Raw genomic sequence first — 242,401 nt, forward strand, 5'->3', positions numbered from 1 at the left:
TATAGGAACAGGACGAGACTCATATGGGTGGAAAAGAAACTGAGTCAAAATTCCCAACTTCTGCAGCCGCCGCGTCTGTACATCCGTATCAGAATCATATTATATATGTAGGGAGTACGACCCTAAGGTATGTACCTTTCTGCGATATATACCTAGTCCCTAGTAAAGTCTTTCTCTTCCTTTTCCTGCTGAACGTTTCCCACAATTCTCCAAAAGTTGATATGATACATATGTACGATGTACGATGTAGGATTTTTAATGGTTCATGGTTCATCGTTCACGTCCAGCCATTGCCATGTACCCCTGACTCTGGACCATTTCCCCTTCATTTCCGTTCCACTCATCATCTTCCCATTCATGCGCACTTTACTCAATTCGATCGACGGTTAGGAGTTTCATTTCACACCCAAGCAATTTATGGGTAGGGCTATCAAATTAAGTATCGACATTGGAGGCCCTTGCTTCTGGCTGCTATGCATTCGGACTACCGTGGAAACAAAGATAAATCTTTCACGTTTCCTTTTACTTCAACGACTAGGTAGCTAAATTTTTACTCGTCATCGTCATCTTTCCTCCAGATATACTCCGTGATTCTATTGAATCCTTCTCGAACAATTCATGGAATCTCTGAGGGGGTCCATGATGAAGGAGTTTGAATCGTAGCTACAAAATATGTCGGCACCCGCTTGATTAGTATGCAGCAATGCCTCCAATTCGACTTATCCAGCCAACCAGATATCTCATACGAAGGCGATCATCTATTCATCATCCCGGATTGGCAGTGCGTCGGTTTCCATTGTTGCAACAGGTAGACAGAAGATTTGCTCGGTCAGATACATTGGCTTTCCTATAGGTCCAATCATGGCTGGGCGTTTGATCTTGAAATTTCCGGCTGCATGCTGTCATATTTCTTCCATCCTCATTCAACAAATCAGAAGAGATAAAGATCTGGGCGATGCAGTGGCGATGTATTCACGAGATCGATAAATAAAGTTTTTGACCACTTCTGCTTCTCTATGCAGTACCATTTTAAGATCTATTCAAGCTGAGGAGGATCCGGGGAAGCGGTTACACCATCCTCATGAAAACCGATTCCCTCTCTCTTCGTCTAATACATGCTCTGGAAAAGAAACAGAACATATAACATATGATTGGAGGTGTGATATTTGGGGGTTCTGACTTCTGGCGGCTAAAATCCTTTGAAATTGGGTTGACAGATGACCTACATATTGCGTACAATCACATCAATCCATGGTAGATGGTGATCCTCCAAGGACATTGAAGATGTTTTCTGGAATAGGGTAATAAGTGTGTAGGTACTGAATGGTAAGTTACAACGATTCCTATGTTTCTTCCTTGGTAAACCGAAACCCTGGATGATAGGTAACAATCAGATCTCCTTTGCACACCTAAAAGATTCCGGTCACAATAAGTTGCATCGTGCATGAAATATGCGAAATCCACAACCAGCATCGAATATAGCGATTGATAGTAGTTTAAGTGGAATGGAAAGCTGGAGAGTCGAGTAAATTGAGAATGCAGTACAACATTGTATCAAGTCAATCTTCCGATGGATTGGAAAGGGTAGAAAGGGGGTCAAGTAAAGTCGAGAGTTTGCTTGATGAACTTTGGGAATCTCAGCATTTAGTCATACATAATATATATGAATTGAGATTCCGCGGTCCTTTCAACCTGCTCAGTTACACCTCATCTCCATCTCGATATAGTAGCACCACCTGGGCATCTCTAGCATCATCACATCTTATCAATTCTGAGCCACAAGGACTAGAGCTACACGCTTTGTCAGCCATGTTAGCCAACCTTAACCTTAGGTACCTGCTGGAAGAATCCTCATCAGCCACGTTATGTTGTGGCGTCGGTATATCTAGCGGGATCTCGGTTGTGCAAAGTCTAATTTGTAAGGCGGTCATTATTCTACTCTACTCTGTATTCTGTCTGTATTGCATTCAAATATTCCCAGCTCGTGACATTTATTATATTAATTTCAAGGTATGATAATAAGTTAGTGATAAAGATACTGCTACTTTCACAACTCACAGGTACATAGGTACTCTCCATACATAGGTATCTTTTCGATCACTCGAATATATATATATAATTCGGCCTTCAGTCGAAATTGATTTTTCAACCTCGTGGTATCATATAATTCACCAAATTGTGCGTCATTTAGTAATCATCATTGAACTGTTGGTTCTCTTGATCCACGCGTCGGATTGTCTTTTGATGTAAATTCCCACCTAACTGTCATTAGATCAGATACAGATTATCTTTCTAGAGGACCTTCGACCAACTCATCGCGAAGCCTTACCGAAACCTCGACCGCCCTCTCGACCGCCTCAATTTATTCATTCTTCGACTTTCAAGTATTCAATGAGCAATTAATGTTTGAAGAATGGTAATTTTTCCCTTCTAAGATCATGACAGCAGTTGCCGTTCAGCATGGAGCTCCCCGCCAACAACACGATCTACACCGATCAAATCCCGCTCCCAAATTAGATTCACCTTCAGGTCAACAACCTCAACCTCAAAACCATACATTTGCCACTGCGCCGAACTCACAACAACTGCCACATTCCAGTCCGGCAATGAATGGTATGAATGGCATGTTAGGAACCATGAATTCGAGGCATACCGTGAGCAATGATCCAATCCAGCCTGTCAACGGCGTAGAAGCTGGATCTGCATATGCGCCGGCGAACTTGGATCGCATCAATGGTACATCGCAGAATGGATCAAGCACACGGCCAACAACTTCAACCGGAGCTACTGCAGAATCATCACAAGACGATTCGGAGCCAGATAAAATACGGCGCAGACCAGCTGCACTACTTCAAAGATCCAAGAGTGATTATGGACCGAGGGGTGAAGATGCAAATGTAGATATGGAAGAAGATATACAAGATTGGGGAGAAAGGCATGGGTTTGGAACTAATTATGCATCTGAAGAGTATGTTTCGCAACTAGCAAATGTAAGTTGTTCTTTCCTTCAATGATAATATCTCGGTCCGGCATCAGTCTCCCAGTTTTTGAATATGCCACTCTTTCAACCCTGCAACACCTCGACCTAAGCAAACTGTTATTTTGTACATCTCATAACATTCTTTTCTTTCTGAAGCATGGATGATCATTTTGATGTTTGGAGTTTAAGTTACTCTTTTGTTGAAAGCTTCGATTTTTTGTCGCCCATAGCAAATGATGATCGGGAGGGCGCAGACTATTTCTGTGAGAAACGCGAATATGTGATTGCAGTCTCAAACAACGGCTCAGCGTTCCGTCGAGCGCAGCATCGCCGCCTTCAATCTTCATTGCGCTGGGCGCTTGGAGTTGACTTTGTGGACGTAGACTTAGAAACAAGTACTGACATTGTACAACAGAACTGGTACATGTACTTTACAGATAAACGACACGAGACAACGGGCAACCCTAAATCACTGGGATACGAACTTCAAGATTGGCGGATGAAGGATCGTCTAAAAACCGTATCTGCAGCATTGGCAATATGCCTAAACATTGGAGTCGAACCACCTGATCAACTGAAGACTACACCTGGTGCAAAGTTGGAGGCCTGGCAGGATCCTTCACATCCTCCCGTACAAAAGGCTTTGGAGACAATTGGAAAATCTCTACAAGCCCAATACGAGACATTGGCCATTCGAACAAGATACAAGCAATATTTGGATCCGTCCGTGGAAGAGACGAAGAAGTTTTGCATATCACTCCGTCGAAATGCTAAAGAAGAACGAGTTCTCTTCCATTACAATGGTCATGGCGTTCCAAAGCCTACTTCATCTGGCGAAATTTGGGTATTTAACAAGAACTACACGCAGTACATTCCAGTATCATTGTATGATCTACAAACATGGCTTCAAGCACCGACATTCTTCGTTTGGGACTGTTCAGATTCGGGCAACATCTTGAATAACTTTCATCGCTTTGTTGACAAGCATGAACAAGAAGAGCTTGAAAATTCGAAAAAGGATCCAAACTATGTAGTTACTAACTATAAACCTTACATTCACCTGGCAGCATGTGGAATTAAGGAAAACCTACCTACAAATCCTCTGCTTCCTGCTGATGTCTTCACAGCATGCCTAACTACCCCTATTGAAATGGCCTTGTGGTTTTTCGTTCTACAAAACCCACTCCCATCACAAGTTTCACCAGAGCGAGCCAAAAAGCTTCCTGGTAGACTGCAAGAAAGGCGGACTCCTTTGGGAGAGCTGAACTGGATCTTTACAGCCATTACGGATACTATAGCTTGGACCACCCTCCCCAGGCCCTTGTTTAGGAAGTTCTTCAGACAAGATTTGATGGTTGCAGCTCTATTCAGAAACTTTCTGTTAGCACAGAGAATTATGTCGGCTTATGGATGCCACCCACAGTCATATCCGCAGCTTCCAGACACTCATCAACATTCTCTTTGGGAAAGCTGGGATTTAGCAGTAGAAATGGCTTTGGCTCAATTGCCGTCGTTAGAGTTGAAGGAGTCAGGGCAACTTCCAGATTATGAATTCCAGAACTCCAGTTTCTTCACGGAACAACTTACAGCATTTGAGGTTTATCTGACACAGGGTGCTGTAACTCACAAAGCCCCTGATCAGCTTCCCGTTGTTCTTCAGGTTCTCCTCAGTCAGCAACATCGAGTACGCGCTTTGATACTGTTAGGGAAGTTTCTTGACATGGGTCCTTGGGCAGTAAACCTTGCTTTGAGCATAGGCATCTTTCCATACGTCTTAAAATTGTTACAATCAGCCGCGGCGGAGTTAAAGCCTGTGATGGTTTTTATCTGGACCCGTGTTCTGGCTGTTGATCTCACATGTCAGCAAGATTTGTTGAAAGATAGTGGCTACAACTACTTCTCAAGTATATTGAAACCCAATGAAGGCCTTCCAGTAGTGGATAGCCTTGAACACAAGGCTATGTGTGCGTTTATTCTAGCCATGCTCTGCAATGGATACAAGCAAGGTCAAAATGTCTGCAACCAAACAGATATTATGACTTACTGTTTAACACACTTGCAGAATGCAGACAACCCACTTCTGCGACAATGGGCGTGTCTATGTATTAGTCAGCTTTGGAATGATCTCCCTGAAGCGAAATGGCGGGGCATCAGAGAGAATGCACCTGCAAAATTATCCAGTCTGGTTCGCGATGTATGCTGCGAAGTCAGAGCTGCCATGCTATATGCCATGACTACTTTTCTGGGAATCCCCGACTTGACAGATGAGGTTGCTCGAAATGAGGAGTCAATATCGTGGACTGTCATAGAACTAGCAAACGATGGAAACGCCATGGTCCGCAAAGAACTGCTGGTATATTTCTCTAAGTTTATACATCGATATGAGAGTAAGTTCTGGGTAGTGGCATTTGAACAGCTGCAGGAGGAACGAGAGTATAGACAATCTCCCCCTCTTGACGATGGGAATGATCACAAAATGGGATTGCACTATGCTCGTATGGATAACAGAAATAAGGATGGTACCATCAAAGCCACAGCTCAGGGCTTGTCTCACAATTCCATTTTCGCTGTGGTTTGGAAACACGTTCTGATAATGGCAATTGATCCACATCCCGAAGTTCAGCGTAATGCGACCATTATTGTGGATGCTCTCCATACATCACTCCTTCGCTCACCAGTTGGGGCCGCAGCGCGTAAACTATTTGATGACATAAGTCGCATTTCAGCGAAACCAAAGGCATCGAAATCACATGCATCGGAGACAAGACCCAGTACACCAACGCGACAAGATACCTTGTCAGGCACACAGTCTAGTCAGCAAGGCTTACTTAAAAGAACAGCTAGTTACCTGTTTACTCTACCTTTCGGTGGTTCCACTGGTGAAGTAACACCACCTGACTCAACCGGAAGATCTGGTTTGAAGTCGCCTGGCCTGAATCGGAACTCTTTGCCACTGCGATCACGTCTTCCGCCAGACTTTAACTCCCCACCGGAGCAGAATGATATCGCATCGACCCCAGGCACATATCATGCAGCAAATGAGCCAACATCAGGCGGCTTTCAACCTCGAAACCTGTCGGAACCATGTACCATACCGTTGGAAAGCACTTTCCTGGAATGGTCGATTGAATATTTCCGCGAGCCCCAGATGAAACCAAACGAAGCTGAAGAGCCCGGTAGTACTGATTACAATGAACGGCTTTGGCGACGATCGAGGAACGAAGCAATTCTACGCGATACTCAACCGCAGAAAGAAATTGCCGGTAATGGCAAATGGACGCATGCTACTGGGTTTTTCAATAACTCTAGCCAGCCGACAAAAATGACCCTCCATCAATTTGAAGATCATCTTGCTGTTTCTGATGATCGCGACACGATTTGTGTTTGGGATTGGAAGAAGCAAGATCGCCTTAGTCGATTTTCAAATGGAAACCCGGAAGGTTCCAGAATTAGTGATGTCCAATTTATTAATGAGGACGATCAAGCATTCTTGTTAACCGGGTCTTCTGATGGGGTTATTCGCATTTATAGGAATTATGACTCCGACAAAAAGATTGAAGTTGCTTCGGCATGGAGAGCTTTGACGCATCTTGTCCCAAGTAACGTCAATTCTGGAATGGTATTTGACTGGCAACAAGTTACTGGAAAACTCCTGGTAGCTGGTGATGTAAAGGTGATCAGAGTGTGGGCTGCGGCGCCTGAGCTTTGTGTTGTGGATATTAATGCTCGGTCCGGTTCTTGTGTCACGTCCTTGACTTCTGATCAAATGACAGGTAATGTTTTCGTGGCAGGTTTTGGTGATGGAGCTATACGAGTATTTGACGCTAGAAACAAGCCTCAAGAAGCTATGGTTAAGAAATGGAAAGATGAATCTGACAGGGTATGGATCAAGAGTGTGCATATGCAACGAGGTGGTCAAAGAGAGCTTCTCTCCGCTAGTCGCAATGGTAAAGTTAAACTTTGGGACATTCGAATGGACAAACCACTACGAGTCATCCAAGCTACAAAGGATACTCTACGTACTGCTAGCACCCACGAACATCTTCCAGTATTTGCTGTGTAAGTTTATTTCCTTTCTGTTTCCTTGAATAGGACTAATATTCTCTATAGTGGCACTGGAAACCATACAGTCAAGGTTTTCAATTTTGATGGCAGAGAACTCTCAAGAGTTGAGCCATACTCGAGCTTCTTACATCAAGCTCGTCAATCACCTATTTCAGCTACGGCATTCCATCCGCATCGGATGATGTTAGCTTGTGCCGCGAGGGGCGATAATCATATAAATCTGTTCTCATGTGCGGAGCGGAAAGTGCCATCAATAGAGTATTGATTCGATAGTCAAGGTAGAACATGTTCTTTCAAGATTCGCTTAATGAGGTAATAGGCTAGAGCGAGTCTTGATCAATTATCATATTGTACGGTGTATCGGGAGTTGGGGGTAAACAACTTAAATGCATAATAGCTTTGCATAAATTCATTGGGCAAGTAGGATTTTGAGGGTGTCATACTTCCATCGGAAGTTTTGAGGGTTGGTTGATATTTTTCCGGGCGTTCGGAGGCTATATCATGGATTGGTTTGAAATTAATTGGCATCCATGTGCCCGCATGGTTTGGGTTTTTTGGCTTGGGTTTGGTATTCACTTGCATTTACCTAGCTAGATTGACATTGGCTAGATTGGAGATTTGAAGAAAGTGCAATGGAAGAAGGCAAGGAGAGAATTATTCTGACCTTGACTTCTTTTTGATGATGCCGGTGGTAATGATTAATAGTGGACGTTTGCTGTTTGTATGTATGCACGTATGTATGTAGAACTTCGGGGGCTAGTTGTCAATTTACATATTAGGTCAATTTTTGTGGTTGAGTTAAGGGGATGAATCAGAGGTGCGATGTGATGTGATGTGATTTGGGGGGCTTTGCGGCGTAGTGAGTACATTGTGTTTTGTATCTGAGTTTATGTTGAGGTTATGGATTGATTGAAGATTGGATAGTTGAGTACCTAGCTGTTGCTAGATGGAATCTTTGATTCGTTTGTGAAGATGTTGAGATGTTGTGTTTTGGTAGGTGATTGGGTTATTGTCGGTGGGAGGGAGAGGATATAGACATATGGTGAAATTTGGAGAAGTTATGGAGGGAGGATGTATAGATGTTTAGGAGTTGGAATGGACGATTTCTAGGAGGAGGGTTGTTAGTGTGAGGGTTTGGTGTTGATATTGCTTGTTGAGCGGGTGGGTTGGGGGGAGGGGGGGAGGCGAGTGAAGTAAGATGTGAGAGAGGAGGGGGGTAAGAGAGGTGATGGAGGAGATTGAGGAATTGGGCTTGATAGGAAATGTGGAAGGAGAAGATTATAAATATGGTGGTTATGTTAGGTTGGATGAGTAGGTAGATATCTAAATCTTTAGGTACATCTAATCCTCGATTCATTCTGTTTTCCTCAAAGTCTGTCGTCGTCTGATTGATGGTTTGATTTGATTTGTGACGCATAATTTCATCGTGGTTGAGGTATTGAATCGACATTCCGAAACAAAGTTTGGAATCCAGTTCTGACAGTATAGTAGACTGTCTGTTCCTGCGATTTGAGTACTGATCATCAGGGTACGAACATACGCTCAATACAGTAGGGGAATGGATGGGATTTATTTTTATGTTTCTCTCCTAGGAAATATCCCACAGTAGATAGTGCAGAATAGCAAATCGTAATATGTTGAACGTGATAAAACTTCTCATTTTCTTGATCGGGATTCGGTTGTGGTTTGAACAGTGGTGAATGATCATAAGTTACTTGTCTACCTACCTACCTAGGTACTGTCATGATCTGCGAGAGCGCTAGCCGCGTAGCAAGATCTATATAAGTATTCTACTCTTTTCATATTCCTTGACTTTCTGGATAGAACACACACAATGTCCTGTGTGTGATCCGCACGCAGTCGGAAGCTCAGAAAGCCCGTTCCGTCCAACCCCTCGCCAGCACCTCTTCAATTTCGTGACTTTTAATCGCGTAACCCTTGATTTTGTAATCAAATATTTACTCAATCAAAATCACTATAGTGCATAGTCAAACTGCCTGATCTTGGGTCGTTGCACATGATTTTGAACCCAGTTAAATTGGCGATGGTTGTGAACCGGAACTTAAAATGCTTTCGCTGCTACTTTTGTTACTTCTTACTAACACAGCGGTAAGTACATTGACAATTGGAGCCTACAAATTGGGCAGTACATTGTCTTTCATCTACTTGGATTATCCAAACGGTTCTAATCTCCTTGATGATCAAGTCTAGGTAGACTTTCCAGGATGCAGCTGGTGTGCATAGGTAGGTACCTAATGCCTATTCTCTCTCGCCAAATTGGAGTGGATTAGCCAAAATATCTATCTGTATATGGTGGATATCAGCGCTAGAAAAAGATACCTAGACTTCGAGAGATTCACTTTTCTAGGTTTGATGATACGTTTGGAATCTATTCAACCGTATCAATATCAAAAGTCACTTCAAGGAATGGATACGGTGTTCACCGTAGACGAGATGTCTCGATAGGGTGTGGGTTATTTATAAGCATGGTGTTGTTCGCGCTATTGAGCGAAATAAGAAACATCAAAGTTGATTCGGTTCTGACCGTAACAGAGATATGCTACTCGGAAGACTGTGCTGATATAAGCATGGTGTTGTTCGCAATATTGAGCGAGAGGAAAAACATTGCATGGTTAATACGGTCCTGACTGTAGCAGAGATATATTCATGAGAATACGGTGCTAATGCAAGCATATGCTTCGCGACTTTGAGAAACATTGAATAGTTGATACGGTCTTCACCGTAGCAAACATATCAGCACTGTGCTATATAAACCAGCTGTGCCTCCCAGCCTGGAGAGACAAAAAAAGATCACAATTCGTTGATACAGTTCTCACTTCAGCCAAGATATTGCAGCAAAAATATCTTGCCGATACAAGCACATTGCCATACCAGCGCCGTAGACATATACGCTCGCGGGAATTGATAAGCAAATCATACACTAGCACCTGTATTTGCTGGCCTCTTTTCCTATATTAAGGCCTTCCCCCCCGTCTAAAATTTGCTTTCTCGTTCCTTGGGTTCTTGTCAAAACAAATCTTCAAATCACAAAGTTCCTCATCGACCCAACTCTCGATAACAACTTACACTCACAACTTCTTCACGAACAATCACGAACAACTGCAATCAAATCCAAAACTTTCCATCAACTGCAGCTTCGACTCTTCTGAACATGACCAGTAACATGATGGATCTGCGCGGTTGGATCGCAAAATGGGGCCAACCTAGTAGAACTAGCAATGTTGGACACGATTTTGAACAGACTCTCGAACAGAAAAAGAGCAGGGAGCAATATGTTGCGCACCTTCTCGCTTCAAAACAAATCGAAGCTCCTAAACAACCCGAAGCATCCAAGCGAGATGAAATCCTACAACTCAAATCTCTCTTGCCATTGCATCGCAACCCTGCTCAACACTTCGAGAGTCTTTCGGTCGTCCTCATGTTCCGCACTCCTTTCTCCAAGCTAACACGCAGACAGCAAAGTAACTACGGCTGGGGATTGGAAAGTGTGCCTCTGCTTGAAATGTTCGGAAGAGAATTTCTGAAGAAGAGCTGTGATCTGTATGGAGTTGATCTTGGCAGATTACAGCTGATTGTCAATGAATTGTGGTTGGAAAAGGTGTTCTCGCCATCATTGAGCCTGATGAGTGAGCTTGGGAAGTTTACAGACGAGGAACTGGTCAGCGATTGGTTGAGAACAGCTCTCGGATTGCCAATTCTCAATAAGAACGGGCTGGTGTCTGCAAATCAAAGCAGACCTTCGGAGTCGCTTAGTGCTACACAGCGCCCTCATGAATCACGGGAAAAACCAAGACAATCTTCCAACCCCGTGGCTCAGAAGCCAAAACCATTATCAAACATTGGGCAACCCAAGGTCGGCGGTCGTAGTCCACGTCCCACGAAGAGTGTCTACATGACGATGATTTCCTCTACTCCTAAACATGGAGGAAAGAGTAACATTTACAATCCATCTGCTCTCCGTCGACCAAAGGGCTCAGCTGCTCCGATTCAAAACTGCAGGGCTGCGCAACCATCATATGCCGCTTCGATATCTCATTCCATATCCACATCTGAGGGCGTGAGTATCAGCAGAGCCAACACCGCCAGCCGCCGTTTCTCCACATCTGACGGATCACAAAATGGGGAATGGGACAGCTTTTGCCGGTCTCAATCGACACAGCCAAAAGCGAGATCGAGATCTTTTTCTGAGGCTCCTAGTAGCTCACGAAACAGTGCTCCAGATGCCTCATTTTCTGCACCTGTTGTTCATCAATACGTACCACCTGCGAGTCTCCCCACACCTCAATCCGAACAAATTAGTCCAGGTACTGGGCTTGGAGTCGGAATCGCCTCAGCTAGCATTCCAATCCCACATGCTATGCTCGATAGTCCTTCGACTGTTGATTCCGCTCCGGTCTACGATGAAGATGCCATGGACATGGATGATGCGGTCTTTATATGCACATACAACAGCTCGCTTGTCCCCAGTCAAGCCCCGAAAGGATTGACCAATACTACTCTTGATTACTATGACGACGGAGACGCAATGGATCTTGATGATGGGATGGATCTCGATATCCCAATGCCCGAACGTCAACGAAGACCCTCTCTGATTCGCCATCAGACTTTGTTGAAATCAACACATGTTGCATCCGAGACTGGGACTGGGACTGGGTCTGCAGCTACATCTCATAGCAGAAGCAGTAGCAGACGAAACTCTATCTGCGATCCCTCACCGACTGCTTCTACTGTTATAAATGCAATGAAAATCAATCATTCGAGAGTAGTCAGAAGCTTACGCAGATCTCGTCGTTCATCTCTGTCTCTGCAAGATGTTGTGACCAGGTGGGAGGATTTGAATACTCGCCCATTTTAGGGTGCTTGTATCTTGGTCGAAGCTGTTGGACGGAGTTTGGATAGCTTTGAGGGGGGCGCAGGGTCGGAACTGGGAAGGAATTGTAGCCGCAGAGGGCAATGGGAAGAATGGAAAGGGCGGAGATGAGGGATCAGGGAGAGCATCTTCCAGGAAGAGCGAGTATGCTTTGAGAAGTCCTGCTGCTGAGATTGAATGAATATGGTTGGGGATTGGTGTAGGAATTAGATTTTCTTTTCTTCTTTTCTTTTTTTCGAATAACATGAGTTGGAAAAGGAGTGTTGGACATACGAGAATATCAGGTCATGGAAACACAGGGCGGTGCGAAGATTTTGAAGACGTCTGGGTATGCCCAGACTAGTAGTTAGCATTTTAAATTCATAATTGCATAAATCATGGCATAAAGATACAATCATCATTGATAGCTCCGTGTGTATGTACTTCTATTGGTACTTAATGAATGTAGTTTTTAGTTGTAATGAATTGTTTCTGATTTTAGAATTGGTGTGATATTCGAATGTCTAGAACCGATTTTGGTCCATGTGACGTAGAGATTTTCAACTAGATTGACAATGTTGCTCTGTCAACCATGCATCAAGTCACTGTAACACGGGCAACAAACGGAAGCAGGTCCTCCTAGGAATAAGTACTGATCGGCATTGACAAAATGGAATTGTTTCAGATGGCCATCGATCTTCTCTAAATAATGTGTATTTCCCCATGAATTGGCAAGATTGCCATGCAACATCGAGATATTCGTCATGTTTCCCTGAAAATTGGTTGATTTTTCTTGCAAATTATGAAACATTAGATTTGGAAAAATCATCACTTACGTGGTTCAAGACCGCCGCTGTTATTGAAAAAAGACTCCCTGAATTGAAATCGATCAAATTATAACCATAAATCTTAACTCGGATACGTGTGGATTTAACATCCTTGGACTCAAATATCCGCTCCAGTTGTCTTAACAAAGGTTGCTTTTGCAAGGGCAATGCCCCTGGAGAAGGCTACTTCGCTCTGGCGGTGTCTGCTCGTCGTTGGTATCTCATATTTTTTGATTTATTCGCCTTGCCTCTAATGACTTCAAAATTGAATGGATACATTTCAAAGAACTAAACACTTTGAACAATCCGTGGCTAGTATGCCAGTAAAATTGGCAGGACCTTAAAAAGTACGTCGAAAGAGCTGCCTCCCTACCATCTCAGAGAAAATGACCCACAACTGCAACTTGCGTTCCTCCAACTGGGCATAAGAATTCCCTTTTATGGCTCCTGGAAAGAGCGGAATGAGTAAAAAGGGAATTCATCTTGATCAATGTGTAATTACTATATCTAAAAACTCTAGAATTCTATGAGTTGTAGACTTCAAGGTCCTATGTCACTAGAAAAAGGTCCCGTCGTGAGACATGTCCATTTTTCAGTACGAGCTGTATGATCTGAAACATAGATCTCATATTTTGTGTAGCAAATATCTAAGATTTAGTGCACCCAGTAGGTCTAAAGTTTTGTGTGTCGCAAATATGTAAAGGGTCTCTCCCTTAAAATTGATTGTAATGAAATTTTACAAACCCCAACTTACGAAGATGCTGCGTGCTTCAGACTCGAACTTCTGTACATATCAACCAATTCCTTTCAACTATGTCGGATTTAACTACCAGTACTTGCAGAGAATTACCAAAATCCGCGGAACAATTATTGAACAATACCATAAATCAACATATTGCTCACATAGAACAATTTCCACATATAGTTGGCTTTAACAATCCATTCTTTATTGCAGATATAGAAGTGATTCGACGTCAACATGATCTTTGGGTATCTCATCTGCCTTTTGTCCGGCCATTTTACGGTGAGATGAAGTTCATCCACTTTTATATTCGTCAAAACTGATGTACAAGAATAGCCGTCAAATGCAACACTGACACTGTCATGCTGAGAATACTTATGCATCTTGGCATTGGATTTGACTGTGCATCTGTGGAGGAAATGAAGACCGTCCTATCATTGGGTGCTGATCCTGGTAGTATTATTTTTGCAAATCCATGCAAGGCCCCCGAAGCACTTGCTTTCGCCTACAATGTCGGCGTTAGAAAGACGACTTTTGACAATCTCGACGAGCTGGATAGCATAAATAAATACATGCCTAACGCACAACTGATGCTTAGAATTTTTGCAAATGATAACAGTGCTCTTGTTACCCTGGGGGACAAATACGGTGCCCCACTGGAATCGACTCAAGCACTTCTTATCCGCGCGAAAAAACTGGGTATAAACGTCATTGGAACTAGTTTTCATATTGGTAGCGAGCCCTCCCATAAAGATGATGTGTTACAAAATTAACTTTTTGTTAAGGGTCGGGTGCTTCAGATCCTGCGGTAATTCGAAAAGCCGTTGAACATTCCAGATTGGTCTGGGATATTGCAGAATCTTTAGGATTTTCGTTGAGAATTGTTGATATTGGTGGCGGCTTTCAGTCCACAGAAGCCGAATTTGGAACCATGGCCACGGCTGTATCTAGGGGTATATCAGAAGCAGGATTTCCAAAGCAAACAACTTTCATTGCAGAGCCTGGACGTTTCTATGCACGCAGCGCATTTACACTTATTTGCAAAATTATAGCACGCCGAGTGTCAACGATGACAGGATCTTCCAAAACTTTAGAAATGTTATATCAAAACGATGGTGTATACGGAAACTTTATGAATGGGCTTATTGAAAAGGAAGACTTTATGCCAACATTGATCAAAGGCAAATTAAATACGACGATGGCACGCAAGACTGGGAATCATACCTACAAAATTTGGGGGCCAACATGTGATAGTACAGATTGTGTGAGTCAGAGCACCACTTTCGGCTGCGAAGTCAGAGTTGGTGATTTTTTGGTGTACAGAAACATGGGAGGTAAGTACTCAGACCGAACCATTTTTCCTGATAGCTGACTGACTATATTACAGCTTATACTTCAGCTACAGCAACGCGTTTCAACGGATTTTCCAATCAAACGGGTACTATATATATCTGTAGCAATCTCCAAGATTATACCCAAATTGAGGACTCTAGCAGCGAAGGGGATACTTGCTCACCAATGAGCACGGCGTTCAAGATTCCTACCGGTGAATTTTAATGTTCTTGCAAATTACTCAAATGGTGTTTTTTCTTCTGTCAAAAGTGCCAATTGGCTTATAAACTTGCTTGATGTTCTATTTGGAAAAGGGACCGGGAAAAGTTAAGGATGAGTGGGATGGTTATGTCGGACATCTGAAAATACAGGAGAAGAGGCATGTCTCAACGCGCAAAATGACGCATGTCAGCTAAAATGTTCCCAATTAGAATCGCTCGAAAATTTTATTCAAATTTAGTAAAGAAAGTGTCGTTTATTCGTGAAATTATGTATCTGGCAAAAGAATGCTCGCTGAACTTTCTTCATGAGCTTACAGTGTCTGAATTCAGATTGCAGTAATTAATTTGGAAGAAGTCCTTGACATGAGTGTAGAACCACTAGTTCTAGGAAGAGTTGCCAACTTGGAAGAAGTTCTCAACACAGTGCAAGTAGTGCAACCAGGAGAAATAATCGGTTGGAGAAGAACAATTGAATTAGCAGAAGTGTGTTGCAAAAATTAGGGAAAGTGGTTGACCTAGCAGACACACTTAGCCTGGAACGAACGATCAACCCTTGAGAGCCAATGGATCCAGGAGAAATAATCGATCCAGATGCAGTATTCAACTCGGTAGATGTATTGCCCAAATAATTCAAAGTACCCAGCTCAAGAGAGGTAGTAAATTCTGGGCAAGCAATGAACTTTGAGGGAGTACTCAACTTAGGCGAAACATCCATTCCCAGCGTACCAGAAATGCCGGCAGAGCCATCAAACTTCGTCGTGACTCCAGCTGGGGAAATGGGCAAGATTCATTCATCGGCGAGTTTACCCAGTGACCCTTCCCGCTAGGGTGAGGGTTTGAGCGCAAAACTGCATTGATCTATCAGAATAGGTCAGACAAAGATGGCATTTTGACGTGATTGATATGTGCCGTAATATTACAAAGACTTTACCTATGTATTGAACGGATTGTTACATACTCGCAGAATTGGCTCAGTCTTATGTTATGTTCAAAAATCTAACGATGTCGTTTGATTTTGTGACCCCTGTCCAAAAAGCTATGACCTTGGTGCTTAAATTCTTGCCGCATTATTACTCATAACATAACTACAATTTTGTACAAAAGTACCCCTCCATTCTTTTTTACTTTATTTATAAACGTGAAATTTATCACTCAACACAACCCGGTCTTATAGCCAATCTCTTCACAATCGCAAAGATGGCGGAGCCAAGTAAAGAAATTCCAACCGACCCCGCCATCGCAGCTGGAGGCGCCCCAGCTACCGGTGAAGACCCCGCACAGCCCTCTAAGAAAGGAGCCAAAAAAGCAGAAGCCAAAGCCAAGAAGGAAGCAGAAAAAGCACGCAAAGCCGCCGAGCAAGCTGCTAAGCAAGCTGCCGCTGGATCTGCTGCTGCTGAAGATCTTGCGAAAGATAATTACGGACAAATTAAACACACCACTAAGATTGAAGCCGAAAGTGTACATCTGAGGGAGATTGGAGAACAACATATCGGCAAGACAATCAAGGTTCGCGCATGGATTCAAAACGCAAGAATGCAAGGAGCGAAGATGGCATTTGTGGAGTTAAGAGAAGAGGGTAACTGGACAGTCCAAGGAGTTGTGAGTGCCAGCGCGGAGGGCAAGCCAGTCAGTAAACAAATGGTCAAATGGATTGGAGGGTTAAAGTTGGAGAGTTTTGTTGCGGTTGAGGCTGTTGTGCAGAAGCCATTGGAGCCCGTTAAAAGCACAAAGGTTTCGAACTTCGAATTGCATCTCGGAAAGGTTTACTTAGTAGCTACTGCGCCCGAAATGTTGGGCTTAGGATTGGGACCAGCGAGCAGAGCTGTAGGAAAGTTGGATGAGGAGGAAGATCTCAGTGAAGCTGCTGCCGGTATATTAACACGAAAGAATGATTTATACTAATGAGCTAACACTTATATAGGTCTTAGTGTCACAGAGGGCACTCCAACAGCTAGTCTGGCATCCCACCTTAACAACCCCGCTATGCACAAACGAGCACCTGTCAGCCAAGCTATCGCTGATATTCGAATCGCTGTTGAGGATTACTTCTGCGACTATCTAAGAAGCCATCGTTTCAAAAAGTTTCATCCTCCTTGTTTGATCGGAGCTGCTTCTGAAGGCGGTGCAAACGTTTTCAGAATGCCATACTTCGATAAAGAAGCTTATCTCGCCCAATCTCCACAATTCTACAAACAATTCGAAATCGCCGGAGGCCGAAAGAGAGTCTACTGTGTTGGACCTGTTTTCCGTGCAGAAAATTCGAATACTCCAAGACACATGACTGAGGTAACAAAACCCGCTTCACAATGATGATAAAATACTGAAAAAAAATCTAGTTCATTGGTCTTGATTTGGAGATGGAAATTGAGGAACATTATCACGAAGTCTTGCACATGCTTGAAGGTGTCCTTCTCTTCATTTTCCGTAACCTTGCCGAAAACTACCGTGAAGAAATTGAGCTTATCCGCTCCATTTACCCATCCGAAGAATTCCTTCTTCCCGAACCTGGCAAGGAAGTCCGTCTTACTTTTGCCGAAGGTCAAAAACTCCTTCGTGAAGAAGGGCCCGAAGAGTTCAGAAACGTCACCGACACTGAAGACATGAGCACACCTCAAGAAAAGGCTCTCGGAGCACTCGTTCGTAAGAAGTTTAACACTGATTTCTATGTTCTTGACAAATTCCCAGTCGACGCTCGTCCATTCTACGCGATGCCAGATCCCGAGAACCCTGCCGTCACTAACGCCTATGATTTCATGATGCGTGGACAAGAAATTTTAAGTGGTGGTCAACGATTACATTTGCCAGAGCAACTGGAGGAGGTGATCAGATCAAAGGGCTTGGACCCCAACCAACCTGGTATCAAAGAATATGTAGATGTGTTTAAGAGTGTCGGTGTGCCTCCTCACGGTGGTGGAGGAATTGGTCTGGATAGAGTTGTGGCTTGGTATCTGAATTTGCCGAGTGTGCATTTGGTTTGCGATTACCCAAGAACACCAAAGAGATTAAGTCCTTAGATTTGACTTTTGAAGAACATCAGAGTTGAGAATGATATATTTTTTGAAGACACAAAAGGTTCATCAAACTTGGAATCAATTTATACGCTTCCTATTGCCAACGCGTGACGATAGCCTGGAAGTATCAACTGAATCATCTTCGGCATGGAACATGATAAACAGGCCACAGCAAGAAGCAACAAGAGCACAGGAATTCTTGAGTAAAGAAGAAATTGATGAACAGCTCAAAAAAATCCATTAGGCATACCGGACCTCGGGTGTAGTCAATAAGTGCAGGTACTAATTTGAGAAGCGCTCTTGTGTTCGTTCAGCATTTCAATGTTATAATATATTCTGAAAGCCCAATTTGTTATTAGTATGGTGGAGGAAATTAAGGAATCGTGATTCGAAATTGAGAATCTGCAAGAACATAAGCTTTCCAATCATGCTGTTTTCACCGATTCAATTACAAATTGATGATCGCATCATTTTTGAGAAGTAAAGTGGAGAAATGCTAACCTCGCTTAAAGTCTACTTTACAAGACCATACAAATTTCAACTAGCAGAAATTATCGAGTAATGAGGTACCCCAACACTTGGCTGTAATTGAATGTTTAACTGGTTCAAGACTCTGAATTCGATTAATACAATTGTTCTGCTTAAAAACAAGTTAGTAATTGGGACTAACGATGATCCTACTCTTGCCACGGCAGATTTAGACGTTCCTTCGCACATAGATTATAGATTGGTCAGGCTTTTGACTTGCATTTTAAATTTTCACTCTATCGCTTTGTCTTTTCTTTTTCGCTCAAAATTTGGTATTACGCAGGTAGATCATGTAGTCTAACGACCCTTTTGCTAGTAACTCGATCCATTGTGAAAATTGACTAACAATGAATAGAGGCAGTTGAAGAGAAGAGCCCGAGAGCTGATACCGGCCGAACAAGTTGACTTTGTTTTATTTCTATTGGAATGAAATTTGTGACTACACAAAAAACCCATCCATTCAGCTAACACCTGCTTACCTCCACCCCAATTTCTCGAGGACGCAAATTAAATATGTGGAGCTCTTCATCACTGCATCTCGCTTAGCAATATGTCGTACAGCACATTCAATAGATGTTCAAAGTATATTCGATATATAGATTGAATATTAGGCTAAGATTAATGGTACCTACTGAATCAATCCAAACCTACTACAATGGGAGATTTTTCTGCGGGTGGAGGGTTTGTCTTCGCATCATAATTTTCGATCTTTCCTTATTTAATCAAAGTTGAGGGTTTCTTTTCACCTTGATTGCTTTGAACGCTGTGGAGCTATTGAGGGGCAGTATCTTTAGCCCTTTCTGTTTGGCCCGAAGATAAAGGCTCATTCAATAGTGTAAATTATTTCGGGTGGGAAAGGGAAGAAACCACTGATACACCCGTCATTTCACAGTCGTTTTATCGATCGTAACAATTGAATCTACTTCTGGATCTTTTTCGTGAGCTTCTCATGGTGAAAATATCTAAAAGTGAAGACACCAGCGGATACACGGTAATACAAATGAGCCCATGATTTATAGGAATTTCCACTATTCTGAATTCCTGCTCCAGAACAAACTTAATCTCATTCGATGACACCAGAGTCATATCTGTTCATTATTACTATCTATAACTAATGGAAGAAGTGTTTAAATCTGATCTCTTTTTAAATCTGGTCTCTTTAAATCGTTTCCCATCGACGCTTCAAATGACCCGTTGAAATCAAGACTGTATCCACAGTTGGGCCTTGAATCAGCCCTGCAACGATCGCTCATCCTATTCTCCTGGCATACATACGTGTGATAGATGTCCAACCGAAAAGATGACAAGTTCCCTTATATCGACCAGATTCACATGTGAATTCTAGGCTGCGCAACGGATACCCGCAGGGCGGATAATGGTCTCGACAGATAATCCGCAGATAATTCATCTATAAAGCGGATAATTCAGAATAAATACAAATTACTTGTGGATATTTATTTATTTGTATATTATATAATTATTTATAATCTTTTATAATATTAATATAATTTTATAATTAATATAAAAATTAATATAAATTTAAACTTGCATTATTTTTGGGCTGGAAAATAATCTGAGAATAGCTTTATATTTTAAGCAAAAAAAAAAACGGAGAATCTATATATCTATAAATAATTTATTTATTTAAAAATAAATAGATTATTTATAAATAATCTGTAGATTATCTATACAAAATAGATAATTTTAAAGTTTTGATAAATAATTTGTAGAGTAAGTAAAACCTCTGATGGATAACCTATAGAGCGAATTATTCATAGATAATCTATAGGTACAAATAATTTGTGCGCAGCCTAGTGAATTCCCACCAAAATCCAGCTAGATACTCTGCTCATCCAACTTCCTTTTCCTCCCTCGTTTGAGCTCATCTAAAACCTGCGACCGGATAATCCAACCACTATCCATAACTCTTTTTACAGTAGCCAGATATCTGTATCTCCTCGAACCTCGCAGTACCAATCTTTTCTCCCGTCTCTCCTGCGTAAGTTTGCTTATCAGACTCTTGATGAAGTTATCCTGCATATTCATTCTCTGATACTCGGGTATTCTTGAAGGAAGGTGGATGTTGCGACTCTGAAGTTCGTCATCTGAACTTATATCTGATGATAGAGAACCGATGTTTTGAAGTGAGTTTCGAGGGGTATGCATATCTGTCTCCATCTTTGGAAAACTCGAAAGGGGCGAGGTAAATTTTGTGCGTGATTTCCAGTGACTTGTGAATTCTATCTCTGGCTTCGTTGCCGTGATGGGTCTCATCGAAATCTCTAACGGTGGCGAATCTTCTCTAATCTTGATAGAGACTCCGGTAGCAGCACGATTTTGACCAGTATCATATCTTTTTTGAAGCTCAACTATAATCACTGACTGTCGCGCTTTTGTTTTTGACTTTGATGATCGTATTTTTCTAAATCTTGCGAGAGATCGAGTAATAGAGGAAAGTGAGCTTTTGAGAATTGTGCTTGGGTCTTTCCTTTTTGATTTCTGTAATTTGTGGGGCCGTCTGGCGAACATCTTCGAATCTAGAAATGGATAAGTGAATGAACGTCAATAAACGTAAACTTCTATACATTTGGTGTGATTGTAAGTTTTTAGGTTGTGTAAGGCGGAATAAGTATTAATAAGTGATGGGAAGGAGGAGTCAGCCGTACTTGAATCTTGGGATGTCAGAACAGCACCACGAAAACACATCAAATATCACGTTAAATTCTGGAACAATTCATTGGATCAAAGAATTTCTCATATTCGACTTGATTTCGCGGCGTACAAGGGACTGAATGTGTTACTCTAGAAGTCCTCACATACAACACTGCATCATATGTTGACCATCCCCATACAGCGAACGAAAAAGCTCATCCTCACACATGGCCGCTTCCAACTCTTCAGCAGAACATTCCCAATCACCATCAACGATATCCCGGCAATCATCCTCCTCTTCATCAATCTCAACTCCATTCACATCATTGCTATCGCCGACAATCTCACACTCACTACAGCTGTCGTTCCCGGGCTCACCCGTTAACATGCATTTCCTGCAGCATTCACGCCCCTCGCTAAATCTCTCCCCCATTTCTTCCCATTTCGTCCCCATACTTTCATATTCATCATCTACAATCCGCTCAAACTCTCTCTTCTCTAATTTTATGAATGTATCCTCCGAGAATTCACGCCCCTGGCCTAAAGTTTGTTTCGCCTTTTCTTCGTACTGTTCGGTCTCAGTGATGCCAGCACACCTTTGGCTATACTTTTCCTCGAGCTCCTCTTCTGCTGTTCTCCCATCTTGAGCTGGCGACTGCGGTGGTGAGTCCTCAGAGGTTTCTGACGCGTCTTCAGAACAGCAAATGTTGCAGAGACAAAGACCGCCGTCCATTTTGAATTGATGGGGTTTTGCTTTAGTATTGGGAGTGTAGATTCAAAGTAAGGGATTTGGAGATTACGCTGAGGAGCGGTGCTAATGTTAAGAAACGTGGAGGATTCAACTTGGATTGGATGACTTGGCTCGAACCTTGTGTGAGCATTTTTGGAGGATTTCAGACTTCTTATATGGCGTGGAAGGGGGAAAGGTATTCATTGAATGAATCACTTACAAGAAAGATTTATCTTTGGACCCATTAAGAAAGAACAAATACGTATGGAGTAGATTGAAAGAGATCCATAACAAATATCAAACATATATGTAATTCAACCCTTATTAGTTGAAAGTTGTTATCCTGATACTCAGTATAGAAAGCCATAAAGGGTGGAATACTTTTAGTAGTATAAATAAGTCGTCTAAGAAGACAATCTGTAGGCTTGTTCAGAGTGTATTGTGAATTCCAACTGACGATCAGCTCAAAAATAAGGAAGTGATATAACATAAAGGACAATGTCAAGGTGCTCCACCATGAAAGTAGTTGAATATTCAAGATCATTATCCTTGAGAGAAGGCCTAATACATTGCCTGTAGTAAATATTATACTTCTTAGGACCACGGTGTCTTTTAGTACTTCCCGTCACCTACGCTTATATCATGAATCATAGGAAATCTACCGTTCGTAGTCCATTGCTTATCCTTCTATGTTATCATTTGCGGGAAGATAGTGTTCCTTATTTCGCGATGTCTCTTGGGCTGTGAGGCAGGAGCGATTAGATCACAAGTATTTCTAAATCTACACAGTTTGCATTTTATAAGAACAACACTGATTTGAAACTCCTTTACATTTTGCTAATCTAAAGAAAAACGCCTTCGATAACATGTCACTTAATTGAAGGAACAATTCAATAAATGAAGGTCCTTATACATTAAGGTAATGTTGATCATTTACAATGAATTTTCATCATCTTACTCAAGCCAACCACAATTCTCGATCTGACACCAATGAAATTATCCGTAAAACTTTTCTAATCGAGTTCTTCATGAAGAAGTTCCCTAACTTGCGAAAGCAACCAATTGCTCTCACTGCCCTGCTGATGGTTCGATGTTTCAGTATCCTCGTCATCATCCGAAATCTGCACTTTATGCTCCTCAGTAATAGACGAAAGACCATAGGGTAGAGACACCTCATGGTTTAATACATGCTCAAAAACCTTCCCATCGATCATCGAATGCCCTGTGCCTTAGTATCCATAATAGAAACGGGCGGGCGGCGCAGGTCTACGTTTCTCTTCATTATAATATACTAAGTGACGTAGCATATTTACAATTTCTTGGTATCTCTCCGAGTAAAGTGTCCATGCTTCAGAGGAGGATAACAGAATGCGCGAAGCAGATATGGCCTTGACGAAGAATTGAAGGTTGGATTTCATGTTCAGATCGTTCTCAAGTCCAAGGAAGGCAGTATGTTGAGGTAGTGTTTGGACTCGTAGCCTAGAGTGAAAAAATGAATTAGTTCATAGCACCGGTGAATCCTTCTTTAAGGGGCAAGGAGGAATAGGTTAAAGGTCAAGAGTCTGCGTAATAAACGATATATGTTAAGGAATAACTTACAATGTTTCTGAAATCATGAGCACCCTTTCCTGTATCAAGCCTAGCAAAACTGCTCGTGGGTCTCCTAAAGCTCTTGCCAAGCAAATGCTATCTGCGCACATGCTATTGATTGCTTCAATAGGAACCGCTGATTATGTTAGCCATTGTTCTATCTGAACATCAAGAGTGCATTCAGTCTGCTCACCATCTTTCCGATGCATAACTAAGTCTCTCACGGTATTCAAGCGATCCAAAAAGAAATGCAAGTCTTCAAGAACATAACCAGAGGTAAGATTGAAACGGATATTAGGTGCGTTCATGTGTAGATGTGTTTTCCAGGTGCTTAGCTCAATAGACTTAGGGCAAGTTTTGAAGTTCAAAGCTAGGTAGGGTTGAAAGTATTGACATGCGAAGCTGTAGAGAGATTCTTCGATGAGATCTTGGATTGCCGTGAGGATAGGATGTTGGAGAGTGAAGGGAAGAGCTGTGCTGCACTCATAATCACCTTCGTAAGGACCAAGGAAAGGTTTGAAAGGACCAGATACTGGTTGCTCTTCAATCTCGTAACCCTGATCAAAGTTGAGACCAGCAGGTTGCTCGCGTGGCAAAAGATGTGGACGTGTTGAAAGCAATTTTCTAATCCTGCAAGATGGGGTGAGACGTGGTTTATAATTTAACTGATGGTTCGAAATCCAGGTATTAGTTTCTAATGCCTCTCCTATTAGTGGGACATTGATAAGTCTTCGAAAAGCAGCATCTTGCTGTCGCTCAAAGGAAGCGCCATCGAGAAGCTTGTTCAAGTCAGATCCAGGGAGAAAGTGTTTGGCATTCCATATGTCTTGAACTAAATCACACATGCGTTTGAATGAAATTCCATGTAGATGTTGTTCAATGTAAAGAGGAGCGAACGAATTCAAGAAAGCGTCTCGAGTACTCTTCTTGCCATAGCGAGCGCGGTCACAATCGGAGAGCGTTAAGAAACTTTTGCGAAATGCGAGGAAAACAACGAGACTTTCGGTATGTATACGAGGAATCGAGTGGAGTCGGGGAATGCGAAACGTAGAATACATCTTGTTTATGGAATCTAAAGGGAATTGGTATGTCAGAATCTCAGTAAACATGATGAGTTGCAATGATAACATACCACTTAGATGGGGTGAGCGATGAGACAAATCCATCGTTGCGAGTGATACTGCAAATGTGGGTAGAAAGTGAGATAGAGAAGGAGAAGGAGGTAGATTGAGGTAGTAAGTGTTGTAAAAGGGAGAAGAAGTGAAGCCTCTAGATAAAAGCGACTTGAAAGTATTAGAGACTCAAAATTCGCCCTCAAAGCATTTTTCTGGGGTTTCCAGGAACTGCTCAGCCGTCGGAAACCCTACACAGCTTTAGAAAAAGAGAGCAAGGAAAAATCATAAATCTTATTTATAGATTGTTTTTCGCAAGCGAATCTATTCACCAAGTTCTCACCATCCATGCGAGCCACTAGCACGTGGTCATGTAGTACTTGGTATAGTGGAGGTCGAGCCATCTCAGTAGAAACGGCAATCTTCAGGCTAATCAACAAAACCAAGGATCATTTTGCATATAATTAATTGATGAATTAGACTACCTGCGCTGTCCACATTAATATCTAATTCTCCTTTGAGTATCTAGTCATGCGCCTTCTTGACTCTGAATATGGGACATAGCTCGTTTGACCTTGATTCCACAACCCTAATAGCGGCATGTATCTCAGAACTTCGAATTAATAGAAACGAGTTGCTTCTTTCCCGTTATCTCTCATCCATGTATCGTTTCGCAATCTTCGTATTCATCATCAATCATAACTTGCTCAGAACAGCTCGCCACTTAAATCATTGAATCTCGATCTCAATCTCGATCTCTCGGAACGACTTCTGCACTTGGCATTCATTGAACCGTCTTGTTCGAGGCTGTGAATACTATGGTTAGCCTTGTGACTCTTGACGCTGCTATTGATAGCTTTTATGAAACGGTCTTGATCATATGCTGTAGCTGTAACGCTGAGATCGAAACCATTCAATGGAATATTTGCAGGAATGGAAGGAGAGGTACCAGTTGCAGACTTTGTAGCAGTCGAGATCTCTTTAGCTAACTTCTGAGAAGCAAGAAGACGAGTAGCTTCCTCAACCGAGATAACTTTCACATTCGACTCATCAAATGGAACACCCTTGAAACGACGAAGATTCTCTTCCTTGATAGCAATACGAAGAGGACCTTCATCGCAAGTGTTAGCACGATCCTGAGAGTGATTCTGCGATACAGCCACGGGAACCTCACCGTGATTGATAAAGGCAATGTCACTTGGAACTGGGGTGGACATCTTGAACTCATCCGCAAATTTCCTAAGGTCACCCAACTTGGTAGCCATGTCTTGTTTAAAGTCTTTGGGGCCCTTGGCAGAAGCAGAAGTCTTGCCCGCATGGGAAGCCTGAAGCGCGGAACGATTCTTAGGCTTTCCAAGCTGACCAAGTTCGAATTGCTGAGCTTCTTTCGATGTGACACCGTGGAATTTTGGGGGAACATTGAGGATATTTTTGTCATTTCCGAGAGAAACAAGAGAAGATTCTACAGGCATTGTTTGACCAACCCCCTCCCAAGAGAGACCATTCTCGCAGGAGGAACCACTACTCTCCCAGGAGGAATAAGCAGCTGACATGGTAACCTGTTCTTGGCGTTTCGATTCAACTTGGTTCTTGCTTTCCTGTTCCATTGTTAACAATGCCGGTTCATATGCTGAAGCTTCAAAGTCTTGATCATTTTTTGGACCAATCATTGAGAAAAGTCTAGCTCGCATAGCGGCACTTTCTTGCATTAATTGGACTCTCTTCTTTTTTTGCTGCTCTAGTAACATTTCTTGCATGGCTGCTATCGAATCTGCTTGAGGAACATATCTAATATTTGAAATGCCTCGTTGCGTTGGGGGAACCCCTTCCCAAGTAGGAGACAAAACCTCTTCGGCTCTGATACCTTGACACTTTTGAACCTTCTCATCACCAGAATCGAGCTTCATATTGTTCAAACTTGGGAGTGAGGACAGTTGCGAATGGGGTTTTTTTTAAAGCATCAAGCAAGGTATCAAACTCCTCACCGCGTCGTTGAGCACGTGGTTGAGCTACTCGATGACCTCGAGTCACTGAGCGCTTTCTATTTCCTCTCTTCGAGACAGAGGTACGAGGTTTGCTAACTGGGACAATAACGTCATTTTCATCATCGGGAGCCAGAGCAACTTCCATCGCAGATGTAGCATGAGCTACAGAAGCAATCCAAAGACAATCTTGACGATTGCGAATGTTTTCGCTTAGTGATACATTGTCTTCAGTGGTTGCTGGATCAGTCTCTGACTCCGACTCTGCAAAGGAGAGGGAATCAGATGGAACGATACTATTTTCCTGTCCACGAAGATTTCCTGGTATGTCTGTCACCGATGCAGCGAAGGATACACGCTTTGTTGATCTCGATGGCGAGCTCCAATTGTCAGATTGAGTGGGAGCCCAATCAGAATCATCGTCATTTTCCAGGTCTGAATCGCAATCTCCGTCATCTGCCGCAATGCTCGATGGCGGCTGACGTCCATGTCCCAATCTGCTTTCATAATTTGCACGAGAGTTCGATAGTGGTGAATGAAATTCATGTCTACCTCCACTACTGCATATATCATGGGTTTCGTGGTGTCGATGATTCGCAAGAGATTCCTGGATGTAAGGGCTACCTTTTGAGATTGATGCAGTTGTATCAAGCTCCGGAACCAAACTACAGTGTGTATCTGTAATAGGACGCTTGAAGGTTTTCGAGTGAACAGGGTACGTATCATTGCCTGACTTTGATAGAGCACACTTTTCATCTTGCTCTATAATGTGTTTACGAACAACCTCTGCGCGTTGATCCGCCGTCATGCCTTGAAGCTTGTCATCCGAAGGTAAGCTGAAGAAAAAAGCTTCTGGATCACGAGAATTCATAAATTTTATCGTCCGATCAGCGAGGTAGTCCAAACACTGGCTGTATGTCCATGGTTGTTGCAAGGACAAAACGAAATTGTTTGGCTCCATTTTCATACTCCCATACTTGGGAGGATCTGGGTAATGAAGAGGTGGCTCATGCGAGAAATATGAAAAATCAGTACGCGAAGTGACCTTAGATGGAGGGTTGTTGACGTGGTGCTCAGCGGGGCGGATGTAGACGATCGTCTCAAGCTTCAAGATGTCCTCAGCGGTCCAGTGTTGTACACCACGGGTCAACTGGCACGAGTATTAGTTTAATTCTTGACAAAGACGAAGAGAAAGATGCTTACAATGTCTTCACAGCTTTTACCTGAAATGGTTGCTATGTTTGGCGTGTCGGTGTTCCTACTTGCTTCTACCGCGGCCTTAAAAACGGCTCGCTGCAGAGCGAAAGAGGTAAGATTAAGGCAGCGACTGATCATGGAGGTAAGTATGTATCCATTGCGGCTGAAGTTTGCATAATGCTTGAGGCTGAGGAACGGTTGACCGGCCTGAATACTCTGCTGTGCTTCTAACAGCGCCTGAATCGATTGCGGATGGCGCATACTTCGTCGAAGAAGCTCCACTTGCTGGGAGAGCTTTTTGCGTTCCGCTGGTTCCATTTGATAATATGATTTCTGGTACAGCTGGAGGAAGATCTCAAACTCAGCCATACTTGGAAATCCCGAATTCTCAATGATCAACAAATCCAGGTAAGTCAATCGTGGAGGTGGCATGAAAACATCTTCTCCACCTTGTCCACCTTGTCCACGGCCGCAGGATATGGCATCTCTGGATCGACAAACATGGTCTGAGGATGATGGTTGTTGAAGAGCAGACTTTTGGGGAGGAGGGGCAGATTGAGCAACAGATTGGGTAGTAGGAATAGGCAAAGGGTTGGCGGGTTGACCAGGAGCGTCGAGAGATTGATTGGAAGGTTGGCGCGTCATTTTGCAGTAAATAACGCGGTATTTGTCTATCGATTTCTGTAAGTCGGATTGATCAACTGGAGTTTCAACTTTCTGGGCCCAGGGCTTGAAGTTGAAGACTTGTGGAAACTTACAAAAAGTTGTGGTATTTGTACAATATCAAAGAGGGGGTAGTCCAAAAACTACAGTTACTGTGGCAAGCACAACAACAATAGGTTTGAAAACCTGTTGAAAAAGAAGTTGTTTGTTAGAAGAATCAAGTAAGAGGTTTATAGATCAAGTTGAGAATTGTTGAGAAGAGGATGGTTTATTATGATTCAAGATTGTTATGGGGTCCGTGCAGGTTCGAGCTATAGGCAACAGGAAGGTCAATCAGGTGTCATAAGTGTCATAATTTGAATTCACTATATTCTTGGGCTCTTTGGGAATTGCAAGGTCTGAGGTGACTTCTATGTGAACAGTTTTGTGCAATAGAAGAACATAGACATGAATGCTACTGATTATAAAACAGGTCACATAATTCGATCTTGGTTTCTAGACAAACTTCTAGGTAGTTGGACTGCTTTGATATGAACAATACCTTGAGAGAGAGGGAGGTATATGACTAGATCTTTGATATTCTTGAACACAAAGGCATTGATTTTGAGCACTTGCAACTTGCACATAGTCATACTATATTACTATGTGATAGAGAAACAATGATTAAAGTATATCAAGAAATTGAGAAGAACAGTGAAGACAATCAAGATATGCTTTACCAGCTCACTAGACTTGACATTGCGAGACTACCTACCTAATATCAAAGCAACATATCAATCACTGATTGCCACCAATCAGTACACACTCGAAGCAATTCACAACTTTGAAAACAAACCTTAGGAGACAAAAGTCTCATACTGCGCCCCTATACTCGGACAATGGTAGGAAGGAGAAAACACCATAGAATTTATTAGGCACGTAATATCCCCGCTAGAGGCTATTCACTCGATATCCCCCCATACTCATGCCATGGTAATTTGCTAAAAACGATTGATTTGCAGGTCAATCTCGTGATATTGTTATATCCTCAAACCTGCATGATAGTTCACAATGTAAGATTTTCATTTATAGGAAACCAGATGATTTCATTGCCTCCTAAATTTACATATCATCCATCATGGGAACGAACACCCCGCGCAACCAATTTATCAGAGGTTCGATCTATGCAAGTTCCCACTCATCATGCCTCCTATCAAAAGTTTCTCCCATTTAGTGTTTGTCGGCTGGCTTTGGGGTCTTTGCGTTTGGGTTTCTGGGATCGTTCTTGAACTCCTCGCCTGTAATAGCCATTCTTGTCAGTATCCCTTCAGTCATATCTTTACGGTCTTCGTGCGTAGACAAACAATGGAATAGACGTACTGTTGGCCATTGCGGTAGCAGCAGAGTTGATTCCGTACATAATGACGGCACCTAGTTCCCCAAGTAATATTAGCCCATAGTTCAGGCTCTAGCCTTGCCGTTCCTCCCCAGTTCCAAATGCTTTCGACCTTCGCATTTCGTGATCTACTTGGGATAAATGGCTCTCAAAGTAACATACCGGCAACGAAGAAAGGAGCCATTGGCTTTGCTAAAAACACAATTTTATTAGCAAACATTACTTGGAGATCGGAAAAGTGCGGAACGAAAGCTTTTCACAGCTTGCAATTGAAAGGCTGCACATACCGACAGGCACAGGGAACTTCTTTCCTAACCAAGACATCGTGAGTTTGTGCTGTGGAATACGATTGAGAATGTACCGGAGGGTTGATGGGAGGTTAGATGGTGGTGATGATTCCTGTAATAGTAGTGAGGTCAACTATGGGAAGGGCCGCAACACAATGAGGCTAGAACGTATTGGGGCTAGTGATGTATCACGTTTTCCAGACGATATCTGATGCCTTAATGATGAGGCCAAAAGCCTTTCCTTTCCCTAAATAGTTTAGTCTACGATGATTGGCCTACCTTCACGTGCATCGAGAGTCAATATCTTCAGCAGCTTCACTTTCCCCATACAAATATACAAATCACATGGATACAACTTACAAGATAGAATCTCAATTTGATTGGTCTCCACAAAAGACTCCAAGCCCGCAAACCCTCACAATGGATTTATCCGAAATGGAGCCAACCACATCCTTGCTTTACTCCTCACTTTCGTCACTGGCCCAGCTGCAGCTTGGTTGTCCTTTTTTCCTCTTTCAGTTCATTCACCAATTCCCCCCTTCCTCTCTCACATCACACCTCCAAAGTATTGTAACCACACAAACCTTTGAACCAATCTATCTCTGCCCATACAATTTTGATCCTTTCCCGCTCGAGCAATTCACTATTTGATAGTGCTTTTTATACTTCAAGACGGACAAAACAGTCAAAAAGTGCGGGGTATTTGACAAGCTTGCTATTGTTGGATTCCATTCTAGCCAATTATATGGTTTCTTGTGCTACGAACTTATCAAACCTAAACCAAAGCTACTTGTGCAGCTTCCATCTTCCTTTGTTTCTGTTGATTGCATCTCCGAAAGAAGAGGAGGAAACAACATCAATTCTTTAAGAGGTTATTGAATTCAATATCTGCTTTGCATTCGAAAAACGACCGAGACGAGACGAGACGGGGTAAACAAACCACGGCAACGACATCATACCGGCGCTTCGGAAGGTGCGAAGATACAACGCAGCCCATTATACGATAATTGAATGACAATAGGAGCATAAAACCTCAATCGTTCAATTAACCAAGCGAAATTCCTTCCTTCACCTCTCTGAGATTGTGGTACTTTGATTACGAAAACGGATTCATCCTTCGACCAATCTCAAACAATTCCAATAATCGTTACAACTATTGACCACACCAATAATCAATCAACAACAAAATGTTTACACGACGAATCGCACGCAGCTCTATCACGAGTCAACCTCTTAGAGCCTTCACGACTACATCTACCTCTCTCTCTCGTACACCAGCCCTATCAAATATCACCCCCCAAGGTGTTGCCTCATTCGACGCAAAGCAGAAAGAATTTCGAGAAAGAATCGCAGAACAACATCGTAAGAAAGAAGCTGCAAGTGAGTCCAAATTATCCTCCCAAGCTCAAAAATCTGCTTCGGCAGACCATGCACTAAATGGAGTAGAGCACACAAATGGAAATGGTGAGAAGAAAGGAAAATTGAGTAGTCTAATTTATGGCACTCCTGAAGGTCGTGAGATGGAAAAGGAGATTGAACAGAGTTTCAGTCAGGTTTTGGCTAGAGGCAAATATGTCCACTCGATCGTGTTTCATGAGGTCAAGCCAGATAAGGTTGATGAGTATGTCCAATTGGTTGGGGAATGGTATCCAAAGATGGCGGGAATGGAACAGAATAAAGTACACTTAGTTGGAAGTTGGAGAACAGAGGTGGGAGATTGTGATACGTTTGGTACGCTTCAATCCTCGTCTACTTTTGAATGTATCTCATCTACAAACGCTGACAGATGAATTATTACAGTTCACATTTGGGAATACCAACGATACCACGGTTACCATGATTCCCTTCACAGTATCGCATCACACCCTGGCTTCCAAGAATTCGACAAGAAACTCAAGTCTCTCATTACAAAGAAGAACGTTTCTCTCATGCAAGAATTCTCTTTCTGGCCTACCACTGCACCCCGTCAACTTGGTGGTCTCTTTGAATTACGCTCGTACACATTGCACCCTGGAAACCTTTTAGAATGGGAGACTCATTGGCGCCGCGGTCTAAAGGCTCGCAGAGAAGTCATGGAAGGCGTCGGAGCATGGTTTGTACAAATCGGAGAATTGAACACTGTGCATCATCTGTGGCAATTTGCGGACTTAGAGGAGAGAAAAAAGAGAAGAGAGCAAAGCTGGGAGATCGAGGGCTGGGGAGATACAGTTCACAAGACTGTGCCATTGATTCAAAATATGAAGAGTCGAGTGTTGATTCCGATGCCATGGAGTCCAGTTGCTTGATCTATTATCTGCGTGGATAAGATACCAGAATTGGCGGGAGAAAACTTATGCAATAAACGTGAGCGATGTGGATACCAGGTCGAATTTAGTCAATGAAGTGTGTTATTGAAGCGATGAAAGTTGAATGGACGATACCCAGCTCTGAACTTGAGGGACAAGATCAGCACGCTGCTACATGTATTAAGAAATTGATAAAAACCAAAGGAGACTTGTAAGGAATTCAGATGCAGATGTTTTAAAACAATAGATCGGCGAAGTCAAGCTTGATTCTACCAGGTAGTGTTGTGAGATTTGATGGAAAAGTATCCAACAAGGGTGCCGCTAGCGTTTCCGCCGGTCTCGGCTCGTACCGAGATGACAATGTTATTGCACTATGTACTCCGTCACTCTGTAGTTACATACACGACATTACATAGACCATATAACTAGCTTTAAAAGATGCTCTTAGTTCCACAAACGCGGTTGTGTTTGCTCACCGTGGATAAGGGCGCAGCACCGGTTCACAGCAAATTTCATGTATTTGGGCCCCCACGGGGGTGTGAAGGGCCGATGTTGAATTACTTCATAAAAGTCCCGGTACACGATAAGTGTCTGTTACCAGAGTTTTGATTTATTATCCTATCTGTGCCTCAATAGATGGGTTACCTTTGTACCTGCATCTCCAGTATGCTGCTTACCTATCTCGATAGAAATTGTGGCAGAGTGGGTGGTCAAGACAAACATGAGGTGTGTCATGTGGTACTGTATTGTAACCCTTTTTCTCAAGTATAATTATTTGAATCTTGCATTAAAGTCAAGTCAAACATTGAACCACACGCAAGCTTTCTTTTCGATACTGAAAGTCTTTATCTTCCTGTAGACTCCAATCCATTGGTAATCTCAAGACCATACAATGAACAGTGACTTTCCGTACAACGGCATTCTCCCATTTACATACCAAGCATCTGGCATTCTATTTGCAGACTGGATAAATCTATTTACACTCTGTCTCGCTCCTCTTATTGTTCACATTGTTGCTGGCGTTCCATCGCCCGTCTATCTCTCCAGCCCACGACCCCGCTGGCACGAGCGGCTCGGCCACTACAATCCCACTTCAATACTATGGCGTTATTTCTCAATCATCGATCGACGAGCACGATCCCGCGCATGGAATGCTGCGGATATGGCAGCTAGTAATGCACATTTCTGGACGTCGAATGGATGGGACGGCTCGGAAAATATGATGCGGAGAAGTCGACGATTTTGTACTCGCATTCCGAGTTCTCCGCATGCTGTTTGGGTTTCGAAGACATCGGCTGAAACAGTGGCGACTGTATTGCAGGGACTGCAAGCTGCTTGGCAATTGGTCGGTGGATTGGACGGGGGTGGTTATTCTAACACTATCTCCCTGGGAACGGTTTTTGCACCGCCGGCTATATGCGGATTAATAAGATTACCAGCGGCAATCTGGATATCTGATGATTATTCATACGTGGATGTGGATATCGATATCGATGGCGAGGACAACAGTGAACCAGAAATAGAAACTTGCGACGGATACAGCCTGACTAACACATTAAAACCGCGCAAATCACCCACAAGTCGTACTCTTCTCAGCCTAGGACTTCTCGAACCATTTCCTGTCCAATCGCTTGATCTCCACTCTCCCCATAGCTGGCGCGGTACAACTATACGAATCTCATTTCTCCTTCCATTACTCGCTCTCCTGACCCTGGCACTCCTATATCTAACCCCCTATAACACATCATCCTACCCCACAAATATCTTCTTCACACTTACTCAATTCCTCGTCGTCACATTCTTCACCATTTTCCTCGTTTGTTCAATCCCCATCTATACATTCTTTTTTCTGACTAATCATTCCACAACTACTATCATCCCTTGTATAACAAGTCTCTGGTATAAAATCTACACAGCGCTTTTATTCGCTTGCATGCTTGTTCTGGTGTGTGTTGCGGGTCTGGAAACTCGTGCGACGCCGTGTGGTCTGTATACTACTACTCCGCCGGGTTTCTTTGATATGGTGGTTTGTGGAGGTTTGAGTGTGTCCCCGGATGGGGCTCTGGAGGGAGTGACTTCGAGTTTGCCGTTTGGAGTTGCGTGGAGGAATAATACGAGTGAGGAGATGGGGGACGGAGAAGTTCATGTGGGGGAGTTTGAGGGGTGGTGTAAGATTGGGAGGATGGGTGATGTAGTTGAGGCTTTCTCGCCTGTTAATTTGTCGAGCTTTGGTGGGTGAGATATCCGAGGGAAGGGTGTGAAGATGTAGCATGTATATTATATGCAGGCCCTAGAATTCGAGCAGAGACAAATTGTTCCTGAGAAAACCTATCATGTTCCGGTAATTGTCACATGTGGTCTAATTGGAAGACAAAGCTAAAACTTTCAAAAGTACTCAAACGCACCACCAAAGGTTTACTCTCACTAGTTCGCTATACAAGTGGCTGCTGATGTGAATCCTTTAGCTAGCAGTCAAAATTATTTTAACTTTTATCCCGAACGACGGACTAGCGAAATAGGAATTTAATTCTTGATCATAGTCTATAAAAGGTTGCCTCTTCATTGAGATATGGAAAATTGTGTCTCTGAATTGGTCCCATTAACACCATTTGTAACATGAAACTTGCTGAAACGACAGCAAGGTGCCACATTCGATCTCCTCACTTTGATATCTCATGGTCCAAACCCCTCACATTTGGTAGAAAAAAATGCGGCTTATCATTACCCATCGGCAGAATCAACTGGCAGTCAATTCATCAACCCGGACGAATCATCCACAATCGAAGTATCAACTTAATCACTACAAGTGCTACCACAAATGTACGAATCTTGAGCCTCCGGAACCTCCGCTAAGTCCACTCTCTTAGTTCCCTCCACTTCGCCCTCGTTAACTCTCTCACATAATCCCTTCAACTTCTCCCCTACCCACTCAAAATCTTTCAATTCAAGATATATCTGCGCACTCAATCTGGCCCATAGTACATTCGCATGCCAACCAATCTGCAGATAGGTGTCAAATTCTTTGACTGTGGTTTTGTTGAGCCATACTTTGATCTTTTCTGCATCGGCAGGTTTAAATGCTGTTGTCTCGGATATTGCATGAGACTCGTCGCTGCTCTTACGCCAAAAGGGTATTGGTAGCTTGATGTTAGTGAAGCACGTTTCTCTTCCTGGCAATATGGGGAGAGTATGTGTATTAAGGGTTGAAGCGCATAAGTTACCGCCTGTTTTAGCGAGATCAAAACAATATTGACGAATTGATGCTTCACCGCCGCAGATGGTATTCCGGAAGGATATTGCGGCGGGGATGCATAGGTATGGTGTATAGTCAATGGTTGCAACAAAGTTGAACATTGAGATGAAATAGTTATTGATGTTTTCCAGAGTGTCATTCTCGGAACTTTTGCGGTAGCCGTGAGATGTAGGAAGGGAGGTGCGGATGAGATGTTGGTTGCGTAGGGGTACATAAAAGACAGCACACGAGCGAGGGGTATAGAGCCATCTGCTGTAGGTTAGAATACGAATTTAATGAGAAGGGAATATCATACTTATGGCAGTTACTGACGAAGAAGTCGGGACTGACTGATCCAAGATGTGTGAGGTCAATGTGTCCGATACCGTGAGCACCGTCGATTAAACTCAAGACGCCTAGTTCTTTGCATATCTTTACAAGCTTCTCCCAAGGCATTCGAACACCGGGGAATGTCAGGACCTGTCAATGACATTGTAAGATAATCGTGATCGTCAATCAAGTCACATGAGATGCACTCAAAGCAATGCATGAGCGGTGATGTCAGAACTACTGACAATTTAAAGCGACTCCATTTGTAAGATTGAGGCAACCTTACCGTATCAAATATAGCCAACTTAACTTTGGTACCCATCGCTTTTACCAACTCTACAAAGTCCTTGAATTCTCCCAACTCACTCTCCTCATTAATCGGAAACTCCAATACCTGACAATGTGTCGCCACTTCTACTCCCAACATCTCTCTTACACTTTCAACTGTCTTCTCACACGCATCATAAATCGTGCTGAAATAAACAATCATATCTCCCTCCTCCCATTTCAAATTCCTCAACACGGTATTCACCCCTGTCGTCGCATTCGGGATTAGAACCACTTCCTTGGGATCAGCACCTAGAAGAGGTGCAACGGCTTCTCGTGATTTATCAACGAGTTCTGGGAGATCATAGACGTAGAATGTACTGGGTCTTTCAGTACATTGCTTCTGAAATGCATCTTGAGCTTCTTGAATAGGACGTGGGTACGCGCCAAAGGAACCGTGGTTTAGAGGTGTGTAGCTGGAAGCGAATTGGAAATGGGTATCACGCATGCGATGGCCGAATGGAGGCCGAATTGTCATTTTGGTGAAGGGGAAGGTTTTAATATTGTCTGTTTTGATTGTACAGTTGTAATGACTTCTGGGAAAGTCATCGTTGTTGATGGTTTGGTCAATAACTCGTTGATCGTTGCCAGATCGGATTCTAGAGTGAGTTGTGGCTGGGGTTTAGAGAATCACACGTGATATGTATTTGTTTCATCCACTTTATCAGCTACAAGGCTCTATCTCGTTTGCCTGTACTGTCGCCAAAATCATGGTCTCTTTAATGATGATTCCTGTTGCGCAGATCAATAAATTGATTGCTAGATATGTTTCTTTGCTTGTGAATGATGTCGTAAAGCAACCTGAGAGGTAAGATAGATAGCTTATGTTATGTATGCCTACACCGAACAACACTAAGTAATATAAAGTTTCAATCATTGTTAGCTACTGTTGGTTGGCTGCAATATTGCTGATGCCGCTATTGCCGGCAGTCAGCTACCTAAGTAAGTCGGAAGATTATCTTGCTATATAATGCCAAATGAAATAGAAGCCAAGAAATCTCTATAAGTGTATCCATCGCAATTTGACTGTCGAACTTCAGAGACTACAAACAGTTAAGTACAAGGAAGCTACTTATCAACTACTAGGGGCTCGCTAACTATGGCTTCTCGAAAATGGAAAGATGAACTCGTTCCCAATTTTATTGACCAATCTAGCTGAAGTTGATCCAGAGGCTCTGTATGCAGAGTACCCGGTTACTACTTTGACATACGATCATGGATATCACAAGATCACCTATGATGATTTTGCAAGCGCTATCGACTCTGTTGCGTGGTGGATGCACGAAACCTTTGGTCCCGCGAAAGACTTCGAGGTTCTAGCCTATATTGGGCCCACTGATCTGAGATATCCAGCACTGATCTTGGGTGCCATAAAAGCTGGCTACTGGTGAGATTCTCCCCGTGTTGTTTCTTTGCATAGACCCCAGTCCGCCCCCTATTGCGCATATCATTCTCTGTATTCATTGAATTTGAATAATTCGTCGTCAATAATATGTGATGCTAACGCCTAAGAGATGCTTCTCACTTTCTCCAGAAACAGCGTTGCAGCTCAAATAAACCTGCTTAACCGACTGAATTGTAGAACTGTTCTATCACCGACTCCTCGTCCTCCACAAATAACCGAGATCCTCGAAGCTAATTCTGATCTCCGCGTCGTTGAGGTTCCAGGTGTTGAGGATATTCTTAAGATTAAGAGAAGACGTTTTCCTTTCGATAAAACCTTCTCTAAAGCGAATCAGGAGCCCTCCGTCGTTATGTAAGTTGAGTGAACCCATAATCATGGTATATCAAAAGCTAACCTAACTACAAAAGACATACATCCAGCTCAACCGGATTCCCAAAGCCTATGATCTGGACTCATGAAACTGCTCAAAGAAATATCGCATTAATGGCGCTAGACCCTCCAGCTAGCTATGAGAGCCAACATCAAATGTATGAGGGGAAAAGAGTATTTTTAACCTTCCAACCCTTCCACGTGAGTTCCAAATTGTTCTTAATGACGCCGTAGTTTCTGATACAATATTGTTTAGGGTGCATACCTTTGTTGTCACTTATTCAATGCTGTACCATTTGGTACAGTGATGATTGGCCCTACTTCTGGAGCAATACCATCCGCGAAAGGTCTTGTGGATGGATTGAAGAAAACCCCAGCGGATATTGCATTCATAGTACCTTCTATTGTGAATGAGTTGAGCCAAAGCCCAGATCTCCTCAATTTTTGCGCTGAGCATCTGGAAATGATAAATTACTGTGAAGGAGACTTGCCACAAGCCATCGATGATATAGTTGCATCTAAGATTAGACTGGTGAATCAATTTGGAGCCACGGAACTTGGCTTGTCAAACCTGATCCATAGAAATGGCGAGTTCGACCGAGTAGACTGGAAATATGTCGAGTTTCATTCAGACCAGTAACAAACAATACCTATGAGCTGAAAATACTTTCCGATCCCGAATTGTCAAAGCAGCAACCTACCTTCACGATGTTTCCCCAAGCAACGTAATATGCCAGTCGTGATCTATTTACCCCTCATCCAAGCAAGCCAAACCCATGGAAATGGCATGCAAGAGCTGACGATATTATTAAATTCTTAGATGGCGAGAAGGCCAATCCTATATCAATGGAGCAGCACATCGTAGCTCGAAATCCAGAAGTTCAAGCGGCTTTGGTGATGGGCGCACAACGTTTTCGGGCATCGCTTTTGATGGATCCTGTGAATGGAGATGTCGATATCTCAACAACAGAGCGCGCAGCGCTGCTAGAAAAGATCTGGCCCTCGGTGGAAGAAGCCAATCAAAAGTGCCCAGTGAGTAAACATTTCACTCTCTAAGAAGAAGATTTGAAAGACAACATGGCCTTTTGGTCTTTCCTCTGTTTTTTTTATTTTACGACGGGCAGGTACTGATATGTCCGATAGGCTCATGCAAAGGTTTCCAAGACACATATTTTCTTTACGAATCCAACCAAATTTATGTTGATTGCGGGAAAAGGTACGGTCCAGCGAGCAGGAACTTTATAACTTTACCGGGAAGAACTCGATGATTTGTATGCAGATGCAGATAGCATAATAGCAGAGAGAGACGGCGAAATCTTCTCGAACATGGACATTGGTGACTTATCATCGGTTTCCAAATTTATGAAGGAAGTTGTGGTCAACATCACTTCTTGGTCCAATCTAGATGTGAATGAGGATTTCTTCGCTCGCGGAATGGACTCGCTACAGGCTCTTACAGTTGTGAGAAAGCTTCGTTGAGGCCTTGCAATTACATCAATTGCTACAAGCACACTTTATAGCAATCCATCAATTGCTCAATTAACAAGCGCTGTCGTGAAGAATTCGAAAGACGAGAAATCTTTACATGGTCAACAGACGAAAGGCCAATTGAGAGACAATAGGCTAGAAGAATTTCGAAGCCGTATCGATTCACTTATTTTGCCTCCGCCAAATCCCCTCGGGAAAGTTGACACGAATCATGAAATCGTCGTCTTGACTGGGTCTTCAGGCTCGCTTGTTTCTCATATTCTAGGGAGTCTTCTATCAAATCCACAAGTCACACACATATACTGTTTGAACCGCTCATCGTCGGGTAAAACTTTCCGGGTCTCTCGAAGTCAATTCGCAGACACTGCCGATACTCGAGTTACATTCCTTCTCGAAGCCACGGCTTGGACTTCATTCAGAAGACTATTCTAAGTTATTACAAGCAACTCGCATCATCCACAATGCCTGGCCTGTCAATTTCAACCTATCATTGTCTTCTTTCCGTCCGTGTATTGAAGGTCTGATCAATCTTATTACGCTCACAGTATCGAGCGTAGGTCGGAGGTTGTTTTTCATTCCCTCGATTAGTTCTGTCATGGGATACAGAACTTCATCTGGTGCTACACCCGAGAATATAATCCACCCATCGACCGACCCAAATGCATCTTTCGTAGGACCAAACGGCTACGCGAACAGCAAATACATCTCGGAACTTCTTATCTCTTACGCATCAGATAAGTTTCCACCTCATGGGTATAAATTTTCCCTCGCAATAGTCAGTCGGATAGCCGGTCCAGTAAGATCTAAAGGGATTTGGGAAAAGACGGAGTGGTTTCCAAGTCTCATTCTTAGTTCTATACATATAGGTTGTATTGCCAGCTCTCTAGGTTCGAGTCTTGGAAGAATCGACCGGGTACCGGTAGATTTACTTGCAGATATCATCACAGACTTGGCTCTGGCCAATCATGTCCAAAATGAGGGGAGAATGGTTCAGGTCTTTCATCCTTTGAATCCCAATCCCAAATCCTGGGAAGACATCCGAGAGGAGCTGGTCATGGATTTGAGTTCTATTTCTGGCAAATCGATCGACGTCGTTCCACTCGATGTCTGGATCGCAAAAGTTAGGCAAGATGTGGAGCTCAAAGCAGGAGCTGGGACTATTTTGAAGGACGGAGAATTAGATGAGACCCTGAAAAATAATTCCGCGGCCAAACCGTTAGAGTTCTACGAAGGTGTGCTTGGAGATGGCGAGGAAAGTAATGTTTCGGAAATGGAAGAGACTAAGAAAGCAAGTAAGGTTTTGAAAGATCTAGAGGGTGTGAAAAGGGAGTGGATTGCTAAGTGGATTTCTGAGTGGGTGGGTATTTGAGAAGGATGAGATCGGAAGATTGTTGTGAACACGTTCCTAGGCTTCTCTGGATAAACGTATCGATTCAAGTATTTAGCAATGAATCTGATATCATCGATATCGATATGTTCGTTCTTGCGGTGTGATTAGCGAAAAATTGTCGGAGTTGTAACATGATAAGGTGTTGTGGAGGCCCTGGATTTCTCATCAGACTCACCCACAAGATCTGAAAACTCTTTCCAAAAAGTCACAATAATAATCGAAGAAAAACTAGTTGCTATTTGCCTACTTTGCTCAAGAAACAAGTGTAGTATTAGTGAGGATATATCTTTCATCATTTCGGAGTATCAAAGATGGCTAGAATCGCAAGGATGAACTCAACGTTCGGCAAGTTTTTCATGGAAATATGCTTGCTACTCTTTCCAAGACGAATGGATTTAATGCAACGGAGAGCCCACTAATTCTCAAACAATGAATTCCTCAAGCAGGCCAAGAATACACATTAAGAGTGATGAGTAGTGGAGAGGCATCAGTGTGAGCAGGAGCAGCACTGATGATATCCAGAATTTCTGCAGCTTCTCTAACTGGGCTGCGATATTGAAGTGGGGTTTGGAAGAAGGTTCAACTGCAATGCCGCCAAGAATTTCGAGATATACCATTGTGGTGATGCTCTATTTCGGTTATAAGTTGAAAAATAAGATTACATTCTATACATATCCATACATATCCATACATACTCCGGAGAAGAATGTGTAGAGCCTGACATTATTGATTGATTGAATTCTATTCCAACCGCCCATTTGGATAAAAAAGAAAATATAAAACCCAAATCCGCGAAAACAATCAAATGGTATCATCGCAGAACCTAGATTTAACTCCTGATGTAGCTGCATTTCATCTAGCTGAAAATGCTTCTACAGTAATCCTTGACTGCTTTCGACTCGGCTAGCAGGCGTGCCATTTAGACCCTCTGAGCATTGCATTGAAAAATGCCAGGCCTGACTTGAGCGATGCCATGAAAAATTATAGTCTAATATTGGGCAGATTATGGGGACTGATACTCTTTAAATGTAGTCTTAAACACACCACTAGTCTTCAGCCTCCAAGCCATCACCGCCCATAACAATTTTCAAATCCGCCCTCGCCCCTTCAACTGTATGCTCCAGGGCCGCCACTTTAGCCAAAACACTCATTAGCCTTGGATCCGCACTTTCGACCCTGACCTTTTCCTTAACCCTAACCTCTTCCCCTTTGAACATGAAGACCTCATCCATCTCATCATGCTCCAATCTTCTCTGGGCTCCTATCGCAAATGCTATCCTGCTCCCAAGATTGGCTTGTTGTGCAACAGGTTCAAGAACTCGTATGGTGAGCAGTAATGAGCCATCGGAGATTGTTAGATCGAGAGAGAGATTGGATGGTAAGGATGGGGCGAAAGTATCAGCATCAACAGGGTTATGCGCCCAGTTCAAAGATGCGGGGGTTTGGGTGGGAGATTCGAGGAGAGAGGGACCTTTGAGGACGAGTTTTGCCTCGGTGAGGATACTATGGAGAAGACGCAACTGGGAGGATATAAAAGGCGCAGAATGACGATCACCGGTCCAGCGAGCTATGTCAACACAATCAAGACTTTGGTTTAGGAGTGTGCGGAGTTGAGTGAGCGGTTCGAGGAGAAGAGGTAATGTTGGTGACAGTGAAAACGAGGACGGTGGGAGAGATTTGAGGCGCAGGTGGAGGGTCTGAGAGGAAATTTTAGCGATCGCTGAAAGAACTTGGATTCACAGTTTGAGGTTCGAGGCGGGAAAGGGTAGTGAAAGATATGAAGAAGCAAGGAAAAGGGGGAAGACAAACTCCTTTGACCACCTGAGTACCAACACGTGTAATATGGCCCTTCAAATACTCAGAACGAGGTGAAGACATAACAAGTGTAGACCCCGGCTCAACAGGCGCGAGAAGCGCATAGCAGTCTTCTAAGCCCGTTTTGAGTGAAGCCAATGTTTCCTGTAGTGATTCTAGAAGCCATGATAGCTCGCGTTCCTGGACTGACAGTTAGTTTCCCCTTGCTGTATAGACGACATGGAGGGGAAAAGTAGTTAAATACCGTAGAGTCGTCCTCTTCTTTCCTCAAATCATGGACAGGTAAAGACGGCCAGACGGAAGTAGACATATCGATATATTGTTGATGCGAAATTAAATGTTCTGCGGGATGATATAGATTGCTGCACTTTGGTGGAGCTGTCCATCTATCTATAGCCTATTATACCTATGACGTTAGTGTAGCATAGATTCTGCCGGGCGGTGAGTGTATTTAATTCAGAACTTTGCTGTATCGATCTAATGTACCAGAATCACAATTACGGATCATCCCTATGCTGTTTCCTTACTCCACATCGAATTCCTGATAACTTGTCTATCAGATTTCATATCACAAACATTACTCTTACTTTCCTTTATTGTTGCGCACATATTGCGAAACAACAATCGCAACCAAAACCAAAACCAGACTTGCATCGTGGCCGACACGAAAATGGCTCGCACAATACCTTCACTTTCCTCTAAGGACGACAAGAAGCCTAAACTTCCAAGAATAGGAAAGAGTACGATTCTCTTGATTTCCTCGATTTTGATTGACGCTAATTCGTGTGCCCAGACCAAAGAATCCAAAAGCGACCCCTTCTGCACCCCGCAATCGCGTCACCCCGCTCCTCTTCTGAGAAAGTTGTCTACGTCTCTGACAAATCGCAATTCATTGCCGTCGTAAAACGAGTCCGCAAATATCTGGATGGCGCAGAGTTTCGTGCCGGACCTACAGTTCTACCTAGTACAGACAGGGAGTTGATGAGAGAAATAGAAGAAGGCATTAAAATAAGTAGGATGGAACGAAAATCAGGGAGTGGTAATGGCGAAGAAGTCGTAATGAAAGGAACGGGGAAAGCAATCGAGAGAACTCTGATGTTGGCGCATTGGTGGCAGCAACAAGAAGGTGTGAGAGTGGTCGTCAGGACAAAGAGTGTAGCGACTATTGATGATATTGTGGGAGTTGATAATAAGGATGACGGTATGGAAGAGGGTGAGAGCAGGGTCAGGAGGGTCAGTGTGCTGGAAGTCGCCGTCTCTTACATTTGAATTCAATCGAATCAAATGCAAATCTCACGACCAAGAGAATGAATCTCGCAGTCGAACCGAGTGTCGTTGGATTATTTGGGCTTGGAGTTTAGGTATGGAGTTATGGTATATTATAAATAGGCGGATCGATATGGAATACTTGAATGGATTGGCGCTAGATACCAAAACAGAATTTACATGATTAAGGCTTGGACTGCAACGTACGGATGAATGTAAAATTGTAAACTAAAGGGGCCCTGTTCCTACACTTTGATAGATTTGAGTCTAAATTGTGTTTTTACAAAAAGGGGTGGATCGTCCTACCCCGAGTTTTTCCCTTTCCTTGTTTGGCTTATATTCCTCACTTACCGGCACCCGGATTGCTAAGAGCGTGCCTTCTTCTCGATGGATTGTGGCAATCAAGCGAGATCTTGCCTCGTCAATCGTTTCAAGGGGGGAACAGACATCACGCCGCTCACAACGCACGAATAGCATGAAGCCAGCACTAGCGTGCATCGTTTGAACAACGACTTATTTTTGAATTCTATATGGTTGCTCTCAGTTCATTATGGGAAGGGCAAATGGAACAATAGAAATTTCTTAATCATGATGTGAGTGGAATTGGAGATCAAGTGCAAACGGAGCAGAAACTTTGCTTGATTCATCATACTTATTTTAATTATTCAATTTGAGATACATCTGACCTTTAGGTGATGTAAGACGACTAGCCGGATCCCCGGGTGCTATTTCCTCACTTTTCTTGTACCCCAATTAACGATTGTGATAGCCATTCTTCGTGCTTGAGCTTTGGAAAGAAGCACCAGGTATCAACAAGTACCTTAAGAACATCGTTCAGAGTACAAGTGTGTCTAGCCTCTCGACTACCCTCTAGTTCACATCCCGAAGCCACCATGACCATTTTCCGAGCCAGTATTATAAGCTGACAGCATCCTCCAACGCTTCTCGGATGTTAGGATATTCTCCATTGCGAACAGCATAATATGGGTCATGGATGCTCGCAACCGTCTGTCTATCCTCCTCCCAAAGTTCAGAGATTGTCTCAAACCACTCCACTGTCAAGAACACATTAGCTATCACTGAAAATTTTAGATTGGGGATTTATGAGGAGCTCATATACCCATATTTGCAGTAGTTATCGTTGTTCTTGGCTCCACTTCCACTGGAGTATCCGAAGAACTACCATCGTTCTGTCTCAATTCTGCGTCCTCCTCGTCTGCTAATTTTCTAGCATGCAAAGCAATTTCGAATTTAATGCCTCGCTCATCTCGTTCGTGCATTAGCGCTTCGACTAGCTCTATCAGAGCATGTATCTCATGCATGAGCTCTGGATTTTCGCGTAGATTTGTCATTTGCCAAACGTAATTATTGAGTCGTTGGTTGACTTTTTTCGCCTGTTCCTGCCACTCGCGATGCTCCATATACAGCTCGGCGAAGTCATACGAGTGACCTCCAATGGCTGCATCCCGATTCAACTGATATCTCTCGAGACCTGGTCGATCTGTTCGAAGGCTGTCTGTTTCGTCGAGAGTTATGTGTCTCTCATCTCTAGCATTTAATGAGAAACTCGTAGTTCCGGGTGCGAGTGTTTCGATTTGTAGTTGATTTCCTGTGCTTCCATGTTTAGTTTGAATTCCTCTTTTCACCGAAGTTTGTGGTTACGGAGCACTAACCAAGGTCTCGAATTGGAGCTGCTTGTTTCATTCTACTATCGAGTTAGTTCAAGGCTATGATAAAAACGAGTAGTCGTCTGCTGTACGATGTTTGGACACTTACTTGGAATAGTATATTGGTTTTTCTGTAGGGAACTTTGAATTGAATATATGGCTCAGAGAGCGTTCTTCACTAGACTAATCTTACTACGAAGGAGCTTCTGCTTGATGTTGTAATGTTAGAAATGCGTTATTCTATGAGATATATATATAATTTTGATGCAGCTTTAAAATGATGTAGATCTTTCTAAGCGTATTTGAGCAGCTGTATTGTATCAAGAACGTACTATGGCGAGAGTGGTTGACCTCTCACATCATAAAGTTGCTCGGGACACTCTCTGGTTTTCTAAGGTACGGCACAAGCTGGGTCCAAAGCGGGAATACCATTGCTAGATTAGATTTTAATAGTTTACAGACTAGATTTAGAGCCACTTCAAAGCCAATCTATTTCGATCTTATAGATCTCTACGGCGAGGATTTGTCGAACTTGATTTTATTCGGGAACTTGTGGTCTTGAGAAAATTACTCTAGTACTATTGGATTTCGCCCCTGAATTTACGCGAACGGCCGTGCATGATCTCGTTTTCGACGACTGGTTTTGGGTGCAACTATTTTAAAATTCTTTTAAGTTCCGGTGAAATCTCGAATACAAGAAACACAGTGGACATCTGTCCTTGGCTTTCTACTTACAGTCTCCATGAGAATGAGGCTTTGGCCGCAATCCACGAATCGTTGCCTTGGCGCACACAATGTGTATTGAGCCTTAAGGCCTTGTGACATTTAGTTTCACTGCTAAGATCGCATTCAACTAGGAGGATTAATGATGGATAATCAGGAAGTCAATTAATCAAGAACCGACGGTACCACTGAAGCTAAACAATCAAAAAAGTTATGTTAGAAATAAGTGCCATTTTTGAAGGGGGAGAGCAAGTCTCACTTTCGTTCGAGCTTTTCTTTTAGGCTTTTTTCACCCTTGCGCTTCGCGTTCTCGATATCTTTGTCAATCGAATTCAGGTCCATCAAAGATATCTCTTTTCCATCACCAACGAAAGTCCTCTTTGCCGTCTTTGGGTTGATATCCTATGGAGAATAAGTTACAATGAGAATTTTCCAGCTCCACATAAGTACATACATCTGACCTTGTGCATATAACAGCCAATTTGAAATTGATATTGGTGCCTCCCGATTCCTCCCACGCAAGCGGAACATGGCGTTTGAGCTCACTATATAATGCTGACTTTAGGGTTGTATCAGTAATTGCTCTAGAAATTTTGGTTGCGATGAAGACATGATCACAACTCTGCAAGTACTTCTGTGTTGCTCGAACACGCGCTAAATTAGTATCTTGTAGACCTATAGGGATTCGTCAGCCAGTCTCAACAAACAAAAACACTGGCTATACCTGGTAGATCAGCGAGGACAACGCCTGTTTTCAGCACTTCGGCGTCAAGGTAGACCCGAATAATCTTGGTGAATGGCCATAGCTTATCCTCCATGAAGACACTGGTTAGTTCTTGACATTCATCAGAAGTATGCGCACTAGCTTTCCATAACCCAGACTCACTATCTACAGGAAACTTTATTTTATGCATCAATTCTAACAATTTGCTCTTGATCCTCTCAAATGAACCTTTCGAATTGTCGCTCAGGAAACTGACATCGAACTCTTCTTGTTGGCTAAACAATGCCTCAAGAGCCGACCATGCCACTGCGGATTCTCTTTCGATACGTGGCCGTTCAGCAGAATCAAGCGCATTGCCTTCATTATCTGAATCTGGTAAAAGTATTTGTCGATAATTCAACAACAATTCTTCCACCATCTCTTGACGCTCTGGTTTGGAAAGATACTCTACCTCAATTGAAAACGGTTCGAGGGTACTATTCTTCATTTGTCTGTACTCTGTGACAACGGAAGTACAAGCAGAACCTTCATCGCTCTGAGCTATTGATCAATATTTACTCAACACAAGTGGTCTGAAGTGAACTCACAGTCCTAGCAAGCTCTGTCACATGTAGAAGCGAGTTGATTATACTACTTTTTCCTATAACGAAGTCAGCGCTTAGTTCATCATACTACAAAATCAGGAGAAATGTTCAGGCTTACCCTCTCCTAATGCACCTAGTATAGCAATGGTCCTAGTACTCGATATGTCGCCTTTGCTTAGGCCTTTTGAATCATTCAATAGTCTTCGGAAATTTCACATCTTCTCCAAAAAATTTCTCTAATTTTTCCAGTTCATCGGCCACTTGAATTGCAATATCATAGCTTCTTCTAAGAATGGACTGAAATTCTTGGGTGAAAATAGGGCTCGACTGGTGCCTCTTCGTCTTCAACCGCGTCTTCGTCCGATAATTCGCTATCAACAAATGAACCTTCGGACGATCTTCGGGAGTGGCTGATTTGCGGGGTGGTACAACCCCGCACTTCAATGCCATCAGAGGAAAATGTATAGTGAGAGTCTTCCACGACTTCAGGAAGATTTTCTGAGCCATAGCTTGTTGTAATTTTGTTTCTGTTTCTAGTGTATGCAGAGGCTGGAGCAATTCATGATCTGGTGTCGCAACGGGCTTCAAATTTGCGTTTCGAGTTGGTGTATCTTGAGTTCCTTCTTTCTCCAAAGTTTTGGGAGTTACGGCGCTCTCTGTACGAACTCTTGATACAAGCAGAGTAGTGACAGACATGGAATCATCTTGCGATTTTGGGCTGTCGCTTCTTTCAATCTGATGGTCTGCAGCTGTGCGCTCGTCTTTTGAACACTCTCGTGTTGCAGCATGTTCGTCCGCCTCAATACTAGAGGAAGATCTGGGGTCCGAACTTTGCCTGTTTTTCGACGTTGGCCTGTTTCGTGGTCTACTGGGAAGCGGTAAAATTTTACGTGGAGAGAGGGGATTTGGTGAATTGGAGGATGCCATTGTTGCTTCTAACCATCACGATAATAATATGAGGAAAAAGAAGAACATCAGGCGGAAACATCACCCTCATATGGTTAAAAATGGTTAAAGACGCACAAATATGCCTCGTTCTGCATCAGTTTCAAGGATGCAGTTTTGGAATATTCTAGCCAAATAAAACTAATGAAAACTTGCTTACCCCTCCCATGAACGAGGCAGATCGTCGTTGAATGCTATAATACAGGGGCCTATAATTAGAACAAATAGTTGGTACTTGGAACTACTTGAATTGTTGGGAAATCATTCGCCATGGTGTTCTGAAACTTCAAGATGAAGCCATATGAGCCTTCACCATGCCGGAAATCCCCAGAATCACTGAGGCCTTTTCAATTTATCTTTAATCTATCAGCAGAACATGAAAGAAGGAAGTATGGGCGATTCGTTGAAAACTTTTGCTTTGACTCGGAAGTCCTCTCTGGAGCTCAATCTTTAGCGGTCCTAGGCATAAGCCAAACATGACTATCCGCCTTTACATACAGCCTTGCAAACGTTAGTTTGCTTAATGTCTTCCTCCGATTTGATGCTGATTACTAATTATTGTTAGTGATGAATCACACATTAAAATTGAAGTTAATTTCAGAGAATCGTTCAAGTATTTCAAATCTACTAAATATAAACCCGCGTCTAAAGAACTGAGTAATCTTACATTTTGAAAGAGAATATATTACACCGAGATTTTGACCATGAAGAGGAAATCATGGAAAAATTACCAGTAATTATCGGCCAAAGCCTCAAAATCTTTTCTTGAATGAATATAGACGCAATCTCGCGGCTTCTGTATCTCCCGTAAAATGTTTTTCAGTTCCGAAATTCGCTTCCCTTGCCCTGATTGCGCCCCCGTTGAAAGTTTTGAAGCTGCAATTGATATCTGATCCATCTAATAGTATTGATTAGCTCTTCAAATCCCTTTCACGGAAGATCTCCTGTTTGTGGAACGGGACTGGAGTGGACATTCATCTCCCGGACACAAATATGAAGATTGGATTCCTTAAACGAGACTCGGATACTTCCTCGCCAAATTTAATGTGGGGTATAGAGGCCACTGGCGCCGAGAACCATTCGGAACTATTCCACCTCATCACACTTTCATCATGGGGTATATGACTCAAAATTAGAGTACACTTTGATAACGAACAGATATCCGGCAAGAAGCTTTCCAGCTAGCTTATATTGATAGTATCATATCCTATCACCTACCATTTCTGTGCTCCTCCGACTGTACATTGCAGCAAACAACTGTGCTGGGGGGCTCTCCTGCGCCACACGACGGCAGGCAGGTTATTGAACCATGAGGATTGATCTTGAGAATGGTTGCAATTAATTCATGTATGTTAGTAGATGTTGGTTTATATGTACACTTTCCTGTTTGGAGGGGCAATTAAGGATTAAGATTAGCTCTAAGCAAAGTCTGCATGCTCATCCCAAGCCGTGAATGTTTGATGGGTGTGACGGAATGTTGTCATATGGTATTATCACACCCATCAAAAATTCTGAAGCATCCAAGATTGTTTTTCTCCCTGCTCCTTCGACTTTTACCATCCAGAGTTTGACTTCTTCTTTCTTCCAGTGTTTGCCTATCCCCTCAGATTTGAAAGCTTAACATCACGGTCTCTTTTGAATTACTGCAAACTTTGTGGAATCTCATTAATGGTATATGATGAATGATAGGGCTTCTTGCTTTGTGCTTCAGCCTACGGGCAATATATCGTTACTTGTTCTATCGTAATGCGACGCTAGCGAATGGATGCCCTTCTCCCAAGAGATACGCTCATAAAAATTAATTTTTTCGGCATTAACATGTTTTTTGCATTAGCAAAGGCCACGCAAAGTGGAAGCATGCTTGCGAAGATTGGAGGACTCTTCACTAAATATAGCAAAACATTTCAGTCAAACTCTTGGGGAACAACAGTCATTAACACCATGGATTCCTTAGTAAAACAAATAGTTCTAGCAAATAGCTCGGAAATGTTTGACGTCGGCCCATCCCGGATACTGATAGTAGAATCTTTGATGCAAGACTATATTTTCACCTCAGAAGGGCAATTATAGGCTTATCACAGAAGCATCGCGAAACGAACATTCTCCGTCATCTCATCACTTGAGGGACAGATGAATCGCTTGCCGGAATTGATACCCCGAGATGGTTCAACGATTGATCTACAACCACTTTTGAAAGAAAAAAAAATGGTAAGTATTGATGCTTGGATTCAAAGGATCACTTAATTGATGCATTTTTTTTAGATAGAACAACTGAATTTCTCTTCGGGGTATCACAAGACTCCCTTCTAGCTGGTACAAAGGATGATTCTACGGAAGATTTCATCTCGATATTTGATAAATCCTTGATAGGTTTACACGCTCCTATGTTCCTTGGCAGGTTGGTTTTCATTCGTGTGCGTGATACAAAATTGAGAAAAGACATATCTTATGTCCATGATTCTATTGACAGATACGTTGAAATGGCTATTGACAGTCATCGGTCATCAGAGAGACCCGTTGAACAAGTCTCGCCAGCCAACTATGTATACCTGGATGATTTCGTCAAGAAAACCAAGAAAAAAACGAACTTCGAAATCAAATGTTGAACCCATTCCTTCCAGCTCGTGATTCTACTTCTAGTGCAACGAGATCCTTATTCTTTCGTTTGGCACGTCATCCGGATGTCTGGGTGAAGTTGTTGCATAAGGAATTTATCAGCATAGGTGATACACTCATAACATTTGACCTGCTGAAGTCGATGAAGTATCTCAAGTTCGTAGTCAATGAAAGTTAGTATAGCATACCATTTATAATCTTGAAAAATACACTAACGGTTTAGGTCTTCGTCTTCTTGCTCCAGCAGGTCTCATTCTACGAACATGTGTTAAGGATTTTGTACTTCCAACAGGAGGTAGACCTGATGGTCAAAGTCCATTCTGGTGCGTCCTCGTACGGAAATTAGAACAGTCTTTCACGCATTACATAAAATTGAGATGTCTGGGGAGAAATACGATGGATTTTCGTCCTGAGAGATGGGAGAATCTACGAACAACGTGGGAGTATGCACCCTTTCTCGGGAGTGGTAGGATCTGTCCAGCTCAACAGATGGCCTTGACTGAAGTTTCCATTCATGCAAGAATTTCAATCCATGGAGAACAGAGATCAGGAGAAGAAGTTTGTTGCAGGTATAAAGTTATATATGAAGAGTAGGAATGGTGTGAAGGTAGGATTCGAGGTACCTTAGATGTGATTGTTTTCAAAGTTCTTGAACTTTTTGGGCTACAAATTGTTGTAAAATACTCAGGAATGCCACACTTGTGACTCAAAGAAGAAGAGGCTCTTGACACCTTTGAATGTAGTGATATATCCGTGCCTTGAATATGTGTTCGAAATCTCTTGGGAGCGAGAGCGAGTTCGATAGTTTATTGATGCGACACATCTGAACGATTTAGCAGACATGAGCAGATACAAAGGGAGGCGTTTCTTTTTGAAACTTGGAAGGTAATCTAGCATTTCTTTTAAATTTCAAGAGAAGATCACCATTCAGTTCTAGATGACATGAAATGAGATGGAACCTAAGATTTTGGAATATCATTACTATAAAAAAATGCCATTAGTAACCTCTTTGATTCATTTTAAATGAGATTGTCTCATGAGTAAAATACTATCCCTTCGTGCAGCTTTGCAAACAGTAGTACCTGCGCAAGCTACCGGCAGATATTTTCGCAAATCCACGCTGCTATAAATTCTAGCTGACCCCAATTTGGTTTTCTCTGCGCGATGCCTTCCTTCACAACAAGTCCCCTTATACCACGCCTTCCGGACACTAGGAGCTACTTGCAGGAGGTTTGATACCAAGTGCACGATACATATTCTCTTGCTTCTTGAGAGCACCCGAAGACTTTTCATGTTTTGGGGTAACTTGTATATTTCCATCTGCCGGTTGTCCTGACTCCTTTCCGACGCCTTTGACGACATGCTCAATAATATTCACCCTCGTCAAGATCCCTTCGATATTCTTAATTTTATGCTCCATCTTGTCAAGACGAAGACTGAGATCATTGATGTTGGCTTCTTGATTGTTAATGATAGTAGTGAGATCTTCGGTTGGTGTGATGTTCTTTGAAGTAGCACGCTTGGAGATAGTGGAACGATTTGGAATGGAGAATCTGTTTGCGCGAGGTTTTCTACTGTGATAGGTAAGTTAGCACAAGTTCACTCGGAGATAAAGATGAGAAACCAACCCGACCCCTCTGTAAGACATGATGACTTCTTGTGGCAGGTTGATATGATTTTCCAGATTCATGATCGTTCGTCAGTCGAGAACTTTTTGTAGGATCCTTTTCATATGAAAAGTGAGGATGGCCTGGGCGAAGGCGAGCTTTTTATTTTTATGTCAAATCTCGTAGCAAGGAATATTGGGAGGAAAAAACTCGAATCAACATTCTTTCCAAGAATATGATTGAATCCACTGTACCGTTAAAGGCTGAATCGATTCACTATCTCTGTTCCCGCATTTTTGAAAGTTGATATCTCGCAGAGGAGACAAAGATTGCTTTGAATACATAATTTATGATACAGAAGAAGGGTTTTCGAACATTTTATTTTTCAATCAGTAACAACGTAGTTGGCATAGCTTTGTGTATATAGGGTAACACGTCAAATATAGACATTCACTATGTCGACGTCAGCTTGTTCAAACCTTCACTTTCACCTAATATTGAAGAGCGATGCACCCTCTACTTTAATCTTTTCTTATAGAGCCATGATCTACCCAATGATTTTTTGATTTACATCCTACGTAACAGATTTTCCCCTATCTAAATTGTGATTAGATCTATCACTATTGTTTAATAAGACCTCTATAGAGTGTTTCAATGTTCCAGGCTCATCTGACCTTATCAGCGGTATTCACTGACTTATGAGATGGAAGGCTTGCCAGCTTTGTCAGAATAGATGTTGCCAAGCAATGGTTATTTAATCTAACCCGTCTGTTCCTTGATCAGAGCAAGATTTGCACTCGAAATGATTATCATCATCCATTCAAAACTGTTCGAGGTTCCAATCCAACAGAAGGAACCTGTCAAAATTATGGGTCTCATCGATCAAGCGAGTCAATACGGGAATAATGACTAAAAAAGAGAAAAATAGCTAAAACGATTGGTGAAGAAGAGCGTTCAATGAAAGCATAGAAGAATGGGAAAGGATGGGAGGATCCATGGATGGCGATGTTAAAAGAGTCGATGCTCTTGTGTCGGATGTCAAGAGTCAATGCTCTTGTGTGATTCCGAATGTCGAGTCAATTGTGGAGAAAGAATAGAGAAGAATGATTTTGAGAATATATTGAACAAGTAAACAAATGTAGAAGGAGTCTTTGGTGCTTGGTATAGTGAGGAAGAGGATGTCTTTCAAGAAAACCGAAGGCCTGAGGTATGGCTAACCCGTGAGCGGCCGACGGAAGGATAGCAAAGCAATTTCCTTAAGGTGTCTTTTTGATTCGATGATATGCGAACAACTTGCCAATTCAACTAGATGTCCGGTTTCGTTTTGGTGTGGGAACTAGCAACTAATTTCAATACATATACTTACGCGACTAACCTGCTCGTCTTACGTACAAGCAAATAGATTTCCATATTTTTGGGACGGATTCAATCATTGTTATCAAATGCTATTGATAACAACACTTAACTTGATAGCTCGAGTCATATGATCTCGCAGCTGATACACATAGCAAAACACGGATACCTTGACTGATGAGAAAAAGCCAGAATATTAATTTAAGGCTATGAGCATTTTGTCTATAGTTCTGATATGACCAAATTGTGATTTTTAAGCTCATCCTTAAGCTCTATTGTAGAGTGGACTGCTATGAAATCTCATACTTGCGCACAGTACACCTTGGACTATCCCCTAGACCATTAGTTACAGCCGGGAAATGTAATCCATACATAAACAAGAATATTAATAACTTTATATATTATATTAAATATAAAAATCATTTAGTTTGAATTTTTATTAAAGATTATTAAAATAATAATAATTAGAAAGTTGATTAAATTTTTTACATATTATTATATTTCATTTATAAAAGAAATATAATTTATTATATTAAAACCTTTTAAATTATAACATTTTGATTAACTAATAAGATATTATAAGCAAACCTGGTCGTATCTGGCGGTCTAGGGGATATCGCGAAAAGCTCGTGTATTAAATCATAATTTGAGTTATTATTCAACATAAGTTGGGTACTCTACTTTCGGGCCACCCCCCTTTTGGGCCACTTTTTACACCAAAAATGGAATTTTTAACTTTCTTATTTATGAATAGAATTTATTGAAAATTTATATATATATATAATTTAGATCATTTTTAGTTTAGCTTGAAAATTTCAGAATTTTAGGAATTTTCTATATTGAGATCTAGAGCTTCAAAATATTGATTTTTAAATTTATATGAGAATCACATATAAATTTGAAACTTTTATAAAATCTTTAATAACTTTTTAATAAAAATTATTAAAAATAAACTATAAAATTTTATTATAAATTTATAATATTTTTATTTTGAAGGATTCAGAAAAAAAAGAAAATTTCCTATAAATAGATATTTAAAAGAATATCCTCAAAATTGTAGGGATTATTTATACTACTTCAAACTCACTATATATTATATCTTTATATCTGTTGATTTTTTTGAATTTTTTTTTGAATTTCTATATATATTTAAGCTCAAAACTTTCAAAAAGATATATAGTTTTCTTTTGATAATTGTTGTTAAAAAGTTATTAAAGATTTTATAAAAGTTCTAAATTTGTATATGATTCTCATATAAATTAAAAAATCGATATTTTAAAGCTCTAGATCTTAATACAGAAAAATCCTAAAAATCTAAAATTTTCAGATTAGATTCAAAACAATCTGAATTATATATACACAAATTTTCAATAAATTCTATCTATAAATAAGAAAGTTAAAAATTCCATTTTTTGAGATTTTTAGTGGTAAAGAATGGCCCAAAACAGAGGTGGCCCGAAAGTAGGGTACCCGACTTAGTTGTTTCATTATTTGATGTTGATGTTGGCCAACACCCCGAAACATGTATGACCGTAAGATAATATAGTATTAGAAATTCGAACAAAATTCAAGTGCACGCATATAACTACCAGGCCAATGATAGAAAGTCCAAGTCTTTCGTTCTAATCCAAAAGAAAAATAGTATTATGATACGGCCGTATCATGGCTACCTTCTAGTATATAAGTCTCATCTCATGAATGATGAGATGTGAAGTCAACTTTCTTCCATACATTCAAAGTGATCTGCGCTAAAATAACCCAGGTCCATTGCGGAAAATCTTTGATTTTTTGACCTCCGTCTTTTCAACAAACAGTTATGCTTATCAAGGAGAGTTACAATGATGTGGGACCTAAATCAATAGACTCTCATCCCTCCTCCTTCCTCCCTTCGTGTCCCTTGATTTCACCGGCAGAGTCTTGTTGTACCTTCATCAATTCCAACACTGATTCCCGCTGATTCGAGCTTTATCTTCAAGGGAATCTTAACTCAGAGTAACGACAATTGGTATTGGTCATGGGCATTCTTTTTTTCTAAAAATAAATCCACCGTCTGAAACTGCGTTGGTAGTAGCATATCGTGTATGGCTGTTTGTATCAATATCTTTAATAGTGGCAGTAAGGTGCCACTTTCAGAGCCGTGAATATAGCCATTCATGTTTTCATACTAGGACCTATGGAATATATGACTTTCCATGTCAAGTCATTTGATAAGAGAATCTACTCAAACAAGTCCAGCATTATTTTACACTTTGACGAGCAACTTCCTTCCTCCTGACCCAATGACTGATCACTCCATGCATAGTTGCACACATCGGCACTCTGAAGCCCAAATTCAAAGATAATCTGTTTACATATTTCAATAACGACATCTTGACTGTCCCATTTTTCAAGGACCGTACTCGACCCCACAAACAATTTGCTCAACGATCCCTTTCTCTCTAGCTCTTTCGCGGTAAATATTTAAGGGATGAGTACTCACAATCCTGATACTGTCGATCTATACTCTTACGATCTCTGTATTCATTATTCTTTGATTTGGCTTCGTGATTCAACTCTTTCGCTAGATATCCATTTTCCGACTCGTTCCTGTCGTACTTCTTTGCAATCCTCCGAAGTTTGTTCCGGCAACATTGTATTGGAGATGGTGGTTTGAAGTTCCAATGCGCCTCTACTTCGAGTTTTTGCAAAATCTTATTCAAACTCTTCCATGCTTGTTTATGGCCTAGCATTTTTGTCAACGAAATGTTGTCGTCAAGCATTTGTCTGATCATGACGATTGGGATATTAACGGTATGGTGCGCATTGCTGTGGCGGACTTGCTGAACTTCCCTAAGAGTCGTCCAGATATAATCTTTCGTCTCGCAGGGATGTAGGAACAGTTTTGATTCATCGAGGCATGCCGGGGGCCACATTTTATGGAACTCCTGTAATTCCGCATGTCCGCATTGCCTCCAGCCCCTCCTCTCCAATAAGTTATGATTACTGGGCATTTGTCTCAAACATTCGAAGCCTGATTCTTCCAATACAGCTTGAGCCTCTTGCAAAATCTCTCTCTGTACACTGACGTCATAAAAGGGCGTTGGGTCCTTTACCCACTGCTTGTATGCTCCCAAATCAAAAAAATCAATTCGGACCGCGTGTTTGAAATTGTGTGAGCTCGAGCGAATTTTTTGACTGCCATAGAATGGTCCGCCATAGTTTCTATCAAAAAGTTTCTCTTCTTGTGACCTATGTTGTTGATTGTTGCAAGCAATCGATCGACGCTCGTCTGTTCTTTTTTATCATCCATGTGCTCAGGGACAGTTGCAATATAGTTGCTTGGGTGAATTGCTGCTACGACTGCTATTGTCCTTATGGTTATCGAGACTCTTTTTTGTTACCTCTTCCATCTGTCTACTTGGTCCGACCTTTTTGCTATCCCCCGGATTTCCCATGGCTTCTTTGCTTGGTGTTCGTAACTATGCGTAATCAGATAAGTTTATATGTAGACCACATACTATCTTACCGATTCACCGTTCATGCTAAGATCGGAGATATCCCCTAGTCCAGTGGTAGCTGCACTGCTGCAAATTTCAGCAGGTACGTTTTTATCGTTCTTGATGATGAAGGTTGACCTGAACAGTTTAAGGGAGCTCAACGCTTCAGCCCTATTAATCATCCACCCTTCTCGACAAGTCTCTAGTAGTATTTCCACAATCTCCATCATGTCAAGATGGCCCAGAAATGTTGATACTTCCTCATTATTTGAGCTGATTACCTCTGTTATTTCTTTCTACATGAATGGCTCGTATATTTCTTGGGATATTAAATCATTGAAAAACGCGAATTTCGCTGATTTCTTTTGAAGCCATGGCTTCAAGAGCTCGTCTAAGCTCAGCATGATAGCCTGATTAGCGTGGTGACTCATTTTATTGTGTTGGCCGAAAAGAATGTTGACAATAGAGTAGACAAGGAAGCACGTTGTGCTGGTTGTGCGAGGATAAGCCGGAATCTTCCTCAATGACTTCCAGACTTCAGTAAATTGACACAAGGCTAGAGCCTTGCCAGTAATGAAACGATATTGAGCTGCTAATGTGCGTGACTAGAATTTGTCGATAGCGAACTAATCGTATAATGTTAAGTCGGAATATATCGTTCCCATTTTTATGATTTGCAACTGTGACTGAACTTTGAATGGGAGACATGATATTCATGGCCTATAGGCACGTCTAAGCTTGCTTCTATGGTTTTCGAATAGACATCAATAAATTTACACTTCTGATAGCATAGCAAGTTGGGAGACAAAGCTGGGCTCGTTTTCAATATATAAACACTTTCATATGCAACTCGTCGCCACACATGGCAGACAGACTAATCGTTCATATTTCGTTTCGCCGTTATCAACTCAACAAGTAGATTGCTCCTGAACTATTGAGCTTTGGATTGAATAGTACTGAGGATTCTTTTTGCAATCTCATGATGTTATGCTGGTCGAGGATTGAGAGAAGAAATTACTGGTCCACACAAAGATTGATCAGTGGAAATCACCTAAGGAGCACTTGGAGTGCGCGCAGAAAATAGGGATGTACGCTCGAACTTTTTATTCGTGCTCTGTAAACATATTGCAAAGTAAATCGACGACACCTTTGATGGACCATTGGGTATAACTAAACATAAACACAGGCACAAATACGATTAGCCTCGACCACAAATACTCAGAAGACGCGCATGTTCTCTAAAACCGGTGTTAGATGTCGTTGGGAAAATGATTATTAGTCAGCAACTCGCTACATCGGCTAATATTCGGACTGGGGCTCTAATAGTGGGGCTTCGCAATAAAGCGACATTAGACGACTCGTTAGATTTGATTTCGTTTGACTCCATTCAATTTTATTCTTTACCTCGATACAGCAAAGTCCAAAGAAGAAAAGATCTGAGAGACTTAGTTGAAGTAGTAGGCTCGGAGTGGAATATCACAATCTAATACTTATTTGCATCAGAAATCACGATGATAATGAGTGTAGAATTGTTATTAAATCTGGTTAAGTATAGTGCGTGTTGTAATAAATGATATGTATATTGAGCTGGGCTGTATCAATTGCTTTGATTAAACAATATAAATAACGCTCTTAGAATGCTTTCTGTATCGATTGCAGAACTGGAGTTGTTTCACCAGCACTTTTCTCTTCATACATGCATTTAATCTTCCTCCGGAAGATGAACGTTTATCGTTTTGACTGAGACTATTACCAGAGGATGAAATAGATCACTTAGAATGCACGTTTTCAATATATTTAATTGGGTAAATAAGCATCAAAATCGATGTGCTGATAAATAAGCTATTCCACAGCTTGACATGACAGAAAACGTATCTATCATATCAAATAACTAATTCACATGCAGAGAATACTCAAGTAACCTCCCTTTTCGGCCAGCCGAAACGCATTGTTCCCATATCAAGAACCATGCACATCCTGAAGCTCACTCTCCACTTCATCCGCAAACTGCTCATCAATAACCTCCAGCCTGCGCATCTTCCGCTCAATCACATCATCAAGCTTAACTCTCTCTGCTCCAATCGCATGAACCTGAATCTCATTCTTCATGTCAAGTTCTTCTTTCTCAAACATTGACCTCAATCTATCCGATGCAACCTTCACATCCTCATTCAAAGCAATCTCCCTCGCAAGTCGACTGCGGAACTTCTCTAGCATCGACAAGCTCTCTGTTCCTCCTACCATTCTGGTAAGACGGATCGCATCTTGTAACATGAGCTCGACGATGCTGATAGTTATACCGATGCAAAGACCGCGACGAAAGACACAGTGTCTAATCTGTCGCACTTTCTTGAGAAGTGTGAGGAAGGTTTCTGCAGTTTCTCCGTCAACGAGTTGGAGAGTGTTATTTTTGATCTCAGCTGAAGATTCGAACATCTCATGGTATAGCTCCAAAGAACCTTTTCTGCAATCACCCCATCCTTCCTTGGCCACCAAATCAGGATGATATTTTCGCAACCAAGAAATGCATGAGGTTGTAAGAATATCTTTCGTCTCCGTAAGTATTAATTGCTCTAGTCCGAGATTTTCCATGGCGGTCTTATCATTGACAGGGATGTTGTAGTCGCGGAGGTTACAATTCTTGATCTGTAGAGGAGGGTATGGTGCATCGGAATCCCATTCAGAATTAGAAGTCCAGTCGGAATTGGATTCATCTATGTTTAGTTAGCAATGTTACGCCACTGTGAAATAAAACTCATGTTAGAGATGGACTATATACTTGCTGCATCTTGCTCTGCGCTTTCGCGACCTGGAGCTGCCCAAAATCCATACGCACGCTGGACTCCATACATTCTTCGATCACGATTGAAAATCCTTGACGATGCTTTCGTTCTCTCTTTTTCTTGGCTGGTTTATTTTCAGTCGGGTTGTTGACCTTTGCTTCTTCGCCCATCATTACTGACGGTCCGGATGATGTTTGGTCGAGGTTGGTGTCTTTGACTTGACTGCCATCAGCTTATGGCTCCTTGGGTGAAGATGATCTTTCACCGTGAGAAGACATCTTGAATGTTTGGTGGAATGTACTGTGTCTAAAGGTTCTGAGAGAAAACGTGTTTGTGGTGTGATTATCGAGGGTTCGTAGAAGCTTATGGCATGTACGATAGAGCAGCTAGGGCTTGGTCCTTGTTTGAATCTTTGCCTTTCTTGAATTTTAGACAGTGAATAAGAGGAGGTTGTGTGACTTCAAGAGGGTGTTCTAACAGAACGCAGTGACTTCTCTGTTTAGTGAATACCTTCCAGTTGATACCTGTATTTTCCACTTCCTTCCCCAGGCAAAAGCTTCAAAGTTGATCTGTCATCCTTTGCGAAAGGTCAGCAAGGATGATGAGATCATGACACCAATCTATGTAAAAATGCATATTTACAGTGGAAAAATGAGTAGAAATCCAGCCCTCTTCAATAGATATTCCCCCACCACTCCACTCAGCGAACACAACCCTTTTATACCACATAGATAAAGCTTTTAATCTCATCATAAGAACGCATCAAACATTGAAGTAAAAATTTAAAGTAATGGGTATTAATTTTTTTTTCATTAAAATCTTTATTTCATCACCTGCTTGCTTCTCACTCTCCTACGCCAATTTTGACCTCGCTAGCACTGTGGCATCCTCCAAGATAGTTCCAAGAAAGCCCTCCTCTCTTTCTATTCCTTTCTTCTCCTATCTCTCCTCTCTCTCATCTCCTCTTAGTTATTAAAATCGGCGTCAATCCCACGAACATGTAGTCTTTCAGCCACCTTCTCGCCTTCACTCTGTACACCATTGTGCCGCCCATTCGGCTTCACAACTTCCCAGCTTCACCACTTCCTCTTCTGCTTAACGCTCCTGTTCTCTTCCAAGTCTACGCCCAGACACACAAGCACCCAAAGATCGCCTAAAAAGGGAATAGAAAAGACCAGAAAACCTCTCTTAGAGATCGGATTTGGTCAGAGAACACGACCACGAATTCCCCAATCAAGCCCATCTCTCGAAATAGGAGTTTGAAAAAGAAAGGAAAATAAAAGAGACATTACATTCATACAAGTCATAAAGAAATCGTATTCAACGAACGAGTTCTCGAAGAAAAATATTCGATTTTATGTACAAATTTCTCGTTATCCACTCACACTATCTCCGCATTTTGGGTATCCATAAAAGCAGAGCAGTTACTAATCGCTACAATTGATATACAAAACTTCGTTGCTTTCCTGCTAATCCCCTACCCTGTCACTCCCAGAGTCACTACCTTCGTACTTTGAATCTGATCGTTCAACCAGCTAAGCACAGTCATTTTGTGACCGTGTTCTTTTGGCCCACTGTTCCATTACCCAGATCTACTTTGAATTCCACCAAATTAACAGTATTACCGCCCCCCATCGAGACATTCATTGCAGATAAGTTCTCGGAGCTTTGTTGATTAAAAAACTTTTGCAATTCTCCTTGCGCGGATACTGCATTGTCCAAGTTTTCTTGCTGCAAAACAAAAAGGACTGTGACTCTTGCAAAATCTAACACCTCCTCTGTGATAGTAAAGGCGGCTGTAGGGTCAATAGTGGAGGTCGTCAAAGTTGCAGATGCAGTTCCTGTTGTGGTTGGAGAGGAAGTTGTAGAAGGTGAATCAGCAGAGGTCGATGCTGCTGAGACAGTTTGAGTGGCCTGAGACTGAGAGGAAGTAGGTGTTGCCTGAGTAGTGGAAGAGTCTACTGAGATGATATTTGTTGATATGAAAGTTGAGTCTGGGCTTGCAATTGCTCGCATCTCAACATCTGTGGGGTCCGACTGCACGTCCTTCTTCACCTTTTTATCCGTGGTAGACGTCGCTTTAGCACTAGCATCTCCCATTCTTTCATCACTTCCGTCAAAAGTGACTAGGGAATTTTCCGACGCACAGCTCAAATTTGCTTTATTGAATCTTGCTAGAATTGTGTTTTCAAATAAGGGGATCGAAAAGTTGGTTTGAGCAGCCGAAATGAGTCGGGGTATCGAGTCGCCAATGGTAGTGTTTGCAGTAGTGCTTGATGACGTTGTTGTGCAGCCCGAAGATCCCGAGACTGCGCAAGTACTACCTGTAAATCCGTTTATGCATAAACAAGTACAGATACCATTGTCGACGAAAGAGGTTCCACCGTTCTTACAGGCAGTCGAAGTGTTTGCAGTGCAGCTTTGTACAGTAGTTGCGGTTGCGGTGGTACTTGTGGAGGGTTTGTCAATTACGAGAAATTTAAGAGGTACGACGACGGCGGCCGCAATTATTATGAGTAGAATTATTACAACGACAATGAACCCCCAGCAAGGTAGACCACAACACTTTCTTTGTTTCTTTCCAGGTGCGTCAGATTTTGGATCATTTGGATCGTATTCTGGCCACATCGATAAAGGTCGTGGAGCATCGCGGGCAGGCGTTTCACGACCGGGAGGTGGAAAAGCTGATAACATTCCGGAGAGGGTAGAACCTCGTCTGTCATAGTTTGGAGAAACTGAGATGTATTAGAGTTTGGATTGTAATAGAGACATGATCACCACTTACGTTCAATTTCTTTCTCGCTGGGAAAGTCTCTGTCACTTGGATAATCATCAAGACCCATTCGGCTTCCTGGTCTTTTACCGCGATCCATCATCGACGCTAATCTTGTTGCTCTCCTAATTAGATCCGGTAAACTTGTCAAACTACCTCTTGCCTCTGCCTCCCTTACCGCATCAACATTGAGACGTGGTGGCCGACGGATTGCTGATAGCCTACTAAAAGGTCCTCCCTCGTTTGCAAAGGGCGACTTAGTCCTAATCGTGTCGCTAGGTAATGCACTTGCTGCTTGATATGCCCTGAGCATAGCGCTTGCACCCGGGCTCTTTGTTCCATCTCGTGAAGGTAGATCAGTAGTTACGGCCATAGCGACGGTCGGAACCGATTCGTCAGAGCTTGTTGGGGTAGGGTCAATAAGGCCAGTGCCACCAGCTAAAGGTGAATCTGGATTTCCTGGCATTGGCCATTGTGTTGATCTTTGAGCTTCTGCGGGACTGAGCGTTGGTCTTTGTATTGGTGTTGGGCCCAGTCTCTTGTTTTCGGATGGCGGCATAGGCATTGCAGCAAGCCGTGCTGGATCGATCTGACCTGAGGACCGGGTCACGATCATGGACGGTCTCGCTCGCTTGCCAATACTAGCACTTCTGATCAATCCTCGATCGTCGTTGTCATCCGATCCTCGAGATTCCCGACCTTCTGATACTGCATCGAACCTTCTGTCATCTTCATAATCATCATCATCATCCTCATCCGATCGATAATAACCAGGCGATTCAGGTCCCCAACTCGAGGGTATAGCTGCGCTTGATGCATATGAACTATGTGAACCTGGAAGTGTTCGTGGACTGAGGCCCATGCCCTCTGATACCTCTGGAATTGGGGACACGAAAGAAACTTGGGAATAATATGACGAGGCGCCTCTTCGGGAAGTTGGTGGTGGTCCTAGATTAGCACTTCTCCTTACTGATGGTGGGATGGCTGGAACGGGAACAGGGAAGTCGGGTATTGTACCAACTGATGAAACTGTCGAAGGACGTGACGATGACAGAGGCGATTGTAATAATTGGTAGTTTTGATCAAATTCATCGTCTCGATTTCGTGGCGGGCCACGCGTTTGCTGTGGCGGGTATGAATTTTGTGGTTGGTATTGAAAGGTTGGGGTAATATCTTGTATTCTGGACGAGTCAAGGATCGAAGGTACGTGACTAGGTCTTGGTGGTCTCTGAGGAGGTGGGCCGCGATTAGGAGGAGGTTGATACTGCTGAATATCTGGACCAGGATTTGTTCCCATTAATGGCCATTGTGGTACTTGAGTAGGTCGAGAAATCGCCAGACCAAATGCACTTTGACCACCGTTCTTCGACATTCCTGGTGGATTTTGAAATTTTGCTCTTGGAGGACTTGGAATATTGCTCGGTGATGAAGGATCATAGGGTCTTGGTGCAGGTATCGATTCGGTAGGCCTGCCTGCTGCCGCTCTTTCTCTTGCCCTCTTCACCGATCCACCCCTTGTCGGCGCATCCCATTGTTGTTGACTCATCTGATAGAGATATTAAACCGTTCGTACCACCAACAGTGAAATGATATTGGGGTATCCGCAAATTCGGGCCAATATCCAATCACTCGGGTTCTTCCGTGTATTTATTTCGTTCGTATCTGCATGAAGCCGTTCCGTTGAGGTTGTTATTTTCGCACTTGAATAGGTTTCTTTTTCCACCACCTTGCAAATGACCAATGGCTTTTCCTAGGATATGCAGCGCCACAATAAAACTTTCAGCCGGCGATTGAGTTTGCGAACCGATTTTGTTTTGTTTTTTCTTCTTTTTTTCTTTTTGAGAGATGCTGAGGGCGAATCTTGATGTTAGAAGAATACAAAATTGCTAAAGAGTGTAATTTCGGTTCACTGGGAACCGTTAATGAGAATAAAGAAGGATCGAATATCTATTGGACCGATGTATACTTTCGCATATCCAAGCTCGAAGGTGATTCGTATGTAGTGAATGAAAAAGCCAATCAAGGCAATCTATGAAGTTGAATGAGCACTGTGGCAATCTTAAAGAGTGTAAACTACTCAAGCACAATCAATTAGTAACTATCGCCAGCGACAAATGACCTGCGCGCAATGAAAGCAAGAGAGCACAATACAATCAGGGGCAAAAGATTGACTGGAGACGAAGAGGGGCCATAGGGCAAGATACTAGATGGTCTCGGTATCAACTCTCAAGGGCTTTTGGCTAGAAAGAAACTTCAAATAGATAGTGTGCCTCAGTGATCAATTGAGAAAGGTTATAACAGTATGAGATACGAGAATGATCCCATGCAACGAGGTCGTCACAACTAAACCCAGAGCCCGAAAACTCCTCACAATGGCACACTACGGGTATTCATCGAATATGTTGAAATTGTTCACATACATTTGGTGTTTCGCAAGCCTGCGTGGATCCTTGAAATGGTATGAAGTCTTCCCTGAATTATTCCTTCTTCACTCCCAATATCCCCGATAGCTTCCTGAAGCCGAAGAGAAAATGTATAAATCCCTTCGCCGACCTCAAACGTTCTGATCTTCAAACCTGCTTATTGTGGGAGAAGCCAGTCTCTCTAGGTACAGGATGAAAGATTGGGTGCCAGTATTTATTTTGACGAGGGAAATTTGACAGTATGTGGAAGGAAGCTTTCGAAGCTTTTAGGTGTAGGTAGGTATTCTTTGGTCGTTTCAGATTCGAGATCCTATCGCCAGCCTATTGTATCCAAACAAAAAAAAAAGAAGATGAGCTTCGAGCCCTTCGGTCGACCAAGCAATGCTGAAGCGCAAGGCTTGGGTTATGAATTCAAAGAAAGTTATCGACAATGAAATGAAGCCACAGGAAATCGAATTGAGTCGGGTTCGAGTTCGAGCTCGAAATCGAAATCGAGAAAGACGTTGAGAAAGCAAGTTGTGATTTGGGAAACACTTCGACAAATAGGAAGGATGGATCTACGATATTCTTCTCGAATCGCACCAATTTGTTCGCACCGGTCAGCAAAGCAAATGGTCTGATCAATATCTACTCCCCTGATGAGAACCTAGCAATTAACAAATTTGGGGGACTCTTCCTAAAGGTACATGCTATAGTTTCTTCGTATAAATGAGGGGAATGGGGGCACGCAGTACATAGACGAAGTACTTGCAATGGACAGCAGCGCAGAGAAAACAGTGCCGTGCAGGGTAGACATTCAAAGTACTTTATTCGACCCTTCAATGAGATGATTTGACTGGCTGACGGGGCATGAATCTTGCAGAGAGGCCTTCAATCTGGACGAAGTTTCTATACCTTGCTCCCCGAATTATCCATGACCCATACCATTTGATCCTTGGATAAGGGCTATGTCTCTCGCCATACAAAATCCATTCCCCTGCTTATGCAAGGTGATGGAAAAGACATTGGAGAGGAAATAACAATACTCCGTAGAGTTGAAAACGGAAAGGTTCCAGTTGCAAGGGACCGTGGCTTATTGATCAGATCGGAATTCCTGGAACGGTTTTTTTTTGTTTGGTTTACGATGTACATACAGGTCGTCAAAGAGGTCTCGAGAGTTTTCTGCGGGTCACCACATTTGCAGGGACCAAAAGAAATGTCGTAGATTTAGTCTTTGTATCTCGATTTCATTGGTGGGTTAGAGGCTAAGTCGACGCCATACCTAAGTATATTTTGAGGTCTTATTAGTTGATTTAGATGGTTTAACTTGGCTGTTTTCGTTGATCAGTTGTTCTAGAAGAGGGTGAAGTGTCAAAGCAGCAGTATTTCCTTTTATTCGTTACGGTGCTTGCCTCGGACCAACCACCAATTGACTACCTGATAGAATGTAATATTCGTGGCCGCTCTTACTATTCGTCTTACACTGTTACACTTTCCTTATCATGATGCATTATCTTAGTTACCAACCTATTTCGATACCAAACACCAAAGCACTCCAGCTCCTGCCATCTCCTTTTTAGCCTGTGAGTAACGGCCGCACAGGAAACGGGCCAATCCAGGAACAAGCAACACAACACAACACGACAGAGACAGATGCGAATAGAACAATCAACTCTTGAAGGACAGCTACTAACTACTGGTACTCATAGACACTCACACTCACTACGAGTACATATACTCAAAAAGCTTCAACCGGAATACTACGCATGCGAATCACACGCTATAATCCTCTACTACTCTCCATCAGCGAAACGCCGGAAGCTTTTCAATAAATTCGGTATTTTCAAATTAGACATCTTCCTTCCACTCTTCCACTTTCTACATAGTAACCTCGTAGGTAATTGTCCTATTCTATCTCACACAATCACAATCATAATCCCTGCTGCCCTCGTGGTTTCCCATCCAAGACTCTAGTCCGAGCAATCTCATTCCACCGTTTCAGATTAAATAGATTCTCGACTCGCTTCGCTAGAGGATCAAGGATTACGGTACAAGGGCCAAAAACCTGTTGAAACCCATCTTTGAATCTTTTGCAGAGTTCAAGAACAAATCAAATGTGTTCATTTTGCTTCAAGAGGCTTTGAAATTCCGCCCCCAGTCTGATTAGGCAGGCAATTTTCTTCGTACGAAAGAATCCTTCCTTCTTGCTACTTCCAGTTCGATCTTTTCCCTTCGCACTTTTCGTATTCGCTCTAATACCATTTTCATCTCATGTATCATCAGCTCAGGAGGTTGGGAATCTTATGTCAGCTCGAGTCTCGAGATTTCGCCTTGCATTGGCGAATTGCGTGCAGCAAAGACATCTAGAAAAATCTGCAGGTACACACATCTCGCATCTTACTTAAACTCGAGAGGGAAAAGAAAAGGTACAGTCCACAGGGAGCATGTGCAAGCAAGATAATCGGATTTTCATCACACCGTCTTTCCGCAGGTGACAAGTAACAAAATTCGAAGACGTGAGGAGAGGTAATACGAGATCGCGTTCCTTTCTCCTTTTTCTCACAAAAAAATCTCCGCGCTCGCCGCCATCAGATTTTATCACAGTCGTATTTCAACGTTCTTTTTCAACTTGCGCAACGATCATCCTAATTATAACGCAAACGCAGATCCTCCATTTCCTCACGTGCAGTATACCAAGAAGTTTAATATGGCGTTAGTGTCGATATCAAGCGCCCCTAAGAGTCTAAGACATCTCCTGGCGATAAGCGGAAATGAACTATGGGGTCTGTATACTATATTTAATTTGGCTTTCAATCTACGGACTATGCATAATAAAGTTCAATATTGTTTACGCGGTTTTCAATTTATTGAACAATCGGCCAGATTCAACTAATCGAGTCTTGATATCGTCATGGTGGAGTTGTGTTTGCGCAAGGCGGGTGCGAACCGATGGAGGAGAGGAACGGAGAAAGCTTCACTAGTTTTGTGGAACTTGTGAATTGCATATTTTTCATCTTTCATCCTGAGTTCGAGAGTGGATACGCCTTCGGATTCGTTTTCTTGATTTTGCTGTTCATTGTTCATTGTTCATTGTTCATTCTTCTCAAGCACATTTCTACGAAAACTTCTTCCCTTCCTTCCCGAAATTGCATGCCAGCATGTCGGTCCTGCAAATTTGCAAAGTAGCACTTCTCCGCATTCGCTCCAGAGGTTCTTTCCTTCTAGCCCTCTCATCCTTTCAAGAAAGAGATTAACACTATGTCGGCTTAACGATCCCGGGTGTCGTGACTCCAGAGATCCGTTTTTTCTTTCTTATGCAGTGGAAAGTTGTTGCCAGCGCAGTGAACGATCGTTTGCTTCCTCAATTTCGGAAGTTGTTCGAAATTCATGCTGTAGAGTTTTACCAGTGTCCTACGAAGTACATACCACGCTGCGGTGAAACCTAGGACTTGATCCTTTGAATCTGCTTTCAATGCAGGTACCGTGTTCACCTTAACATTCCCGCCGGCATGTATGTATGTCTCGTCTCGTCTTTACTCGTGTGTTTGTGACACTTACATTTTGAGCCTCTCGATTATCATCGCAGTGAGACGTCTGGTAATACCAATCACGCTTGTCGTAGTATCGTATCTAAGTGTTACGGTTGTCAAATTATCTTCTGTCACTCATCATACGTGGAACATGGCGTTCCAAACATTAGATACTGTACAGGCTTTCTAGTTCTCGCGATAATTTTTACTGTCCGTGGGCCATGGATCTCTGCGATCCAGGGTTCAAAACATGATTTGATACTCAAATCTATGTTGGCGGGACAAAGCTGACTACTCGGTTGTTATACGACCTTCATATGACTAAGGGCTTATACAATCTGATCTTTATTGGAGTTTAAATAGAATCAACCATGGAATTCAAGAACTTGTAGGTATTCCTAGTATCATATCATATGTTGATACTTAGGAATTGATATAACAAATGAATAACCTAAATCTGCTCGAATGATAGATCTGACCTCACTCTATTATGATCCATTTCACTGTTCCTGTGAGCAAATTTTATCTCTTCAAAAGCAATATAAATGGGTGCCATGGCTATCCTCATACAGTAATATTCTACCTGTGTCGCCGTCGATACTTTGAGCACCTTATCAATTCCTACCTTTCTACACTCTCCTGGTTATTTTCTCTTTTCATACACCCAAAATCACAACGGATACAAGAAAGCTCAAACACCGTTACTAATTGTTCTCCCGCAATCCTTCTTTCGTCGGCCTCAATAAATCACAGAGCACCATCGAATCACCCCCTACGACATCGGCGGAATAAAAATATCCCGTCTTGACTTCCCATCTTAGTTTTCCATCCTAGTATTAAATAACAAGCAAAGTTGACAATTGTGAATCCTCAGTAGCGGGAGTGAGATCAGCTGGGCTATTTCCACCTACTAGTGAACACTTTTAGTATCTATTCTATACATTTTTTGGGCATTATCATCCTAGTCTAGATTAGAGAAAGTTTTCAGAGACTCTTCTGAAGTTTCTTAACGCTCAAGAGTAATTAGTAATTAGTATTTAGTCCTAGTCCTTGAATGAGCACATCTAACGATCAAGAGAATTCAATTGGAGGGGATAGAGGAGATCTTATAAAGACTGAAGATGAAGAATAGTGCTGGAAAATTATTTATTCTGCTACATTCATCTCCTATTTGAAGAGAAAAAGCACGGGTGATTTTATAACAATATCTTTGGACAATATCTCTAAGGTGGAGACGTGTCAAAAAGTTTTCTCCTTGGAAAGAAGTGAAATAACCTTTTTAACTTTCACGATCTAAACCCTCCTTTCTCGTCTTTTTAGCGGAACTAGTGGAGGGTATGTAGGGCATACTCGAATTCGTTTCATATATCAGTTTGTTAAAACAAAGTTGCTCGGGAAAACTATTTTTATTCTTCAAGAAGCATTGCGCATTTCTTGCTTTGTGGTACCCAAAAAGAGAACTGTATGGCCGAGTGCACTCGACTGCCTCTTTCGCGTCAAAATCTCTGATACCTGGCTAGACTGTCATCATAAAGCTGTCGTAGTGGCTTTTTCTTTGCATTAGCTGATGTGCTCTAAGTGATCAACTAGATGTACACTTCGTGCCTCTTTGGCATGTATATCCCTTCTCATAATCTGGAGATGACTTCTTGGCTTTCTGATTGAACAAGATCTCGTATTACCTTATATGTATTTACAATAATTTTTGCGGCACCCTAAGATGGTTTCTCGTATTTCGGCAGTTTTGAAGTACAAAGCAACGGATTTTTGATCCGCCATTGAAGCCGTTTCTCAGCACTGCCAATTGGGTTCATATGTCAGCGCATTGTGTTTCCGCCACGCTCAAATTATCAACCTGGCGGACATGGAAATGGACAATGTACTTGACGAAGAACATACTTTTCAGATGGTGCATTGAAGGCCAAATAAAAAATTAAAAGAACGGATTAGTAGCCAGAAGTAACGGTTCAGAGAAATCACGTCCAAGGGCTTCAAGGGAGGGCTTGATTGCAGGCAAAGTTTGTAAACTCAACCTCGAGAAATTCCAGTCTCGGCTTTAGAAAATGGGGAGACTCAGCAAGGACTGAGTGATCAAGCAAAAGCGCTTTTGCGCAAGATGAAGTGGCCTTTAAAGCAATAGGATATTCAAAGACTGGTGGATAACATGAGAAATTTGAATGCACGAATTGAGAAAGCCCAAATCATAGATACAACGTCAATTTCAGTGTGGTGCAAAATATACATGTGTAGAACTAATAGCTTTGGTCCGATGGGATGAGATACAAACACTATGGTCCGATCTATGAAAGACAAGATTGGCTAGGTGAAAGATGCTTTCAAGATCAGTGAGGCAAATCAGAATTTCCCACTGTTCCGTATCTTGAAACCTACAAAACTTGCAGACAAAAACTCAATCATGATATTCTCCTAGCTCACATTGATTTAGACTTTAGACTAACAGCAGCTAGCTAACGTTCAACAAGAGGAATGTTAGAACGAAAGGAAGTGAGACACAAGTATGAAGAGGGTGAGAGTATTCAGAATTTCAAGGCATGCATCGAAGCGTTGCTCACAGAGACAAAGCAGCAAACCACAATATTTAATGCGATTTGTGGGATCAGAATTCTAACGCTGAATAATAGCTTTTCAAGAGGGACATCTTGAAAGGGTTCAAGAATGGCCATTATTGCCAACGCTGATCTGGAAAGGCATCTGCCTGACTTCACGGCGTCAGTGGCCAAAAGATTTCTCTTGAGGCTAATTGAGGAGAGATGGAATTCTTATGGAAGGGAGCACTCCATAAATCAGAGGGCAAAAATGGATGCTAGACTAATATTCATTACTAGGGGATCAAGTTCCTCTGAGATATGAAGAATCTGGAATTAAAGATGCCGAAACAGATATGATTAACGAACAATCTCATTGGCTCTGAGTTAGATGAAGAAGTACTGAGCAATTCATCGACCTGGAGGATTATAAGCAATCAGAGTGACTGCGCCGCTGAGCATGATAGTCTAGTGATCGCACTCGCAAGATTAAAGCCTCGTTGGCGCTTGTCGTTGAAGCTATGAATATGAGATTCAAAATGTCCTTTCTAGACGTACAGTGTCTAAGTGAATTAGAAACCAGCCACGGTGATTGAAGTAATTACACACGTCGTGGAGTAAAAGATTTGGGCACCAATTTTGAACACAAAAAGTACGATTTGAAGGTGACGTTGGGAGTAAAAGAACCGTTAATTAATCTCCAATGATACCAGTAATGATAAAAATGCATGAGAGACGCTTACCCTTCTAAAGCTGGACCGTTTCGGCGTTTACCCGAAGTTTTTTCGTTGTAGCTTATGGAAAGCATACTTAGCCGCTTAGCGAGACTAGGCAACAATATCTTACAACGTCAAATCGAAGGACAAGATAGTAGAAAGGTGATAGAATTATATTCATTACTTGAAAGCATCCCGCGGAGAATTCCTCATGTCCTCAAAATATTTCACCAAAATGCTTTTTCCAACAATTATAGGTGTTAGGTAAGGCTCAGTTTCTTTTCACTTGGCATACCACTTACACACACATAGCGCCGGGATTCATATACTCCTTCTCCTAGCAAACTTCTTCGGCACTGATGTAACTCCCATGATTGTTGACAAAGTTTATCGCGCCTTCCCATCTCTTTTTCCAGCGCCTAACCCCAGTCCAGTGGACCCGATACTTGAAGCGGCCTCCCGTATGGCAGCGGAGCGTCGTCTACTCTATCCCGTCTTCAATTACACTATGCGTACTATATTCCATACTAGCGGTTGCACAGTATATGGCTATTCCTCTACCGGTGGGATTTTTATCAAAGAAAATGCCAATATCGTGGATATGAATTTCTTATCCTTGAATCGTCTTTACCCAACTGAAAGATCACATGATCCTATTGAAGAGGATGAATTTTGTACTTTGATGCGAAAGATTGGGGCAATCTGGTGGAGTAGTGAACTTCATCACGAGAGCGAATGGACTTCTTCAGAAGAGATTTACCAAGAAGCAGGTGTGCCGTCCCCAGTGCCTACGAATGCACAGAAAAGAGGATTAATCTTCGGGTGGCCAACAGACGGAGGAGGTGTTTGGGTATTAAGATATGATACGCATGAAGGCAGGGAAGATTCGTTACCAAGAGATTTCGGGAGAATCAGTATGGCGGTAAACATGGATGAGAGGGTGGAGATCATGCGCGAATATGATGCTACTTTCTATGAAAACGAGCAGGGCGTAGAAGAACTTGGTGAAGTATTTTGGAGAGTAGAGGCCAATGAGTGCGTAAAGTGATACGGTGAAGTATTCAATTGTTTGATCCATTCCTTTGAGTCACAGGCTGGTAAGCTGTTCCTTATGTTTGATGTAAGGAGTCATAGATGATATCCGGGAAGCTTGCTTGTATTGCATCATTCGAATTTTCAAGAGGGTTTCTTAAGAAATTGGAATTGTACGGCCCAGAGGAAAGCGAAAGCAGTCCGGGTTCCAGCTCGCTTTGTCTGTTTTTCTTGAATTGATTAGAAGATGTCAACCAAAAACGAAGTAATCGGAAACTGCATATATCATTGAGATTACTTTTAGAAGACTCCGTTTGTGGAGTCTCGGATTGGAGCCATCTGAAACCGCAAACACCACCTGGAAGCCGAAGCAATAATATTCCACATCTAGTAACGTTTTTTGTATGATGTTCTTGAGCTTCTGGTAGCCTATACATTCTGAGAGATTGAAAACTTCCCATCTCCCAAACCAAATGGGCTTCTTCTGTCGTTCTCACAAGCAGATTGTCGTCCCACGATGCCATTTCTGACCCCGTAAATGAGTTGTATCTCTTGTGAATGTTGTGAGAATCATATAAACAAGAGACATTAGAACGTTGAGACTGTGAGAAAATCGAGTTTTCCATCCGATAGAAGCCCATGTGCCTCGAAACTTTTCACGCACTTCGAGACGTAAGATTTCGGGAATTGATAGAGAGATGGTAAAAGTCAATAGAATGGAAAGTCTTTTTCAGAAGATACTAGGATTCATAGCTGGATGGATTTTGCAGTATCAGATTGACTTTCTAGGTTGGCATTCTGGTGAAAGGAGAGGTATGATAGGTTATTCGCTAAGGTTCACCTATAGAGTAGAGCAAGGGGGCGGCGACGAGCCTGCTCTTGTGTTTTCAGTACATTATTTATGCCAGAGAAAAGTCTGCAGGTTCTTAAGACATTGCAAATTGGGATGTGAATATTGTTCAGTACTACATATTAGAGAAAGCTTTTGATGTCTGTATTTGCCGAATTTAGTGCCTCGCGAACATCATGAGCGAGTTTCGCGCGACAACCAGTCGACAAACAATGGGAAGATAACCACAAACGATGAATAGCAACATCAACACTCTTTCAAAACAACAGTTGCTCAATTTTAAGATTAAAAGCTACTGCAAAGATGTTCAATTCACAGCCCCACCACCTCGCCGGCCCAAAACAAGCCTAGCGCAAGGCTGACCCGAGTTTGTCATGTCCCCTCCTTATCTCCATTGATAGATATCATCTCTCAAAAATGCACCATGTCTTTTCGATTACCCTCTCTCGAACTCCGTTTCTCTTTCATACTCAATTCCTTTCCCTTTCCCTTCCTGCTAGGTCCATAGTTTTGCCACGTTTCCGTAGGTTTTGTTCAGATACCCAAAGTATGTCTACAAATGACACAACACCCGCGGAGGGGCAGGGACCAAAGAAACTTAAGATTTTGATGTTGCATGGTGTGTGGTTTTCCACTCTTTTTGTGCACTTTCCCTCTTAATTCCAATCTCTAATTTCAGACAGGCTACACTCAATCTGGCCCCTCCTTCAATTCCAAAACCAAGGCCCTAACCAAACTGCTCACTCGCCAATTCCCCCCTTCTCATCCCGTCTACCCCGGTGGCATCCAGCTCCTCTATCCCACCGCTCCAATTCCACTCTTACCAGCCGATATTCCCGGCTACACGCCTTCTTCCGATCCCTTCTTGGCACCGACCGATGCATACGGATGGTGGAAACGCGAGACCGGCGGGGCCAGATATGCTGGCATTGAGAAAGGGCTCGATACAATCGCAACCACAATCCGCGAAGCAGAAGGAATCGATGGTGTGATTGGGTTTTCCCAGGGCGCATGCGCCGCATTCTTTGTGGCCAGTTTATTGGAGGCAAACCGTGAAAGCGCTTTTGCGCTCCAGTGCGTCAAAAACCCATCCGAAGCAATCCCATACCCCTCCTCCTTTACTGCCCTGAAGCAACAACTCCACCACCCTCCCCTCAAATTCTGCATTTCTTATTCCGGCTTCTACGCACCTTACGATGGATACACCGCATTTTACAACCCCCCTCTAAAAACACGGATTCTGCATGTCATTGGGAGTTTGGATACGGTTGTGGAAGAACATAGGAGTATGGCTTTGGTAGAGGCGAGTGAGGAGGAAAGCAGGGAGGTGTGCTATCATCCTGGGGGGCATTTTGTGCCAATGGGAAAGGAGTTTGGCAATGTGGCTGTGGGATTTATGGTTAAGTGTTTGGATGAAAAGAAGCCAGTGGCTGAAGAGAGTGTCGAGGAGATGGACGTTCCTTTCTAAGCTGGAGAAGAGCTTTAATCAGTGGGTTGAATAAACATGGGATCAATGGAATCACAAAGCTATAAATAGATAGATAGGCATGGGCAAGAGATTCATGTCATTTAGAATCTAGAATAATTGTACAAAGAGGTAGGTATCATTAATGGTAAATTAGCAAAGATCATTATGCCTTGACCTTTCCAGTTTTTGAGCCCTTTGATGACTTGCTTGGTTGGATTCTAGCCATCATTTCCTCCTTAGTGATCAAATGATCAATTCTTTCCAGCAACCCCAACAAACTCTTCATATTTCCACTCCATTCATTGAGAACATCATCCGCATCTCTTGGCTTAGCAAAGTTGACGATACGAGCAGGTCTGTCGATCTTGGCGAAAACAGTTTTGGCAGTGACCAACTCGCTGATGTATTTCTCCGTCTCGTCTTCCGTCAAATCGAGAAGTTGTGTCAATCGGGGCATTTGAATTCGAGTATAGTATTTGGCAACAACTCGAACGTTATGTTCAATCACACGCTTGCGTAGATCCTCCCAACGCTTATTTGCTTTGGGGTCTGCAGAATGACCTTGTGAAACATCAAAAACATCGGTTCCACAGAGGTGTGGTCCGAATATTTTTGAGACCTCGGGCCATCTCATGAGTTCCGGAACTGTGAATAGCTTGAGGAGTTGGGCATCGAGAGATACTTGGCTGTTGCGAGTATCTTTGTGGACGCGGTGGAGGAGATCGGATTGTTCGTTATCATAAGGAGCTAAGATGACGTAGTAGATGATTCTTTGCAAAACCTGTGGTTGTTAGTTCTGTTTCGGAGAGAAGTGAAAGTTCAACACTTACGGGTTGAAGCTTCTGGGGATCCTCTTCAACAGCTTCCGTATCAAGAACCTGTCTATAATTCTTGCAGGCATCAAGGTATTTGTCATCATGCTTCGCCAAAGTGATTTGTTGCTCGTAGTATTTTAACTTAAGATCAGTCACATCGTCCTCCTTTGGCTCTGGAACATCCTCTCCCTTCTTTCTTCTCTTCTCTCGATCCTCCGCCTCCTTCACTAATTGCTCTGGAGTCTTCTTTGGCTTTCTTGACAGATATTTGGTACTGATCTTCCGGCTCAAGATTCCAGCTTGTGTCCAGTCGTTGTTCTCTATACATAATGCGACCTGTGCCAAGATGAATTCCGTCTTTTCTCTCCTCTCCATAGATCCAAATGTCTCTACTTGCAACTCGCACAAAATGTCCGTTGCAGATTTAAGATCACCCTGTTCCTTTTTGATATCGGAGAGAATTCTGGTAACACGGGCACGCTCAACCTCGACAAAAATCTTTCCCTCCGTGACCGTACGCAATGTCTCGATTACTGTAAGCTTCGTCTCAAGGTTTGGTGTCGAATCCAGAAACTCCATAACAATCTGCACCATCTTTGTTGTAGCTTGTTTAAGTTGGCCATGTTTCTTTGATAATAACAGAACTTGTTCGTTCAATAAACTCCAATCGTTGGCGTTTTTGCAAATAGTGACAATTCCAACAAGAATTCGGGATGTTGATGCAAGATCTGATGCCTGTTGGAAATGTTAATGGCTTGCGCCAATGTGTAAAGTATCTCAGTCTGACCTGTCTTGTTTGTTTCTCTAACACTGTGAGCTTCTCGATGGCACCTTGCACGTTTGTCTATTGAAGTAAAATAAGTCAGAAAATCTCGTAGACGATTCCAAACACAAGAGAGCTATACCTGTGCAAGCTGTTCAGCTTCTGGAAGCTGTGTGTCAACCTCTTTGGAGAAGTCCTTATCAGGCTTACGAATAGCTTCGTCCGACATTATGGCAAAAGGTAAATTGATTTAGTTTTGGGGTATCAAATCAAAGGAACAATTACAAAAAAGACGGTAAATTTGTTGTGGTGGTATGGAGGAGTTGTTTTGAGAGTTCTAGGTTGTCAACCTTGACGCGGCAACTATTGAGCTTAGCTTCGCACATGGTTGGTTCGGTCACCGGAGTATGAGGGACCTGCTCTGCAGCCTCATCATGCTTACTAATCACTCTGACGCTTCTGCGTGCGAAAACTGCACCGACAAAAAGCATCTAACGCATTATTCATCTGGTCTTCAGACTCTTGCAGAATATAAAGAATTATCATCATTGCTTGCGCATGTGTGCATGGATTGGGGCCTTCTAATATCCTGTCAGAAACTTGCCCACCCTTCATTCAGTGTTGAACTCGGAGTTTCTCAGGATTACCGACAGACTAACGTGATTCATCACCAAGTGAATCATATCACCAAGTGAATCATATCACCAAGTGAATCACTTTCACCTCAAATATTTATATTTCAATTTAATATACGTTTTATTAATCAATTATTATATAATCGAATAATAATGAAATTCGAATACTTTTAGTTATTGAGGCTATTCGAAAAAACAAAAAACTTAATATTTAATGATTTGTTAAGCTATATAATATATTATATACAATACTATATTATAGAATAAATAGTTTTACTTTTTGTATCAAATCTCTACCAAATAGTAATAACCTTTTGAAATTAAAAAAGGAGATTATTATTCAATATATAATTGATATAAATATAAGAGGTTTTATATTTAAATATAAGGAGATAAAAGATATAATAAATTATATTCTTAAATTAAGAGAAGTAAAAAGAATTGAAAAGTAATAAGTGTATTGATTTGTAAAATACAATAAAGAATTAAGGATATATTTTACTTATATTTATAACTTTTAAAGAGCTTTTTACAAAGATTCTAAATTTATGAGAGATTGGTTCCAACTTATATCAAATATACGAGACAAATTTGATATTCTTGATTATGATTTATAAAATTTCGACGAAATAGGTTTTATAATGGGAATTATAAATGCTAATATGGTTATTACTAGCTCTAAGAGATCCAGTAGGAGTAAAGCTATACAGCCAGGCAATCGAGAATAGGCGATAGCGATTATATGTGGCAATAGTGAAGGGGATATTATACCTTTATTTCTAATAGTTCAAGGACAGATGCATCTTTCCAATTGATATACAGAAACCGATTTTCCTGTAGATTGGGCTATTAAACCTACTTCTAATAGATGAACGAATAATGAAACAGGGTTAGAATAATTGAAACACTTCGATAAACATATAAGAAATCGAACTAAAGGCAAATATAGAATGCTAGTACTAGATGGACATGAGAGCCACAAATCAATACCATTCCAGAACTATTGTAAAAAGAATGATATTAAATGTGTATATTTATCATTGTATTCAAGTCATTTAATTCAGCCTCTTGATATTAAATGTTTTAGTATTTTAAAATGAGAATATGGTACTTAAATTGAGGGGTTTATAAGAGCACATTGTTACGGGAGCTGCCTCTAGGGTCACGTGGAAGTGTCTAGAGTTCTCTCGAGGTGGTTTAGACTAAACTTCAAGTAGGAATTCAATAAGGTTGGTAACTGGTTGCAATTCTCGTAACTATAGTAATGAAACTAATGATTGTTCTTGAGCACGAAGCTCTACATTGTAATGAAACCCATTCCCTTATATAGACCTTCGTTCTCTGTGCTCAGTCGGATCACAAATGATCCTTCTGATCCGATCAACTGGATCACTAATGATCCCTCTGATCCGGTTACCTAAGCGTCGGGGTCACGTGACGTCTATTGTGGCAGACCATCGTAACACACATATCAATTATATCTCAAAGATCGAATTCTTTATAGCTTTCAAAACTGTATATCAACGATCAATTATAAATCAGAATATAAAAGCTGGGTTTCGAGGAGTAGGATTAGTTCCATTTGATCCTGAAATAATGCTTTTTAAATTAGATATTCGAATTTATATGCCTATTCCCCCCCCCTTTCAATTTAGATCTCTGGGTCTCTCAAACTCCTCATAATCCTATAAAAGCTCTTTCTTAATTAACACTAGTTAAATCTCGAATAACTCATCATCAATCAAGTTCTCCTACACCTTTATTTGAAACTATACTAATTCTAGCTAAGGGTATAGAGAGACTAATATATAAGAATACACTTTTAAGTGTAGAAAACCGTACATTTCGAAAAGCTAATGAAGCATTAAGCCAATATCGACGTGCAAAAAAGACATAAATATGTCAAGGAGGAGTATTTACTGGACAAAAGGCTATGGATATATTATCTCAATAAGAAGTTGATATTCAGATTCGACACAACAAGTATCAAAATGAAGGGAATTCTAATAGGAAAGCATTTTCTAGTTAATGTTGTAGTAATTGTGGAAAGACAGATTATAATACAAGAACTTGTTAAATTGATATAATAAATTCTAGATTATTAGATTCTTAATAGCTTTAATCAATTGAATCAATAGTTGTTGAATAATATGAATTTGAATGTGTCAATTGAGGTGAAAGTGATTCATTCGGTGATATGATCCACTCGGTGATGAATCACGTTATGTTTTCCACTTGTCAGTTGTCACTAAATGCCTCCATATTACATCGTCAAGTGACGACTATAATCCCATTTCAAAGTCAATTCGGGCCCTCGATGGTCGAGCTCTCAAATTTGTGAGCAAATTGTCAAGCTATGGTGTGAGATCATTTACTGCCTACCATCTTTTGACAAGGAACGAAATCAACATGGAATTTTATCTTGAACCCCATTGTCTTGACACAAAACTGTGATGGATATGATCATATGATCATTTCATATAAGTACATAAAGCGCGGGCTTTTATTGGCCCTTAAAAAAATGCGTGCCCGTTTGCTGTAACGATCTGAACAGATGGTGTCAACACAGTTACAACTGATCGAGGAATTTGGTCGGAATAATTTTAGTCCTCACCATGAGTGTGTATATTAATACGCCAGAACGAGCATAATAAGAAGACTACATTTCAGCGATGTTCATTTGCTATCTATCGGTTGTGACAGACATGTATCTCCCGGAATCTAGAGGGGAAAAACTCGATATTTAACAGACTTGGAGTTTTATGATCACATCTCGCTAATACCACCTTCATAGGAGGAATTGGCATTCTACTAGGCAGAAAATCATCGCTGTGTAAATATCTCGCAGCGATTCAAATCCCAGTATAAGTTCAATTGGAATATGAATCGTTTATGATTAAAGTCAAACTTTAAGCCCCCCGGAGAATCTACCCAGGTGTACTCAAGCGAATAGGCCGAACCCTACACTAGCTTTTACGAGAATTTCCCTGCATCTTCGTACCTTAACTTATCTTTGATCATGATGACTCCAAGCTTTTGACAGTTTGTTTTGACTGTCGCATCGAACAACCTCTGAGACGAATTATACAGCTACGGACGGACGCCGGCCGCATCTCCTTGGGCGTTGTTCAAGACATAACTTCTGGTAACACCGCTCCAAGATACCTACGGCAAAAGGTAAAAGACTCTTCTACATACGTGCCAGCCTACATCCTGGATGGATAGGCTTCTGAATAATGCATCTCCTTATACCGCACACTACTCTGCTTGCAGCTAGCTTTACCTTTTTTTATGGCAGAGTCAAGTTGAGGAAAGGTTGTAGAACAGGGGCTAACTCAAAACTTCCCGGCAGTGTGTATTCCAAGCAAAACATTTCTTGAGACTCTCAATTTTAGTCAAGCTTACAAACACTTCGAGCAGAGCATCGAAAACAAGAGGCATTGTTGTTCCACTTTCGCCGTTCCCCCCTCTTCTGGAGAGCAGAATGTGAAAGGTTCCTTATTACCAAGTATTAGGTGTAGGAGGGAGTGGCCAATTTCCCTTGGCATAAACTTGGAAAGAAAACGTTCAAATGAATTTAGGTTGAGAGAAAAAATGAATAGTAGAAGCTGAAATCGTGAGGGAGAAAGAGGCGATGATTTTATGTTGCTCTTTGGTTACATAATTATTTGGAACATTTCATCGATCTGAATTTGTACAACTTAAGTCTTATGCGCTTTTCGATATGTTTTTTTCTTTGGTATAAACAGTCACCCGCTCCAAACATTTGCTTCTTCTGGGACATTAATGGAATGATCAATATACTAATTTTAGAGGGAGGAGAAAGAGGTCCATTCTTAAACCATAAGGAAGAGAGAGGCGGGGAATGGGGGATGCAGAACTCGGAAGAGAAAGAGCGAAACATTGAGAAGACCACGATCTCTTAAAAAGCAGCATTAGAATGATACGTCAAGAGGCCGGAGTCAGATTTGAAATTCTTGCTCTTCGAAATCGTCCAGCTTTTGGCGAGTATCACGGCCAAGATGTAGGCGAGAGAGACAAAGAAGGGAAATACGAACATGATCACTCACCAAGAGGATGACAAAACTTCGCTACAACAGATAACACCCTTGAAACATGATTCTATCCTTACAGACGTTCGTATGATATGACCGAAAGATTAATTGGGTGTAACCCGCATCGTACAATCAAGTCATACTGCGGCCTTATCTGTGATGTCTTACTTCAAGAAGCGCATGAATACCGCATGGAGCGAATTGGAAATCAATGAGATCATGTCAGGCCATACAACAAAAGCCATATTTACGTTAAATAGGGGTAGGTGCAATATATTTCGGATTCCGGGTCATTGCCGATTATTGTCCTCGGGTGGGGATCCACGTAACCCCGACTTAAAATAGACTAGAATTCCACACTACAACGTTGATCTGATACATCTCAAGCCAATGATAATCAATGGCAGTTCCAGGAGGATGGATTGAATCATCTGCATAGACCCATCCTCCCAATACCATGGTTCTGGGCACGTTGCAGATTCCGTGCATCGGTTAATAGTGGAAACATGCGGTGAGAATTCAATCCTTGTGTCTTGCACATTTTGATCCTCCGCAAAGCAATCACTTTGTCTCCGAGTGGACCGTTGAATATTTCTGTCTTTACATCAAAGTTGAATTCCTTACAAGACTCAGGAAATGAATACTAGTCTGATTATTTTGCATGCATGCCGAGATTATGGCGTTGGTCACCAGCAGTCACTGTGTGGGCTTTAAGCGAGTGTAAAGGTTTCGAGATATAAAAGTTTGGATTTCCAAAGCCATAATTATGAGATAAATGTGTCTCACTAAATTAGTGTCACTTCTAGAGCAAAATGGTTGTTCAAGTGGTCTCTGAACCTTCAAAGTTTGATCAATCGCGCTTCCTCAACGATATACAAATCCTCTCAGCTGCGATCAACGCACCATATTCCGAGTCCACAACCAAAAAGATTCTCTCTGTCTTCTCCGATTCATTCCATGGCGGTGTTGTTCTATGGCGTGCAACAGACCGTCTAGGTGATGCTTTAAATTATCGCTTTTATTCCCGGAGACCCATAGATACTGTTACCATTGCCTCATCCGCCGATCTTCTGTCTCCGGATGTCGTCAGTACCCTTGGGAGATTAGTTACATCCTGGAGCTCGTTGTATGATGGCTTACCAGAAGAATCATGTGATTTCGACGCCGAGAAGGGTTTGGTAAAAGCGTGGGTGTACTTGAGAGGCATGAGACCACTCGGCGATATCCTGAGCGCAGAGGGCGTGCCAGAGAGCTTAAGACAACATGAGGGGAGATTTAAGGCGCTGCAGTTGGAGAGGGTTCGTCATGTGGCGGTCGACTACCAAAAGAGAACTGTGAATTTATATTTTCGGGCCCAGGGGCCTATTTCCCTACAACAAGCTACCTCGTTTAACGCATTAGCTGGTGCAGAACCACCGAGTCAAACACAGTTCCTTGAAATACACGAATTCCTCAACGCAGTGGGGTATACATTCGCGGTTACAATCAAGGTTGATAGCGGAGAAATTGAGAGGGTGGGCTATTATGCATTGAAATTGCCAGATAGAGCGGCGAAAAGGTGGCCTGTGATTAATGCGCAGTTGGAGAAGTTTGTGCAATTCGCACCTAGTTATGATATGGAAGAGATGAATGCCGTGGCCTGGAGTTTTGCAGGGACAAAGAGGTATATCAAGTTCGAGAGGAGCTATTGTGGGGAATTGGTGCCCCTGATTAAAGGCTGGGGGACTACTTTAAGTTCATAGTTAATCTTTTTTCTTATTTGGGATAGTTCTATTTTCGTCATTTTAGAATACTAACATATAAGATTTTGGTTCTGGATAAGTTACACAGTCATTATGATGATCAACCATGTAACCAATTTCCAGTCACGCTAAGAGGTCAAGTTGTAATCAACGCACAGACCACTGTACACTCCACCCGTGCATCTCGTAATTATTGCAGGAAGGAAATGGTGAACTTTCAATCCGAAACACCACGATCTCCCCTCCCGGCTTGGAGCTATTGATTCACCCATTTCTCATTGTCCCTTCTTTCGATTGTTTCAATAATTCTTTTACATCTTTCCAGCGGCAGCCAATTCATATCTCCTTGCCAAAGCCATTTGCACCTGCGCAAATTTCTGGGCAGGCCCCGTTGCGTATTCGAAATTTTGGACGGAAGAGGCTATCTTATAAATCGTCCTGCCTAATCTCGAATCCAGAATTCCATGGTCTGATCGACCTTGATTCGACGCACAAGCAATGATAGATACCCAATACAATATGCCTAGCACGTCCCCCCAAGTTTCGTCAAGATCCGTTCTTTCTATGGCGCAAATCATTGCCGATGTGAGGTACTCGTCGCTTGAAGGAAGAGGGGTGCAAGTTTCCATGGCTTGAAATATTATGAGAGTAGCAAGTCTACAGCATTCGAAAACCCAGTACTGGGATGTCAGGTTAGAAGCATCCATTTTGACAGTACCCGATGGTAAAGAGTGCAAGGCTGCAGATAAGCGGCTTTGGTAATTGGCATTATCGACCGTTTGCTCAGATCCCCCAATAATAAGGTCGACCAAATCCTTGGCGATGTATAGAACCTGGACTAGGGAGTCGTCGAATCCTCTGAACTGTCTGACAGACTCAAATGAGCCAGATGGACAATATAACGGGGATATAAATCGCCGACATTGAGGTTCATTCTCTTTCAAACGAACCAAAGAATTGCTGAAGCTCAGAGGAAGCTCTTCGGCCCTGATAGCCTTTGCAATGATGTGACGCCTTATGTCTACATTAATCACAGAACTAGTATTCGCTTAGGGTAGCTGGCTTACATCACTAGGTACTTTCGGATTGTTTGCCCAAATGGATAAACTCCAAAGCTCTCTAATCCTTGTCTCTTAACCAACAACTCTACGCCCGTCATCTGTGCCTCGACTTCCTGTGCATTGCGTTCAATTGCCTATAATATCATCATTAGCCGTCCAATATTCCACCTCCGATACCCCTCACTTACCCAACTACCTGTTGAAAAATAGGCTATTGAGGCTATTGTAGCATTGGACCACAATGTCCCTTCTTGAGCTAGTTTCTGACCAACTTGTGCAATAGCTGCATCTCTCAATCCCGTAGCCAGCTCATCATTTACCATTCCTCGGACCGAGCATGAATAGGCATACATCATATAAATGATGCTCGTCGATAAGGCTTGTCCGGCAGCTTTTGGGAAATCAAGTAATTTCTCGGGCCCTGGCGAACAAAATCTCAAAGCTGTATCAATATTTAGCTCTCGACACAAGATTTATAATCATGGGCTTCACAACCACTTCGGGAAGTCATGACGCGACGCACCAAGTTGTTTAATTGTACCCACCTCTCGGGAGTATTTGAAAGTTACATCAGGTGGCGGATGGGGTGCGGAGCTCAAAGAGTCGGGCTGAGCGGGCACAAACGCGAATAATGATGGCAGTCCCACCTGGGTGACTTCAAGTGAAGTGTTATTCCTGTATCCGTACTGGTGGTTCTCGGTGCAAGTTTCAGGAATTGGATCAAGTGTGTTACAAGCGAATGGTTTTACGTGCGATGAGCTTGCTAGACTAAGATCAGACTTTGCAAAGTCGCAGATGCGTTCAATTGGCACAATTTTCCTCGCGCCAACTTTTCTTTTAGCTTTCTGCTGACGCTGCTTATTTCGAAAAGCATACATCGCATGCGATCGTATCAAGCTTTGGGTTGTTCGATCCTTTGCCCGACCAGAGACGAACTGTATAGGCATAGGTCCCTCTTCGGACGTTGACTCTTGCACAGACATGTTGAACGATTCTGGTATATCTTTCATGCTGTCAAGGTAATTCCTGGCGCATCGATCATGGTTTTTGAAATCTTTTGATTAGAAACTCTCGCTGTCAATAGCTCTGCAATCTTCGGTTCCAACGCAAATTGAGATAGGTTCTGAGGGATTTGGGGCAGTATTTCAGCTCGAAATAATATCATCGACATCGGGATGAAAAAAAGAATCAAGCATGAGATGATTAGGCGCAAGTGTGGATGGTACAGTCCCTTTTCGTAAGAATAGTTAAACGCCTTTCTTGTTCATGGATCTTTTCTTAAGGTTGGGCAATTTTAGTCTAATTTTAAGTTACAGTGTGTTGATGGGGTATGATTCACTTTCGCTGAGAGCATAACGTTGGGGGCTGCTAGACTTCAAGCTTGTTTCTTTCCATGCTCAACGATCCAGGGGCAACTCGGATTACCGCAACCAAATGGCATTGTCATTCTTTGCACGCTGCTTTTTCTGACATGATGATGTCAATTGACAGCCACTCTTCTATCCTGTTTGATAGTTATACACTGGAGATTGCAACCCCGTTCAAAGCCATGCTAAAAGTGACAGTCAATAACGTAGGATGTGCCAACATCTAGATTTCTTCTCCTTACACCGGTAATCTGTTCCGCCAGTTGATTTCAATATCTCTTGACCAATATTCAAGACCCGTCAAAAACATATGCTGCATCTGTCTACCAAACTTTGCGTGCTTCGACGTCATGTGGGTTGCATCCGATTGCAAGATCCTTGTGACGCCAAAGATAGAGACTATAGTACCGCTTCAATTAGTCGGCAGATGCGGAGGATTTAGCGATTCCCAGCGAGGAGGATTATACCCCTGAGAATCCTACAGACGCTATATTTAGCTATATATTACCACTCGAACTATCGATTCTCAAGATGACTTAGGAATTTCGAATCCAATCTTCTAGACTATCATTGTTAGTCAAGTCCACTCAGACGAGAACTGTAAATGCTAGATATGAGCATCTCGTTGGTAGAAACCGATTCTAGTCGCACTCTATGGCGCTGCTGCGGGGTTTCAAGGACAGATTGATCTTCATGATTACGGATGGGATCTTTTGTACCAAGTATCTCCCTTCAACCAGTCTTAGAAAGATCTTTCCGGTCGATTCGCGGAGGTGGCAACATTCGAGTATGCCAACTCTCTTAGCTGCATACTTTTTGTTTCGCACTTGTCTATACTATAATCATACCTTGTCTCAAATAACCAACGCATTAATATCATTACCTACCGAATGGACCAAGATCACAGATCGTCATTCAATAAGAGATTGGCTATAAGCAATGTACGCATAAATGCCTTGATACAGTTCGATCCACAAACCCCATCTTACTTTAGATATTATCAAACCTGCCGCCATATCATGATAATATACAAAGAGACCCCGCAACAAAAAACAGAAAGATCTATTAGAAAGCAAGAAGCGTGATCAGATCAAACCTCGATAATCAACCTATCTTCATTCCTCAATTCTCTCCACTTATTCGAAGCCTCAACGATTTCATCACAGCCCTTCAACAAGAAGCCCCACTTCCTCGCGAACCCCTCTGTAACTTCCCATCCACTTGCATGCCACGGATCATTCCAGACCAGCATCCCCTTCTCATTCAAATCGTTACAATCTTCAAATAGACCTCCGCACAGATCCCTACACAAATCATCTTCATCAACTTCATGGAAAGTAAGCATGGCATTGTTTCGCATTTTCGGACACGGAAGTACATCTATCCGTTGGGGGTGAGGAGTGCTGAGTTGTAATGGGGTCGGGGATAGAGAGGGTGGAATGGTGGAAGGGGCTGGGAACATAGGGGCGCTGAGAATGTTGCGGCACTCAGAGGAAGTGGTGTGAGGTAGGTTTAGAATGGACGAGTTCGTCAAGCAAGCGCGGAGAACGTTGTATTGAATAAGTGTGAGAAGGTGATCCAGAGGCAGTGGGAATGTTAAATCTGGTACCTCTGAAGCTTGATTTATGTTTGCGAGCTGCTGCTCTAGAGGCTTCGCTGTGGGTGCAGAGTTTTGAGCTGAAGTAGGCTGGGACTGTGGCTTCCATATAACGAACTGGTCTTTCGGAGTGGACTTTGCCTCAAGTGCCTTGCGTCTTCCTGTGGCCAAGTCAGCTACGTTACTGCCGAATCCAAATGTTTAAGAAATTCTCTGAGAGACTCTTATAAACTTAGGTTAAGATGAGGTTTGTCCGAGAATGGCCATGGTATCTGCAGTAGTAAAGGCTGACTATACTTCTTTTCAATGCCATTGAAATGTTACCAGATGTAGAAGATGTATAGGGAGGAATGATTTAAAACTTCTGCGATTATGGAAGTTTTTTGATGCTTTACGCGTGTAAAGCACAGAATTTATCTGACGTATTACATACTGAACGCTCTAATATTTAAACGGTTTTGTCGCTTTCTCCTTTCCTTCGCATTTGTTGTACCCGTCCAATCATCCTCGTCCTTTTTAGCCTTTGAGTTGCAATCAGCATTTTTAGAATCCAAGTAGTGATCAGAAGGGATAGTATCTACCTCGGCCAGCTGATTCATTGGCTCTACTCTAAAAGAAAGGTTCTGCGTGGTATACATGGTTTCTGTTTGATGTGAATTTCAAATAGTTGAAGCATGCCAAGCAGAAAATAAGCAGTTGGGGAAATAATAGGAGTGATTTTTTTCAATTTGCTTACAGTTTTTCGATCAATAGAGCGAATTATATACTAACAATTCCACCACCCCTGAAGAAGAGTTAAGGACGTCTCGGATGTAGGAATCATTACCCCGAGGGGGGCGGCTGGCGAGTGGATACTAAGCTTTTGATTGGTTGATGCATCTTGCTTACACAAATTCACCCAAATACAGTTTAGCCCTCATCCACACGAGCCACCAAACAAACAAGCCACTACACTTCACGGGTCCCATCCTTTCACAACGTTGTGGAAACGAAATGTTCATCTCGATTCTGACACCACTGCTTTTCTCCTCATCAAGGTGGCCCAGTGGCATCCATATGTGAGCCAGAGTTGGCCACTAAGTTATCGTCTGCTAGTATTGTTTGGGAAAGTAGCTTGTAAGCTGATGGCAGTAGAGATACCATGCTCAGGACTCACTGATTGAGGTTCAAGTGTTTAAGTATCAATACATTCCTCAAGTATAGAATCACTCATACCTCATTTGGCTCAATTCCAGCCATCTGTTTTTACAATCATCTTTAAGTATTCCGTGCAAGTTGCACCAAAAACATATTTCAGCCGATTCCAAATTCTCATTCCCTTTATTTCACTTCTAGTACTACTACTCTGATTTGACCTGTTTTATTTTTTGATCAAGTTGCCGTCATGGGCGGCATTAAAGATATCAATTTTAGGCCGGACAGAGATATACCTACTCTAACGGACAAAGTTATCCTGGTCACTGGAGGTGAGGATCTTAAAAGCTACCCTAGTCATGATTGTTCACAAAAGCTAACGGTAATCAAAGGCACAGCAGGACTTGGAAGTAATACAGTCAGAGTTCTTGCGAAACATAACCCATCACACATTTACTTTACAGGACGTAATGATAACGCGGCGTCAGCTCTCATAGAATTTATCAAGAAGGATGTCCCATCAGCGGATCTAACCTTTCTGTCTATTGATCTGTCTTCACTCTCATCAATCGCTGCTGGGATCAAAACGTTCAAGCATGATCGTCTCGATATTTTCATGGGCAATGCAGGTATCATGGCCGTACCTGCTGCTCTCAGCAAAGACGGATACGAAATCCAGTTTGCAACAAATCATCTCGGCAATGCTGCCGTTCTCCATCATTTACTACCAATCATGCTCAAGACTGCTGAGCTCCCCTCCTCCGACGTACGAATTGTACTGAATACTTCTTTGGGATGGAAGTTTCGTCCGAGTCAAGGCATCATCTTTGACAAATTGAAAACAGCCCAAGAGGATCTACCCTTTGGGACGTGGAGCCGCTACGGACAAAGCAAGGTAGCCAGCATACTGTATGCAGCAGAGCTTGCGCGTCGCTATCCGCAGATAACGTCTATAGCGATTCATCCAGGAGTTATCAACACGGGGCTTGTCTCGAACTTATCTTTTTGGCATAAATGGTTTGTTTATGCGACTACTGTGGGCCAAACAATAACAGTTGAGCAAGGCATTATGAATCAAACGTGGGCTGCCGCGGGAGCGAAAAAGGAAGAGCTGGTCAATGGCGCATATTACATGCCGGTCGGTGTTGAGAGCAATTCAACACTGGACGCAACGGCGGAGGATCCAAATTTGGCAAAGCAATTGTGGGAATGGACGGAAACAGTTTTGGGGAATTGAATGGGAATTCCTTTAGCATAAGGCTTCATTTTAGTTGCCATGTTAAGTGTTGATTTTATTCATGATGGCGCAGATACCAATTTTTCTGTTCCTAAAGTCGAGAGGTCTTTATTCATCTATTCGCTAAGGTAATATACAGTATAGGTATCTTCTATATACCCATCTATTTCGTCAGGCCATCCCCCACTTGATCATTCCGATATCAATCCATTCGTCCAGAAACGTGAATCCCCCGTTGAAACCATGCACCCATGGAAACTTTTATTTTGTACGCCCCTCATATCCGTATATCTGTACATCGTAATCCATTCGCCGTGGAACTGTGCCAAAGATGTTTGTGCCCCATTATATCTTCGTGGCATTTATCTCGTCAGTCATCCACACATTTTCGACACTGTAATACCTTAAGTCCTCTAGTCATCTTCATGCATCCCCTTTACTTCTTATGTCTATCGGCCTGTGCCTTTTCGTAGTTGGAAATGAGCTCTTTTCTGAATGATGTATTAGCATGGGTTGTATTATAATAACGGTGAAACAAGAAATTACTTACTGTAGCTGTCCTGGCGCAGGAGCATAATGACTAAATTCCATACCAAACTCTCCCTTTCCTTGCGTAGCTGCTCTCAATTGCGAACTAAATCCGAACATAGCGTTCAAACTACAATCCGCAATAAGAGTGAAATCTTCTGGTCCAATCTCCGTATCACTGATGATAGCGTTTCTCTTATTCAGCAAACCAACAATGTTACCTTGGAACTCATTAGGTGCTGTAATGGTAGTCTTCATGAGAGGTTCAAGAACTTGTGGTTTGCCTTCTTTGAAAGCTTTTCGGAAAGCTTGTTGAGTGGCATTCTTGAAAGCCATTTCAGAAGAATCAGTCATATGGGTTGCACCATCGTTAACAACCATATGGGTACCAAGAACAGGGTGACCGAGAAGAGGACCCTTTTCACATGAGGCGAGGAATCCCTTTTCGCAAGCAAACAAGAATTTGTCAGAAATGGAACCTCCAGTGACTTCTTCCTTAAAAGTTGATGGAGCATAACCATTTTGACCAGGTTCGATAGGTTCCAAGAAACCAACTACACGAGCATAATCACCAGCACCTCCGGTTTGCTTCTTGAGGGTGTGATCGAATACCACATGTTCAGTGATGGTCTCTCTGTAAGCGACTTGAGGTTTACCGGTTTCAACTTCGACCTTGTACTCTCTTCGCATTCTCTCCACGTAAATATCAAGATGCAATTCTCCCATACCAGAGATAATGGTTTCCTGACTTTCGGCATCAACATGTACACGGAAGGTTGGATCCTCACGTTGAAATCTGTTCATAGCCTTACTGAAGTTGGATCCATCTTTGGTTGTCTTTGGTTTGATAGACAAGGAAATAACAGGATCTGGTACGAACATAGAAGACATAGAGTAAGGTAGACCACCGTCGGTAAATGTATCTCCAGAAGCACAATCAACTCCAAACACAGCACAGATTTCTCCGGCTCCAATTTCGGGAACTTCCTCCATCTCATTAGAATGCATTCGCACAATTCTGGGGATCTTGACTCTCTTATCGGTTCTAGCATTGAACACGTTCATGCCCTTTCTTAAGGATCCTTGGTAAACTCGAATATAGGTCAATTGACCATAATTACTTTCTTCAAGCTTGAAGGCCAAGCCGACGAATGGTAGCTCATTATATGAGACAAGCTTCACGGGGGCTTCAGCTCTTCGCTTGTCAAGCGCCAAATTCTCGACCTCAGCAGGGTTTGGTAAGTAATCGCAGACTGCATCAAGCATGGGTTGCACTGACTTGTCAGCTAAAGCACTTCCCATCAAGACGGGAGTGAACTTCAAGTTGATAGTCGCCCGTCTGATAGCAGCCTTCATTTGCTCGATAGATGGAGTTTTCTCATCCAAGAAAATCTCGGCGATCTCGTCATCGACATCGGCCAATGTTTCGATCAACAGAGCTCTCTTCTCTTGGCACAATTTCTTGAGCTCCTCTGGGATTTCATCAGTCTCTCTGATGATTTCTCCTTTGGGCCCATCGTTGTAGATAGCCTTCATCCTGATCAAATCAACGACACCATTGAAGCTATCCTCTGAACCAATGGGGACTTGAAGTGCCGCCGCTGGGATTCGTAATTTTTGATTGATCTGCTCGACAGCCTTGAAAGGATTGGCACCCATTCTGTCCATCTTGTTGATAAAACTGATACGAGGAACATTGTATCTTCGCATTTGTCTGTCCACAGTAATCGTCTGACTTTGAACTCCACTAACAGCGCAAAGAATCATGACAGCTCCATCTAATACTCGCAAAGCTCTTTCGACCTCAATTGTAAAATCGATATGTCCAGGGGTATCAATCAAATTTATATGATATTTCTCCTCCTTTCCGTTCTCAACCTTCAACCAGTCGCAGAATGTAGCGGCAGACTGAATTGTAATACCTTTCTCTCTCTCCAATTCCATGGAGTCCATCTTTGCGCCGACTGCATCCTTTCCTCGGACTTCGTGAATAGCATTGATTCTTCCAGTGTAAAAGAGAACTCGCTCTGTGGCGGTTGTTTTGCCACTGTCGATGTGTGCTGCGATACCAATGTTTCTGACCCTCCTCAATCGATCCCTCTCTGCGGCATTTAGATTGTCGACAATGGCTTCCTGGGTGAGGGCTGATGGATCTGCGGCAGCCTTTTCTAACACTGCTTGGGCAACACCAGCTCTAACAATTGGCGATTGAGAGAAATGTCTCTTTCCTCCTAATCTGGCACCGAGAATCGCATTTCTTGCTCCGAGCCCTTGCACCGGTGAATTCAAGCACAAAAATCTTGCTCTAGGGACACTCCCACGTAGCGCTCCAGCGCAAGCTTCCGTTGAAGCCACAGCGCGGGCTACTCTATGCATACTCATGTTTGCTATTGGATTGTGGTATCATTCATCCATTCGATAACATGCGTAACTTTTTTTTATCGATTGAATATATCGGAGTAAGTTTAGCCGAGCCCGTTCACAATCATTTGAGGATGGACTTGCTTCTGGAAAGCTATTGTAGACTTTTATTAGATGATCTAGAGTTTGACACTGCCTAATGTATACAAAAGCAGTGCTTCTCGAAAGACAATCTAATGTCTTGAATATCTGCATATCATTTTATTAGGGAGTTTTCTTAAAGAAGTGATATTCTGAATCGCTTACATAATAGCAATCTACATTGAAAGCATGACAGCGCGTCAAACAATCATGCCTTTCGCGTTTCTTACAATCGCCACGAGTCGAGCATGGGCATCGAGACATGGCATCGGAAACAACTCCAGAAAGGGACGAGAATGAGCACAAGTCTCTCAAATACTCACTGCTAGGCCCTTCTCTTACAAAATCTGGACAAGATTCTGTAGATCAGTCAAAGGTACGTGGCGACCGAAATATGTTTGTGGTCTCTCTAACTTTATCACCAGGTTTCCGAAATCATCTACAATGCTTCGAAGGGGTCCAAATATTTCAATCATGAGGAGGAAAGAGATAAGACTCTGACAGTAAAGATTGAACGAATTTTAGGAAAGAAGGCTGAATTGGAGAAGCTTGATTTGGCTCACGATCGTCGACGAGCAGACACTGCGATTGCAGAGCTCGAACTCACAAGAGATCTGACTCAAACAATCGTCCATATTGATTGCGACGCTTTCTACGCTGCAGTAGAGGAGCTTGACCGTCCGGAATTGAAAGATGTTCCGTTTTCTGTTGGGAAAGGAGTTGTCACAACATGCAATTACCACGCGCGGCGATTTGGGGTCAGAAGTGCGATGGCGGGGTTCATTGCGAAGAAGTTGTGCCCACAACTAATTCAGGTTCCTCTGAATTTCGATAAATATACCGCGAAGGCACAAGAGGTCCGGGAAATTTTGGTAGACTATGATCCACGGTTCGAGAGTGCTAGTATTGATGAGGCATATCTTAACATCACGGAGTATTGTCAAAAAAATGATATCGACCCGGAGACTGCTGTTGAACAGCTGAGGAGAGAGGTTCATGAGAAAACGAAGGTTACCATCTCTGCTGGAATCGCAGCCAATGCTAAGATAGTGAGTACAATCTGCAATTTTATAAGTCAGCGGTATGACGGGCGAGGCGAGACGCTATTGTCATCCACCCGTTGCTGTAGAATCTGAGAATGAATTTAGATATCAATATACTGACTAAATATGATTAGGCTAAAATATGCTCAAATTATAATAAGCCTAATGGTCAATATGGTGTTGCAAATAATCGAATTGAGATTATGAAATTTATGCGAGACCTTCCAACTCGTAAAGTTAACGGTATCGGACGAGTATTCGAAAGAGAACTAGGTGCCATAGGCGTCAATACATGCGGAGATATCTACAATGTGCGACACTATCTACCCAAATTGTTTGGAGAAAAGGCGTTCATTTTTCTAATGCAATGCTATCTTGGACTCGGGAGAACAGACGTCAAACCGGCCGAGGAGTATACCCGCAAGAGTGTTGGCACAGAAAGCACATTCAATGAAATGAATGATGCTACAGAACTTAGAAGCAAACTTCGACATACAGCTGAGGAGTTAGAAAAAGACATGCAACGAACACAGTTCAAGGGGCGTACTCTAGTTCTCAAAGTCAAACTAAAAACTTATGAGGTGCTTACAAGACAGGCGGCCCCGCCAAAGGCTGTGTTCTCAGCCGATGATCTGTACAGATATTCTCTTCTCATGCTTGAGAAACTGGAGGCGGAGATGCCGGGTTTGACATTACGATTGATGGGGCTCCGGTGTACAAATTTGATCAGCATGAAAAAGCCCGACACGATGGCTTTCTTCGGATTTAAAAATAAAGACTCACGGGAGAGTGATGTTAGCGAAAATGAACGCAAATCTTCCTCTACAACAAAACGAAAAGCATCGGATCTTCAAGACAATGATTCCGAGGAGCGATGGGAAGTTTGGCCTGAAGAACTCCTCTTCGAAGATGCCGAGCGTCAAGAACGAGAAGAGGAATTCAAGGAACTGGAAAGTTTAAGTCAACTGGAAGAAAATGATCCACGGCGACATCACGGAAAAGAAATTGTGCCGAATCCCAAGCCGAAGGACGATGCTGTGGTAGAAGAGGAATGGTGGGACTGTCCCATTTGTCAGCGGCCGCAAGCGACAAATGAAAAGGAATTTAATGAGCATATCGATCTTTGTCTTTCGAGACAGACAATTAGAGATGTAGTCCAAGAGACGTCCGGGGTATCTGAGACACCATCTACATCTGGAAGTGGCCACAAATCTCAAATTAGCATTTCGAGGAAAGCAAAGGCAGGAGAGAGATCAAAGGATAAAGGACATACTCCTCGTGATCCTAAACAGCGAAAGTTGTGCTTCTGAAACGGGGTGTCACAATGAAGCAATGATTTATTATGATAGCATTTAGCATTGCGGGAGTTCATTTGGTGGGCCTTTAGGATGGATAGAGCATGTTCTTTTTTGCATAAATTTCAGATACCCAATAATATGTCGCGGTGCATTGGTGGCCTGCAATAATAGTTATAACTTCAGTATAACAATTCACCCAAAACTAAATTCACTATGTGATGACATCATACTAGCTTCCCACTTCTCGCTAGCTGATAATATAATGGTTAATAAATCTACAAGTTAGACCATGGCTTAGTTTGGGGCTTCCAGCCTAGCACACAGTAGTGCTTTGTGGAATATGTGAAAGTGCGTATTGTATCCTAGAGAATAGACCACAGAGCAGACTAATCCATTGGTATACAAAAACATTCTTGGATGAACAAAGTACAACACATGCTCGAAGAGAGAAAATGGGGCAATCAATTACATGCGAGAATTGTGGTATAATTCATTGTTCACTAGAAAATCGCAAAATACTAGTCTCATTTTTCAATCCATCCCTATTCGCACTCCGATTCCTAATCTCATTTTCACCTTCATCATTTGTACACCTCTTTTCTCGCTGTTGCAATCACATCGCATGCATACATGCCAAATCACACCTCCCTCGCACTTATAGATCAAAAACTCCTTTCAGCCCAATCACAATACCTTCGCCGTCAATCTAAGCACCTCCTTCTCTCTTAGCATACTCCTCCTCGATAGCTTCCTCGTATCTCTTCTCGGCAATCTCACTACCGCCTTCAATCGGACTCGTAGGATCCTCCTTCAAAACCCCCTTATTGACCAATTCTTCCGGTTGCGGACGATGACTTAATTTCTCGTTTAAGCTATCCGCACGCATGTGTTTCTCCAATTCTTTTTGTTGTGCTTGGATACCTGGGGCGGCGGTTGTGGAGGAGAGGATATTGCCTGGTTTTCGGTGTTAGCTTTCATTTCGATCGATATGAAATGGGAAGAAAATATCTGTGGTGGAGGAGATACATACGTTCAACCAAATCCTCTTTCGTAGGACGATGTTCCAGATTCTTCTTCAAACTATCTGAGATTCTTTGTTGTTCGAGTGCGTGTTGAGCACTTTGGATTCCACTGTTTTGTTTACCCCGCAATTAGCATGTTGATGAACATACTGCCAGAACACGATAGCAGACTGGGGGTCATGGGGATTGAGATGGGAATAGTATTCAGTAGGATCGTAGAGAAAGAGAAAAACATACGGAGCAGCATCAGTATCTAACAAAATATGTCTCTCCTTCAATTCATGAGCCGTAGGCCTATCGGCATACAACTTCTCTAAACTCTTTTGACGCTCGTGTTGTGCTGGTCGTACAACGGAACTTGTATCGACGAGGGGTTCTTGAGTTTGCTCCGACATTTTGGCGAAGATTATGGATGAGCTTGAGTTTGTGGTAAATAGGTGAGAAGGATTCGAATCTAATGTTCGTATAGAAGTGTATGTGTTTGGTAAAGGGATATGTTTCGAGGGAGGATAACCTTATAAAAGGAAATTTCGGTTGACAAACTGGTTGCTACAGTAAAACAAAAGACGTAATTAGGTATTAGATAGAGTAGAGCCTTGTTTATCTGGAGGTAGCTTGGAAATCCTAGGTAGGTACTTGGGCATGATATACCTGTACCCCATCAACCAATGACGAAATTGAGGGTGGATGCGGGGCTCGGCCGCTAAAGGAGAAGTGTGGCACTACTCAGTTGGTCCCTGATTATCTTCTGCCCCTCAAGAGTCCTCTTTACTAGTCTCTCGGTCTCACATTGATTACATTGTTATATTGTTATATTGTTATATTGTTATATTGTTATATTGTTATATTGTTATATTGTTATATTGTTATAACGTGGTTTAACACCGAGTGCACCATATCACCGAATGCACCACTTCAAAATACACCAAAATTAGCCTTTTCCTAATATTCATATTTTAATACTTAATCAATATTTTTTAAAAAAACAAAAAAGATTTATTAATAAGAAAATATTTTTTATAAAAGTATTAAGTTTCTATATAAAAATTTCTATTATATTCTATAAAAAGTGGAAATTGTGACGATTTTCGTTACAAAAAAACTATTCCTATAATAACTACTATATTAATTCAAATTTTTAATAAATAATTAAATTTTTATAATATTTATATAATTAAATGTTACAATTTCAAATTTTGAAAAATTATATTATTAAATAAAGAAAGTGCACGGTTACGCACAGACGTATTTTGTATGTAAAGTTCGTGGTGCACTCGGTGATATGGTGCACTCGGTGTTAAACCACGTTATTGTTATATTGTTATCTTGTTATCTTGTTATCTTGTTATCTTGTTATATTCGAGAACTATCAGATTTCTTATACATGTATCAATAAAAGACCCCTTGGATAAGGATACACAACTTCGAAATTATATACAATTTATCACAATTTATACAAACCAAGCGCTTACGAACCAAAATATAGCCACCCTCATGCCTTGATCAATTAGAGACGACTTGAAACGACGATGCTTTATCACCCCAGAAATCAAGACGGACAGTCTTAACACCAGTTTCCAAGGTTCGATCAAGCTCATCGACATAATCATAAGCAGCAGAGCCTTCAATAGCTAGCCTCTCATAGCAATTCGCATCACCCAACCGCCATTCTGGTAGCGTCTCTGAACAATCTTTGTACTTGAAGACATACTCATATGCTATCACTTTTCCATGCTTATCGACCTTCTTCTGGCGTTTGTACTTGTCGCCCTCTAGCCCAATAGGTCTGTATCTCAATTTTTCCCAGTTCTTGTGATCTCTATGATCCTTCTGTTTCCTCGCTTCCTCTGCTTTCTTATCCAGCTGTTCCACTCTGAATCCCGTAGTCGGGTGAATATATTCATGTGTTTCGCCCAGTTTATTGCCATTCTTATCAAGAGCATAGCGACCCGGTGTGCGTGGTTTCGATCCGTTGGCTTTATACATAGTAGTGAAACTATCATTCAGATCTCCAACACCCCACGCGTGTCGTCGCTCTTCATAGTGAATGTTTTTTTCGTCAGTCAGAGGATGAGCAACTTTGGAAGCTGCCCATTTGCCATTTCGCCAAATCCTTTGACCCAAACCCTCTTGCTCGCGCTCTTTTTCTCTATCTAGATGAACTTGGCGCTCGTTGTTCAGTCGTGCGAATTTCCCTTGACGATCATAACCGTCTTCCTTTATGGTTTCCCTGTCAATTGACACATATTTTTCAACTTGGTCTAGCATCCATGCTAACGTAATGTTGGACATCTCTTCCATATTATCCTTGTTCAATAGCGTATCACTTGATCCGCCACCAATGTGTATGTGGTAGCCAGGAAACCAGACTTGTTCCAGTACCTTCTCACCATCGCGTAGTGCTTTCTTCATCTTATTGTTTTCTTCCATCTTAACGACCTTTTCAGTAGCTTCGTCTCGAATTTTTGCCAGAGTTCTCAATTTTTCGAGGTTGGGTTCACGATCATAAACCAAATCACACCACTCTACATTTGCATTATCAGATATAGTCCGTTGTGCCTCTATCTCAGCGTCTGTAATATCCTCTGGCGTTTTGATATAGTAAAGAGTAGGTGTGAATGCTTCCCGGTGTTCATCAAGGGCTAAGGCTTGAAAGGCATGCTTGATATCTAGGATGTGTATTAGTTTCTTAATCAACGCAGCTCTATCAGTGGAAAGACTTACTAGCTGAAAGCTCAACATTGTGCCATTCAGGCTTATCACCAATAGTCGTCCATTTGGGCAATTCCATCCCAAACACTTCCGGCAACCCTAAAGCTCCAACAGTATCAAAGACTCCCACCACCTCTACTTCCATTGATTCTTCGGGGGCCCATTCACCATGAGCCTTTATATCCCAAATCAACCCCCCATCAGGCCGCTCTTCCGGATCCGGTTGCGGATCAGCAACTCTCCCTTCTCGCCAACTATAATACAGAGCGCTGCCATAAAATCTTTTTCTGGACTCATCATCCCCTGATTTTTTCTGCTTGTACAGCTTCCACAAATCAGGAAACTGTTGCAGCTGCCTCTTCGAACAAATCCCAATATCCGAAATCAACCCCGCAATCGTCCGCGCCGTGTACGCCCCCCGAGAAAATCCAAAACACATAATCTTATCTCCCGGATTCCAATTTAGCACACAGAAATTGTATGCCTCGATTACATTCCCTTCCAATCCCTGACCAATCGCTCCCTCGAGTCCGGGTCCTAGACCCGTGGATGTGGTTCCCACTCCAGAATCATACCACACGACCTGTTGCCAATTTTCGCCATCATGTGGATCGCGAGCGACGCTGTTGATGGCGCGACAAAGACGCGTTACGTTGGATGGACAATTTTCTTTGCCAGAGACGGCGGATTGCCAGGTTCCGTCGCAGCAGATTATGATGCGTTTTCGAGCGGGCTTGATTCGGCGGTCTGGAATGATACTTTCACTTGTAGACGACATGTTTGGAGAGCTCATCAATACAATACACAACTATCATCAACATTGAAGATGCTGAGAATCTCCTATTTATCTCATTTCCATCCATTCCCATCGCATCCCACTCTCTACATGAACACTGACTGTTCAACCACAAAGCCACCTCATTCCGAATCCCTCCTCAGCCAGCTCCACGCCGCCACCAAACTAACTAAAGCACTCAATTCAAAATAAACCCCAATATCCCCCTCTCTCTGAAAATCTATAGCGTTCTAGACCCCTCCACATCCATGTCCACATCCCCAAGCCTAACTTCCTGCACCTCCCCGCGCACGCTACCATTGAATTTCAGCTGCTTGCGATCCTTTCAGCTAGACCCACTCCCACTCTCCACTCTCCACTCTCCACTGTGCATCCCGCGTTCTAACCATTTTGATTAGTCGCCGTGCCGTAGGTACCAGGTAGATTTTAGCACGCTGCACGCTGCACTTGTAGAAATGAATGCTAATAGTAAGTGTGATACTGAGACGGATTTTTAGAACCTAGGCTCGGCTCGCTCGCTAGGTAAGGTTAATTAATGCGGGGAAGCTGATGAGCATACGGTACTAGGTATGCAGAAAGGGTAGGGTAGGGTAGGGTAGGGTTCTAGATTTTGTGTACGATGTACAGAGTATTCTTGGGTATGTGAGATTGTGAATGGAAGTTGGATGCGAGTAGGTGGATAGATAGATATGTTGCAAAATTACTGATACGTATCTATCTAGGTAGCTATAGGTAGACATTTTGAGGGATATGTTTACAATGATATTTGTACAGTTGTACAGGTGTGCGAAATATATGTAAGACTAGGATCTTGTATTAGGGGAAGTTGACGAGTTATATGGTGAGGTGAGATTCGAAAGCTGTCTACTCAGTGTGTGTGTGTACCCATAATTTAATAAAGAATAGAAAAGTCAGATATTTCAAAGGAATTCCGTATTTGAAATAGAAGACTGTTCGACTTTTGACAGGCAAGAGAGTTTTTCAAATTACATATAAATCTGAATTAGGATTCTAAAACGGTTTAACGTATACCAATAAGGGTTCGAATAGTTCATTTCGAATTTGATGCGCGGCCTAATTTACTCATTACGCGCTACTCATAGTGAAGACACAAGATTTCGATATTGTAAGACGTTTAGGTATTCAACGAGAATCGAGGCACTTTCTTTGTAGGTATGTATTCGAACTGTTACTCCGCTTCTACCTCTACCTCTACCTCCATTCCGCCATCTTATACATCTGTTCTGTCTACGTCTTCGATATTTAATCGAATCTGATCTATGCTCCTCTCTAACCCTCGAAAGTCTTCGAATCGCAAACAATTTTTCATCATCATCCCGCTACCCCTATTTCCTAATCATTCTCGCAATATTTCCTCACAACATCAATAATTCTTCTCCTCGTCGACTTCTTGTCAAAAACCTGCGCGTGATCCAACGTCCCAAACCATAAAACTTCTGCTCCTACACCCTTCCACTCTCTATACTTCCATTCATCCTCATCTTCCATATCCACTTCGTCTTCTCGCATTACTTCTCCATCTATGGGTCTTTCTACTTCTCCAACTTCCGACTCGTCAATATCTATCAAAGGCGTGACATTTACGTTGAAAGTACTCTTGACTGTCCCGTTCGCATTCCCATTCGTGGCCCTCAAGCTCGGCGTCGATCTACCAGATAAATTCCCACAACTCAAGTACCTCCCCACTGCCTCCGTATCCACAATCAAATCTCTTCCAGCCAAACTTGCCGTAACTTTCCTCCCCTCAAAATCTTCCTTCCATAGCACATTCTCATTCCAGAAGAATTTCCTTCCCAGTGTATGACTAACTCCCGGATCCATGCTTGCGAAATAGTACAATTGATACTCATTCGCATCTTTCGGGATTCGACGAGTGAAATTAAATGCGACAGAAGGTAAATGCAAGCAGATGGAGACAGGATCGATGAGAACAATTGGACCGATGCGCGGGGATAAAACTGGAGATTGCAGAAGGTGGGTAGTCACTACCGTGCCGTACGAGTGAGAAATGAGGACGAATTTCTGATCTGGCCCAAAATGTTGACTTATGATTTGGGATATTTCGAGAGCGGTTTCTTCGCGCGAGAGAGCAGAATGAGTGAGACGAAAACTAATATTCATTATTTCGAGAGCGAGAATGCCAATGTGATCATCCGGTGTGCCAGTGGAGGCATTGAGTTCGTTAAGAAAATTGGTATAGGGATATAGACCGATGCCGATGCCATGGATGAAAACGACTGGGAGCTTGGTTTTCGTAGTGTGGGGTCGGTGCCAATACGATATATGCTGAGCAGGTGAATGGTATGTAGTAATTAGACTTTGCGGGCGAATGGGAATGATGCTGAGGGATTGTTTGAGATTCGTGCGGTAGAAGTTGAAGCCATGGTAGCGCAGAGAACAGAACGTTAAGAAGTCAACAAACCCGACACACTGTGGTAGTTAAACTTAGCATGCTCTATTGACAGCAAATCAAGAATAAGAACACTTACACAATACCAAATCAAACTCCTATGCGACATAACAACCTCATCCAATGTCAACCTCAAACACTTAGCATTTCCCCTTCCCTCCGGAATCTCCCTCCCTAACTGCCTCTCCAAAACCCCAATATATTCTTCCAACTCCTCATCATCATCCCCCGGCGGTCCACCACGATTAAAGAAAGCCCAAAGAAAGAACTCCTTTACATTCTCCTTCCTAATCTCCCTGATATCCGCACCCAAAAACCATTTCTGCAAGTACGCTTCCGGATCCGTGATATTATCCGAACACCTCTGATATAAAATCGATCTCTCTTCTCGCGAAGGTGCTGGTGGATGTACAGCCTCTTGTTGAAGCCAAATGCGATACGGCAGGAAGCAAAAGAGGAAGAAGAAAGATTCGGCCAGAAACACCCATTCTACACCGCGCGAGACTCTGTAAAATTCGTAGTTCGTGAAGAAAGTAGTACATGCGAGACTGAAACAATATGCTAAACTAACAAGTGGTATACTCTGCAGAGCAAAAATGCAAGTGCGGATAAAGACATACTCAGCCCATGAATTGTTAATCATGGTGGATTGGGAGTATCGAGCACTTGGTGGAGTACAAGTATCGAAAGAGGATATTGAAGATTCGGCTGGGAGGTCATGGGGGAATTTCGTAGGGCAACTCAACAAAATATGTCGAGGAGGAGTGAACAGCTCACAATTTATGGATATCGTCAAAGCTATGCCGTTGGATCGTCCTTGTGTTGGGACATTTGATGATTCCTGCCTAGGCAGTTTTTGTTATTTGGCTCACATGTCAATAATAGGTAAAGTTAACCTTGGAAACCTTGGAAGCAATTGGTACCTAGGTAGGTAGGTAATGCTCGTGACCTCGGGAATCCATCCATGTGACCTCGAATGTGAAGTGTGGCGCTTGTGGCGCATTGCGCATACATTCTTCGATAATGAGCTCATAACCTATATCGACTCACAACTCACAACTCACACCTCCACATACAAAATCAGTAAGGAATGCAACCGGAGAGACCAAAGCCCAACATGACATTCACAGTCTCAACAATATGGATGAACCCCCGTCTCCGGGAAACTGTTTGATCCCCCCGACCGCCTTGACAATTACCATTTAGAGGTTGAGTGAACGGAGCACAATATACGAGCAAGTGGGGTGAACGAGCAACGGCCCTTTACTGTATCCGCTCAAGCCCTTCTCCGTCCTTTCTATCCTGCTTCCGCTCGCGCCCCTGGAAAGCTTATGAGAAGTGCCGTGCATACCTCGATGCGATTCTCTAGCTCTTCTTTCCATGGCTAGAGGCTATTTTACTCGTAGTTTTGAATCGTTAGGTTGTTTGGGTGCTTGATTCCTAATTAGTATGTACAGATAGCTTCAGAGGGAGTTGGCTACTTTTTAGCGTGTCAAATGTCTGCTATCCGAGATTATAATAACGAACATCTAGGCACCATGAAGATATAGTCAGCGAGTGTGCTGTTTAGCAGCGAGCCTGGTGAACTTTGGACTGTTGGATTGGTTTCGGGAGAACGAAAAAGAGAGGCTAATGAGAAAAGAAGGAGCAAGACGAGTAAAGATGTCTGTCTTGATGAAGCGAGAATGAGGAATAAGAGATGGTCATTTTATGGACAAAGTTTTCTGTTGTAGATCAAAGATCGAAGACTAGAAATTATTGTTGCTATCTTCATATGATGTCATATCAAGTGTATAAAGAAGATTCAATTTATCGACGAACGGTTTTGCATTTTTTTATCTAAATACTAACTAACGTGTTCTGAGATCTCCATGTGACGTCTATTTATATTTTTGAATGTCATGTCCGTAGACTTCATATAGACGCGCGAGTATACTATCATTAACATCCCCAACTTTCCCACATTCATTATTTCATCATCTCATCGCCTCAGTACAAACCCCTCATCTTCAACGGCGCACTAACCCCTGTGAAATTTCCCGTCTGCGTCGTATAGTCACCCACTACACTCAAATTAGCAATTCTCCCCAACAAGAACTCCAAATGTCTATAGCCCGCCCCAGGAGTATATTGAGGAATCTCGTGACCCGCTAAGTTGACCGTGGAGAACGTGAGTCCTCTCTCCGTATGCCAAGTTCCCTGGTATCCCGCGCCTGCGGTATCATACTGTGGAGGTGCGTTGGGAATGGCATCATTCACGATAGAGAGAATTTCACCGAGGGACTCATGGTATGGGACGTAGAAGTTTTGGGTCGAAGACGGAGCTTCTTGGAATCCTTGAAGACCGTTCCAGGTCATGTTTTGGATGGTGATTAGAGAACCGTTGGCGAAAAGGAGGAAATCGAGAAGTCCGTGACCGATGAGAACATTGTTTGTGCGTTCGATGACGGAGGGGAGAGGACCGAGAGCAGAATCAATGGATTTATCACCATGTGGAAATAAGTTGGGTCCACCAGCACAGATGAAGTAATCAACGTCAACTGGCGCATGGAGGGCTTCTTTGACATCGGTACGGTTGAAGTAGTTGTTGGGACCTCCACCGAGAGATGGGAACCCGAGTTCATCCCATAAGAATGGACAATAATCTGTGAGATGATAGATATTGAAACATGGGTTGACGTAGTAGACTGCGTTGGAAATGTCATCGTAAAGGTCACAGCCATATTCTCCTGAGCTTGGCGCTGTTGGGATTGGTCCTGCGGGAGGGAATACTGATGCGTATTCGAGGAAGTCAGTGTAACCGCAAGACTTTGCTCGTGCAGTAATGTTTGCAATGTAGGTATCGTTCAGGTTGAGAACATTTTGATAGTACAGAGCTGCAGCTGTAACAGGGGCTGAACCCATTGTATCGAAATCGTTGATCGATGGATCATTGATCTAGCATCTGGTTAGCACGCGAAATAATGATTCGTTCTCATGGCTACACACCTGAATACCCTTCAAATTGTAGTATGTGGTATCATTGCGGTCCAAAAAGTTACTAGCAATGTATGGAATATATTGTCCAGCATAACTCTCACCAGTGATGTAAACCTTGTAGCCTTGCATGCTAAAGGTATCAATGAAATTCTTCCAGAATGCGGCAAACTGGTTTCCAACATCGATTTCATCGTCAACAAGGATATCTCCGGGTGAGTATCCAGTGCTGACTGGTTGATCGATCCAGATCATATTGGTCAAGTTGGTCCATGAGTATGGATTTGGGATAGGTGCATATGTCCCAGATTGCCAACTGAACGGTCCGTTTTCTTGAAACAGTCCGTCGAGGGAGGAACATCCTGGCTAAAGAAAAATTTAGTAACCTCTTTTAGAACAGGAGAGGAAGATCTTGGGTATATAAGCTTACACCGCCATTTAACCATATTGTGATCTCCTTTTCCGCCAAAGGGTTTTCGGATGGAAAGAACCAAAACCACAATCGATTTGTGTCACTAGCATTGGTGCTGATAGGTAGAGTTCCGGCATATGATTCACCAAGATCAAAGTCGATCTCGGGTAGTCCAGTTCCATTAACAGCAAAAGCTAGAAGTGAAATCAATACACGTTCTGGTCATGCAACACCCCTCTAGGGAAAACGTGTGGCATGGACTGGAAATTGACTTACAAGCTGTTGAATTTGTCAAATACTTCGAGATCGATCTTGGCCTCACTGCAGGTTGCCTGGGGAGAACTTTCTTTGGCTGTGCTCTTTTTGCATATTTTGCATGGGCTTCGTGATGTGGCAAAATAGCTACCACTGAAGTAACAGAGGCAGCAAGCAAAACTGCTAGGGAATTCAAACCACGCATCTTGTCGATATCAATGGAAAACGCACAAGAACTTGAGAATCACACAACAGGACAACATAACAGTCATGAGGGAAATCCGGTCATATTTATATATTTGACCAGGCATAGTACCGGTGCCGAGGGCGCCTTGAGCAGTAGTGATAGCTTGTTGATCAACACGAGAATTTTTTTTGGCCATTCGCAATTGTCATTCAGATCATGTATGTCATCATCTATTATACCTCGCTATTACGTTGCTAGCATGTTAACCATGCCAATTACCTCAAACGGCGATTAGCTACCCATGGGGAGAAAAGGAACGATTGGTCTTCTCATCGGATCAACGTCTTTGCTATGCCAATTTATCTAAACATTTATCGATTCTCTCGCGATAGACCTTCGCGCCTTCTTAACTAAGTAAGTGTTGATCCGAGGTGGTGAGGGGTGAATCAGTGGGGGACCTGATTTAAGCTCGAAAAGGAAGCTAGAAAAAGGCTCGCGTGCCACTACGCTCAAACCTTCCAAGTTCCCGCAGAGATAAGCGAATCTTGGCTCTACAACCAACCACTTGGGCAAGGATATATCGCATGGACCTGCCATTAGGCACACCCGGAAGAACTCAACCAAGCTTTCATTGATGGTCAGAGTACATCTGCTTCCTTGCTATTAGTGTCTAAATATGAGTCGACATAATCGTATATGCCTTCTTGATCACAATCAGCGACATGATGTCTAAAAGTAGACGGGAGTGTAAAGCAATGAGAATCCTTGCTAGCTGGAACAAAGATTAAAAATCAAACTTCATGTAGTATTCGTGACTGATCGCTAGAAAGCGATCAAAATGTGAAACCTATCTATATTTTTACATCAAACTCTACATTCTGACAATCTTACTATATGATGGGTATCAACAGTACTTATCGCGGTCCTTTCAAGACTGCTAGGCTCTGATTTATATTATAAAACTCCTGGCCAGAATCTTTTCATGCATAACATCAAAGAAGACGGCGAACAGCCTCTATAGCTGCACCAGTCGCCTCGCCTTCGACAGCATGTTCTTCCGGATTAGCTGAATTACAAGTTAGCTTAACTGAAAATACGGTCTTTTTACCGCGAAGATTTCCACGATCAAATATTTTTACTTACGATAAAAGAAAGCGGCCACTGCGATAATGATGTAAACAATCACGCATAGAGCTCCTTCTAGATAATTACTCTTTTGGTCTCGTAAGAAGTTTCCTACGACCAAAATTGCTAGGATCAGGACAACGATATCAAACATCTCAAAGTTGAGATCCAACCCCTTATTCATACCCCAGGAAATAATGACAACCAAAGGACCGTTAAACAGTGCTGTTTGAATCGTTGCGCCTAGAACATGAGATAACGCGAAGTTCATCTGATTGTCGTAAGCCTCATCTACCGCAGAAAGATGCTCGGCAGCTTTTTCAACTAGAGGAACAAGGATAAGGCCCATAAATGCATCAGAAATATTATGTTCTTTAACAATTGTTGGGATCTGTTCGACCAAACTGATGGCAATCAGAGTTACTAGAGCGATTGAGATTGCAAGAGCAATAACACACTCAGTAAAGGTAAGCTTGTCTTTTTGCAAATCCCTATGGCGATCCTCATCCTTTTGTTCATCCGCTTCTAGAATAGCATCGTATATGCTGTGATGAGTTCGCATCTGGAAAAAGACGTAGGTGGCATAAGCAATGATAAGAAGTACGGATGTGACGCGAGATATATCGAGGACTTTCTTTGCAATGACCGCTTCTGTGAGTTCCGCGGAGGTTTTCATTGACAAGGCCGTTGCGAATGCCGAGGGTATAATGAGGCCAAGTCCACTGTTGTACAGTCAGCGATACGTAAGTTGTCTACAAGAAAGTCTCTTACGCCGTCAACAACAGTCCACTTCCAACTTCACTGACAGCTTCGTCGAATACCTGCTCTAAAATGTGATTTAGCAATAGACAGCAAAGGATACGAGGAATTGAGCCTACCATCTCGTGTCAGACCACCAACAAAGAAACACATTCCTAAACATAATAGTAAGGTAGCTAGCATTGAGCCTAAAATCGCAGCTTGGATAACCCCATATTCATCCCTGTTTGAGCAGGTTAGTTATTGTAAACATAGAACAAGATGGCATTTCCTGACCTTGTTAGAAGGACTATAAAAAGAATCATCTCCACAATACTTCCAAGTGTAGTTTCCAACAATATGCCAAACACCTTTGGTAGTTTCCTCGCCAGCTCCTGTCCGGCGAAGCCAATTAAATTTGCACAGGGCACCATCGCGATGTAATTGAGGATAAAAACCACCAGATGGAGGTCGCCCCTAGCATATCGAACGGCGAGTGCTGCAGGCACAACAGGCCAGAGAATGTTGACAAGTCGAGAAGCATCACTGGTCGACGTCCAACATATCTTGAAGAAATGGAAAGGGTGTATACCGCGTCTACCACTTTCTCCGTCAGGCTGAATACCCTTTGTAACTTTGTAGCCCTTGTGATTGACTCTATGCGTAGGTAGCATGTGGTGTAGAGTTTCCGATAAGTTATGATGTGCGGTCGTCGAACGTCCAGTACTAGTTTCGACTGAAACCTCAGCAACGTGGCCGTGGCCGTGGACTTGCGGTGATGCGGCCATTTCGATATCTTCCTTTGGCGCCGCCGAAGTACTGGTTGTATGGTGTTTGCGTCTATGAGCTGGTCGGGCTGTTCGAGCCATGATGGTCGATTTAGATATGGAAGGTGGACGTGATGACTGAGAAATTGCAGGTCGTCGTTGCCGTCTTTCGTTCTCTGTACGAGGTTGTTATGATTTTCTTGATTGTTCGTTCGTTCCTGCGAAATTAGTTGGGTCCAGACCACAAAAGACACGACGCGCGATTCACTATTCAAAAGCAGGATTATGGCGGTGAAATCGAAGTAGAATGAGATTGTAGCGTGAATAATCCCTCAAAATTATTATAGGAGAGACAATTCAAGGCATTTTTGACACCACAGCTGCCAAGCACCCAGCCGACAAGCTTGGCGACAGCAGTTTCAGCAAACCGGCTTTTGAGAACATATGAATTATTACTTCCGTTAAGATACAATCAGACCTTTTAACCGTCGAAACACGGAGCAGCCGAGAGAGAAATGAGTGAGCCGGCCATGATTCTCTCAGCCATCGGGCTACTCGTCCAAGCAATTCGCTGGCATTCCTCAATGCCAATTGAAGAAATAGCGATGTACGCCGAGCGATACACTGTAACCATGACACCGCAAAGCAGTGACCACGAGTATAAATACCTTAGAGCTGAGGTGATGAGAACAAATAAGTCCAATCATATACAAACCTTGAAAACGAAGGATTTCAGTACAAACAGCATAGCATAAATAATTGGTTGAACTCCTGTGTGGAAAGGTGGTGGAATTCTTCCAATGGGAATTAGGAGAGAAAGTGTTCGATGGAGGGGATGACATTTATTTATATGTTCTCGGGGTGAAGTAAAGGGACCTTCGCTTGGCTTGGCTATGCTGCTTAAGTATGCTTGACATCTTTTTTTCGGACCTTTCTTTTCTTAATTTTCTTGACATTCATCATTCCAAGAGTTTTATTAGTAAGAATCCGACAATAGTCGTGTTGGATTCGAATTGTCCGACAGTCCAAAGAATAATGGTGTCTGCGCCCCTCGAACAATTACCCAATATATTATCAATCGGTTTCAACTTAGTGGACTGATGGCTTCCGGTTGATCCGATCTTACTACCTCTGTAGGGCTTAGATGGGTATCCAGAAGAATCTATCGAATTTCCAAGGCTTGACACAATTATTTGGTCTGTATAGATGCGAGAAGATATAAATCAATAGAGTGTATGCTTATTATTGTGGCATGATTGACCAATTCGAATAACTCTTGAAAGGTATATATATTAAAACAATTACTCCTGGGATATCCTCATCTCAGAATGAACCGTCGATGAGATTCCCTCCAACCTCGAACGCCAATCCCTCCTGACACGCCCACTCCCCAGCTATCATTACCATGAATCACCAATCATCACCAACATTCCCACTATGATGCCCCTATAATGCCCCTATAATGCCCTCCTCATGGAGCATATTTAGCTGGGTCATGCTTTGAGATGACATACCAGGCATCTATCAATTTATAAGTATATCGATAAATTCATAGCATGAGACATGGACATGAAACTTACGGATCACGCCTGGAATCCAACCAAGGATGGTCAAGCAAATATTGATAAGAAAGTCAACTCCACATGCAGTCTTCAAGAAGACAGCCAGAGGAGGAATGAAGATTGCAACAATGTATGCAAATACGTCCGCCTGTGAAGATCGAAATCGTTAGAGAATTCCCGACAATTACGAACGCGAGATGAGAGGAAGTATACATACAGAAGATGATGCAGCAGCCATTGTGTCTTTAGTATGGGAATTGAGTCGGATTGATTGGTATTTGAGCGGGTATCAAAGATGATTTATTCAATTGTTACAATTAAGAGTAACTATTAATAATTAATACCAATGGATTAGTTAACTTACTAACTTACATGAAAACCGCTTCGTTATATACTTTTTCTCTCTCCCCAACAAAGACAATGCTCCAAATCTTGCCAAGGCCGGTCGCATGGATAGGTAATGCATTAAACTCTAATAATTCGGAGTCAAGAATCAAGATGACGTAGACGTGCTATGGCTGAGGGTGGCTGAGCTAGTGCTGCTTTTTGTAGAATTCTAGAATAATCTCGATGAATACCGGTAATCCCATGATGTCCTTAAATTCACCAGCATACTTTATTTATAGCAGCAACAATATATGCACAATCACAGCCACAAATATGGGGAGAGCTTCGGCATTGACATCCGAACTCTCTACTTTGGGAGAACTCATGATGTTCAAAAACGCCAGGATTCTATTCATATCATATCATATCACATCACATCACATCACATCACATAACAATGTCGGAAGACCAAGCCGCGTATACGGATACAAATATGGCAGATCAAGATTCAGGTCCGAGTAAGAATACTTCCAACATCAATACCGAAGACTCGACAATTCCATCTACAAAATTAAACTCGCCGTCTACCTCACCGTCGCCACATAGCAAACCCTGTACTATATGCCATACACCTCGCGATGTGTTGATACGTTGTCAGATTGATGAAACGAAAAAATGGCATTTCGTATGTACGGGTAGATGTTGGAAGGATGTCAGTGGAGGGAAAGTAGATGGTGATGGCAAACATCCAGAGTATCGGTATGGAGGGATGTGGAAGAACAAGCATGAGGCGGTTAGTGCAAAGATCAAGGGCAAAGCGAAGGATAGAAATAGGAGGAAGGATGCTGGGAAGTCGGAGGACAATGTGAAAAATGGAGAGCAGGAAAACGAAGTTTGAACTTCGGAGGAACAGATGATTGTTGAAAGGGACTACCAATCATATCCGGGAGGCTCAATCGTGCGACGACTCCGCAAGTGCAAGAAGTTTGAGACAATCTACAATGGTGAGAGAAATATGATATATAAGGAAGAATTCGCCGTTTGCCCGATTTGAAGAGTCATGGCGATATGCAGCGAGAAACTCCATAACAAGTAAACGTGTAAATGGATCGCTACTAGGTAGACATTAAATCACGTTACATCCATCATTATCAACTTGGAGATAAAATACAATCCAAGCGAAACCACTCCCCGCCCTCCAATATGTATCCCACTACGCGACCAACCAACAAGCACCCACACGTCTCGATGGCGCAGCGGTAGAATTCATCATTCTCGAGAATGTTGTCCGCCTTTCTACTTAGCATTGTCAGGGCTTCGATCGGACAGTGACACGATCGGATATATGAATTATCGAAAGGATAACATATCCGATTGTGGATCATTGGGGTTAAAGAGCGTCGCGCTCTTCAGCTTTTGCTGTTTTGGTGGTTGGAGGAGGTTCGGGTTTCTCTTGACTTTTGAGTGCCTTCATTGTTAGGGAGAATGTTTTGGGGATATTGGGAACGTGATGTTTTTGGAAGAGGGGTATGGACTTTTAAGTGGAGCATGGTGGATGAAATGGTGAGTTGAGTTGAGATGAGTTGAGTTGAGTTGAGTTGAGAGTTTGAGGGAGAGCATGAGGTGAGAGTAAAGTGTGAGCTGGTTGGTAGGCTGGTGAGTACTCGCTGTTATTCACTTCCAGTGCTATTGTATCAACTACTGAGCCGAAAGTTCTTAACATCCAATCATGCATTCAGATTTTCTATGCAAGCTTTCTATCGGTCTTCCAAATTCTCAGTCTGTAGTTCTCTTCAAATCGGGCTTGTTCAACTTTGAAACTTCACACCAGTGCCATGTTTCATATATATGTTCACCACAAGTCAGCGGCTGGCCGACGTGAAAAACGACCGCAGTCTCACGTTTTTTGTTCTAGTTGCGAGCTCCTGCCGTAGATCTAAGCTCTACTTAAATCACAAAATTGCACATCAATAACCCTATAATTCACCACTTTTTATCCTCTAGAGCTGTAACTCTTCATCTTCATTCCTAATTTTGCCAAACCCTCGTTCACTAGTCCCCTAGTCTTCCCTCTACCTTATCACTCCAGCGCTCCCCTCTTTCCATTTACTCTCACACTCTACTCCTCCATTACTACTTCCTCCTCCTCCCTCTTTCCACTTACTCTCGTACTCTACTCCTCCACCACCACTTCCTCCCCCTCCCCCTCTCATTCCCATTCCCATTCCCCTCACTCTTCCCCTCACTCTTCCCCTCCCCTTCCCCACCTTCCCACTCCCCTTGCTCACCTCTCTCCCCGCTTTTCCCCCTCTCCACCTCCTCCCCCATCTTTTTTTTCTTTCTCTCAACCCTCCCATTGACCCTCTCTGCTCTTCGCAGACGAGAATCCACAGAAGCATTTATCTCAGATGGATATTTCAATGACGATACAAAATCTCCTTTGCTACCTATTTTGCTTGCGACTGGGAGGTTGAGGGTTGATTTTTCATTTCGGATGTTGTGGTATGTGGTTTATATATTTGGGGTGGGTGTGATGGGTAGGATGAAACTGATGGAAGGGATGAATTTGTGTGAGGAAACTGTGCATTGAGAGAGGAACCTAGAGATATCAATGCTGAATTTTACTTGGAGGTAAAAGCTCTGAGAATTCTACCTATGTCTGTAGTTGGTACAAACTATGGACTTCGATTTGAGTCCACCTTTCTACCGTCTTTGTTATTCTTATTTTTTACAGACAGAACCTCACAGTCCTGTTTCAAGTTTCACACTTCCAGAATAGCGCAAACGAGGCGTTGAGAAAAAGCCACTGTCTCGCCGTGTCACCACAGAAAACTGCATGGACTTCGCTAGAAAATATTTCATTAATCGTTGTGGATCTTCCAAACTTCTATGTTCAAAATGATAAACCTTCCAACAACTGAAAGGTGACCAATCGCTGCTCCATCCCTGACATCCCTCATGATTAGTAGATGATATAGTTTAACGTCAATTTCGGACTTCCGTCAGTAACCCCAAGACCACTAACATCCAGCGTTATGTCAAGTGCATATCTTCAAATTTTCCTATGGTAACTTATCTAACAACTTGATATCCTCCGCTGAAGCAATGGATGAAAATGATTTTTCTCATGCCATAAATCTTCCTCAGACATCCATCAACAACCCAGTGTCTCTCTCCCCTTTCACACTCTCCCTCCTATCACTCTTCCAATTTACCACCCAAACATGTCATTCTCCCACGCCTCAACCTCATTCCCTGGATACGGATACGGCTCCAAATAGTCCGCATCGTCAATTGGCTTCTCTGCCTGTCTTTTCAGATCATTCTCATATTCCAATTTTTTAGATGCAAAACTCCCTGGAGGACATCCCGGACAATCACAAAAGAATCCGTAGTTTTGATACAAATGAGTGGGTACATTCGCATAAGAAATTGTGATTTCTTGACCTTTGGCTATATCACTGAGGGTTGTGAATACCATCTTGTTGATATCTTTACGAAATCCATAAGTGCAATTGCAGAAACCAGGACAGGCGTGATTAAAACGAGAAGAATTTAGAAAAATCCCTGATTTGCCACCGGGTACATGAAAACTATCGACATGTCAAGTCAGTGATAGAATCATCTCACACGTGTTGAAGTGCGCTATAATAACTTTAATAGCCTAGACGGATACACATACCGATTAGTCTGGAAAATCGCAAGAATCTTATGAGCAGCAAGACCCTGCCAATAATGCAATTTTAGATAGGCAGCTTGTTTTTCCGCTGTCAGTTGTTCAAAGTTATAGTATATTTGCACCATTGAAGATAAGAACAAAGGTTCCTCGGAATGAATCATAGTTCCGGATTCAATATCCACTTTGGAAAAACAACCTAGACCGCCCTTTGGGGAAGTTTTGACTTCGTAGAACTCGTTCTCGAATAATGGCGCTTTTTCTGGAGGAGGAGAAGGAGGGAGAAGTATAGGTGGTGATGATTTGGAACAACCAGGGAGATCAACTGCCTGTGATGAGGTAGACTTTGGTTGAACTGCTGATTTGGAATCGGGCAGTGTAACTACCATTGGTGGCGTGAGGCACAATGGGGCCAGTAACGATGATTCAGAGATAGGAGAGACCAGGGAAGATGTGATCGAGCTTTTTCGGGTCGACACTGGAGAGTCCAAGGAAGACGGGGATTTTGGCTTGAAGGGAGAAGCTGGCGGTGTTAAGAGTCCCACTGGTTCTCCCTTGCTCCCATCAAAGCTTTTCTCTTTTACTGGGGACACACATCTGTAACTCTGTAATGAAAGCGCTGGTTAATGGAGATTGTAATACAAGACAAGCTACAAGGTTCCTTACCTTTCCAATCTTCCACGTCATAGCTATTCTGAACCATTCGTCAAAATGGCGGGCCTCTGCCAGTGGGAGTGTGTGAGAGGCGGTGACATTCATCGATGAGTAAAGTTGGATGAGTTGGTTATGGGTGTTTTTGTCTGTAAAGATAACTGGCTGTTTACCTTTTGAATTTGAAAGGGAAGTAGAATGGACAGTATAAAGTATTCTGAAAATGAATATTGATTGATATGATAATTTAGTCAATGTTCAATTTAGAGTGGAGAAATGAGGGAGGGAGGGAGGAGAAATGGTGAATATTCGCAGATTTATTTTGATGCAACTTCGGGCCAGGAAGGATTTCTATGCCCACGTGGACCCTACAGTGAAGTTAAGGGCGCTCTACAAGTTCAAGCTAAGGATTCTTTCTGTGGTTACATTGAGAATAAAATATCCGGAAGTTACTCTTGCTGCTGAAGTCTTTCGGTTGCTGCTCATAAAGTTGAGCCGCGGAAGAAAAGAGTTTATATGGACGTCCGGAGACAGCAGTAATTTCTCGTTGCTGAAAATTCTACATTCGGGAGTGTATCTCCCCCTAGTTTGGGACGGAAGACTTTCTCTTTTTATTCAGGAAAGTGTAGCTGCGAAATTATGTTCCGACAAAGATAATTATTATTGGTATGTTTGACAGCAAGCACACTCAAGAAAAAATAAAAGCAAAAACTGCAACAAATACAAACATCATTGACAATTGCATGGAAAGCACCTTTGAAAGGTAGATAAAGTTGAAACACACCTGCAAAGAAGCAAGTGACGCAAAGAAATTACAGGAGTCTCCCATACTGGAAATACGGGAAGTTTACCGTTTGTTGTTGCAGGAAAAGAAAGTCTTCTGCGGGAAGCCGAACTTTATGTAGGTCCGTTAAAACGCTAGTGAACGGGCAAGTACAAAGCCGATTGAATCATCTGCATCAAAACCATCACGTCTAGAATTACATTCTCCAATATTTCAATTACTGAGATGGCTAGGCGATGAAGGAGCGTTTGCAAACAGGCAACACATACAGAAGTTATGTTCTCAGGTGTGACGGTTAGATATATCACACAGACTGAGAACGCAAATGCTGAAGTTTCAAGGAACACATTTTCAATGGACAACGATAGAGCAGCTCTTGATTGGACCAGAGCCCCAAGATGGAAGCTCACAGATACATACTAGTAAAAGGTTGAAGCATAACGATTGGTCATTTATATCACCATATCTCCCAATTCACTCTAATAACTGCATAGAGTTACCACTGCTGTTCCAAAGTGCATGAAAAATGTGAATAACCTAATCACTATTTATTTGGACGACTAAATTCACCAATTTTGCCATCTTTTGGCAGTTCCACTTTGAACGGCGGGTCGCTAATGTTGTCAGCAAGAGTCAATGTTCAAGTGACCATTACTAACCTCAGCAATTCTATCAATCCACTTCAATACATGCGGGAATGCATTCATATCTTCCTTTGAGATTGCACCAGAGAAGTCCCATCCACTTACCCATGCTGAAATTCATCGTCAACTAAGGCCTCATGAAGATTATCTAGAGAACTTACGCCAAGTTCCAATATCAGCAACGGAATATTTTCCTTTCCCATTGCCAGCCAAGTACTCACGAGGCTCACCAGTATATTTGCCTGACAAGCGAATCTCGAGCACCCCAAAAACGCGCAGGGTCTCGTTCTTGAATCTCTCTAGAGCTTCTATGTATCCACCAGCGTTAAATGCTGTGCATAAATTTGACGAATAGCTACCAACCTGGATTCTTCGCGCTTGCAATCTTGGAAAAGTAGTTCGTTTGGCCTTGATACTACATATTGGAGTCATTAGTAATGCTAAAGCATCATGACTTTGGATGGAATTTTTTAGAGAATATGGAGAGTTTGGTAATTCTCCATAGAATAGCAATGTTATATGGCATCTCTATGCTTGAACTCACCGGGGCACCCTATCAAACTGTTAGCCGTGCAACATTTTCAGGGCAACGAAGATCTTACGCTACCATGCCAGAAGAACAGCCATTGAAGGCACTCATTTCTCTCCAACTCGTCCTTGAACCCAAACATATCCTTGCTATCGAACTCTTTCAAGAGATAAAGTAGTTCTGCACTGGTCTCCATAACAGGAAATGGAGGAGTCTTAGTGTTATCGATCAAGATAGGAATTCGACCTGCAAGATACTAAGCATTGAACTCCCATACAACTTTCTATTATAACATACCATTCGGGTTCAACTTCAAAAACCAGTCTTTCTTTTGCTCATTAGTTGAGATATGAATGAGAGAGTGAGTGTCTAAATCAGTTAGCAAGGCCCTATACGCTTGATTCCAGATGACACTCATTACATTCGGTGCCATATGCCGCCTTCAACTCCTCGAGCATAATCTGAACTTTTTTGCCATTGGGAGTTGACATTGTTACAAGATGAAGTCCCTTCATTATCTCTGTCAGCTATATAGTTTGACAGGCAAGCCGGTAGTCACTAACCTTTGCATTCTTGACTTCATCTGGGGTACCTTCAAGATAGAAATTGGAAGACATCTTGAAATTGTCCTTAATGATATTCTGAATAAATGAAATGGACTCGAGATCTTTGAGATTTGAATTTGGAATGCGAACTTTGATAGAGAATAAAGAGATGAAGTGAAGTGAAGAATACAAAAAAAGTATGAGTAGTGGGGGATGCGGGGATGTCTCACCAACGTCATCGACTTTTAGTCTAGAACGACGAGCGTTTACTTCATCACGGTTGCACGACTGGACTAAATGCCTGATTCTGACAAATGCTTTGGTTCACCCGCCCTCCCCTCCTTAAGCCCCTCTACCTAGGTATAGACAAATGACTTGGTTTGACAGTCAGATGAACATAACCTGGGAGGGTAATGAGCCGGCGAGGCGGCAAAATTGGCAGGATTTGGCTCGAATGACATGGCCCAAACTCTTAAAAAGCAATCTATATTTCAATGTACCATTTCTTGTAGGTGTATGGATATGAAGAAGTTCCCAGATTCATACAATATTCCTCATATACTCATCCGAACTACCTAGTATGGACATGGTGAAAGATCTAGGTCGCCAACCAATGGCTGGTCTGTGATATCTTGTATTTCTTAAGATCATCACATTGACAATCGTACTACAACTAGAAGTTAACAGTCAAGAAGTCGATAGAAAATCCGAAAGGTGCTAGTTTTTCTTTTAACCACGTGTGAACTTTCTTGGAGGTCTGAAAAGAGTTGTAAAAAGAAACGGTGAGCTTAAGATAAGGTTGTCCATGGATCCTACAAGCCCCCACTTTCTGGCATCCTTGATAAGTCGTTGCTATGGTTATAGTTTGTTGGAGTTGTCGCGCGTCAATCAGGTAGCAATAAAATGAAGGCTCCGAAATGAGTTCCAGTTGTAGGTTGTGATGAGGATTGATCAGGCTGTTTGTGTGGCTCATCAATAGCATCCAAAAGCTTCCTCTTCGGCATTGACAGACTTTTTCCCCCGACTTCCTTGGCTACACAATCAACCAAAAGAGATCATTCTCAATCTTACACAACAACACAGTATCACACGGATGAATCAACCAATGGACTCATTCCAATACAAGGAATTGGAACATGATCTAGATGAGATCCGATTACTACGAAGTCTTCCCTCGATTTCGAAGGATGATGTTGTTTGTTGTCGGCTCATTCACACAGCTTTGCATAGAGCCGAGCACTTTCGTATACTTGGGGGGGCCAAAATTTCCTCAGAGTCAATACGTATCAACGGAAAACGCCTTTCCGCATCCAAAATCTCGTTGGAGCTTGGAGAAGATTACGTGCTCAAAATGAAAATGACGAAAGCTTTCTATGGGTTGATGCCATCTGTATTGACCAGAGCAATGTACCAGAGCGAAATGATCAAATAGCTATGATGAGAACCATTTATCAAACGCATAGTCTGTACATGTTTGGATTGGTTCCGAGAAGGATAATAGTTCCTTGGTAATCCGACTGGCCAAAAAAAATGAACAAAGCTGCAAGGAATCAAGTGATTAAAATGCTCCATGACCCGTCAATCTAGGACCAATTGATGGCTTTGATAACTCTTTTTCGCAGGCAATGTTGGTGGAGAATATGGGTCGTTCAAGAAGTTGTCTGTGCCAAAGAAGCAATTGTACTTTGCGGGGACGAGAGTACACCTATAATGGAGCTTCGTAACACCGGCGATATATTGAAGAGAGAAGAACACTTACTGCTGTCTATCTACTTAAAATCACCATCATTTGTACGAACTCTTACCACTGGGGGACCAAAAAGCTTGCAAGTGTCAAGAGATCAGGTCCCTGATGCCGTCAGCTCTCCTCTTTTTGAGCTTTTGCTTTTCCACAAGAGTAAGAAGTCATCAGATCCAAAAGATAAAGTGTACGCATTGGCAGGGATATCAAACTCACCGGAAACCTTTGGTAAAATCGATTATTCCTTGTCAATGCGACGGGTACATACGCATACTGCGAGACATATAGTTCAAGATTCTCGAAGACTGGATGTTATATGTGTCAACCAAAGAAATCAAAAAGCGCCCGACAATGACGGCCTTCCTTCATGGGTACCGAAATGGACAAGACCTCCTCAAAGCTGCCAGCCCACAATAATCGGACTTCAACATAGCAAGCCCCAGTTCATGGCTGCCGTTGACAGTCATGCTAATGCGCAGTTTCTTCAAGATGGATATGTTTTGAGACGTACTGGTGTCATTATAGGCAGAGTCCAAAAGAACGGCTTATCCTTCAGAAGAGAATTAAAATCTAGTGATAACAATAGTTGGGGTCTGAAAGTTCTACAAGAATGGTGGAGTATCGTTGTCTTTAAGAAAAGACCCTCCTACGAGAGCAAGGAGCATTCCGTAGAATGATCTCTTGTGGCAGTTGGATCTTCAACGACCACACCGAATACGCTATTCGAATGAAGGCCCTTGCGACAACATTGTCGTAAAAAATACCTCAGCGTAGTTTGCCATCATCTCCTGCCTCGACGAGAAGGGAAGATTAGCAATTCTCATCTCCGCTTGTTGGACAGTTAATAGACGCCGCTTCATTGGACTTGGACCCTGGAACCGCTCCAAAAATGATTTGATATGCATTCTTCCAGGTTGTAGATTTCACGTCATATTGAGAGAGACTGATAATCAGTACATTCTTGTGGGAGAGGCGTATATTGATGGCTTCATGTATGGAGAAGGGATTCGAGGAGTTAAAAATGGACTATACGATCTGGAAACATTCGAAATTCATTGATGGTAAATGGGTATTCCAAATCACTATTAATGAGTCATGTGAGCATCAATGAGAAGTCAATGGCAGGAGGTCGAATATCTTACGAAACACTCAGACCCGCCATTTTGAAGGGACGAATGCCCGACCACCATACATACGATGAACTACCCATCATACCATGTTACTCCCATCAAGTAGGTACTCTATCATCCCCCATAATACACAGATGATAGCCAAGCATCTGAGTCGTGGAATCGATATATTGTGGTGGCTGGGTAACATTCGAAGTTTGAGACCATCAATGCCGCTCAACCCTTACTACTAAACTCTAATTCTCCCCTCTTACGATTTCATCTCTATCTCACGATCTTCTATCACCTTGCCCTTCTTTCAGATGTTCCAGAAAGACTCCGCACTGACGTAGTGCATGCGGTGAAAAGATTAGACGACGTTGAAAAGTGCTTTATGCGCTGAAAATTAAGCCCTATATTCGCGGCTCATATTATCGACATGAATGCATTTACCGTGGCCACCCCTGAAATAAGGCTGTGTGTCTCCCTTCACGCGAGGGATGTGCTGGCAGTTAGGCTCGCTTGAGTGGTTTCACTCCCTAAAAATTATGGGATGATTTGCTGGTTCTATGGGCATGAATTGTTTTGCGAGCATTTTCCTTGCAAGGAGAAATTTATTCATCGTAGTAACTTCACGATGACTTCAGAATATGGGGTTGAGGGAGATCACAACAATCAATAAGTAATGGCCCGGCAATGCTTTGAAAAAAAAATTAATCAAGAAAAATCTCTTCTTTTCATTGGTACCGCGCGTTTTTCAAGAATCTAGAAGTTTAGATATAAGTCATCTGCTCTTGCCTATTCCGAAGCACTACATACAACTCGACTCAACTTGCTCAACATCAATTTTCCTTATCCAACTTACAACTTCAACCTTACCAACTATTCACGCAAACAAATACAATACCATCATAAATAACTATTAGTTCACTTTATAAAGATCTCCTCATACAACTTCCACCGAATCAGCAAACAACCACTCTCTTACTTCCATCATCAATCTCGACTTCGACTTCGACTTCGAGTATCAACCAAACTCTACAACAAACCACACAAAAACCCACTATTCAAAATACAACAAGTAGCCCCTCGAATACAAGTCTTACATCAATAAAAATGTTCTCCAACCTCGCCTACCTCCTCAGCTCTAAATCCATCACCCTCTACGTCCTCTACACCCTCCACGTCATGCTCGGCACCTCTCTCGTCTTCACCGCTCTCTACACCTATGGCGTACAGACAAGCAAAGCCATGGCGAAAGCCGCTGCACTCGAAGCTTCCGTTGATAGCGGAAACGGAATTAGATTTCCTGTAGGCAACGCGTTGAATGGAAGTGCTGTTGAATTTGAAGAGGACATGGAGGTTGAGATGGACGGGATGGATATTGCGATGGGTAGCTTGAACAGAATGAAGGAAATGAGAAAAGTTAAGAGTATGATTGGATTGAACAGTGCGAAAGTGGAACGGGAGAATGCGAGCACGGGGTTCGAGTGTACGGATGGGAATGGGGAGGGAGGAATCAAGTTTAGAGAGATTTGTTATTCTTCTGGGGGGAAGAAGGGGGTTAAGATGGATGGGCTTGGTGTGGCGGGGAAGGGAATGGCTCTTGAGATTTCTTAGGGAGGGTGAGGTGTGGAGAGCACTGGGAAGAAACAGGATTGAGGGTTATGTTTTTTGTGTTTGTCCTTGGAAGAGATGCGAGCTCGGGAAGCGGGTATGAGGACAATGATTGATGAGCGAATAATGATGGGAAGGTTTGGTCCAATAGGAGGGAATCGACGAGGAAGATGAAGGAACGAGAGACGATAATGATTATGAGGAAGGGAGGGATTGCGATGTTTGTTTGCTTATGATTATGATTATGCTTTAGATATATGTTTATACCCATGGAGAATACAAAGATTAGGACAGAATTTGAATATTGATACGGTTTTATCGTGTATTCTCTGCTCGTACTATTGAATCTCTGGCTTCGTATAAGTGAATGAGCGATGTTGAGATGGTTTCCTGGCTTTGAGTTGTGCATATTGTTCTTGTTAATGCGTTTAGAGCATAACCCGACAATCAGAAGCCCTGAAGTTCTGACTATAATTAGGCGATCTAGATAGTTTGGGTGACAGTTTCAAATTGAAGGTTCTACTGATTTCAATTTTTGCATCTGCTTTAAGAAAATTGCTTCTTTACCATCTAGTTTAAATATTGTTTTGCGCCCAAACATTGAGAGTTTACAATCAGTCTGCTAGTCCGGACTGTTGGGAACCATGTTTACTAGTGATCTTGACTCCGGTCTAATAAGTAGCTCACCTCACCATGAAATGGAAGATGCGTCCTGAAACAGTATAACTATGCACTGAGTAAGAATAATATTTTCATTACGGTCTTGTGTTAATTTGAAACATCTCTTGAATCATCATAATATTTGATCGATATTCATCATTTTAAATATTCCCTAATATATCCTCCCAATTTCTGCAGACCTTCCTTCAAGACCTCCGTCTCGCACACAAATCCAATTCTCACATACCCTTTAAATTCCTCACCAAAACATTTAGAACCTGGCAAGAACATAACCTTGGTCTTCTCAATAACATCCACACAGAATTGCACATCATCCACCGGCTCCCTTCTATTTTCCACTTTGATGAAAGCTGTAGTACCACCATTTGGCTTAACCCAAGACAGATTCTCGCTATGTTCATTGACAAAAGCATCTACAAGTGCCACATTTGTTTTGGCAAGTTTGATATTTCTACCAAGGATTGCGTGGATGACAGATTGATTCATAGCATACGAGGCAACTTGATCGTCTAGCTGTGACACAGAAATAGTGGTGTAGTCTCGAGCTTCCGCGAGAGCTTCGATGATAGCTTTGTCCTTGCATGCGACCCAACCAATGCGGATACCAGCCAGAGAGTAAGCTTTTGACATGGAGCCAGTGACTATAATTTTCTCGTAAGGCATGGATACCATTGACGGAGGAAATTCTGCGTCAGCGACTGATATTCCGTGAAACAATGGCCGATAAACTTCATCGCTGAGGACAATGATATCCTTTTCCTTTGCAAACTCCGTCAAGCCTTGTAAAACGGATTTCGGAATCGTAGCTCCTGTGGGGTTGTTTGGATTATTGATAATAATCATTTTGGTATTGCCCTTGACTAATTGCTTCAGCTCCTCTAGATCAGGAATGAACTTCTTCCCCTTGTGTAACTTCCATAGCGAGACTTCCGCGCCGAGACTTTGTGGAACAGAGTATAATTGTTGATAAGTGGGATGTACACAAACTACATGATCTCCAGGGCCAATCAGCGTATATAATGTGAGGAAATTCGCTTCGATTGCACCGCGCGTGAGAAGTATACTCTCTGGTGATAGAGCCGATGCAGTTCTAGCGGAATAAAGAGACGCCAGGCGTTCTCGAAGAGCGGGAGATCCACGGATATGTCCATATGTGAGTTTGGTCGAGGTTGAGATTGGATGAGGCAGATTTGGATCTTCGGATAGCTTCACGAGATCGTCAATGGAGATGGAAGCTGCACATGTTTCGGCAATATTGAGAACCCCAGGCGTGATCTCATATTTGTCCATCCACTGGAAGGAGAATGTTAGAGACATTTCAGTTTTGGTGGAGAATGGAGGGGCAGTACTTGTTCTACGGCGAAAGGCTCAATCTTGACCATGTTTGAGATGGTATGGCTGATATGGGTTGGAGAGTATTGTCTAGGGAGAAGACTAAGAGATGTTGGTATGTGGATGGGACACCTTGAGCATATATATATTGAAAAACAAACCTACATCTTCAAGATTGCAGCAGTACGTTGTCACATGGAGTATGGGTGAAAGGCGTGGATGACATCGCATTGTGGAGATTGTTAAACCTCGGTCAACCCCAGGAAAGAGTGAGGGATCGAACCAATAGGATGGATGTTGGCAATTTTGCGAAGCTCCGACACAACGTTTGCCCTTACATATTACTCTATGTACAATGCTGGTTGAATACATCCATTGTAATCTAAGATGAATCTGACATTGATAAGATGGAGAAACTCTGGAGAGAGAGTCTTATTACCATAGAGTATATATACGAGGATTGATAGGAGCTTTCGATTTCGAAATGGCCGGATAGATTTCCATGCAGCTTTCCGTCCATGACTTTGAGAGATGAACAAACCTATAAACAAACATAATTACCATGTATCTAGATCTTTGTCATCGTAATTGCTAACTTAATCCATTCGCAACCCTTCCAGCTTATCTTTTTATCTTTTGGTTCCTGACAGCTGCTTTGCTTTATTTTGCTTTGCTTTGCTTTGCTTTGCTCCAGGTTTTATCAATCCCCGCTTATGCTTGTTAGAACTAGAACAGGAGACGGACAAGCTAAATCTGCCTCCGATGAACTTGAATGATAGATAAATGATATGACACCTCTAAGGTTACTTCCTACCTACCTACCTACTACCTGAGCTGTTCAACTCTTGTTCTCTACTTGATAACAAGCTTCATTTTGTTTATTAATTTTGTTATTCTCTCATTCAAAGTCGTATCGAGTTGCCACGCAAGCGTTTCTCTTAAATCCCATTCTTTCAAATTCACTAATACTATTTATTCGTTCCAAGTATCATTCGGCTTCCTCTACTTTACATGGCATCAAGAGTCGTCGCTTCACCGCAGCATTAAGCTGGTTCCATTAGCAAGCTCCCACTCTCAACCATCGCGATTTTCGCAAATATCCACGAACGATGAAACGACTTCAACTAGGGACTGTAGTCCTCGCCACTCTGTCTCTATCATGGAACGCGCACGCTTTCACGAACTATTCGTCGATAGACTCGATGAAAGCCCAATTAGCTCTCATGGACGACCGACCTGACGATTGTCCTCCTTGGTACTGCGCCTCTTCTTCTAGGCCAAAATATCTTTGCTGACTGAATCTAGTTTCAATTGTTTACTACCTGCATTCACTTGCGGGCAATATTCGGACTGCAATCAATACAATGGCAAATGCTCTTGTCCACCAGGATTCGGTGGCGATGACTGTCTTCAGCCAGGTGAGCCAAACTTGCTGCAAATTCCGGAAAACTTCCCTACTGACTCTTGATAGTTTGTGGCTCTTTGGCAGATGGAAAGGATCGACCTATGCGAACAACAGATTCATGCGCTTGCGAAGATGGCTGGACGGGAATCAACTGCAATGTCTGTACGAACAACAAGGCATGCAATGCTCTAATGCCAGAAAAAGAAGGAGGCGTCTGTTATCAAAATGGCGAGGTTGTAAAGGAGAACTACCAGATGTGCGACGTCACAAACAGAAAAATTCTGGATATCTTAGATGGCAAGAAGCCCCAGGTTACTTTCACCTGCAACGCTGAAGTAGAGACCTGCGACTTTCAATTCTGGGTCGACGAAAGAGAGTCGTTTTACTGTTCCTTGGATACTTGTACATCGGGCGCGCAAAACGATTACGACCGCAACTCGACCAGCGCAAAATGTGAAAACATTGCTTGCAAGTGTGTTCCAGACCGGATGCTTTGCGGTGAAAATGGATCGGTTGACATTTCGGACTTCCTCGATCAAGAAATCAGAGGTCCTGCAACCTTTAATTGCGAGCAGAAGGACGGGAGCAACGAATGTACTTTCAAGGAACCTCAGATGGATTTGCTTATTCAACAAATGTTTGGAGACAGCAGCATTTTTATCAATTGCCAGGCCGGAGAATGTCTTTACGAGACCGAGGTTCCAGGATACGAACGCCCTATCAAGAGAATCAACACGCCTTTGATCGCAGGTGTCATTGCCATTGCATCTCTATTTGTTGTTGCAGTTATTCTTTTAGTTTGGTACTTGTCTCGAAGGCAATTCAAATACGGCCCTATTCATCTAGACGATTCCGATGACGAGAGTATCAAGCTAATGACCGATCACAAGCCCGCCTCTCTATACTTTGAGAATGTTTCATACAATATAAATGGAAAGCAGATCTTGACTGGCGTTCAAGGAGTCGCTCATCCTGGCGAGATCATGGCAATCATGGGTGCATCTGGGGCTGGTAAAACAACCTTTCTTGACATTCTTGCTCGTAAAAATAAGCGAGGTGTTGTCCAAGGAAACTTCTATGTGAACGGCGAAAAGGTCACAGATAATGAATACAGAAGTGTTATCGGTTTTGTTGATCAAGAAGATGCCATGTTACCTACTCTTACCGTTCACGAAACGATCATGACTAGCGCTCTTTTAAGATTGCCAAGAGACATGGGAAGATCAGCCAAAGAGCAGAGAGTCTTTGAAGTTGAGCGACAGCTTGGTATCTCTCATATTAAGGATTCTTTGATTGGTTCTGAGGATGGTAAGGGTCGTGGTATTTCCGGTGGTGAGAAACGTCGAGTTGGAATCGCTTGTGAATTGGTTACCAGTCCAAGCATATTGTTCCTCGATGAGCCAACTAGTGGTCTTGATGCATACAACGCATTCAACGTCATCGAATGTCTCGTCAACCTCGCTAAGAACTATAAAAGAACGGTCATATTTACCATTCATCAACCAAGATCTAACATTGTGGCTTTGTTCGATAGATTACTACTTCTCGCAAAAGGAAGAACGGTCTATTCTGGCGAGTTCAATCTATGTCAAGAATACTTCGATCATATTGGTTATGCCTGCCCACCTGGATTCAACATTGCCGACTACTTGGTTGACTTGACAATGCATGTTGGTGCACCTCGCACCCCGATTGATGATACTACATCTGATTTCAGACACGGAGTTACACCAAGCGTTGGAGCAAGCAGTACTAGGGCGGTTAAGTCAATTGCAAGCATCTCTGGCGGTAGCATTGAGGAACCTGTTGTTGGTAGCCCAAGCGAGTCCCTATTAAGACCTAAAGGCAAACGTCGTGACTCTGTAAGGGCAAAGCAAGAACGTGAGCTTTTCACTCGTAAGAAGAGTGGAGTCGAAACCCCTACTTCCCAACCTGATGAGGCACCTGTAGACCCAGAGGCCAACCAGCACTGGCTCAGGATGTCGAGACAACATTCATCGATTGCCGAAGATCCAGATAATTTACCACCTGATGCCCCTGGATCTGGTTCGGATTTGGACGTTCTGGTATCATCTTATGCACAATCGCCAATCGCCAGAGATCTTCATGATGACCTCAAGAATGCTGTTTCCGCCGCTCAAAATGCCAATGGCAGCATAAATGGACATGTACAGGAGAACAGCGCGACGGCCACAACTACCATGGGCAGAGGATATGCAAGAGTTGGATACCTTCGACAATTTGTTATTCTTTCACAACGTACCTGGCGCAATCTTTACAGAAATCCGATGTTGATGTTGACACACTACGCAATCGCAATTTTGTTGGCTGTGCTGTCTGGGTTCTTGTTTTATGGCCTGACGGACGACATTCCGGGATTCCAGAATCGCTTGGGACTGTTCTTTTTCATTCTAGCGCTTTTTGGTTTTAGTACCCTCTCAAGTCTGAACGTCTTTGCTACCGAACGAATGGTTTTCGTCAGAGAAAGAGCAAATGGCTACTACTCTCCCGTCACGTATTTTTTTGCCAAAGTTCTCTTCGACATCGTACCACTTCGAATTATTCCTCCTCTCATCATGGGCTCTATCTTATACCCTATGACTGGACTTGTCGCTGAAGCTCCTAACTTCTTCAAATTCCTCCTCATCCTCGTTCTCTTCAATCTCGCAGCGGCTGCAATCTGTCTTTTCCTCGGTATTGTCTTCAAAGATAACGGCGTCGCAAGTCTCATTGGGAGTCTTGTCATGCTGTTTAGTCTCCTCTTTGCCGGTCTTCTCCTCAACCACGATGCCATCCCCAAATCCGCTCTTTGGCTACAATCCTTATCGATTTTCCACTACGGCTTCGAATCTTTAATTGTCAATGAAGTCACATATTTGACACTCGTGGATCAGAAATACAAACTCGACATTACCGTTCCCGGCGCTGTAATTCTGAGTAGTTTCGGATTCAACACGCAGGCATTCTGGCCAGATGCAATCAATCTCGCTATTTTCGCCGGTGCCTTCATCTTCTTAGCATACGTGGCGATGCATTTCTTGTTGGTAGAGAGACGGTAAATCAACTTGATGGGCGGATCGTGAACTCATGGTGCGAATGAGTTGATATTGAGTTCAAACGAGAGTAGATTCTGCGTGTAGAATGTATGATTGGTATGATATGGATATGGTAAATGAGTTGTGATACATATAATGAATTGGCGTAGTAAACACTGTTGTCTTTCTTCATGTTGTCTTTTTAACACCTTGGCATTGTCCAATGGGTTTTAGGCATCAGGCGTCAGGGGTTTAGAAATGTATATTTGATAGCAATACAATGGATATCAGCATTTGAAATTGGTCCTCTGAGCCTTCAGTGTATTTTGTGTATAGATATCTCATGTATGCATAGGTCAAACGTATTGAGTGAGCACCGGTGAGCTAATCTATCTGCTTGGAATTTACACATAGCTGCCGATGATTGAGACGGTATATGAATATTCAGTCATTCTACGTTAGATTTATAGACCTAAATCCACCACACTTAGACATGTATAGATAGATCCGTCGCAGACTTTTCGCTTGTGATGAATTTAACAAATAATCTTCAGTTCTCTCATTCGACTCACTATTTAAAATAGTATATATTATTCGGATTATCTCTCTACATACCTATCCAATTCAAAGATTGAAGATATCACACACCAAACACCCATTCATGCTCCAACGCCTACATTTCACCTATGGCCCCAAGATTCGTTACACATTACTCACTCTTCCCTCATCGCTGTGAAAGCTGGCTATACACTGTTGCACCACCCAAAGCTAGTAATATGCCCATGGAATCTTTGATGGTGAGGACTCGGCCTTCGCTCATGAAACCGTAGGTGAGGATTATGATTGTTTTGACACTGGACGAAAAGATTAGTACATGATGTTTTGAGGTAGGATAAGAGGAAAGGTGTTCGTACTTGGAAGCAACATTGAATGTCAATGCTGACATTCTTCCAATAATCAAGAATTGACTCAAATTCAGCAACGCAGCCGCCAAACCACTCAAACCCAGTGCAACAAGTGTATCCCTCGGTATAACCGACACATCTGGTTTGGTATCGAAGAACGGTGCCAAAAACGCCAGAATCAAAACGGATATCGGGGCCTGATTGAGTAAAAGTTGAGGAGAAGAGACTTTGAAATCGGCGAGTTTCTTGCCGATCCAGACTTGGTAGAATGCAGTAACTACGAATGCAGCAATAGCGATGGATGCGCCAAATGTGGTGGTTCCAGAGGATCCGGTATTAGTTAGACCTACACCTACGCAGACGCTGGCGAGGGCGAGGATGGTTTGTGCAGAGACGGCTTTGGAGAGAAAGATGTATTGGAGAAGGGCGACGCAGGGTGTGGTCATTATTTTAGCGAGCCTGGTTTGAAGAGGAGAATTAGTGGGATATTGGGACGAAGGAGTTAGGGTGAGTGACTGACTGGTAGAAGCCCACAGAGTTGAATGCTAAACTTAAGTTGCCAAGTATGAGAAAACCGGCGAAGAAACAGCATAATGGAAGCATTTGGAGAAATGGCAATCGTATGGGGACAAAAAGGTTGAAGGGAGAACGACTAGCTATCCATAATACAATGGTTGTGCATGTAAAATGCCACATCGCAAAGGATATTTGCATGTTTCGCAGCTGGGTGTCTTTGAATATCCTACGTTATCGTTAGATCTCATTTTCTGGGATCAAGGATAGAGTTTCCACAAACCATTTATTGAGAAAAACAAGAAGTACTGTACTGATGATATTCAGACCAATGCAAGCAATATCGACAATCTTACTCGCCAGACCCTTCTTTCTTTTCCCCTCGTTGCCCTCATATCTATCATTGTGTGTCTCTTCCCCAATCATCGGTTTCGACTCCGCCTGTTCCACATCTTTCTCCAAAGGGTCCATGTCGGCGGCCATTGCTGGAATTGACGAATTGCGATTGAATGAAGAATGACAACCACAAGCCTTATCGTGATAAGCTCAAGTGAAGGTAAACGTCCGAGTATATATATTGCAATTGTAAGTCAATCGAGTCGGATTGTAGTTGGTGATGGCTCAGCGTGCGGCAAGCTAGAATTCACCGACAGGCGCTATGTGATATGGACATGAACAAAGCGGTTAGGTTGGCGGGACGAGTTAAAAATGAGAAGCCATGAAACGTCGAATGTGGAGGAAGATGGTGTTATCATTGAAGTGTTATGAGTCGGGGCAAAAGAATGTAAGTACTTGAACCATGAGATTATCGCATACCGGGTGATGAGCGGGATATTTTAGCATTGCTCAGCCTCGTCCGTCTAACAGATTTCCTCGCCTCCTTTTTGACACATTTCTTACCTTGATATGATTGGTGGATCTGCAAGATGTGCATTGCATCAAAGCCAAACGAATCTGGGGTTGGTTGAGAGCCTTGGGAGCTTCGATGTAAGGGGCAGAAAGGAAGGATATGTAAGATGTGCTATATATGAGCAGGTGGAGGCGAACCAGTTGTTTGAACTGCTTCCTTTCTGCTTTTCTCATCAACACCCTGGGCATCGTGTATGTAGTGTATGTAGTGTGTGTAGTGTTGTAGTGTGTGTCGTGTGTGTCGTGTGTGTAGTGTATGTCATGTATGTAATGTAATTGATGATTGAATATCGTAGTATAAATCACAATAAAGGACATATACCGTTGCATCCAAATGTGTTGGTAAATCTGATACATACCTACTCCGTACTCCGTACAGACTTCCACGGTAAGCTTCCTTTGGTCGTTGAATTTCTTCAGGTAAACTTTTCAACCCCTTGTGCGCATCAAAGCATGAAAGTCACTAGTCCCTAAACTCCTAAAGCGTCCCTTTTACTGTACACATTGGGCGGTGACATTACCCCATTCGCGTCCAATAACTTATATAAATGTTACCCTGAAATTTGCTGGCAAGATACAATTCACGAATTCACCAATTCACCCAATTCACCCATTTCACCCATTTCATCCAATTTATCTGTTCTTGATCTTCTGAAATTGGATTGATATCTCCATCTTCTTCTCTGGTGACTTTCTCAAAAATCCATTCATTCAATTCTAATTTCAATAGACGGGCTCGGTTCAACAATTGACTATCGCGGCCGCTCCTAATTTCCACATACAGTCGAGCACATCAACTCTTCAAAAACCCGATAATCCACAACAACAACTTAATTCAACTCTTGCAGATATTCCGCATATTCAGAAACTTTGATAATCCATTTGTCAATTCATCTCCACTTCATTCATCATGGGTCTCGTCAAAAATCTCCTGTATTTTTCTATTCATCCAAATCAGTTGAGAGCAATCTTACAATGGTATGTATTCTCAATACGTACATCTCCTCAACTGCCATCACTGATACATGAGCCAGGAAGCTATGGCACGACCCAGTCCATATCAGAGATCCATCCAAGGAACCTCAATCCCTCAAAGATTGCTTCAAGTACCTCGAAATGACCAGTCGAAGTTTTAGTTCAGTTATCCAAGAATTGAACCCCGAATTGCTTGTGCCAGTCGCCCTTTTCTATTTGATTCTACGAGGATTGGATACTGTCGAAGATGATATGACAATACCATTAGGGAAGAAGGAACCATTGTTGAGAACCTTTGACGAAATCATTGAGAAGGATGGATGGACATTCAACGAGAACGGGCCAAATGAAAAGGATCGAGAGCTCTTGGTTCATTTCGACAGTATCATCACTGAGTTCAAGAAGTGCAAACCAGCATATCAGAGCATCATCAAGGATATTACCAAGAAAATGGGTAATGGAATGGCCGATTACGTGAACAATGCAGAGCACAACATCAATGGTATCGACACTGTCAAGGATTATGAATTATACTGTCATTATGTAGCCGGTCTCGTAGGAGATGGTTTGACGCGATTGTTCGTCGAGGCCAAGTTGGCAAACCCAGCTTTGCTCGGCAAGCCAGAATTGTCCGAAGCCATGGGTCAATTCCTTCAAAAGACAAACATCATTCGTGATATTCGGGAAGATTTCGATGACAAGAGACGTTTCTGGCCCAAGGAGATCTGGTCGAAGCATGTCGACGAGTTTGACGACCTTTTTGAACCTAAAAATAGGCAAATTGCTTTGAATTGCAGTTCGGAAATGGTTCTGAATTCTCTCCGCCACGCCAATGAATGCTTGTTCTACATGGCAGGCATTAAAGACCAGAGTGTCTTCAATTTTGTTGCTATTCCACAAGCCATGGCAATCGCAACTTTGGAGCTTGTTTTCCAGAATCCTGCTGTCTTCGAGAAGAACGTCAAGATTACAAAGGGTGATGCTTGCCAATTGATGATGGAATCATCACAGAATTTGCGTACGGTTTGTGATATCTTCAAGAGATATGCAAGAAGAATAAATAAAAAGAACTCGCCCAAGGACCCCAACTTCCTCAAGATCAGCATTGCATGCGGAAAGGTATGTGATTCGGTTTCATTGTACAAACATCCAAGACTAACTCCCTTTAGATCGAACAGTTCATTGAATCTATATTCCCATCTCAAAATCCCGAGGCGATTGCATTACAACACGCCGGTGAAACATCTGTAGCACAGAAGAAATCAGCAGCCGAGGAAGCAGAGGCCAAGAAAGATGTCTTCTACCTCATGTTGGCAGTATTCGGAACCTTAATCGTCATCTCTGGACTTATGGTATGTATCCTCCCCTGGTCCCATGAAACCCCCACTAATACTATCCAGATTGGAGCAGCATGGCTTGCAGGAGCTCGATTCGACGTCGCTTTGAACGAAATCAGACAAGGAAACTTCGCACCAAAAGACCAAGGTATCCTAAAATTGCAAAATACTGCACCTGCATTTGATCATACGGAACTCTAATTCTCTACTATTTTGTAATACCTCTTTTTAACTCTCGAGCTGGCTAAGCGCGGTGCGGCGCCAATGAACTCTTATAAAGATTCTACTTTTTTAATGTACCTAATACTTGCTAATTGATGTACAATAACTTTGGGTCACAATGTGGATGGAAATAATGGGATGTGTGTATTAATGACTATTTCTTTTGAATTTTCTGAGCGTTTGATGTGTGGTCTGGTGTGAAACGATGGGATTACCACTCAAAGTGGACTTTCAACAACTCTATTATTTGGATATCAATTACATGTATATTTTAAGGCATTGTAAAATCGCATCCTCAACAAGCTTGCCACTTCAGGATTGGAAACGGGGTATGATTGCTTATTAGCTGTCGAAAAAATGGGGATATCGGGCTGCAGTTATTGGTATTGCTTCGGATTATCGTGTGGAGGCTTCAAGTAAGCAATGTGACAAGCTTGCTCACGCCCTTGGAAAGCGGCTTTTACTACCATATCTTTATCTCCTGTCCAGTTATTCCAAGTAGCTTTGTCAAATAGCCAATCTAATAAATCAACAATTTGAACGGCAACGAACAAACATTGAAATCTCATATCGCATTTGCAAGTCTATCATTCTCATTCCTTTCCTTTCCATTCCCTATGCAAAAATAACCACGATGACATACACATGACATCTACTTACTACGCTTCCACGCCCAAATCCACAGATCGTGCTCTTGGCACACTGCAACGCTAATCAAGACGTTTGATCTTTGATCAACGCAGTAATAAGGAAATTCCTTCGCTAGGTATAATATACTACCACTGAAGTTCCGCTCCGCTGCTACCTCCCATGTTGCCCGATTCATCTAATCTCTCCACCCTAGATTTAGGCTTTAGGTACGTTAGGTAAATCATCCGCAGCGGCTTGCGCATCTGAGTGTGAGTGATGATGATGATGACCATGCTCTTTCTTATCTTTTCCCTTTTTCTTGCTCTCCTTCTTTGCGGCTGCCTCGGCGACTAGTTGTTCAAAGGCCATGTAATCGCCTTCTTCTTCTGGGTTGCGTTGAGCCTAAGATTTTTGTTAGTTGTAGCTCGAATATTGTGGACACAGGGAATGGGTAAAATATACCTTGGAGTAGATTTCACCAGAAATAACGAGAGCTTGAGCACGCTCAAGTCTTTTCGCCATGGGAACTTTCTTATCGTTGAGAATCTCGTCACAGACATCCCGGAGAACACCTTGAATCTCAAATTTACTTCCACGCCATGCGGCTGTGAGAATCTTTCCTGTGACGCGACGCTCATATTCGACTTTCTTCTCGTCAGTCCAGTCCTCGCCACCCTTTTCTTCCATCTTGGCCATTTCCTCCATGGTCATTTGCGCATCGATAGCACTGGAGATAGTGTTCCAGGTTTCCTTTGCGATAGTTCCCTTGTCCTTTAATCTCGAGAAGAACCCGCCAATGCCTAAGAATTTCTGGGATTTGAGCAGTCCGGTAGCTTTTTGAAGATAAGTTTGACCGATCGCATGGAGAATATCCAGACCGAAAGATTCCATCTTGAGGTTCTCTACTTCGAGGCGTGTCTTCTCTTGGAAAGCCCTGGTGACATCAGGTCCCTTATCTGTCTCTGTCCATATGCTAATACGATCGATCAACTTCTTTGCCAATGTGTCGACTCGCTCTTTGCGAGCTGCAGCACGTTCTCTCTCGTACGCTGCGAGTTCGTCACGTTGGGCCTTGGAGAGACCACCCTTCTTCTTCTCTTTCTTCCTCAACTCTTTCTCCTCTTCTGTGATCCCTGCGGCAGCCATTTGAGCCTCTTCTTCAGTTTGGTTCATGATGGCTGGTCGGAGAGGAATCTGTGTACGCCTAGGAGTTGATGTTCCCGATGCGGCAGGGCTAGGGACAACTGGTGGCTTCTCCGAGTATGCGGGCGAAGGACTGTCTGGAGTCTCAGAAACAGATGCGGCGGGAACATGGGTAGTTTTACCATCTGCATCTGTCGTCGATGGTCCAGCCTTTTCATCTCCTGCAGCCATACTCTCCTGTTTCGCGGCCTCAGTTCCTGGGAACCTATCATCGCATTAGTCAACCTCTCCAAAGAATCACAAAGCTTCGCGATACCCCTCAGGTTTGCTAGCCGTGCCCCACAATCTTAATAGAACCAAACTCACTCTTCTTCCTCTTCCACGCCTTCTTGCATAGTAATATCCATAGTCTTCGTCAAGTCCTTCATCAAAGTAATCTCTCCAATGAGATCCACGAACGCCTCCCCTCCAAAGATCGTTCCAAAGAACTCTGCCGGGTCCGCAAATCCCTCGCCAGGTTGCGCAGAATCCTTTCCGAATTTATCATATCGTTTGCGCAACTCTTCGTCGCTGAGGACTTGGTATGCTTCGCCAATAGCTTGGAATTTCTCGTGAGCGGTGTCATCGCCGGGGTTCTTATCTATAGTTACATCAATATCGCACGGCTTGAGAGAATTGCTGAAGGATACCTACCCGGATGAGTGATAATAGCTAGCTTTCTGTATGCTTTCTTGATTTCTAATTCTGAAGCGTCGGGTTTGACACCGAGGGCCTCATAGTATGTGGTGTCAACAACCATTTTCAAGGTTGCTGAGGGGTACTCTGGGGAATGAGATTATTTGAGCTGAGCCCAACGGTCAGTTGTAATAGGTAGAGAGATAGAGTAATAAGAGATAATGTAGTATATTCCGCGACTCTAACGATAAGGATAGTCGGGATGGGATGAATGTACAGTGACTTGTTAGGTTTTTGGTGTAAGGCTGAAATTATTTTCTCGAGATTCAAGAATGGAATGCCGAGATTGTGATAGTATGACGCGAGGCTTTATTGACTGTCATAGAAGCGAAGGCGAGGGTGGCTTATGAGCTTATGTAGGTAGGACGGACGGACGTGGGTATTCACAATCACGATTACAAACGAACGGTATCGATGTCTGTCTCTCTTTTTTGTCCCTTTTCTTACTCTGGTGAACAATTCTTTAATAATAATTTGGGTGTTGAGATACACATTAGCTAGATTTTGATGAAGACTTTGCCAAAAACAAAATTCCTTATTATCAGGTCATTTGCTGTCAAGTTTTAACCCAGTACCTACCTACCTACATACATCGTACCTAGTTGTAGTTGTTGTCTCAGTTCGTTTGCATGAAATTTTCGTTCATGGAGGGGCAGTCAAGGATCCATAAAATACAGTATGAAAAGACTGTTTAAGATTAAGATTTCATCAATGCACCTACTGAATTAACTTGAGGGAGAAGGAAACCTTGGAACGTCAGGAAATACTGAATATCATCGCAAAACATGGATTGGGTTTTCAAATATTAGGTCATGAACATGTTCATCTGTTCCAATGGCATGTATGCGCAACAATTAAGCTGGAGAATCCATGCTGGCGTATGTAGAACCGTTGTATATCTTCTCAGCCCCTCAGTCCCTCTGACAATAATGTTAAAGTGGCCCTTGTCAGTGATTGGAGCTATATTTCACATTCTGATCATATCACATGTGTAGAGTACGTTCGAGAAAATCCTAGAACATTTTGCACAATACTAATAAGCATATTGATTTGAGATAAAGCGTGAAGATATTCAACCACGTTTAGAGTAAAGATATGCTTCAGATGATAAGACACAGAATCACAGCCTCTGCATGTGCCCATGTTACATGTTACATGTCTGTCCCAGCTATTTGGTACCGGCAGCAGCCATTCTTTGGAAACATCCCTTGTACGCCTCGTGAATTTCTGGGACTTCATAGCCATACTCGCCCAACTTTTTGACCAGCTTAGTGGTATCCAGCTTGCAATTACTTCTTCCCGCCTTAATGACCTTGGATTGTTCCTCCAATGTGAAGTTCTTCCATGTGAAATCTGGTCTCACATATTGCTTGAAGAGGGCCAAAACCTCGTTGTGAGAAATGGCTCCTGGGTTGGTAAAGTTGTAGATACCGGTATCTTTGTGCTCGGCCATGAGGATGGAAGCAGGGAGAAGGTCGTGGAGAATGGTATTCGAATTGGGGATATCGACTACACGGTCATATTTGGCAATTTTGGTGACGAAGTTTCGGGGGTGGAGATCATCACTGACGGGCATACGAAGTCGGAGGATGAGGGTGTTATTGTATGTCTTCATAACCTTCGCAGTAGTTGTTAGTATCTGTCTCCGAAATCATTCAACGAATTGTACTAACCTCCTCGACGTGGGCCTTAGTTTCCGAGTAGAATGAGCCGGCAAAGTTGGCTGGATCAGTCTCCAAGAATCCGGGTCCGCCAATTGGATGCTCATCGTTATAGGTATAGATACATCCTGTAGCGAAGACAGTGATATGAATACCCTTCAAGTAGCAAACATCGGTCAAGTTCAACGTTCCGATAACATTGCTTCGAATCGTCTCCTCCTTATTATCCTCGCACCAATCGACATTGGGGCGTCCAGTGCAGCCAGCACAGTTCAGAACATGGGTTGGCTTGATCTTTTCAATTTCTGCAATGACAGATTCGCGATTTTGCATGCGAACAGTGGTGGTGTAAACTTCCTTTCCCTGACTTTCAAGGAGAGTCTTGAGATGTCCTGGGGAAACTGGGTTAGCACGGTTCAGAAGCTCTTGAATGGGAGTGGGGTGATAGACATACCAGCAACCCAACCTTCTCCTCCCCAGATCAAAAAGCGGTTTGATGATGACATGATTGAAAGTGTTTGAGTTGATTCTAAACAGTATTTGTTGGGAAATATTGAAGCAGAGATGTGGGAAAAGAAGATATAAGACGGTGAGTGAAAGTAATGTGCTACATAAGCATCAGAGGATTAAGGAGGAGGCGTTGAGGCTGGATCTCATGCAAGGAGGGCCCAGAAAGCAGCGTGATTGATTGATTGAAATGAATTGATACGAGGATATGAGCTGTAAGGGAGCTGCTTATGTATCTCCTTATTATCCCTGAACGGTGAGAGTAGTTAGACTCTAATGGTATCAGATGTGGCAATGAGGGGTCCTTTACGACAAGTTCGTATAATTAATATCGATGCCATTGTAAATGTCAATGAAATATTCCATTTTCCTTTTCCTAACAGGAATCTAACTAAATGTATCGCTCTATTGTCTAGAGTACGTATATACCTAGTACATGTATGTGTACATTCAGTTTCACACAATGCATGCAGCAGTAAATAGGGTTTACTAGTGGGCAACTAATTCAACGTTGTGCTGTATGAATTATTTCCAAGAGTTCGTTTTAGATACCATGCACTGTGCAGCCCCTGTCGGCCCCTAATTCATTATTCAATGGCATTGGCCTATCACGTAGATAGCTCCCCACTTACACACTAGCCTAGATTTGATTTCACACCCTGAGCCCGGGCCAGTAGGGCAGCGATGTTTGTTTGAATGGCATAGCAGAGCAGCTCTTACATTAGTGCTCGAACACAATTTGTTAACATGTTTCGTATTGATCTTGGGTGCTGATAACCTTATGTGAGTTGACACGCCTGTCTCCACAACTACTAAGTACAGATTCTTAAACATTGGGCTATCTTTGAGGAATGAACGACCTCCATCCACACGCGTTTCCATGTGCTAGCCTTTATTGTCACTGCTAGATCTTGGCTTCATGCCGAAACTAGTTCTCGGTGTCAATCTTGAACGACGAACGGCGCTCTCCCTTCGTCTTTGCGCGAGATACTTGCCAAATTCCCATTTACCACTGAAGGTCGATGCGGTCGATGGGAACTTGGTTGATTTTTCAAGGTTCGCCTGCGATTCTTGATTTTCAAGGCTGACATCAACCATTTTTGGTTTATTCGAAGCTAGCGTATTGTACAAGGTCGCCCGTGCTGGCGGTGGAGATATTGATCTTTCACGTGAGGATTTTGATAAACGTTCTTGCGGTCTGCGCTCTCTCGAGGAACCCATTTCACACAAAATACGTGGAGCCTCTCGTTGAATCGGGCTTGCCAACCCACAAGCGTTTGCTTGTACTGATGGTGGACCATCCGGTGTCTTCCGCAAACTCCGTGGTGATGCCACATTTCGGAGAGATGGGGAACTATTAGGGGGCGACGATCCCATATCTGATGAGAATAGCAATTGGCTTGGGGTTTCAAAAAACCTTCTTGGGGCTTTTCCAGGCTCTTTTGAACCCCTTGATGGTGCCGCATTTGTCTTTGGCATTTTGGATGAATTTGATTGTGATACTGACGCTTTAGATGGCAGTAAAAAGTCTTCTGGGGCTCCGTTCCTCGCGGAGCCCCTCAAAACTGTTGTTTTTGAATGAGTCCGCTTCTTACTTTGCCTCGATGGCGTGAGCTCTGTAATTTTTGATGATAGCGATCGATCCGAACTTCTCGAGGATTTTCGTAAGGCAAGTTTTTCAAGATGAGCGGGGGCTCCTGACGGTAAAGGGGCATCGGAATTGGCAAAAGTAATGAGCTCACTAGATTGTTGCCTCACCGAGTTTGCTCTGATGCTCCCGGGACTGATTAACGGTTGCGAGGCAGTGCTCCTGTATTTTTGACGCAAGTCTTCGATAATACCATAATCTGGGGATTCGGGCGATAAAGCAGCTTTGAGACTTTCTGCAGTGATTATTGGTCCTGTTGTTTTATCGAAGTGAGTAAAATAGGGATCAGAAATCCCCAATTCATTGTAGAATCTAATTCCACTCAATCTGTTCCTACTATTGAGGACATGGTCCATGTATAGAGTATAGAACCAAACAAAATCATCCCATAGTGATGTCTGAGGTTGTCTGGTGGGGGTCTCAAGCCATTCCAGATATACAAGTGCACATATGAACTGTCTCTTATTCCCCTTATAGCGTGGGTAAGTATGAGAATACTTCTCAAAAAGCGAAGAAGGCCGCTGCTTTGACTGGTGGGAATGTCCCGAGCTCGGCCGAGTTCTTTCGGGTACAATCGAAGCTCTGGTCATGTTGCGACCGTCGAAAGGGGGAGATGATTGACGTGGAGGTAAGTTTTTGTAAGATGTGGAGGTCTGATCAGAGATCACTGTATCATGTAGATCTGTCTCAAATCCATCGTGGCTCTTTTGAGAATCTTCTAGAAATGCCACGTCTTGTGTTCCTTCGACATTGTTGCTAATTATTCCCGGATCTACTACTGGTGATCGCCTTTGTAGAACCTCTCGTATCTCACGCCTGTTGACTCTTACCATTTCGTTTCTGTCTTTATACGGCATTTCCTCTTGACTGAAACCTAGAACATGTTGTAGAACTAGAGGACCCGCAAATTTCTGTCGTTTGAAAGGACGTTCCCCCTCATGTCCTTGCTCTGGAGAACTCTGACTTAATGGTAAAAGGCTTATGGAAGGGCTCCTACTAGGAGATTGCAAATCATCAGAAGTAGCCCCATCAATATTGGGTATTGGTATAGATTGGCGATGCTGAGTCCTTGATACGCTCGGATAAGCTATGTGGTCATTGGACTTTGATAATATCTGCTGTTCACGAGGGTATTGAACCTTAGAGTTCTTTGGCTCGCTTTTGTCTCGAGGAGTGTCACCGAATGTGTCGATCATCTGAGGAGGTACTTTCGGTAGTTTAGGTGACTGAAATCGCCCGGATTCAGAGATAAGTAAGCTGTCTTCGACCGTTTCGTTTTGTGGGCTATCATAAGTTCCAGGAATCACAAAGTCTGACGACAATACTGCATTCGGCCGTTTTCTGTGATTCGGAGTCTTTTCAACTTGTACTTCAGACTTACGTTGCGCAGTTTCGAGCTGACGCTGTGAAAATCGTGACTGAAAATCTACAGGCGATTTGCGACTCTGGAGTCCGTTGCCTACGTCAGCAGGAACAGGCGAATTTGCCCTCGGAATTTCGTCACCCAGGACATTCGGAATATCCAGTTCCAGCTCCTCGTCATCCGAAAGACTATTAGCTGGGTATTGGACTGATACTGTAGGTGCCTTAACCTTAATAACACAAGTCGCCCTGTTTTCTGTGGCATTGGGAGAAGGTTGCGGAATGGCCTCTTGACAAGCCTCTGAGTCTAGCCCATCAGAAATATCGGAACTATGCGTTCCATCACCATTCTCAATCGTTAAAGAATTCTCTCGATCTGTAATCTGCTCGACGTTATCGTTTTGCCCAAGCACTTGTCTATGCTTTGAGTTGCGATTTGAACTATGGCAACTAACTTCCGTCGCATCACTCAACTTCCTATCTAAATGATGATCCTCATCGTCGCTATGTTCTATTGGTGAGGGGGTGGAATGTCGATTTAACCTTTGATGGGGGGTGTAATTTTCCTCCAACGCCTGTCTAGGTTTCGAGTTTCGTTCTGGACTAGGGCAACTAACTTCAGTCATATCACTTGAGTCACTATCTGACTGATGACTCTCATCACCTTCAAACACAGATTTAGACTGCGGATCTTCATGAGTATATTCTAGTTCTTCAATTCCTTTCGAGTGGCCAAGGGCGGCGGGACTGCCCTTACAATCGTCCCCATTTTCCGTCTCAATAGTGTCCTGGCTCGAGTCTGGCTTAGAGGCCTGACTACTCTGTACTAGATTCTTGGGACTAGCTGAAGCTTGTGCAGCCAGCAATTTCTCATAAAAAGCTAGTTGAGATTGTAGAATTGCTGGGGGTAGATTTGGTACGGATTTACGATCATCTGACAATGAGGCAACCGAGTCCGGACGCTGGCACCAATCGTTCTGTTCTTTTGAAATACGACCATAAGGGTGTGGAATACACGAGATATTTTTCTGAAATGGCAAAATTTCATTAATTGGAGAATTAGCATGGATTTTCCCGCTGGAAGATTCCATAGCCTCGAGGGTCGCATTCGTCTCATCGCCTAGCATCCTATTGTTACCATTTCTTTGTTCATCTATGGAGGGCCTGGAAGACTGTTGGACCTGTAAATCGTTTATGTGTCTCGTGTCATCACCTCTTTCCAAATTTGTGGCAACAGAACTTGATTTTGGTGAAAGTGGTTGTGCTGACCCTGTAATATCGGCCGAGTCAAGTGGTTGTCCCGGCTTACTGAGATGAGAACTATCATTTGTAATTTGGACGGTCGTACCATTCTGAAGAATTGTTAGGACATTCGAAGTGCACAGCTTTGGTTGATGCAGATCAGAAACAGTGCTATTTCCTCTTCTGGATTCCGAAATGCTGGCGGGAACCTGTGTCGCAAGCATAGCAGACTGTGAAGGTGTTGAAGTATTTTGGGATTCGAGTTCGAACTTTTGGTGAACAGTGTTCTCGCGATTCTCCGCATTCAGGAACTCTTTTATTGCATCCAATTTGTTATCAATGGTTCCCCCAATGTCTACAGCACGTGCCGAGCCAGAAACATCTTGCGGTCCTTTGGGCTTAAAACTTAGAATGTTCAGGTATAACCTGGTTGGTCGCTCTACAGCAATATTGAAGTCACACACCCGAAGTTGAAGTTAGTACTCTTTTGGAACTTATCATGAACTGACGAGATCATCATACCAATTGCAACTTCTCCGCTGCTAGAGTTTCTCCAATAAACTCCTCCAGTGTCCTTTTGTGCTTCTCCAAATAGCGACTGAGAAAGTCTTGTTCGAAAATTGCTGTGATCTTGGTGGTACCATCAGATACGATCATAGACTGCATTGAATCCCGCGCCTTGCTGTTCTGTACATGTGTCAACAGACAGAAATAGTGAAAAAAGATTCAAATGATTGACCCACACTAATTAAATGAATCAATCCGGGCTTTTCAAGCTTGATAAAGAGTCTTTCCTGCTCGTAAGAGAATTGTTCGTGAGACTTGCAGGCATTTTCTTGAGCAGTACGCGTTGATTGCAGCCAAACCAGTGCTTCTTCCAAGGATTGTTCAATATTTTGGGCAAGCCAGCTTCGTAAGAGAGTCATGATGAAGATGATTGCTGTGGATTATTTGAGATCTCCAGTGTTATTATATCTAATTCGAATATAAATTCGTGAATCTGAAATCATAATCTCACAAACTCATAGATACAAAGACTACCTAGTGTGTGTAGTATCATAACATGGTGTTGAATTATCCAGCTAGACTTTCTGGAAAGTATTAAAGAACGTTATTGTAGCGACAATAGTTCAAGTGCGCATTCAATATTCATAGCATTGAGATTGTTTAATGTGGTAAATGAATGGATTGAATAGAGTCGAGTCGAGTTGAGTTGAGTTGAGTTGACTTATTAATATAATAATCTGGAAGACGCGTTCGTGATCTCAATTTACAATAGAGTGGAGTACTGGGCACGCTAGGCTAGCTCGAGCTAGGCAAGAATCCATAGGCATGTAATGTGGCGTGTGTGGCTGATGGTGATCGGAATGCCAATACTCCGTCACACATATTATCCTTGATAATGATGATATCTACCCATCCAGCACCGCAGAAACCTGGGACATTTGGAAATATACATACTTTTGTAATATTCGATATCAACTCAAGGAATCATTATTTTGGATCAGAAATAAGATTAGTACGTTCATAGCCCAGTGAATTATCATTAGAACATCAAGGATCCCAATGCATATATGTATTGTTATAAGATACCTGCTAGATATCAAAGTGAGAGTGTTTCCCATGCATGATTTTTGAGTGATTTATTAGTGGACCGCCTTTTCTCGATCATACGAAGCTATCCGTGCTACCCAACTGCTTGTATGAGGGGAAATTCCAATATCCTCACAACGCTTTTCAAATAAAGTGCATTCGTTTCTATTGATCCTTCCCAAAATGCAGCTTACTCTTCGACTCATAAAGCGAAAACAAATACTGCTGTAGCTTATCCAACAATACCAGCAAATTGTTGTTGTCATAAGAAATGCTGCCACCACTTTCCAGTTAGTGATTCTATCAAGGGCATTCATCCCATCTGGCTGACCATTCATCCATCCAGCCAAAGAGCAATCTGCACATTTCGTTCCGCAAGACAACTCATTTAACTTTACAAATCAACTTCATGACATGATTACGCACACTCAAAGCGGTCTAAGCTGTCGCACAACTTTGGTTTATCGAACACAATATATGATTCGCTCTTGATAGGAGGGCATCGGTCTGCTAAGAACCAAGAGCTCCGAGTTCACCCTCGCAGTTTTAACAGGCGAAAAATAAGAAGTTACCGGCGTTTTTATGAGAAGAAAATGTCGTCTCATGGATCCCCAAGACCTTCTGTGATGGCGCCGCTATTGATTCCACTGAAAGCGCGATCTCGTCGAGGATCGCTAGTATCACTTCCTGGAGCCACCCCCGTCGACAAGGAACAGCTGGCACAAGCTCTTGATAAAATACATAGTACTGCTTGTCAGTCAGAGACTCTTACCACGTTCAACGAGTTTGCCCCTCCACCTCCATCCTCCTCGAACCCCGAAAGTAAAGGCTTGGCTGGAGATATTATGCAAAATGGCTTGAGTGGTCTATACAGTCGGTTTAAAGGCGCAGTTGGAGTAGGAAAGGATAAAGCAGGGAGCACCTCCGTGAAAGGTGACAATGAGAGTTTCGACACGATTTCAATCAAGAGTCAAAATGCATCGAATACTCCGGGTTCAAAAGGTTCTGCTGGTCTTGCGCGTGAGGATTCGAGCATCACTGCTTCGCCCATCCAACTTTCAACGACGTCTTCACAAATTCAGTCCCCATCTGTATCTTCGTTCATGGGGAATTCGTCTGGGATGCAGTCACATGCTACCAAATCGTCAAAGGCCTCGCTCTCGTCAGCACCTTTAATCTCAAAATCGGCAGCCAGGCCTCCTCTCAATCCAATGGTTAAGAACGCTTCGTCTTCCGCTGTTGTCCCTACCGTTGCACCTGTCAATGCAGTTGCATTTAAAGAGGGGGAAAAGGCTCGGCTGGGAAGTTCGGATGGAAATGTTACAGATAAAGTAAATAAGAAAGGTGCTTCAGACAGACCCGAACCAGCTTCAGCGTCAGATTATACTCACCCTAACACGTTTGGCTCGGCGAGCGTATCCGAAAGTAGACGTTTTCCAGACCATTCTTCGGGCTTAGACGAGTCGGAGTCGTTTGATTTTGAGCCCATGAAAAGCGAATCTGCTGGGCGAATGTCGCTAGGCAATATAGACTCCAAAAAGGAATCCCAGGAGATGAGATTTCGTGCTAGTGATGGTAGCGCCACAGGAAGGGCCAAATCTCTGAGTAATCCTAAAACAGCATCGTCTACACTTTCTTCCATAAAGAGCTCAGACCCAAGACCGAATGCAACACCGCGTCTCTTCATCCCGGAAACTGCCAGGCGAGGCCCTGCCGTCGAACGTATAACTCAGTCACATCTCCCTGGCTATCAAGCATCACGTGCCTCTTCGACGGATCGCAGTACCGCGGAAGCTAGTCCTGTCCACACGTCTGCACATAATCATGTGCGGCATGATTCTTTTGGTACAGATGAGCGTTCTTCGCGCACTTACTCCGGTAGGGCTCGCATACCCGGCACTACTACAAATGGAGGCAATGCAGAAGTAGTCAGCGCTCGCTTAGAACAAATGAGAAAGCAAGTCCTCAGTAAAGAATTTTGGATGGCTGATGACATCTGCAAAGAGTGTTTCTTATGCGGCGATCCTTTCACTGCCTTTCGCAGAAAACATCATTGCCGAACGTGCGGATGTATCTTTGACTCAAAATGCACACAGACTATTTCAGGTCAAAGATTTGGTGTTCAGGGGTCACTTCGGATGTGTACAACTTGCCTCGATATCATAAACAGGCGTCACGATAGTAGCGGCTCTGAGGATTCAGATGACGAATCAGGCTTGCCGACTTTCTTCCATTCTCAACAGGCAAAGTTTGACTCCTCCACATCAACTAAAATAGATCTGCCGGAGAGTTCAAGTGATTCAGTGAAGATAGGAGACGAATCTAGACCTCTAGCGACCCCAATGATGGCCATACCTGCCACGCGACGAATTGGAGATTCTTCCAACAGGCGGTCCGCCATTCTAGAAATAGATGCACCGCAACTGAGTCGCCCAAGTTCATCCAGATCACTGAAAGCGTTGTCTACTGCTGCGAGGCCTTCATCTTCTAGCCATAGGCGGCATCAGTCAAAACACAACTTTCTTGGTCGTTTCAAAACCCCTGCCGGAGACAGAGCACCATTTCATCGTGGACTGACCGATGATATTGGAAAAGGAACACGTCTACCAGCCTTCCATGACGATAATATTATTGATCCAGATTTGGCACCGTACATGTCGGATGAAGGCTCAAGCGCTGATGAACAGATGAGTATTTTTGCTACTTTGAACAATGGTAACACTACAACTTCTCCTTTCGAAAATGACAGAGTGGGTTTTGGCTCTTTGCTGAACGCTACCAAAAGACATAGGGCTAGAACTGGCGATAAAAGTGTCAGTGGGATCAGTTTCACAAGCCGAGGCTTAGAAGATGCTAGTGCAACTGTTGGGGCTTTTACACGACCCAATCGTCGTCGTAATCTGAGCGTTGCTAGTAACACTTTACATCATACTCGTCCCTCACCAAGACAAATGAAGCCGACAAGCTTAGCGAAGGGGTATGGGAATGTGAATGAAGACATCACTACACCGGAGCACTTATCAGATGTGCCTACGCCGGCAGGCATGTCTTCAAAAATGACTCGAAGTGCATCGATGCGAGATGCTAAAGCTCCTGCTATAGAGCTAAATAATGCTAGTTTACATCATGTCCGACGGCTGCTACATCAATTACTTGAAGACGCAGACGTTCCAAACGTTGCTTCTTGGGAGAAGGCCCTAATACCTATTCTTCTTCAGTGCACGGACGATGTAAACCCAGACGTTCGGCGCGGTGATGACATAGACATTCGCCATTACGTTAAGTTAAAGAAGATACCCGGTGGAAAACCAGGAGATACTTCATATGTATCAGGCGTCGTATTCACCAAGAACCTGGCCTTGAAAAGCATGCCTAGGAGTATTTCGAATCCCCGCATTGTTATTGTATCATTTCCCATTGAATATCAACGCCATCAATCGTCCTTTATGAGTCTGGAGCCTGTTATCGCGCAAGAGAAAGAATTCTTGAGAAACATGGTGAATCGAATTGCATCTCTGCGTCCCCAGCTTCTCTTGGTTCAAAAGCATATTTCCGGGCTTGCTTTGCAATATCTCGCCGAGGCAAATATTGCTGTTATCTATAATGTTAAGCCGTCAGTAATAGAGGCAGTTTCAAGATGTGCCCAGACGGAGGTCATTTCATCTATCGATATGGTAGCTCTAAAGCCAGTACACATAGGCAAGAGTTCTGGCTTTGATGTGAAAACTTATGTCCACGGCGATATTCCGGGGAGAAAAAAGACTTACATATATCTATCGGGGTGCCCAAAAGAGCTAGGATGCACCATCGCTCTCCGGGGTGCTAGCATGCCTGTACTTGCCAAAATGAAGCAGATCACTGAATTTATGGTATACGTGGTTTACAATTTGAAACTTGAAACATGCCTAATGAGGGATGAATTCGTCTTGATCCCGTCCGTGGCAGACACTGGCAATCTCTCGCCTGCAAGACAAAATGGACAGACTTCGAAATCCATAGGCTCGGATACTATACCTCAGCAAGACACAGTTATGGCCGCGAGCAATGTATTGCAGGCTGCTAATGAGTCGAATAAAGTCAAAGGTCTTTCTCAAGATGAGCTCGGCAACAATGAAGGCATATCCGCCGATAAAGTTCTCATTAACCCTGAATCTACAATTGAGGCTCAAACAGCCACACTGACTGACAAAAAGCCGGAAGTGTCCAGAATGATCTCTGCACACGAGTCACATTCTCACTCTTCCCATGACGATCACCTACCAGAAGATGTACCTATGCCAACTTTCTATAGCGATATGGTAGCCAAGCATCAAACTAAAATTCTATCTGCCTCTCCATTTGTGAAGTTTATGCAACCGTATCTATTGGTTAGGGCGAGAGAGCAGGAGCGAAGACTTGTCTATTTGAAAAGGCTTCGTGACCAAGACATGTTTGAAGAGCAGACCGATACAGAAAAATCGAAGCCGCAGAAGTTTCAGCTCATAAAGCCCGACATGGTCCACGAAAGTATTAAGAATGCACCCAGGCAAATCATGGAGGTCCTACACGCTGTACATGATGCCGAGTATGATAAGGCTTTGCACAATTACCAGACACAGACTCGGCAATGGGAGAATTATATTCAAGGGAATCTCAACTTGTTCGATCCGTATGGACACCAAAATATCACTGTGCTATACACAGTCGTCTGCACGGAAACTTCAATTCCTTGTGCTGGGCCCGATCTTCTTACCCTAGCATTCTATACCGAACACGAAATATCAGCAGAAATAGATCCTGATTGTACACTGGGTCAGTATGTAGAGGATCTGTGCTTGACGATCAACACTACCTGTACATTTAATGGCTGCGATCGTAAGATGTCGGAGCATCATCGAACTTATGTTCATGGCGAAGCACGCATAACTGTGTTCGTTGAAAGATCACCTTGTAAGATCAAAGGACTTCAGGATTCCATTTTGATGTGGAGCTATTGCAAAAAATGTCAAAAGGAAACTCAGGTTATGCCCATGTCTGAAAGTACTTGGAAATACTCTTTTGGCAAGTATTTAGAACTATCTTTTTGGAGCAGCGAGTTGCATCTCAGGGCAGGGATTTGTCCCCATGATTTGCATCGTGATCATTTGCGATATTTTGGCTTCCGCAACGTCGCCATTAGGATCCACTACGATCCTATTGACCTTCTTGAAATTGTTGTACCTCGAACAAGAATTACCTGGAAAGTAGATAATGATTTGAGGTTGAAAAACGAGCTTTTTACAAAAATAGAAGAACGGTGGAACAGGTTTATGACATCGGTAGTTTCGAGGATCAAAGGAATTAACATTGATAGCGTGGCACCCGAAAAGGCGGAAGCATGTAAAGCCGAAATAGAACGCTTAACGAAACGTGCGCAAGAAGAACACAGTGCCTTGTTACGCAAATTACAGGATAAATATATGGAATCGAAATACTATGAAATAATCCCATTGAATAGAGCCGTAAGAGCCATGCAAGAGAAGGTTGCAGAGTGGGACGATGCCTTCCAAGATTTTGATGGAAACTTCTTTCCCTCAGAAAAGGACATTCGCCGCCTTGCCGCAATACAACTCAAGAGGATGTTTATGGATCGTGACGAATCTCAAACTTCATTGGTGTCTGTAGAGACGAATGAACCATTGTCTGATGCCGAAGAGAAATCCGCAATTCAAGCACCAACTGAAACCGCAACAGAACCGAGTCAGGATACAGAAGAATCGCCAGATGATCAGCTAACAGTAGTCGAAGACAGTTCAATCCCAGATCTGGCAACGGTTGATTCACAGCCTTCCGATGAAATCCAACCATCTATAGCAGAGGATCCAATTCAATCGCCTCGGCATGAGGGAGTAGAACATCTTGATCTCGCTATTCCAGAAACCACAGATCAAGAAGTTGCTTTGGACACTTTGACACCGACAGATGCATCTGACTTCCTCACATCTAGTCCGTCTGAAATGGAAAGTCCCCCGGACGTAGAAATACCAACAGCGCCTTTAGAAGCAACCCTATCCGAGAAAATCGAAAGATTACGAAGGGCAAACCAATCATATTCTGGCGAGCAAGGGCAATCACAAACGGAGACCTCGGGAATTCCAAGACCAACGGAACGTACAACCTCGCGCCGGAGTGGTGCTTCGCCTCCTCTCAATCGTACTCAGTCGCAGCCTGCAAATACCTTACGTCGCATACAACCAATCTCTAGTAAGGCATATCAACGTCTAGGAGATGCGCGCAAGTCTACTGACACTCAGATCCCATTACTTGAACCTTTGAAGTCATCTACGACAGAGCCGGTGAGACCCACCGACAAGAGACTTTCGGAAAGATTGGGCTTGGGGTCACTCAAACAGAATCGCAAGGCGGGACACTCCCTAATTCCAAGATCTGTGCAGAGTAAACGAAAGGAATCCAAAGTTACAACGCTAGCAAAGCACTTCGAGCAGCTGAGTAGAGAGTTTGAGAAAGAACGTCTACGCGATAGGAGACGAATGGCAGCGAAAGTCACACAATCAAGAGCTTTCCCTAAGGCATCTTCCAAGCCGATTGTCGAGATATACAAGGATATCAACGAAGCTGTAGAGGAACGCGGACCCCCCGACGAAGTTTCCTTAGACTCTGAATCCATACGAGTTAGTACAGAATCTACTGGCATCGCTGAAGGGCTCGCCGAATTTAATATGGACCCTCCTAGTAGTGAGACTCAGCCAGATTCACCAACTGACACGTCTGCCGCTACTGAAGGCGTTGTTGCCGACATTGAAGCCGATGACAGCCATCAAAACTTTAGTCAAACTGGTTCGGATGACGAAGGAGCTGTTAGCGATGCAGATCATTCTTTGATTGGTGACCTCTTGCAGGGCGCGGAGGAATTAGCTGAATCGCTTCGTGTAGGCAAGCCAAATGCTGACCTTCCGCTGGAGATACCAAAGCATGAGAAGTCTAGTCTTATGAAGATGTTAACTAATTTCTGGGCGGAGAGATCTGCCAGTGGTTGGACTCAGCTTGAGTATCCCATTAATGCTGGTGAGCATATATTTGTCGATTCTGATGTTATTATTAGAGAGGATGAGCCGAGCTCGTTGATAGCTTTTACGCTGTCATCGGAACATTATCTGGCTAAGTTGGATGATCTTCGACAACAAGGTCCAGCATGCGCAAAATCTCAAGAGCACGATTCTATGCCATTAGATGGTACACCGGATATATGCGAAGATGGTATCAACCAAGCAGAAGTCGAAACTTCATTATTGCGTGCCACTGGTACTCATCTTGCGTACTCATTCGTCGATTCCTCGGCAAGAATGCAATGCAAAATTTTCTTTGCGGAACAATTTGATGCTGTGCGAAGAAAGTGCGGAGTAGCAGATCGAATCGTAGAATCGTTATCTCGGTGCTTAAAATGGGATTCTAAAGGAGGAAAGACCAAATCCGTATTCTTGAAAACACTCGATGACAGACTGGTTTTGAAACAATTATCCCCCATAGAAACTCAGGCATTCCTCAAATTCGCGCCAGCTTATTTCAACATCATATCCGAGGCGTTGTTTCATGAGTTACCTACGGCCATTGCGAAAATGCTTGGTTTCTTCCAGATTGTTATCAAAAATCCAGCTACGGGCACGGAAATCAAGTGGGATGTGCTGGTAATGGAAAACCTTTTCTATGATCGTTCGCCCACACGCATTTTTGATTTGAAGGGATCTATGCGAAACAGGAAAATCCAGTCTACAGGGGAGCAGAATGAAGTGCTTCTGGATGAGAACATGGTTGAATTTATCTATGAGTCTCCTTTATTTGCACGTGAGGTAAGTAAAGTAAGAGCAACGCATAGTTCATGTCACTGATTTGTGTAAAGCATTCTAAAAAACTTCTTCGATCTGCCATTTTCAATGATACTCTCTTCTTGCAACGAAACGATGTAATGGATTACTCGCTGATGGTAGCTGTGGATGAGGTGAGTGTTGCCAAGTAAATACGGATTTAGCATATACTTACATGATGAAGGCACGAAAAGAGCTTGTCGTCGGAATCATTGATGTAGTTCGTACTTACACCTGGGACAAGAAGTTAGAATCGTGGATCAAAGGTACTGTTTCATCTAGACCTGGTCCTTGTAATTTCATGCTAACGAATACATCTAGATCGTGGTTTTGCTGGTGGTGGCCGCAATCGACCTACTGTCACGTCGCCTAAGGTCTGTGCAATTCTCCTTTCTAACTATAAGTTACGTAGTCTTAACAAGCGTGTAGGAATATAAAAGTCGTTTCAGAGAAGCGATGAATAGATATATCCTTCAAGGTACCAATATCTCCTTTCCCTGGCGATCCTATGTTTGCTAATGAGAATAAATAGCTCCCAACAGTTGGCACCAACCTCTGGATGGAAGACCGAGAAGAGACTCAAGGCAGATGGGGCAAGAGGCAAGAACACCGGTCTTGTGATATGCAATGGGCACGATGCAAATAAGCTAGATGCTTGGCATGATATGAAGCAGAGCTTACGTTGAGAGGTGTACAGACTTAATTGGGCATTGGGCCTTTGAACGGGGGGATTGGGGTGGGGGGAGGGGGGGGGGTACGAAGAATCAATCCCATTACAGGCTAGATTAGGAAGGCGAAGACTTGCGATGTGGCTATGCATTTCACGCCAACTATAGACAAGAATATAGTCCAAGAAAGCCCATTGAATCAAGGTTCAAATTCGTTCTTCAATCATGCAACAGAAATCCAAGAAGAATCCAGGTAATGAATGTTGAACGTCAGTAATTGATTTGGAAATAAGGAATTACTGTGTGAGGTAATTGTCTGAGGCCTGTGGCCGATGACATATGTTCAATTTCAGCGATTTTTGTGTGGAAAGGCATGCCAAGATTATGTGTGATTGAGACGTAAAAATCATCGTGGGGGTATCATTGGCATTAACATTAATATATTCTATTTAAGTACATAAGCTTTTAAGTCTTTTGGCCTTTCTTCCTAGATGGCTGTTTCCGCCTAGGGGGATTCGAATCTTTTGAAAGTTGTTTACGAAGTTGCTCATTGACAGCTTCAGCTTCATCTTCTTCCCCGGCAGGTTCGTCAGCATCACCAGCTTCGCTTTCCTCGTCAGACTCTATGCCAAAAGCCTTATCAATTGTTTCAGCATCAGCGACATCATTCAGCGCGGCACCACCATCTTCATTATCACTGTCAAAGCCTTCAAATCTACAAAACATGTTAGCGTAAAGTCTGATGTGTTATGGTTTTCCTAAGAACTTACGAGTCATCTCCATTGTCGGCTTCGGCCATCGAAGCGATATCTCCAATAGATGTGTCAGCTACTGATTCTCCAGCTTCATCACGCTTTCTCTTCCGTGGCATTTCGCCCAATCTACCTTCCCGTCCTTCTACTCCGGTTTCTTCTGGACCTTCGAGCTTTGGAGGTGGAGTAAACCATGGAATTTTGCCCCTCAAGAAGTCATTGAGGACCATCTTTGCCACGCCGTCAACATCGGGCTCGCCTCCATGTAACAGTCTTCCTCCCTTTCGTGCAAGAAGCTCTAAGAATTCGATGTGGTTTTTGTATCCCTTGAGAGCATATGTTCTTTCAATGTGTTGGGGTTTAGTTTTACTCAAAACTGCGGGAATATATTGTTCTGGATGTTCAACATTCTCAACTCTGACTACACCTCGTAGTAGAATATCTTGGGGTGTATCAGTAGTACTGGGAGGAACTACTCCAGGACAATCAATGAGATAAATACGTTTCATGAGAGTAATGTACTGCCAAACTTTTGTTTCACCCGGTATTGGAGCAACTGTGCAGACCTTTTTCTTCCTCAACGTGTTAATGATTGATGATTTGCCAGTGTTTGGATATCCAATGAAGCCAACTGATATTTGTTTGCGGTCGGCATGTAGGGAAGAGAATTGACGGAGGAGTTGGATGAGGGATCCTTTTCCGAAGGAATTTGTTATCGAGGCGTGAAATGCAAGAGTTGGATAATCTTTGGAGAGCGATCGCACCCAAGCGGCCTGCAGTATATTAGCATATGACATCAAATATATTGCATGTGAAATAGTATCATTGGGTGCACTGGTGAAATGTATGAATCATTACTAAGAAAACCACCACAAGCCACTAGCTAAAGAGGAAGTGGAATTCAACTCAAACGAAACATTATCGAACTCTTTGCGACAGACTCTCCAAGACGGTGAGCTGCCTACTCGAGACCCAAAAGCCAAGAGCGGCGAGAATGAACTCGATCTACCAAAGTTGTAACAGACTGCCTTCCATTGTGAGGAGCACATAGTGCAGAAGATGCCTTGACTTAACGATGGAATAAAAACGGGGGCAATAAATGAGTAGAAACGGTTAACACGTGGAAGAATGGTTTTCAAACTTACAGCAACTCCAGTAGGTACAAGGTCGCACTTGTTGAGTACGAATATCAAGTGCTTATGGGGTGCTTCGTCCTTGATGTACTTTTCCACAGTCCGACAACGAGTTCCTAGAGGATCTCTAGCATCTAAAACATGTATGATCACATCTGATGAATCGATAACTTTGTAAAGCTCATTCCATATGCGTTTGCTTTGACCCTTGCTGAAAATTGCCTCTCGAGCACTGGTGATGTGGCCATCATCAATAGCAGCAGCTTCACCAACAGCTTCGGGATCGTTTGAAGTTCCACTCAGAAGCTTTGCTTGTTCGAGTCGATCCAGGTATGTATCGTGGCTCTTAACACTATCGTCGGCAAGATCTTCCAACGAACTGACACCGAGCTTTACTCTCTTTCGTTGTGCTTTGGGACCGAAGGTATCACTGAACGGAGACGCCTCGACTGCCATCTTGGCTTGATGCTGCTTCAATCCATTTTTTCCTTGTCCGTCGCGGATTAGTGACATTGGCAATTTATTAGTCTTTAGCAATACCGAGTAAGGATCACTCGCTCGTTCAGCCATAGCTTCTCTAAATGAGGTCAAGGCATCTTGACCAATGACTCTCGAATTCGTAAACCATTTTCTGTTGGGCTCGATTCGTGCGGGTTTTGTTTCTCTGCTTTGGAAGGTAGCGGCTTGAGTAACTTTTCCTGCGGCATTGTGACGAGCTTTGCCTTCATTAAACATATTCAAGGTCTTGGCTTGCTTTGCTGTGCTGTGTAATTGTTAGTTTTCAATCCGTCAACATGTGTAATGGCGGGAACATACCGATAGAAATTCTCGCCCTTGGTCTTAACATTGGCCATACCATCTCCTACTTTCCCTTGCTTGACCTTTCTGGCCGCTTCTTTCTTACCGGTACCCATATTGATAATTGATGCGCGATGCGCTGTGAAATTTTGAGGTTGTGAAAAAAGTATGAAGAGGAGGAAGTTGAAGCTTAGGAAAAAAAAAGTTTTAGAGATTTTTGGGGGTTGTGGCTGACGTGCGTCGCGCTAAGGTGTGGCTAGGTGGGTTAGCCTCTAAAATATCTCCACTAACCAAAGATATTTTATCAACTTCGATTGCGAGGTAAGGGACGGAGTGCCTTTATCAGAATGTCCTCGGGATACTGAACCCTACACTCTGACAACATACATCTGCCTCCCGTCTGACCCAAAATATCGTCATTTTTTGCGGTATCTTTCGAATACAATGTCATCAAGTATGTCGAAGAGTTCTTTGAGCTTCATTGGGCGATGTAGGCCCAGTCAATCCACCGCTGTCTCATCTCGAACTTTTTCCACCACTACTTCATGTAGCGCTATTGGACCTGAAAACCCTCGATTTATTGAAATACCCACCACTCAACAACCAGACGCCCGAGGGCATAGAGATATCAAAGGAACTCTACCTCCCCCACGAAACCTTTTCCCCAACCGCGGCCCCGACAAGATCTCGAAGAAATATCTAGATTCCGTGACTCGTGAGCCCTCGAAACCTCCAAAGAACCCAAACGATTATGTCGCATGGAAGCATCGGCTAGCAACTCAGAGACGTGAGAGCTTAAAGGAAGCGTTGGTAAATCTTCATAAGAGGAAATTGGCCCAGGAGCGCATAGTTGCACACAAGAGCTACTCGAAACGTATGGCCAATGAAAAGAGACTTAAGGCTCCCCAACGAGAGGATGAAAGGCTGATGAACCCCACAATTACGGAAGCTATGTCGAAACTGCAAGTAGGCTTCGTTCCGGATCTAGATAGAGAAAGTGAACTGGCACAAAAGGCATTAAGGGTACAAATCAGGGCGGCTGAAAGGGAGGAACAGAGGAAGAACGCGTTGCATACGCTATACATGAAGGCTCGTTCATTCATCACCACGGAGGAGCAATTGAATGCTAAGATCGATGAGATCTTCACGAATCCTTTCGACAAAAATGCACCTTACAAGAGAAATATCTGGGAGGTACACGAGAAACCACCCACTGTCCAGGATATGCTTTCAGGTGTCAACAATTCTCATAAGACTGCCGTCGGAAGATATTCGCATCCTGCTGTAATTACTGGAACCAGAATGCAGCACATCGCAGAAGAATTAACCGGTGGGAAGATGGACTAGTAGGCCTGCGTCATGACAGTTATTTCGGATACTTCAACAATGCTCGCTTGTACAGTATTTAGACATTCAACGATTTCTTACGTCTCTTACGTCAACTGCATGTCAACTTTTCACGTTTCGAGTGCATTCATGGATTGTTGCGCTGTTTTTGTGATGTCAATGCCTATCCATTCGTCGTCTATTACAGTGCGGGGTTTTTATGCGTATTGCGAAGGGTCTACAGGGTGCTTTAAAGGAGATGCATTTTGAGACAATCCAATTGGCGTCTTTTAGATATGACGCGCCACTCTCAACGTGCTTATGAACGAGCAATCGCCTATCTCTTGGGAAGCAAGCCTCGAAGCTTAAACGTTCACTGTTCAAAAGTGTTCTCTATAAGACAGCTTCAATAGAGATTATATCACTTTTCTACACCATTTTTCACAGTGTCATTGTCAAACATCATGTTTCTAGTTCTCTCGTCCAATGCTACGACGTTCATGAATGACGTTTCATCCCCGCCCGTCTGATTTTCCGTCCAGGTAAAACTATTCCCCAGAGTCTATCACTCATTGCCGTGGCCGAAAGTTCATTCGATTTCATGATCCTCCCAGCTCAGTCGCGCCACATGAAATGAAGCACCGTGCCTAGCCATAAAGCCGTTATTCTACCCCACAATTCCTGAACCAACTTCGACGCCCCTGTACTCTTACCGTTGTACCTAAACAAACCTGTCGGTGACGTGACCAATGACGTTCGTGAATCGCTCCACCGCGACCGATGATTGAAGTCGGTATGCAGTACCAAAGCCGCCTGCGTAGATGATAGTGTCTATTGATGTGGGTGTTGAGGTAGAGTTGACTAGACTGTCCATGTTTGGTCCCTTATGTACGTCGCTTTCGGGCGGCTGAATAGCTTACTTGAAACCGTTTGCGGGAGTGACATGGCGGCAACCGAGACCGAAGGGGGGCACAAATCAATTGTGGCGACAGTCAACCTTCGAATGCATGCCGTACACGTGTTAGGCGAGGAGTAGATAATGAATTTATTTGGATTGGGTTGACGACAGCTGATATCACAGTGTAAAATTATCTAGACAGTTAAGGAAATTATTGCAAATAGATCATCTAAACCAAATTTGACACTCCTGATCTTGACTGTACTTGAATAAAAGTATAAGGTAACAATGATAACTACCAATATAGTGAAAGTTGTACAATTGGATTCACTAAGTGCGCTCTGAATTTCTGCACTCTTACCTCCTTTGGGAGATAGCCCTGACTGAGCAAGACGAAAGTAATCAACATCATGCCATGCAGCTTAAAATGCCTAAGTAATTTCTCCGGAGCAACCAGTGGCTTCGTGCTCATCCTAGTCTACTATTTGCAGAAATAATACAATACAAATATAATACTAATGCATATCAGATATGCTGTTGGAATTATGTTGGAAAATAAAACGCGTAATCCATGTACACATGGTGGATTGATGTGCAGGTGGATGCAAACCGGTTGGTGGTGTCAACGAGATGTCGATTCTATTTGTCTTGGCTTTGGGTCTCGATGTAAGAGGAACAACAACCGTTGAATACTGGGGTTCCTCTAATGTTGGGGCATTGAGCCTTCCACTTTCCATTGCTTCTCGAAATACAGGCCATCCCCAGAGAATTTTGTGCTGAACTTCTTTGCTGAAATGTCTTCATCTTTTTCTTTAGTATTACTCTTGACGAAAGTAGCCATATAATAAGCTGTATTTCTCCCTCTCACTCAGGCTCCAAGTTGTAAGCAACTGTGTACTCAAATCACATTCAAAAGAGTTTGTCTACCCAGCACTCAAGCATTGTGGCCTCAATCATTTTCGAAGAAGGTACACTAGCCCCTCGCCGCCAGAAGTAGCTTCTGAATCATATGATTGATGAAATGGCTAAGTATCGCCCAAATTCGTTGTATGCTGAGATTCCCAGATCTCTAACCAGCTATGAAGATGGCTTCCAAAAAGTCGCCTATGCCAATCTTGCCAATGTCATCAACGGATTAACACATCGGATTCATCAGACACTAGGTCCGGGGGGAAACTTTCCGACATTGACGTACATCGGCATGAACGAAATGCGTTGTAACGCCTTGATTTTAGCTGCCGTGAAAACCGGCTACAAAATATTGCTGAGCTCTCCACGAAACAGTCTTGCTGCACGCTCAAATTTGTTTAAGATTCTTGATTGTAGGATCATGATAGCGGCTGACTCGGCGCTTCCTATGGTTCCTGATATTTTTGATGCCTGTGGTCTTCGTATGATTCACATTCTGAGTCTAGAAGTCTTGCTTGAGAAGACATATGACCACTTTCCTTATCACAAAACGTTTGCTCAGACAAGGGCATAACCATTGGCTGTCTTACACACATCTGAAACCACCGGCTTACCGAAATCAATTATCTGGATACATGATTTTGCAGCTAGTTGGCACGGGTGGCTTGCTATGGAGGCTCCTGAGGGGCATGCTAACCAGAGCAATCTTTGGACATCGTACGTATCCTAACCGTTTAAGATCCATCAAACAAAGCGCTTATCAATCCGAATTAGAACCAGACTCTTTAACACACTTCCCTCATTTCATGTAAGTTTTGTCGTTTAATTGGGAGCTGGATTGCTTAGATGTTGATGATTTGATTTTTTCTTAGAATGACTGTTCCTAGAACGCTGCAAAGATGCAACTATCATTTTTTATCATGTGAGTTCTCCTTTACTTTATTTGTAATAACGTTCTACAAAGGTGACGTCCCCGAGAAAATGCAGCTGATCAAAAGAAATCAAAATTTCCCGTCAGTATGTGGGTACTTTTCTGACAGTCACAGGGTGGTGGTCTTTTCGCCTCATTTTTAGGTGCACTTCACAACTAGAGCTTAGTAATATACCCTCTAGCTGGTGTTCCTTCATCCGCACAGCTTGTGGTGAATGGATTGCGGTACACCAAAGCCGACTATGTCCTTCTTGCACCGCCGTTCGTCGAAGAGGTCGGAAAGAATCCCGAGCTACTCAATTTCCTTGCTAAAAGCGTAGATTGTTTGATGTATGCAGGTGGTGATGTGCCGCAAGTGGTAGGAGACAAAATCTTAGAGCGCGTAAAACTCTTCAGGGTGAGAGTGGAGTGATTTCGAATATATATGACATGCGAGGCAATGGCCAACGAAAGACTGGAAATACTTTCATTTCCAACCCTCATGCAGGCATCGATTTTAGACAACAATCCAACAATCAATACGGGGCTGTGATTATTCGAGTTCCAGTACCCGAGAAGAGACAGCCAGTATTTTCTGTATTTCCTGAACTAGATGAATGGGGTACACACGATTTATATAGTCCCCATCCGTCAATTCCTGATATTTGGGCCTGCTCTCGCCAAAGCGATGATATCATAGTCCTCCTGACAGGAGAAAAGACCAATCCCACTAATATGGAACAGACCATCTCGTCCAGGCAGTATTAGTTGCGGGCACAGCTGGTTCTCAGACAGCGTTGCTTATTGAATTAGTGCCTTCGCAAAATTCCGAAAAAACTTTCCACGGTGGAAGAGCCCATGCCATTGAGAGAATCTGGCACAAAATTGAAGAGGCCAATCAAGAATACCTGCAGCACGCCAAAGTTGCGAAAACTCATATATTGTTTACGACCCCAGAAGAGCCAATGGAAAGAGCTAGCAAGGGGACCATCCAAAGAAAGCCAACTTTAGATCTTCATTCTGAGGAACTAGATAAATTGTACACAGATGCTGACAAAATGTCGACTTCGGCACCAGCAGGCATCTCTCTTCCACAGGACGGGGTCGACCTGACCGAGAGCAACTCGATTGCTCTGTTCATTCACAATATTATTGCACAGCTTATAGGCACCAACTGTTTCCAAGACGGTGATAATCTTTTTGCCCATGGTTTGATAGAGTCTTTGCAAACACTCAGTTTGACGCGAGTATTGAAACAGACTTTCGTAATTCCGAATTTCGATATCAGTACTGTGTACTCCAACCCCCATCAGTCAACTCGCTCACAAATGCAACCGTCCATCTATTCTCATCGCATAAAATAAACTAATCATCTAGCGAAGAATCGAGACAACATACAATAGGCCAGGTTCTTAATAAATACAAATTGCGTATTGATGAACTCAAAAACTCTACGTGTTCCACTCCTCGAAAGGTTCGACGCTCTAAACAGGGGGTTGTTGCCCTTACCGGTTCCATCGGTTTGTTTGGGTGTTATATTTTGCAAACGCTTCAGCAAACGCTTCTGCAATCAGAGTCTGTTTCGCACGTATTCTGTTTGAATAGAACTAATTTGCAGTTCCTTCAAGTTGGAAGGAGTAAGGGGGCATGGTCTTGAAACAGAATTCCCTACAGATCGTGTTACATTCCTAGCAGCTGACCTCTCGAAGAGGAACTTGGGTCTTGACCTCAAGATCTACAACAAGTTGCAAGCATCAGTGACTGACATAATTCATAACGCTTAGACTGTCAATTTCAATTTACCACTTTCAGCCTTTCGGCCCAATATCGAAGGTGTCATTAACCTTGCATCTTTCGCTATTTGTGCAGCTCAATCACCATCTTTAATGTTTCTTTCATCTGCGAGCTCTACTGTGCATTTTCAAAGACTGCTGGCCACTCCCGAATCCATCATTGACGATGTTTCGGCGTCGCTTGCCATGGGTTACGCCGAGAGTAAATATATCACAGAGTATTTGCTTGACTACATGGCAGAAAAATATCCAGCACTGTTAATACAGATAGCAAGGATCGGGCAAATGGCGGGGCCCGTCAGTACACGTGGTTCATGGAACAGGCAAGAGTGGCTCCCTCGCCTGGTTCTGACTTCAGTGCAATTAGGCATCATTCCTGAATCTCTTGATGCAACGAAAGAAATTGAAGTAGATTAGATACCACTCGATATACTTGCCAGAGTGCTTGTAGAATTTTGTTTGGGTAACTTTGACTCTAGCTCTACCTCTGGCTCTGGCTCGGTTGAAGATGCTGGTGCATAAGTCTTTTATCCTACAAATCAAGTGCTCACATCTTGGAAATCATTGCTCTCTGCAATCGTTAGAAGCGAGGACAAAGCTATCGAGCAGGTCCCATTCACTTTATGGATTGAGCAAGTCAAAAGAGAAGCGGAAAAACTGGATGATGCAACTAAGCTTGAAGACCAACTGGCTGAAATTCCAGCTGTGAAGATGATGTCATTCTATGAAGGTTTAGCCAAAGGAAAGGGAGCGCCGTGTCTAGACAATGATAGAGCAATGAGAATGAGTATGCAGCTGACGGAATTGGCAGGAACTAAGCCAGAATGGATGGAAGAATGGGTCAAAAGTTGGCTGGAAGCAGGTGTGGGTAAGTCGTGAATCATCTGGGAGAAGGTGGTAGCCCCAGAATGTGGAATACATGTATGTCAGGTTTGTTGGCTAGATTGCGAGCCTTTGGTGAACTTTCAAAGAATACAGTTGTGCAGAAAGAACACACTGTAACTATCCGAATAAACAATGCGATACAAAATGTATTACTGTATAGATTGACACCACCGTTAGGCACTTAGTATATAAATCTGCTCCCTATAGACTGCGATTGATTGATTCTTCTATCCCGTGGGGCTTGAAGTAACTGCTTTTGGGTACAAATAAATATATGCATTGATAATTGAGGGGGATGTCAACTTGAAGACAGGAGTGGCTTTGTATTCCAAAATCGCAACTATGGAGCAATAATCTCCAGTAAGAGAACAAGATTCAAATGAAAGAGGCTTACCTAAGAAATATACTAGTTTGAGAATCAAGGGCTTCTTTTCAATCGGTGACACTTACCAAGGTAAGTTCACAAAGAGGCATTTTTCAACTGTTCTACCTCAACTCCATGTGTTTCGACCCCGGTAGGTACTCGGGTATCTTGGATAACCAGTTAGGCTTGATTCCCCTCGGTGGAAATTGATTTCTCCCTTTCAGATATTGGGGACAAAGTCTACTTGTCTTTTCCAAAGGTCGTACCGAAGTTGAACATTTGGGATCAGATTGAAGCCAATAACACAGCGTACGAGTAGGTCGGAATCTATGAGAGTCGACTGTCAATCAAAGTCACGTGAAAACTGAAGTGGCTTAGTGGGTTTAATTAGTCTCGCGTATTAAATGCTTACCTAAGTAGCATTAAACAAGTTGGCCGCGCCATCTCCATCACCATCTCTACGCAGTATATTCCTCCATCTCCATCTCCATCGCCATCATCATCATCGCCGTCTCTTTATCTCTTCATACGATCGCGGTTTCTCTGTCTTTATCGCTATATTATTCCATCGCACAACATCGATTACGAATATACAAGCATTGTCTCAGATCAAAATCGCCATAATATCGTGTTGTGTAAAAGAGTTGTATTCCAGAGAATATACTGTTTAGAACAGCCCTGGCGATGGTTACGTCCTTCAGTACCTGCTGCTCAGAACAACCCTGGCGGTGGTTACTTCCTTCAGTATCTACTGTTTAGAGCAATTCCAACACAATCTAGGTTCATATAGTAGCCTTCATCGATCACCTCTGCGCCTTATTTTGTTCGAAGAGTCAAGGCTGCTCTATAGTCTAAATGAGTGGGAATCACATGTAGAGTGTAGGCTAGTATTCTTTTAATGTAATCAATCTTCACTATGTTTTATTGTTAAATTTAAATTACAGAGATTAAAAATATTAATCCTGATTAAAAGACTTTAATTAGAAAAGCTTCTTAATAAAAAAGTATTTGTAAAATAAATAAATTAATTAGGTACAACTTTCATATTAAACTTTTGTTTATATAATAATAAATAGAATCTTAAGTTTTTTATAATTATATATTTTAATATAGAAAATCATATTTATATTTATTTTAAGTTTTAAATATTTATTAAGCTTATTAGAAAAAAGTAATAAATGAATATATTATTAACTGTTTCTTTATATATCAACTTTACAAGTACTTTTATATCTTGTTTAATATTAAGTATTAATAATTTATTTCATAACATTTCTATTATTTATAAAGTTAGCTTAAGTAATTTACAATATATCTTTCTTATAAAAATTCGAATTAATTGTTAAAGGATTTATTATTATAAAGAAAAAGTTTACCTTAATTATTAAATTAAGTATTACAATTATAAAAAAGTTGATTCATAATCTTAAATATCTATCTAATATATTTAACTTTAATATATATATTAGACTAAATACTTATATGAAAATGAATCTATAAAAACTTTATATACATTTAGTTAATATTCGTATTATTATTAATATATAGAAAACCAATATAAAGGAGATATTTATTCAGTAAAAGGCTATATTAATGGAATAAAATAGATTCTCATTTAATGGTTAACAATATGTACTATTGTTATAATATATTCTAAAGTCTTCGGAAGTATAGGTTCCTTGCTTACTAGTAATTTTCGAGAAGGAACTATAATTAGTCAACGTCATCGAAGCGTCGATTGCCGAAACACCGACTCGCACTCCAGTCAGCCCGGACCTTCAGCCGGTGCTGCATGGCATTTCTCTCCTAGTGTTGAAGACCCTTTGAATGACGGAGTGAGCTCATATAATGTCAAAAAGGACTTGAGATGTGTGGAAGAGGATTCGAGGTATATCAAAATGGACTTTGATGTGGATTCAGATAAGTGTTACGCCGGTCCATCCTCGGTACCGCGTCACATGACTCTTAGCACGTGATGGACCCTGCATGACAGGCATAACGGAATGTAGGTCCATACAGACCAAAGGTCCAGGACCTCTCTAGGTCCTGAACGCTCCAGTACAGTACGAAGGTCTATATAAGGGAATGGGATTTCATTACAATGTAGAGCTTCGTGCTCAAGAACAATCATTAGTTTCATTACTATAGTTACGAGAATTGCAACCAGTTACCAACCTTATTGAATTCCTACTTGAAGTTTAGTCTAAACCACCTCGAGAGAACTCTAGACACTTCCACGTGACCCTAGAGGCAGCTCCCGTAACACTTTGAGCACCATTTCTGCTTCAAGTACCAATTCAATACCAACCGACGATATGGCACCCACCAGTGCATCCGCGAGCAGTCAGGCACAAGCACCCGACACCGACGATGTCGAGATGACCGACGCTCCCAAGGAAATTACCATCAACGAAACACTCAAGATTGCCTTACCAGACAAATACCAAGGAAGTCGACAGGAACTCGACACCTTCCTCTTACAACTTGAAATCTACTTCAGATTTAACGAAGACAAGTTCACCGAAAAGGAATCCAAGAGTGTATGGGCTGTATCATATCTCAGAGGAGAAGCAGGCAAATGGATTCAACCATATTTACGAGACTATTTCGAGCATGACGACCAGGATCGCATGCAACCCACTCGAACAATCTTCAACAGTTTTGAAGGATTTAAGACAGAGATTCGTAGAATCTTCGGGAACTCCAATGAGCTAGAGGTAGCGGAAGATAAGATCTTCAACCTCAAGCAGACAGGATCAGCATTGAAGTATGCTACGGAATTTCGAAGATATGCTGGAACAACCAAGTGGGACGAAACCGCCATTATGAGTCACTATCGTAAAGGACTCAAACCAGAAGTCAGACTGGAGTTAGAAAGATCTGCCGAGAGTGTAGACTTGAACGACCTAATCCAGGACTCCATCGAATCAGATGATCGTCTTTACCGATATCGACAAAGTCAAAGATCATACAAACCCCAGGGAAATCAAAAGCAAGAGCGTTACCGCAAGAATGAGGGAAGACCACGTTACAATCCACAGAGATATGGAGACCCTATGGAACTCGACGCTACGCACCACAAAGGTGGGAATGATGATCCGGAAAAGAAACGAAGACGAGAAAATAACTTATGCTTTGAATGTGGGAAAGCAGGGCATCGGGCAGCAGAATGTCGAAGCAAGAGAACAGGGGGCAAGAAGGGCAACTTTAAGAATAAGTTCGGCAAGGGCCAACTTAATGCCACCTTCACGCCACAATTGTGTGCTGTTAGCATGACAGGGCTAGCCACGCCACCACCAGCTTACGAAGAAGAAGAAGAGGTCGAAGGCCTCTCATGGGTAAACAAAGACCCGCAGTTAGGAGAATCATGGTCTATTCGGGAAATTGACCAATGGAACCGTCGTATCTGGAAATTTGGAGATACAGACGAAGGAACTATGAACGAGGACCTCAGCGTAACAGACGCTGAAGAGGGCGAATCGTATGAGGTTCGGCACGTCGATCAGCATCGAATTCTATGGTTTGGAATCACTACGAACACATCATTCATAGAAAGGATCAGTACCGATCACCTCCAGTGGCCAGACAGAGGAGAGCTATGGGAAGTGTTTTATCACCACACATCTGAAAGAAATGAGAATCAGGTTCTATTTTTATGCAGAAGAGTAGGAAAAGAACACCGGGTCCAGGCTCAAGCCATATTACCACCACCAGTTGTGGGTACGATAATGAAAGTCACTCAAGGGAACTACCGGTACACCCTATGGAGGGATTTACTTGATGACAGAGCTAGATCAGGGACAAGCGCTGCCTATCTAGAAGAGGAAGAACCTCGACGTGTAACATTTGCCGATGAGATCATCCAGAATAGCGAGAATAAGCAAATTACACCACAGCTGAATGCTACAGGACAAGCAGGACAAATATACTGCAGAGTCAAGATAAACGGACAAATACAACAAGCCATGATAGATTCAGGGGCTACAGGAAATTTTATTGCACCAGAGGCTGCAAAGTACTTGGGAGTCCCACTCCAGAAGAAACAAAACCCCTACCAATTGCAGTTAGTTGACGGACAGCTAGCAGGATCTGACGGGAACGTTTCACAAGAGACACGACCAGTACGAATGAGCATAACCCAACACTCAGAGGTTATACAGCTTGATGTTGTGCCATTGGGCCAACAACAGATCATCTTAGGCATGCCATGGTTGAAGGCACACAACCCTAGAATAGATTGGTCACAAGAAACAGTGACATTTGATCAGTGCAAGAACGGTCACGACGACACGTTCAAGGCGTCCGCGAGACGTAACACGCGCCAAGGGGAGTTGAACGCGAACAACTTCGGTGACGTAGGACACCCAGTCCAGGGTCCTCCATTAAGAGCGAAGGACAGTACACCTCCTCTACAAATGCAGAAGCCAACGACACGGCATGAAATCGCAATCAAGGCAAAGGAGCCTATGATACCCGAACAGTACAAAAAATATAAACATGTTTTTAGAGAACCAGGGATCCATGAGGCTTTACCAGAACACAAGCCATGGGATCATGAAATAATATTGGAGGAAGGCAAGATGCCTGTGCACACCCCAATTTATTCAATGTCAGCCGATGAGCTAAGGACGCTCAAAGAATATATCAACGACAACTTGGCCAAGGGATGGATCAGAGAATCCACGTCCCAAGTGGCAAGTCCAACTATGTGGGTACCCAAGAAAGATGGTACTAAGAGACTAGTTGTGGACTACAGAAAGCTCAACACGCTTACAAAGAAAGATCGATATCCACTTCCATTAGCTACGGAATTAAGAGATCGATTAGGCGGAGCAACAATATTTACCAAGATGGACCTACGAAACGGGTACCACTTGATTAGAATGAAGGAAGGCGAAGAATGGAAAACCGCTTTTAAAACAAGATACGGGCTATACGAATATCAAGTTATGCCATTCGGGCTAACGAACGCACCAGCTACTTTCATGAGACTTATGAACAATGTGCTGTCGCAATACTTGGACACCTGTTGTATATGCTACTTGGACGACATCCTAGTATACTCAAACAACGAGGTCCAACACATCAAAGATGTCAGCAACATTCTTGAAAGTTTAGCCAAAGCCGATTTGCTATGTAAACCAAGCAAATGTGAATTCCATGTTACGGAAACAAAGTTCCTAGGATTCATCGTATCAAGCCAAGGGCTCAAGATGAGCAAGGATAAGGTCAAGGTAGTGCTTGAATGGAGGCAGCCTACCACGATTAAAGAAGTATAGTCTTTTTTAGGATTCTTTAACTTCTATTGAAGATTTATTAAAGGTTATTCAGGGATTATAGTGCCCTTAACCAATTTAACCAGAAAAGAGCAAGGAACGTTCGAATGGACCGCCAAGGCGCAGGAGTCCTTCGAAGCACTCAAACAGGCAGTAGCCGGAGAGCTAATACTGTTAACATTTGATCCAGAAAAGCAAATCATAGTGGAAACGGATTCCTCAGATTTCGTTATAGGGGCAGTTCTGAGCCAACCAGGTCAAAATGAGAAATAGCAACCAATCGCATTCTACTCTCGAACGCTATCACCAGCCGAATTGAACTACGAAATATATGACAAAGAATTACTGGCGATAGTCGATGCATTTAGAGAATGGCGGGTTTATTTGGAAGGATCAAAATACACAGTACAGGTATATACGGATCACAAGAACTTGGTTTACTTCACCACAACGAAGCAGTTAAACAGACGACAGGTCAGATGGTCGGAGACCATGGCCAATTACAATTTCAAGATTTCATATGTTAAAGGATCAGAAAACGCTAGAGCCGACGCTCTTAGCCGAAAACCAGAATACCAAGAAAATAAGTCGTACGAATCATACGCAATATTCAAGAAAGAAGGCGAATCACTGGTTTACAATGCACCACAGCTTGCAGCTACTCATATATTGGAAGACAACCATCTCAGAAACCAAATCCAATCACATTACGACAAGGATGCTACAGCTATACGCATACGCAAGGCAATAGAACCAGGATTCACAATAGAAAACGAAACCATATACTTTCATGGGAAAGTATACATTCCGAGTCAAATGACCAAGGAATTTGTGACGGAACAACATGGGTTGCCGGCACATGGACATCAAGGAATTGCAAGGACGTTTGCAAGAATCCGGGAAATCAGTTATTTCCCGCGAATGAGAACGATAGTTGAAGAAGTTGTTGGAAATTGCGATACCTGCATACGGAATAAGTCCTCTAGACACGCTCCGTATGGTCAGCTCCAGACCCCAGACATGCCTTCTCAGCCATGGAAGTCCATTACATGGGACTTTGTGGTCAAACTACCACTCTCGAAAGATCCTACTACAGGAGTCGAATACGACGCGATACTCAATGTAGTAGACAGGCTAACCAAATTTGCATATATGATACCATTCAAAGAAACATGGACTGCTGAACAACTAGCATATGTATTCTTCAGGGTCATAGTAAGCATACATGGAGTACCAGATGAGATAATCTCGGATAGAGACAAGCTCTTTACCTCGAAATTCTGGACTACCTTATTAGCACTTATGGGTATTAAAAGAAAGCTGTCGACAGCTTTCCACCCACAGACAGACGGTCAAACAGAAAGGACCAATCAGACAATGGAAGCATATCTTAGATGCTATGTAAATTATCGACAAGACAATTGGGTAGAACTATTACCTATGGCACAGTTCGCATATAACACATCGGAAACGGAAACCACAAAGATAACACCAGCACGCGCTAACTTTGGGTTTAATCCTAAAGCATATCAAACACCGATACCACAAGAAGTCAATGCCGAATCAGCAATAATACAAGTCGAACAGTTAAAAGATTTACAAGAACAGCTTGCTCTTGATCTAAGATTCATATCATCCAGAACAGCAGCGTACTACAATACGAAACGTAGTATGGAACCTACGCTTAAAGAGGGGGATAAAGTTTACTTGCTACGACGAAACATTGAAACCAAAAGACCAAGCAATAAACTCGACCACAGGAAACTAGGACCATTCAAGATTGATAAAGTAATAGGAACGGTTAACTATCGATTGAAATTACCAGACACAATGAATATTCACCCAGTATTCCATATATCCTTGCTCGAACCAGCACCACCAGGAGCGCCGAATGCGCCATTAACGGAAATCGAACCAGTTAACCCGAACGCCATATACGATGTCGAAACAATACTAGATTGTAAATACGTCAGAGGCACAATCAAATATTTAATCAAATGGTTAGATTATCCACACACCGAAAATTCATGGGAACCAAGAACAAACCTCAACTGCCCTGAGAAGTTGGAGGCGTTCCACCAGCAATACCCGGGTCTGCCCAGAAGGAGGGAGAATCCATTGAAGCAAGGATCGAAGGATCCAAAGAAGAAGGGTCGAAAACGAAGGAATTATCACTGAGACCAGCGACAGAGGCAGACGCCATTTCCTTTTCTTTTTCCACACGCTCATTCTCCAACTTTTCTCTTCCCTCTACTTCTTCCAACTCATCCATTGTTTTCAGACCTCGGCGAATCATTTCAGAGGCGCGATTGCGAAGGAAGCGCTGTTGTTTGTCCAAACGAAGGAGTTTAGATAAAGTAGCCTCGCGCTCTTGATCTAATCGTTCTTGCTCACGAATAATACTCATCATATCGCCAGCAGAGGGACCAGCTATGTCGCACTTCTGCCCACGACGAATACATTCGCTACAGCGAATAGAATTTTCCTTGGAAATTATACAACGACGAGAATGTTTGTCGCAATAAGTACACGAAGGCATAGTGATGCCACAAGCTTCAATCAGTAAAGCTAATTCAACACGTTCTTTATACTTTCGGGATCGAATAGGTGGCATAATGAGAAGGAAAAGGAACAAAAGCCATATAGGAGGCTATAATCCCAAGTGGGGTAAATTAGTACTATATAACGCTTGGGGGCAAGCGCTAGGATAGGAAGGGGATAGTGTTACGCCGGTCCATCCTCGGTACCGCGTCACATGACTCTTAGCACGTGATGGACCCTGCATGACAGGCATAACGGAATGTAGGTCCATACAGACCAAAGGTCCAGGACCTCTCTAGGTCCTGAACGCTCCAGTACAGTACGAAGGTCTATATAAGGGAATGGGATTTCATTACAATGTAGAGCTTCGTGCTCAAGAACAATCATTAGTTTCATTACTATAGTTACGAGAATTGCAACCAGTTACCAACCTTATTGAATTCCTACTTGAAGTTTAGTCTAAACCACCTCGAGAGAACTCTAGACACTTCCACGTGACCCTAGAGGCAGCTCCCGTAACAATAAGGAACGTTTTACTAACTTGAATTCTCGAGAACTAAGTCAGCAATTTAATCAATATTTAGAGATACTTAAATCAAAATTTATAGAATAAATATAAGAAGCAATACGGATAAGTTCGAATATATATGTATATAAATGTTTAACTATTAAGCTATTAATTATAGGTAACTATATTTATACATCTAATGTTAATGTATTTGATATTATTATATTCTAATACTCGATATTATTCTTCTATAACTCATTTAATTCCGATAATTCTTTTATGTTATAGGAGGAGAGGAATTCATGACTGATTTCAGATATAGTTAAATTGATTAAATGAATTAATAAGGTTTCATTATAACGTCGAGATAAACTCATTATTAATAACTGATTTTATAAAACTAGATAATATTATTTACATTCTTATTCTAAACTACTAATATTAGTAAAGAGAATAGTAAGTCTCTTTCTCGAAAAAGCTTAGAAGTAGATAATAATACATCTAAGCGAGTAAAAATATAAAGTTATATAATATAAGCCTGTAGAAAAAATGTATATAGTATAATTCAATAATATAATAGCGAAGGAGTAGTGTTACAACGGATTAGTAACAGGCTGTAGAATCACTGACTTATAGGCTATAATGGTATTATAGGCCTCAGTGATTCAGCTGCAGTATACCGGGGGACACTAGGCACCCAAGGAAAGCCTCAGGCATGTATATAGTATTAGTTATAGAATACACTGAATCATAGGACATGGTTCCTAGGACAGTAGGGTCCTAAGAAGAATAAGCAATACAGGACACAGTAAGCAAGAGAGGTCTTGCTAGGATTAGTAAGCTCCCAAGGGATTAGCCCTAGGACAGGAAATAAGACAGGACGACAAGACTCACGGGACTAGTATCACGTGATGGACCATCCCATCAGTCCCACCGATTATTATCAATGGGATCAGTGGGATCCCACTACGCCCACTACTCTCAGTGAGTGGGATCGATGGGATCGCAGAGTGCAAAGGTCTATATAAGGGAAAGGGTTTCCTTACATGTAGAGCTTCGTGCTCAAGAACAATCATTAGTTCCATTACTATAGTTACGAGAATTGCAACCAGTTACCAACCTTATTGAATTCCTACTTGAAGTCTAGTCTAAACCACCTCGAGAGATCTCTAGCCACTTCCACGTGACCCTAGAGGCAGCTCCCGTAACAAGTAGTAAGATACCTTCATATTGAATATGTTTATATAGTCTAGAATATATAAGAGTTTAGGCTCCGGCTTATTATATACTAAACGAAAATACATTAAAACCTCTTATTTCTTCAACTTTTAAACTATATATTAATTTAAACTATTTTTGAATTTAATTTATAAAAATAATATATAAAATTAAAAACTATCGAAATGATTCAAAAAAATGAATGAAATATTTTTAGTATTTTTTTTTGAAAAAGTTGTAGATTCTTAAAGTTAAAATTATTAAAAAACTTAAAAAAGTGATTTTTATATATAAGAAAAGCATTAACTTACATATTATAAATTTTGAAAAATTTCAACTTTGAAAATCTATAACTTTATTAATTTTTATAATTACAAGAAATTATTTAAAATAGAGATTCTTAATATAGTTATTTCTTATATGTAATTATAATTTTCAAAGTAATTCTTTAAATAGTTAAAGAAGTATTTTTTACAGAGATTTTGTCATGAAAAAGGGTGGTGTGCGATAAGCCGGGGCCTCAACTCTTACATCTCTTGGAATACAAACGTAGTACTGTGGGGTTTGAGGACATACTGATAAGTATTCCATGTTAAAAAAAAAGGTTTAATCAATTGAACGTGATCTATTGTACGAGTTTACCAACTTCGGCTGACTAAAAACCGTTGCTTAGGTAATTATCTCGTATCTCAAACTTACACCAGATGCTTGCCGATTCTACTAATAAGCTTAGCGAACCATTTACGATGTTGTGAACTATCTAATCAATAACCACAACAATAATGTAGTTATTCTATCTATTATGAACAAATCTATCTGAAACAATAGGAAGAAAGGGGGAGACAAGTCTCGAGATAACAGGTAATATTATACACATAGGTATTATATAAAAAGCGATTGATTCACAAATAAGCATGAGAATATGAAAGCGGAAAAACAAACTATTAAAGATACGATGCTAACAAATTCGTACTACAATTCTTATAATTAGAAAAGGGATCTAGCTAAGAACAACATGAAAGAATCCACTATTATTACCTGTAACTAGGTAGGTAATCTATCATTGTCATTAGAAATATACACAGTGGCGCTCAACAAGGGTATTGTAAACAGTTAGAAAGTAGTTCATCCAATGAAATCCGCATTCATGGAGCTTTCGGATGAAAGAAGAGACGAGACGCCCTCACTTCTCAGAAACTTCAAACTTGTTACTTCTTCAATCACATTCACCAACTCATGAATCTTGTATATACAAACCGTTCAATCATGTACTCAAAGTAATATTCTTGAGAGATTCACTCCTAATCCACTATTCTATATATCATACCGGTACCATTAAATCACTCAGCAGCAATCTAATATCGAAGGATCGGAGAAATTGAGCCTCTCGTTCAAATCAACCTTGTCAGCGCGATTAAAGACACGCAATTGCCGCCCTCATCCTCAGCCCAGCCTACCGATATCTACCTACAAGTAAAAGGAAGTCATCAAATGTCAGCTTAGACGTCGATGAGGTGACCAATCTTTCACAAGAGCTCTGGTATTGCGCCTGGAAAACTCATTTCGATCCATTGCTTCTATTGTTCCACGATGCTCCCTGTCCGCAGACTGTCAAGGCGACAGGATGGCCCGCCTAGCAACGAACTTTCATCCACTACAGAACCTAATCATTCTTCTACAGCAGCTACGGCCACTTCATCCGGGCAGCCTCAATCTGATTCTAGTACTAGACCAACTTATATTATTGTATGTGCCTCGCATATATAACTTGTGAACCAATGCAATTTCAAAGATGGCTTTTAATAATTATCTCTATAGGCAGTCACAGTAACTATATTTGGGCTTATAGTGCTGCTCCTTGCACTTTACATCATACGTCGAACCCGGATCAAGCACAAGAATCCAAAATACATACCGACGGCATTTTTGAAAAAGGCGTGGGAAAGTTGGGACCCAGAAGCTCATCGATATCGTCTGCCAGACCAGAATGATCCCCATGAATACACAGGAGCGGCTGGCGTATCTGGTGTCGGCAGAAATTTATCGAGTCGTCCACCCCCATCGTTCAATGCTGCCGCTCGAACCACCGTTGAGAATACCACAAACCACGACCCGGCAGGAGTTGATAGGAATACTTCAGTCCGCTCAGTAATGACGCTACCAGCTTATAATATGATACCGGGACAAAACGAGCAGGTATTGGGAAGAGAGGGTGACCGAGGGGGCATTGACGTTGTGTTGGAATTCCCGGAAACTATCGACGAAGAAGAGTCACAGCGAGAGGCAGAGATGGAGGCTTTGTACCAGGTCCGACTTGCGAGACGACGCGAGAACGAAGAACGAGAAGAACGAAGACGATTAAGGAGAGAGGCTCGAGAACGAGGCGATCATGTTGCATTGAGAGAACTTCAATCTCGACCTGCGAATACTAGTACTGGACCAACCGTTGAAGAGCTCAGAGCAGAACATGATAGAATTAAGAAAGAACGCCAACGTGCAGTTTCATCAGTTGCATATGGTGATCTGGGGGTCGCAAGACATGACGGTACACGATTACGCGCAAATAGTGATGAAAGCGAGCGACAAGGATTACTTGGCGATGCAGCAAGTATGGCCGCGAGTAGTCGTTATCATCGGAGAGATCGAAGCGCTAGTTCAGTGTTAAGCATTGACACAGTGAACTCGGACCTACCTTCTCCGGGATTCGCAAGGCCTCGAGCTGATTCCCGACCGGAAAGTTCGCTTCGTCGATCCATAGGCCCCGGCGACTCGAATGATAATCATGAAGATAGGGCTGGAAGCAGTCCCGAGATGATAGAGCATGACGATGTCCCATTGAACAGTCCTCCTGGATATGAAAATGTATCATTAGACACACCACATGCGGAAGCGTCAGCTCTACCACATCACATGACGGAGCCCCCTCCCGATTATACCAGTCCAATATATGGGAGAGGGGAGGGGCCAAGTTTAGAAAGCACGGGGTCTCGAAGATCACAGAACCTAGACGGAGTAATGACGGAGAGAAGGACTAGCACCCACAGTACAAATTCGGGCCTTTACCCTCGGGACGATAGACGTACATCTACAAGATCAAATCGGGGTGTCGGTGGCATCCCACAGTTACCCAGTTTACGACTAGGATCTTTGCCCTCTATTCACGTCGATCCAGGCAGCCCGATGACGATGGGAACTACGGAGGAGGAAGGCCATAGCCCACATAGCCAAACCCATTCCGGCTAAGCTCTTTGAAAAAACAGTCAAGATTTTTGACACGAGTAATGAATCTTGAATAATCTGGTTGAACCTTCGAAGTTTTGATACACGTATAATCTTTCTCTAACACAAATTTTGCCTTTTCCGCATCAAGCAATCCCTACTTTTCTATACCCGTTTTCTTTCGTGATAATTGTTATATACTTCTGATTTGAGCATGGCGCTTTTGAGGGGTGTTTAGAGCCGGATACTTGCTTTATTGATCTATTTTCAACTTGAGCCTTTGTTGGTGTTGAGTGCAATTTAATGCAAGACCTCTTGTATATAAAAGCAACCAACTGGCGGGCAAGTGGGATGGAGTGAACGGAGTAATCTCAATTGGAGTGGGGGAGTTCATCAATGGGTAAGATTGGAAATCTTCCAGATATTGGATAGGGTGGGATCGATGGGAAAAATGGAAGAGTATGGCTTGGTCACAGATTATACTATACTCGGCTGTTGCTGTTAAACACTCCCTCGATTGGTTGGTTTTAGTTTTAATATATATATGTTGTTAATTCTTTGATTGATTTATCTTTCCTGTCTCATCTCTGTATCGGTCGCTTTGTGAATATGTATTTCATATCTTCAGAAGAGACAATTCCTAGAACAGAACGTGGCCGAATCATGGGTAGAGTTTTAGCCCAGCAGTTGGTATTGGAACGCTACAAACTGCGTCTCTATTTTCATATCCCGCACCTCTTTCTCCATCATTCCCTCCTCTCCGCGTCTCTCCTTTCTTGCTCCCGTCGATAACAACCAGTTCCATTGCTCTTGGCTTCAATTGACGTCCTTTCGGAAGAACATCTTCCTCCCAAACAACATTCTTCGTCCCTTCTCGAAACCCCTTTTCCTACCCCCTCCTGGCCAACCGACCAATTTATCGCCCTGTTTTCCAACCTCTCTTTCTTCTTCATTTTCCTACCCCTTCTTCCCTCTTTTAGAAACTTCCTTCTTAATCTTGTTTTTGCTCATCCTGTATCTACTCCGTCTACAACTCCTCTTCTATTCCCTTTCATTCATTCTTCCCCTTCTTTTCCCTCTTCCCTTCCCTTCCTCTTTCTTTCAAACTATTGATATCAACCCCAAAAACCCGAGAACCTCGCTCTCCCATTCGACAATGGATATTATAAATCTCGAACATCATTTACGAACGAGGAACTCACACACTCTACGAACTAGCGAAGGAGTAAGGTAATCATAATTCCATGCGAGCTGCTAATTGCTGGGAATAGGTATCTATTTACTAATTATCTGAGAATATTGGATATTGAATTTGAGATACATACTGCGTGAAAGACACCAAGTCAAACATGGATTTATAAATAGGTAGGTAGGTAGGTAGGTAAATGGATAAATGGATAAATAAATAAAATAATTGAGATGATCTATCCCCTGGACTACATACATATCATCATAAAAATCTACATCTGTCTAAATCTACATCTCAATCTCAATTCCCCGATCCTCTGATCTTCTGACTCCCACCCTCATCTATGAACGATATGATATGTACCTTTTTAATACAATACAAAGCTAGTGGGCCATCCATCTAGTGATCTTAATGATACAGTGATTCAGAAGTGTAAATTACCGAAACTATTAATTACCGAAACCGGTTTCCATCTCGTTGTGCCCGATGAGTATGGATGAATAATGCTGGAATTTCCTAGCCCAACCAACACAGACAGCTCTTCACATTGTAGGTATCTATCATTGGCATGCACATACATATCTTCACAAATATCAAGACCCATTGGAAGTTTGGGACTCGAGAGTATTACCTCTCAATTATCGGACGTATTTGGAACAATAAAGCACCTGCAGAGACCCTGCAACGTTCTCACCTCGCCTCCATAGTCACCAGTAGGCGGCAGGCAACACGCGAGAAACGAATTTACCAATTTTTTTCATTTTTTTTTTTTCATTTCCCAAATTGATATCTCTGTATTCAGCGCTGTGATAAACCGTCCATCCATTCCCCTGAAACATCTGCATAATGAAGCCGAAGCTACTACATACACTGCAACGAAATGCAAACACCTACTGATGCACAAAATTCCCGTAATTAGGTATTAAGCAATGCATACAATTCCCCCAACACTCCTCTGTAACTGACCTCCAAACCACTTTCCATTGTTCGACCCAGCGTAAACACAACAGCGCAGCCTATACATGACTTCAGCTCAATGTCGTTGGCTAAGTCTTTGTCACACATTATATTCACATTGTTACTATCCTGATGCAAAGATTCAGAGAATCCCTTTACTCGGAATTGTTCAAAGCAGCCATCATCTCCGCGTTGATTCTGGCAATCTCTGCTCTAGCAGCAGCATCCTCAGGGTCCTCATCATCTTCTGGCTTGGCTGCAACTTGAGCATCAACCTTGGATGGTTCATCAGATGAAGGCGCGTTCTGAATTTGTTCAGTCTCGGCTTCAATGTCATCAGATGGTGTGCTTGGCTGCTCGGCAACATCTATTTCCGGAGATGGGACTGCCTCATCAACTGCAGGCTCCGAGACCTCAACTTCCTCCTTTGGCTCTGGGACAACAGAGGCTTCAACTTCCTTCTTTGGTTCTTCAGCAGCGGCAACCTCTGTTTGAGCGACAGGGGCTTCAACTTTATCTTCCTCAACTACTGGGGCGGCAGCAGCCTCTTCTTCGACCACGGTTGCTTCGACCACGGCTTCTTCGACCACAGGTTGAACAATGGTCTCCTCAGAATTTTCAGTTGTTGCATCTTCAGCGGATGGAACATCTGATTCCATAGGAGCGGCCTCTAATTTTGGGGATTTTGCCTCCTTGGTTTGTTGTTTAGCTTCCTGCTTTGGTAGATCTGCCGACTTCGTCTTTGGCACTGTTTTGGCACTTGTTTTGGCAGCAGGGGCCGCGAACTTTGAAACAGCCGCCTTAGTTGTGGTAGGCCTAGTCGCCTTCTGAATTGCTTGAGACGCAGTCTTAGTATCACGAACCTTGGAGTGACCGAGACTGCTGGATGGTCGCTTTACAGATAGCGATCGCTTCGGCGGAGGAGATTTATCAGTCGACTTGGATGCAGAAGAAGCGGTAGGTCTCATCATACGCGACAGAAATCCATCATCGGCCAATGGTGCCGAAGCAGGCGGCAAACTCCCTGCTGAAGATTTTCTTTGTAAAGTTGAAGATGGCCCAAGCGATGGTCTAGTGGTTCCTTTCTTCACTTGCGAAGCACTCCGTGAGACTGGTGGGTGCGATGACTTTGCCGTCGTGGCGGATGACTTGGGTGCACTTCCAGCACGGCTTTGAGCACGTGGTGCAGTTTCGCTCTTGATAGCTCCAGATGCACGACTCGGGGTTTGTCTGGCAGGTGGTGTTGAGGTAGCACCTTTCGAGCCAGAAGAAGCTGTTGGTGCAAGGAGCGAAGCTGGGAGCTGCACTGGTCTCGTAGGTGACCTAGGCTTGGGTTTGCTAAATCCACTCTGTGAAGGCGATGATGGGATCCTGGCCTTGACAGCCGGTCGACTGGCCGATCTTGGCTTACTTGTAGCTCGCGCGCCACTTGAGGGGGCCAACGAGGTGCTGCTGGTCTTTTTGGCCGGCTTCTTATCGGGAGACTTTGCTGAAACCACTGGTTTTTTCTCCGGTGTTTTGCTCTTTTGCAGCTTCTCATCCTTTCCAGGACCTGTAGGTGTAGTCGGTGTTCTTGGAGCTGGCTTGGAAGATTTTGGAGGGGAGGATATTCTTGGAGAAATTTTTGGAGCTGTGGACGATTTAGCTGTAGATATAGGTGCAGGTCGCGTGGCAGACTTGGTTCTTGTAGCTTTGTCCGAGACCTTTGGAGTTGTATTGGTCTTCGATGGACCTGTTTTCGATGTAGGGCTTTTGTTTGCTTTGGTTGCAGGAGGGCTTGTACTCAGTGCTTTTGGCTCCTCCTCGGATTTCTTTGGGTTCTCCTTGATCTCTGCTGGCTTCGCCAATCCTCGACCACGTTCAGGTATTGTTTGTTTGATCGGTTCCGGATCCCCGATTTGTTTGCTGACTTCGAAAGCGGGAGTTTCTGCCAAGGCAGATTCGGGAATCAGTTCATCAACCATGATACTGGCCTTTCTTGCCTCGAACTCCTCTGATATTGACTGCTTTCTCTCTGCAGTTTCCTTCGGATGAGACTGTTCATCTAGACTGAAACTCGTCCTCCTTTTCGCCATACTGCCGCCGCTCGCCATGTTGGGTTCACTATTGCTATCTTGCCTCTTGAGACCAAGTTGTATTGCCTGGCCGGCTTGTTGTGCGCTTCGTTCAACGGTTACGAAGCTCGTTCTGACTTTCGATAGTGGCCTCGGGGGTGTTGTGCTACTTCCTGGTGAGAATACTAGACAGGAATTAGTACGTGAAGCTGCCCAATGTATGACTAAATGCTTACATGTATATTCTCCTGAAGAACGACCTCTCTCTGGTGGTGATACTGAAGTCTCCTTGTTGTTTTGTTCGAACATTGCGCGGAGGTTTTTTATGTTAGACATGTTGACGGGTTTTTATAGAGCCGATGGCTCTTGAGATTGTGCTTGAAAGTTAAATCGATATAACCAAGGCGGAAGGAGCTACAATCCAAGCTCCAGTATGAAGTAATTGCCACAAACTAGTTGCAGTGATCTGCCAGCTATGCGGAAGAAGGAAGGCGTATCCAATTGCGTCTCCCCAAGTATTTAAAATTAGGAACAGAGGTACTAGTTTTTATGAGTATTGAATCTCAGCTGGTCAAGTGGTGAATCGAATAAGGCATTGAGGGCCAGCTGTTGCTATATTACATCTGCCGTGCACTGGGACTTGTCTTGTACTTATTCAAGTATTGGATTGAATCGAGTAAGTTAAAGAAGCCACCGTACCACACGCGATATACGGTTTGGTGTCGCAGTTTGGCAGTATGGTGGTACTTATGGGTGGTGGTTGGAAGTAAACAAACGCAAGATGCAATAATATTAGAAAAGGGTTAGAAGTTAGAAGTTTAGAAGGTAGATGAACCAGTCTGTTCCCAAAAGATGGAGGAAAGTAAGAAGGGGTTTTGAATGAACGGTCGTACACTCTATGTCTCGAATAAATATCACCAGGTCTTGATAGTACAGGGGTGGATAATGGGACTTCTTCTTCTTCTTCTTCTTCTTTTCAATATTTCAATGGCCTGCAAATTGTAATTCCAACGATTGGGGGGGGGGGGGGAATAGGGGTGTTCTTGATAGGACTAGGATTCTATTTTCTGTACAAGGGACAAAAAGGCACAAAAGGCACAACGTTTATATCAAGGCTGTCTTGTGTCTATCCATTTATTTATTTAATTTAACCTTCGGACAATCGGTCATAGTATCAGAATCAGTCTTGCGCCAGTGGGAGCCAGTACGTGAATGAGGATAGTTAACGGTACTCTTTTACCCAATTAGCTTGGACCTCTTTTTGATTGGGGTTTGAAGCGGAGTGAAACATTCTATGAATGATTCGAATATTGCAATTTACATGGCATGGTGGCATGGAGGCTCGGTAGGTGATGTAGGTGATGGTTTGGATTGTGCATTCGTGCATTTATTAGTACCGGTATTTGAAACTATGAATAGACACTAAAGAGCATGAGGGAAACAATAACAAGATACACCGTACATACCTGTATACATATATACATACATACTTGCAGATGGGTAGTACTGGGCATCTGGGTACTAATCCAAACCAATCTGGATACAGAGAAGTATCTACGGAGTAGGAGGGTAGATAAGTAGGAGGGTAGATAGGTTGGCGGGTACTAGGAGCCAGGTGTAGAGAAGTACTATTGATGAAGATACTTGGGTAGACTTGACCATACAGTCCAATCTAATCAGGTAGAGACAAGAGAGTGTAGAGCGTGTAGAGAATGTCTGAAAGGGTATCTATCATCTACATTGATTGTACTATCTACCATCCACTACATGTTCATCTATCTACCCTAGTGTGTATCTAGCTAGACACGAGGGGGAGGGGGTTTCGAGAAGAAGAAAAAAAGGTGTGTGTGAATAAATAAAAGGGGAATGAATGTTTGCTTGTGTTCTACAGGTGTGACAATAGACAAGACATGCCCAATTCCAGTGTGTGAATAGCCGAGAGAGGGTGATCCGAGGGTCGGTCAAAAGATTCACGGGAGACCGATCTCGCAAGTTAGTGTCAACCTTGGGGGAATCCCACCCACCACCACCACAATCAATTTCAAAAGTTTGGTCAAAGCAAACCAAGAAGTCAACAAAGTCAAAAATAATGGCTTCCAGAACTTTGAGGATAGGTAAGAAGAAACTCAAATATGTTTATTCTTTTACTTCCAAATCAATTGATGTTTTGAAACAAAAACTAACGTTTCACTGGTCCATTAAGGTCTCATTCCTGGTGATGGAATTGGCAAAGAAGTAATTCCAGCAGGAAGACGAATTCTTGAAGCCTTACCAGCTTCCCTCAAATTGAAGTTTGAGTTTGTTGACTTGAAAGCTGGATTTCAAACCTTCGAGGAGACTGGAGCTGCTCTGCCAGACAAAACTGTCGAAATTCTTAAAACTGAATGTGATGGAGCTTTGTTTGGTGCAGTCAGTTCTCCTTCAAAAGCTGTCAAGGGCTATTCCTCCCCAATCGTCGCACTCCGCAAGCGTCTCGACCTTTACGCAAATGTTAGACCCGTCAAAAGTGTTATGACAGCTGCCAACCCAATTGATATGGTCATTGTGAGAGAGAATACCGAGGATCTTTATGTCAAGGAAGAGAGAACATATGATGCTGTTGATGGAAGTGGAAAGGTCGCGGAAGCAATCAAGAGAATTTCAGAGAGAGCTTCGTCCAGAATTGCTACAATGGCAGGAGACATCGCATTACGCAGACAGAAGCTTAGAGATAGTGGAGTTGCAAGCATTCACAAGTCACCATTGGTCACCATCACACACAAATCGAATGTTCTGAGTCAAACGGATGGTCTTTTTCGATCTACTGCTAGAGAGGCATTGGCCCTCTCAAAATTTTCGAGCGTTCGTGTAGAGGAGCAAATCGTCGATTCTATGGTTTACAAACTGTTCCGTCAACCCGAGACCTACGACGTTATCGTCGCACCAAATCTTTATGGAGACATCTTGTCCGATGGAGCTGCAGCTCTCGTCGGCTCCTTAGGTCTTGTTCCAAGTGCCAATGTTGGTGAAGGATTTGCTATTGGTGAACCATGTCATGGTAGTGCTCCTGATATCATGGGACAAAACATTGCAAACCCAATTGCAACTTTGCGAAGTGTTGCTCTTATGTTGGAGTTCCTTGAGGAGGAAGCCGCTGCCGCTAAGATCTATGCTGCTGTTGACGGCAATTTGGAGGAAGGCAAGTTGCTAAGTCCTGACCTTGGTGGCAAAGCTACGACAACAGAGGTTGTTGAGGACATTCTCAGACGCTTGTAAAATGGTTTCCATTTTCTTTTAGAGATATTTCTCCTCTAAGGGTCTGAGGCTGTCTATCTGGAAATGAAGTCCCCCTCTGAGAAGGTATTTGAAGTCCTCTTCTGAGGAGGTATCTGGTCAGACAAATCCTGGACTAGGAGCTATGAGCTAAAATGATATCCCCATACGCCTACATGATCACCGTATCACTACCACCCCTTTACGTATTCTGCTTTCCACGATGACCATGCCTTCTCTTCACTTCAGTCTTCTTGGCGAAAGTCTTATGCTTCTTCCCCCCGTGCCCTTGCCCAATGACAATCTTTTTTCCCTGCTCTCTTCCTACATGTATGCTTGGCTTGCGTTGCTACAAACTCATGCTTTCTCATGGTGATTCTTTACGTGCTTGAAATTCTTCAGCCTGATTCTCGGCCAAGTGCAGCTCCGAGTCTTCCGCGGAGTTCTGCAAGGATAACAATGTATTCGTCTTGATAGAACGACTCCCCCGATTTCTTCTCGCCCGAGTGGACGACTAAAGATATGGAACAAGGGGCGACCCGTTCTTGTTTGATGCGAGTATTCCCATTTTGATGCTTCAATGCTGGAGGGCTCAAAGGAGGTGTCAAGGGAACAGAGCGTGGAGTAGACCTCGAGATGTCATACAGGCGCTCGGGTCGTTTCCTGTTACCCAAAAGAAGACGATTCTTCATAATTTTGGTACTATTTGAGAGTGGGATAAACATATTCCACTCAGCAAGCTTGGTTTTGTATGCCGATATTCTATGGAAACTGTCAGGATTTGTTCAGAGACGTCAACGATAGTTCTACTCACGATGCGTTGAAGTCGTATTTCTTCCTCATGATTTCTTGAATTGCAGACATAGTCAAATGTTCCGAGAAGAACAGATGCTTGATTTCGGTTTTATGATGTTCGAATGTGTTTTGCATGTTTGCGAATGATATTTGACGAAGTACAATTCCTGTATCTTTGATATTCTGGAATTTTTGGGTTTGTTCAAAAGTGCAAATGGGGAGATATATATTTCTCCTGCTCTCCCTGCGACGAAAAACTATTGGTCCATAGTGTATCTGGTATTGATGTGATATTGTTTTGTTGATAGGTACAATTGGCACAGTGGGGAAGCGCGCTCTATGGTTTCTACGAGTGTCATACATGACGTGCATGAAAGCATGGCAATTGAAGATTACTGGAGTTTGTCACTGGGAACCTAGAGGGGTAACCGCCTCCACTCAGCGGTTAATATTTCTACAATCTACACACTCCAGTAAAGAATGGCAACGATAAAAAAGGTTCGTCCAATTGTGCAAGATGCATTTTGGATAACGAAAACATTCCTATGCGCTGAAATGTAAATTGGCGCTCAATTTGGAAAAGTGGGAGTTTGGTGATAGTGAATAATGAATTTTTTAATGGGTTATGTGAACACGAAGTGCTGCCCCCACGAGATAAGAACGTTGCTTGTAATCTATCTACTTCACCGGTGAAGGAATTATGCATTCCTTCAAAAAAGTTCGCATCACATGTTTATAGGGTTGAACTACCGGCACTTGTGCGGCGTAGTAGTGCTCTAGTGCCAAAATCTTCAATATAACACTGAGCCGTCCCTTCGGCGTCGCGCTCTTGAGTAAATTTCCAGAGATCAGCGCGATGTAAGCCAATATTCAATTTTAGCTACCTCAGACAACGAAGTCGCCGGCTACTACTTCGACTACCACCTTTGGCGCCTTCGAGGTTAAATCGTGTTTTTAATTATACGGCTCATCACCCCATCATTCGTTCTCTGTAGCGCTTTGAGACCAAAGTAATTCATCAGTCGTTGATCGGTTCATTTTGCCATTGGCACTGAATCTTCAAACTTAGAGGTCTGTCGCATTTCTTGAAATCTTCAGCGGCTTCCGGAACCATGAAAATGAAACTTCAAGAGGTCGAGGAAGTTTCTTCATGAGAAATACTTCAAGCGTTGCGCTCCAGAAAAGGCTGATTGATTTGTTATGGGCGCTTGGAATGTTTTATTATTAATTTTTATTCGACAAATCATTTGGGAGAGGGGGGTTGATTCAAAACAGGGTAAGCGCCGAGAGAACACACTAAGTTCCAGCGCTAAGGATTAATAAAGTTACCCCGCCATGCCCACCTTCTGGCATTTGATGTGAATGAATGTATTCGAATTGGAATCATTCCTCCTTCTTTGAGCTTCATAATAATAAACTTCGAAGCGGAAAACTCAACCAGCCGAGAGGATCCGACTTTTACCCTTCAATGTAATCGCTCAGCTGCTCCGTTACTGGTTCCTCAGTCTCCTGGCACAGCAGCCAATTGACAAGGATAGAAAACAAGCCACACCGAATCCCGTTTGGTATATTTTTCTGCTGTGGCTGGCACGAATACGATCCCCAGTCATGTCATTCATGTGCATGTTCGGATTTCTAGTATGCATGCTCGCATGAACAGTTCGGATTTCTACCACTTTTCGACCGATCCGTGTATGGTACAAGGATGGGAGTTCAGCCACACCATTTTTGTCTTTAGAATCAAGGGTCTATGAGAGTTTGTCCCTTGCTGTGCGGTCGAGGGATGAACCAATTGGTATAATACGATTTCGGTTGTTTTCCGTTCCGGGATAATGAGTAATCTGTCCGACTGATCAACATATGTTACAATTCGACAAATGTGGCGTGGTTGTAATTGCACTTTCAAAGTTGGGCGCAGGGTGGCTGAGTAAAGAAAAGAGTTGAAGTTTGTATGATTACCAAAAGCACAACAATTCAATCGATATCACAAGATTCTGCCGCAAATTTGGATGTCAGGAGATGCGTTGTTGTTACCATTACTATGTCTGTTATCATCACATCTACATTCTCTATCGTATCGGGTTTCGTGAGAATGTCCCAAACCGGAATCGTTGGTAGCTCATACCCTCAGAGAACCAGCCCGTCTAGTATCTCCCCTGTTGCCCAGATTTCATTTTTGGCCTTTTCAAGATTTAAACCAATTCTACTCGATTGCAACACCCTAATCAAAAGTTTTATCTTTCTTCAAGTGGTAGGTGATCACGATCCTAGCATTGTATCTATCTCCAATTGAGAGACCGAAGCAAGATACTGTTGAATATCATGTGAAAAAACTTGGAATTGAGCTCCTGTACCATATAGCTCATTACTTGAACCCATCACATCCTGCTCGTTGCTATCGTACTCATGACTTATTTCGGACCATGTACAATCACCCCTTGTGGGCTGGATAGTATGTGAGGCTGTGCTCGCGGGAGCGAGATATTGAATCGAGTATCCATGAGATAGCGGATGAGGTTGTGTGGAGATTGGATCCGGAGTGTACAATTGGCTTTGGGAGTTATATGGATTGTCGGCAGTGAAATACTGCCGAGGAGGACTCTCTATCCCATCATTATAGGCGTGGTATACGCCTATTTCCTTTTGATAAAGATCAAATGGGACGTCGACACCAAGGGAACTGAACCCATTCTGAAGGCTCCGGATCTCGTTTTGTAAGACAACGTGCGTATGATATGGATTTTGAGTCAGTTGGGCTTGGTGAATAGTGTGTTGATCGAGGGTCTCTTGGCTCAGAATTTGTGGATGGACTTGAGTGTTTGAAGCAGTTGTGTGTATATGGTGTGGTGTTTGACGAACAGTGTTGTTTGGGCAATGGTCGGTTGATTGAGATGATGAGTGTTGATGCTTAACCCCATGAGTGCTGCAGTACTTGTTAGACTGAAAGTTGTGAAGCTGTGCCGAGGTCATGTAACAAATGTTTGATAAGATACATACCTTGCTTGATATCGGCGAAGATCACTTCTATGTCCCGAGTACTTGGAGGCCATTTTCCGAGAAAGTAACAACTTCAATTTTGAACAGAAATCGCTGCTGAGATTTCCGATTGCGAGGAGCTTTCTTCGCATAGAAATCACAACGTTACTGAATAGAGAATCAACATCTTGAGGATTTGAGCACTACTTAATGCCATTCAGCATACAAATCCCGTTTTGCACTTTGCAAATGTGAAATAGTTCGCATTTTGAAAGTGCAATCCGCAAAAAGGGCAAAGCTTCATTTTGCCTACTGAATCGTCACTCGCCACGACATTCGGATTCAATGTTTCTATGGTAAATCACTCGAAGGATCTCTTGGCTTATTCTGGCGGAGAATAGTTATCTAATGAACCAGTGGAGAGCAGCAAAACTCAACCTCATACTCCGAACTTCAGAGTAGAATTAATCAACATCATGAGATTATCTGATGATTGGTGCTCACAATCAGAACTTGGGGAAAGCGGATCGCGGATGACTGCGGTAATTATGATCTTCAATTTCAGTAGAGAACCAGGAGTGTAAACGAGCCAATAACACACTCTACCTTGTACGATTCGCATGTACAAGCATACACAGAAAGCCAGTGTTCTCAAAAGTGCAATTGCACTTTCTAGAATCTTCCTTCTGTGAAGCAGCGAAAACCGCCTAACATCAGCACTGTACTAGCACGTAATACAACAAATACTTCACACCGTGGTGGCGAGTTCCTGGTGGTCAAAAGGTGTCCGCTTATATCATCATCGGGAACAGGGAAGCAGCGAGACACTTGGCGGACTGCGCAACAAACGGAACGCGTCAACAGTAAAAGACAACAATGAATGAATGACACAGAAATGATTCGCCACGCCACTCACTCGAGACGAGGCTGCGGCTCCTTTTACCTACCTAATGTTGCTCTCAATCATTATTATTATGAGAGGTTTGACCCGTTCAATATCAGAAGAATCCAGCAAGATGGAAACTCGGATCGAATCGATTCTACAGCATCAAAGGCCTAGACGTATCAAATGAACAAGCCGCGGCAATGCCAAAGGATTGGGCAAGCATAAAAGAAGAGCTGGAGCAGCTCTATGTTACGGAAGGGCAAACGTTGGAGCAAGTTAGGGAAACTTTGATATCGACTCGTGGATTTGGTGCAAGGTGAGTCGAACAATAACTTCTTTCTCCCAGGTGTCTTTTAGAGTGCTAAACAATGATTTCTAGTATTCGCATGTACCGGATGATGCTTCGCGAATGGGGAATCAAAAAATATAAATCAAATAACAAATGTGGCACCCGATGTTCCCGAGATCCACAATCGACTTCCTCTGTTGAACCGGAACTCACTGAAGACGATCTGAAAGATGCCGATTTCTTACTATTGTTGAACGATAATCAATCCCACCCGCAAAGCTTTACGGACATACTCATGAATGAATATCCTACTCGGTCTTGTATTTGGAATGAACTAGCACATAACACTCATACGTCGTCGTCATCATCCGATCCTCATGACTCTTCCGAGAAACCTCAACATGGCTACTGCAACCCTTCGATACCCCACAATTCCGCGAGGGGTCGGGCCCCAGAAATATCCATTCCTTCACGGCCTATGAAACTTTCGGAGCTACTTCCCTTGATACATACTTTATATCCTCCCGAACATGTCTTCGAACCTCTACTGCAGAAATGGCAATCGGATGGAGAATATATGGCCTGTGCCATTTCATGGTTGAATAACCCTATACATTGCAAAAACCTACTCGGCTCTTCCCTCACCGGAGGCAATTATTTCAAATCTATCGACGAGAACGTTCCTTTTCCAGAGCGCATCACTTTGACCAAAGCATTTCTCAAAGCTTCAATTCTGCACAACGTATCGCCATCACAGAGTATCTGGAGTGTGATTTGGGGTTATACTAGATACGTGGATCAATGGCAAACGGTGAAAGATAATCTTCTGGATGCGTCATCTGGATTTATCGCGGAGCCAGGCTCAGTCTTCCATCTCTGTGCTCTTGCTGTTATGGGCGAAGAATTACTTCAGGACTATAAGAATCGACTCGAAGCATTGGAGCCACTCACTATGGCTAGACTTGATGAGGCAAAATGTTTACGTAAACAATACGTTGATATTTTAAAGGATTTTCGCAATCAAGAAGTCGATGTTGATTTATCCTTTTACAAATACTCGCTGGAAATCCTTGAATGGAATGAAGCTCTAGCGGCTCAGGAGAGAAGCAAGATTGATCGATTACTGGTGAAATATAGAAGGTTGGTGGGCTTATGGACAGGGAATTCACCATCCTGGATCGATGGTGGTGTCGACAGAATGATAGAGAATGCTGAGCGCAGATGCTTATCTGGAAATGCTATCTCGTCGCCCGGACCATCGTTTGCACCGGAAATTGTTTAGTGGATTCCATGAATTATATCCAGTATATTGTGGGAATCAATCAGATATCATCATGCATCAATGGGCTGCATGGAAATGGCAAGATAAATCAATATTATCATATATATATATGAGATAACAATCCATGAACTCTCTGTTGAGCACTGTGTACTATATTCAAAAGAAGAGAGCAGAAGCTTCCGAATCATTTTCGATTCGAGGGGGGGGGGTTAATAGTCGCGCTAGTCGGCCTTGCTTCCTTTCTCGGAAAAGACCACGAATATGGACACCACCATTGTTCCTTCTCTTCTTGTCAGATAGAGATGTCTGTGAATGAACTACTGCCACCATTAAAATTGGATGAGAACAACTGATATATTTTTTCAATTCGTTCATGAGGAAATTTAATTAACTATGTCATCCTCACCCAAGGATAGGTCTTTCGTCCGAGAGACTAAATTCACAGCATCTCCATAGGCTCAATTCGCCGACCATTTCCATGAACTTCCACTGCCCTTGGAGTTGTGCCATCTGCTTCCACTATATCTACATGCCTCAGTCTCCTTCTGGGACTGAAGAATGTTGGCTTGGTTTCTGTAGCTGGAAGTTCAGGCAATTTGCCCTTGGGGTGCTTTCGCTTCCACAATAATAATGCGAGTAAGGACATTAGCACAACGAAGGCCCCAGCGCCTGCTCCTATTCCAACCCTTGCACCTGTTGATAAAGACTGGGTTGTATATGAGGAGGAGGTCGTCGAGGTCAATGACGGTAAGGGTTGGTATACTGTTGAAATTAAGACTGATGTCTGGACTTTGCTTGTTTGGTCTACAGCTGATGGAATTCCAGAAGTAGTGGCTGACATCGATTTCGATGCTTCTGTACTGATTGATGTTGAAGATGTAGTCGTAGCTTGGGAAGTTTGAGAGCTCAAAGAATCCCCCGCTGCTGTATCCGAGACTTGGTTATTGACTATGAATTTTCCTTTATTCGCGTCGCAACAATCTGCTGCATTCTTCCCACAGCAATAACGACCATTTGGACATGCCGTGATCTCCGTATCGTTTGCTACATACCAGACTTATCAGCTACAATTCCTTGTTACAGTGTATAGTATACATCAGAGAAACCATACCTCCAACACACAATCGCAAACACAGTGGAGACTGCCATGTCTTATCCGTACACGATTCTCTCCAAAGTTGCGTTCCACTTATACCACAAAGACCGTACGTAGATCCAGAGCCGCACTCATCTCCCCCGTTGTTGACGACTCCCAGATGACAGCACATACTAACGGGTGCTGAACCATTACATGGCTTATATGTCGGATCCATCTCAACTCCCTCAAAACTATAGCATTGTCCCTCCACTAATCCTACAAGCCAAATAATGAGAACAAGAATAATAATTTGGAGCATTGTTAACGATTATAATGCGTCACGCGATATGGGAAAAGGTTCACCAGCAATCAATTGATCGCATTCTGTGATTGTGAGTGCAAAATTGAAGGTCTCGAAGGCAGAAAAAGTAAAAGAGAGTCAGAATGTTCTAACACGGAAAACACGAGATATCTATTAGTATTCTCGATTTCTGCCCTCAGTGAAAGATTGTCGTCAAAAATACCCACCCGGCACGAACACTACAGATAACTCCCTTGTGGTGGTTACAGAACTGGAGCACGGCTCATAACTAGCTGATTGATTCGCTACTAAGAAAAAGGGGGCAGAACACCGCCGAAGATTATAGGGACGGTTACCGCTGAAGGATCGTTTTGAAGTACCGTGGCAATTTTCTGATGTCAGATTGTCAGCCTCTGACAGCCCCCACCTTATTTTGGGTCCAAAGATATAACCTTACGAGGAAAATAATCACTAGATGTTTACTTTCCAATAACTCATGTATGGAAAACTTTGAATATCCATACCAGAGAATTCGGCTTCATGCTACGCCGTATATATTGATGAGGTGTTATAAGTGTATCAAGCCCTAACAGCTGCTAGTTCAGTGTTTTTTAACGCTCTCTAAAATCCTATTACCACATTCTTCAGATAGCTCTCAAGAAGTGCTACTTAACAGCCATGAAAAAAGTACGTGGAAATGTCATTTGGAATTTCATTGCTGAATATTGATGCTAATGCAATGCTCACAACATGTGCTTCCCAAGTTAGAGGACAATTGACGAGCACCTGCACACGATTTCCTATGTGTCTCAGGGAATGACGTCTTCCTTGATAGGTACTCCTTCAACGCCGATAACGCTCCTTTTCAATATGAGTCTTATTTTCATTCTCAGCTCGGTGGTCTTCTTTCCTGCTCTAGCTCCCCTGAAAACTTGTATTCCAAAGATGTTGCAGGGCCAGGTCGATCCTGATTTTCTTGCCACAAGCCATACCTTCAAAGCAAAATTCAAAGTTGAGTTCACCGATCTCACGAGCATATGAGACCAAGCACCTGCCACAAGGCTGGAAGATTATTAGAGAAGCGAATGGAAATCTGGAATGTGATTCCGAAACGGTTGCTAGAGGCAACTTCGGCAACTTGCGCATCACTTATCTAAACGTAGTTAGCAACGGCAAAAGGCGCGAAAAATGAAGAACCCCACCGAGAGCGTAGTTCCTCAAGTTCATCTGCCAATATAAAGATCATAAAGCCACGCTTATAAGAGATCATCACTTCCCTCCCTCCAACCAGAAACTTCAGCTAGCATCGTCGCACTGTGAATGTAGGGGGTATCAACCGGTTGAAATGAAATGAAAGTCGACGCGGAGATCTAGCCGAGCGTCGGCTATTGCTGCTATTCCTCCAGACTTTCGTGAGCTTTCGGATGGGTAATGTGATGCCGAAGCCAAGATCCACGGGAATGGTGTAGAACATTTTTTCCACTCAGTATTGAATTTTCGGTGAGTTGAGGATGTGATGAGAATGAAAGTAGAGAGTCGAAAAGCCGGAATACATTTCGAGTCTATATGGTGGTACGTCAAGATTGTCTTTGTCTTGAAAGATTGTTTCAGAAATGTGCAGTCAACCACATACATACAATACAGTATAGTATGCAAGGTAGTTTCGAATGTTTTGAAAGAAAGTTATAGATGCAACGAGGGGTGGAAATTGATGGATCCAACAGGAAGGAAATTAATTTTCCATGCAATGAGACTCAATGAACTTTGCATAGGGCAGTGAGCTACACCTGTAGTTTCTTTGGATATCTATCGGATTGAATCCACTAGACTCTAGAATTATGATTTGTTTTGAAATTAGAATCGCAAGTTGTGTGCCGTAAGACTGCTTGCATGAATGCATGTATTTTTTTGGTTTGATTGGCTTGGGTTATATTACCCAGGAGGTTGAGGTTTACCTAGATATAATATGCAACATGTTCGTAGTTGGATAAGTATCTACCGATTCTCATTTCTCGGTAGCTTACAGACGACGAGATATCTGGGAAGTATGTAAGATATGAGGTGAGACGACGTGTAGGATGTCAGATTTTATTAGTTGGTTTTCTATTGTTTGTTTGTTGGTGTGTTTTTTTGATAGTGGAGATTTTAGTGTCCGAATTATTGATTGTTGGCAAGTGAGGTTTACTTGCGCTTTTGGTGTTGATAAGTTAAGTAAGTATTGTAGATAATCTTATGGACTAACAGTTGGTAGATGTGCCAGAAAATCTACCATCCGGGTCTATAAGGCTTACCCACACTGGCTAATTGAGATGTCTCATTGCTACTCATTTCGAGGAATCAAATGAAATGTCAGATTGATAAAAACTCAGAGCTTGAGTCTCGAACGCTACTAGATTATCTACCAGTAAGACTTAGAATTAGTTGTCCAAGACTATTGACTTGCGAATTGGTGTTCAATGATAAATGGATAGAAAGTTCCGCATCATGTCCATATTTGTTTTTCCTATCCAGAAGCGGGTTGAGCGTGATTATACCCTGGTTAGATGATCTTGTGACGAGCAAATTCAATCATCTTGAGAAGAGATTTTGTGATACAGATAGAAGGGGATAGAGCACAGTGATTGAATGGGCGTGTGTTTCTGATCGACGAATCCACTAGCAAATAGGTTTCCAAAAGGCTACTCGCTAAGATGCTAGTCACTTGAAGACTTCGAAGTTTTGATACAAGCTGCATTTCAGCCTTACGATTAGCATCTTCAATGATACCTAGCTCAAATACTAGTTCGCACACTAGTCAATTGGGTTGGAGCTAGGAGCATGATGTCATTGTAGTTAGCCTAGTGGTAAGCGGTACTAGTCTCTACGGTTAAATTATTACAGGTATGCCCATTGCAATCGTGGTATGTGTAAAGAGTTATGAGCCCAGCCCCCCCATTTTCAACCCATCCTTTAGCACTACATCTCCTTGTACATAATGGTGTCTCTTGGAAATTCACAACTGCTATCTCCTTATCTGATATCAAAAGTAATTACCAAAAGTCCAAAGTCAGTGTCTCATTCTCGGTCATCTACAGAAAAAGATAATGCTCTCACCCATCCTTCACCCCAAACTAGGATAAAGAGTGTCACTTACGCCAATCCAACTACATGCGTCTAACTCCACTAGCGGACAACAATAAGTTCATCTAACCTTTCTAGCATAGAAATAAAGAGAAACACGCAGAAGGTAGAAGAAGCTGTAGGCCCACTACGGCAACATACTGTTGTAAAGATTGGCGCCAGTGAAGATTAGGAGAAAAGGCATTTTTATCGGTAATTTTTTTGGTCTTTGAAATTTTCGTCTATTTTATTTTTCGAACTTTGAGAAGGGAGTCCATTAATAAATGAATCCCCGTAGTTGAGGTTGCGGGTCTGGTATCGTTAGTCATGATAATTTAGTGGTCGATTTGTGGTGATGAGAAGATGGGTTAGAGAGCATTGTTTGTTGGAGTTTTCTGCCTTATTTGGGGGTATATAGGAGAGTATGCTTGGTGTTTGTGCGGGTTCTTGAAATAAAGAAGTGCTTGCAGAAATCATTGCTTGCTTGTTTGGGAGTTAAGGAAATGTTGCAAACACTTTGATTTACATTGCAGTGGACACTTGAGTCAAAGTAAGGATATGCGAACATGAAACTAATACGTGGGACGGCTTTTGCTAACAAGAGTTCTGCAAGCCCAGGTGAATATGTATGATCAATCTGCATCCTCCTATTGATATTTACATCAAAAAGTCTTCAAGTCATCAGATTCACAGGTTCTCAACCGGGTACTTCGTCTTTATGTATTCCACTCATTTCAGCAACGCAAATGGGACTGGAATAATCTAAAGTGCGAGAAAACCCAACAAGCTGTTTGCACATGCTAGACTAAATGTCTCATACATCTATTGTCCGGAAAGAGAAAGTACCGCTCCCATTGCACTACTGAAATTTGTGTTCGCAGCTAAAGCACTTGCAGCAAAGCCTGTGAATGCATCAAATAGGTGAAGGTTGATACACATAGATACAAATATGTTACCAACACCAATAAGAGTTGTGGAGAGGATGGGTGAGATGTAACGATCTTTATATTTGGCCGCTCACCCATAGAGGAGAAGACCCATTGAGATTTAGAAAGGAGCCCGGAATTAGAAATGGGAGACGGTATTTAGATTTCACCACAGGCGGCTCTTGACCGCCTCCAGCAGCGAGAACATTGGCGTTCACGGTAGGATTCTTCATCATACGATCTGAGAAATATCCATATGATACCAGGCCGATCATAGAACCGAAGTCCAAGCCGAGATGTGTTAGTCCAACTAGTCCATATTTGAATCCATGTTTTTCCTCAAGTAGCGGCGTTGGAGGTAGTAAAGAGTAAAAAGAGGTAACCATACATTAGACCCAATATATCGCCGTACATAAAACAACAGGCGAACATACGCTCATTTTCGCATGACGTACGCAGATGCAACTAATCCCGCCAATTCTCAGCTGATGCTATAGAGCTCTTGCATAAGAGATGGGACAGAATGGAACGTTGAGAATGCTAGAGGCGTTAAAAATAAATTGGAATAAATTAAGAAACAATTCGAGAATTTGATCCAGCATTTCCAACTCGTTGGATTCTCGGGGTCATGTGGACCGTCCCAGCAGACAATGTTTGGATTGAGTTCTTCAGTGTAATTCTCTTGAAACAATCTCTCTACATCTTCACTTGCTTGAGCATGTATTTCGGGTGTCTTTGAAGCTTTTCGACGGAGTGCTATGTTTTGTTTGCGCTTTATGTCTTCACTCGCGTCCAGAATGCAGCCCTAATATGATGCTATATCTGCACCGTGGCCTTCATATGCAGCTAAATGTATCTTTTTAACGTTGGATGGTTTCATAGCGTTAGTTGGTTTATGTGCAGGATGAGTATTGGACAAGAGTTCTAGAAGCTCGTTTTCGATATGGCGGGGATCGCGTCTACGGAATCTTACAGTCCCTACCGTCGCAATTTCGTAAGCTGTTGTGCTCGTTGTACTCGTGTCTTTTACCTTTCTCCTCGTTCCATGATACTTTGTGTACAATATAAATGTGTGTTGGTAGTGATACCAGACACAATGAAGATCTTGGTGTGGGGTTTGTGGAACTTGGGATAAATGAGGAAGGTTAATAATCCATAGGACTGCTTGACCTCAGCTAGCTAGGTTCCCTTCTTCGGGTCTAGATGAACCCTCGTAACACACTTAGGGCACTATAATATCTTCGTGACAAGATGAATCTATGTATGTATTTGAAGATCTATTTACTAACCTTATATTCAGAGCAGAGAAATCTTTGGATATCTCTCTAATCCTTCTTCATCCTTTTCAGTAACTCAACCACATAGGTTACCTGAAGAAATATGATACGGGCAACGAAATCAACACGAATGAGTTGGTGCTTCATATAGGAAATAAAAGTTGTTTCCCCATCATATATCGAAACTCGGCTACAGCTAGGAAACAACGTCAAGTCGGCAAGTCCTTCGATGGTGATGATGTTGATCTATGTGTCACGGCATCATTCAGGAGATACCATGAATGTCATTAAGTGGCTATGGGCAATTGACCGGTCTTGAAAAGGTCGAGAACGATAATTCCGATTATACTAAGCCACATATACAGTTCAGCAATAAACGCCTGCCAGCCTTCCATCTCTTTTGCACGCCAATCATTTTGTTCTTCGTTATTTTCAAAATTTACTTTTCCCTTTAAAACTATTTAAAATCTTTGTCAAGAAGCTTTATATTATAAATTAGTCCTTTTGAAAATATCATTTGGGTTTTCTACCGGCGACTTTATAGCCGTCGGAGAAGTTATCGCGACTTTGATCAAAGGTCTTCGTGAGACAGGAGGTTCCAAATCGGATTATCAAGAGCTTGTCCGTGAATTACAAAGTTTAGAGAAGGCCTTGAAGCATGTTGACAATTTCAGTACCTCCAAAGAGTCCAATATAGGATTAGACGGTGTCAAATGTGCTGCTTTGCTATGTCGGTATCCACTAGAAGAGAATTTTTGAGAACAATTTCAAAATATGAAAATACTCTAGGCTCATGTGTACCTCGGGGAATTAGGAGTGTTGGACGAGAGATTCAATGGGGATTTAGAAAGAAAGATGAGGTACAAAAATTACTTGGATATCTGAGTATCCATATTGATAGTATCAACATGATGTTGTTAACTCTGGCGTTGGAAGTATCTGACCTAGCAAACAAGAAAGCAGAAGAAAATCATTTAAGCCTCAAGAACCTAATAGAAGATAGTCGGATTGATATCCTCAATACAAAAATGTCGGTAACCACAATCCAGGACAGCTTGTTGGATCAATCCCTCCTAGCTAGTAGTAACCAATCGATGCTAACACCACTGTCTGGCGTTATCAATGGCGAAGTGGTTCTCCCGCTGAAATATCTGGGAGATATGACGACTCAAAACTGGTAGGTCCGATCTCATTTCCCTGTATTATAAGCCTGACTTGTATCAGCACCTCCACTCAACAAATGCTACGCATGGCAAGCGAAATTCGAGGCATGTTGCCCGCCGTAGATACCAGGTTCACCTACTGTCAAGCTCCTGTCAAGGTGGAAGATGCACTTGGGCGTTTCTTTCCTGTACCATCTGAATATTCTTTCGATGATCTTCGTGCGATTATTCATAGTCGTTTTAAAGAAGGTCCCGGAAAATATCAAGTTTTAAGTGGTAACTATGAAATATTGAACGGCAAGAATAGGAAGCAGGTCATGTCTGCGGGATACTGCGAGAGGCGTGGATTTCTACCAGGAAGTACACTCACCATGGCGATCATTCTGGATGATGTTCTTAAGCAAGGAGACGATTTTTATCCAATGCCACGATGTGGTTCACGAGCTTCAAGCCCAGTTATAGGAGGAGGCAGAACTTCATCTTTTACGTCAAGTTCAACAGCTGTATGTGAGCGACAGCGATTAAGCCGAGAGATGAAGACAAGTGCTGATTCGATTCGGACGCACCATTATCGCCGTTGGCCCATTGCTGGTCATCCATAAATACTCTTTTGGCAAGCTGGACTATCGAGTTTTCATGTGACTTTGAGACTTTTTTGAAGTGTGGATTGGCTTTTGAAATTCTGAGCACGGCGCTCTTTGGTATTTACCCAACACCATGAGTGTCGTTCTCTAATCTTAAACACGCATTTGGTTGGGAAGAAAGACCATTACTTGGAATATGTTGTATCTCAAATCCGGATTCTCATTAGAAGAGTACTGAGCTTCCTGTCGTATGAATGGGATACCATGCTGAAGTATCTATCAATAATAGTAACATTAATCTTGTGCTATTTTGGGAGTTGTGAGAGATGCTCTAAGGCGATCAGTGTACAACTTCAAATAGATTATTGATCAGACCGAGTTATTTTCCTTGAACTGAAGAATTATGATGCATCATGCCTATCGAGAATCAAAACTATGTTTTAACAAGCAAACCAGATGGCTGGACTAATACTTTCGCTCTCAACCGAAATAGATATCAAGATATCCCTCTCAAAAACACAATGGGAATATCATACAGTAGCTACATAGAGCAAGACTTAGAAAAATTCATTACTCACGAAGAATGTCTGTACTCGCCACTTGAGAGTCGCAGCTAACCTCAACAGTGATCGTATCTCCTTGCACCCTTGAATTCGCACTCATTACCCATTGCCCATTACTTCTCAAATCATCACTACCAAGCTCTCGCTTCGAGATTCCATTCTACAGCCCATCCCAGAACTCATAAAGCACTATCATCATTCATCTCATACCCTCTTTGCCCTCGATACATTCTCAACAGCACTGCGCTTATTTCTCCAACTACGTAGTGCAGAACCTAGAAAAGTTCGTTTCTAAACAGCAGTATAGTGTACTATACCACATCAGTGACCTTCCAAGCCTAAAACAGCACATGAATTCTTCCGCCTGCAGAGAAAAGAAATGTGAAGGAACAGGTCAGAAAAAACGTATAATGCTCCTATACCAGCCCTAAAGAAGGGATCAAAAATATTCTTCTTCCTAGAGACTTTCAAAGTCATTCCTGATAGATTACCATCAGCCTCGTCAAAGCGTCACTTACAATACCTTCCTACTCTCTCCTAAAAAAAAATAAGAAATTCAGATCTCCAATCTCCAATCTCATCCGAACACCAAGACCAAACTACACAGAACCGTGATTTCTCCAGAAAAACCCTAGCTAAGTTCTAACTATCCCCCCCTCCTCTCCCCTCCCAACAAAATCCAATACCAATCCCCAATCCCCAATCCCCAATCCCCAAAACAAAAACTAATCCCCTCCCCCCCTAAATATCGGCATCGCCATCACCATCACCATCCATCACAGCAAAACAACAATAACATCTTCTTAATACCATAATAATGATATTCATTATATCTATTATCAAGTTCCTGCTATTCCCAATTTCCCAATTTAGGGTTAATTAAGGATCGATTGATTGAGAATCAGGATAAGAAGAAAAATAAGAATAAGAAGCTACTGAGATTAAAGAATAGCGATATTAAAAGGATTTTTCTATTTTACCATCTTCCTATTTTCCTATTTTCTCATTTTGAGGCTGGGGCTTAGGCTTAGGCTTGGTTTATATGATGGAGTTGTAAGGTAAGGGAAGAAAAGAAAAGGAGAGGGAAAGAAAGGGAGGAGGGAATGATAGTAAAAGGTCTTGAACGAGCGGGTGTTTACTAGCCACTAGCTGCTTTTCGGGTAATACTTTTCTTTTATATAGGGATTGAGTTATAAGTTATAAGGATGTTTAAGTGAGGGGAAAAGACGCAGAGGGTTAGGGATATCTATACTTCCACCCAGACTCTCGCTTTATAAATGAAATAATACAAAGATCATATCAGAAAACCATCATTCACTCACTCAAGACACAAAGAGGGATGAAAATGTAAGTATAAGAAGGGTATCGTTCATTCATCTATCAATATTGCAAAGCAATGCAAATAATTATATTTTCAACACTTTCCTATTTTGCCTTTCCCATTCCCCAGGATACCCACCCTTCGATCCATACCCAACCAACCGAATTACACAAGACGTCATAAAAGTAACCTGAACGCCCGACGCTAAATGCAACAGATATGTTGTCTCATTCATCTCTTCCTATATCCTCCTATCTATTCAATGACCAGTTTCATCTGTAGACTCCCAGCACTTAAATAGCACCGTGAGAATAAGGCTCATAAGCACCAGTGCGCGTAGGTTGATGATATTGTTGTTGATGGTAGATACCGTGTTGTTGACCGGCGTATGCAGTGTCTGGTCCATCAATCTTCTGATAGGCCATGGTTTGTGGGATCAACTTCTCTTGATCATTGAGGCTACGTCTGTCCTTCTTGCTGCTGTTGTGATTAGATGCGCAACAGCAAATGGTGAAGACCCAGAAGAAACTGCTGGCAATGCTGAAGACGACAGCGAGCCATGTGACAGCGAGGAAATGGGTATCGATAGAGGCTTCGATTCCGTATGCTTTGGCGGTTGTTTTGATAGAACCGACTGTGACGGAAGAGAGGACGGTAGCTAAGATAGATGCGGCAATGACAGTGGCGGTACTGCAACCAGAGATGATGTATGTAACGCATGAAGCGGCTCTAGAACACATAGCGAAGATACCGAGGAAGAGTTCTAATCCTGTGGCGATCAAGGCGATGATGTATACGACTTGTGTCCATTTTGATACCACGATAAAGGTCTTCAAAGCATGTTTGACTTGGCTTGGGAGAGTGGCATTGACACCTGTCTCAGAAGCAAGAGTATCGATGGTACTAGTGTTGAGAGAAGTGGCCGCCCAGTTGAATTTCGCCTTGGTGCATGTGGTGTTCTTGCCAGTGATGGCGCAGTAACCCCAAAGACTCACCTTGTAACTATCCGCCAAACCCAAGTCGGCGGCCGTGATGTTGGTTGCAGAATCGGTTCCGGTGATTGAAGCAATAGCAGATTCGACCGTGGATTTCTCAGAGGTGGTGGAAGGAGTCAAGGCGGCGACGGTAAGATCTGCAAGACCCCGTTTGCGGAAAGAGTTCTCGAGACTGAGGAGTGTGGAAGAGGAAATAGAGAGGTTGGTAGTGTTGACTACGAAGATATCGAGAGATTTGTCTGTAACGCCAGCGAGAGATGCGATAAGAAGACAAACTAAACTGGCGAGAGTTAAGCCAAACGGCACACCGACGCAAAGAAATCGACCGAAACCCATGATTTGGAGATAGAGTAACGATTGTTGGTGTTGGTGTCGGTGGTGGGTGGTGTTGGTGGTGTTGTGATTATTCTCCTCTTCTATCGACGATGATTTGGATATCGTAAAATCAAATACCAAGAGAAAGAACGAACGTGTTTCTTCCAAGATAGATAGATGGATGGATGGATGGATAGATAGAAGAAATCAAATGAAGAAAAAGGATTGAAGGATTGAAGGAAGTTTGTAATTTGTTGGTGTGAGATGGAAAGAGAAAATAATGTGGAAGGGCAGGATTGATTGATATTTAATATTTATTAGTCCCAGCTGTAAAGTAAGGGTACTGTGGTAGGCGGTGCAGTAGAGCAACGCAGTCTGTATGGGGCTGTGAACTATGAACCGTGTGAATGACGAACAATCACAGACTTTTTGATGGGGAAATCCTGGTTGATTGTCGAAAGATTTGAGACATTAAGGGATCTTCGATGAAGAGCAATGTAGAGAGGAGTTTTTCATGTTTTCATGGAAGGAAAGGAAGAAAAGGAAGAAACAGATTCAATTTGATATAAAGTTACATTATTATTTACTATTGTTTACTATCATCGAATACTAGGTATTGATAACCAACAGATATTATATCTGATAGCCACCTAATAAATCATTTGTCCTCTTCTCCCTTCCCACTTCCTTCCTTCCTTACTCATCTCATTCCTATATTCAGCCCTGACCTGGTCAAAGGAATATCTTTTTCTTTCGTATCAATAACATATCAATATACCACAAACTCACATCTTTCATTTCTCACAGGACTATCACTGTTGTATCACACCACCACACCACCTTACCAACGTGTACTCCCTACCACCCTACCACCCTTTATTCCAACTCCCTTCCTCCTCACCCACCCCTTGAAGATGCAGAAGATACAAACATGAATCGGCCACGGCAACGCACGCAACACACGCAACCTGTGCAAACACATCTACTCTGTACTTTGCTGCGTATTCGCACCCACACCCACCACTTTCAGATTGATATCACCGTGTGGCTGGATCCTTTCGTGAACTTTATCGCTCTAAGCCCCTATAGGCATAGCATTACCACGGATTTGTACCTGATTCATCGCCCTACCGTGGGTCAACCAATGAAGAAAAGCCGAACTCAGTGAAAAACTCTATTTATATCTCCTCTTCTTTGCCATTGTCTTTTGTTCCTAAACCCTACCGATTAACCACTTTTAGGTAATTCGAGTGCTTGGTATATTGCAATGTGTTCGTACGGTAATATCAAGTTTCCTACACGAGGGCTTCATGTCACGTCGGAGAAGAGTATCATTTCCAAAACATCCAACCACGAGCAGTACATAAAGAGCATTAAATCAATATTCTCAACAACAATTTCATTCAGAGATATGGATATCCATCCCTATCACTGTCAATCACTGTCAATCACTGTCAATCCATCCATCAAAAGTATGGAGAAGCCTCGCCGTCAAACTACGGTGGTCCGCTTGAAAGTTGAATGGCTCGAGAGGTGAGTGGGGGGATAACAAAATTCTGACATCCATACATACATTCTTTCTTGCTCACGTCTCCCAGCCTGATGTTAAAACTCCATGCCATACATTGTAGATGTCAAGCCGTGTCTGTCCACTGTCAACGTAAGTCTGGACGGGGGCTGAGAACTTTACGGAGTGAGAGCATAGGTATTCGTCCACATTTAATGATGCAGAATCAGAAATACATACTTTTTAGATAGCAGATATAGAAATGGATTTGATCTGAAAAATAATAAAAATAAAAATCAGATCTCAGGATCTCTTTCACTTTTCGCATCTGTAGAAGCCTTGATGAGCAGACACCGGTAGGATTAAATGGTTACATGCTAAGGCACCGCGCGCGGGGGTTACCATCGTTTCAGTGCCCCGTAACCTGTTCTGTTACTGTGTGCTATGGCCCCGTGTTGGTTAAAAATGGCATAGACCCCTGTCTGCCATTCATTGTAAAAATTCGTGGTTTGGTTAAATACGATATATGTTTCTTTCGTGCGGGGACACAGATGTTTAAGTTTGGACGGGAGATTCGTTTCGCATGGGAACTCATTCGACGTCGGGTGTCACCGTACGTATACAGTCCCGGTATATAAGGAAGCTTATTTCGCACTATGCCTAAATACTAGCCGATAGCACTGATTACGAGGTATCATTTAAATGTGAGAGTGTCTTGTCAGTGGAAGAACCAATGTAAAGACTATGTAATTCTAAATTCTGAAATGCGGAGTTGGAAAGTGTAAGTTAGCTCCGTGGGATGGATCTTAAACTTCCAAAGTTAAAATAGAACATGGAAAGGAGTATTCTAAGATCTATTCGCTAATATGCATTGGGTGTCTGTACTAACAATCGCTGGTTAAGATAGAAGAATAGTACTATGCTATACTCGGGTACAAAGGATGAATCTGCTTTCAAGTGATGTTCCTATTCACAATAGTATCAATTCTTTCCATGCTGTCCATCACGATGAGGGAGGTTAACCCCGTATCTGAAAAAACGAAACCAAAAAGAAAACAATTGCTTGCACTGCTACTGACACCAACTCGATCGATAGCCTAAAACCCTCCTGAATTGGGTCGATACGTTGAAGCGATGTTCGGCTTTCTATATATTGTTTAATTCCTCGAGCGTAGCGTACAAAGTCTTCCTCAGGGAAGTGACGCTGAGCATGTCCGGAATTCGTCGCAAAGATCGTCAAAATATCTAGGGCTGACAGTCGATTCAGGCGTCGCATAGTCAACGGCGACAAACGGTTGCTGTTGCCTTTGGGGTTACTGCTGTTTTTGGGTAATACCACGCAGAGCTTTCGTATCTTGTTCCAGTGTTTGAGCCGTGTTAGGCGCCCCAGTATTTCTTCGGGGACAATGACGATATCAATATCGAAGTTTATGGGAGCTTGTGCTACAAACACATGGGAATTAGTGGAAAAATTGTAGCCATATAAGTTGTCCAAGGCGGGGCTAGACATTGGGGGGTACGACAAAGAAGAACAGTCGGTACTTACTCGTAGAGCTTTCTCCTTGCAGAGATTCTGTGGATTGTGACGAGCGAGCAAGACGTTCATAATACTCTGGGCTGATGCACTCAATCACTGCTGTGCCATTTTTGGACTGTGAATAATAAAGAATGAAGAAGCAAGGATCACCGGCTATTTCTCGAGTGACCATGGGCCATGCACCAGGTATGCCAGAATTTTTGGGAAGGGGAGTGCTTGTGCGAGAAAGAGAAAGCTCCTCAATGGGCAAATCGACATCTGCGGCGTCGTCAATGACAGCGACTGAGGCGGTAATGGTATGCCTGTGAAGAAGTCTCTGTGTCCATTCTAGATCTCGAATTCTCCAATCAAGCACTTTAAGGTTAAAATGCAAAATGTACCAGCGATAGCGCCTAGCTATGCTTGTCTCCCGAATACTTATCTCCATTGATCCATGACTGCCTTCGTCCTCACTATTCTCCTGAGGCTCTATTTTATCGAGTCCATGAACCAACTTACTCCTATTATCCTGCTCGTGATTTGTCTGTTGGACCACCTTCTGACCGGATTCATGATCGGACTCATATCCATTACTCTCAGGATGGATCACTCGCTGGAAGACCTGTTGAATCACCTCTTGAATCTCCTGATCGCATTCGTGATCAAGCTCACACTCATTGATCCGATGATGCTTTCCTTGAGGGTCCATTGTTTAAGTATAATATGGTCATATAACGATGCCTTTGGTGATAATCCAGATGGACATATTATTACAATGCTCCAAAATTGTGTATGAGGCTGGGGGAAATTAGGAATCGAGACAGGATTGGAGATTAGAAGAGTAGATAAACAAACACATCCAAGGGAAGGGATACAAGAAACGGAAAGAGCGAAAGTAGTATAAATGATAATGACAACCACAACTGAAATTTATCGTCACATTTACCAGATGATAGAAGGAGCATCCAAGGAAGTATAAGTTATTGTGGTGTAGCTTTCCCCATAAACTCCTTTGTTATTGAGAAGCAAGAACAGTGATGAACAGAGATATCAAGGGACTGGAAGTCCTTTACTGGAATAACTCCATGGCCTCTCGAGTTCTGGCACGACACCAATTTTTGCTCCTTAGCAACGTGGAAGGGTTGATGCCTTTTTGAGGAGATGGATCGATTTTGTCATGTGCCAATTCTATGGCTCGCATTTTCTTCCACAGAACAACGTCAAGTCCATACTGAGGTGCCTATCTCTGACCAAGGTTTTTAATTTGAGGAGTTGAGCAATGTCCGAGATGCGGATATCGACGTCAGTCTTCAATCTTTCTTCAGCCTCGCCTCCTCTTCGTGTGAAGGTATCAGATGGTATATTGGATGATGCAGCTGCTCTTCTGGGCACGCCGTTGAATGTCCTCAAGGATATCGCCGAAAATGACCTGAAGCTTTTCTTGCTTTCCCCAGACGTCTCTGATATTGTTCTCGTCACTCGTAAATACCACCTCAACAAAAGCGTATTGAATATCCCAACTGCTCTCCTACCTACCTCTACATATTCTCATGGTCACTCAAAATCGAATATCTTGTACTCCGTACCCAGGGTAGAATGGTTCTAGAACAATCTAGAATGTAGATGGCTCGGAATGGATATGGAGATATAATAGGTTTATCTTGACCATCAATATGGAGTACATATTGTTCAACCTCGGAGGATATAAGTCGATATTTGATCAACATCCATCATAATATGATAAAATATTGAGGGCTTCGAATCGGTGAATTTTTTACCACGAGTAGATTAAATCGATACTGGATAGACATTGGCCAGGAGTTGAAGTGATACTTTTGAGCCATACTAAAATATACCTACTAATTTTGACTTCACTAGAGCTTCACTTCTTATAATAACTTTCTTTCCTCTCTTCCCTCGTCATCAAAATATGTAGTGCGATCGCCAAGCATTTTTTTCTTCACAGTAACCAATCATTGTATGGAATAATGAAAGACCATCCATCATCTTTTTTGGCCCTTGGGTCTTTTTTGGTCCCGGTTCCCGATAGCCCAAAATCAAATCAAAAAACTAAAAGAAACCAACAACCCCCATTCAAAGGAACGAATTGGAAAGAAATCAAACAACCAACGGATCCCTCTACATAGCGAAGCCTTTTTGATAAATTCAAATTATCTTTCATCATCAATTATTGATTCTTGATTAACTTTGCTAGTGCTCCGTTGAGTCCTAGATTCCGAAGGACTTCATTTATAATTCATCCACACCCTCTGGTACCATCTACCCACCTTAGACACATCCATCGTCTTTGAAGCAAACCTACCGGTCTTTCAGGAAGCTAGAACGCATACGCTCTGGGACGAGCCGCTTCCGTCCCCCCACGATTCTCTACTCGATATAACTGTGGTAATACATCGAAAGTCGCTTTCGCCAATATACCTAGGTACACTTGGGGCGGTCTTCTCGATAATCGCAGTGTCGACGGAACGAATCTCCCTCTCGACGAAGACCCTAGCTTCACCAAGATTGACTCAGCCTCAACGCTAGAAATTACTCTATCTTCAGTCAAGGTATGTACCAATTCTGACGCCCATGATATTCTTTAACCTCTTTCTTCGCTGCTTGGATATACAAAGGTGACTTGTTTCATCCCGCTCAGAGTATCACACAGCTGTCTGAAGGGGAATGTATACCCGAACTCATGCTTACAACCGGGTAGACAGTTCATCACAGTTTACCACTTTTCCGACACAAAGCCTTCGTCAAAAGCCATACGAATTTGCTGTTACGATTGCATGCAACTCGAGCTGTCATTAGAACCATACGGCTTGTTTACTTCAGCAACAACACCTTACGCTTAGCCATACGAATACAGTACACGATATTTGCCCAAGACAACCAAGGCAGTGTTCAGTGATATATTACAATTACTTGTCGACACAAGAAGTAAACCTCCTACCTCCTTGGCTCATATCCACAGCTGAACGGCAGCGACATCTCTGAGTCATCCCGAATCACACGGAGTTGATACTCAACAAAGATCTGCTGGGTTCGTATATTTGAACGTGGAACGATGGGAAACCAACCTTCGAAAGGTTCGGGGTCTGCAACCCCGCGGAGAAGTGCATCTCAAACGTCTCTTGATAGAGGATCGGATAACTTATCGTCTTATCCTTCATTCAGCAAAGCGGATACCAAGGAGTCCAACAAATCATTCAGAGGCGCCCTTCGATCAAAAATACCAGGTTCCAAGGACAGCCCAAGAAACTCGATTGCTGGAATCGGTAGCCTTATAGATTCAAACGACAAATCCGATGTTGCTTCAATGAAATCAGGAAAAAGCGCTAAATCGGGCAGGGCATCATCTGTACCAGGCTCACCAACATCACCTCAAGATTCTTCGGAAGATATTCCTTCACCAACCGATGATCTCAAACCTCCCCCATCGCCCGTTCAATCTGCTTCGATGAAGTCTGGACATCATGATGTCAGTGCTGCACAACGTAGTGGTGAGGTAGATCATGTCTCCGACCAACCCCCTTCCGGCACAGTCAATCCTTACGCAGTTGGAGGTCGCGCTGGGCAATCTATACTGGTCAGGAGAGCAAATGAGATTAACCCTGTTGACACAGCTACCTTGCTAGCTGCTCCAATGAATGGATCTAATGAAACCGCACTCTCAACCTCAAGCTCTGCACAAATTTCTATGGGTAGTTTGAAAGATAAAGATCTTGACGACTATATTTCACGACTCTTGGATGCAGGATACCAGGGCAAAAGCACAAAGGGAGTTTGTCTTAAAAGTGCGGAAATCAACTCAATTTGTCTTCGAGCGAGAGAGATTGTATTAGAGCAACCGCCACTGATTGAATTGGAAGCCCCAGTCAAGATTGTAGGTGATATACATGGGCAATACTCGGACCTCATACGCATGTTCGAAATGTGTGGATTCCCTCCGTCGTCAAACTTCTTATTTCTGGGTGACTATGTCGATAGAGGAAAGCAGTCTCTTGAGACGATTTTATTGCTCTTGTGCTATAAAATTAAATATCCTGAGAACTTCTTTCTGCTAAGAGGCAACCACGAATGCGCAAACGTTACTAGAGTCTATGGATTCTATGATGAGTGTAAACGAAGAGCTAATGTCAAAGTGTGGAAGACATTTGTAGATGTCTTTAATTGTGTATGTAACCGCCTTTTGATCTAGTATGTATGCCTTTTGACTGACTTTGTGGCCAGCTACCTATCGCCGCAATCGTCGCAGGGAAAATCTTTTGTGTTCATGGCGGCTTATCTCCCGCTCTTAGCCATATGGATGATATCAGAAATATTGCTCGACCAACAGACGTCCCTGATTATGGATTACTTAATGATCTTTTGTGGTCCGATCCCGCAGACCAGGAAGCAGATTGGGAGCAGAGCGAGAGAGGCGTTAGTTACTCGTTTGGTAAAAAGGTCATACAGGAGTTTCTATTGAGACATGATTTTGATTTGGTTTGTCGGGCACATATGGTTGTTGAAGACGGTTACGAATTTTTTGAGGGGCGAGTCCTTGTTACGGTGTTCTCTGCGCCAAATTACTGTGGCGAATTCGACAATTATGGAGCCGTCATGAGTGTTTCGACAGAATTACTTTGCAGCTTTGAACTATTGAAGCCATTGGACTCCAGCGCGTTGAAGAGCCAGATGAAAAAGAGCCGCAACAAACGAAATAGCATGGTTAACAGTCCTCCGCCGACCGGAACCTTTGCTCCACAGAGCGTATAATGAACTGTCGGATAATTTTCAAACAAATATAGACAAAAAGATTGCTCTGGATGGAAGATCCTATACATTCGAAGAAGAAAACCCTAAACAAGATGCGATATCAACAGTTACGGGACATGCCATGATTTACGCGCTTACAGAGGGCATCCAAAGAGTGGTCAAGTACATACAGGACTAAACCGTGGCACAGAAGAGATTTCGGTCACTTTAAAATGTCTAAAAGGTCGGGGCTCGTTTTTCACGGCACTGAGGAGGTTAAGATAGATGGTGGAAGCTGGAGGCTGGAGGCTGCCCGTAGATGTTATATGCACACATTTGATTTATTTTCTTTTCCTGCGGATAGTTTCTTGTCCGCGATATTAACAGGCTCTCCCCTTTCTCGAAAGTACGACACGGAAACGGATACATTTTATATTGGCGTTATTTGTTTTGGTACGTCTCGAATGGGGGATAGAAGATCACAAACATAAACTCTACTTTTCCTTCGCCTCTGTAGAGTACATAATCACTGTTTATGAACATACAGAGGAGTAGATGGGCGATGGACGGGTAGTATGTATGCTGGGGTGGTGGTGTATCTGGTATTCATAATATGTGGGGCTGAGGTCAGAGAAGAACTCAGTGGCATCACTGGAGTGGGGAGTTGTTGGGAGGGGTGACATGGCATAGAAGCATGGTAGCTCTTGAGCATGGTGTTGATTGACTCGACTTACTTGTCAATTGATGTAATCGATAGATGACGAAACGATATGAGATTATAAGCGTTCTTCAGATTCTGATCTTCATATATGCGTGACCATTTGAGTGTTGTGAATAAAGGTTTGTATCTTTCATTTCTATATCTGGTTGTGTTTTTCTGGACGAAAGTCAGAGAAGCTTAGGTCCTTCAACGCAAAATTTCGAGATTGAGATCTCGTCTTGTAGTGATTGGAAAGACTGAGATGGAATGCCTACTGTAAGCATATGCACACTTGTTACGGAATCTTCCAGATCTTTTCCGTTCTCGTCTCAACTTATTTCGCCAAGAAAATCTATACGTTGTAACTGTGGGAAGACTCCTCACAGACTTTTTGCGAAGTTCCATATTTGAGGTTGCGTGGTCTTGCCTCCAATTTATTATATATATACCTACTGACAGATGCCAATTCGCCCAAGAATTTGATTACGCGATTTGGGGTTTTGGTGGTAGTTCTTATGCTACTGGCTGATGTTTAGAGTATAGTGTTTATTCATTTGAGATGAGGTGAGGTGAGATGAGATGTCCCGGGGAGCGGGGAGGGAGGATGGGGAGGAGGGTACCTTGTGAATCCCGATCTATCATCTGCATTCTTGAGAAATGAGTTGTTGTCCGAGGAGTACTCTCTCTAGGTGTGCATCCTCTAGCAGGTTTTCAGTTAAAATAGTTAGGTTGTACAGGTACTTGCTCAGCGAGATAGATGGTGGATTTGTATGGAGAGGGGGATCCATGGTTTGGGGGATGAGAAGAGGTGAGTATGTGGTGTGTGGAACTGGAGAGACAGAGGGGCAGTGTAAGTTAATGGGAGGGAGATTTATGCGATAGGCTGGCAAAACTTGGGATTGTAGAGATGCATTGGGAGGGATGGGGGAGGGAAATGAGGTCTAGGATTTTGTTGTTGATTTTGGTAAGTATTTGCGTGGAGAGAACGGCTAGCTTATTAACTCTATAAATGCGCAAGATTGTGACAAATATTGCGAGCACAGTAAAATAGAGATACCGGTCTAATCTACGGCTAGATGATATCAAGAAGGTATGGCTTTGAAAACTTGTCCCCTACTTTCTGAGTATAGAGCCACCGACGAAGAAGATCATGACCAATGATCGACCTCTTCAAACTTCATCCAACTTATCAAGGACTTGAGCTTCTCGAGAATCTCCAAGTCTCCCGATGTCCTTCTAATCAAGATTAGGCTTGGAAGCAATTTCCGAGGTTAAGTTAAATCTTTACTAGCAGTTGACAATCTCTCTTCGCTCTCAGCCTCCCGAGTTTCAACCAACCCATAAGAAGTAGATGGGGATCTCTGATGAACGAAAGCAAACCATGAGAACATTCTTTCCATTGCCGATACAGCAATTGATTTCTCAGATCTTGAGATCTCCCCATCCTCAGTGTACTCATTGGAGGTTGGAAGTAACCGACTAAACGAACTGACATTCTCTGGAGATGTATCCTTGAAATAATTATAACAACCCGTCGAGATGATGACTACCAATCCCCCCATGATCTTCCACGCCGTGAAACCCGATGATCGCAACGCGGGGAATATGACATACTGCGTTGCGGCAATCGTGAGCAGACTAATCGAAGTTCCCACCAATTTCGTAAGATTGTCTTTTTTCCGGAGCATAGCAGCGACGATTAAGCCGACGCCGGATGTGAGACACGAGAAATAGATAGCAATCGTTGCCGTAGATGTTACCGAGAGATTTGCATTCGTTCCCCAATCAACCGTTATCCATGTAGCAATGGGGTATGTGATGATGGAGAAGAAAACTCCCCAAAGATAGAGCCATAGTTGAGATTCCCAGAATGAACCAGTCTTGGTAAGAGACTCACTAGCAATACTAGCGATTGCAGAGAAGACCGCGATCACCAATCCTGCCACAGGAGCCACAAGCCAACCTTTGGTATCATTGCCCGAGGGGATATTGAAGAGAAAGAGCCCAAAACAGAGGAAGCCAAGAGATATCCACGATCGAGCATTTCCTTGCTTCCTCACCCAGAAATGATGCAGGATCGCCGTCGCGGGAATCTTCGCAAGCATACATACTTGGAGAAGACTGGGCGATGTGGACGGCAGAATCGTGAAATATATCAGGTTATTGATGAGGTAAAAGGCTGCTGGAACACCGTATTGCACAACATCCCTAGAGCCATTCCTGTTAAATTTCTTTCTGATAGAAGAAAGACCTTCCTCGGAATGATTGATAATTATAGCTGCGATAGCAAGTTTGAGAGTTTCGGAAAGAAGCGCAATCAGTGATGGGGTTATCTGAGGAGTTGTGTGAAAGGCAAAGTATGCATAATTGGCGCGTATGGTTTCTCCAATGATATAGATGGGGAGGAGGTTGTCGGTGAAGGAACTCATGATTTATTGGTCTGAGGAGAAATCATATAAAGGATTAAAATTTAATACAAAAATGAAAGAACATATCTTACAGTGGGAAGCCATGGCTGGCCTTACTTATTAGTGTTCTAGAAGTAAGTAAGGGGCGCAATAGAAACGGAGAATTTGTCTCATTATTTGTTGTTTTGATCTATTTTCATCAGCTGGCTTTTCCATATCGAATATGGTTAATCGTGCTAGAAAGGTGGAATATCAACAGAATTTTTTATCGGGCAATTGAGGTCGACAAAGTATAATATAATAAATTGGTTTCTCTATAAATATTGACCTACAGATCTATATATATACACAATGTAAGAGTTAAGGCCCTAGCTTAATATACATCATTCTTTTTCATAACAAAATCCCTACAAAAATATTGTTTTCTTATACAAATTAATTATTTGAAAAATAAATTTGAAAATTGTATATATAAGAAATAACTATATAAAGAATATTTGATTTAAATTATTTCTTGAAATTATAAAATTTAATAAAATTATAGATTTTTAAAGTTGAAATTTTTCAAAATTTATAATATATAATACTTTTCCTATAAAAAAAATCATTTTTTTCAAGTTTTTTGATACTTTCAATTTTAAGAACTTATAACTTTATCAAAAAAAAATAATTAAAAATATTTCATTTGTTTTTTTGAATCATTTTAATAATTCTTAATCTTATATATTATTTTTATAAACTTAATTTATAAATTAATTGAATTAATATATAGTTTAAAAGTTAAAGAAATAAGGGTTTTTGATGTGTTTTCGTTTAGTGTGCGATAAGTTGGGGCTTAAACTCTTATATCTCACGATAATGACCATGTTGAAAAGGAAAGAAAAGGATAGATACAATAACCATGTCCATATATACTACGGGCAAATGATAAAAGAATGATACGAAGTACCACGTATGAAATCTCTTCATTTCTGACTCCTACTTGACTCCTAATTGGATAAGTGAGTGTTCGACAGAATCTCATGAGATCAATAAATGTCAAAAGTTTATCCACGTCTAGATCTACAGCGCGATCGACGCACAAAGTGAGTACAGGGGGGTTGTGCTTATGTAAGATCTCACCCAACAACTGTTCCTATCTCAAAAAAATTGACGCTGAGGAGTAAAAAACGCTAGTAATAACTAACAACAACGTTGATTGACATCACATCTGATCCAAAGGCATGTTTTTCTTACTTCCAAAACCAGAGCAAAAAAGTCAAATTCAAAAGGGGAAATTTGGGCGTTGCCCGGGATTGAACCGGGGACCTCTTACATGGAGAATTAATCAACGAAGATTAATAAATCCCTAAGCAAGAATTATACCACTAAACCACAACACCACTTTCTTATTTCTACACTTGGACAATACATAATATAAACTATCCAGCGCTGCTACTTTAACGCGTTTCTCGTTAACCCTTTCCCGTAAACCGTCACTGAATATCAGGGTTTCAGTAAAACAGTATTCGTTTATTATATTCTGTTAAATTCTTTCCACCAATTTCCAGAATCTGTACATGCATAGATACGAAACTGGACAACCAACATCCGTTTACTTAGACCATGTTTACCGTAGTATATCAATATGATTTCCTTTCACCTGCTTCCTCTTCCCGTATTCAATCTCGTTTTCCATCTTGTACTTCACTCGATGACTTGCTTGCAGACGTTGATGATTTTGGTGAAAATTTGGGGAAAAAATTATCAATTGTTCCTCCTGCAGCACGAGGATATCGCAGTATCTGGAAGTACTGGGAGAAGTAGGTTATGAAACTGATATTCGTAAACAACCGACTGACCAGCTCCAAGTTACCTAACTCGTTTCAACATACCTAATGGCAAGCCAAACGAAAATGTTCTAAAAGGGGTTTTCACTTTGCTTACAAAGGAGCGTTCGGGATTGATCGGAGAACGTCTTTCGATACGGACTTGTGTTTAGAGATTGAGTATTTGTAGGAGTACTAAGTGGTTTTGGGGTTTTTTTTTAGAGGATTATATAAAAGAGTTTTTATTTTGTTTAGAATCTTTTATTTTTGGTGTTTTAATGCATAGGAGCAGGAGTATAGTAAATGAATCAAGACTTCAGTAACATTACTTCTTACAAAACCTGCGCATGTCCAACCTCAGATTCCCTACTCCTACTTTCCTAATTATTGTCTAACACACAGCACTATATAGCCCCCCTGTCCTCCCCCCCACTTTCCTTCCCAACCCTGCACTTCTGTGATGTATTCGCGAATCTCTCCATCACATGAGTGACGAGCCGTGCCAAAGCCTCTGTCATGTGTGTTGACTGCACAGACCACTCGGTCATGTTGAATACCTTTGTCCTCTTGAGTATATTCTGGGCAAATAGATATATATCTACGATTGAATTGTTTTATTGCTTCTTCGCTGTTCACATCAAAGCATAACATACAAGTTTTTTTCAGCCTGATATTGTATGTATTACATTTTCACTCGTTTAGACCCATTGCTATCAGTTCCCAAGCTATGTCGAAAGACAGATTTGCCGTTCCCTTTGCTGGTACTAATACCCGGCTTACCAAACTCCACTAATACACGAGCCATACAAACACCTTTCTGATCTTCATACTCATTTTTATTACTTTTAGTATTTAAAGCAATAGTACGAGCTATATCACCCAATCTCCTAAAATGCTTTAATAATAACGGATTCATCTCAGCACCATAATGGAATCTATTGGCCCATTGAATCAATCTGACTATATCTGAAATAAGCCATGAATTTCTCTTCTCCCATAGCCCAAGAGTATTATCGGGATCGGAATCAAACGGATCGTAAAAAAATAATGCAGAGCACCAGGGTAGAGTAGCATCAAATATACCAGTATTGGATGTACGGACACAACTACCCAGAATTGTCAACTTGGTAATCAAATGATTGTGTTCGTAGATGCTTGAATTTATCCGTATTGCTGTTTGTATCCAGTTTAACAACTTCGAATCAAGTATCTGTAATACTTCTAAATCATAATTGAATTCCTGACTTAGTTCTCGAGACTTCAAAATAGCAAGCTGTTCCTCATCCGAATCCACGTTGAAGTTCATTTCCATTTCCATAGATCTTGTATCCTCTTCGATATCGTCCAAGTTCACTTCATTGTCTAGCAACTCTTCACAGTTAGAAGAGAAAATGCCATGCACCGATGTATGATTAGAGCTAGTTGGAGTTCGAGTTGGTGTTTCTGCGATCGCTGCTTCGACACTATGGATTAAAGGCGTTTTCTGTTCAAAAACCATTGGTGGTGAGCGGGGAACCTGTATTTCCGGGAATAGCCGAGGAGTCTCGATATACGCTGGTGGTGGTGATATTGCGTCAAATCTACTCCATTCCACTAATTCAAGCGCTTGTCGAATGTACATTTCCCTCGTGATAGTTTTGCGTGGGCCGGGAGTACCAGTGTTGGTCAAACGATTACGAAGATCTTCCAGACCCACCAGCGCATAATCATTTGGCTTGATGTATCCAGTGAAGGTTTTCGTAATGGATAGAGACTGAAAGCTACGAATCAATTCTCTTGAGGGTTGATTCGCGGCCTTCATAGTCGCAGTACTCTGCTTCTTCTTCATAACGACGAACCCTTCTGCAACTAGATTGAATGGTATACAAATAACATGTGTTGAATTGCTGATACCGGCGTCGTGAATAGCAGAAGCGTGATAGTGAGACAATTTATCGATATTCGATATTATTTGAGACCTAGAAGCATCTGCAAGATCGGCGTCTGGAGGAACAACCAATAATAACTCTATTTTCTGTTTATTGCCTCTAACTATAATGGACACTTGAAGGGAAAAGTGAATATGGATATGTCCTTCCATATCATAATATGCAGCTATGAAAAATTCGAGATTCTGCCCATTACAATCCGAACGACAACCTAGCACACGAGATGTACCTGATTGATCTTCCCATGTTACAAACACTCTCTCGCGAAGGAGATTGTGTAGCCCGAATTCCTTAATCAGAATCTTAGTTGGTTTCGACATAGTTTACCCCTAAGAGTATAATTAGCGATAATCCTAGTTAAAAAATAAATGTATTGAAATAATGCTAGCCCACACTTTGCGTGTGAATCCCAACCCACCCAGGCTATAGAGCAGCCTTGACTCTTGGACTTGAAACAGAATGGGGTATAGAAGTGATCCGCAAAACTCAACATATAAACTGTGCTGGAGTTGTTCTAAACAATAGGTGCTGAAAAACTACCACTAGCAGGGCGGTTCTTAAACAGCAGATGCTGAAAAACTACCACTAGCAGGGCGGTTCTTAAACAGCAGATGCTGAAAAACTACCACTAGCAGGGCGGTTCTTAAACAGCAAATGCTGAAAAACTACCACTAGCAGGGCGGTTCTTAAACAGCAGATGCTGAAAAACACAACTCTGGTATATAACACAATATAAAGAGGAGTTTGTTTCGTAATAGATGTTGTTCGATGAAGATGGAGGGATATAGCGATAGCGATAGAAAGGCCGCGCTCGTATAGTCGTGAAAGATGTTGTATGATAGCGATGGAGGGATACAGAGACGATGATAAAGATGGAGGGATATAGCGATAGCGATAGAAAGGCCGCGCTCGTATAGTCGTGAAAGATGTTGTATGATAGCGATGGAGGGATACAGAGACGATGATAAAGATGGAGGGATATAGAGACGGTGATAGAGATGGAAATGGAGATAACGATAAAGATAGAAATAGAGAATAGAGAAGAAAGAGTACACGTCGATGGAGTTAATGCTACTTAACTAAGCATACTAATAAGCGAGACCAACTGCGCGCGGTCGACTGTTTCATCAGCACTAGTTCAAAGTTAGCTAATAATCAGGCACACGTTTTTCTATCGTAAGACCAGCACGTGCACATGGACATTGCATATTTTTTTTTTGTAAACTTTTCTCCAAACCAGCAACATTTCCTATGGTATATTCGCGATGGCGACCATTAACGGATATACGATTGTTAGAGTGCATCTGTCAGAGATGCGGTTCATTTACAATTAATGCAACAAGCAGCAGATGAAATGCCAGGCGATTTAGTGATCGAAATAGAGCGAGAGAAATTCACTGAGTTCGAGGTACCTAGTTGGGTGTTCGAGAGGGATTTATGAGAGTAAGTTCTTGTATTCCATATTCAATTACGACACAATACTAATAGATATAGAAGTACGGCGGATACAGTGGCCTTACAAAGAGTTGCTTGAAACATATAAGATACCACCTCCAAAACCAGCTCATATACGAATATTCCGCCCAAAACGTCGATCCAACAAGAATCAAAACTAGGCTGAAGAGAGAGGTTTACATCACTATCACACTTGCAGATCCTAACTTCGCTACTGGGGTTTTCATCTTTCTAATAGGAGTATATAAACGTATATTCGAGAGTGACTTTAAAATTGAGGGGAAGGAAAGACCTCTGAATATAAAGGCTAATCATACATTTATTTGACAGAATGATTTGACATATTCATACTCTTTTTATATAGATGGGAAGTTTCAGGCTTTGATTTTTAACTATCGATTTCTGATTCTATAATTACAAATGAATATCTTGATCTCGATTAACCTGTTAAGCTCTTACGATCAATTTCTTAATGTCTATATCAGGTTCCAGCCACGAGCTTACTTCTCTATCAGTAATAGAGGAATCTTGATCCCAGTTCAGTGGCATTCGCTCTAACATCTGCTCCAGGTTCTCATCGGGGAACGTAGTTTGTGTTCCCAACTTTCCCGGCAGTATACCAATATCGGAGATGTGGTTCTGTTGTTTGCTTTATGTATACTGATAGAGTTAATGGTGTTCGATATATTCGAATCATTTATGTTTGTAGAAACGTTGCTATTTTCAAGCGATATGTCTTGATCTGGACCTACAAATATCTGTGGAAATTCGTAACTGCAAGCTGCCTTACGAATACTACATCTGCAGGTTTCCTGGTCCCAACCTGGTGGATGTAATAACTGACCTGAAGATAATACAGCTTGGGCTGGACTGATAGCCACAAGAAAGCCCATAGTAACTAAAACTTTTGGATTAGGGATTCCGGTCTAGGGCTTTCGTTTCAACTCGTTCAGTTCTCAAGGAGATTCATTAGCTCTCATTTCATACTCAACAGTTATTTATATGACGTTAGCAAGTACGATTCGTGCACAGGGTTCTGCGTACGAAATGGCTAGCTCCTATCCCATCTTGTTGCTCCGAATACTACCTTGTAGTTCTCATTACACGAGATAAACCACATTAACTACTCAACTCCTGTAGCTGAATGCGCAAAGGCATATCTGATTGGAATGAAGTGAGGTGCCCCGGAGGCAGCACTATGCACCATCCCTCTCAGCTTGACAGTGACAAGTGTTGAAGGAATCTTGCAGCTGGGCATATACCACTCTGCTCTGTTCATCAACCGCTCGAGAACCAAGACTGATGGAATGCATGATAAATTAAGCAGAGATATATGTATGCAATGTGATATGCAAATTACATATTTGTTTTCAAGATCAAATAGGAAACAAGGCTCAATTCGTTACAATCTCTGAATGGATTAATCACAATCCGTGCGTGAAACTCTCGCTCAATGGATGAAGTTGCTATGCAAGGTCTATGCAATGATTGGGATTGTGTGTGTTACATTTATACATTCAATATATGCGTCTCCCCCAACTTGGTCCTGGTAGATGGAGGGAATAGGAGCCCAGTCTGGGATGAGAGGGGCACAAGGGAATGGCCAAAAGGCCGGAAATCTGATTAGTACTCCTTCAGACTAATTGAAAGATGATGCCCTGTCACAAAATAACATTATTATTTGTCTACATAATCAAGAGCGTAGTTGATCCTGATACACCTATGAAGGCGTGCCTTTCCAACAGATTACTTGTTCTTAGAAACTGTATGTAGGTGGATGGGTACAAAACCCGAAGCGACCGAATTTCGAATACACTGAATCTTCATCTTCTCCCTGGTACAGAGCATCATCGTTCACTGTCAAATCAATCACATTAACGTTCGCTATCAAATCAGTCACATTAACGTTCGCTATCAAATCAATCACATCATCATCTATTATCAAATCAATCATATCATTATTCATTATCAAATCAATCATATCATTGTCCACTATCAAATCAACCACATCATCGTCCGCTGTCAAGTCCATGTTATCAGCATGCCCTATCAAGCCCAACAAGTTAAGTATATCATCTGTAACTTATCAGAAAGAGCACTATTGCAACTTTGAGAGAATGAGATCCCTACCGACACTCCTGGGCTGTCTTCCTAATTCAAGGCATAAAAGAAAATTTAGAAGGAGATGGTAGGCGAATTGATTATGGTCATGAATTTGGGGTTGGCTGAAAGCCTCAAGCAAGCACCGTCTAAGTGTCTCGCCCAAATCAATCGTCAAAGCTGTTTGAATTCATAAAGTTAGCTAATTCACTTGTGCAATTTGGCAACATACCTAGGTTTAGAAGATCCCGACTCCGCGTACGAAAAAGGCCGTTCAAAGCTTGAGCTCTTTCATGAAGTAGCTGGTCAGCTCCATGGGGAGCTGAAGTGGTCATGTCGGTTGTATAGAGACGACTGGTATAGTAATAAAGTGGTATGTTTTCTTGATGAAATAGCATTGGAGATGAGGAGAGTATAAGAGGTCATATATCTCTACGACTCAGAATCAATTGAATGGAACTCTCTTATAATCTCCGGGTACATTAATGATCATCATCAACGTGTTTGTATTATTGATGCAGTCTGCGGCGCAGCCATGATTTTGTTGTGGTTAAGTCGCATTGTGCCATGCGAAGCTTGATTAGCCGTGGTAAGGCCTAATCGTACTCACATGAGTACAGAAGCTAAAAATAAAATGATTTAACACGAGAAGCTAATCACCAATCAACAGAAAAGACCTAATCGTGCTCAGAAAATGTACGAATATCGAAGATAAGAAATTTGTTGTAAGGATCTGATCACCATTCAATCAATGTAACCGAATCGTACTCAAAGAAGTACGAATACATCATCGCTTGAACAAAACCAATGGTTGCGCTCTTCTGATTCTGATTGGTCGACCAGATTAGTGCGCAAACAAACAATCTCGTGTTTCTGTCCGGGTGGGATCTCGCTGGTCTTTTCAATGGCTACTTTCAACCTTGAAGATTGTACGCCATGTTCGAAATTTCCTGATTGCGGTTTAGAGGAAATGCTCCCCTGCGTTACGCGTAACGAGACCCCGATTCTATCCCTTGTCAAGGTTACCACATTTTGTTGTCTGGATTACAGTTTTCGGGACCGAGGAATTACGATTTAGTATATGAATATCGTCGTACGGTGTCTTTGCTCAAGGCGGCACTGGCAAACTTGGGCGACGATGGATTTATATCACTAAACCACAACACCTGATTGATTGATATACGTGCATCAAAATGACAATATATAGTACATCGTCAATCACTCTCACCTCCATCTTTCGGACATGAACATTTCTCATCTTCATCCCTATGGTGAATACGGGTATTATTTTATTAAGTTTCTCGATATTTGTATTTTGAGCTTTTAATACCGAAATCGAGTATGTGAACTGTTCATTTCGTCGGGTAAAGTATTCGTTCTGCTCGTGCTAATAGCAAGTGGACATGATGATGGACCCAACCACATTTTATCCTCTTTGTAAAACCAGCCTCTCATCTTACCATAGACAGGACGTTTTCTGTCCATCCTCTCCTTGTCCACCCGACACAATCACACCTGGGATCGGCGACCACAGGTGCTTTGTAAGAGTTAGATCAAAAGCGGAGACTTAATTAATACGTTCTCGCTTCTCACTAGCGTTGCGCGGCTGTAGATGTAAATCTATGTCTCTCGATGTATCATCAATCGTGTGCCGCTTCTGGTGAATTTAAGAGCGAAAAAATTGAAATTGGCTTCGTTTCAAAAGCCCTCAGTTCGCTGGATGGACCGGCAGTAACAGCTTGCGATACGATGGAGGGACCTGCTTCAACAACTCCTGACTCGGCGTATGTATCAACGGGAAATATCTTTGGAGCAATTGATTGATTGGCTGTGAAAGTCCTTGAATCGACGACATTCCATTTGAAATGGCCAAGCGCGGCATCAAGAATTTTGTTAGCCACAGCGTCAGCCTCAAGCTGACCTGATAGCTCCATAATGCCCTGGCTCCTCAGATGGGACATTGCGTCGCCGAATTCTGCACCTTTTAGACAAGTGGAATTCTCCCATCTATACTATTAGTATGCTGATCTCGAAAGCAGAATAGATGATGACTTACATAGCATCTGATATCTGAGGAAGCAAAAACAAGGCACCTTTGTCGAGAGCCATGCAGATTTTGTTGTATCTCGACCCAGCAGCGACCCAAGTTTGTAGGTTCGTCTTAATAAGAGTTTTTTCATCGGGGATCTTCTCGCATTGTGTGGCCTTGATGAGTCGTTGATAGAGATTGTTAGGTAATTCAATTATTGATACCCTTTTTCTCTGGTCTAACAACAATGCAAGCTGGTAAAAGAAGGTGCGTAGAGCCTCCAAAGGATGGTATCGTGCACTTGTCGCCGACGAAGACTTCGGACCACCAGGTATGCTTCGACAGCGATGAACTCGAGTGATTGATCGGTAATCGAACTTTCAACGGGATGCCAGAATCGTGAAGGATTCTCCTTCCACAATCGATAGTGATCTTGTAGAGTGGGCGGTAGAGCAATATTGTTGATCTCAATGACTGCTGATAATGCCGAAATTTTCGTCTTCTTTTTCTTGTGTTGATTGGTCTTGGCGAGCATCGCTTGGGCCGTGTTTTGGAACTCTGTAGGTAGAGATGTGAAGATGCCACGGAGAAGGCTAGCAAACTGTGAACTGAGTTACATCTATTTCCCTTGACTAGAAGCGCCAAACGAAATTACGTACCTCTTCATCATACAACAAAGATTCGAAACTCTGGTTTTCATCGTAATTTTCCAGATGCTCCAAAAGACTGCCAACGGTATGCTTGCTGTGCCACATGCTAGATTGAGGGAGGAGCTGTGAAAATGCTGAAAATCGAAGAAATTGCTTGTCTATAGGGCGTGAACAGAAATTAGAGGGCTATGATTGAAAGAAACCTAAAGGGAGTAACTGAAGATGGCCTTTTGGATTTAAGCAGAAAATCTTTATGTGCAGAAATCGAAGCAGTGATCCAGATTAATGGATTGAATCAAGTGCTGAGATCAGAAGAACTTATGGTTTGCAAGAAAAAACAATCATGGGCTGACAACGGGGTTGGATTATCTTCCGAGCTTTCGCGCTTAGTTATTTTCACCCAGTGTCCCAAGTAGTTTGCAAAAAAGGCTTAGTGACAGTGACAACGCATTGTTCAGGGCCTTGTTCGTAATAAATTGTTTTCGCTTAGGATCCCAAATGAGTTACAAAAGGGGGTTATCGTATGGGCTACATGCATCATTGCTCTTTCAGCTCCAAGGACGCCAAATTGTGTTCATTTCTAATCCCAAACGTCTATGAAAGAAAATTGGCAGAGGGCTTAAGATAGGACCGCAGCAATTGGTTATTGCATTTTTTTAGTGTGTGGTATCAACGAATCAACCTGATTGGTTTCGGTAAAGGAGATTTAGCGCCGAGATTTTCATTCGTCTTTCAATCAAACTGTCTGCATTGTACTCAAATGCTGCTCTCCTGTGCGAAAGACATTCTTGTTTGTGGTGTATGGTAGAAATCAATCTTGGACGAATATGCAAAGTCATCGGTTATTTTGTGATTTTTTGATGATGATATCAAGCTGTTACCATCGAATGACAGATATTTATTCCTTAACATGTGGAGAGATAGATTGTTATAGGAGAAAAAGTGAATCTGATAAGCTTCAATTGATGCATGATTGCCAAAATTTCAACCGACTCAAGATTTGAATGCCACATTTCCCTTCCACGCTATTCTCTCCAACATATTAATTATCTTCATTTTATATACCCTACAAATAATCATCCAAATGAAGACCACCATTTTCGACAACAATAGATTAAGTGAGACCTCAAGTAGTAGCCCCAATACAATTCTAGTTTTGTGTCGGAGAAATCAAACAGTATGCAAGGTTACTACAGAATATATCTTGGTATGGAGAGCTAAATGATCTCCAAAGTCTGAGACTAGAGGTGCACAGAAAGAACAAGCATGAATACCGCTAGTGAATGGGCGCGAAAAGGTTGCAGTCGGTGTAGATGGAGATGGAGTTGTGAGCAGGTAAATTGAAATTGACAATGAGGAGGCTGGCAAGTGAAAATCGAGATGGAAAGATAAGAGGACGGAATGGGCAGATGAGATAGCTGATAATGGATGCTGGCTGCATGTCCGTAAGGAAATTAGAATTGCTTATAAGTAAGTTCAAATCTTTTCTCAGATCATAAAGGTAGATAGCTAGGTCATGTAAACTAAATTTTTCTCGCTGTACCAGTAAGCATTGCAATACGACTCTTTGACAAGGCCATATCCCTTTCGAGGTAAGATTCGCTTCCAATAACTTATAAGTCATGATGCGCCATCTATAACTTCCCCTCGCATGATGCAGAGTGATGTAAATGTATTTATGGCAACACACTTGCGTGACTCGAAATGCTCCAGGCGTGCTGGACCGAAGTTCAGTCCTAACTAGAGCTAGTATATTTCATGAAAGCGAAGAGTTAACTATATCTCAGTCTTTTAATGGTATTAAGTAGTACCTCAAAAATATCTTTGAGCTTGTTCTTGATCGTTCACACTTAGACTGGTGATGAGTAAATCAATGTACGACGAGAGACGCTCAGCGATCGACGAGAGGTAACAACGAGGCATCGTCAAATTTGATGGGTGCAGTGGGGAACAGACGAAGCGGTTTAAAATTGTAAGGCTTGAGAGGAAAAGAGAGGGCAATTTTGTCCTTATCGAAGCCAAAGGAAAAACGATTAAATAAGGTCCGGAGCTATGTTCATCCGCAAGTTTGTGTTTGTGACGGACATCTGACGCCTCATGCTTCGACTGCACGCAAAATTTTGAGATGGCACCAAATCAAATAACTATAAAGCTAGTTGTTGGAATCTGCCACGATCAGAACGTCGTCGTGGGAGAATGAAGTCTCTCATTTTGGAATCGAAACTACAGCGTGAATATAGTTTAACGTGAATATAGTTTAAAGGGTTATTTGCATCCCCCAAACTATTTCTGCTCAACATTTGAACTTTCAAAGGATTACTTGGCTATCGCCTTCATCTCGAATCATGATAGTAGTAGTATTTAGTCGACGTCGAAAGAAGTCACATCAACGAGAATACTACGATTTCTTGTAGACATATCATTGAGAACACAAAATACTTTCCTTCCAAAGAAGGTCTAGTATTAATCTTACGTTGGAGTGGGCTCGGTGGGGGTAACGATAACAGTGGGGTGCACTGCAATAGCTATCAATTTTCTACAATGTACGAAGTTCGACAGACACACGGAATAATTATATCGTCCTCTGTACCTACCCAAGTAGGTACTTCGTAGGTAATTAATTGCACATAATGCAAATACTACCTACTAGTTATTATTCATGTACCATACCGTTCTGTTTATTCCCACTCTGTCACAAAGGTTCGATTCCAATGAATACCTACGATTTGATCAAAATAGAAAAACGGGCCAAATAAGGTTGTGTATAAATCGATGACAAACGGACCGACCAACCATCAGGATTCTGGTTCTCCGGCTAAAATGAAATGGTTAGCGCCATTGAAATCTCTTTCCTCTGTCGTGATTTGTCCCGCGTACTAATTGAGCCTCGTAGTGGATATTCTCGGGAGCATAAAGGCGGCATAGTACGGAGTACTAAATGACTGGCTAGGTACATCGGATTCGGACAGTGTGACTAGTATCACTTCTATCTTCTCTTGTTTCCTTCTTCCCAAACCCTTTCGTTGGTAATTGTTAGCCAAGTACTAGATAACCAGTGACAACATGGTTCACAATGGGGAAGACAACAAGAGTGTCATAATTGAGGCCCGAGATGATGCTCAACTAGTAAGTCATTGCTTTTACCATCAATCGATCCTGATGATGGATGACATTCAAACTAATCTTATCTACTCGATCAGGAAACTCTTGGCTACAAACCCGTAAGTCAAATTTTCAATCCAAAATACAACGATTCAACAACTCACAAATGCGATACAGGTGTTACATCGAACATACACTCTCTTTGAGAACTTCTCAACATCGTTCGCTGCCTTGTACTTCGTCGGAGGCGTAAGAGTTACTTACACCACTGGAATCGCCTCCGGAGGTCCTTTAGCTTATTGGTTAGTTGTGCACCTGAAATCTAGAAATTCTCACCTGACTTCTAACACTCTTGTCTCTATAGGACGAGTTATCTTGTAACATGCTTTTTTACCTTCATTACTGCAGCCGTTATAGCAGAAGTCTGTTCTGCGTCACCCTCAGCTGGTTCCATCTATCTCTGGGCAGCTGAAGCTGGAGGAGCCAAGTATGGTCGACTTTTAGGATTCGTTGTTGCGTGGTGGAGTACTACTGCTTGGATGACATTTTGTGCAAGTAAGCTTATCTCGGATTCATGATTCCAAAAATTCATCCTAATTACTTGCAGGCAATACCCAAGGAGCTGTCAATTACATGCTTTCGGTAAGTTAATGTGCACGTGATATTCCCACAGCTCCATGAGCGAGTTCTGACTTTCTTTGCTGGACGTTCTCTAATATTTATCAGGAAATTGTTGTCTTCAACGTCGATTTTCCAACGGATACCAGTGATATCAAGTTCCGAGCAGTTCAATGGATTTGTACTGAGGTTCTCCTTGCACTAGCCGCAATCGTGAATTTTCTACCACGTGAGTTATCACACTTGATTGGAACAATTGTTAAATATTGACATATGAATTAGCCCGTCTTTTTAAGTATGTCTTCTGGGTATCGAGCTTTTTAGTCATGCTTGATTTCCTTCTCAATCTCATCTGGCTACCAATAGGAGCTGCCCGAACCATCGGTTTCCGAACTGCAGAGGAGGCATTTATGACAACTTACAATGGAACCGGTGCACCTGCTGGATGGAATTGGTGTTTGTCTTATCTCGCTACTGCTGGTATCCTCATTGGATTTGACGCTTCTGGACACGTTGCCGAAGAAACCAAAAACGCTTCGATTACAGCCGCCAGAGGCATATTCTGGAGTGTTATTGTCAGTGGAGTAGGAGGGTTTGCCACCATCATTCTGTTTCTGTTCTGCACACCTGATCCGGATACTCTGTTCTCTTACGGTTCGCCTCAACCATTCGTACCTCTCTATGCCGTGGTCTTAGGACAAGGTGGACATGTCTTCATGAACATCATTGCAGTGGTTGCACTTTGGTTCAATACCGCGATTGCTATTGTCGCTGCATCTCGACTTGTCTTTGCAGTGGCTCGCGATGGCGTTCTTCCATTCTCGGATTGGGTATCACGTGTCTCGCCTGAAGGTCAACCCCGAAACGCCGTCCTTGTGATTTGGGGTTGTGCCTCGCTTGTCACTTGCACCATATTACCTTCTGCAGTCGCATTCACATCCCTCATATCCGCTGCTGGTGTTCCCTCGGCGGCCGCATATGGACTTATTGCTTTTGGAAGATTTTTCTTGACACCACATACATTTCCCAAGCCAAGATGGAGTTTAGGTAGATGGAGTAGACCATTTCAATTCATCTCAATCTTTTGGAATGGTTGGGTTGTGGCAATCCTTTTCAGTCCTTATGAATTCCCTGTCACTGCAGCTACATTGAATTGTAAGTAACCCTCGACTGTTTCTGTAGCTGCTCATCCCTCCGCCATATACTGATAAAACACAGATGCGCCAATAATTATGGGAGGTGTAACAATCCTAGCACTGATTTCCTGGTGGTTTACACCCGTAGGAGCATGGCTTCCACGAGAACGCATATCACATTTCGTGGAAAGTGAAGGAGCGCCTGCGGAAGGTCTCCGACAAGAACCGGATCAACAACTTCAGGTGCCTGAGACAGAAGGGGATGCGGTCCCAGCTACTTATTCTGAGAAGTGAGATACTCGATGATCGCTTTGACTTTTTCCTTTGAAGAATTAAGATACTGATCTTCTTTCTGTGTATTAAAGTGGAGGGCTTTTAGATGGGAGCACGCAGTCACAAAGAAATCCTTGAACACATTGACGCGAGAGTATATAGATATGGAAGAACGACAATTGTTACAGCATATATTTGAGAGAGGTTTCGTATACATAGATTAATAATACCTAGACCTTTTGGTGCCGAATCAGAGATGGAGTTGATGAAGTCACTGGCCTTCAGATGATCAAGAATTGCAATTCACAATGTATAATCATTAGCTTTTGAGTTGACGGTGGAAACTGGTACACTGGGTTGTTATGGGGTAAGAACTCGTCTTGCCGCATCAGGTTTTACTCTTTATATTGCCTCTTGTAATCTGCAATCGCTACCTAGGATTTCACCGTACTGCAGAGTTCTTTCCCAACTTGTCCAAACATCTCAGCCCCAAGAATGAACCAAGCCTTCCTCACAGCCCCCTACACTTTCCCAATCCACATCAAACTCTACGCCTCTTTTGAAACAACAGGACCTGTCCACTCCAATTCCCACGGCTTGACACCAAGACGTACTCCATTCTCATCAACGTTAACGCATCGAGAACACTTCTCATGTTCGCATTCACTATTGACCACCAGGATTTTCTGCTCTTTTCCCTGAACGACACCGATCTTCTTTTCTTCTCTTTTGCAGGTTGGCGAATTGGATGTCTGTTGACACTATATGTATATTTTAGCTTGTGCACATCGCGAGGAAATGGGGAATATAACGGTAAAATATGTTGGAAGGGAGAAGGGAACACTAACCTGGCAACAGCGGAAGAAAGAGAGAGGTGGGACTTCGTCATCGACGGTTTCAATTTGGGAGCTTGAGTTTTCGGGGGATTCCTCAACAGACTGTTGAAGGACATCGGCTGCGCCATCGAGAAGCATGGTGGTGTTGATGTGGGATTGTCTCTTTTCGGATGAGCGGGCGAAAAATCTGGACTCGGAGGCTTCGTCATTGGGCTTTGATTGTGTTAGCTATGGTCTTGGAAAGGGTAAAATGAGGAAGTATCGCGTGGTGAGTCCTTCCTTTCTTCTTTCATAGGTGCTCAAAGAAAATCGATAAGATTTCGTAGTCATATTGACAATAAGAAGGAACCCCCAAGAGTTGAGTATAGATAGAAGATAACATACCATTCTATCGAGTAAATTCAAGACAGAAGGATTGAAAGAACTGGAAGGATTGTTGCTCTCGTAGAGAATCGCTCGATTGCGCATAATGATTGCCGTTACGCTATTTTCAGCAGATGCACCAGTAGCATTGCGAACAGCGGGGACAGAAAATGACGACATATTGGAAGATTAATTAGTGAGGAATACAATAATGACAAATATTACCATCAAAAAATCCTTGTCCAGAGATCAATTGATGGAAGAGTGATTGTCAAAAAACAACTTGTGTTTGAAAGATGGCAGTGGAGTTTTGAAGAAAGGGGATTTTCGGCTCGGGGTCCTGCTCTTTATTGGCTGGAATTTTGGTGGGGGAAGCTTCAACCGTATTGTTTTCTCATAGTGGTTTTTTTGATACGCTCTTGACTTTGTTTTGAATTGTTGCGATAATAAAGAGTAACTGGTGGTTTTAATAACTCACTGCTTGGGCTAGAGGCCTAGTGATCAAAATCATTATTGGCTTTGCATAGGTAGTCAAAATAGTCCATGGGTGGGTGTACAAAGGTGTGGTTCTCTACTATTAAATGGCTTGGAGAAAGGGTTTGGCTTGTAGTATGGAATTCTTCTAATGATTCTAGAGACTGGATCCTAATATCTCATTCACCATTGACGAATTCTTAATAAGCTATCTTTAGATAACCAAAAATAAGACACTGGAGTAGCCAATATATTCGACAAGATGTTTTAGATTTACTGTATATCTTCTTCAACTTTTTTCTCCCCTTTAATGTGAAATACTAGGGACAGTAAAGTATGGTATTAGATTTCAAACGTCAAATTGCTCCATCCCAAATCTTATCTCCTCTCCCATCAGGAACTGATAGCTATCTCACCTCTGTATCGTATCACAAGACAAGGTGAGAGACTGTTTCGCAGTCTGAATAGCATGATCCTCAGAGAACCTTGAACTTCCATTCAAAACCATTCTTCAAGTAATACTTACTAATATTTCCCAAGATATTGTAATTCTAAATGGATATCACAGTGATTTAGGATGAGATCTACGAAGTAGATATTCGTAATATCACATCTATATTTCCATGGAGGGAGTAGAGTAGGCAAATTGATGAATGATTATTGTGTCATGTATGGCAACAATCTCTAGTTCTATACGAGCCTCATATGAAGTGCCAGTATTGTCACAGACATTAAGGTGACATTCATAACGACACCAAGCTTTTCCAAAAAGGATTGATGAAAGACCTAAGGGAGAACAACGATCAAGGAGCAAGAGAGAAGAATAATCGAATGCACTACAGAGGCAAGAGCATAAGATGAAAAAACATATTCATGATTGTGAATACTGGCCAGACACATCTTCAATGATAGCACAAAAGGAAGCTTTATTCTGAATGGAACCTGCTTTCCATTCACCATTTATCCAGCACCCCTCCACACCCCTTCACATCCTCCATACTGACTTAACCACTAAGAAAATTCAACAGCCCCAATTTAGTCTCTCAAGAGGTACTCCAAGTCAACACCCACTTCCTGTCTTTCCCTCATGTACCTAGGTTGCTGCCGTGGCAGCTTCTTTCGCCTGCTTATTATGAATGATAATACTTTTTGTATATGCATCCAACCATTTTGCTTCTGCTTTTATCTTCCTGGTTTCTGCATTAATTTTTCTAATCGATGCTCTCTTCCTCTGAAGTTTCAGGTCGAGGAGTTTGTCGGAATGTTGCTTCTGTGCTAGCATCTTGGTCATCGTCAAGTGTATGTGATGTGGTATTTGTGATTCGAAGTCGGGTTTTTGATGTTTGTTATAGTGACTTTGTAATGAAGTAATCGATGTGAATTGATGTACTGGCTTGAAAAAATTCTTGATACTCACGTACAGGATGATATATAATAAGCATTTGTCTTTGTGAGGCATAAGATGAAACATGCGCAGCACAATAGGATCGATGTAGAACTAGAGAGTATCTACCAGCAACAGGATATTAAACAATGAAAGAAAATTCTGGAGTTGCATCAAGAAAGTTCGATTCCATGTAATTCTCGCAAAACACCTTGTGTGCGCCACTGTGGATGAACATCCAGGAACTGAGTGAAGAAATCTATTTCTGCAATAATTTCCACTTTCTTTGAAGGCCCAGAAACATCCTTGGAACTGTATTCAAATTCAGGAGGTACAAGTAAGCTCTTAGGTTGTCAATTTGAAAGCTCATGATAGAGTGGTAAAGAAGTATGGAGACTTTGAGATTTTTAGAGCGAACCCCTGTGGTTAAATCTGGGTATTTGTGTCACGATATCTCGCAGAGCCTCAGAAAAGCCACAGGCCATTCTCACTTAGTTCAGATATGCCTATTGAACGGAAACATGAAAAGAAATCAGAATAAAAAACTACGAGGTTATCGACTTTCCATACTTTATGCGTTTCAGGGATAGAGCCCAAAGTCCATATTCCCGTACTTCCCACCTCTCCACTCTCCTCTGTATTCCCCGTAGTCTATGGGATAACACTCTCATTTTGATCATGAGAGATGAAAAATGTTTGTGACATACGTGTACCGTAATCAACTTAGCTTCATTCAATCTTAGTAGTGAAGTTCGTCTCGTACTAGAGTTCGCTTAGCCAAGCAGCTTGAGGAGTCTGCCATACCTAGCTTCATTCACACTCACATTTGCCGTATTCAACTATCGATACTGATTACAATTCAAAATCTGCGTCATTCATATCTTCATGGATGAGTATATATTCTCATCCAGTCAAAGTAAATTACATTATATATATCACCATTTCCAAATCCTCATAACGACACTGCACCGAGGCAAAAGATTCCGTATTCTCTTCTGGAATCTTTAATGACCTCAGATGAACATTCAGCATCACCATTATATATCCAATTTCAAAATCTCAAAACATCAAATTCAAATAACACCTCTCCAATGTATCATACACAGAGAACTTTCAGGCTTAAGTCAAAGATGGCGCCTGGACCGAGTCCCCTGTCTGCCTCATTCTCGAACTCGGAGAGTGACCACCCGTATCCGCAACGTCAGGATCGTGAAGATCTTTCTCCGGAGCTCATAAAAAATCTCAAGCAGGCTTGTCAGAACCTCGAGAGATGCATGATTGAGGAAGAAGAGAAGAAAATGTGGGCAGCCATCGTAGCAGGAAATTCAACCAACGAAACGAAGCGATGGAGAGGAAGAAGTCCTTCAGGAATCGAAAGCTCAGAGAAACGAAGAAAGATTTGAGATGAGAATCATTTTCACTTATTTTTGTGATATGGAGGATGCAGTTGGCTACATTGGATTATCCTACTTTGGGTACCTATATTGTGCACTGTTAGATTGCATCTAGCAGGATGAAGTGTCTGAAAAGTTATCAACATGAGGGATATCTCGCTGTTTAACACTAAAAACAAGTTCAGCATATCATATCAATTCCACACCCGATTGATCCATTGTACAAAATTTACTAAGATTTTCAATTTGCCCAGCGTCTCTCATGTACCGGAAGACTAGTAAATGCTTTTATTTAGTTTAGATTATTGAGCGTACTATTTAGCAATGACATAGGAGCCCGTTTCTCACTAAAATGTTAGGGTTAAGCTAGAAAGTTAGTAGATTTCTATCTAAACTGAGCATATCCACATAAATCTTTTCAGTTTCCCCCCTCTCGTAATTAACATCGAAAACATCAATTATCTGCCCCTTCAAATCTCATTATACGAACATATAGCTACTTCAAAATTATCTTACTATCTTACAATATCTCATTATCTCACAATTATCTAGCTATCTCCGCACCTGTTACTGCATGGCGGGAAACCAACGTCTACAAAATGACTTCACATCTCAAAGATTCAAACATTCTTCGAACAGGAAGCTGCAAAAGTACAGAAGCTCATTACCAGTCATGCTGTGAGGATAAATTCATTCAAATACTTCAGCAGAATTTTGGGTTTCCTTCTGAAGTGTCATCACAACTACCACAATGCAGTTGCGAGCCCTTTCGAGCTGACATCCCCGATGCTTTGAGAGAATGCATAATTGTATCCATGGACCTCGAGATGAGCAAGGACCAAACACAGCTCAGTGAAATCGGTATCTGTACGCTGGATACTAGAGACCGTCAAGATTTCAAGCAAAAGTCGACGTCTGACACGAATAAGGTCCTGTCGACATATAGCTTTGGACTCCATCGTTACAAAACAATCAGCAAAAGATTCCGATATGGCGAGGCCGAATACACGGAAGAGAATAAGTTAAGGATTTGCTTCAACGGGTCTTGCGAACTGGAAGCCCTTTCCCCAAGTCAACAGAGTCTCGTCAAGTGATCCTGATAGCTAATGGGATTTTCCATGATTTGTTCAATTTGAGAAAGATGGAACTGATGCCGGATTTAAGTGAGTTCCCGAACATGATCGTGGTTGATACATGCGATCTGGTTAGGCGTCTTGTCAAGGAAGAGACGAGAGCACGTCTCTGGGTGATTCTGAAATTCTTCCAAATCCCATATTGTTATGATTCTCTTCATCGTGACGGCAATGACGCAAACTTGACTCTGAAAGCTCTTATCATGCTCACTTTAGAGAGCTGCAAGAACTTAACTTGGAGTTCAGAGCAAAATCAGAACAGGGCATTGTTATTGGATGTTGCTCGTGAGGCAGTACCCCTTACAGAATGGCAGTTGCGAAAAACGACGAAGGAAGCAACCGTCGCTCGGCAGAAAGCGTTCCGAGGAATGAGGTTCAACATGTGGGCGCATAACGGTGACAACGACGATGACTGTTCCGGATTTCTACTTGAAATCTAGTGAAGGACTTAGAAGTAATTTGTTTGGCAGTTCTTACATATTATAACCTGAATTATAACTCATCACTTGTAGATTTTGTAGATAGAAGAATAAAAAAAAGAGAACGGTACCGCCGGGAATTACACCCGGAACCCGAAGGGAGAACAGTGCGACCTGAACCGTAGATAACTAATTTTGCGTCGGTACCCGTGTTTTTGGTATGTTTGCTATGTTTGATGAAATTGAGTAGAATATTGAGAGATATATGATGGAAGATCTTGCAGTAGCTTCCTGAGTTATTGGTGTCGTGGTGTGGGAGGTGGTTGAGTGGGAGGAAGGGACGAAGACATAACTCACCCAGGCTATTGGAACTCTGCCTGCCGACACTTCATGCCATTTCGCCTCAGAGAAGATTTCATATAGAATACAGATGCTCTGTTAATTTATGAACGACGACATCATCTTAACAAAAGAACCCATTCAAGTTCTCACAAGTAACTGAGTGATCTACACACGCTGGAAGACGCGAATACCAATATAAATGGGGAAGCGCGGCCAAGGTTATGGAAGCTAGTCGTTGGACTCCAAGAACATTGAATATTGATATCTAGCATAATAGGAGAAATGGGAGAATGATATATGGGCAATCAAACGGCAACTCTAATTATGTAGCCTTTGTTGAAAAACTTCGGGAAATCGCCTATCTATTATACCTTAGTCGAAGAGAATTCAATCCATCATCGTCAGGGGGACTCAGTTATTGTACCATTAAACAATGAGGAAATACGGTAGGCCAAAAAGATCGATGAAATCTAATGTCACGTAGTTCACTATGTATGGCCGTGACAGCCTACATCGTTAGGATGATCTTTACGCTTCGGCATTGTTTCGTTCATGATATTACAAGCAGAATTATTGGCTTGTATACCCACCGCAGCCATAGTTCAAGATTGCCCTTAGAGCTCTATCTGCCTCAGACAATACTGTGGTGCAAACTGTAGGGATCATGTGGCTACGCGGTTATAGACAACTTCTCCCCGTGCAGAACGTGACAATAGAATTGTCCAAACAGCTCCAACACCACTGAAAACTACCATGTTATATTCAAAATCGATCCACCAGGTCGAAAGCTTGGCTGAACGTTTTCAAGTATGTCAGGAAACGGATACCAATAGGGCATTAAAGCCATGCCCAATGATTCTAGTACCTACGCGCCATTCGGGATACTCGTACGATTCAGGGATAAGACTGAGTTGTGATACGAGATAGTACCGTTGAGAATCTAACATTATACTTGGATCTATACCCACAGAATAGATTATACAGAATGATGCAGGTTGAGTGCAATTTGTGCAGAATGCCACACAGAAGTGAACGATCAAGTTTGAAATATAGAATGGCTCCCCCCATTTACTTGTTCATTATCGCAGATGGAACATATACACTGTATATGTACGGCATGAATAAAAGTCTATGACACGTCCGCCTTGGGAGTGAAGCATTACAGTCTCTAGAAATTCTGTTCCTGGGCTGCGATATTCGGACTGGAATATAAGTAGGCTCCGAGCATGGTGAACTGATCGACTGACAGTCTGGAAATCCCTTCGCCTGTTCGACGAGTTTTTTATTGACAACAGTTGCGCGCCCTTACACCGGGAATTGCAAATCGACAGCGCCCAATCTAGAGGCAGGCTTTAGAAGCATTCTCGGAACTAGTTAGAGTAACATACGTTGCGATCATTGTCTCAACGATACTATCGAGCTTTGTTCTAAACGATTGATGGCGTTATTTCACGTGGTAGGTTAGCACTCTCATGTAATCAATCGTCTGTCATCTTTTTGAAAACTCTCTAAAACCATTTCATTGTGACGTCAGAACCCTATGAGATGAACATACTCTGGTGTCAGATATCGGATCAGTCCCTCATGAATCTGTTACCGGTGTTCCAATATGATGGTCTTACAAGCAGCCTACTTTCAAGTACATGAAAGCCGTTCTTCTCGTCGGCGATACCCAAGTTTCCCTCGAAGCATACGGTAATCATCTAGTAAGATGTGATGCTCTTAATCGAAATCCGCAGAACCCATGAGTAGCACTAGGGGCCATGCAATTCTTGCTGATAACTGTACAAATCCATTGATATTGCAGGTATTTCCATATTCAACTCCCTACATTTTTTTCACTTTGACCGAGCATAATGCCGAAAGGCTTGGACTTTCGCTGAACTACTTGGAGGGAGAAGCTGCGTTATAGCAAAAGGGAAGCTATGTATAAGATGTTTGAGGATGAGTCTGATAATTAACCGAATAGCGGAACATGAGTGCGGGTGCGAGTCATGTGTACGGCTATAAGTCGCTCCGATGCAATAGTTATCAAAAAATGAGGCGCTAGAACTGCTAAACAGATCTACTGATAAGGCAGGCCGGTATGGGAAGGAAAAGTGGCTGGTTTCTTTTACATCTGTTCCGGTATCTAGTACTCTGGTAAGCTCTAAAGAATACGTGATGGCAAATCTCAGTCGAAGGGTTTCCTCTCGCCCTTTAATGACTTCTGGAGAAATGATGCGTACAAGTGAAAACCATTAGTTAAACCAGTATTCAGATGATATCTGTGCAAACAAAATTCCACTATGAAATATAGAACAAGAAACATGGGAATAAGCTTATCTGTTAACTGCAGTACATACTCGGAACTACACGAAGTGGCCTGCGGAGCCTTTATCAAGTCTCGCTATGGACTCTATTGTTACTCGATCTTAAAATAGTAGGGGGAGTTGTGAGAGTGTCTGGACGTTTGTTCATGTATTGAACTGATTCCTGCTCTAGCCTGGAGAGTTGGGTGGCTCTCGCGATGGCGAAACTAGATTTGAGTGTATAAATGTTACTCATGGCCTAGTAAAGGTCGCCTTGATGCGTACATACGTATGGCTGCAAGAATTAAGAAAAGACAACTGACACCTGAGTACATGAAGCTGGGGCTTCACATGTCTAAGCTCCATAAGAGCATCGGGACATGTATTCTAGCAGCTCTTTTGCAATATTGTCGTTTCTTGACAGATAGCAATTTATAGTTACGCTTATTGATCCTTCGCGTCTGATCCGTTAAGACACATGCCTGCCGATGATTGACAAGAGCCTAGTGATCGACGGAACGGTAAACAAGGGTCGTCATTGGAAACACAAGGCAGGCTCGCACACGTATGACATCAAACATGCATATGCACATAAGGAGCGCTTGTAACTCGAACTAGTTCCATCTACCGAACTCGGGACATGCGTATTGTATGCCATCCGAATTGGGAGGATATTGAGCGACCTGTCGTGTGAACGACAGTAGTCCAGATTCTATCCGAACATTGTCTTCCATCCCGCTGCTGCTTACTAGGAGATGACCAGTGAAGGTTGGAGCATCTCGCGTTGGAATTCTCTGTTCGATTGCTAATGGGTGTCAGCAACAACAGCATAGCTCGTATATGCACTCAGGCTGTTTGGTCAGATCAAATTTATATGCCCAATATTCACCGTTTTCTTGGGGACATTGTTGAATTTCTGCCGCCAGCAGTCTGTTGCACCTGTTGCGACCGAGTAATTATACATATCCTGCAACTAGTATGCCTACTCGCGTAGTATATATAAGTGAAGAGGTCTCATGGTTGACATGACAAGTATTAAAAGCACAGATCTGCACGATTGATGGATCCGGATGAGCAAGTAGTATCTGTGCAATGTGATGTTCTACCGAACTGTACTGATGGGTCGAGGGGGGAAAGATGTGTGATGCTCAGGCGTTTTTATCGCCACGAGCCCTACCAAATTCCAGGGTTCCTAGCGTGTACCTTACTCACAAATGCTCCAAGCATCTACGACCTCACAAGCCATCAAATTCATCCTAAGAGTTCATAATATTGTAACCATTCTCGGATATATCAATACAATCGAAGGAATACCTTTCATTAAAGATACCAAATACTATTTAATAGTATAAGTTAGCTCTTACTCGATAAAGCTCTTGGCGCATCGATCTCCTTTTAACATCTAAGATGGATTATTCATATTACACTCCGAATGCTCAGCCGTTCTTCCCTCTTCTCCCTCCTACTCCAACTCACACAAACGTATCAAATACCGATGAATTCAGCAACTCTCCACCTGTATCTGTCCCGTTCCTTGTGAGCAGAATGCTCCTGCTAACATCAAACAGCAGGATGTCTTTGATCAATTCCAACCCTATGATTATGCCAATCAGTACGACTCACGCATTCCTAAAGTCACAACCCCGCTTTCACAGCACAAACCATCGATTTCCCATCCCATGTACACAGAGATGCCTACCGATATAGTCGACAATGCGATGCGACGAGATAGCGACGATGAGGAGAATTTGACTCCGGCACAATCCCGGCGCAAAGCCCAAAATCGCCAAGCGTAAGACCATTTCTTTGAGCTCACTCGTTTTGAAGCTTTACTTTATACCGTAGTATACTAAGACCTGAGAAATCAGACAACGGGCCTTTCGCGAACGCAAAGAGCGACACGTCAAAGAGTTAGAGGCCAAACTTGCAGAGTTCGAAAAAAGTACCGGAGATCTGGCTCAAGAAAACGAGCGCTTGAAGCTACAGTTGACAAAAGCTGCGACGGAGAATGAAATATTGAAAGCGACGTCCAGGCATTCGAACCATGGAGGTTCGCAACCTCTGTCAAATGTAGGCCCCATGAAATATACACCTACGGACTTTTACAGTGAGGTTCTATATGCGCACGACAATAAATTTCCCAGCCATCGAATTGTAACGAGTGATAAAGGGGAAAGGTTGTTGGCGGCAGGTGCGACGTGGGACTATATTATCAAACATCCGCTGTACAAGCAAGGTCTGGTGGATGTAGGAATTGTTAGTGAAAGACTGAAGAACGCTGCGAAGTGCGATGGGCAAGGACCAGTTTTCGAGGAGAGCGCAATACTGGATGCAATCGAGAACAGTGTCGCAAGTGGCAGTGATGAGTTACTATGATTTATGAGATGGTATTGAAGAATTTCAAAGGTGTTAAGGTTGATTGTTGGAAATATGGGATGAGACAGACTGCTCAGGACAAGTGAAGTACATCAAGGAGTTCTTAGTTGTTTCCTCTTTGGAGTTTTGGGTGGTAGTATGTCTTTATGAATTAATTAGAGCGTTTAGTGAACGTTATTCAATTTAACTCTCATTCTTGAAGTCGCTTCCATCTTGGTGTTTCTTGAATATCCACATTCAAATCTTCGAAAGGTTCTTCTAATGTCTAGTCTACATAAGAGATTGACTGATAAATGACTGAACCTTAGCTACTCATTCCTGTCATATGAGAGTCTCCATGTAAGCCAGATCCACGGAATGATGAATAAAGACATGCCCTAAACCTTCATATGGTAATATAATATAAACCCTTAAAATCTCATTACTCATCATTGAACTGATTGAACTGATTCTTTATATTGATCAGCAATGGGATTCAGTAGAAGTGATCAAGCGAGTTCAATAAGGAAACTACTAGTTAGTATTCTGTTTTTAAAGTATGGCTCTCTACAGGGTAGGATGGGAAGTATAGACTAGAATATGAGGGCACCCAGAGGTTGAAGATTGATCGTATTAAAGTGTAATAGCTACGAGGTGAAAGGCTTTGTCACAGGACAGAGCTCTTACCAGTATTAATTGAGGCTAATTTCATATGAACCATATCTACGTACTGTTTATTATATTTGCCAAACAAATAAAATAACTCCCAATTCCAAAAGCACAAATAACACTCCAATTCCCCTGCATAAGGCTTTCGAGCTTGTTCTATTCCACCTGTGATCTACTTTTCGCTAGTTCGTAGACCTATATTCGCGTCTTGCTACTGTTCCTTACTGCCCTACACATTTTACCATCAATACTACGCTCTCCATTGTGCACCTCATCATATCTCTCCTCATACTGCCTAACTCTCATATTCATGTCTCCGATAAAGGATTCCAAACGCTTGATTCTGGATTTCATGTTCTTTACCTTTTCAGAAGCAACTTCAATACCTCTACCTGCATGCCTCGCAATATCAAGCGCACTTTTTAGTTTCTCACAATCCTTCTTGCGTTGCTCCATCTTCATATCGAATGGAAAGCTATCAACACGAGCCTTGGGAATATCAAGAGAATATTCGTCCCATTCAAGGTTAAAGCGCGTTCCATCTCTAAGATGGTTGCCAAAGGCCATGGTTTTGCTAGCGCCTGGATTATATACCTGATTGGTAAAATATACCTTTCGTGGAAGTAGTATAAGTGAAATCTCACAGGTCGTTCTCCCACAACTTCAGTGGCATGATCTTTCGACCATCTTTCAGCTAGCTTTTGAAGAGTACTTGACCCACCACCACTATATGTCCCCAAAATTCTTCCCGTTGCTTAAGATAAATCGGGACTTGTCCCTAATTTTCCCTCTTGCTTGAAACAAAAAAAATCTTTACTTCCTGCTTCGTGGAGACCGACTTTTGTTTTATATTATAGTAGATACCAACAAATCTTAACTCGTCGCATGTTTATTCGAAATTGTGATAATGATTTGATAATGATAGAAATGAGTTTATCGTTGTGAAGAACGATTCCAAATGCTGATATGTGTGTAAAATATATAAAATACGTATTGAATACTAAATCACAAAAGAATTATAATGAGCTTTATGTAAAATTTCAGCGAAACGGTCTTGTGATTATCTACAACTAAGGGGTCTCGCGAAAATTGAAGCGTGAATGGTCCCAAACCGCCAGTCCCCCAGCGCCGACCAAGCAGTAGGCCATGATCTAGACGAACGCTCAAAGAAGATATATGTCACTATGCAGTGGTGAAGCAAAACACGCAGGATTTGAATGAAGGTTACCCCCGGGTCTTTCATTGTGAACTCCATAGGGGTCCCGCAAGAGTAATATCCCAGACTCGTCGTCGTTCAAGGGGAAATTGTACATTCGTCTAATACTAATTCTTCATCTCATCCAAACCTCGCAATGAATTAATACATTTTACATCACCTTTTTTTTTTTTTTTTTTTTTTTTTTTTGAATAAGAACAATTGTTCGAAGATCTTATAAAATACATGTTTAATCACTTGTTCCGACAAGCTCATATTCAAGTTATTTAACCAATCAGAACTTATCATTCAAGAATGCTTACGGACTACCTGAAGTGTCCTTTGTCGGACCTGGGGGGAATAGGTCGGAGTTGGCAGTACGTCAACGAGGCCAATGACCTATTCTATTTTCGACCGCTCATATTCCGGGCCACTCTTTCACACTAAAAACAACCCCTTCGATTTGTTAATAAATTCGCAGAATCAAACAAGACCAAGCTGTACTTCACTGCGTATAATTCATTCATCTTTATAATCATATCATTTTCATATTTGCAGATTCAGAAAATCTCACTCTCACTGGCACGACCAAGTAGATTGTTTCAATCACATAAGATGATTATTCTTGCTAGACCATCCGAGAATCTCTTCGAGGCGACACTGATGGGTTAAATGAAGACCGACAATGTAATCCACAATGTAATCCTATATGCAGTATTTCACTGTATGCATCTAAAAGACTGTGTACGGCCATGAAGGAATGTATTTACTTGAAGATGCATTTTGGTTATTGGATATAACTAAGCAATACATATTTTTCATTCCATGCGGCTCACCCAATGTTCTCCAAGCTCTGATCCCAAAATGCTCATCAATACCTCTTCTCCCAAGGTCCATAGAGAGAACCCACACAATTTCCATTACTCTCGGAAGTCTAAGCACGACCCGTACAAGTAAACCCTGACGTCCCAACCACATTTGTACATTTGTACCCTACACCGGCCGTCTTATTCGCATCCACGACGTCGATATTTTCCATGGTGATATCTGTGCAAGGGGCGACCGCGCTACATTGGAAGCTGGTTACTGGATTCGTCATACGACCGGATACGCTGTACATATTTAAATCGCTTATTTGAACTGTAGGGCATTAGCTCGAGTGATGTGGTAATATGTCCCGTGAGAAAATGCGATCAAAAACTTGAACTAGTGGGGTTAGGGAAAGGGGAAGAGGGAGAGAATGAGAGCTGAAGTACTTACACGCTGAAGAAGAACAATTTCCTGCTGCGCCAGAGAATGTTGTAAGACATTGTGAGATTGAAAACGGTGGTCGCCTCAAGGAATGGAAAGACAAATTTCCCAATGGAATGTTTTTCGCAACTGTGTTCATGTTAGAAATATTCTCAAGATCCCCATTAGAAACAATCAATGATACCCACACCCCAAGCCCCCTCCTCCACCATTGCGTGGATATCCCACTTGCTCCCCAGTCCACGTTTTCACATATCCTCCATGCAACGTCTTATAAAATACAATTCCCGTCGCCGTCACATTTTCAATACTCTCGTATACCCCTCTGTACTGTCCAATACTGCCTATTGCCACTCCCAACCCACTGTAGAATGTGGAGTTGGTGACTAATATGTTGGTACTGTTAGCTTTCATGAATATGCTATCATCACCATTAACAACTGTCCAGCGATCAAAGTGAATATTGTCACTGTAAATCGTATCTGCACCGTCTGTATTGCGTGAGGAACTACCAGAAGAGGAACTGCTGTCTACGTAGATGTCTTGGAGGAGGATTGAGGAAAATTTGAAGATTGTCATTGTCCTGTCTGAGTCATTAACTCTTTGAATCATCACAAAACAAAACCATTGAAATACAGCATACCACATGTGACTCTGCACGAATCGTAGCCCTTTAAACACAGAATTCGTCGCATTTCGTAACGTAAGCGCATGAGGTCTGTTTGGATAGTTTGAAATTCCCTTGACAAAATCATACCAAGCTTGCACATTACCATCCAAAGTACCGTATCCGCATCCGTTCACGTTGATGTTATCGCCGCCGAGCCACCATGCTGAAGTCTAGTTTTGATAGCCGAAGGCCATGGAATGGTTGAGCCAGTAGGTTATAATTGTGGACCACTTTACATGGCAGGTTAGTGACGAAATAGATGTAGGGGAAGTCCTGAAAACCCACCAATAGTGTTCCATGAATATCTATGTTGCAATTTGAGAGTCCCGTGGTGTTCATGATACTGTTGATAGTGTATGTATGATTGAGAAAGACGACAGTTCCATCCTTACCGCATGTTTTGAATGCAGATAAAATGGCAGGCACATCGTCCGTACCGTTCAAACTGGATTAAACGGTACAAGTAGCTCGAGAAGTCAGGGCTGGCGGATTCCATTGGCACTACCGAAGAAGATCGTAACAGCCAAAATTGCGAGATAATTGAGCGATCTAATTTTGAGTTCAATAGCTATCCGAAAATACAGAAAAATAATTTACATATGGATCTTAATATAGAGACAATATAGAAGCTTAAATAGACAAAAAAATTCTGGCCAAACGTAACTGTGCATCTTCCCCATTTCCAAGTCTCCATTGTCTTGTGCAGGGTTGGGGCAATACCATGCAGATGCCGCAAAATAAACTGGGAAATACAGGCTCAGATCGAACTTCGAATCAAGCTTAATTCAATTGACTCCCTTCGGGAATTTACATAACCTCCGAACTAGAAATGCAGAATGCATTGAATTTAACCATGTCGGATCGAAACAAGATCGACCTGGATGTTCATCGTCACTGCAACCTTAGAATACAGATCTCGCTGTTTCGGCTTCACACGGACCGAGATTCCTGATCTTTCCGGCAGTGTTGATTGATCAATTGTGAAAAAACGAGGTGACATATTGATACCGAGGCGCTTCTTCTAGTCATCCAAAGTGCGAAGATTAATTTGACAATGCCCGTTGGACGGCGAATTGTTCAAACGGCGGCACAAGAAACTGTTCAACGGAAAAAAGATTTCACACGCGGGGGAAAAAAAAGGCGAAGATGTCATGGGTAATTAGGTAGATATTCTAAAAGCGAGCCTTGCCTGGCATCTCAGATCAAATTGTAGAATTGTGCACA

At 42.5% G+C, this 242,401-nt stretch overlaps 75 protein-coding genes across 75 annotated transcripts; 32 read left to right on the forward strand and 43 right to left on the reverse strand.

Moving 5' to 3' along the window:
- Nucleotides 1–2,438: 2,438 nt before the first annotated feature.
- On the forward strand, nucleotides 2,439–7,310 carry EAF01_009291 (uncharacterized protein; the record flags this gene model as incomplete). The annotated part of the gene is made up of 3 exons (XM_038917547.1): nucleotides 2,439–2,990; nucleotides 3,396–7,039; nucleotides 7,091–7,310. 3 exons carry the CDS (start codon nucleotides 2,439–2,441, stop codon nucleotides 7,308–7,310), a joined length of 4,416 nt encoding a protein of 1,471 aa, XP_038767152.1.
- Nucleotides 7,311–10,217: 2,907 nt separating this feature from the next.
- EAF01_009292 (uncharacterized protein) lies at nucleotides 10,218–11,921 on the forward strand (the record flags this gene model as incomplete). The annotated part of the gene is made up of 1 exon (XM_038917548.1): nucleotides 10,218–11,921. One exon carries the CDS (start codon nucleotides 10,218–10,220, stop codon nucleotides 11,919–11,921), a length of 1,704 nt encoding a protein of 567 aa, XP_038767153.1.
- A 1,634-nt stretch (nucleotides 11,922–13,555) lies between these two features.
- On the forward strand, nucleotides 13,556–15,041 carry EAF01_009293 (uncharacterized protein; the record flags this gene model as incomplete). Its single annotated transcript, XM_038917549.1, has 4 exons — nucleotides 13,556–13,766; nucleotides 13,821–14,216; nucleotides 14,270–14,818; nucleotides 14,872–15,041. 4 exons carry the CDS (start codon nucleotides 13,556–13,558, stop codon nucleotides 15,039–15,041), a joined length of 1,326 nt encoding a protein of 441 aa, XP_038767154.1.
- A 1,193-nt stretch (nucleotides 15,042–16,234) lies between these two features.
- On the forward strand, nucleotides 16,235–18,529 carry EAF01_009294 (uncharacterized protein; the record flags this gene model as incomplete). The annotated part of the gene is made up of 3 exons (XM_038917550.1): nucleotides 16,235–16,907; nucleotides 16,959–17,323; nucleotides 17,374–18,529. The coding sequence occupies 3 exons, from the start codon at nucleotides 16,235–16,237 to the stop codon at nucleotides 18,049–18,051; spliced, it is 1,716 nt and encodes a 571-aa protein (XP_038767155.1). The 3' UTR covers nucleotides 18,052–18,529.
- Nucleotides 18,530–21,388: 2,859 nt separating this feature from the next.
- EAF01_009295 (uncharacterized protein) lies at nucleotides 21,389–21,961 on the reverse strand (the record flags this gene model as incomplete). The annotated part of the gene is made up of 1 exon (XM_038917551.1): nucleotides 21,389–21,961. One exon carries the CDS (start codon nucleotides 21,959–21,961, stop codon nucleotides 21,389–21,391), a length of 573 nt encoding a protein of 190 aa, XP_038767156.1.
- Nucleotides 21,962–23,187: 1,226 nt separating this feature from the next.
- EAF01_009296 (uncharacterized protein) lies at nucleotides 23,188–24,714 on the reverse strand (the record flags this gene model as incomplete). The annotated part of the gene is made up of 4 exons (XM_038917552.1): nucleotides 23,188–23,437; nucleotides 23,558–23,684; nucleotides 23,742–24,620; nucleotides 24,681–24,714. The coding sequence occupies 4 exons, from the start codon at nucleotides 24,712–24,714 to the stop codon at nucleotides 23,188–23,190; spliced, it is 1,290 nt and encodes a 429-aa protein (XP_038767157.1).
- A 653-nt stretch (nucleotides 24,715–25,367) lies between these two features.
- On the reverse strand, nucleotides 25,368–28,484 carry EAF01_009297 (uncharacterized protein; the record flags this gene model as incomplete). The annotated part of the gene is made up of 3 exons (XM_038917553.1): nucleotides 25,368–26,577; nucleotides 26,639–27,792; nucleotides 27,846–28,484. 3 exons carry the CDS (start codon nucleotides 28,482–28,484, stop codon nucleotides 25,368–25,370), a joined length of 3,003 nt encoding a protein of 1,000 aa, XP_038767158.1.
- Nucleotides 28,485–29,400: 916 nt separating this feature from the next.
- On the reverse strand, nucleotides 29,401–30,364 carry EAF01_009298 (uncharacterized protein). The gene is made up of 4 exons (XM_038917554.1): nucleotides 30,165–30,364; nucleotides 30,040–30,069; nucleotides 29,862–29,912; nucleotides 29,401–29,779 (listed from the first exon to the last, which is right to left on the reverse strand). The coding sequence occupies exons 1-4, from the start codon at nucleotides 30,199–30,201 to the stop codon at nucleotides 29,712–29,714; spliced, it is 186 nt and encodes a 61-aa protein (XP_038767159.1). The 5' UTR covers nucleotides 30,202–30,364; the 3' UTR covers nucleotides 29,401–29,711.
- Nucleotides 30,365–30,687: 323 nt separating this feature from the next.
- Nucleotides 30,688–32,939, forward strand: EAF01_009299 (uncharacterized protein). Its single transcript, XM_038917555.1, has 2 exons — nucleotides 30,688–31,895; nucleotides 31,965–32,939. Exons 1-2 carry the CDS (start codon nucleotides 31,352–31,354, stop codon nucleotides 32,447–32,449), a joined length of 1,029 nt encoding a protein of 342 aa, XP_038767160.1. The 5' UTR covers nucleotides 30,688–31,351; the 3' UTR covers nucleotides 32,450–32,939.
- Nucleotides 32,940–33,341: 402 nt separating this feature from the next.
- Nucleotides 33,342–34,688, forward strand: EAF01_009300 (uncharacterized protein; the record flags this gene model as incomplete). Its single annotated transcript, XM_038917556.1, has 1 exon — nucleotides 33,342–34,688. The coding sequence occupies one exon, from the start codon at nucleotides 33,342–33,344 to the stop codon at nucleotides 34,686–34,688; it is 1,347 nt and encodes a 448-aa protein (XP_038767161.1).
- Nucleotides 34,689–34,896: 208 nt separating this feature from the next.
- Nucleotides 34,897–36,964, reverse strand: EAF01_009301 (uncharacterized protein). The gene is made up of 3 exons (XM_038917557.1): nucleotides 36,298–36,964; nucleotides 35,998–36,161; nucleotides 34,897–35,951 (listed from the first exon to the last, which is right to left on the reverse strand). The coding sequence occupies exons 1-3, from the start codon at nucleotides 36,814–36,816 to the stop codon at nucleotides 35,243–35,245; spliced, it is 1,392 nt and encodes a 463-aa protein (XP_038767162.1). The 5' UTR covers nucleotides 36,817–36,964; the 3' UTR covers nucleotides 34,897–35,242.
- A 495-nt stretch (nucleotides 36,965–37,459) lies between these two features.
- Nucleotides 37,460–39,591, forward strand: EAF01_009302 (uncharacterized protein; the record flags this gene model as incomplete). The annotated part of the gene is made up of 7 exons (XM_038917558.1): nucleotides 37,460–37,725; nucleotides 37,879–38,094; nucleotides 38,151–38,313; nucleotides 38,369–38,748; nucleotides 38,850–39,144; nucleotides 39,256–39,328; nucleotides 39,392–39,591. 7 exons carry the CDS (start codon nucleotides 37,460–37,462, stop codon nucleotides 39,589–39,591), a joined length of 1,593 nt encoding a protein of 530 aa, XP_038767163.1.
- Nucleotides 39,592–40,195: 604 nt separating this feature from the next.
- Nucleotides 40,196–40,969, forward strand: EAF01_009303 (uncharacterized protein; the record flags this gene model as incomplete). Its single annotated transcript, XM_038917559.1, has 1 exon — nucleotides 40,196–40,969. One exon carries the CDS (start codon nucleotides 40,196–40,198, stop codon nucleotides 40,967–40,969), a length of 774 nt encoding a protein of 257 aa, XP_038767164.1.
- A 1,067-nt stretch (nucleotides 40,970–42,036) lies between these two features.
- On the reverse strand, nucleotides 42,037–43,115 carry EAF01_009304 (uncharacterized protein; the record flags this gene model as incomplete). The annotated part of the gene is made up of 3 exons (XM_038917560.1): nucleotides 42,037–42,687; nucleotides 42,800–42,985; nucleotides 43,050–43,115. The coding sequence occupies 3 exons, from the start codon at nucleotides 43,113–43,115 to the stop codon at nucleotides 42,037–42,039; spliced, it is 903 nt and encodes a 300-aa protein (XP_038767165.1).
- A 360-nt stretch (nucleotides 43,116–43,475) lies between these two features.
- Nucleotides 43,476–44,074, forward strand: EAF01_009305 (uncharacterized protein; the record flags this gene model as incomplete). The annotated part of the gene is made up of 2 exons (XM_038917561.1): nucleotides 43,476–43,545; nucleotides 43,599–44,074. 2 exons carry the CDS (start codon nucleotides 43,476–43,478, stop codon nucleotides 44,072–44,074), a joined length of 546 nt encoding a protein of 181 aa, XP_038767166.1.
- A 912-nt stretch (nucleotides 44,075–44,986) lies between these two features.
- EAF01_009306 (uncharacterized protein) lies at nucleotides 44,987–45,775 on the reverse strand (the record flags this gene model as incomplete). The annotated part of the gene is made up of 3 exons (XM_038917562.1): nucleotides 44,987–45,126; nucleotides 45,192–45,680; nucleotides 45,745–45,775. The coding sequence occupies 3 exons, from the start codon at nucleotides 45,773–45,775 to the stop codon at nucleotides 44,987–44,989; spliced, it is 660 nt and encodes a 219-aa protein (XP_038767167.1).
- Nucleotides 45,776–46,716: 941 nt separating this feature from the next.
- Nucleotides 46,717–48,696, reverse strand: EAF01_009307 (uncharacterized protein; the record flags this gene model as incomplete). Its single annotated transcript, XM_038917563.1, has 6 exons — nucleotides 46,717–46,863; nucleotides 46,916–47,136; nucleotides 47,186–47,720; nucleotides 47,773–47,825; nucleotides 47,888–47,919; nucleotides 48,098–48,696. 6 exons carry the CDS (start codon nucleotides 48,694–48,696, stop codon nucleotides 46,717–46,719), a joined length of 1,587 nt encoding a protein of 528 aa, XP_038767168.1.
- A 1,836-nt stretch (nucleotides 48,697–50,532) lies between these two features.
- EAF01_009308 (uncharacterized protein) lies at nucleotides 50,533–51,924 on the forward strand (the record flags this gene model as incomplete). Its single annotated transcript, XM_038917564.1, has 5 exons — nucleotides 50,533–50,733; nucleotides 50,785–50,922; nucleotides 51,036–51,315; nucleotides 51,336–51,503; nucleotides 51,554–51,924. The coding sequence occupies 5 exons, from the start codon at nucleotides 50,533–50,535 to the stop codon at nucleotides 51,922–51,924; spliced, it is 1,158 nt and encodes a 385-aa protein (XP_038767169.1).
- A 616-nt stretch (nucleotides 51,925–52,540) lies between these two features.
- Nucleotides 52,541–52,978, reverse strand: EAF01_009309 (uncharacterized protein; the record flags this gene model as incomplete). The annotated part of the gene is made up of 2 exons (XM_038917565.1): nucleotides 52,541–52,904; nucleotides 52,959–52,978. The coding sequence occupies 2 exons, from the start codon at nucleotides 52,976–52,978 to the stop codon at nucleotides 52,541–52,543; spliced, it is 384 nt and encodes a 127-aa protein (XP_038767170.1).
- Nucleotides 52,979–56,728: 3,750 nt separating this feature from the next.
- Nucleotides 56,729–57,993, reverse strand: EAF01_009310 (uncharacterized protein; the record flags this gene model as incomplete). Its single annotated transcript, XM_038917566.1, has 3 exons — nucleotides 56,729–57,558; nucleotides 57,628–57,748; nucleotides 57,796–57,993. 3 exons carry the CDS (start codon nucleotides 57,991–57,993, stop codon nucleotides 56,729–56,731), a joined length of 1,149 nt encoding a protein of 382 aa, XP_038767171.1.
- Nucleotides 57,994–59,725: 1,732 nt separating this feature from the next.
- Nucleotides 59,726–60,827, reverse strand: EAF01_009311 (uncharacterized protein; the record flags this gene model as incomplete). Its single annotated transcript, XM_038917567.1, has 3 exons — nucleotides 59,726–60,480; nucleotides 60,539–60,766; nucleotides 60,815–60,827. The coding sequence occupies 3 exons, from the start codon at nucleotides 60,825–60,827 to the stop codon at nucleotides 59,726–59,728; spliced, it is 996 nt and encodes a 331-aa protein (XP_038767172.1).
- A 1,053-nt stretch (nucleotides 60,828–61,880) lies between these two features.
- Nucleotides 61,881–66,534, reverse strand: EAF01_009312 (uncharacterized protein). The gene is made up of 3 exons (XM_038917568.1): nucleotides 65,743–66,534; nucleotides 63,335–65,395; nucleotides 61,881–63,284 (listed from the first exon to the last, which is right to left on the reverse strand). The coding sequence occupies exons 2-3, from the start codon at nucleotides 64,866–64,868 to the stop codon at nucleotides 62,095–62,097; spliced, it is 2,724 nt and encodes a 907-aa protein (XP_038767173.1). The 5' UTR covers nucleotides 64,869–65,395; nucleotides 65,743–66,534; the 3' UTR covers nucleotides 61,881–62,094.
- A 6,217-nt stretch (nucleotides 66,535–72,751) lies between these two features.
- Nucleotides 72,752–73,564, forward strand: EAF01_009313 (uncharacterized protein; the record flags this gene model as incomplete). Its single annotated transcript, XM_038917569.1, has 2 exons — nucleotides 72,752–72,780; nucleotides 72,829–73,564. The coding sequence occupies 2 exons, from the start codon at nucleotides 72,752–72,754 to the stop codon at nucleotides 73,562–73,564; spliced, it is 765 nt and encodes a 254-aa protein (XP_038767174.1).
- Nucleotides 73,565–74,947: 1,383 nt separating this feature from the next.
- EAF01_009314 (uncharacterized protein) lies at nucleotides 74,948–75,866 on the forward strand (the record flags this gene model as incomplete). The annotated part of the gene is made up of 2 exons (XM_038917570.1): nucleotides 74,948–75,017; nucleotides 75,082–75,866. The coding sequence occupies 2 exons, from the start codon at nucleotides 74,948–74,950 to the stop codon at nucleotides 75,864–75,866; spliced, it is 855 nt and encodes a 284-aa protein (XP_038767175.1).
- Nucleotides 75,867–76,029: 163 nt separating this feature from the next.
- On the reverse strand, nucleotides 76,030–77,673 carry EAF01_009315 (uncharacterized protein; the record flags this gene model as incomplete). The annotated part of the gene is made up of 4 exons (XM_038917571.1): nucleotides 76,030–76,647; nucleotides 76,697–77,416; nucleotides 77,469–77,525; nucleotides 77,587–77,673. The coding sequence occupies 4 exons, from the start codon at nucleotides 77,671–77,673 to the stop codon at nucleotides 76,030–76,032; spliced, it is 1,482 nt and encodes a 493-aa protein (XP_038767176.1).
- Nucleotides 77,674–82,946: 5,273 nt separating this feature from the next.
- EAF01_009316 (uncharacterized protein) lies at nucleotides 82,947–83,876 on the forward strand (the record flags this gene model as incomplete). Its single annotated transcript, XM_038917572.1, has 1 exon — nucleotides 82,947–83,876. One exon carries the CDS (start codon nucleotides 82,947–82,949, stop codon nucleotides 83,874–83,876), a length of 930 nt encoding a protein of 309 aa, XP_038767177.1.
- Nucleotides 83,877–84,187: 311 nt separating this feature from the next.
- Nucleotides 84,188–85,947, reverse strand: EAF01_009317 (uncharacterized protein; the record flags this gene model as incomplete). Its single annotated transcript, XM_038917573.1, has 4 exons — nucleotides 84,188–84,890; nucleotides 84,944–85,071; nucleotides 85,126–85,379; nucleotides 85,461–85,947. The coding sequence occupies 4 exons, from the start codon at nucleotides 85,945–85,947 to the stop codon at nucleotides 84,188–84,190; spliced, it is 1,572 nt and encodes a 523-aa protein (XP_038767178.1).
- Nucleotides 85,948–87,394: 1,447 nt separating this feature from the next.
- EAF01_009318 (uncharacterized protein) lies at nucleotides 87,395–88,539 on the reverse strand (the record flags this gene model as incomplete). The annotated part of the gene is made up of 3 exons (XM_038917574.1): nucleotides 87,395–88,062; nucleotides 88,335–88,422; nucleotides 88,483–88,539. The coding sequence occupies 3 exons, from the start codon at nucleotides 88,537–88,539 to the stop codon at nucleotides 87,395–87,397; spliced, it is 813 nt and encodes a 270-aa protein (XP_038767179.1).
- Nucleotides 88,540–89,285: 746 nt separating this feature from the next.
- EAF01_009319 (uncharacterized protein) lies at nucleotides 89,286–90,272 on the forward strand (the record flags this gene model as incomplete). The annotated part of the gene is made up of 2 exons (XM_038917575.1): nucleotides 89,286–89,367; nucleotides 89,428–90,272. The coding sequence occupies 2 exons, from the start codon at nucleotides 89,286–89,288 to the stop codon at nucleotides 90,270–90,272; spliced, it is 927 nt and encodes a 308-aa protein (XP_038767180.1).
- A 436-nt stretch (nucleotides 90,273–90,708) lies between these two features.
- On the reverse strand, nucleotides 90,709–93,182 carry EAF01_009320 (uncharacterized protein; the record flags this gene model as incomplete). Its single annotated transcript, XM_038917576.1, has 2 exons — nucleotides 90,709–90,763; nucleotides 90,823–93,182. 2 exons carry the CDS (start codon nucleotides 93,180–93,182, stop codon nucleotides 90,709–90,711), a joined length of 2,415 nt encoding a protein of 804 aa, XP_038767181.1.
- A 382-nt stretch (nucleotides 93,183–93,564) lies between these two features.
- On the forward strand, nucleotides 93,565–95,655 carry EAF01_009321 (uncharacterized protein; the record flags this gene model as incomplete). The annotated part of the gene is made up of 3 exons (XM_038917577.1): nucleotides 93,565–93,678; nucleotides 93,728–94,351; nucleotides 94,480–95,655. 3 exons carry the CDS (start codon nucleotides 93,565–93,567, stop codon nucleotides 95,653–95,655), a joined length of 1,914 nt encoding a protein of 637 aa, XP_038767182.1.
- Nucleotides 95,656–96,349: 694 nt separating this feature from the next.
- Nucleotides 96,350–97,060, reverse strand: EAF01_009322 (uncharacterized protein; the record flags this gene model as incomplete). The annotated part of the gene is made up of 3 exons (XM_038917578.1): nucleotides 96,350–96,597; nucleotides 96,674–96,774; nucleotides 96,903–97,060. The coding sequence occupies 3 exons, from the start codon at nucleotides 97,058–97,060 to the stop codon at nucleotides 96,350–96,352; spliced, it is 507 nt and encodes a 168-aa protein (XP_038767183.1).
- A 1,108-nt stretch (nucleotides 97,061–98,168) lies between these two features.
- Nucleotides 98,169–100,155, reverse strand: EAF01_009323 (uncharacterized protein; the record flags this gene model as incomplete). Its single annotated transcript, XM_038917579.1, has 2 exons — nucleotides 98,169–99,334; nucleotides 99,390–100,155. 2 exons carry the CDS (start codon nucleotides 100,153–100,155, stop codon nucleotides 98,169–98,171), a joined length of 1,932 nt encoding a protein of 643 aa, XP_038767184.1.
- Nucleotides 100,156–101,299: 1,144 nt separating this feature from the next.
- Nucleotides 101,300–103,470, reverse strand: EAF01_009324 (uncharacterized protein). Its single transcript, XM_038917580.1, has 2 exons — nucleotides 102,684–103,470; nucleotides 101,300–102,624 (listed from the first exon to the last, which is right to left on the reverse strand). The coding sequence occupies exons 1-2, from the start codon at nucleotides 103,245–103,247 to the stop codon at nucleotides 101,527–101,529; spliced, it is 1,662 nt and encodes a 553-aa protein (XP_038767185.1). The 5' UTR covers nucleotides 103,248–103,470; the 3' UTR covers nucleotides 101,300–101,526.
- Nucleotides 103,471–104,449: 979 nt separating this feature from the next.
- EAF01_009325 (uncharacterized protein) lies at nucleotides 104,450–106,508 on the reverse strand. Its single transcript, XM_038917581.1, has 4 exons — nucleotides 106,269–106,508; nucleotides 106,011–106,186; nucleotides 105,593–105,946; nucleotides 104,450–105,541 (listed from the first exon to the last, which is right to left on the reverse strand). The coding sequence occupies exons 1-4, from the start codon at nucleotides 106,450–106,452 to the stop codon at nucleotides 104,594–104,596; spliced, it is 1,662 nt and encodes a 553-aa protein (XP_038767186.1). The 5' UTR covers nucleotides 106,453–106,508; the 3' UTR covers nucleotides 104,450–104,593.
- Nucleotides 106,509–107,426: 918 nt separating this feature from the next.
- Nucleotides 107,427–109,166, reverse strand: EAF01_009326 (uncharacterized protein; the record flags this gene model as incomplete). The annotated part of the gene is made up of 5 exons (XM_038917582.1): nucleotides 107,427–107,500; nucleotides 107,578–108,281; nucleotides 108,331–108,385; nucleotides 108,438–108,541; nucleotides 108,595–109,166. The coding sequence occupies 5 exons, from the start codon at nucleotides 109,164–109,166 to the stop codon at nucleotides 107,427–107,429; spliced, it is 1,509 nt and encodes a 502-aa protein (XP_038767187.1).
- A 1,115-nt stretch (nucleotides 109,167–110,281) lies between these two features.
- Nucleotides 110,282–111,051, reverse strand: EAF01_009327 (uncharacterized protein). The gene is made up of 3 exons (XM_038917583.1): nucleotides 110,844–111,051; nucleotides 110,645–110,774; nucleotides 110,282–110,585 (listed from the first exon to the last, which is right to left on the reverse strand). Exons 1-3 carry the CDS (start codon nucleotides 110,862–110,864, stop codon nucleotides 110,536–110,538), a joined length of 201 nt encoding a protein of 66 aa, XP_038767188.1. The 5' UTR covers nucleotides 110,865–111,051; the 3' UTR covers nucleotides 110,282–110,535.
- A 359-nt stretch (nucleotides 111,052–111,410) lies between these two features.
- Nucleotides 111,411–111,851, forward strand: EAF01_009328 (uncharacterized protein; the record flags this gene model as incomplete). The annotated part of the gene is made up of 1 exon (XM_038917584.1): nucleotides 111,411–111,851. One exon carries the CDS (start codon nucleotides 111,411–111,413, stop codon nucleotides 111,849–111,851), a length of 441 nt encoding a protein of 146 aa, XP_038767189.1.
- A 2,313-nt stretch (nucleotides 111,852–114,164) lies between these two features.
- EAF01_009329 (uncharacterized protein) lies at nucleotides 114,165–115,388 on the reverse strand (the record flags this gene model as incomplete). Its single annotated transcript, XM_038917585.1, has 3 exons — nucleotides 114,165–114,546; nucleotides 114,636–115,234; nucleotides 115,296–115,388. The coding sequence occupies 3 exons, from the start codon at nucleotides 115,386–115,388 to the stop codon at nucleotides 114,165–114,167; spliced, it is 1,074 nt and encodes a 357-aa protein (XP_038767190.1).
- A 1,242-nt stretch (nucleotides 115,389–116,630) lies between these two features.
- On the reverse strand, nucleotides 116,631–117,854 carry EAF01_009330 (uncharacterized protein; the record flags this gene model as incomplete). Its single annotated transcript, XM_038917586.1, has 9 exons — nucleotides 116,631–116,678; nucleotides 116,724–116,818; nucleotides 116,870–117,016; nucleotides 117,072–117,123; nucleotides 117,253–117,261; nucleotides 117,311–117,483; nucleotides 117,535–117,606; nucleotides 117,659–117,746; nucleotides 117,801–117,854. The coding sequence occupies 9 exons, from the start codon at nucleotides 117,852–117,854 to the stop codon at nucleotides 116,631–116,633; spliced, it is 738 nt and encodes a 245-aa protein (XP_038767191.1).
- A 1,524-nt stretch (nucleotides 117,855–119,378) lies between these two features.
- Nucleotides 119,379–120,200, forward strand: EAF01_009331 (uncharacterized protein; the record flags this gene model as incomplete). The annotated part of the gene is made up of 1 exon (XM_038917587.1): nucleotides 119,379–120,200. The coding sequence occupies one exon, from the start codon at nucleotides 119,379–119,381 to the stop codon at nucleotides 120,198–120,200; it is 822 nt and encodes a 273-aa protein (XP_038767192.1).
- Nucleotides 120,201–121,748: 1,548 nt separating this feature from the next.
- Nucleotides 121,749–122,252, forward strand: EAF01_009332 (uncharacterized protein; the record flags this gene model as incomplete). The annotated part of the gene is made up of 1 exon (XM_038917588.1): nucleotides 121,749–122,252. One exon carries the CDS (start codon nucleotides 121,749–121,751, stop codon nucleotides 122,250–122,252), a length of 504 nt encoding a protein of 167 aa, XP_038767193.1.
- Nucleotides 122,253–123,065: 813 nt separating this feature from the next.
- Nucleotides 123,066–124,312, reverse strand: EAF01_009333 (uncharacterized protein; the record flags this gene model as incomplete). Its single annotated transcript, XM_038917589.1, has 2 exons — nucleotides 123,066–124,223; nucleotides 124,280–124,312. 2 exons carry the CDS (start codon nucleotides 124,310–124,312, stop codon nucleotides 123,066–123,068), a joined length of 1,191 nt encoding a protein of 396 aa, XP_038767194.1.
- Nucleotides 124,313–125,371: 1,059 nt separating this feature from the next.
- EAF01_009334 (uncharacterized protein) lies at nucleotides 125,372–128,726 on the forward strand (the record flags this gene model as incomplete). The annotated part of the gene is made up of 3 exons (XM_038917590.1): nucleotides 125,372–125,517; nucleotides 125,568–125,680; nucleotides 125,734–128,726. The coding sequence occupies 3 exons, from the start codon at nucleotides 125,372–125,374 to the stop codon at nucleotides 128,724–128,726; spliced, it is 3,252 nt and encodes a 1,083-aa protein (XP_038767195.1).
- A 700-nt stretch (nucleotides 128,727–129,426) lies between these two features.
- On the reverse strand, nucleotides 129,427–130,603 carry EAF01_009335 (uncharacterized protein; the record flags this gene model as incomplete). Its single annotated transcript, XM_038917591.1, has 4 exons — nucleotides 129,427–129,556; nucleotides 129,617–130,066; nucleotides 130,128–130,349; nucleotides 130,404–130,603. The coding sequence occupies 4 exons, from the start codon at nucleotides 130,601–130,603 to the stop codon at nucleotides 129,427–129,429; spliced, it is 1,002 nt and encodes a 333-aa protein (XP_038767196.1).
- Nucleotides 130,604–131,939: 1,336 nt separating this feature from the next.
- EAF01_009336 (uncharacterized protein) lies at nucleotides 131,940–133,542 on the forward strand (the record flags this gene model as incomplete). The annotated part of the gene is made up of 4 exons (XM_038917592.1): nucleotides 131,940–132,007; nucleotides 132,064–133,123; nucleotides 133,174–133,356; nucleotides 133,405–133,542. 4 exons carry the CDS (start codon nucleotides 131,940–131,942, stop codon nucleotides 133,540–133,542), a joined length of 1,449 nt encoding a protein of 482 aa, XP_038767197.1.
- An 867-nt stretch (nucleotides 133,543–134,409) lies between these two features.
- Nucleotides 134,410–136,135, reverse strand: EAF01_009337 (uncharacterized protein; the record flags this gene model as incomplete). Its single annotated transcript, XM_038917593.1, has 4 exons — nucleotides 134,410–134,595; nucleotides 134,656–135,601; nucleotides 135,703–135,976; nucleotides 136,030–136,135. 4 exons carry the CDS (start codon nucleotides 136,133–136,135, stop codon nucleotides 134,410–134,412), a joined length of 1,512 nt encoding a protein of 503 aa, XP_038767198.1.
- Nucleotides 136,136–137,239: 1,104 nt separating this feature from the next.
- EAF01_009338 (uncharacterized protein) lies at nucleotides 137,240–138,238 on the reverse strand (the record flags this gene model as incomplete). The annotated part of the gene is made up of 3 exons (XM_038917594.1): nucleotides 137,240–137,689; nucleotides 137,745–138,124; nucleotides 138,187–138,238. The coding sequence occupies 3 exons, from the start codon at nucleotides 138,236–138,238 to the stop codon at nucleotides 137,240–137,242; spliced, it is 882 nt and encodes a 293-aa protein (XP_038767199.1).
- Nucleotides 138,239–139,124: 886 nt separating this feature from the next.
- Nucleotides 139,125–143,689, reverse strand: EAF01_009339 (uncharacterized protein; the record flags this gene model as incomplete). Its single annotated transcript, XM_038917595.1, has 3 exons — nucleotides 143,235–143,689; nucleotides 143,014–143,178; nucleotides 139,125–142,928 (listed from the first exon to the last, which is right to left on the reverse strand). The coding sequence occupies exons 1-3, from the start codon at nucleotides 143,415–143,417 to the stop codon at nucleotides 139,125–139,127; spliced, it is 4,152 nt and encodes a 1,383-aa protein (XP_038767200.1). The 5' UTR covers nucleotides 143,418–143,689.
- A 988-nt stretch (nucleotides 143,690–144,677) lies between these two features.
- EAF01_009340 (uncharacterized protein) lies at nucleotides 144,678–152,546 on the forward strand (the record flags this gene model as incomplete). Its single annotated transcript, XM_038917596.1, has 6 exons — nucleotides 144,678–151,910; nucleotides 151,961–152,059; nucleotides 152,110–152,191; nucleotides 152,247–152,299; nucleotides 152,355–152,403; nucleotides 152,458–152,546. The coding sequence occupies 6 exons, from the start codon at nucleotides 144,678–144,680 to the stop codon at nucleotides 152,544–152,546; spliced, it is 7,605 nt and encodes a 2,534-aa protein (XP_038767201.1).
- A 460-nt stretch (nucleotides 152,547–153,006) lies between these two features.
- Nucleotides 153,007–155,392, reverse strand: EAF01_009341 (uncharacterized protein; the record flags this gene model as incomplete). Its single annotated transcript, XM_038917597.1, has 4 exons — nucleotides 153,007–153,308; nucleotides 153,364–154,118; nucleotides 154,491–155,241; nucleotides 155,295–155,392. The coding sequence occupies 4 exons, from the start codon at nucleotides 155,390–155,392 to the stop codon at nucleotides 153,059–153,061; spliced, it is 1,854 nt and encodes a 617-aa protein (XP_038767202.1). The 3' UTR covers nucleotides 153,007–153,058.
- A 328-nt stretch (nucleotides 155,393–155,720) lies between these two features.
- On the forward strand, nucleotides 155,721–156,623 carry EAF01_009342 (uncharacterized protein; the record flags this gene model as incomplete). The annotated part of the gene is made up of 1 exon (XM_038917598.1): nucleotides 155,721–156,623. One exon carries the CDS (start codon nucleotides 155,721–155,723, stop codon nucleotides 156,621–156,623), a length of 903 nt encoding a protein of 300 aa, XP_038767203.1.
- A 3,146-nt stretch (nucleotides 156,624–159,769) lies between these two features.
- Nucleotides 159,770–160,683, forward strand: EAF01_009343 (uncharacterized protein; the record flags this gene model as incomplete). Its single annotated transcript, XM_038917599.1, has 2 exons — nucleotides 159,770–159,941; nucleotides 160,064–160,683. 2 exons carry the CDS (start codon nucleotides 159,770–159,772, stop codon nucleotides 160,681–160,683), a joined length of 792 nt encoding a protein of 263 aa, XP_038767204.1.
- Nucleotides 160,684–173,494: 12,811 nt separating this feature from the next.
- Nucleotides 173,495–175,147, forward strand: EAF01_009344 (uncharacterized protein; the record flags this gene model as incomplete). The annotated part of the gene is made up of 2 exons (XM_038917600.1): nucleotides 173,495–173,650; nucleotides 173,723–175,147. The coding sequence occupies 2 exons, from the start codon at nucleotides 173,495–173,497 to the stop codon at nucleotides 175,145–175,147; spliced, it is 1,581 nt and encodes a 526-aa protein (XP_038767205.1).
- A 2,277-nt stretch (nucleotides 175,148–177,424) lies between these two features.
- On the reverse strand, nucleotides 177,425–179,659 carry EAF01_009345 (uncharacterized protein; the record flags this gene model as incomplete). Its single annotated transcript, XM_038917601.1, has 2 exons — nucleotides 177,425–179,508; nucleotides 179,560–179,659. 2 exons carry the CDS (start codon nucleotides 179,657–179,659, stop codon nucleotides 177,425–177,427), a joined length of 2,184 nt encoding a protein of 727 aa, XP_038767206.1.
- A 1,753-nt stretch (nucleotides 179,660–181,412) lies between these two features.
- EAF01_009346 (uncharacterized protein) lies at nucleotides 181,413–182,769 on the forward strand (the record flags this gene model as incomplete). The annotated part of the gene is made up of 2 exons (XM_038917602.1): nucleotides 181,413–181,437; nucleotides 181,527–182,769. The coding sequence occupies 2 exons, from the start codon at nucleotides 181,413–181,415 to the stop codon at nucleotides 182,576–182,578; spliced, it is 1,077 nt and encodes a 358-aa protein (XP_038767207.1). The 3' UTR covers nucleotides 182,579–182,769.
- A 204-nt stretch (nucleotides 182,770–182,973) lies between these two features.
- On the reverse strand, nucleotides 182,974–183,505 carry EAF01_009347 (uncharacterized protein; the record flags this gene model as incomplete). Its single annotated transcript, XM_038917603.1, has 2 exons — nucleotides 182,974–183,337; nucleotides 183,390–183,505. 2 exons carry the CDS (start codon nucleotides 183,503–183,505, stop codon nucleotides 182,974–182,976), a joined length of 480 nt encoding a protein of 159 aa, XP_038767208.1.
- Nucleotides 183,506–185,629: 2,124 nt separating this feature from the next.
- EAF01_009348 (uncharacterized protein) lies at nucleotides 185,630–186,420 on the reverse strand (the record flags this gene model as incomplete). The annotated part of the gene is made up of 2 exons (XM_038917604.1): nucleotides 185,630–186,293; nucleotides 186,368–186,420. The coding sequence occupies 2 exons, from the start codon at nucleotides 186,418–186,420 to the stop codon at nucleotides 185,630–185,632; spliced, it is 717 nt and encodes a 238-aa protein (XP_038767209.1).
- A 1,012-nt stretch (nucleotides 186,421–187,432) lies between these two features.
- On the forward strand, nucleotides 187,433–188,803 carry EAF01_009349 (uncharacterized protein; the record flags this gene model as incomplete). The annotated part of the gene is made up of 2 exons (XM_038917605.1): nucleotides 187,433–187,548; nucleotides 187,612–188,803. 2 exons carry the CDS (start codon nucleotides 187,433–187,435, stop codon nucleotides 188,801–188,803), a joined length of 1,308 nt encoding a protein of 435 aa, XP_038767210.1.
- Nucleotides 188,804–189,242: 439 nt separating this feature from the next.
- On the reverse strand, nucleotides 189,243–190,200 carry EAF01_009350 (uncharacterized protein; the record flags this gene model as incomplete). Its single annotated transcript, XM_038917606.1, has 2 exons — nucleotides 189,243–189,847; nucleotides 189,915–190,200. 2 exons carry the CDS (start codon nucleotides 190,198–190,200, stop codon nucleotides 189,243–189,245), a joined length of 891 nt encoding a protein of 296 aa, XP_038767211.1.
- Nucleotides 190,201–195,458: 5,258 nt separating this feature from the next.
- EAF01_009351 (uncharacterized protein) lies at nucleotides 195,459–197,249 on the forward strand (the record flags this gene model as incomplete). The annotated part of the gene is made up of 4 exons (XM_038917607.1): nucleotides 195,459–195,468; nucleotides 195,984–196,214; nucleotides 196,274–196,661; nucleotides 196,709–197,249. 4 exons carry the CDS (start codon nucleotides 195,459–195,461, stop codon nucleotides 197,247–197,249), a joined length of 1,170 nt encoding a protein of 389 aa, XP_038767212.1.
- Nucleotides 197,250–199,408: 2,159 nt separating this feature from the next.
- On the reverse strand, nucleotides 199,409–200,446 carry EAF01_009352 (uncharacterized protein; the record flags this gene model as incomplete). The annotated part of the gene is made up of 1 exon (XM_038917608.1): nucleotides 199,409–200,446. One exon carries the CDS (start codon nucleotides 200,444–200,446, stop codon nucleotides 199,409–199,411), a length of 1,038 nt encoding a protein of 345 aa, XP_038767213.1.
- A 2,467-nt stretch (nucleotides 200,447–202,913) lies between these two features.
- EAF01_009353 (uncharacterized protein) lies at nucleotides 202,914–204,157 on the reverse strand (the record flags this gene model as incomplete). The annotated part of the gene is made up of 3 exons (XM_038917609.1): nucleotides 202,914–202,962; nucleotides 203,012–203,375; nucleotides 203,479–204,157. The coding sequence occupies 3 exons, from the start codon at nucleotides 204,155–204,157 to the stop codon at nucleotides 202,914–202,916; spliced, it is 1,092 nt and encodes a 363-aa protein (XP_038767214.1).
- Nucleotides 204,158–206,521: 2,364 nt separating this feature from the next.
- EAF01_009354 (uncharacterized protein) lies at nucleotides 206,522–208,215 on the forward strand (the record flags this gene model as incomplete). Its single annotated transcript, XM_038917610.1, has 2 exons — nucleotides 206,522–207,631; nucleotides 207,688–208,215. The coding sequence occupies 2 exons, from the start codon at nucleotides 206,522–206,524 to the stop codon at nucleotides 208,213–208,215; spliced, it is 1,638 nt and encodes a 545-aa protein (XP_038767215.1).
- Nucleotides 208,216–210,165: 1,950 nt separating this feature from the next.
- Nucleotides 210,166–211,323, reverse strand: EAF01_009355 (uncharacterized protein; the record flags this gene model as incomplete). Its single annotated transcript, XM_038917611.1, has 1 exon — nucleotides 210,166–211,323. The coding sequence occupies one exon, from the start codon at nucleotides 211,321–211,323 to the stop codon at nucleotides 210,166–210,168; it is 1,158 nt and encodes a 385-aa protein (XP_038767216.1).
- A 2,469-nt stretch (nucleotides 211,324–213,792) lies between these two features.
- On the reverse strand, nucleotides 213,793–215,358 carry EAF01_009356 (uncharacterized protein; the record flags this gene model as incomplete). The annotated part of the gene is made up of 1 exon (XM_038917612.1): nucleotides 213,793–215,358. One exon carries the CDS (start codon nucleotides 215,356–215,358, stop codon nucleotides 213,793–213,795), a length of 1,566 nt encoding a protein of 521 aa, XP_038767217.1.
- Nucleotides 215,359–218,249: 2,891 nt separating this feature from the next.
- EAF01_009357 (uncharacterized protein) lies at nucleotides 218,250–218,928 on the reverse strand (the record flags this gene model as incomplete). The annotated part of the gene is made up of 3 exons (XM_038917613.1): nucleotides 218,250–218,569; nucleotides 218,624–218,773; nucleotides 218,826–218,928. 3 exons carry the CDS (start codon nucleotides 218,926–218,928, stop codon nucleotides 218,250–218,252), a joined length of 573 nt encoding a protein of 190 aa, XP_038767218.1.
- A 1,305-nt stretch (nucleotides 218,929–220,233) lies between these two features.
- EAF01_009358 (uncharacterized protein) lies at nucleotides 220,234–221,377 on the reverse strand (the record flags this gene model as incomplete). The annotated part of the gene is made up of 4 exons (XM_038917614.1): nucleotides 220,234–220,600; nucleotides 220,650–220,860; nucleotides 220,935–221,223; nucleotides 221,282–221,377. 4 exons carry the CDS (start codon nucleotides 221,375–221,377, stop codon nucleotides 220,234–220,236), a joined length of 963 nt encoding a protein of 320 aa, XP_038767219.1.
- A 2,958-nt stretch (nucleotides 221,378–224,335) lies between these two features.
- On the forward strand, nucleotides 224,336–226,539 carry EAF01_009359 (uncharacterized protein; the record flags this gene model as incomplete). Its single annotated transcript, XM_038917615.1, has 9 exons — nucleotides 224,336–224,398; nucleotides 224,473–224,493; nucleotides 224,552–224,676; nucleotides 224,739–224,929; nucleotides 224,982–225,016; nucleotides 225,101–225,221; nucleotides 225,275–226,147; nucleotides 226,211–226,418; nucleotides 226,494–226,539. 9 exons carry the CDS (start codon nucleotides 224,336–224,338, stop codon nucleotides 226,537–226,539), a joined length of 1,683 nt encoding a protein of 560 aa, XP_038767220.1.
- A 410-nt stretch (nucleotides 226,540–226,949) lies between these two features.
- On the reverse strand, nucleotides 226,950–227,780 carry EAF01_009360 (uncharacterized protein; the record flags this gene model as incomplete). Its single annotated transcript, XM_038917616.1, has 3 exons — nucleotides 226,950–227,162; nucleotides 227,250–227,450; nucleotides 227,622–227,780. 3 exons carry the CDS (start codon nucleotides 227,778–227,780, stop codon nucleotides 226,950–226,952), a joined length of 573 nt encoding a protein of 190 aa, XP_038767221.1.
- Nucleotides 227,781–230,588: 2,808 nt separating this feature from the next.
- EAF01_009361 (uncharacterized protein) lies at nucleotides 230,589–230,861 on the forward strand (the record flags this gene model as incomplete). The annotated part of the gene is made up of 1 exon (XM_038917617.1): nucleotides 230,589–230,861. The coding sequence occupies one exon, from the start codon at nucleotides 230,589–230,591 to the stop codon at nucleotides 230,859–230,861; it is 273 nt and encodes a 90-aa protein (XP_038767222.1).
- Nucleotides 230,862–231,451: 590 nt separating this feature from the next.
- EAF01_009362 (uncharacterized protein) lies at nucleotides 231,452–231,946 on the forward strand (the record flags this gene model as incomplete). The annotated part of the gene is made up of 1 exon (XM_038917618.1): nucleotides 231,452–231,946. One exon carries the CDS (start codon nucleotides 231,452–231,454, stop codon nucleotides 231,944–231,946), a length of 495 nt encoding a protein of 164 aa, XP_038767223.1.
- Nucleotides 231,947–236,152: 4,206 nt separating this feature from the next.
- Nucleotides 236,153–237,631, forward strand: EAF01_009363 (uncharacterized protein). The gene is made up of 3 exons (XM_038917619.1): nucleotides 236,153–236,555; nucleotides 236,606–236,829; nucleotides 236,906–237,631. The coding sequence occupies exons 1-3, from the start codon at nucleotides 236,445–236,447 to the stop codon at nucleotides 237,411–237,413; spliced, it is 843 nt and encodes a 280-aa protein (XP_038767224.1). The 5' UTR covers nucleotides 236,153–236,444; the 3' UTR covers nucleotides 237,414–237,631.
- Nucleotides 237,632–238,256: 625 nt separating this feature from the next.
- EAF01_009364 (uncharacterized protein) lies at nucleotides 238,257–238,628 on the reverse strand (the record flags this gene model as incomplete). Its single annotated transcript, XM_038917620.1, has 1 exon — nucleotides 238,257–238,628. The coding sequence occupies one exon, from the start codon at nucleotides 238,626–238,628 to the stop codon at nucleotides 238,257–238,259; it is 372 nt and encodes a 123-aa protein (XP_038767225.1).
- A 1,562-nt stretch (nucleotides 238,629–240,190) lies between these two features.
- Nucleotides 240,191–241,516, reverse strand: EAF01_009365 (uncharacterized protein; the record flags this gene model as incomplete). Its single annotated transcript, XM_038917621.1, has 5 exons — nucleotides 240,191–240,396; nucleotides 240,517–240,636; nucleotides 240,696–241,090; nucleotides 241,151–241,347; nucleotides 241,463–241,516. The coding sequence occupies 5 exons, from the start codon at nucleotides 241,514–241,516 to the stop codon at nucleotides 240,191–240,193; spliced, it is 972 nt and encodes a 323-aa protein (XP_038767226.1).
- Nucleotides 241,517–242,401: the final 885 nt, after the last annotated feature.

Source organism: Botrytis porri (genome assembly GCF_014898465.1).
Source record: "Botrytis porri strain MUCL 3234 chromosome Unknown BPOR_013, whole genome shotgun sequence".
Lineage (NCBI taxonomy): Eukaryota > Fungi > Ascomycota > Leotiomycetes > Helotiales > Sclerotiniaceae > Botrytis > Botrytis porri.

Coding starts and splice junctions, on each gene's coding strand:
- EAF01_009327 (XM_038917583.1), bottom strand. CDS start 110,864: ATGGCTGCTGCATCATCTTCT. Junction 110,775..110,843: donor TGGCTGCTGCATCATCTTCT/GTATGTATACTT, acceptor CGATCTTCACAG/GCGGACGTATTTGCATACAT. Junction 110,586..110,644: donor TTGGATTCCAGGCGTGATCC/GTAAGTTTCATG, acceptor ATAAATTGATAG/ATGCCTGGTATGTCATCTCA.
- EAF01_009298 (XM_038917554.1), bottom strand. CDS start 30,201: ATGTCTTGGTTAGGAAAGAAGTTCCCTGTGCCTGTCG. Junction 30,070..30,164: donor GAAGTTCCCTGTGCCTGTCG/GTATGTGCAGCC, acceptor TTGTGTTTTTAG/CAAAGCCAATGGCTCCTTTC. Junction 29,913..30,039: donor GGCTCCTTTCTTCGTTGCCG/GTATGTTACTTT, acceptor TTGGGGAACTAG/GTGCCGTCATTATGTACGGA.
- EAF01_009324 (XM_038917580.1), bottom strand. CDS start 103,247: ATGATTAACAATTCATGGGCTGAGTATGTCTTTATCCGCACTTGCATT. Junction 102,625..102,683: donor GGAGTTTGATTTGGTATTGT/GTAAGTGTTCTT, acceptor TAACTACCACAG/TGTGTCGGGTTTGTTGACTT.
- EAF01_009363 (XM_038917619.1), top strand. CDS start 236,445: ATGGATTATTCATATTACACTCCGAATGCTCAGCCGTTCTTCCCTCTT. Junction 236,556..236,605: donor AATTCAGCAACTCTCCACCT/GTATCTGTCCCG, acceptor AACATCAAACAG/CAGGATGTCTTTGATCAATT. Junction 236,830..236,905: donor AAAGCCCAAAATCGCCAAGC/GTAAGACCATTT, acceptor CTGAGAAATCAG/ACAACGGGCCTTTCGCGAAC.
- EAF01_009299 (XM_038917555.1), top strand. CDS start 31,352: ATGTTTACACGACGAATCGCACGCAGCTCTATCACGAGTCAACCTCTT. Junction 31,896..31,964: donor GGGAGATTGTGATACGTTTG/GTACGCTTCAAT, acceptor GAATTATTACAG/TTCACATTTGGGAATACCAA.
- EAF01_009312 (XM_038917568.1), bottom strand. CDS start 64,868: ATGAGTCAACAACAATGGGATGCGCCGACAAGGGGTGGATCGGTGAAG. Junction 63,285..63,334: donor CAGCGAGAAAGAAATTGAAC/GTAAGTGGTGAT, acceptor AATACATCTCAG/TTTCTCCAAACTATGACAGA.
- EAF01_009301 (XM_038917557.1), bottom strand. CDS start 36,816: ATGACAATTCGGCCTCCATTCGGCCATCGCATGCGTGATACCCATTTC. Junction 36,162..36,297: donor AGTTGGCTATATTTGATACG/GTAAGGTTGCCT, acceptor TGTCATTGACAG/GTCCTGACATTCCCCGGTGT. Junction 35,952..35,997: donor TTCGTCAGTAACTGCCATAA/GTATGATATTCC, acceptor AACCTACAGCAG/ATGGCTCTATACCCCTCGCT.
- EAF01_009325 (XM_038917581.1), bottom strand. CDS start 106,452: ATGCGTGGTTTGAATTCCCTAGCAGTTTTGCTTGCTGCCTCTGTTACT. Junction 106,187..106,268: donor TTTGACAAATTCAACAGCTT/GTAAGTCAATTT, acceptor TTTCACTTCTAG/CTTTTGCTGTTAATGGAACT. Junction 105,542..105,592: donor ACAATTTGAAGGGTATTCAG/GTGTGTAGCCAT, acceptor ACCAGATGCTAG/ATCAATGATCCATCGATCAA.